The 243,793-nt window shown below is 52.5% G+C and overlaps 13 protein-coding genes and 1 long non-coding RNA gene across 24 annotated transcripts; 7 read left to right on the forward strand and 7 right to left on the reverse strand.

Annotated features, from left to right (window-relative positions):
* Nucleotides 1-14,191: 14,191 nt before the first annotated feature.
* PSMB2 (proteasome 20S subunit beta 2) lies at nt 14,192-24,788 on the forward strand. Its single transcript, XM_068417888.1, has 6 exons — nt 14,192-14,354; nt 16,530-16,652; nt 17,237-17,307; nt 21,944-22,106; nt 23,611-23,660; nt 24,562-24,788. Exons 1-6 carry the CDS (start codon nt 14,264-14,266, stop codon nt 24,667-24,669), a joined length of 606 nt encoding a protein of 201 aa, XP_068273989.1. The 5' UTR covers nt 14,192-14,263; the 3' UTR covers nt 24,670-24,788.
* Nucleotides 24,789-36,798: 12,010 nt separating this feature from the next.
* TFAP2E (transcription factor AP-2 epsilon) lies at nt 36,799-57,315 on the reverse strand. The gene is made up of 7 exons (XM_068417787.1): nt 57,289-57,315; nt 56,734-57,180; nt 56,350-56,401; nt 39,934-40,162; nt 39,570-39,688; nt 37,448-37,589; nt 36,799-37,087 (listed from the first exon to the last, which is right to left on the reverse strand). Exons 1-7 carry the CDS (start codon nt 57,313-57,315, stop codon nt 36,799-36,801), a joined length of 1,305 nt encoding a protein of 434 aa, XP_068273888.1.
* A 4,781-nt stretch (nt 57,316-62,096) lies between these two features.
* On the reverse strand, nt 62,097-66,014 carry NCDN (neurochondrin). Its single transcript, XM_068417786.1, has 6 exons — nt 65,881-66,014; nt 64,366-65,352; nt 63,919-64,145; nt 63,521-63,745; nt 63,162-63,304; nt 62,097-62,831 (listed from the first exon to the last, which is right to left on the reverse strand). Exons 1-6 carry the CDS (start codon nt 65,980-65,982, stop codon nt 62,395-62,397), a joined length of 2,121 nt encoding a protein of 706 aa, XP_068273887.1. The 5' UTR covers nt 65,983-66,014; the 3' UTR covers nt 62,097-62,394.
* A 180-nt stretch (nt 66,015-66,194) lies between these two features.
* On the forward strand, nt 66,195-93,735 carry KIAA0319L (KIAA0319 like). Of its 2 annotated transcripts, XM_068417795.1 has the most exons (21): nt 66,195-66,464; nt 67,679-67,845; nt 70,717-71,411; nt 75,600-75,888; nt 78,003-78,104; nt 78,960-79,057; nt 80,221-80,308; nt 81,520-81,612; nt 82,296-82,428; nt 82,652-82,880; nt 83,801-83,924; nt 84,460-84,592; nt 84,809-84,957; nt 85,278-85,429; nt 85,620-85,758; nt 86,100-86,259; nt 86,709-86,851; nt 87,706-87,828; nt 88,372-88,462; nt 88,821-88,912; nt 90,887-93,735. In XM_068417795.1, exons 2-21 carry the CDS (start codon nt 67,704-67,706, stop codon nt 91,072-91,074), a joined length of 3,363 nt encoding a protein of 1,120 aa, XP_068273896.1. In that variant the 5' UTR covers nt 66,195-66,464; nt 67,679-67,703; the 3' UTR covers nt 91,075-93,735. The 2 variants fall into 2 exon arrangements, with proteins under 2 accessions (XP_068273896.1, XP_068273897.1); XM_068417796.1 differs by lacking the exon at nt 87,706-87,828.
* A 6,706-nt stretch (nt 93,736-100,441) lies between these two features.
* Nucleotides 100,442-145,638, reverse strand: LOC137673295 (zinc finger MYM-type protein 4-like). Of its 4 annotated transcripts, none has more exons than XM_068418016.1 (29): nt 145,488-145,638; nt 134,378-134,420; nt 133,453-133,977; nt 132,256-132,323; nt 131,496-131,666; nt 128,606-128,684; nt 127,958-128,210; nt 125,952-126,126; nt 125,623-125,835; nt 124,158-124,305; nt 123,378-123,493; nt 122,975-123,247; nt 122,333-122,483; nt 121,886-122,058; nt 121,373-121,523; nt 119,614-119,754; nt 119,280-119,317; nt 117,928-118,072; nt 116,795-116,916; nt 116,291-116,462; nt 115,184-115,237; nt 114,891-115,070; nt 114,269-114,363; nt 113,537-113,708; nt 111,646-111,797; nt 110,179-110,290; nt 108,577-108,825; nt 107,545-107,674; nt 100,442-106,103 (listed from the first exon to the last, which is right to left on the reverse strand). In XM_068418016.1, the coding sequence occupies exons 1-29, from the start codon at nt 145,527-145,529 to the stop codon at nt 105,896-105,898; spliced, it is 4,551 nt and encodes a 1,516-aa protein (XP_068274117.1). In that variant the 5' UTR covers nt 145,530-145,638; the 3' UTR covers nt 100,442-105,895. The 4 variants fall into 4 exon arrangements, with proteins under 4 accessions (XP_068274117.1, XP_068274116.1, XP_068274118.1 ...); XM_068418015.1 differs by having other exon boundaries at nt 124,158-124,308; XM_068418017.1 differs by lacking the exon at nt 131,496-131,666 and having other exon boundaries at nt 124,158-124,308.
* Nucleotides 145,639-156,860: 11,222 nt separating this feature from the next.
* SFPQ (splicing factor proline and glutamine rich) lies at nt 156,861-170,924 on the forward strand. Of its 4 annotated transcripts, none has more exons than XR_011049695.1 (11): nt 156,861-157,595; nt 157,956-158,144; nt 158,239-158,540; nt 158,637-158,732; nt 160,094-160,290; nt 160,584-160,668; nt 160,955-161,072; nt 161,292-161,340; nt 161,420-161,541; nt 163,586-163,704; nt 164,191-164,279. XR_011049695.1 is itself a non-coding variant. In XM_068417619.1 (11 exons), the coding sequence occupies exons 1-10, from the start codon at nt 156,948-156,950 to the stop codon at nt 170,533-170,535; spliced, it is 1,827 nt and encodes a 608-aa protein (XP_068273720.1). In that variant the 5' UTR covers nt 156,861-156,947; the 3' UTR covers nt 170,536-170,559; nt 170,849-170,924. The 4 variants fall into 4 exon arrangements, 3 of the variants coding, with proteins under 3 accessions (XP_068273720.1, XP_068273719.1, XP_068273721.1); XM_068417619.1 differs by lacking the exons at nt 163,586-163,704; nt 164,191-164,279 and adding exons at nt 170,515-170,559; nt 170,849-170,924; XM_068417618.1 differs by lacking the exon at nt 163,586-163,704 and having other exon boundaries at nt 164,191-165,514.
* A 3,548-nt stretch (nt 170,925-174,472) lies between these two features.
* Nucleotides 174,473-175,683, forward strand: TMEM35B (transmembrane protein 35B). 2 transcript variants are annotated; one of them, XM_068418014.1, is made up of 3 exons: nt 174,473-174,621; nt 174,938-175,118; nt 175,202-175,504. In XM_068418014.1, the coding sequence occupies exons 1-3, from the start codon at nt 174,514-174,516 to the stop codon at nt 175,330-175,332; spliced, it is 420 nt and encodes a 139-aa protein (XP_068274115.1). In that variant the 5' UTR covers nt 174,473-174,513; the 3' UTR covers nt 175,333-175,504. The 2 variants fall into 2 exon arrangements, with proteins under 2 accessions (XP_068274115.1, XP_068274114.1); XM_068418013.1 differs by having other exon boundaries at nt 174,938-175,683.
* Nucleotides 175,684-177,703: 2,020 nt separating this feature from the next.
* Nucleotides 177,704-178,708, forward strand: LOC137673094 (platelet-activating factor receptor-like). The gene has a single exon (XM_068417653.1). The coding sequence runs from the start codon at nt 177,704-177,706 to the stop codon at nt 178,706-178,708; it is 1,005 nt and encodes a 334-aa protein (XP_068273754.1).
* Nucleotides 178,709-180,808: 2,100 nt separating this feature from the next.
* Nucleotides 180,809-207,751, forward strand: DLGAP3 (DLG associated protein 3). 2 transcript variants are annotated; one of them, XM_068417855.1, is made up of 12 exons: nt 180,809-180,895; nt 196,620-196,703; nt 199,388-200,468; nt 201,449-201,654; nt 202,051-202,165; nt 202,267-202,501; nt 202,991-203,331; nt 203,448-203,533; nt 204,162-204,586; nt 204,820-204,911; nt 205,078-205,221; nt 205,715-207,751. In XM_068417855.1, exons 3-12 carry the CDS (start codon nt 199,446-199,448, stop codon nt 205,931-205,933), a joined length of 2,886 nt encoding a protein of 961 aa, XP_068273956.1. In that variant the 5' UTR covers nt 180,809-180,895; nt 196,620-196,703; nt 199,388-199,445; the 3' UTR covers nt 205,934-207,751. The 2 variants fall into 2 exon arrangements, with proteins under 2 accessions (XP_068273956.1, XP_068273957.1); XM_068417856.1 differs by having other exon boundaries at nt 202,099-202,165.
* A 415-nt stretch (nt 207,752-208,166) lies between these two features.
* Nucleotides 208,167-209,406, forward strand: SMIM12 (small integral membrane protein 12). The gene has a single exon (XM_068417813.1). The coding sequence runs from the start codon at nt 208,406-208,408 to the stop codon at nt 208,682-208,684; it is 279 nt and encodes a 92-aa protein (XP_068273914.1). The 5' UTR covers nt 208,167-208,405; the 3' UTR covers nt 208,685-209,406.
* A 5,390-nt stretch (nt 209,407-214,796) lies between these two features.
* GJA4 (gap junction protein alpha 4) lies at nt 214,797-218,049 on the reverse strand. Its single transcript, XM_068417738.1, has 2 exons — nt 217,976-218,049; nt 214,797-217,004 (listed from the first exon to the last, which is right to left on the reverse strand). The coding sequence occupies exon 2, from the start codon at nt 216,981-216,983 to the stop codon at nt 215,952-215,954; it is 1,032 nt and encodes a 343-aa protein (XP_068273839.1). The 5' UTR covers nt 216,984-217,004; nt 217,976-218,049; the 3' UTR covers nt 214,797-215,951.
* Nucleotides 218,050-220,525: 2,476 nt separating this feature from the next.
* GJB3 (gap junction protein beta 3) lies at nt 220,526-221,332 on the reverse strand. The gene has a single exon (XM_068417936.1). It carries the CDS (start codon nt 221,330-221,332, stop codon nt 220,526-220,528), a length of 807 nt encoding a protein of 268 aa, XP_068274037.1.
* A 6,962-nt stretch (nt 221,333-228,294) lies between these two features.
* Nucleotides 228,295-229,122, reverse strand: LOC137673243 (gap junction beta-5 protein-like). Its single transcript, XM_068417948.1, has one exon. It carries the CDS (start codon nt 229,120-229,122, stop codon nt 228,295-228,297), a length of 828 nt encoding a protein of 275 aa, XP_068274049.1.
* A 2,830-nt stretch (nt 229,123-231,952) lies between these two features.
* LOC137673270 (uncharacterized) lies at nt 231,953-236,372 on the reverse strand. 2 transcript variants are annotated; one of them, XR_011049709.1, is made up of 2 exons: nt 235,961-236,372; nt 231,953-232,350 (listed from the first exon to the last, which is right to left on the reverse strand). It is a non-coding gene; the product is annotated as an uncharacterized lncRNA (long non-coding RNA). The 2 variants fall into 2 exon arrangements; XR_011049708.1 differs by lacking the exon at nt 235,961-236,372 and adding an exon at nt 232,591-232,672 and having other exon boundaries at nt 232,021-232,350.
* Between the last annotated feature and the right edge of the window lie 7,421 nt (nt 236,373-243,793).

Consider the following 243,793-nt stretch of genomic DNA (forward strand, 5'->3'; position numbering starts at 1 on the left):
GTGCCACCGCTGGCACCCGGGCGGCAAGGAGGGGAGCTGAGCGTGGCGATGGCACAGCCTGCACCCAGCCAGCGCCCGGGGGCCACGGCCAGCAGCCAAGGGCTTGGCTCGCTCCTCTTCCCTCAGCCCCACTAAATCCTCTTACTCCCTGCAGGAGTCCTTCCCCGCTCCCCCCGGCTCCCCGAATCCCCCCGGCGCTCACCAGAGCCCCGCTGCCCATCCTCCTTCCCCTCACGCACCCACCCCTCGCCTCTCGCGTAAATCCCATCCTGCCGGGGAGGCACCCGATGGATTTGCTGCTCGGCCAAGAGGGACAGAGCTCATCTCCAGCAGCGCGGCCGCGGCTGCCGCTGGGTCGGCTTCTGCTGCCTCCCCGGCTGCGCGGGGCTGCAGCGGGGAGATAACCCCGGTGCTGCCGGGAAGGATTTGGCCTCGGCTGCGCTGGCTGCTGGCCGGGGTCCCCGCCGGCTGCCCGCAGCCCTGGCGTCGAGCAGCGGAGGTGGCGGGGGATGAGGTGCCCTCCCACCGCCTTCACACGTGGGACGAGGGGTGGCCGTGGGCGCAGAGCAGAAATCACCCCTTTTGTAGGGGCAGAGCCCCATCGAGGAGGAGGAGGGCAGCAGGGCTGGGGCCGGACCCGGACGCCTCGGGAAAGCACGTGTCCCAACCCCTGGGACCTGGCACCCAGGGCACGGCGGGGCGGTGGGAAGGACGCGGAGACACGTGTCCTGCGGGACGGGGACCAGCCCGGTGCGGCTCCGGGAGGCTCAGCGGGGCCGGGCCCGCAAAGCTGTGAATTCCTGCAGAGTTTTGTTAGCGGGATCGACGCGCAGCCTGGTGCCCTGCTCCGAATTAATTATCCGCTGACACGATTTCGCTTCTTTCCCTTTGTGTTATTTTAATTAACAGAGATCTCCTCCAAGCAAGCCAGCTGTCATGTAAATTGTAAAACTGTCAGCATGTACAGGAACTTAACAGGGATTTTAAGAAAGCCTTGCACAAAGGGATGTGCTACTTTCCCTTCTCGTTTTTTCTTTCCTTTTTTTTTTTTAATCATCTGGCACATTTCTAAAGTTGAAAAAAAGTGTGAAGACCAGGGTGGGGCTACAGATGGAGGAAGCCCAGCTTTTATTTTAGAGCCATTTCTTGGGGCAGAGGCGAGGGGTCCGGCGTGACGCTGACGCTTTCGCAGCGAGGCCAGTTTCCCAGGGGCTTGGCTATGCCCACCCCATCTGGAGGGTCCCTCCTCAGCCCTGTTTGCCATGCCAGGCGTGCTGTCTTGTCCGCTGAAACAAACGACCTTGAGCAGAGCTGCGGGTCAATAAAATAATTTGCTAACTGATCCATCTTCTGTGGCAAACAGATGAATCCTCTTCGGCTCCCTGGGCTGTTTTATGTACGGATGGGAGAGCCGTGAAGTTAAAGTAACGTGTGCGTACACATCCATCTCCGTGCAGTCAAAGGACGGCTCCGAGTGAATGAATTTGTGTATTTCAAGATGGAAAAAAACCATCTCTGCATCTTCTGCCCCTTGGCTTTCTGGGGTGGGTGCTCTTCCCCAGGACAAGGGGCTTGGGCTGCCCCAGGGCGGTGCATTGTGCCCCCTCATGCCTGCTTTCAGCCTGTCTCTCCCAGCAGCTCGGCCTCGGATGGCCCTTCCTGGGGTCCAGCCTCTGGGCAGCCCCCCACCGCCCTGCCCGTGCCCCAGCCCTCCACGAGGGCCGGAGCGAAGGCACTGGTCCCCTGGGCTGGGCTCAGTTTCAGCCCTGGGAAGGTGACTTTCAGCCGGGAGCTGGAGCGACGTGGGAGGCAGCCTCTGCTCTTACCGGCCTCCTGTGCAGCAAAGCACTAAAAGCAATTAAGAAACGGCCATTCCCACCGTGGCCACGCACCATCCCGTAGCCATGGGCAGGGGTGGGCAGGAGCTGGAGCCAGCGGAGGGAACGCCAACCAGGCAGCGCTCTCCGGGCTGTGTCTGCCGGAGACACGGCAAACTGGGGCACTGGGCGGTGCGGGAGCAGCGGGCCCCGAGGCAGGCTGTGCTCAGCCAGCCCCTCATCACGGCGAGGTGATTAATGCCCTTCTGCTCCCGTGCTCCCCGCGCCCAGCCCTGCTCCGCGGCAGGTCCCGCAGCTGGCTGCGCCGGGCACGGCGTGCGGCTCTGCTGGTGCCCAAAGCAGGGATGGAGCCGGCAGCGTGGGGAAAGGGCAGCACGAGGGACCCGTCCTTGGCCGTGACACGGTCTATGAATTAACGGCCCTTCCCAGCAGAGCGGGGCTTGTCACTGTCCTTCCCCGAGGATCCCAGCGCTGCCGCTGCCCAGCGGGTTTAGGAATCCCAGGGCTGAGGCTTGGACCTGGCTCCTGACACATGAGCGTTGCTCAGACAGGCTGGAGCTGTCCCGTATCGATCTGTTTGCAGATCAATCATCTGATGAGCATGTTGCCTTCGGTTTTAGGCTGGTGCAAAGCCAGCGGTGGCTGGGAGCAGGGGACAGCCCAGGTTTAAGCTCAGGAGCTCCCCAGGCAGTTGCACTCCAGGTTTCACTGCTGAGGCAGACGTTCCTGGGGATAAAACCCCCTGTGCCCTGCTGCTCTACCCGTTTATTTTCCAAATCCTTTATCAAAATTGCTGGTACAAATGCAATTTTGTAGGAGGGCCCTGCAGCCCCCGTGAGCCGCGTCTCCCCTCCGCTCTCCCACAGCGAGGGGTGAGTTACCCGGCCCTGCTCCCCTGGGCAGGTCAACAAGGTTAGGCACAGCTCAGCCAGGTTAGGCACAGCTCAGCCAGGTTCAGCACAGCTCAGCCACAGCAAATAATAGGTTAGTGAGTGGGAGCGAGCAGCCATGCTTATGATGGGGAGATGAGAGGTCATGGTTTGCCTGTCCTGGAGGTTAACAAACCCCACGCAGCCACTGCGAGGGCACAGGAGCTGCTCAGGGGGCTCAGAAAAATGGGGTCCCTTCCAGAGGGCCATGGGAAACACCTTGTGCCCTGGCAGCTTCACGCCACGCTCCTCGTCCTCAGCTGGCAGCCCAGGGGCCGTGCGCGCCGCGGGCTGCGCCAGGCAAAGCTCGCTCCGCGCTGGGAGTGCTGTAGGGCACGTCCTGCAAGCCATTAAAGCAAGCGGGGTAATTAATACCTTCCACGCATGAGGGAAAATGAAAGGCAGGTGGGAGGAGGAGGGGAGCAGGGAGGAGGCAGCTCGGTTTCGAGGGCAGCCAGGGTGGTTTTCCCTCGGCGTGTTGTTACTCATCCGGAGCCTCCCGTACGCTGCAGCCCTCACACCTCACCGGCACGTCATTAACAGCCAGGTCCCATGCGGCACCGCAATGCCGTCGGACCGTGTGCCTCGCTGCTGCCCAGGCACCCCACAACGCCGTGCGGGATCCGTGCCGGAGCAGCTCTCCTCCCTCCTCTTCCTCCCGGTACCGCTGCAGGACGAGCTGGGGCTGCCCCACGTGCCAGGCTCAGCACCAAGCCGGGTCCTCCAAACCCCCCCAGAGCTGCCTGCAGAGAGTGATGGGAAAGGCCCCTCAGTGCTAAAGAAAGCTCCATTTCAGCACCTTAAATACAGTTTCTTAACAAAGAAAATGTTTATTTTCTAAATAATAATAAAAAAAGAATTCCAGCCTCGAGGCGCTCAGTGAAATGGCTGCAAGCTCAGCCGAGCGTGTGTCCATTACCGTCCCCCCCGCGTCCCCAGCGCTTTATTCCGGGAGAGTGACTGACAGACCCTGATCGATGCTGATTTTGGTCTTAAATAAACACGTTGGCCCTGGTTTGCCGGGAAAGAGCGAGGTGTTGGCAGGGCAAACTTTGCCAAACGGCCATTTCTGTGCAATGTGTTTTATCTTCTACCAGCATCGTGGCAGGGGAGCCGAGCAAAAGCTGGGATGTGGCGGTCAGGAAGGTTTTGGGACATGAGTTATTTTGCATTTTTCACTTTAACTTGTATTTTCTGTAGACAGGAAAATAACTGAGGTGGAGTTCAAATATTCCAATGGTATTGTCCTGCTGAAAGCTGTCAGACATCTCCGTGTCGAGCAGGGAAAGGTGCTTTATCGTCGACAGTTGCTGTCAAGAGAAAAGCCCTTTGATGATTTGCTGAGTGATTGCAACTCACTGCAAGAGCCGCAGAGCTCCAAGAAACCCCGAGATTCTTGGGAATGCAAAACGGGAAACTCCTCTCTGGCTCTTGCACCAGCGTCAGGTAGTTCTTAAAACTATCAGCAATGGCACTTGAGAGCTGAGTGAACTCAGGCTGCTGCAGGTTTGCAAAGTATCACTCAGGTCTTTTTTTTTCCCCTCTTCGAGTCCCATTTTGTCCAACCCATCAGTTCGATACATCTCCAACGCCTCTTTCTTGCTTTACCACCGTGTCAGGCATTGACCAGAAGAGCAGCAGATGAAGTTTGCTGCTGCACCAGCCCTGGCAATCATCTCCTGATGATTGCCCGTGTGCCCGTGTCCTGCTCGCGAGGCCACTTCCTTATCTCGGCATCTGTGACCTCTGCGTGCCGGGCAGCCTCCAGCCTGGCCAGAAATGAAGGTGCTCTGACTCGAAGGTCACAAGTTACTGAGCCGAACTGGGAAAGAAATTCCAGGAGAGCAGATTGGGATTGTTTTAATTAAAGGAGAGAGGCAGGGGAAGGCAGGGGGGATAGAGAAACACTTGAGCAATCGAACGTTTTCCCCTCGCAAAGACAAACGGTTTGAGGTAGGATTAAGGCTGAAATTGTCTTTTTAAAGGAATGTGAAAATGTGGATGTTGAATGATTGACAAATAAAGGGCACTCTCCTTTAATTTAAATATGCTCCTAGTTTGTGCAGAATATGTTAATTTATACATTGCCTAAATAGCCAGTAGCTATTGTCTGTAAAACCACATCAGATCAGGGCAGCAGGGCAGTTAATGTACTGGCTAGATGTTATGGCTGGTCAGTGAAGCGATCCGAGCTTCCTTCCACTGGCTCCCAAGCCCTAAATGGAATAGCTGAGCTGTAAAAAACTGCCAGGGGCATAAACTGAAGTTCATTCTGTCAGCCTTCGCTAGGACGAGGCTCTCCTTCCCACAAGGACCCGTACGTACCCTTAGACCCAGCCCGGCTCCCGCACCCCGGTGACCCCGGAGCTGTTCCCCTTCTGCTGGGAGCGGAGCAGCCTCCGGAGCCCTGCGAGCCCCCGTGCCCTCCGCAGGGCTGAGCTCAGGGTCATGGGGTACCTACAGCGTGGCTCAGGAGCTGGGGGAGGCAGAGGCTGTTCACGGCTCTGCACGGCCTTCCTCTGTCCCTGTGCTCCCCTTGTACAAACCTACCGGCCTCCACAGGTGACTCCTAAGGGGAAACTGGCCTCTCGCCTCCCACGTCAGCCCCATAAACTGCCCATGCTATGGACTCATCTCACCTAAGAAAGTCCATCTTCTGCATTCCCAATGCTTTCCCATAGATCAATCTGGATTAAGTTTACAGTGATATGATAAGTAGTAATAATACTGCTGCCTTCCCCCTCATTATTTTCAATATAATTACGTACCCTCCAGAAACCTTTTAAATAGCACACTCTCATCAGTGCTCTGGTCCAAGGGATTCATTTGTTTCAGGAAAGAAATATTCTTGGGGCTGAACCCTTCGTTAGTCTTTACTAGAGAGACTCCTCCTGCAGTCAGTAGGGCACGTGTGCCCCACTCGAGGACGTGGGGCTGTGCCCACCCGGGCAGCTGGCCAGCAAAGGCAGATCTTTGCAAGCCCCTCAGAATTTGGTTTGTTGGCAGCATAAAGCATTTGGCAAGAGAAAAAGCCTGGAAGTCTGCTGGAAAGCATCAGCGAAAGCCTCTGAGTTTCGCTGTCCGTTATCAGCTCATCACGCTTTCTGTTCTCATGTTTTAATCCCACTGAAGTGCTGCAGCTCTGATGTGTGAAAGGAAAAGAGAGATTAGATCCCTTGGCTGCTCCGCTCTGCTGTGAGGCTGTATCCCGGGATCTGCCTGGGCACGGGGAGCTGCTGAGTTGCCATTTCACCTCCCGGTGCTCTCCGAACCAGCTCGGTCTGCCGGAGACCCGGGTGCCCGGTGGACGTGCGCCCGTGGGTGGGCTCTGGGGCGCGGCACGCAGACCTGTGCAGACACAGCTTCTCGCTGTTGGGATTGAACTGCAGCTCTGTGCATGCATGAAGGCTGTCGTGGGAAGCTGCCCAAGGCTCGTGCCGTGGTTGGGATGCTTTGCCTGTGCGACTACAGACCGGGTGCTAAGTGTGCAAACCACAAACACCTACCATCGTATCACCAAGGCACGCTGCCCTACCTGGAGAGCAAAATTGCGAAGGAACACCAAGGGCCAGCGTGTTTGGAAGGGAAGAATTAAATGCATACATTAAATTTACGCAATATATTTTTTATATCTTAAGCAGGTCCATTGTTTTGCTGAGTAAAGCGGCTCTTTGTTCAGGGTGCTCTCAGGCGGGGTCCTGACTGGGGCAGCCCTGCGGAATTTCCTGTAAAAGCAAGATGTCCTTGCCTGAATTTTCCACTCTCCCCGTTACCCGCTGCCCTCCCACCCCACCACTGGCAGCACGTCCAGGGGCTGGGATTCCTGTGCATGCCCACAGCCCCAGTCTGTCCTGATGCGCTCCTGCCTTCCCCGTTCGAACATGTGGGATGCTCAAAGCAGAATTTGGTTTGTGGGTTTTAAGCAATTAATGATCTTTTAAAGATGAAAAATCTGCATAAATTGAGGTTTTCCCATGATCTTTGGTTTTATTTACTTGCTGGCACAATGGTTGAAAGCCCACCTGGACTTTGATCCTGCAGAGACTCTTCTGTGCTTAACAGGGTGTCCTGAGCGCTCCCCTGGAGTCAGGGGGTGACTCCTGGCGAGGGAAGCGCCTGTGTAAACCAACGCCTGCTTCAGCCCCGACACCAGGGAACAGGGACAGCGGCATCACCCAGGCTGGGGCCCTGAAATCCTCGTGGGAAAGGACGGACTCCAGCCGGGAAGCGAAAGCCCAGCCCAGCCCTCTCACAGCCTTCATTTCGGACTGTCCCTTCTCTGCACCAGGGTTTGAAAACCAAGGATGAGTTTCTGAGGGAGGTACCTCACTGAAATAGTTAATGAGGAATTACACCATCCCCCATGTCGCTCCCCCAGCTCACCACCCCTCTGAAAAAAAAAAATCAGAATAATAATTAAAAGATGCCTAGAAACGCTCTTGGAAGAGCATAAATTCTGAAGATGAAAGTAAATGATTAAAATAATTAAATACTTCAAGTTGACAAGCAGAAGCAGAACCTTGCCAACGGACATTTGTCAGTAATTAGTTAATTAATCCTAACACAAATTATAAGCCATAACAAACCAGTCAGGCTGAACGCAGCCGGCTGTTAAGAATTAAACTTAGAAAAAGAGGGAGTGAGAGAAAAAAGAAAGAAAAGTTTTAAGATTCTCGAGGATCTGAGGGAAGATGCTGTGCAGGAGCTGGTGTCCCTGCGGGAAGAGCAGTCAGGGAGAGGGGCTGGTTTGCTGGGGCAGGAGAGCGGCCGCCGGAGCACTCCCCTTCGCTCCTCCACTCTCGGGGGGCTCCCAGCCCTCCACCTCCCCACCAGCCTGCCCTCAGCCCCCGCTTCACACGGGAAGACCTTCAAGCACCTCTTGGTCCCCTCTGCAGCTCCCGCACAGCATCTCCGGGGAGCGCTCAGCCTCCCTGTGCTACCGGCGCCCCGAGCGCGTCCACCCCACACCCCTGCACCTCTGCACTGCCGGGTGGATAACAGCAGCGGGGTCAGAAACCAGCACAGAAACCAGCACAGAAACCAGCACACCTGCTGGGAGAGGGGGCTGGCAGGTGCTGGCATCCCGCAGAGCTCCCGCCAGGCTTTTGGAGGTGATGGATAGAGCAAGGATGGGGAGAAGAGATCCGGGCTGGGCTGCATTCCCACCCAGCAAGAGCGCAGTGGGACGGGATGGTCGGAGCGGGCAGTACAGAGCAGGACTAGGGATTTCCCCCTTCCTCTGTGAGCAGACATGACACAAAGGCTCCCCAGCTCTGCTTCCAGCTCTGCCACTGATGCCAGTGTGTGGCTTGAGGCATGTCACTTACCCAGCCAAAGAGACAAGCTGGTCTGTGCAATCGAGGTCCCCTCAGGTCCCCAGGGAGATGGTGACATTAATCCAGTGGTTTCTGGAAGACAAGCATGGGCCAGCATCTCAGAAGGGCTCTGTCTGGGGGTGTTGGGAGGGGAGCTGCAAACCAGCTGCCCGTTGACACCCTGATTTAGAAAGTGTTTCTAAGACAGGCTGAAAAAGCAGGGTCGGTGCTTGGGAGCCGGGTCCAGCCAACTCAGTGCAAATGACACCAGGCCACGTACGCAGTCAGCAGGGACCTGGCGTGAGCCTGGTGCACACCAAATTGCTGGAAAGACAGAGCCGCTGCTTTACCTTGTGCAATGGGAAGAGGTTAATGAACTGCAGTCTGGTTTCCCACCTCCAGTCACCTTGGCTCAAGTCCAATTTTCAGCCCTAGATTAAGTGAGCCCAGTGATCCACAGGCAAGACACGGTGAATGACAGCTCGTATGCGGCAGCGTACCCCTGTATTAACACGTCGAGCAGGGACCGTAGACACCCTGAAGGGCCAGGCTTTGCCCTTCCTCCAGCACAAAAAGGCTCGTGAACAGACAGGAGCTGGTGCTCCTGTGGAGAGGACTGCGCATCCCCAGCACAGGGACACTTGTGGGTGACAAACCAGGCCAAATGACAGCTGGCAACGCAGTTTAAGTGATAAGTGGGACATACAAGTTGCAAATGGGCTTTTATCAGTAAGGAAAAGAAGCCAGGAAATATTTTGAAAGGATACAGAGATGCCAGGGGAGTGTGACTTTCCTGCAGATTCGAGATTGTCAGAAGAACTGCCAGCGACTGATGTGCCACGTCTGGGCATGGATCTTGTGAGTGGAAGTACGACCACACGTGACCATCTGCTGATGTGTTCTGCACGCAGAAAGGGATTGTTTACAAGACAATAAGAACTTAAAACTGAAGAAACATAAGGCTCATCTTTTTTGGCCAAAATCCCCTGCATGCGAAGAGGGTTCCTGTTTGCCATAAAACCTTCCCAGAGCTCTGCTGAAGAGGAAGTTTTACTCCGCATGCGTGTGAGCATGTGTACGCCCGTGTTCTAAGTGTTTTGCATTATGTGAGCTCTGACCTTCAGAGGGGAACAGAAGGAATATTTTCCCCCCTGAGGCTAGAGTTGTCATGAAATGTCTGTCTTTCTTAATAATTTCAATCCGGGTGACAGGGGACAGGGCATTTTGCTCTGAACGAACGTACTGTAAAAACTGTCAGATAGAATTTGTCTCAAGCAGCAACATTTCTATCTATTCAGGGTCATAATTACAGGCATCTTATGACCTGTGGAGCAGCACATTTTTCTCAGCTGAAAAAAAAAGGAGTCCTAAAATAGGTGCTTTGGTCTTCTGTAGAGCTTTGGATTAAACCTAAAAGGATTCTAACAAGTAATGGTCATCTCCAGCAGAACGCTCGCTTCGTTTGTTTGTTGGCTGTTTTTTTTTTTAAATCCAGAACAAACTGTGCACAGAAGTGACGTAGCAGAAAAGAAGGGATATAAATTGCCATTCACTGGGCTGGAGTAATGGCCTATTTCGTCCTATATCCTGTCTCCTAACTGCCTGCCTCTCTGAATTTCCTCAAAACTGACAGTGGCCAGCGTCTTTTTAATGAACTGAATAAGTAACTAAATGGGTAATTAACCAAATGAGCATGACGATAACTTGATTGTGCTTTCCTCACTTTTAAAGCACAGGAAATAATAGTAAGAAAAGTAATAATTCAGTGACCAGCAGGAATTCAAACAGAAGGACAGAGCTAGAGGAGCTGGAGGGGCGGGGGAGCCTTGGCTAGATGTTGCTGACTATAAATCTCCCACAATACCGCAGAAATCTCTGTTTGTTTTGTTAAAACATTTTGATTTCTTGATTTGTGCCTCCTCAGCGGGGAAAAAAACCCATCCAATGACTCAAAGCAGCTTTTCTTTTTATGGTTTAATTTTACAATTAGCAACAGTTATGAAACAGATCATGGTGCTGGACCCCGCAGAGCTGTACAGTTATGGGTCACACGCCACTCCAAGCCAGACATTGTATCGGGATCACCAGCCTGGTTTTCATCACTGAGCTTCTGCAAGATTAGCCTGCAGTGCCTGTTGCTTCCCTGCCTCACCGAGAAGGTTTGAGCTGCAAATCAAACTGGGAGAGGGAACCACAGGTTAACACAGCAGGAAGCAGCCGTGATGCTCCGCGCTGCTGGGGAGGCTCCAGAAATGGGAAAACTGGGAAATAACTCTCCCTGTCCCTGCCCATCCCAGCTGAATATCCTCTTGCCCACCTCAAGGAGACAGTGACGGCCACTGCAGAACTGCTCGGGAAGGAGCATCCCACCGAGGAGCATGGCCCCAGCTGGTCTCTGAAATGTTCTCGCCTGCAAGATCAATCCTGCCAGAGACACACAGAAGCGCTAATCAGCTCTATTGACACGCCAGACGGCAGGTTACAATCCATTTTCACCTGCACACTCCGATGGATGCCCCGTTCTTGACATCACAGGTGGAGGGTAAACAGTCTGCAGAGGACCTGGGACCAGTGGGGGGCTGCTGCAGGGTGGGGGGCCCGCAGGACCGACACTGCCAGGCATTGACATTTCCTGACAAGTTTGGCAAGAACAAGGAATCTTAAGAAGGAGTTTTGCTGGCGGTGGGTGAGGAGGACACACTCCCTCCACGCTGACCTCAGCTTGCAGGAGAGGTGAGCAAAACAAATGTGAAAGAAACACTGAAACTTCTGCTAGCTAAAACTTCAGCAAGCACTGCTCTCCCTGGTGACCCAGAGGCATCTCGGTGGGGAGGACAGAGGCAGAAACAGACTGGCACCAGGGACTGCCCACCAGCCTGGGCATGGGAGGAACAATGCAAGGTTTGTCCCTGCCCATCCCTAAGGAGAATCTGTTTAAATATACCATATTTAGGCCCATGGAAAGTCAGCTTGAGGAGCTCTGTGGAGCCCAGACGGAGAGATTAAGAGCAAAGCTCCATGTAAGCCTTGCAGAGTTCATTCCGGGGTTGTGTGATCCAAACAGCACGCTTGAGCAGCGAGAGAGGAGCTCAGTGAATCAAGACGTTTCTATTCCCATCCAGCCTGCTAACCTGCCCTGTGATCTCCACTAAATCACTTCTCCTCTCTGCGCCTTCATTTCCTGCACCTGAAATAGCAGGAACGCGAGGATCCTTTTCTTCCCTGGAAAGCAGTGAGCTCCTAGCAGGAAACCTTGTCTGGGCGTTGCAGCAACTGTAACATCGTCTTTACTAATACCATATTGAGACAGACGACAGCAAAGGGCAAAAGCCAGTGCAAACACTAGTCAAACAATCCCTAGAATGAAAAATGCCTCCCGTAGTGCAGTTGTGTGTCATACCACAGCCCCACGGCTGCTGGGCTGCCTTGTGAGCGGGCACAGAGCAGAAGGCTGAGCCCAGATCCTTCAGGCCAGCACTGCCCAGCTTGGGTTTAGCACGAGGCAGCGGCACCGCACCCAGGAGGGCTCAGCATTGCCCTGCTGGAAGGGCAACAGGAACCTGGGATCACTGGGTTGGAGACAGAGGTAGAACCTGCAGAGTTCCCCCCTACTCTGCCACATTTAGGGCAATGTGTCCCCTCTAATAAATATTCTGCTGTTATAAGAGGTGGAAGAGGGAGGGATGCCCGTCGTCTGCGCACCAGATGCCTGTGCTATTCACAGCGTTTGTTCTCAGAATAACCCCCACCAAGGTTGTGTAGCACACACTCATATAGATACTCATAACTGCAATATATGTCTTCAAAATAAAATAGGTGAAGGCACATTCAATTTTAAGACATACTGCAGCCTGGAAAATTTCCCTTTAATGGTGGAAAATATTCCCTGATTTCTGCTAGGCAGAGATATCCTGCTGTCCCTCTTACACCGAGGTGGTACTGTCAGAAGTGCCTTCACCCCAGGAAGAGAAGTAGGTGTGTACTGGATGCACGCGTGCTTCCTAAACAGGGAAATTCAATCTGTCAAGAAAATTCAATAACAAGCTTAACATTTAATTGTACCCTAGGGCCCAATGAAAATCAACAAGGATGGTAGTTGTTGATTTTTCGTTAACCTTCTCTTAAAAAGGTCTCAAAAAATAACTGCCAGGTTAGACTGGCTGGCTGTATGTGCAATACGTAGGGAGATCTATAGGGAAAAATGTGTATAAAACTTCAGACTGGATCCACATAGAAACTACTTAAGGACTGGCACAGAGCTCGGCCGTTGTTAGGTAAAGGAAAACATCCTGTTTTGATTTATGCACGCAGCACTCAATTTAACAAGTGTAGCTACAGGCAATTGGAAAACAGTCAAAATGGTGAATTTGCTGCTTACACTCATTTATACTGTTTCCTGAAGACAATTTGCTGTTGCTTTTTGGCACGTTTAGTATTTTTTAAACCACACAAAGGTTATGCCCAGTTCTCACAATTACACGGTGACTTTCCTGGTATAGGTGCAGTTGGGCGTTTGCCATGTGCTGCAGCATCCAGAGTTTTATTTCCTGGGGCTGCCTCCTTGATGGCAACTGCCACAGGGTTTAATGCTTCGGTGGCCCCTTTCACTAGCCTGGGGCTGGGTCTTTGTGGAGTTGCACTTAGCGAGCTTATTAGACGGGGCTCAGGCAGGGGCAGAGTCTAATCAATAAACCAAGTGCCAGTTGGAGTTACTCTGCTCGTCAGGACGGCGCCTGCAGTTAGACAATGTCCAGGCAATTAGAGTATTTGTTTTGTTTCTCTTGTTGTTAATTATCTACATTACAGGCACACCTGGAAGCTTCTGGGTGCCGCTCAGCCACCTAAGGCAAGACATTTTTTGCCCTGAGAAATTTAAGCGGATTGAGAGTGGGGGGAAAAGAAGCAAATAGCAGAGAGCAGCATTTGCTGATCAGCGCCTGTCAGAACCCATGTCCAGTCAGGTGATGAGAGCTGCTGTCCAAGCTCTTTACCTGAGCTCATGGAGGAGCTCTGAAGCCATCAACTGACAGGAGAATCCGCAGGCACATCTGCGGCTCAGGAGTTTTCCCTTGGTGGCTGGCATGGACATGTCACTCAGGGAATAAATCCTATATTGGCTCAATAGGTGAGTCAAGCGAGGGCTTGTCCCTTTGGCTGCGGGGATTCTGCTTGGGGTGGTGTTCAGGGTGGCAGCAGGGACTCCGGACTGGACAGGCTGAGCATGCACTCAGTCACCGGCTGCGGAGCGGCAGGCTGTCACCGCAGACAGCGGCAGGAGCTGCAGGGAGCCCCCCACACAGCAGCTCATGCAGATGGCATCGCTGGCCACTTCTGACACAGAAAGATGGGCAGCAAACAACCCACTCCACCGCTCCTGGAAGGATTTCACTGTCTCTTCACACTCCAGTTCCCTTTGAGTACACAGAACAGAGGCGCAGGAGCACCATTTATTTATTTCCAAAATAATTTGTGCCCAAGGAACAGCTACCATACAAGGAGGATTTGGTGTTTTTCATTACTCTTGGCCCTCCACAGACCGCTGGCAGCAAGCAGACGGCCATTTGCTCTAGCTTTTATTCCACAGAGCGTGGGGCAGAAGCGGGACGTGCAGTTAGAACCGCTCCATTTTCTGCCCTGAGGCTCTGCCTTGGCACTGCGCTCTTTTCTAGTGAACACGGTGCGTTCTGGCTGGGAACGGCACCGAACACCCAGACTCACAGGGGGCTTGTCCCACACCAAACACCCAGGACATCTCCCTGACAGGAAACCCTGGTTGAAGCCTCAATCACCCCGAGTGTACGAGCACCCCTGTCCCCACGGAGCGAGCCAGCGAGCGGGCCTAGGGCAGAGCTGTGGGGACACACCGGCTGCTCAGCCCCCGCCACGGATGGATCCCCCGGGGATCGGGGACCCCGTGGGGAGCCCGCGGGACACCGACAGACCATCCCTACCCCTCCCAGGCGCCGCCCCCCAGCCCTGTGACCGGCGGAGGGGGCTATAAAAGGCGGGGGAGCACGGCCCGGCCGCCCCAGGCCGCCGCCATCGCCCCAGGCCGCCCCGCGCCACGTGACCCCTCCCCGCGGCTCTCGCGAGCGGTGGCGTCATCGCTGCGCGCCGGCGCCTGCGCGCGACCGGCTGGGAGGTGCCGGCGGCGCTTCGCTGTGTCACGGCGCGGCCCGGTATGGAGTACCTGATCGGCATCCAGGGCCCCGACTACGTCCTGGTGGCCGCCGACACGGTGGCGGCCTCCAGCATCGTCCAGATGAAGCACGGTGAGAGGCGAGGCCCGCGCGGCGCCAGCAGCCCCGCCGCTGCTCCCGGGGGGGGGGGCCCGTTAGCTCTGCCCGGCGGGGAGCCCCGGCCCAGGCCCGGCGGGGAGCCCTGGGCGGGCAGGGTGCCCTTGGGCCCCAGTCATGAGCAGGGCTGAGCTCCCTGAACGCGTCTGGGGTGCTCTGAGGAAGGGCTGTTAAATAGGCCGGTGTGGGTGAGGGTGGAGGCTGCTGGGTGCTTCGGTTTGGGTTTTGTTCGTTGTCGGGGCCGGGGTCTCCCAGGGTCGGTCGCTCAAAGTTCCCGAGCCTGAGCCGGTGTGACCGCAGTGTTGGGTTCTCACGTTAACTCACACCGCTTCAGGTCAGCGGTGGCTTGTTAATCCAAACCCTGCTCTGTATCGCAGTGTAGAGGCGTTAAAAAACAGCACGGGGATAACAGTGGGTGAGATGAAATGCTTGGCTGTGCCTAATCCGCTGATAAATGTAATTAATGGAAAAAAGGAAATAGTGGAAGTAAAGGTGTAAGTGAAATTCACAGCACAAAGCATATGAGCCAAACTAATATGTTTTTGGTTTCTCATGTGGTAACACATCTGGGGGATGGTCAAGCCTTTGCAGTTCTCCAAAGTGAATTTTTCTGCCTGCTGTTGCAGACTAGACTGAAGCTTGTTTGCAAGATGTAGACTAGAAGCTTATTTACTAGATATAATGATCTTTTTAATCTAAATACTGTGGTTTGGGAGCTCTTTTTTTAAAAAAAAAGTTGTAGGTTGCAGTATTGATAAACACCCCATAAAATCATGAATGTTACAGCTAGCAGTGCTTTCACCTAAACGATTTCACTCCAGGTCAGTAAAAGACAGTTGGAGCAGTGTTAGAACGATGGCTGTGAAAGGTGGTGACACATGCAAAATACAAATATAATCACTTTAAACAATGTTTTGTAAGTTAATGTTGGTTCCAAGTAGGTTTATTGATAAACTTCAAGGAGAATGTACTTAGGATGTATGATTTGTTTGTCTTTGGGTGAGGAAAAAACAAATTTCAGGTATTTGTTTAGAATACTGGCATTTACTAACACTTGCTTTAGTTTGTAAATCAGTTGCAAGGGCTGAGCAGTTCCAGTGGCCTTTTGTGAACTCTCAGGATATGCAGCTTCTGCGCAGCTGCTGGGTGCTTTAATAACTCTTGAAACTGTGTGAGGGGATTGTGACACTTCACACCTGTCTTGCAGCAGAGATTATTCAGCAGCATTTAGTAAACTGAAAGTAAGTTCAGAGGTGGAGGTTTAGTGTTGTTCCGTAGTCCTGCCTTCAGTGCAGAGAAGTGATCTTCCTTTCACACCAACAGCTACCTGAATTGTTCTCTCAGATATCTGAGTGCCAGTCTGCTTTAATTAGATGAGACTGCAGTGTTAGAGCGAGCACAGAATTGTCTTCAGTTTGTCATCATGACAACTTGGATTCCCTCAAATATGCATAGATGAGTTTTTAAAATTGCAATTATGAGTAAAACCATAGGTTATAGTTCCTTAATTTCCATGTATATCGGTGGGCTGTTTTATACTTCATAATCAATGCTTAAATATTCTTTTTTTTTACAAAAAATAATGGCAGCAAAAACCTGTTTCTGAAGAAGTCTCACCTAAATTACTAATTTTTGAGACAGTCCTGGATATCAGGAAGAGGTGATTGTTTGATATGGAATTTGGTTCTGGATTTTCTAAGATTGCTTTTGCTTGATGCGTTGATATTTCTATACTAAAGGACTTGCTTCTGATGCAGTATAGTTAAAGTAGAGCAGTCACTGAGCAAAATTCCTATGCCTGAACCCAGGAAGCACTACACATATAATGTTAAACTTCATCTGAACACAATATTCTGTGTGAAGTTTTAACCTTTTATTTCTGAAATGCCTCCCTTCCTGAAGGAAGCCCTTTGTGCATTTCAGCTTTGTTTCTTTTGGTGATGTGTTTAACGAGTCCTGTGTACTGTGCCACCAGCTGTGAGAAGCTGAATGTTAGGGTTTGTTCAGGAAGGCTTTTTGGTAGTGCTCCAGGACATAATGTGGTTGTCTGAGTCTTTTTTTCTTCTGAAAGAAATCATGTGTTATGCTATTGGCAAAATAATATATTCTTTCTCATGACCGTGGCTCTTAATGTTATTTTTCTTTGCCTAGACCATGACAAAATGTTTAAGATGAGTGAAAAGATCCTACTCCTGTGTGTTGGGGAGGCTGGAGACACGGTACAGTTCGCAGAATACATCCAGAAAAACGTTCAGCTCTACAAAATGAGAAATGGTGAGTGAAGGAGAACAGTTACTGGGGGTTTGGAAGCAGAGTTAATGATAGGTGGAGTTCACAGTTGAACGTTGGTGGAAAGTGCTGTTCTCAAAGCTTCTCTGGCTTTAAGGATGTCTGTGTTTTTAGCGTCAAGCAAAGATGACAGTGAAAGCAGGATGAAGAATGAAGGTTGGATTATATAGTATAAACCAAGAGGTTTATCCAAAGCCCAGATAACCTATTTGTAATATAAATGACTCAATAATAGGTTGATTAGTAAAATATTTCTCTTAGTATGTCCATTGCACAACAACTGTTACCAGTTTTCCTGCTATACCTGACTGAAAAATCCAGGCTGCGTGCCCGTAGTATTGTAGTTTTCTGAAGGTATGTATTTTAATGGTCTGTACAGATATGAGCTACCTGGATGTTGAGGGCCCTTTTTATGCTTGTAGCTTTCAGAATAAACTGGAGTTAGACAAATGGCGTAACATTTTGTCACTAAAGATTATCTTGTTATTTCAAAATAGGAATGGAAAGTGGGGAAGTGAAAGGTGAATATGGATTTGTTCTGTTATCAAATGCACACATTTCTTCTCCAGGTTATGAACTGTCTCCTACTGCAGCTGCAAACTTCACACGACGAAACCTAGCTGACTACCTTCGGAGTCGAGTGAGTGATAGCTGAAAGATTTTGGCAAAGGCTTACAGGGGAAAATTTCCATTTTCAAGTAATGGAGTCTGATGAAAAAGGTGGCAGTGTCTGTCTTTAGTGATGAATTCACTTTGCTGAAAGGATGTTTTATTAAAATATAACTTGATTTACTTATTTAAAAAACTTAGCACATCACTTATCAATAACTGATACAACTATAGTCTTAAAATTCCAGCCTTGGGCCCAATAAACATTTTGTCACAAGCACCACAGACAGCTGAGTGAATTAAGCCTCTTTAACATTGAGATAAGGTTGTCAGTTTTCATGCAAATGCACTGAATCCGTTTAATCTTCTTGGGAAATGATTTAATAGAGCAAAGCTGTTTGATGTGCTTAGCAAAACAAGTCCCTTTTGTAAACAGCAACATGAGGCTTGTGGTAAACATCAAATCCAAGTCGGAGCTGCATTTTCAAATTACTAAACCGCAGTTACTGATTTTTCTCATGGTGATTTTTTCACAGTATGAAAAGATGTCATGAAGGGGCAAACAGGCTTTTAAAGATCCAGGGTTAGGAAGCATTTCATTGGCATTCTTCTCAACATGCTCTGTGAAAGAAAACAAGAAGAAATAGGATGTTGAGAATGAAGTTGTTCAACTCTGTCGGGGATAGGGCACGGGATAAATTATGTTGCTATTCTAACAGAGTACTGCACAGGCCTGAAACGACATTTTAAAGTAGCAAATAAAGGTCGGTATTAACATCAGAGAGATGTTAACATTGTTGAGGATTACGCATGTGTGGTGTGAGGCCCAGGCACTTCTTCAAGAGCTCATCCACAGGAGCAACCTAAGATCTTTGTTCTCATTTCTCACATGGCTGAGAGCTGAAGGTAGCAAGTTTTCAAGTTACTAAAGCTGGAGTGAGTCAGTGGAAGAGCTCAGTGCAGGGTCCTGCCTCAGTCTACCACTCTTCTGGTTTAAATGACTTCAAACTACATGGATTAAGCATGGTTGGTAGGTGATGGTTGGCAGTGATGCTGGTGGCTCATCTCAAGGGCATCTGACCTGCACAGATAGTGTAGGTGAGGCTGACACTGAACGTCCTGCTCGCTTAAGCAGATTCAGCCATTTCTTATGTACTATTTGAAGTACCAGTAATAGGAGTAATTTAACAGGCTTTTTGGTAAACTTCGCCAGCAGGATGTGGCACTGTCGCCTTCCTCTGTGCCATGTCCCTTGAGGCCTGATCCTCCCTGTATCTCCCTTCCTTCCTGAGCCCGTCTTCCAGCTCACCTGCTCCAGATGGGCAGCACAGTGGGAAGGACACTGGCAAAGGCAGATGTGTTTATTTACCGGAGACAAAATGTTGTGCTGTTGCAGATGGCAATGCCCTGGAGCAAGTGGCGCACTCTGACACTACTGTCACACTACAGTGATCTCTACACTGTAGGGAGAACTCTTTCTTTAATCACGGCACTTAATGAATTGTTTGTGGGATTTAGAACTTGACGATACAAACCTTGCTATCAGAATTTTTTTCCTGTGAATTCTTGTTACGTTTTCCTGATAATTTGTGGGATACCAGAAAGATTAACACTAGCTCTCTGTACGTATCTAAATTGCCTATAGGATTCCTGGAGGCTGCTAATTTCATTATGTGGATGATAAAAATAAAAAATGAAAAGGGAAAACATGCCACGACCTCCTGTTAGGAGCGGGAAAATAGTTTAGAAGTAAAAAGTTTGGTGGGGGAAAACGTAGTTTGTTGCTGTATTGCCACTCACTGTGTGAAGCCGTTCCTGTTACGGAGGGCTAGAAGGTATGGGAAGGGGAGTGGCTGACACTGAAAAAGTAGTTTTCAGGCTGTTGTCATGGCTCAGTCCAAAATAAAGCTGCTTGTACATTGTTAATCACCATCTGGGTTCCTCCCTGTGTTATCTGGTTTGATTTCAGTTATGAGCCTTGTGGCTCACGTAGTCCCAGTTCCCGATACCTTGGGGATGGCTGTCTTGTAAGGCAGTGCCTTGAAGTTGTTCTTTTGGTGGACAGTGTCAAGTGTAATAACACTGGGCTTGTGACTTAAGGCCATTTCATTACTGTGCTCTTTCACTGAATAGTCAACCTGTGATTTTTCATGACATTTCCTTTTAAAACATGGGGTTTATGCTCCAGAGTAGGATCTGAAGAGAATCTTTGATTTCCGTTTATGTTGCAATTGAGGCAGACCTAGAAAGTGCTTTGGAGCCAAGTGGCTTTCACGTAGGTGAGTGGTGCTGTAGTTCCTCTTCCCCTGTTACCTTCTCCAGCATCACACTGGGTTCACCTGCTGAATCAAGTGCCAGGGTTAGTACACTTAACACACTACTGAGGTTACGTGGTGGTGGGGAATAGGAAAAATACCCGTTTGCCCCTCCAAACCCAGTGAAGTTCAGTTTCTTGTTGTGTTGCAATGTTTAATTATAGGTGACAGGGTCTGGCCTGAGTCCAAAGGAAGACTGTCAGTTCCTCTCTCCTTGTCCATGCTTGGCAGACTGCTTCCTCACGCCCACCTTTCTCCCCCTTGCTGTGACTTTGGCTTCCGTCAGATGTCACACCGCTGCTTGTCACCGCCCAGCCTCCCGCTGCTGATCTTGTTGGTTTAGTGTATTTATCACAACTGTTCTCTTCAGCTGTAAATTCTGAAGAATTTCACACGTCTCTTAATTGCTGTAGTTATTTTAAATCAAACAGCATAAAGTGCAAAGCTACTTGGGATGAGAAATACTGGCTCTAATAGGAAGGTTGAGTTTGGAAAAAAAATAAAAATTTAATCTATCCTGGAGCATCAGTCATCCACTATTTGGTAGCCCTTTAATCACACCAGTCTTCTGAAGAGTTTATAACTGTTGGCATGGATTTGGTTACAAACGCCAAAGCTGCCTTTGGAATGGACAAAAGGGTTGAGATGTCCCAGGAATACCAGTCCCAGCACAGAGATGTTGGTCCCACTAAGACAGCACTAAGAGGTGCTGTCTGCAAATCTCATTTGTCATCATGGGAGTAGTAAATAAATAACGTATATTTTGTAGTGTTTAAATCCTACCTTTCTTGAATAATAACACTTGATTTATGTTGGAGTTCTAAGAAGTTGTCTTGTAGACCATTAACGAGAGAACTTAGAACTGAAAAACAGCTTACAGATTTGTTTAAGTCTCTATAACACCATTTATTTATGGTTGAGTATCTCGCATATGCCAATGTTGGTAATTCAAAGTCACACAATAATTTGAGTGATCTTGTGTCATGGCTCTTAAATATCAACTTGTGTGATGTTTCAGAATAAATAAATGATGAAGTACAGACTAATTAAACGAATACAGCTGCATGGTAACTTGCTTCCAAATATTCTTGAATGCTTTGAAGATTAAATCACACAATTTACACTGATGTTTGATATATAACTGTAGCCTGCTTTATTCTTTCTCACTATCTGGTGAAAGTCAAAATACAGTATCCTGTAATATATTGAGTGCAAATTCACCGTGCTTAGTATGAAAATGAACTTTTTCCTACCATAAAGTTAATGTTTTGGCTTTAGGGTGAAATTGTGTTTGCTTGTTCTAATCTATTGCTAGTTGCATCATCGTTTTTTCTCATTTTGTTGGTTTGTTGATCTAGACTTTCCAGCATTTTAAGATATCCTGTTAGTATGATTAATTTAATAAGAAACATTATATAAACATGAAAATACTGGAAGTATATAAAAACAGTTTTAAAAATATAAAATTCCAAAATTTTCTTCTGAGCTTACATTTAAAAATAATCCAGTGCATGCATGTGTCATAGTCTTAAAGAAGATGTATGGGGACATGTGCTTTATTCATTATGGTGGAACACACTAAACCTAAACCATGAAGGAAACAGCCAAGGAATTACTAAATTTGCAAGTACAGCACAATAAAAAGGCATGGTTACATTAATACAGTTGCATGGCCCTTTTGGATAAGGTGTAGGTACTTATTTGATAGGCTCTTGCTGAATTCATGAACAAGAATCAGAGAAGACAGCAGCTAAAGCAGACTAAATTTCTAGTTTAAGAAAACTGTTCCCAACCAAGCAAAAAAGCTACTACTATCATGATGTAGCAGTATCTTTTAAAGATTAAACTTGGTACGTGCAATAAAAACCTTAACTGCCAATTAACAAGCCAGCGTAACACTGTATATAACTGTTTGCTCTGTGTGTAAGCTTTCATATGTGCTAAAATGGTCTGTGGTTCAGGGTAGTGTGACTGAGAAAAGAGCGTGCTAAATTAACAAAGAAGTTCTTACAAACTGCAAAATGTTCACGTTGTGCTCACATGCTGACGGTAAAAATCCACAAGTTTTATGTTGAGATGAAAGAATCTGGTGTGAAAACATAATTAAAGTTTTCAGGAGAATCGGAGTTTTATGTTTTTATTTGCTTTTGCATTCCACGTTACCAAAAGACCTGATCGTTTTAGGCTGAGAGCCATAATCTCCTGCAGACAGTGTTGATGTAGTTGCTAGTAGCATTTTGTGGCACAGAATTGTGAAGCCAGCGATGTGGCTGTTCCCTAGGTGGCATGGGGAATTGGGATTCAAAGATGTGGGTGTGGCTGCTTTAATGAAAACATGGTTTCTGTTTGTAGACCCCTTACCACGTCAACCTTCTCCTGGCTGGCTACGACGACCAGGAAGGTCCTGCCCTGTACTACATGGATTACCTCGCGGCTCTGGCTAAAGCTCCTTTTGCAGCGCACGGGTACGGTGCGTTCCTTACCCTCAGCATCCTTGACCGCTATTACAAGCCAAGTAAGTAGAGTGGATGGAGAAGAAAATTCTTCTGTTACCAATTAATTAAAGGCTTAAACTGAGAGATTGACATTTGCTGAGTCAGATGGTCCAGCGCAATTGCGGTGGTGCTGCGGATTTGAACTTGACTTGTTGTTAGAATAAATGTAGCTTTAAAGATTGCCTTCTGTTTTTGCTGAAATGGTAACGTGAAACTAGCCAACTCCTTAAAGGGTTTTCCTGTTTGAAGCGTAACAGACTGTAAGTGAAGGAAGTTTCAATTTAGTTTAAAACATGACTAGATTTTCCAGTACCATTAGCTGCTAGTGGTGTGTTTTTAATAAATAACATTTTGAGAACTTTATCTTCTACTTGCTTGTCTGTTGGCTGTGACACGTACATTCTCCCAGAGTATCAGTCTTCAGAGAGCAATCCCACATCCTATTGCTCCATATCCTGGGTTGGCTTTGTGTGTGATATATTGAAAACATACAAGTGAAAAGATATTCCTAGCAAGATTATCTTCAGCACTCTGAAGTGGTGGTGACTAATATCAGTTGGTTAGCTTTACAGTTTCGTGCACGTGGTAGCTCTTGATTGTAATTCTTGTACATGTCTGTACCTGTCTAAAGTTTTAATTTTAGAATGATAATCCAGTTGTTACACTGCCAAGGCATAAACATGGCCTCATCCCCACTTTACAGATGAGAAACTGTACAAAGCTTGGAATATTGTTAATCTGACATCTTTGGCTTTAGCTACAAACTGCTTTACTCCTGTGTGCAAAGCTGAGTTTAGTCTCATAGCAGAGATGTTCGCTTAGTAATCCTTTCATCTGTCTCCTGCAAGGAATGCAGCTATAAACTGACAGTGTTATTCTGATGGGACTTCTGCCTGAACGGCGGGTGCAGGTCTGGAACAAACTCTAGAAGCCATTTTTGAGAGCCACAGAGCTGACTTGTTTTCTAGTCATGTCCCCTGAAAATTATACTGCTCCATTTTCACCATTCCTTGTGAAGAGAAAAATGGTGAGCTACAGTACGTTGTCATGGCTTGCCATCCCTGTGAGTACTGGATTTTATCCTAATGTGTGAGAATAGCAGGGGCATCACACACGTGCCTTTCGCATTATTAAAACTAATACCCAGCAGGGAACGTAGCACTAAAACCGATCTCCGCCTACTGTCACTGACTTGCAGCCGGCTCTGGGCAGCTGGAGCTGATTTAAAACTGTAATAAACTCGAGGAGGGAGAGACGGCTGGACTTCTCCAGAGCCCGGTCCCTGGCCATGGGAGGCAAAATTCCGTCATGCTTCCCGTTCAGTGTAACAAATCGATTCTCAATGGCTTGTTGCAGTGTGAGCGCTTCGGTGCAGGGCGTCCTCAGTACATCTGGAAAGTGTTTTCTGTGAGCTGGGAAGGAGAGTTTTTGGTGCTCAGCTGAAAAGTTGTTTAAATTTAATAAAGTTTCTGTTGAGAGAGATGGCCTCTAATTAAATCAATCTGTGGATGTTTTCTCTTTCAGGTATCACACGTGAGGAAGCTGTGGAGCTCCTAAAAAAATGTCTAGAGGAGGTGGGTTGCCAAACTTAGGCCCTTGTGATCTCAAGAAAGGAATGTTTGTTTGCATTCATTTGCTGATATTTTCCTGTTCCTCTTGTCGCATTTTTTTGCTGCCTTTGCCAGAAGGGGTAATAAATGCACATTGACCAGATGTGGAATAGCTACTGAGGAAAAGGATTTGTGTGCACTTGCATTGTCTTAGCATGGTTCATGTCCTCCAGAACGTAAACTTGAAGCTTACTTGCTTTTCTTTACTTCTGCTTCTTCCATGCTCACCATGATACAGACAGTCTTTGCCTTTTTCCTTTTATGTTTTTTCTGAACACAATGCAAGCATACTTCTGTTGCTTGTATTGCACTTAACTAGTATATATTTCTAAGTGTACTTCTCTTCCAGCCTGTGAAGTGATATCTGAGGTAAAGATTTGACCTTAAAGTTCATGATGAATTTTAGCATAAACCTAACCTTTCAGACTCCAAGGCTTTTATTGTAGGAAAATAATCTTTATCCTTGTCTTTAAGACATTGAGTTGAGTGTAATTGGGAATAAACATCTGGGGAAACCTCAGGAAGAAGCACTCTAAAGAGGTTCTGTTTGAAGTCTGATATATAGGCTTTGTGCCCTAAGTTGTAAGCCCACTCTAGTTGTCTTCCTGCTTAAACATCATATTGTTAACAGGCTTGTGTATTTTGCATCTCTTGTCTAACATGGATAGTCTTATAACAGAGAACAGACTCGTACTAACTGATTCCTGAGCAGTGAAAAAACACACTCGTTCCTAATATTTCAGAGCACTACAACCAGGATGGAAATTTTGATGTGCAACAGCTTAAGAGCCTTAAATTATGCTCTCTTCTCTTACCTAAGCTTTGAATGAACCTCATCTCTTTTGTCTTTTTGTCTTTTGAACAGCTTCAGAAACGCTTCATCCTAAACCTGACTTCTTTCAATGCCCGGTTCATTGACAAAGATGGCATCCACGAAGTGGACAATATACCCCTTCCAAAGGCGATGTCCTAACCCCTGAGATCTTTCTTCAACAGTCTTCTTTTTTGTTCACTTTTGTTTTTTTCTATTCATTTGAAGCACACAAGTCATGTAGTGCACTGGGAGATCGAATAAAGATTGACATTTATATAGCCAGTTTTATCTTTTTATTCCACTGATCCTTCCTGAAAGTATTTAAGTAAATCATTCCACAGTGAAGGTAAAACTTGATTTACTGTTAGTGGGTGTACATTCAGGTTACTTATCTTTCTTTCCTCTTCTGAGATTTTTACTTCCCCCTCCCTATAAGTTTTCTTACGTGTGGGAAAACTGGTACTATATTTTCTAGATGGCAATATGCTGTCATCCACTCTCATCATTAAAGCTCAGCAAACACTGGGCAAGTGTTTCATGCTAAACATACAGCATCTGTTTTATTTTTCTGAAGATGTTACCACTGTTTGCTTTATAAAACAATAATCAGGTTTTCAAAGACTTAATTTGCTTTTGTTATACTTTGTTTGAGTCTAATGCAAGTCAAAGGTGAAAGAACAGATTTTCAAGTAGAATGGATTTTAAAATGCTAGTGTCATTTTTAACTCACCTGGCCATGGTTCTGTTACTGGGAAAGAATATTCTCCTGGCACAGTAGGCTCATAACTACATAAAGTATTTTAAATATAATCTTGATGTATCAGTTGCATGATTTTTCTGAATTGATGTCTGTACATTTAGAAGTACATGAAAGCAGTTCAATGAGAAATAAAACTGCAGCACTTTTCATAAACCTTTGAATTACTCTCAACTAGCCAGAGCTTTGTTTCCATGAGAATAATCACTGATCTGTCTAGGCTCTACATGATGCTTCCATATAAAAACTCCATTCACAGAACAGCCTCAGATAATTATCACGTGGCTGATACTTGCAGTTTGCCCAGAAGCGATTCTTCTGAGAATAATTTTCATTGAGACTGCTTCCCTACTTGAATTTGCATTGAATGAGTTAACCATTTAAAATGCTCTGTTTGGGTGTTTATGTTTGAATAAGCTTGGAAAAAGATTCTTGGAAACAGAAGGATGGATGTGTACAAGATTGTGTGCAGGCTGTATTACTTGTGTGGCATGGCATGACACCTACGTTCTCAGGTGGGAAAGGTCAGTCACAGACCCAATTGTCTTTATTTGTCAAAGCTTTTTTGGTCTTGCCTCAGGAGTGTTTGAGAATGTTAGTCTCTTCCCCAGAAAGTTGTCAGTCTTAGAGTACTCTCATCTTACTGAGCATGGGAGCTGGATCAGAGGATGAAACTCCCTTAATGTCACAGAAGAAATTTGCAGCTCCAGTGCCTTAACTCATCCTGCCTCTTAAGACTGCCCTTACTTAAATCTAATTCTGAACTGAAGTCCCATCAGGCTTTGTAGTTTAATTTTTTCCAGAATGAGTTGAATTATCAGCTGGTTTTGTTGTAGTCGTTGCTGCAATGGCTTTTATGGCAGGCCAGTGGCATATAACTCTGAAACATTTTGCTAAAATTTACTTTGTCTTTTCAAAACCTGTTCAAGCTTTTTTACACTGCCAGAAAGGAAGCCCCGTCCCCAGTGTGATTGTTTTCTCCTGGCAGGTCACATTTACCATGAGTAAAGTCTGAGCATTCTAGTTCTGCGACTGAAATCTCACCCCTTCATGTTGCATTAATGTATTTGTTTAGCTTAATATGCAGCATCTCTAATTTATTTTACCACTGATGTTGAATGTTTTTGCAGGTTTCTTGTCTCTCTTTCCAAAGTCCTCATTTCCGAGTGGCTGAGCTGATGTGATATTTTTGTCACTGCATATCAAAGTAGCAATACCTCCTTATTGGAGATATTCATTATTCCAGACACCCAAACTGGGGTGTGGTGTATTGGATCATGTGAGTCTGGCAGAGAATCTGCCTGGAGTTTTTATTGGCACCTATTTGCATGCAGGTGATTAATAAACATAAAACAATTATTCCCTTGCAAACACCCTTGTTGGATTCAGGTTGGAGTGGAACATATGTTTTGCCTGAGGGCAGGGACTGGGATCTGAATCCCCCATTGAGTGAAGGATACAGGGGGTTGCATCAGAAGCCAACAGAGCTGCAACCTCTAGGAATGAATAAATACAGACCTCCATTGCAAAGCAGCAGAACAAAAGACTTGGCCCACAATGAGATTGGACTCTAGCCTCTAATGAAGTAGATTCTTTTGAGGACTTTCCAAGAATTTACATTTTTTAAGGAAAGTTATAATACTTTCGCTGTGTAGTTTTGTGTTGTTTTAAAGGTCTCCAGTGCTGACCTTTAAATTCAGAACCATTCAGCTTTCATTTTTGACGGTAATATATGGAATCTGTTTGAAAAATTAATGTTTTGAGTTTCCTATTTGCATTACTTAAGGAGAAGAAAACCTCTTACCTGCTTCACCTTTAGCCCCAAAGCTTTTGGAACCCATATTTTGCTTAGAATCCAGGAATACCTTTTGGAAAGAATTCACCTTTCTGTTGGAAAAGCATCTACATTTATCATGACAGGCCTCTTTCATAAGAAATCTCTGAAAGAATTGAGCACTGCAAGAAAGTACTGCTTTCTACTAATAAGGGTTTTTTTTTATTCTTTATGTTATAAAAAAAATAATGTTGTAAACTGAGGTAACGTATTCCTAGGGTATTGTAACCACAGTGATCTGTCCGGCTTTGCTTTGGCTGGTAATTCTGACCATATGTTTTCCTACCAAAGCCTCAGGGCCTAAAGAGTTAACAAGGCGCTTTTTCTCGTTTTAGGTTTCCTGTTTAAAGACGGTCTCTTCCTGAGCACTGTGCGTGCAGATCATTGCACCAGCTCATCTCTCCAAGAGCTCGGGGCTTGCTCTGAGATCGGTTTACAAGGGAGCAGCCTCTGTGCCTCAGGCCACGTTACTTTGGGAGTGCTTTGCTGAGAGAAGTATGTGAGTGTAGGTGCAGTGCTTGTAGGTCTTTTTCTTGGTGTTAATTATACTTATTCATGGAAGAAAATCTGGGTCTGTAGGCCTTCATGCATATTAGAACCATTGGCCCAGAGGAGCTCATCAATTCTCAGGCAGCTGGCTCACGTAATTGTACTTAGCACAAGTTTGTAACGTCGTCAGGATGGTTCTGCAGTCCTAGAAGTGACTAGATGGCTAGAAGCTGTCTGGAGTGATGAAGCTTCTCCCTGCATGGGATGGCAAGTGACAGCCGAGCACGGACATGCAATTAAAAATTGAAATGGCTGAAAGGTCAAAACGACCTCCCCTATTGTTGATGTGGAACTACTGGTGGGGGAGAGTGCCCCGAGTTGATTCACCGAGGTTTCCCCAAGATTTTTCCAGTCTGAGCAATCCGTGGCCCCATTCAATTAAAGAAGCTGAGAGGTGCTGCAGCCGTGGGCAGGTGAAATGCCTTGGGCAGGGACTGCTTTTTCTGGGTAAACCTGAGAGCCCTCAGCAGGTGTGCCTGTAAAAACTACAGAGCCAAGGTAGAGACTACACAGCAACAGAATAATCAAAGATAGAGAAATAAAGTGTGTTCGGAGCAATCCGATTCAGTGGCCTCAGCAGTCTGAGTTTGACTTCTGTTCACGGTGAAGTGATGAAACAGTTGTTGGCAGAAACTTTGTTTGCAAGAAAATGGAGCTGTCACTTTTTGGAGTAAAGATGTAGGAGCGGAGAGGATCAGGCTAAACTCTCCCAAGGATGTGTTTTCATTTGCTCTTGTCTCTGGTTTTGACAGGAGGTTCCTACAAGAAGTATTAGCCGGTGCCAGGGCTGACATTACGGATTATGTTCATAGTGCTTAGGGTTTGGTTCATTCCATTTCCCAATCCGAAGCAGGGACAGAATATTCCTTTTGTATAAAACAGCTTGTCATCTGGGGAAGGAAAAACCTCTGACTCTGCTACCTGTGAAGCACTGTACGTAGTGTCTGTAAAGAAAAATAAATTTATCCTACTCATAAAAAGTTTATCCTTCAAGCCATTTTTAATTCTTTAAAGGTTTAACCTTATCCAGAGTTTCCCTGTGTTGTTATCAGTCTGCCATCAACAGTAATTAAGCGCAGGAAATTTCCATTGAGCACCGATCAAACTAAACAGACATAAGTTGTTTTAACAGATTTTAAAAAGCAAAATGGGAATGGTGGAATTAAAGCGTGCGACTTCTTTTTTTCCATTTTCTTGACTATGTTGGTTTGAACATCTGTGTACTCCTAACTTGCTGAGGACTGTGTTAAAAATAAGTTAGTTGTCTCGAAAATGTAAAGTGACAGTTTAAGTGTGTTGTTTCTGTGCTGATGTGCAATTAGGTAGTTATCCAATAAGCTTCTTCATGTAGTCTAACTCAAGACAGCTGCAGAGGGGAGAGAGAGAAAACCCTTTGCTGTTGAGGAGTGGTGAGAGGGGAAAGGATGTTCAAAAGGATCTGTCTCAGAATTGCCAGTATGTTCTTTTCCCTGTTTAATATAGTGAAGCATTAAAGGTTAGCAAGATTTATTAAAAATTAAATTCTGCTGATCAAATGGAGAACAGATTAATGCCTTGTCCAGCAGTGACAGATAAAAGGCACAAGGTTGGTTCTTCCCGTGGAAGATGCATGTTTTATTTTTCACAAGTGTCTGACAGTTGTCCCATGAATCGGGTAATTACCTGTGTTTTGACAAGTGAAGGCTAAGGCAGCTACTGACTTGCCAAAATGGCCAAAAGAGTAGCTGGAATCCATCCTCTACTAGTTAGTCCAAGCACTAACGAGCAGAGAGGTGAAGTTAAAGTATATCTTTATTTTTTTTTTAAGATAATACCATTCTCCCTTGCAAAAGTGCTCTTGATGTTTACTACTATGTGCTTGAAGTGAGGATGCTCACAGTATTTTATCAGCAGCAGTATGCTGGGGGGGCAGAGCTACAGCACCATGTGATACTATTTTCAAAGAATTTTCTGTGATCCCACAGAAAAAAAAAAATTGCTTAAGAAAAAAAAAATCAGGAAAAGTCTGAAATGGCTGTTTCAGAATGTGGAATATTATAACACATCCATTTGCTTTTACCCAACAAACATGTAGTGTGTTGAGGCCGTGGCTGAAAGATACCATTATGGTCCTGGGTTTAGCAGAAAATACACTTGTCTGTGTAATTGAAATGTCCACAGTTGGAGTATATGGGAATCAAACTTTAAAGTCCATAACCAGACCCTGACATCTGGGAATTGGGAAGACATTTCCTAAGCTGTCAGATCGTTTTGTGGTTTTCTTTTTTCGAACAGCAGTTTCTTGAATCTTTGAAACTTCTGTTACTGGGCAAGGCCAAGTACAGGCTGTAAAAGGATCTCCAGGGTTTACTTATTCCTTATTTTCTCTCATTTAAAGTGATAAGGTTCAAACCTGGTTCTGTTTTCATTTTTTAATAATCATCCTTAAGATCATGTCGCTCCGAGTGCGTACCTTCAAGAAGAAAACCATTAAAACTGGGATCTAATTTCATTTGTCTTCCAGTATTCCCTCACAGCACATGAGGAACCTGTCCAAAGCATCACACTTGGGGCTTTGCTCTGGTCCATCTGATATTCCTGGCTTTGTGGGTTAGTATTTACCTTAGTGTTTACTGCCCGCGCTTTGATGCAGCGTCAGGAAGGCTGGTGGTGTGAACGCTGCCAGAGGTCAGCGCGCCTTCATCTCAGGTGTTTACACAAGCTGGTTAAAGATTTGAGGTTAACCTCTGCTGATGTTTTTAGGAGCTGTAAAGCCATACGTTTTTGGTTTTGGTTTCCAGGTTGGCTCCAAAATTTGCGGAGAGCTAAACCAAAAGGTTCTTTATGTTCAAAAGCTGTGAAAAAGCTTATTAACACGTGGCTTTAATAGAAAAAATTTTTGCACTGAACTGAACAGAGCTATTCTTCCTCACAGCACTTGGCTGAGTTAGCCCTTAGCTCAGCAGATTCAAAGGCACTGACAGCTTTTTTTTAAGAATACTTTAAAACAGGAATGTTCCTTTATCTTTTACCTTTCCATCAAAGCCTTCAGACTTCACCAGGTAAGACCTAGAGTGTAGATTCTCTAAACCATCCATCTTTCTTCCAAACAGTATGAAGGATGCTCCGCAGGGTGGGCAGGTTTCCCACCTCTTGCCTTGCTCATTTTCCCAGGGACAGCCAAACGCTTCTGTTTGCCTGAAACCTGCCTCTTTCCCTGGCTGTGCCCTGACAAGGCGGTGATGGGCTGCGGATGCCCTTGCTCCCACTTTGGCTCCAGAGAACCGTGCCAAACCCTGTCCTCCTCGCACAGAGATCCTGAACGGGGCAGAGCCAGAGTTATCTGTGCTAAAGGACTGGTCTGATTTAGCACGGTAATTACTGTGCTCTTCTGGAGGCTCCCTGTGATGACCAAATTAGCAGGAAACTCTGGAAGGTGTAATGTGCCTCTGACATATGACAGGGCTGGGGGAGAGGAAATGAAATGAAAATGGGTCAGGAGTGGGAGGCCTGGGCTGAAGCAAATCCCTGTGGTGCCAGGGTCCATTTAAGAGGCAAAACACCAGCACATTATAGAGGGTGTAGAAAGGGTGTTTTCGTTGTCCCAACTGAGCAAACTGGCCTTTCCACTGGTCTCCTCCTCAGTGGTGCCTGCAGCACCTGCAGCACCAGCATGGTGTGCGTTGCCCTCCTAGTCTGGATGCTTTTCCTGCCCTTGGCTTTGCAGTGAGCCAACAGGCAGCAAAGTAGAACAGGGATTCTTAAAGGAGATAACTTGTTATCATAGGAAATAAAATAATAAACTTAGAGACTGTATCTTTGTCTGAAACAGACTGTTGAAGGTAATTTTGTTTTTTTATAGTTATGGTGCTAGACTTGAGTTATTTGGGTTTGGATCCCAGCTTTTTCTCAAACTCCCTATGTCTCCCTCTGCAAATCACTTCAACTTTGAATGTCGCATCTTCTTCTGTAAGATGCAGGTAACTATTTCCTTTGTAATCTTGTCTACTGAAACAGAAAATTTGGGGTAAGATCTCTCTGCACAGGGCCTAATACAATGAGGATTTGATGCCTGATGGCACAACAAGGTGCTACTGGAACATAAATGTAACTCTCCTGAATAGTCAGATTGGATTCCGTGGAATGGTTTAATGGGAAATGCTCCTTTTTAAAAAATATTTACTGCATTGTGAGAAGTAAATGTGTTGGAAAAGAAATGTCTCTGGCTGATACACAGGTAAGTCCTCTGTTTGCAATTCCACGTCTCTGTCAGAAAGAGTAAAGCCTCCAAGGTGTGATAAAGCTCTCACGAACTCCAGGATAAAAGCATGCAGTAGTCTGGCCACTGATGTTCTGAAACTTGAGTAAAAACCTTCATGGATCCGCTCTGATCAGGTCTGTAACACAGTGTAAGTTTAACTGCGGAAGAGCTGGAGTGGCTTATGGAAAGAATGGGATTTACTCCTTATGGCATGCACTAGAGAATAAATAAATCCAAGACACCATTGCGGAATTAGCTGAAACTTACCTGTTCTGTGAGATAATAAATGGAACCACACAGAACACATGAACTTTTGGGTGTGGACAGAGGGTGGTGGACTGATTGTCACTTTTTATTGAGTGCAGGTCATTCAGTCACACCAAGAAAACGCTGCTGCTTGGGGATTCTTTAGCCAGTTTAAGGCTCTGTGCTGTGTGAAAACTCAAGGGGAACCCAAGGCGCTTCTGCACAGCCAGACCCATCATCAGGTGAGAAGACTGCAGCACCCAGACACATCTTGATGTTCAGCAGAACTTCATGACTTGGAGCAATAGCTTGATCTTTCTCTGAACTCATTTCACACCCCAAAAAGGCTGAGTTGTCTCCATTTAACAAATCTTTGGCTTTAACCTTTGCTGCTAAAATGAAGCTATCCTTACGGGAAATACTTCTGAATTTCAGGGTATAATTTTAGCCTTTTTGCTGCTGAAAAGAATCAAATCAGAAGCATCTGAAGGTGTCAGGATAAAAACAGCCAAAGGAGCCATCCAGAATAACACTGGCATCATTTTTGCTGCCTGCCTGCCTCAGAGGTTACTGGGGTGCTTCAGCACCAGCGATTATGGGGTCGAAGCTCGGGTGTGTATTCAATGTCTGAAATTATTATTGCTATTTACGGTATCCTGTTGAAAATGCAGTGATGCTCAGGTGGCCGCAGTGGGAATTCTTTGCAGTATAAAGGAGGTGAGACAGGAAGACCAAAATGATACCTTCTGGCTCAGCATGTTCAGGTTCTGCGTAATGGCTGGGTCCAGACTCTTTCTCCCAAAGTCTGTTAGGATAATTAGGGCTCCAGTCCTACGCTGCACATCGCACTGTGCCGTCTGTCTTGGCTGCTAAATCAGTAATCTCTGGAGCAAGCGTTTTGTCATCCTTGCAAATAACATTTGTTTTACTGCCTGATTTGAAAATGTTTTTGGTTTCGGTGTTTTGATTCGGTTGCACTAACAGGAAAAGCTTCCTTTGCTCCCTGCCGGTGGGGCTCCTTGGAAGCTGTATGCAAAGCTTGGAATTTAATGGACTCTCTCATATATGAAAGAATGCGCTAACTACAGGTCAGCAAAGTCTGTTTGTTGTGTTGTTTTAGCATGGAGGGCTGTTATTACCCTGTTGCTTTTAAGGTAGCCTGCTTAAAGGTAATTATTTAGTCTACCCAAAACGATGCAGAATGCCAACACAACCTCTGCTTGTTTGTGTTAATGATACAGTAGAGAGTCACAGTTCTGTGTCAGCCTCAGCTTACCCTTGGGACAGCTGACTTAGGGAATGGAGAGTTTTTGTTAATGTTCTTTTTCTCGTTGAGGATTGTCATGTGGTTTCTCTGGACTTGTCATTCATTCAAAACAAATTCAAAAAAGATTTTTTTTTTTCAATTCCCCTTTAGGATTGAAATTCCAGAGTGTTCTATAACAAGCGTAGAAACCATGAGTCTGAGTCTATTTTTACTCTTTGCCACAATCCCATGTATTTTCCCACGACAATATTTGTAATCAGTGTGGGAATTTTTATCAGGGTTGAGCCATGAATTGTGTAAAATGCCTTTTTTTCCTCTTTGGATGGAAAGGCAAAGAACACATCAGGGGATGGCCTTGTTTGAGAGTGAGCCAGGAGGGGAGCTCCGGTACTAAGTCATTACAAACAATAATTGGCTTGGTACAACCTCTGAAGGCTGTGCTCTTCTCGGGGATCTCTGTGGGCCTGCAGAAATGGAGGGGTCCAAAATTGTGGGAAGTGGAAGTCTCAGTGCGTTTGGAAAGTTGATCCTACATGACACGACGTCCATCGTCGGTCTTGAGCATCTGTGGCAGAATCAACGAGTGAATCCAAATCATCAAACTTCCTCCCAATTAAAAGGTAATTGGTGGCATCCTGGTCTTTCAGGCACCAGACTGTTCCTCGTAAAACATGCAAAAGCCTTGTAGTTACCCAAAGAGGAGAGTGAGGAGGGAGGGGTGTTTCCACCCGATGGACGTGGCAGGTACTTGCTGCAGGCACATCCTGATCCCTTGTCTGCGTTGCTCATCGCTGCTGTGTCTAAGAATTCCTTGATATTCAAAGAGTGCCCTAACCCAGCCAGGTTTTCATAAGATGATTACATTATGCAATTATGTTTCATGCCTGTATATTACAGTGTGCACACACATACTTTCATCATGTATCGGAGTGTAGTTTGCTCTTCTCTGATACCATGCACCAGAGGATGTCTGCAAATTGAATTATTTCACGATAGTTATCCTAAGTAACTCCATGTAGGGTCAGTGTAGGGAAACCTGTATTGCAGCACAAAAGCACCTTACTCTCCTTTATCATAATCCATTTTAAACATGGATTACGCTGATGCAGAACAGGGCACTCCTATTTTGGAATAATTTTAAATAGGAAGAGTATTTGGGCTTTCGGCTCACACCCTGCATTATCCAAAGGAGCTTTGAAGTGTAAAGAAGCCTCTAATGTGTCTGTAGTATTTCCATTCTCCTCCCTGGCTCTTCCTTTAGGAAGGTCCGGAGCAAAACCAGACCTGCAGAGCCCGTCATTTAGGTCTTTGCTTTCACAAACTTCATACCAAGGGACATTTCCAGTCTGATTCCCAATTTAAATGCATCCCAAAGCTTTTGAAGGGAGTATTTAGATGCAAGTTTCTGACTCTGAGCCATCCCCACAAATTACATTAGTACATAAAATATTTCCTTTCACCCTTTTCTAAAAGGGACATCCCTCTGGAAGCCTGTGGGTCCTTTTTGGGACTGTTTGATTATTTCTCCATTATTATCAGCCTATTCTGCAACCTCCAGAGGAAACTGATGGGTGCGACTGTGAGGAAGGTGCCATAGTACAAGTGGTGTAATGACCCAGACCCATGTCTGTCTGCCCAGCCTCTAGATTTAGTGTCATCCTTCCCTGTTTGTATTCCTTTATACTGTTGTTTTCCACACCTCTGCCACATGCTGCTCGTGTCCTTTACAAGTGGTGCAGCTCTAATCCCTTGGTCTTTCCTCTCCCAGGGGTCGGTTCCCACCTGAGACCTCCCTGGCTGCTTTTCTCCATGGCTTTACCAGTTGGACTGGCCAGATCTGCACGTGGCGTTCACGATGGAGCAATACCACGTGAGCACACGTATGTCATGCAGTATAATCTGGTTTCTGGTTTGTTAATCCTTTTCTAACAGTTCCCATCATTTCATTTGTATTTCCAGCCTCCTGTGAGTACAAGGTGGCTGTTTTCAGGGTCCTATCCTTAATGCCACAAGCATAGCAGCTAATTGAGAGAGGTCCATTGCATATAGACTAGTAGGGTTATTTTATCTGCTAATTTGTTACTCTATTGATACCATGAGGTCCTGCTGCTGCTCTTCACAAGCAGGTTTAGGTTTTACTCCTTGTTCACAAAGACGATGGAGGTGCTTTCTTCGAATAAAAAGAGGTTTATTAAGATAATGAGAATGACATTGTGGTGTGGGTGTTGTACATCTATTGCAGCATTAAGAGAAACAACAGCAAGTACAAAATCCTGCAGAACTTCTATAGTCATTATCATCACAGCCTATCTTGTCCATGCTACAGTTTTGTGTATCCAAAACTTCATTCCCATTTCTAACGGCAGAAAATCCAGAGACTTTCATCTTTCAGAAAAAAACACCCAGAAAACAAACGAACAAAAAAAAGAGGTGAAACAAAAAAAAAAAACCAACTCAATTTGATATAAATAACTTGCACTGGACATTTTAAAACTTTCAGATTTTAATTACACATAAATAAATATATACAGATTTAGAACAGTTCAGTTTGGCCTGGTTCAAGTTCTGCTCCTTGTGCTTTATTAATTATTATTAATTTTAGAAACTTGTGTGCTGTTTTCTGTAGGTTATGGAGTTTTAATTAGTCCTGGGTTTGACTTAACCTGCTGTATCCCCAGCTGTGGCCGCAGCTCCCCTCGATGGGTTCCTGCCCTGGGAACCGTCGGGTGTGCGGCTTGGTCCTGCCCTCGGGGTACGGCTCAGGGCTCCTCAGCCCAGGGAGAATCCACGTTAGGTCTCAGTTTGAAAACTGTAAACGAAGCCTGGAACTGCTTTGAATCCAAAGCAGTTCTGCTGGCGATTTTCTCTTGGCCTGGCTTTAGGAGTGGGCTGTCGGTGGGGAAATGGGAAGGGTTCCTGTGCGTTTGCCTGTCAGAACCAGCTGCTACATCCCGGTACAGCCAGCGATCCAGCTCCCTGCTCGGCTGCTCCTGCCTCTGCGTCTCGCATCGGTGAGGCTTTTGCTCTTCTCAGGTTTTCAGTTGGAGCAAATTCCTGGAGCACGTCAGGGTTTCACTGTGGGCTTTGAAAAAAACAAAACAAAATAAAATTGCACATGACTTGGCTTCCTGCATCCACGATTTAAAAAAAAAAAAAGGCAAACCCCCAAAGCCATGAACCTGGCTTATTTTCTCAATCTCACTACGTCCCGTTACAGTTGTTTTCTTCTTAAATTCTTTAAATCTTCTTTTTTTTGTCTTTTCTTTGTTTGCTTATAAGTTTCATCCCAAGTTCAAACGTTGCAGTTCAGAAAAGGGTGCCCGGGGTGGTCTTTGCCCCCCCAGTGCTGTTAAACCCTTCCTGTTGTGACCGGGCAGAGGGAGGGAGACGGCGCGTTATTTCCGATGCTTCACTTCTTTTTCTGACGCTTTGGAGTCTCCGGCCGTGTGCCCGTTCCCTGTGCTGTTCATGAACATTTTATCCAGCCCCTTAAGGGACTCCACCAGGTAGTTCTGGAAGGCGGTGAGCGCCGCGCAGATGGCCGGGCCCCCGAAGCCGTGCGTTATCAGGCTGAAGTGGGTCAAACAGCTCTGGACGCCGGGCTCGAGGATGAGCGAGGGGCGGCTGTTCCCCAGCGGCGAGCGATCCTGGGCTATCAAGTCTGCAAACTCTTTACAAATTTGCCTGAAAGAGAAAGGGTTGTGTTACCTGTTGGAAAGGTGCAGGGACAGGGGGGTCTTGGGGGTCTCTTTTCCCTCTCCCTCCCTCCGGGAGTTTTCAGCTCCAGCCTGGGGAAGGCTCTGCCTGCGGAGTCGGGGCTGGTGCGGCAGTGCCGGGGTGCTCCCGGGGGTCAGGGTCACCTCTCCCATGTAGGAGCAAGCCCTTCAGCCCACGCTGACTCTTCACCTCACTGCACACTTTCAGATCTGTGTGCAGCATGAGACCATCTCCTCCCCACCGAGGAGCCAAGCTTTCAGGGCTAACGCTGCCCTTCCAGGCTGCGGGTACCGAACGCAGCGGTGGCTCGTTGCCACCTGTACTCACTTGGTAGCCAGCAGCATGTTTTTCCTGGTGTGGAGCTCCGTGGGGTCGGAGTGCTGTCGGCACAGGTACTCTGCCGCTGCCTTGGCTGGGAACTCCGTTTCACACACGTACCCAAAATCCCGAGCCAGGTGAACGGCTTCACCTACGAGCAGGACAGATCAACTGTGTGAAAGGGGAGCACTTTCCGTAGCCACTTCAGCCATCTCACTGATGGCGCTTATTCCTGCTGGGACTGGAGCACTTTCCTTTCTCAGTTGCCACCCAAGAGCTCTCTGGGCGGCAGAGGTGTTTCTCACTCAGACACTTCCCTTGCTGCATCTTTCTCTCCCTGCTCCCTCCAAAATTTCCTGCTTGGCCTCTCCAAATTGAGCAGGGATTTAAACAGGGGCTGACGGGTGAAAAACCGACCTCAGCCCCGTGACTGCTAGACGAGACGGGGATGTGAGACACGGGCAGAAGGAAGGGGTTTCCATCCTCCCGCTGGGCCCCGGGCTGGACGCGCAGGCAGCGTATCCATCACCCCGGGGAAGTGCCCACCCAGTGATGGAATTGATCCATCTCCAGGCGTCCCCGTGGAAATAATCGGAGCTGATGGCAATTGATCATGCCCAAAAATCCCGGTCGGGCAGGCAGAGCTGCTGTGACTTGCCCCCCTGCTGCTCACACGGATGAGGCCATCCATCCTAATAGCATTAACCCAGATCCCATCACAGCCTCCACAGCTCAGACTGTGAAGCCACGTTATGAGGAAAGTGTCTGTACTTCCCATACAGTGACAATACTTCCCACTTTATCTCCCCCTCCAAAGAAGCAGCAAATACAGTAAATCTGGAGAATCAGAACTGCAGTCGTGTGTGTACTAAAAACAATCAGAAAGGAAGAGCTGCTGAAAAGCAGTTATTGTGACAGCAAAAAAGGGCCTCCCAAAGGAAGCTGTGTTTCTACCTGCAGCCCTCGCAGTACTCCCCGCGCTCCCCAACACCCCTTCTCCCCATCTATGTGGGTCAATGTAAGAATAAGTGTATCATTAGCTCTCAAAAAACCACCCAGTATTTTTTTTAAATGAACAGACGTTGGGAAGGCAGAGGGGAGAAAACAAACCAAGACAGCGAATGCCCAAGAAAGAGGGTGCCTGGGGCACAGGGGCACAAGCCAGCTTCTGTGTGCTGGGTAATGACAACGCAACAGCACCTTCGGCTGCGTGAAACGTCTCCTGGTACCGTAACGCTTATGTGCAGGAGGAAACTGCAGCCATCGCACACATGGCACCGCTCTTTTATTTACTACGGGCTGGTGAGCAGCAACCAAAACATCAGCAGCCACCTGAAATCAAAATGTACATTTCTTCCTTCCTTCCTTTCTTTCCTTCTTTTCTTTCTTTTCTTTTAATGGAAATCAGCCTTTCATTCAGCACGAACCAACTGCCCTCAGTAACAACCTCCGCCTAATGAAGCGGGTCATTTAATTTGCTGGCGACAATGGAGATGATTTTCTATTCAGGAACTGCGGGCAGCTGCCTCCAGCACGCCGGGCGCACACACAATGGATTCCCGAGCTCGAAGGCAGTCGGAGCTGTCATTGCATTTGTTTGCGTCCCACGGCCCTTTCTCCAAAGATGCAGCGGCGACATCATCACTGCCACAGCACAAAAAGTAGGAGGGGGCAAAGAACCAGGCAGCTTTGAGCAGGGGCATCTCGCTGGGCTGCCCACGGCGCGTTGGCCACAGCCAGCCCTAACGCCGCGCTCCGAGGATGGGCACTGCCACCCCATCAGGGCTGTGTGGCACCTCCCCGATGTCCCCCTTCCCAGGGGAGCAGGGCAGGGCTCAGACACGGGGCGTCTCCTTCTTATGGGAGACAAGTCACGGACCTGAGGGTGGTGATGAGCCTCCATGGAACAGGTTGGTGCTGCCCACGGGCGGCAGCACCCCAGTTGTGTCCTAAGTGGGTGCAGAGCAGCTGCCAACCCCTGGCAGATTTGCTCAAGCATTTTTGTATTTGTGTTCCGTGAACTCAACTCCGTGTTATCAGGACCAGTTCAGAGGAGTGGAGGGTGCCCTCGGACACAGCCGGAGGGAGCTCGCAGCCCTGCGCAGGCTGCGGGTGCCTCTGCCCCTCTTACCTTCCACGAGGGATGTCAGCAGGGTGACGTTGGCAGCTTTGCGCCTTCCTGCAGGGAGGTTGAGCCCGATTTTCTCTAACCTTTCCCTTAAACACCGACCCCCGTTTTTTGATTTTGCTCTGAAAAGAGAAAACAAGCAGAGGAAAAAAAAAATTATAATATAATTAATGTTAAAATAACTCTAATTCCAGTTTAAGCTTTTAGATTTGAAAGGAAAGAAGAAAAAGCAACAAAAATTCTCTTCCCCAATATACCACACACCAGAATTTCTCATCTCCGTAAATCTGAGAGGTAAGAGCTGGGGCTGAACACAAAGATGCTTTGGCGTTACCCCCCCCACCGCAGCCTCTCGGGAGCATCCTACCTGCGGAGGACTCCGCCGAGGAGAGACGCGTTGAGACACTCGGGGGGCGAGAGCCGCCTCTGCACCTCCCCGACGGTCACCTTGTACTTGGAGGTGGAGCTGAGAAGGGAGAGGCGGCCAGGCACGGAGCAGAAGACCTCGTTGGGATTCGTCACCCCTCCGATGAGGCCGTCCTTGTTCATGGAGAGGCTGGGGATGGTGGTGCCGTTGGCCTTCGAGGGGATGGGCACTGGGAGACAAGGGAGGGAGGGAGGGAGGAGAGGAGACCGTGGCTGAGAGACCCCAGAGCCAGGGAAGCCGCTCGGTGACTGTCCTGGCAGCTTTTTGGCCCCAGCACCCCTGCGCTGCCATCCGCAGACCTCACTGGTATATCTCAGTCAGGTTCATATTTTCCTCAATAAAAGAGAGGTGGGATGAGGAAACTAAACTAAATAAAGAAAAAATAAATGGAAGCAGCCTGGGCTCTGCTCTCGCCTGCTTTCCCACGCTCTACTGTAATTAAACCCAAGGTTTTGGGCTGCTCTCCTGAAGGCCAAGGACTGTCGGCAGCATCGCTGTCTGGACCTGCGACCAGGTCCCCCTCCCTGTCTCCTCTGGGCACCCCGTGGAGGCGGGTGGCAGGGCGAAGCGCTGGCTCGTCACCCTGCCCTGGGCGCCGATCCTCTGGGCTTCGGGACGGGATCGCAGCTGCAGCCCAGCTCTGCGCAGGCTGCGCCCACCGGGCAGGATCAGCGGGGCTGAGCCGCGACCCCCCAACACCCGGGAGATGTGGGGGTGGCCGAGGGCTGTGTTTGCCCCTATGTGCCCACGGGAACCCGTGGAAAGGGTTTCTGTGACTCCAGCTTTGGGATTAGCCCCACAACAAGCCGCAGCCCTAAACTTTCCTCATCCCTGGCTTAAAGGAAGCTTGAGAGGATCAAACCCAGTTAATGCAGCACAGGCTTCCCTTTACTTAACGGGCAAAAGTCAGGTAACACGGGAGGCTGGACAGGCAGCGGTGAGTGCAGCATCGCATCGGGCCCACGGCATCGCGCCCGGGCTGAGGCGGGCAGGGTTTTCCCATACGTCATTCCAGTAAGAAACGTTCTTAGACGCAATAAAGGTTTATGGGTTAAAACCGTGGCTGAAACTTGTGCCAAATCTCTTTGGCTTTTATGTTCTGAAATGAATAACCGATTTAACTCTGGAAAAAAAGGCAGGTTTTGAGAGCATCCACAGAGGACTGCAAACGCCATCGCTCCAGCTCCTGTCAGCCCAGGCATTGTTGAGGTTCCTCGGGAGTGACCGTCCCACAAGGCACATTCAGATGGTTCCTGCAAGTAACGCAGCAGCGAACACCAGGGCGAGATGCAGGTTTTGTAAAGGAAATGCACATGCCCAAAATGAAACAGAAAACCCGAACGTTAGTTGGGGGGAGTGGTTACGTAGACTGGACCTATTAGGGGGCACTTACAATCAGCATCTTGTAAATACAGCTCAGCAACTTGTTAGTCTGGCAATAAAAATGTAGCGTGTTACATAAAAACGGCTGATGTTTTAAGACTGAAATATGAATGGAAAGGAGCGAAGGTATGTTAAGTTTCCTCTCAGAGTGAAACTTGGACAAAGTCGGGGGAGTGAAGGGCGAGACGCTCCGGTGCCCTGCTGCAGTCAGCCGCTGCCGTGTCGGCGTTTGCCACGGCTGTAGCTGGTGGAGGGATGTTCAGGGAAGAACAAATATGGGAACAATATCATGGGACGTAGGAAACCAGAGCTATTTCCAGGAAGCAGCAACTTCAAAGCTTTCTCCCACAGCCCCAGAACAGGTTATATTTGTCTCCAGGGGACACCCTACGGTAAAAAGTCAGCGCCTGTTCTGCAGACACCCGTGCCTTGCTGCCAGGGCGGGCGGCACGCCAGGTACCCAGCGGATGCGGGTTCTGCTGCAGCAAGGGCTGCCCCAAACCGGACACCCCTGGAGAGCTGGTGTCGCTTGTAGGATCCAACACTTTGTCTGCCCACGAAGAGCTCTGCGTGATTTATACGCTCGCGTATTCGTGCAGGCCTGAAACCATGCGGTGCCGTGCGTCCAAGCCGCATGCGTGGCTGGGGACACGCGTACGCACGAGGGACTGCGCAGCCATGCAGGGGAGGGGAGTTGTGCCCCGCCATGCAGGGCCGTGGCGGCTGGGGAGGGGGCAAACCCCACCAGCACCAGCGTGAGTTAACATCAGAGCCTAGAGAAAACCGGGCTGGGGTCGCTCCAGTGCAGCCCCGGTGTGTTTGCGGGTCCCCCCACACGCCCGGCAGCGCGCGGGGAGGTGCAGGGCAGGTGCAGATGGGTGCTGGTGCACAGCAGGGCCGTGACGTGGAGACACCATGACATGCTGGAAACACGTCCTGGCATTTTTAGGAACGATCTTACTGTCAGAAACAAACCCCCTTGAAAGCTGTCACCCGGAGCCCACCGCTGCGAAGGTTAACCGTGCCACCCGTGAGACAGCGTTGCCTCAGTACAACAAGAATACACACAGCCACATTCGCCATTAATAATTAATTAGTGTTATTTGGCCTCACCTGCTGCTGTTTGCCTGGTCTGATCTGCAGCTTGTTTGCCCATAAACATGCTGCAGGAGGGAGACAAGCTACCATTAAAGCCTGACAGCTTTGTTTCCTTGGCTTTTGGGGAACCAAAATTGTCTCTTGTCATCTGAGTAAACCAAAAGTCCCCCTCGATCTTCAGCTGCTGCTTTCCCGTTCCCGCAAGCAGCAGGTGATCGGAGCACCTGAGCCAGCCTGCAGACAAGAAGGAAGCATGAGACCATCGCGGGCGGGCAGCCCAACGCCCCGGCGCCGAGCCCCTGCGCCCGCGGGACCCTCCCAAACCGGGACGGGTGCATGCAGGCGCCTGGCCCCGCCGGGAAGCTCTACGTGCTTTGTGTCGAGGGGTCATCCGAGCTACGGGGCAGAGGAAGAAACCGCTGGAGCAGAGACGGGGTTTTCACGATGAGGTTTGTGGGTACCGGGCGCTGACCGGCCACAATGCGAGCGGGAGGCACTCGGTGCCGCCGTGCCCCAGCAAGGCACAGACCCAAGCCCCACACAGAGCTTTGAAGATGGGAACAGAAATGTCACGTCGGTGTCACTGCCCTGGTTGCCCCTTCTGGGGTTTCCTGAGTTCGGCCGTAGGAGGTACCTGCCCTTGGCATGGGGGCAGGATGCCGCCTTTCCCTCCATGAGCCGGCTCTGCCCTGCCCATCCCCATGGCAGGGGCTTGGGTGGGCTCAGCTCCCACTCCTGACCGTGGAGGACGGGGTTTTCAGCAGAAACACGCCCCAGAAATGCTCGTTCATACAGTGATGGACCGACGCGTTACGCAGGCTGACGAGGACGGGGTCAGATGCTGGTGCCCAAACCCCCGCGGTGCCCAGGTGCTGGGCCCCTCCCTCCAGGCCCTGCTGACGAGCGGGACAGGGCTCAGCTGGGTCCCCCCACCCCACCCCAGGAAGCTATAAAGGGCAGGACACAAGCTGTATTTCCCTCTGCAAGGTTGTGTTTGGGGCAATTCAGACAAAGAAAGGGGAAGAAGGAGACATCAGGCTTTTAGCAACTGCTCAGAAGACTCCTGGAGAATGTGAGGTCTTTTTCTCTTATGTCCATATTTGCTATCTGCTATTATTATTATTATTATTATGCTGTGAGCGTGGGTGGCTTTTGGGAAACCGAGCTGGCGTATGGGTTAGTGTCACCCGGGGGGCTGGGGATGGCGAGAGAGGGGCCAAAGCCCTGGGCATGGTCCTGGCACGGTGAGGTACTGCAGAGAGTGCAGATGTGTCTACATGGGGGAAAGCTAAAAAGAATCTTAGTCTGCTCCCTGAAACTCCCCGTTGTCAAGGCTTGGTTGCTTCACTTTGTCCCCCTAAAGTTTTTTTGCTCTTTCCTTTAGCTGCCAGGCGCTCCTGAGAGGTTTTTTTCTCCCATGCCAGGGTTGCTTAGTTCAGATTCATCCTGCTACTCCTAATTCAGCAAACCCCAAAGGCCTCGACTGGTGGTGCTGGCACTCAGCTCCTCACGCAGAGCTGAGCCCGGCCGTGGATTTCACAAACGAAAGCCCCAGGGAAGCGTTTCACCCCGGCGAGGCTCCGGTCCTGGGGACGCTGTGGCTGGGCTGGATACATGTAAGCGCTGCGGGGCTGCACACAGGAGTGTCAGAGGGATATAATGTGAAAGGGAAAACTGATTTTGAAATCGGGTTATGCTGACAGACCTCAAAGAGCTTCACACGTTGCTAATCCCCAGCCCGCTGCTGATACAGAAACAGTCACTTAAGTCATTAACTCGCTCCTGGTGCCTGTGTGAGCTGGCTCGTTATTGCAGCTGGGGAAAATTGAGGCACAGAACAAGTTAAATGATTTACCAAAGATCGGGCGTATGGGTACGATCTGGGTGCACGCGCTCCTGGTCTGTGGGAACGCTTTTCTAAGCAATCTGGGCTTTGCAGCACTTCCTAACGCTTGGGCCATAGCTATGGAGAGCTGATGAAGTCTGGCCTCTGCTTTGGTAACTCCAGACTTTGTGTTTAACGCTGTGAAACGGGGCTGTTTGTCACTGCATCGCCTTGTCTCGTGGCACTCTTGTGTTTTGCAGTCAGCCGCTGAGAACGGCAGCGTGTCGATAACAGGTGAACAGTGTCCTGCCGAACGTGGAAGGGGAAACAATCCTCGTTCCTTGTGTGTAACATCACAGGAAGCGTTTCCACGCGGCTCAGCATCTCGCTGCTGCCTTTACCATCGCCAGGCAGGTACCACGTGCACGACACCCCCCGTTCCACGTGTGTGTTGAGCAGCGGTGCAGACACAACCCCCCGTGCGAGCCGCCTGCCCTGGGGCTGCCCAGCAGGCACACACAGCTTCGCCTGCCCTCTGAACCTGCAAGGCTTGTCATCGCCCGTCAGAGATGCCTTTTTGTGCCGAGTCGGATCTAGTTTGTCTTTCACTGATGACGGAACTTGCACAGCTCCATTTGCTGCAGCACGAAAACCCCTGATGCAGCGCGAGCGATTTCAAAACAGGTCCTGGCTTCCATGAACACCAAAGGCTTCATCCCTTGACTTTCCTGAGCCGGAGAGCACCCTGCCTGCGTGCGGCTGCTCCCCGTGTCCTGTGCAGCCCACGGGCTGGGACGGCTGCGCCCGGCTCCCTGCTCTGCCAGGTCAGGCTGGGCTTGGCTGTCTCCATCAGTAAAATGGAGATAATAATATCTGCCTGGGAGGGATGCTGTGATACCTAATTAAAAGTGATCCCTGGTTGAAAGATTTCTCCAGGTGAGGAGTCCCTGGGTGGCAAGTGTAGCGAGAAGGAGCTGGCCCAGCACCTAAGCATGGGAGGGGATGGTGCTCCTTGGGGAGGCGGAAAGGCAATGCCCATGGACGCGAGGTCCTGATACCTCCAGCGATGCTGTGGGTGTGATGGGACGCCCCAGCCTTGTCTGTGAGGGCTTTTCAGAAGGTACCGAGCAGCAGGGTGAAAGAGAAGAAGCACCACTGACCTGGTGATCGCTCAGTTGTGATGGAGTAAGGAACTTGGTGCCTTCGAGGTGTCCCAAGATAAAGCACGAAGTTTCTGATGCTTTTGTTCTGGTTTGCAGAGGTGGGTCCCTTGCCTTTTAAGTTCCAGGTACAAAGAAGGAGCAAAAGAAATGTGTTCTTCAAAGGCTTTTACCCAGGGAGATGGAAAACCTCAGAAAATTTCCTGCTTTTCCCTGACGAGTTTCAGCAGGGGTCATCCGGGGTGACTCTGTGCTGTCCCCGAGCCCTCGTGCTGCTGTCTCGCTCCTTCTCCATCTCCATTCACAAACACTTGCGTCTGAAATGACCACTATGATTCCTGGAAACAGACATTTTCACTGTAAATATTCAGTGCAAAAGGTGCATCCCGGGCACAGGCTCTGCGTGTGGGTGCTGCCGGGAGCTGGGGGACCGCAGTGCCTGTGCTCGGGGCTGACAGCACGCCGTCACCTTTGGGCTTCAAGGGAAAAGAGACTTCACCTACAAAAAGAAAACGACAAAGTACTGACTCATTTCCGTATGAGAAATGTGCTACCTGCTTGCAAAGTGATTTGTAAGCAGGAAAATTTGTGGTACTTGGAAATGGAGTTGCTTATCGAGGCGTTATTTGTTCAGTTCCGTTTCCAGCCGGAGCTCGGGGGGCTGCGAGGGGAAAAACAAGTCCAGAGGGAACATGCAGATCGCTGCCCGTCTTACAAGTCTGTTTTCTTCTCTCCTTAGATACATTACAGGTAAATCCTCCTCGTCAGCAGCGCCGAATCCCTGGATATTGGAGCTTTTGTTGCAACGTCTTTCAAAAGTGGGAGTGTGCTGCAGCTTAGATCGCATTTTAAAGAGGTTAAATCCCTTTAGGAGACTACCTGGGGCAAAGCAATCTCTCATCTTCAGGCACGGTGCTGTCTCCAGCCACCCCAAAAGCATCTCAGCCCCCCGGTCCCTCTCTGGGGCCATGCACCCATCAGCTCGGCCGCGTCGGGCATCGCTGCAGATCCAGGGCAGCCCAAAAACAGGCTGCAGGAGGCCAGTGTCGTGCTGCCCTGCAAAGGGGACGCCTGCACTGTGCAAACCTATTTCAGCTGCTCCTCGAGATTTGCTTCCACAATATTGCAGGGAGCCCCGAGCTCCCCCGGGTTTTGTTGGGGGTGTCCCGGCAGCTCTGCGCCGCTCCGGGCAGGCAGCAGGGGGGAAGCGCTGGCTCGTGGAGGTTTGTGCGTAGCCCCTGAGGAAAGGTGCCCCAGAAAGGTGAGGGATCACTGCTGTCTTTGAGGAAGAGCTTTCAGTGAACTAATCTCGCCTTCGTTTGAATGTCTCTGATGTAAATTATAAGAGGGAGATACATATATAAAGAAGTATCTGCATGTGGGTGTGAACCAGAGGCAACTGCTCCCCCCATCCCTTTAAAAGCCCCTTTTCACTGCGGAGGTGCCGCCGAGTTCAGCTGCTTCAATTTCCTGGTGTTTCAGCAGAGAGGTATTTATTGACGGCCCAGGGAAGGAGGTCAGTGCCATCAGCTGTATTTCAAACCCGCGGTCTGTAATTATCCTTTCTTCCCAGAGGGGATTATACAGGTATTTTCTTTATCTCGAATGCACAACCTGAACCGAGTCCCCATGTCAAAGAGCCTCTCTAGGAAATCAGGGCGATGGCCTTTTCAAATGGAAGGATGGAAAGAATCTTGGTTTTATCTCTGGGCTTTCCAGATTGCTGGGTCCTGATAGGGAAATGGATCCCAGACCCTCGGAAGCAGAGAAGTAACCTCAAACTATTCCCATGAGAAAGCTGATCAGGAGAGGTCCCGTGCCTGTGCAAAGCTCCCGCACTTCAGGTTTTGTTTCCAATGCAGATCAATACATGAGGTTAAGAACTAAATGTTAAGGTGCCATGTGATATTAATTGCATTTTTCTTTCTGTGTCTCTGTTTTTACCCAGCAAAGTACCTGCCGTGTGTCCCTGCAGGTCTCTGCTCCCAGGGAGCTTCGGGATGGATCGATGGGGCAGGAAGGTTCAGCCTCCCCGAGACCGGTGGATACGACGTCTCAGTTAAGGACCTTCTCAGTATGTTGTGTCTTGGTAGGAATGGCCAAGCAATATAACAACAAAATCTACTCAGACCTTTGCAAAAGCACCCTGTGCTCCTTCAGGACTGGGAAGGGGATTAGTAAGTGGTTTGCAATTAATAATTTCAGCTAATGCATTTCCCTGCTTTACCATTTAGGAATGACTCTGCCTCAAATGTGTTGCTTGTTCAGAATATTTTGTGAATTTTTTGGAAACTGCTCACAAACAATTCGTTGTGAGTTCCCACACATTTCCCTGCTGTACTCCATGGTATGGATTGGGCTGTGCTGTCGGGGGACCCTCTGATGTAGCAGCCTGAACAGGAGCCTCAGGGATACCCCGCTGGAAAGCAGCAAATATTAATGATTAAAATGTCCTCCCAGCGAGTGAAACCCAAGTGCTCGAACCTTCGCAGGAAATGAATGAAAAAGGATTTGGATTCTGCTTTCGAATGTTAAAGTGTATTTGCAGGTATTTTGCTGCACGTGGTTTTGCTGTTTGTTGGAAGAGCTGCTCTGGCACAGCAGTGCCCGTCCCCTCCCCGCTGCCTTCTCACTTGTACCTTCACCACTTCATTTGAAAAGTCAGTCTGATGCGGTAATTCAGATTATTTCATTCCCTCTGATTCAAAATTATTTTTTTCCTGAATCTGCAGCTGAACCCTTTCATACTGACATCAGAAAAATACCTATTTAAAGTTCAGTTCAACCCCTGACTGCCCTGGCCGGCCCTCTGCAGCTCTGCCCTGCTCATACAGAGCTTGTGTTTCACAGCACAAAACATGCGGGTGTCGGGAAGGCGAGAAACTGAAACGGGACCTTGAGAGCCCAAGGATTTAACCCAAAGGAACCAGAACCCTGCGCTGCCCTGTGCCGATGCCAAGGGAAGTTTCTCATCCCACCCCCAGCCCGGTTCAGCCGTGCCCCGAGCGCTCCCGGGCTCGTGCACGCCGTGGCTCTGCCCCGCAGCATCAGCCATCACAGGTTTATTCGTTTAGCAGCACAAACCCCCATTACATTTTGGCAACCAGTCTACGGGATCTTTATGTGTTTAAACAGTATAATCCATTTTACAGTAACGTGCTTGAGAGGTTTTTCCCTGCGTTCCCTATAGAAGTGCCTGAATTTGTGTGGTTCGGATCTACATAATCTAGAAAGGGAGAACAAAGATGCGGCGTCTTCTGCGAGCGGCGGATCCTGCGTAAGCCACGGTAACGGTGCTATCGATTTGTTATAATGTATTTAGGTTATTGAAGGGCAAAAGACCCTTCAGCAAAGATTAGACATCAATAATAATAGAGAAATACTTCGTGTAGAACTCGCTGCCAGTCGGCAGAGCGTGCTGGAGGGTGTTGGTCTGAGCCTCGGACCGCAGCGATGTAAATCTGTCGGCTCACCCGCCGCTCCGGAGCCACCGGCTCGCCCGGGGTGGCTCTGGGGAGAGGCACCGCGTGCCCACTCTCACAGAGAAAATGCTTTTACTTTCCCTGGCTCTGCAGGTGTTCCTAACGCCTCTGTGTTGGTGGGACGTCCGGCAAACCAGACGTGCTGCAGCCCGCTCAGCACCGTGCCCTGGCCAGGGTGCGTGTCTCGGACCGGGCTGGCAGGGCACACACCGGGAAACCCCTCTGGTCCCAGCCACGGTGCCAGCGAGGAGCCTCGGGGAAGAGCAACGTCCACGTCTTTCCACGGGGTAAACTCTGACCAGCCACAGCGATAGCACGGGGGGCGTGTGGGTGACTGGCACGGCTCTTGCAGCACCTACAAACCCTCTGATGATGTTTCTTCTGTGCCTGCCCCCGTCTCTTGCTAGCTTGGGTCTTGTGCTTCAAGCAACCATGAATACCCTTGGTCAGACCCTCTGCTCATGCCTCACCAGCCCCAGGACCTCAGCCCTGCTTTCCCTGGCGCACGGGGCCATCTCGGGGCTCCCGGGGAGCCCTGGGGACACGCCGTCCCCATGCAGCCACCTCGCTGGGGACAGCGCTTGCTCCCCGGGACCTGTCTGACCAGTCCGCAGGGAATAGGGCCTGACCCGATCCCTTGCTCCCTGGCGCCTCGGCACTTGGGTGACTGATGCCAGATAAATGCCTGAGATAGAGGGTGGGGAGGCTCGGCCTGGCTGGAATCCCAAGCACGCGCCGCAGATGCTGCAGGAGCTGCGATGGCTTTTTAGGCTGCAAAGGTGAATCTGCTCACAGCTCCCCTCGTCCCGCTCCAGACCCCCTCGCTCCTGAGCCACAGCCACACCATATTCTGGGGTATTTAATTGCAGTGGGTATTTGGGCTCATTTCTAGCAATTCATTCTCACTCCCTTGTGCTCCTCTGCTCTTCTCCACCAAGCCACAACTCTTAACCTCTCTCCAAACCAAAGGCGATACCCGGGCACAGCAGGGCTGGGTATGGGACAGGGCATGGAGACAAGAGCTGAGCATGCAGCAGCTCCAAGCATTATAGCCACACTTGCTAATTAGTTCCTCCATTAAGAATTAAAATAAACAAACAAATGCAAGGACACAAAGAATGAGTAATTCCCTAGGATCACACAGGAAAGGGTGGGATGGTTTAGTGGTTAGGGTGCTAGTCTAGGACTTCAGAGAATCTTGTTTAGGCTCTTCAACTAATTAAGACAGATTGTAAACATTTTTTTTTCTGAGATCATGTATCTTGGAACATTACTAAATTACTGATGTGGGGACAAAGACCATGGGGTGTATGTCACCTGGCCGAGGCCGCTCCTGCTGGCCCCGCTGCCAACCCACCAGCGGACAAAGCAGCCCCCATGGGAGCTGGGGCTGTGGTGTGGCAGCCACCCGCTGCCATGGAGGGTGGGAGTGTGTGCTGTTCTCTTCCCCAAAAGCTTTCATGCCTTTACACAGATCTTCAAACTATGGAGGGAGTACATGGGTGATGGGGTGGCCGGGGACAGCCAGCCCCTGGTGACCCCTTCGCCCAGGAGCACGCGTGGCTGCAGCCCTGCCTGCCCCAACGAGCAGCGTCTGCAGCAGCCAAACACCGGCCAAACCACCGAGCTGCAAGAACAGAAACGAAGGCAGAGCAGCTCCCGAGCCAGCCCAGCACGTCGCCGTGCCTCGCTCCGTGCCGTCCCAGGGCGAAGCCTCACCCGGGGTCCAGCTCCTGGAGGAGAAGTGCTGTTGGTTTCACTCACAAGCCACATGCCAAAAGCAACCCACGGTGGCTTTTCTGAACCTGCCCTTTAAGAACTGCTCTTTACTTCTAACAAAGAAGAAAATTCATTTAAAAACATCTAATTAAACAGTAAGTCGTGACAAGGTACATGAAACTTGGAGATAACACATGCCTGGGAGGCACCGGGGAGGTTGAGACAAAGCCCAGCGCCTTCACCGGTACCGGCGTGTGTTATCTCACATGAACACACACCTGGTTTTATCCTGGTGCAATTACAGGACATTAAAAATATAATTTTAATGGAGGAATGGTGATCTGGATGCAGTTCAGAGTAAAAACTTTCTTTTAAGTTTCTCTGTTTGATTAGTAGGTGTTCCTGCCGCGCACGCATGTGTGCGCGAGGGAGAAGCGCCCGGACGGGGAGGTGTGACCGTGTTTTGATGAACGCTGTATCTCGCGGTGTGTGCGAGGGCTTGTCTAAACCTTAAAGCCTTTGTGAGCGGCGCTAAGGCAGCAAAGCCTCCAGTCAAGACCCGGCTTGTCCTCGGTGAGCCCCTTTTCCCACTCAGGCAAACTACCGCAGCAGATAAAGCTGCAGGGAGCCGGGAGGGCTCTGCCAGCCGAGCCCAGCACCCTGCAGCTGACTGGAGCCCAAGCACCTCCACCCACGGCCCTGGACAGTCTTATAAAAGATGTGTCTTCGCAGCCCCGGGTGTTTTACAGGATGACCTCATTTATTACCTTGCTCGTCACAGGAAATGATGATTATCTAATCTACCGTTCTTTCAAGATTTTTTTTTTCCTGCCACATCTGGCTTCATGCGGCGTTTTTTACAGGTCAATTCCTCTGTGCAGAAACGAAGGAGAAATGGCACCATGGCCACCACGCCGGCACCCTGGTGCCCCCGGCAGCCCCGCGTGCGAAGCCAGGGGGAGATTTCGCATCGAAACCTGGAGCTCGCATGCGGTGGCCAGTGGATCTAAGGATCTTGGTCTTAATCTCCCTCCTCTGCTGCATTCTTTAGTAGTGACAGCTACTTCTTGCAATATTTCTAAATGTGGGCTTGGAGCACTCTGAGGCACAGCTTTCTGTCCGTCTGTCCAGCATCCAGCCAAACAGGTCCACATTCCTGAGCAGAAACGCTACCACTGCCGCTCCGGAGCAGCCGAAAAGCCTCGGATGGAAATTTAAACAAGTCACAAACATGGGGCCAGCGCAGCGGCCGAATCCTGCTGCCTCAACGCGAGGCCAGGGGAGTTCAGTCCCCACCAGCCACACAGCGCCCGTGCACCGTGCACGCCGGGGTGCCAGCGTGAGCCCACGCTGGCTACACCCTGCTCCATCTGTACTCCAGGTTGTAAAATGCCTCAGCCAAAATCCTTGCCCGCAAGCGGGGTGCACAGGCCCCTGCGGCTTTCCCTGCTCTCGCTGCTCACAGGACCCCGGGCTGCCCCTGCACCCCAGCGTGCCCCCAGGCACCGAGGTACCAGGGAAAGAGATTTGTATTTTTCTTTGTAATAAAAAAACCTCTATCAGAAGCTTTTGGCTGATCCTGGAAGGATGTCAAAGCAATAAAACCCCTCCTTATTTTATGACCAAGCTGCAGGATTTTTTGCTACCAAGTGCAATGGTGTAATGCTTGATTTCATAAGCAGAAAATCACCCTCTCCTCGCTCAGCCGAGGGAAGGACCCACACCAGCAGCACTGGCTGTTCGTGGCTCGTTGGGTCTCCAGCCATTTTTCTGGGGGGTTCCACGTCAGGGCACGCGGAGCTGTCCTGGGCGTTTGAACACCGGGGCAGCAGGTGAACGGAGCAGAAAATGCCTGGAGCTGCTGTAGCCTAAAGCCAGAGCCCCGGATTAAACTTTTTCAGATTTACTTTTCCTGTTTTCAAGTCAAATGTATTCCTGGTCTTACATAAATGCTTGGGAGGAAATAGAAAAAAACCCAACCAAATAAAACAACAAAAAAGAGAAAACCATTTCTGAAATACTTTTGAAAAAGAGGCAGAACGAACAACGCGTGTACAAAGATATTCCCCAACGCTCCGCTGCCCTGCCTGAGGTTTCAGCCCTTTCCTTTTCAGCCTGAGCACAGCCCCAGTTTGTCACACCAGTGCGGGGCAGCTCATCCTCCGTCTCCCAGCGCTATTCCCGGCTCTCCGTGCTGGAAATGAAACCCCGGCTCCCGCTCGGTCCCTCACGGCACCCCCGGCCGCACCGGCTCCCCGGGACCCGCGCATCGCCCGCGGCTGCTCCTCGCACCCCCGGCCTGGGGCTCCCCACGGGAACACCGCCACCGGGCCCGGGAGCGATCCTGGGTACCGAGTTTTGAACGTCTGTTCCCAGCCCGGCGCTGCCTCCTCCGACGGCACCCGGCTGCCCCCGCCCGCGGTGCGGGACCCGCGCAGCCACGGCCGGGCTGCGGGACGGGGACCCCGGGGCCGCGGGAGGGGACAGGCAGCTCCGGGGGCTGCGGGCCCTGCCCTCCCGTTCCGTGCCGGTTCTGGCTGGGGGTCCCTGCGCTCGGCCGGAGCGAAAAGCGCCTGCGGCTTCGGGGATTTGGGGCAGGTGACTAATATTTTGTTGAGCCAGGACAACAGTATCTCAGCAACTAATTAAGGAGAGATTTATCTGTTTTCCCATGCGCAGATTTCTATCAGGTTTCTGTCCGAGGGCCATGCCGTCAGGAATCCAGGGATTAATCATCCCCGGTGCGGTATTTGAGGGCTCGGCGCGATTTATGACAAAACTGCGCGTTTTAACGTTCGTTCTCCCTCCCCACGGAGAGGGGCGGCCGAGGAACCCCGCTGCCCACCGCACCCCTCCGCTGCCTGCCTGGGAACCGCTCGGGATCTGTCCCTGATATTTTTATTTTGTTTTTTCCCAGGGTGTAATTCATTCGCGAGGTCCGGGGCTTCGCCTTGGGCTCACCTCTCGCCCCCGTTGTGGCTCCGGGAGTCAGCCCAAAGCAGACAGAGCCGGCGAAGTAAGAACGACCCGTATTATATATTTTAAAATGAAATAAAGCAGACTGTAAAGTAAGTAATTCGCCCGGGTCGAGCCGGGGCAGCGGCCTTTGCCGCTACAGCCCGGCAGCTCCTGCGCGCAGCGCTTGCCCCGACGCCGAGCAAACCGCCCGGTTGCTCGGGGACCCGCACACCACCGGCCACCGCTCCCGGCCCCCGGGGGTGACCGGCCGCCCGGGCTGCGGGGGGATCCGGGACCTCCCCGGCTGCAGCTTCCATAATTCCCCAGCTTTCTCTTGAGCCGAACTCGCCCGTTTTGGGGCATCGCTTCCAGGGCCGCCCCGCAGAGAATGGGGAGCGCGGCCATCGAAATCCGGGCAAACGGGGACCCGGAGACCGCAGGAGCCCGGACCGAGCCCCGGACTCCTTCTCCACTACAAGAATCCCTGCGGCGCCCCCGTCCCGGCCGTGCCGCGGCTCCCGGGGGGGCTGCTGGCCGCCTGGGGGGGGCTGCCGGCGCCCCCCCAACACACACACACTTTGCTTTGGATTTATCGATTTCTCAGGCGGCTCCAGCAAACTCGGGGCTTCGAGCTGCCGAGCGGAGACGGGGACACCCCGGCAGCGCATCGCCCTCAAGGCTGCCGTCGGGATCCGTTTATTCTCCAAAATATACTTGACGTCTTTACTCCAAACACGGCAGGGAAAAAACAAGAGAACCGGAGCGGGAAGAGCCAGTGCCGGTGGGCACAGGGGCTGCCGAGGCCCTGCACCCACAGGGCCCCGCTTTTCAGCCAGGGTTATTTAGTTATTTTATTTTCTTTTTTTTTTTTTTTTTTTTTCGAAAGAGACACTAGAGGATCGGCAGGGACAAATCTGGCACTAAACAACAACAAATCCTCCTGACGAGAGACGAAAATTTCTAAGTAATGGCGCGTTTGGAAAAAAAAAAGGAGGGGGGGGAAAAAAACACCAAAACCCTCTAACTTCAACCCAACTTCCAGACAAATATTCTCACTGCAGAGCATTTTATGGAGGCACCGGGAGTGTTCCTGGCTCTCCCAGGATAGCGAGCGCTCGGCTGGCGCTCCTGCCCGACGAGAGAGCACCCGCACCCCGCGGCTTGCTGCAACCATTTCTCATGCAAGGATATTTAATGAAATGCCTCTCGTGTTCTAATTAAAGCTAAAATAATTACGGTCATTAATGCTCCACAGAAATGCCGCGTGTAATGAAGCTGTGTTCTTAGAATAACAATTTTCATGGAAAGGGGCTGTAACGCACCGTGAACGCGGCTCCCCCCGATTAACGACCGCCACCGCCGATGTCGCCGGGAGAAGACCCGCACGATCGGGATATTTTTCCCGGATCGCCGGGGCTGGGCAGTTACCGGGGATTCGGCTGCTGCCGGGCCGTGGGAAACGTCCCCCGAGCAGCGGCGGGACGGTCCGGGACCGGGACCGGAGCTCGCTGCAGCCACGGACGGTGCTAACGACCTAAACCCTCCCGGTTTCAGCGGCGTTTTGCCCGGGCCCGGGCCGGCCGGAGCCAGCCCCAGCCGCACCGGGGCTGCCCGCGTACACCCTCCGCCGAGCCCGCACGGGCGGCTGCGGCGTCGTTCGCCCGCCTGCGTTGGAGACCGTACCACGGAGCAGCGGTTAAACGCATATTTCGCTCTATATATTTTTGTTAAAAATTGCGGGGAGAAGCCACGAGCTGGGATGTTGCAGACGCGTTTTCGCCCCGAGCAGCCGCACAAACCGCTCGCGTCCCCCCCGCTCCCGGCAATGCCCCGGTGGAGTTTTGATTAGAAAAATATTTTACGGAGCTGAGCTGTAACCACGGGGCTTTGGGAGCAGAGGGGCTGTTCGGCAGGTCGGGAAGAATCGGCAGTAAATTAGGAGAGGCGGCGGGAGGCACCGGGGGCCGTGCGGGGCCCCTACCCGCAGCCCCGCACCGGCCCCGGGAGGGAGCGGCTGGCCTCCCCGCCGGTCCCCGCGGCAAAGCCCCGTTTCTGGAGCCGCGGGGAGTCCCCGTAGGCCCGGGCTGGTGCCGAGGCGGGGGGCGAACCGCGGCGGAGGGACGGGGGAGCGTCCGCCCGGGGTCTGCGGGATGCATCGGTTCCTACGGCCGCGCCACCTCCTCGCCCCCGTTAAACGCGTCCTTCCCCCGGTACGAGTCCCGCCGACTGGGCCCGCTCTGCCGTGGCCCAGAGCTTTCCCCGCCCGAGGCGGTGCGGAGCGGTGCGCGGCCCGGGCTGCTTCCCCCCCGCCAGGCTCAGGGCTCTGGCCCGGGGCGGCGGGACCGGGAGCGCCGGGAGCTGCCGCCGAGCCCCGCCGGGGCATCCCCGGGGCCTCCCACGCAAACTGCCCGCGGCCGCCGGCGGGGCGGGCCCCCGGGGCTCCCCGATAGCCGGGCGCGTCCGTCCAGGCCCCGCGGGCCCCGGTACCGGGAAGGCACGGCAGCATCGGTGCCGCCCGGGGGTGCCCCGCGGGCCGGGGGCGGAGGAACGCGCTGGCCCGCCGCGACCCGCCGCTTTCGTTTGAGCCCCGCCGGGGACAGCAGCAAACCCTTCCCGACGGGAGCGGAGCGGCTGTCGCGGGGGGAAACCCGACGCGGGGGAGCCCCGAGAGCAGGAGCGGGGCTCGGAGCCCGGCCCGGTGCCGCGTCCCGCGGTGCCGCCGCGCTCTTACCTTTCTTGATCACGGACTGATCGAGCAGGTTCATCCCGCCGTCGTCCACGGCCTGAAAGAAGCGAAGCAAGAGCCGTCAGCCGGCGGCTCCCGGTGCGGGCGGGTACCGGCCCCTCGGGACTGCGGAGCGGGGGGACAGCGCGGCGGGGCCCGGTCCACCCGCTGCCCCCGGCCAGGAGGGATCGTTCGGGCACGGACGAGCCCCGGTAACGGGGCTCCCGTCCCCGCGGCCCTCCTTGCCCGGAGGTACGGACGCCGCGGGGCCCGATACGTGCCGGCCGGGGACTCCCCGTCCCGGGCGCACAGGCGGCAGCGGGATCGGTCCCCGCCGTCCCGAACCCGTCCCCGCAGCCACCCCCCGGCCTCCGTCCGTCCCCCCGGTACCTGGATGTCCTCGATGCCGTGGTGGCCGAGGCCGTGGAGGCCCAGCGGGCCGTCGGCGAGGCCGTGCCCGCCGTCGGGCAGCCCGTGGAGCAGGCGGGGCACGGCGGGGTACTCGCGGCGGGGGTCGAGCCCCAGGGCGCGGTGGGTCTGCGAGAGCAGCCCCGCGTCGTCCTGCCGGCCGCGCTGCGGGGGCCAGGCGGGCTGCTGGTGCTGGTGCAGCGGGCTGAGCGCCGCGTACGGGTCCCCCAGGTGCGGGTAGCCGGGCTCCTGGCCCTGCGGGTAGGGCAGCGGCGGCTGCGGGTACGGCGGGGGGAAGTAGGGCGGCTGGAAGTCGGCGGCGGGTGTGTGGCAGAGCGGCGGCGCCGAGCCGTAGGGCGCCTGGTTGAGCGCGGGCAGCTGCGGCAGGCGGGCCCCGGCCGGCGCCCCGGGCAGCCCCTCGGCGCGGTCCTGCGGCGGCGGAGACAGCGGCGGTGAGGCGGGCGCGGACCCCCGGCCCCCGGTCCCCCGTCCCGTCCCGTCGCGTTCCGCCCCGCCCGCGCCCCGGCCCGCACTCACCATGCCCGGGTAGCTGTGCACTAGCATCTGTGCGGGCCCGCGGCGAGCCCCGGGCGGGCCGGGCCCCGGGGGTGCCCCCGTCTCCGCCCCTCTATCCCGCCGGAGCGGCGTCTCCCATCGCCCTCCCGCTCCTCTGCGCCAGCCCCGACTCCATGCACGCCAGTTATAGCGGCGGGGGCGCGCCCGCCGCGCCGGGAGCGCGCGTCAGAGCGCGGGGCCGGGGACGCGCCGCCCGCTCCCGCGGGGACCCGACGGCTCCCGACGGCGGCCGGCGGGCGCAGCGGGACGGCTGCGGGAGGCGGCCGGGGCGGGGGGCGAGTGGCACCCGTCGCCCCCGGGAGCGCGGCCGGTGCCGCTCCCCGCACCGTCGGGCGGCCGCGCTCCCGCCGCTCCCGTGTCGCACTGTGCCGCACACCCCCCCGGTGCCACCCCCGGCTCCCCCCGCCCCAGGCCGCGCCGCCTGAGAGCCCCGTCGGGGAGCGCCCCAGGCTGGACCGGGGGCCGAGCGCTGAGGCCCGGAGGGCCCGGGGGTGCGGGCGGGCTGCGGGACCGCGGCGATGCTCTACGGTTTGACTTTATTAGCCCGAGCAGGGAGTGGGTGCCCCGGCCCCAGCACAGCGAGGGCTCCGGCGGCAGCTGCCACCTCTGCCCGGAGGGGGGCCCGGGGACCGGTCCTGCCGGAGGAGCCCGAGGCTGCCCCGGGGCGCTTCCTCCTCCTCCCCGACGGGGAGCGGGGAGCCCCAGCCCGGTCCTGGGGAGAGGGAGAAGTGTCTGGGGGTGCTCCGGGCCTGGCTCCCTGCCCGAGCGGACGGGCGGGAGGGCGGGCGCCGGGCGGGACAGAGCCGGGAGACACCGGGGAGCAATGACAGGCAGCGTGCCTGCCTCCGCGGCCCTCCCCTCCCGCCTCCATCCCTCCCTCCATCCGTCCCTCCCTCCGTTTGGGCCCTCCCTCCGGGGCAGGGCGGGGCGGGTCCGCAGCACCGGGTCCCCGAGCACAGCACCGGGCACTGGGCACCGACGGGGCGAGCCGGGCGGACGGGGCTCGGGGCCGGCGGCGGCGGCCGTGCCAGCGGCACAGAGTGATCCCCACTGACCACCCCACGGGTGACACCGCCCACGCAGGCGGCTGCCCCCGCGCAGGCCGGTGCAGTGATGCCCCGCACCGCCCGTGCACGGGGCCGCACCGGCCGCACGCACACCCCGACACACCCCCGCGGCACCCGGACCCCCACGGACACACGCGCGCGCTCTCACGCACCCCCCCCGCGGCCCACGGGTGCCGTGAACGGGCTCCGGGGCTGGCATGTCCCCGCGGGGTCCCCGCGGTCTCACCGTGCCACCCTCCCGGAGCGGGCTGCCCGTGGCTCTGCAGCAGTTTCCATTGGCGGCGGCGGGTAATTCGTGTGCGAGCAGAGAACAAGCCCTTCACCCCAGCCTAACGCACCGTGCGGTGTGATCGACATTAACAAACACAATCCCACGTTGCATTTAATTTAATTCCACTCTTCCTGCCCCGAGCTACAGCTCCCTTCATTTTCATTTTTCCTCCGAATTCCCACAACTCAGACCTCTTTGATTTCCAGGTTTAATTAACAATGCTCATTAAATGAATTTTTATTCATTTCTTTTAATATTACCCTGCCACCTGTCTTTAGGAGGCAAGGGCTGATCATTTATTCTAATTTATTTCGATTAAAAATGGCATTTAAGGGAGGGAAGAGGGATGTGCAGAGGTGTAAAGGGCTGATCTATTCAAATCTCTTCATCCCCCTCAAATGCTGCTCAAGGATGCTGCTCCTCAAAGTTCTGTATTTATTTTCCACCAGATCCGTTTCATTTGGTAGGAAAAATTGGATTGGACATGCTGTATTTTGCAGTTATGTTCCAGTTCATTCTTAACATCCCTTGCTTGTCTGGTCCGTATAATGCTGAGTCTTTATTCATCTGAAAGAGGTGAAACTGTGCAAAATCCGCTCGGGAAGGGCCGTGAGCCGGCCTGCACGCAGGGCCGTGGGGCGAGCGGGACGATGCTCCCCAGCGGCAGCTCGGGGGAAGCCGTGCTTCCACCCAAAAATGAGACAGAGCAGAGGAAACCTGCAATGCTGACAGACAAAGGGAAGGAAAAACAAAGGGCAAAGCTGCCCCGCTGCCACCAGACACGCCGGGCAGACTGGGCTCGTGGCAATGCAGCGTGCTGGGGCAGGGGGCTTCTCACCCCCCCCAGCCCAGCGCTGCCCAGGAAGGGGACAAGGGACCTCACAGCAGACAAGAGCGAGCGGCTGTGGCTGCTGTTGGGGGCTGTGTGTGTCCGTGACGAAGGTGAGCTCTCACCACTCCTCTCCTGCGGGCTTTGTGCAGCCCCCAGCAGCTCCTCTGTCCTGGCACACTCTCTGCTGGCATCTCAAAGCGCTGTGGCAGAGAGGGGACGTTAGGTGATGCCTTTCTGGCATTAGAGGATTGACGCCTGCAGGTGCCAGCTGCCGGTGGCAGAACCTGTGGTTGGGCTTGCAAAGCTCCGGGTGGCCAAGGAGCCACCCCGCAGCCTTTGAAGCCTTGGCCAGGCTGCTGGGGCACCATCTCCCTCGCACTGGGCTGAGCCGCCCTGGGCACGCCCGGGCCTGCAGACTGGCACAAGCAGAGCCAACGGAGACGCCCACATGGCAGGAGGCCTCCACCAGCTCCGGTGCTCTGCCCTCCTGAACGTGCTGTGCTCCCCGTTGTCAGAGCCCAGGGGTCCTGGGTAGGGAAACCAGCCTTTTAGGGGTGCTCTGTCCGAGAATGTGTTTGGAAAGTGGTGTCCTGGGACAAGAGAGCAGGGATATTGCTCAGGACCCCTGGCATCTACACAACACATCTCCTCTGGCATTCAGCCTGGTTACATCCCAGAGCAAGGCTGGTGTCTCACCCCATGCTCTGTCAGCTCGCGGGCAGCCAAGAGGAGCATGTTTCATGTTCTGCAAAGAAACAAGTGTATGATGAGCCATCAGGGTCTCTGGGAGGGCCTGGCTCTGGCAAGGCATGGATGGTCCTTCTCACACCTGATGGGACTTTCCACTGAAGAGCATGAGAATGAGGGACAGGTGCTCCCCTGCAGGCACCTGCTGGTGGCCAAACCCCCTGTAGTATAAGACAGAGGGCTTCCCTAGGCTCCTGCTTTGCTCCCAGGTAGCCTGGCTAGGCATTAAAGACCAGCAGCCAAAGGCCTCTGGGTCTAGGACTGCTCTGGTCTCGGATGGGGTCCTGCAGGCCCAGCCTGGATCTCTGGTCAGGTGTTGTGGAAGCTCCTACTGCTGCCGGAGGGGATGAACAACAGCCAAGTGCACTGCTAACCACAGCGAGCCCAGTGCAGCGCTGGGGAGAGAGGAGAGCACCCTCCTGCTGATACAGGCACGTATCTCTCATTAGCACTAATGGATAGCCTTTCATTAATGGGAAGCCCACGCCTTTTGACCAGAGGCAGAGCAGCGAACGGGACCGGGAACAGTCGAAGGTAAAGTGTTTGAGGGTTTGGGTGTTTTTTTCTGACAATCTGAAATGTGTTTCTGACTCTTCCAAGGCATTGATGTCTTCCCCGCAGTGCAGGGATGAGGTGTTCTTGGCAGGATGGGGAGACTCTCCCAGCCCACGCTCGAGCAGAGTTATGCTCTTTTCCAGGGCCAGGAGGCTCATTTGCTTCTTTGGCTTCATCGTTTTCTTCTGGTAGCACCGGCCTTTGTTCCAACTTGCATTAACTTTTCAGGGCTGAGCTGGAAAGATCAGAAAGATACTTTCCCTGAGCAAGCGCAGGCGCCTCCTCTCGGGTTGTGTAAGGCATTTGCTTCTGTAAAACGGTGAGCTAAGAGTATGGTATAAAGCAGGAACACCCCCAGACTCAGGCTTCCTTTTGAGACAGCTCCTCGCTTGATTTTTCTCTCAATCAGAGGCCCCCACAGCGTGAGCCTGGAGGGCAGCCGGGGTGGGTGCCCTGGCGTGGCAGGGGGCCGGTCCCGGCGAGGCTGCTGCTCCCAAAGCAGCTCCTCGACTGACACCTGGTGGAAAAGCTCCCGGAGCCGGCAGCAGCCCGGGCCGGCAGCTCTGCTCCGAAGTGCCACCGCGTCCCGGCTGCTCCTCCTGCCAGTTCTGACGCTGACTCACAGGGTACCCCAGAGCTGGCAGCCCAGGCTGCAAAGCCAGTGGTGCAAGGGATTTACTCCCCCCAAACTACTCCCCCGCCTGCAGGGAGTCAGCGAGGTGTAATTCACACATTTCTGCTTTCACAAGCTGTACCCGAAGGCTCTAAAGAGAGCCCAGACCTCTGCAGGTTGAACCCCTCACCCTGCAGGAGTGGAGAACTCCCCCCTGTACATCCCATCCCTGCAGCAAGGGAGCCTGAGCAGATACAAATCCCCGCAGCCATGCTTTGTGCAGGGGTTTGACAGGGCAAAACAGGCAACAGCAAGTGGTGCTGTGAAGGCTTTCTAGGAGTGACTTTGGGATGATGGTACCAGTCATGGATATGAGCTGGGGGGTTATCCCACAGCACGGCAAAAGGGCCTGGGTACAACTTCACCCCAGAAGGGGACAGGTCTGTGCCAAGTTGCAGGGTTATTCTCACTGCTATCAGTAAATTCTAAAGCTTTTCTGTTCCTGCCCTTTGCAGCCTTCTACGTGTAATGCCAAGCTTCCTTCCTAACATGTGCAGGCCTCTGACACAAAATAAGGTGACATCCTGAGAGGCTTACTGTGAGAGAATTGGGAGAGCATGTTAACGGGAATAGCAGGCAGCCTCCCAGGGCCCTGGGCAGAAATAAATCCCAACACTGCAGCAGTTTGAAAAACGAAGCAACAGAAAACATCTTTAATAATAAAACCAGCTGGTTTTGAAAAGAAATACTGACAGAAGGTCAAGCAGGTGCATGGTGAAATGTTCTGAGGCAGCAGCGGTTCTGCACATCACGTTGTGGACAGTGCAAACCCCGCTGAGCTCTGCTGCATCATCCCAGTTTTATAGTTTGGTCATTTATATGTTTTTGTCCCCATCCGGCACCAAAGGGTGCGGGAGAAATGCTGAACAGATCTCACACAGGTGTCTGGCTCCATTTCCCGCACCAGGGTGCTGCTGGCTCTTCACTGCTCAGACAGACACTGTTCCAAAGCTGCCATCCCGTACAGGTTGGCCCACTCTGCCCCGCGGTGTGACAGGATCACGTCCCTGCACGGCTTGCTGGCTCTGGCCAGCTCTACCAACACGCCCTGGAAAGCAGCGACGAGCTCAAAATCCACCGAGGCTGGAGCGACGCGGGTCAGGAGCTCCGAGAGGCTTTCCAGCCACCGCGCCTGGAGGACGGCTTGGGGCAGGCAGGGGAAGAGCGGCACGCAGCTGGCCAGGGCCTGCATCCCCAGGAACCAGAGCTCACCGACGTCAGCCCAGGCACCCGCGTAGGCAGGCGACACGGCTGCAGCCAAACTGTCACTACCGGGCTCTGCTTGGGCCGTGTGGGCCTGTGACAGAAAGAGAACAGCGGCTCCGAAAAACTCCTTGGCAGACTGGGTCCCCTGAAGAACTGGAAGAAAAAGGAAATTAATAACTCTATACAGAGCTTGCTTGGCCAAAGGAGGGACCCTTTGGTGGGTCTGTCTGCAGCAGGGCTTTCGGGGAGAGCAGAATACCACCCTCCTGCCCTAAAAGCTCTCAATCCCAACCCATCGGCCCGCTGAATTTTCTGCATCTTCCTTGCTCCTCTGGATTTTGGTTTTATCGCTTCCAATGACACAAAGCCCGTCTGAAACCAGACCTGTTTCCCTTGTATTTACTCTCTCCAGCCCAACCACTCAGACCTGGTCTCTGCCCACGCAGAGCAACGTGCAGCTTTGCCAGTGGGAACTCTTCTTACCCGCTGAACTTGCAAGGATCCTGGCCATCATCAGGCCCAGAGTGGCAACATTGGCTGCTAAAACCAGGTGATCTTTCTGGGGCAGCAGCAGCGGAAGAGACTTCAGCAACATGTCCATCAAGGAGGAAAAGGTTTTGTCTTGCCTAGAGAGAAAGCAAACCCTGAGACACAACTCCTGAGCAGAGCCAGAAGCACCTGAAAATGTCAAGGTTAAATGCAGCACCATAAAAGTAATTGGTGTTGAAAAAGGGACGTCCATTTTTCAGCACAGTGTCTTAAAAGATCCTGCCAAGCTCATTTCACAACGCACTCTCCTTCTTCCCACTGACAATCTCAAAGCAAGCTCCTGGGGCTGTTACCTGACGAGGTGCGGCGCAGTCACAACCAGGTTAAGGAAGATCCCACATGCAGTCTGCAGACTCATTTCAGCGCTTGCCAGTGGAGCCAGGGACCCGGGCTGGGAGGTCAGCACCTCCCACTGCCGTAGGAAGTACTCACACAGCAGTGCTGGTGCCCCTTCTGAGATGAGGATGTCCCTGGGCCTGTCCTCTGCTGTTAAATGGCAAAAGCCAGGTAGCAGAAATCTGGAAGGGGAAAGAATTGGAAGCACAAGACAGAATGGGTTTAAGCCCTGTATTTACATCCACCTAGGGGAAAGAAAAGCCATGGAATTGGCACTGTGGGGAGAAGGGGAAATACAAGAAGATTTGAGAAGGTTTGTGCTAAAACGCATCAACTCTGTGCTTAAAATACACACCTCAGAGCATCCTGGGGTAAGCCAGAGCCCTCGGTGCTGGCCAGCTCCGGCTGGGGAAGACTCGCAGCTAGGCTGCCCTCTTTGAAAAGCTTCTTGGCATAATGAACAAGGAAAGGCAGGAGCTCACAGATTTCCTGCTTCAGGGAGGATGTCTCCTCTGCCATCCAGGCGCCAAGGATTCGAACAGAAGCAAATATGAAAGGATCTTGTAGCTCCTCCTGTTTAACCTGCACGAAGAGGAAAGCAGACAGATGACACGTTAGGGCTGCTGTTCTGCTAAGCTACCGCAGGTATGAACTCCACAGTGGGCCAAGATGCAATTTTGCTCTGTGCAGCTCCAACCATGAGCTGCTGAGCACCCACTGAGCGTCCCAGTGAACAGCTGTCAAAGCATCCGAGAGAAACCCCCAACAACAATGTGCTCTGTGCTTGAAGGCCCTGCATTACCTGTCTCAGGTAGAATATTACAGCTCCAAATGCCTCCTCCATGATCCTCATGAGCTGCATTTTCTGCCCCTCTTCCAGCAGAGGTTTCTCTTCTCTTAGGCACTCCTGGATCCCCATCTCAATAAGGACATAGCAGGCTGTTACCACTTCTTTTTTCCCCTCCACCTCCAAGGGACCTGGCTCCTCCAGGGTCAGGCGGACCTCCACACAAGCCAAGTTCACCAGCAACGCCAGGAATTTGCTTCCAGCACTCCCTGCTGGGATCCACTCTGACCCACAGGCCTGCATGAGGCAGGCAGCAAGCTTCAGAGCAGGGTCCCGCTGCGACTGGCTGAGTTTACTGCCCAAGATGTTAGCCAGCCCTTTGTAAAGTCTATGGAGGCACTCGCAGCCCTGTGAGTCCTGTGTGAGCGGCGGTGACAGGGGGATGAAGTGAGGCAGAACCTCACACAGCTCAAATTTGGCCATGTCTTCAGTCCTGAGAAAATCGTTGGAGAGCTTGCTCAGCACGGCCAGGAGGTGTGGAGTGTCTCTCTGCCAGCACTTTGCCTCTGCTACAGTCAACAGCCCCAAGAGCAGCGTCAGGGCACGGTCAGAGCCATAACTGCAATTCACATAGGCCTGGCACAGGGCAGACACTGTCCCTTTGGTCACCAACTCTCTGGGGCCCCTGGCAGTGGCCATGATAGCACTCAGGCACTGGTACACATCATCAACCATGGACGTGCTGTCCGGATTGCAGGGGGAAACCAGGACGTCATTGAAGGTTGGGATTTTGTTCAGGATCTGGGAGTGACCAGCTAACTCTGGATCGGTGCAGAAACACGCCAACAGAGTAATGCCCAGTGCCTGGAAGGTGTGTTCGGGGCAGCCTGCTGGGGGCTGCCTGGAGGTCAGCAGGCGATTGGGAAACGTGAATCCAATTGCATCAAAGATCTGGCGACGGGTCTTGGCATCTACTTCTCCAGCTCTGACCGCTTTGGTCACCTGTAAGGCAAACCAGACGTGAGTGCGCAGCACAGCAAGAGGCTTTGCTAAATTTACAGGATTGAACAGGAAAAGCAGAAGCCTAAACAGCTGTCATGAGTACGGAGAAGTGAGCCCTTAACCACTGAGCTGGGTGCTTGGTCTAGGCGCTAATCCAGAGCTTCACCAGAGTGCTTCAAGAGCTGTGGCAGCACTGAATCACAGAATCACAGACTGGTTTGGGTTGGAAGGGACCTCAAAGATCATCCAGTTCCAACCCCCTGCCACGGGCAGGGACACCTTCCACCAGACCAGGTTGCTCCAAGCCCCATCCAACCTGGCCTTGAACACTGCCAGGGAGGAGGCAGCCACAGCTTCTCTGGGCAACCTGGGCCAGGGTCTTACCACCCTCACGGTAAAGAATTTCTTCCTGATATCTAATCTAAATCTCCCCTTTTTCAGTTCAAAACCGTTCCCCCTCGTCCTGCCACTCCACGCCCAGGGTTTCGCCTCCCCCTGCCCGTTCCCGAGGCGAACCCGGTCCCTTACCAGGAGCAGCGCTGCGAACTGCTCGCTGTCGTTCCTCGCGTCTCGGAGCACACCGAGGCACCGCTTCAGCGCCGAGCGCCCGTCCCCGGAGCCCGCGGCCATGGCCGGTCCCCTCGGCGGGCACACGCCGTCCCTCCGCCCTTCCCTCGCCGCCCGCGGCCCGGCGCCGCCTCTCAGCCAATCCGCGCGCCGCCCCCGCGCCGCCGGCCAACCGCCTGCCGCCTTGTTGGGCAGTCCCCAAGCCACCGCCTCCGCGCGGCCTGTGGGCAAATCACCTGTGGCTGCGCGGCCTCCCGGCCCGCTGGCTGCGGGAGGGCGGCGCCGCCCCGCCCCGCGCCGGTGTGATCCGGGACAGCCGGCCCCGGAGCCCCGGCACATACCGGCCGAAGCTCACAGAGCCGCTCCCAGTCCCGGTTCCGGGAGGCGGCGGTTCAGCTTCCGGGTGAGGGGTGAGCGGGCGCCCGCCGCCGCCATGGCCGCGGGGCAGGAGGCCGCGCTGCCCCCCGGCCCGCCGCGCTGGAGGCCCGGCCCGGCCCCGCCGCCCGCCTGAGGAGCCGCCGAGCTCGCCTCGCCATGCGCCCCTGGTACGTACCCACCGGCGGCCCGGGGCGCTCCCTCGTTCCCCGGGGCCTTGTCCCGGCCCCGCGGCACTGACAGGCTGCGGGCGGCTCCGTGCTGGGGCCGGGGGGGCTCGGGCCGGGCGCGCCGGGGCCTCCGCCCTCAGCGTGTCCTGCCCGCGGGGCGGGTGCGGGGCGAGCCCGGCCGGTCGGCGCCCACGGCCCGGCCCCGGGTGACCGTGTCCCGCCCGGGCAGCCCCCGCGGGAGCGAGGGGTTTGTCCGGGCCGGGGACCCGGGAAGTTTCCATAGCGACCTGTTGGCTGAGCAGACGCGGGTTTGCGTCTCCCGTCCTGGAGTTTTCCTCCTGTGTCCGTCCCTTTCCGTGCTGCTGCAGCCGCCGGACGGTTGAGGGGAATTCTCTCGAGGTTTAACACACGCGGAGTGTTTAAGCGATGTGCCCGTAGTCCGGTCTGTGACAGGTTTCCCTTTTCGTTCTTCAGAAATAGCAAATTTAACTCCTTATACCTAATGGTACTTCGTTACTATTTGGAAACAGATAATATTTATTCCTTGTGAAACAATTAGTGTTTTCATGTCACGTCACCTAGAGATAATTTAGATTTCAGTAGCATATGAGGCTGTAAAAGAGCCTTTGGCATTAGGCTGAGAAGGAGCATTAATGCTTTTGTGATCTGTGCTCAGCAGAGCAAAATAGGAGGGGAAACCAGGTCTTTAGCTCCGTGTTTCTCAGCATTGCTGTCTTCTTGTCTCTCTTTGTTTCTGGCTGGTACCAGCCAGCACCAACATGCGAGCGATGACATCGCCAGGCAGATGTGCTGCGTTTATCAGTGCCAGCGTTATGCTCGTGGCACTGGCTGGGTGTCCGTTGCCCTGGCATATTTGAAACAGAAATTTCCCAAATGCGTCTTGGAGTCCGGTGGACTGGGATATGAGGTGTTTTACCACTGAAAGTGGGGGAGGAGGAAATCCCAAGGGTTATGGGAAGGGCCATCGTGGCCTGCTGCAGTTCAACGCTGGAAACTTTGCTGCTATGACTCTTAGTTCAGTATCATGTATTGATAGTTACTTAGCACCAGCTGGACTAAGTCACAGCAGATTAGATAAGACATTCCTTTTCCTCCACAAATGCTCCCTGCTCTTAGCAATGTCAACTGAATCTGCGCAAGAACATACCGATTGCCAGTGGATGTTGTGTGTTTCATATCTTGTATGTTTCTAGAACCCCACTGCTGCCCACAAAGGCCATGGAGAAGAGGTTGGAAGCCAAGTTCAGCATCAGCGCCCGATTTCTGTCACGATACTGCCTGGGAAAATCCACAAGGGAGCTGAGGAGTCTGCAGCTGTTCTACCTGTGTGCTTGCCTGTGTGCCTTGTGCTCCTCAGCAGGTGATTCTTCTCTTGTCTCTGGGACTGTGTCTGTATTTCTTATGACATTTATCCCTCTCACTTGTTTAAAATATTCTGAGAGGAAGGTGAAATTATTTGCTGCTAGACATTGTAGCTGGTTTAAAAAGCAAACAAACCCCCACCCTTGGAGTTACTAAATGAGCTTCAAAAGGGCAGGAGAGATGTGGGGTGTGAGGGGTCCCTGCTGATAACGCTGTGTTGCTCCAATAACCAGCTGCTCTTTTGAGTCACCAGGCGGCCAGCAGCAGGGTGTCTGTCTGTCTGTCCCACGCAGCTACTGTTCTGCATCTTCACACACAGGCTCTCGCCTGTACCTCATAGAGAGCTTTCTCTGAGCTGAGAATCTTTCTGCAAAATGAGCAAGTGATACTCTGGAAAATAATTTCAGCTAAGGAATACTTGAAGCAAGGTGGGAAGGTGGGAACGTTCTTTTAGCCCTCAAATGTTTAAGGCTCTCCCCAAGCGCAGTATGTCAATAATCTGTATTTGCCTACAGGCAATTGTTATGTTTGTCTTTGTTTCCTGTTCAAACTTGAGTAATCAACCACCTGCTCGAGTAAATAACCAAGTTAGTGGCTTGTATGGAAGTTTTTCTGTAATGGATTGTGTGGGTCTTTTTTTATTTAAAAAGTTTGGATTCTGACTGTTCAGAGACGTGTTACGTCCCTGTGAGTGTTTTGAGGCCGCATCTTCACCAAGAGGTGGTATTTTTGCCATGTGTGCATATAGCATTCACCAGATCCTAGTTAAAGTTTGTTCTGTGCCTTTTTTTTTTCCTCTTTGTTCAGGTTGCAGTGAGTTACAGGTTCGAGGCAGTGGTGACCTCATATATATCAACCAGTGTGACAGCCGCCAAGTGCTTGCTTTTTGCTGGAAGGTTGCTGTAATGGCAGCAAGATTTGCAAAGGGGGTTGTTTTGCTTTGTTTCTTGGCTATGTGGACACGTTCTCTAGGCTGCTGCAGTGCCTCTGTTGTTTCACCAGGCTTTCCTGGACACTTACCGAGTGACAGATTTGGTTAAGCTAATGAGCTGTGTAACCTTAATCAGCTAATTTAAAACCTGGAAAGACATTTTACTCCTGGTCTTAGCAAAGGATTCTCAGCACTGTGTGTTTGGATGGTGTGTCAGGTGGATCGTGTGTTTCCTTGTAGACTGGGCTTCCTGCTTGGCTTTCCCTGTCTTTAGTAATATCTTGGAAGTCTAGAGCTAGAGCTGTGAATCCCATGTCGCTCTTAGAGGGTGTTCTAGACAGTGCTGCAGTGTTTGAGGGCTGATCTGCTTGGGAGAGTTAAAACCCTGAAGGCCAGTGTGTGTGCAGAAACAAATATAGTTATGTGTGACACAGTTATCCTGATGTGGATGCTTTTTCCACTGTGGAGTTTTTGTTCTTTTGGTCTTGTTTGTGTCACTTAGGCAGCAGAGTTTGTTAAACTGAAGAGGAATTATGGCTGCCTAGAAATGAGTGTGGTCATGCGGGGTTATGTAAGAGGAGCTATGCTGACATAATTGGTTACATGTGACAGATTAAAAAAAGTCTATAGAGTCAAGTCTTTAATCATTAATCTGATATCAGGAGGGATTAACTGCCTGAGCAAGTCTGTGAACCTGAGCTTATTAATAGAAACTGTTCTTGTCCGTTCCCTTCCCCTGCTGTTCAGCAAAGCTGTGAGCTGCATCGCCTGGACGGGAACTCCTGAGTTCCTGAGAAGAGGAGCGTTTTTTGTACTCATATACTAGGGAAGAAAAAAAAAAAAATGACAAAAACAATGTTAAGTGACTAAGCACACCCACTGTGCAGGCGTCTTGTGATATGTGTTGTGCTGGGCTGAGCAGGCTGCTGGGGCTTAGGAGGGAACTCGTCCTCAGGGACGTTCCTGCTGACGGGTTTCTCCTGCTTTTCTCTGAAGCTGCTGGCGTTGCTGCTGTCAGTGACTGGGTTTACGGGCCAGTGACCTGTTATCCCTTGGATGCTGACCACAGCACAGTGTAACAGTCCCGTAGGTCATTAGTCTATTTTTAGGGAGTCCTTAATCTGCAGAGCTCTGAATTTTGGAAGCCTTTAATCCATTGATCCCTGTAAGCACTCTAGTTTTTTTGTGCTAAGAAAAAAAAAATAAAAATCCATATGCAAAGCAGTCGCTGCTTTACTGCTGATCTGAGATCTGAAGTAACTTGGCTCTTAAAGAACGTGTTTGACAGGTAATTTCTGTTATGGAAAGCGCTACAGTGGAGCAGGTGGCGAGGACAGGCCTTGCAGAGCTCGGTTCTAGAAGATGTAACGACTTCTTAAATGGAGCAATTTCGGTTAAGTGACTGACTTCAGACATGAGCACGGACGAGGAAGACATGCCTTTATAGTGTGAACCAAGCCAGTGTCACTGTTTCCAGGGTTCTCCTTCAAGGCAAACTATGGGCAGGGAGGCAATGCTGTTCACTGGGTTACAGTAAGAAACTGCGCTCAGGATTCCTGCGTTCAGTTTGTGGCTCTCAACTTGCTGTGTAACCTCAGCCTCACTGTTCGGTCTGTGCCTTACAGTCTCCTCTGAAGCAGGAACATTTCTGTTTTCGCTTCTTTTGTTGTAGGTGGAGTTAGCTCCATTGCTGTCAAAAAGGGTGGTGATCCTGTCGGTAGGAGGTGCAGGTAGTGGGTTGTTGCTTAAAAACTTGTGCACGTACTGGATGCTGAGGCCAGGTATAGATTCTGAGAAGCCCACGCTTTACTGTCCTGTACCCTCTGCCACATTGCTCCTGTGCCCTAAATTCATCTTGACAATAGTGATGAGGATCTATTGTCCACTACTTCAAAGGATTGAGAATTGTCTTTATTTGTCTTCCTTCCCTTTTCCCAGATGCAAACTGGAACAGATCTAAATGCGAGCCGGGGAAGATCCTGTTTGGTGGCCGTTTGAGATCGTGGGAAGATCACCACTTACAGCTTCTGGGAGGGTTTCATACTGTACGGTCCTGTCAGACTGCCTGCTGCCAGAGCCCCACCTGTGATACCTTTTGGTTCTTGGAAAATATGTGCATCCAGGTGAACTGCACTATGCCTGGCACGTGTCGGGCAAACAGGGCTGGCTTTTCTGACTCTGTTTTGGTGTTTTTCAAGAAATCTAAGAGCACAGAGCACTTAAAGTATCAAACGGAAGGTGATGTGAAGACCTGGTTTCACGAGTGGTTGGACTGGGGCATCCCTGTCCAGGGCAAAAAAAGATTGCGGAGGTCATTCCAGAAACGGAGCTTGGCCGGTAACAGGGTGGAACTCCTGAAAAGGGATATAGCAGCGAGCCCCAGCAGTGAGGCTGCAGCCAGAGCATCAGAGAGCAAATCTAGAAGCAGCCAAAGTGAAGCAGAGCACTTGAAGGATCAAGTACTGAGGCACTTAGTGGCAGACAGGCCTGTTCCTGAAGGTGCTCCGAATCAAAAGAAAGACTTGCTGGAAAATGGACAGAATCCAAGAGAGCAGAAAACCAAAAGCCCTTTCCCTCCTAAAAGCAATAATGTGAACAGATCAAGTGATGCAGACGGTGTTGGCTGGCTGCAGGTAAGTGTGATTGCTGGGGCTGAAACGGGGCTGCCTTGGACAGCTGTCACCCTCCTGCTCAAACTTCCTTTGCGTAGACTTTGACTGAAAACTGCCTAAGTGATAGGATTCCTTTTGGGATGTCTGTTTTCAGCCTCCTGTCAAGAAGGCAAGGCCAATGGTTGAGGTTTTTGTTTGTTTTTTTGGGGTAGGGTTTTTTTTTCCCCTCCCTAGCTGGGATAAACTGTCTTTGGGAAGGTGAGGGGAGATGGAGGTCATGATAATGCTTATCCTTTGTATAATCACACAGCGTACTTGCCAGGTGAGAGAGGTGAGATATGATGTCAGTGGGAAGTGCCTGGGAGCTGAAAACTGTTATCTGTAAAGGTATCTTTTTAGATCCACAAAATAAAATAAGCTGTTTTCCTTTCAGTGCTGAATTGAAGCAGTTAAGTACGTTATTTTATAGACTCACGCATGGAGCTTCCAGTGTACTTTCATGTCAGCCTGCTTGCTCGAGTTGGCATCTTAATGCCAACTTTTTTGTTCTGTTTTTGCAGACTGCTTCAGTTTCACAAATCCACAAAAGCTTACATTGGCATTGGTTGAATGAAACCAGCTTAGTCTCTACTCCAAACATGTACAATGTTAATCTGGTAAATCTAGATGCGAGTCTTAAAAGAGAAACTGGCACATTTGAATTGTTAAATGATGTTTGTATTTTTAAATCTACAAATAGTTTTTTAAGCCTTATCATACAGAAAAGCCCACGCACTCGTGATGGTGAAATAGAAAGAATTCTGCTTTGTGAAACTGTTCCTCAAATACCTTTTGCCATGTTCCTAGGATTTGGCACCGCTGAAGCCTGATGCCTTCTGGAAACTTGACTGAATTTATTTCTTTCCGTTGTATTCAAATCTTGGTTCCAGGTAGGGCTGTGCCTGGTCTAAGCCACCACCCTGCAGAGCAGGATGTGGAGAGCAGCCAAGGGACACCGCTGAGAGCTCCAGGGCAGCCCGGGTGGCGTGTGAAATCATGCACTAAAACTTCACAAATGTTTGATTTTCCAGAACCCCACAGCATTTGGGGCTGACTCAAGATCTCAGCTTTCTCTCTCCCCTGCAGTATTGCAGCATTTCCACCCTGCCTGTTCTTTCCTCCTCCTAATAACTGAGATTTGCAGTGACCCCATTCTCTCAGTTGTCTTAAATGTGTTCTGCTGCTCTTGGGTAATAGTTGTTATATCTCCCCGCTCCTTCAGTTTGCAGCGTTGCATTCTGAGTTGTCATTTTATTACTGTTCAGTGCCTGTCCAGTAAACTAGTTGCAAATGTTATTAAATAACATGGATTAATCAGCTTCTGAATAACTAAGTATCCAGGATTTCCCATCTTTAGGAAGCGCTCTCCGTTGTCATTGAGGTGCACCGTGGGATATATGCTGGGGAAAGGTTTTTCTTCTCCCTACTGTTTTTTGCTGGTAAGAAAGTGCGGATCTCTTGACAAAATGCAGGTTCGTCAGAATAAAAACTTCTTACTAAAATATATTGGCTGTGGTGGAATTCCTGGCAGTCATGTTTTTGAGGTTTAGCATGTGGTTTTTGAGGAGCAGAAAATTCAAAAATCCACCTAAACAGGAGTACTGAGTTGAAGCTGGCTCTACCCAGCCCTGGGCTAATTCCTTGATTATTGAACCATCCTGCTTTCACTGTCAAAGTATAAGGCAAGCTCTGCAGCTGTTCTTGCATTTCTGACCTGAGAGCAGTTTAATTTGGGCCAAGGATATAACACTCAAGGCCGTGCGTTTGGGCCGTGGCCAGCCTTTGCAGGAGGGGGATGCTAGAGCGGGGAGTTTTCCAAGTTGGGTTGTTTATGGGCCAAAATAAGTAAAGTTACATGCTGAAATCAGTCATATTTCACCTGGGCTAGATGTGGTCCAGTACACGGAGCACATGGCTTCAGCAGGTGAATGCTGAGCATTTAACACTGTATTTCTGGCTTGTTGTAGAAATACTTGTCAATTTTAAAATACAGCAGTGCATTTAACAGCCAGTCAGGAGAAGGATGTAAAGGCAGCACTGCTGATGAGAAGGGCTGCTGCAGCACTGCAGCAGCTCTGCAGGCAGACTGGAAAAGGCTGCAGCCTTTGGAGTGCAGTTGTTACAACAGAGCCAGAGAGCTCGTTCCTGCACTCACAATTCTGGCTGCTGGTGTTTGGCTCTTGCTGTCACGCTTCCTGCTAGTGCTGGGTGCTGTTCACCCTGCGAGGAAGGAGGGAAGGTAATGGTTGGTGACATTAGCCACATGTTTGTGTCCTAAGGGTCTTCACACTACCTCATGCAAACAACTGAGGACACAACCTAAGCTGAAGAGAGCCTATTTTGTGAATTCAGACCAGGCTTAGCAAAGTAAGGCCCATTTAAATTAAAAAAATAAAAGAAAATTCCAGAACACAGGTATTTTTCTTTCAAGTAACTTAGGTTCAGTGCAGATTCTGATGCACACAGCTGCTCTAGTTCCATCTTACAGACGTAGGACTCTTGGACAGGGAGACTTGTCCCAGGCCAAAGGCAGTTAGGGCTTGGAATCAAAAGTGTCTGACACTTCTGCGTTCTCTCAGGCCAATATGCCACTTCTGTCTATTTTCTAAGCTAATAACATAGGACAGCTGGCAAACTTCTAGTCTCCTCCTTGTTTATCCCCAAGAGTGAAATCCTCTGTTCTTTGCTTTAAAGAATTCAGGGTTATGGAGTAAAGATAAGAAATGTCTCAGCTTGCAAGCATTAGAGGCATTTTTGACTGTTGTGTTGCCCCAGGCAAAGCTTACCTAATTCAGGCTCTCTGCGGACATTTGGCTGTCAATTCATCCTGAAGAATTCTGGGAGGAAGAGGATCTCTCTTAACTGTAAAGTTTTTTTAGGCATTAAAAAGCGAGTCAAGGAAGCATCCAGCTCACTGAAGATACTGCCGAGTAAAGTGGAGACTTGGCTGCGGTGCCCCACGAGCAGATGCTGGTCTCCTGCACGCTGTTTGTGACAGCAAACATTTGCCCAAGACTGCAAAAAAAACCTTCCAGAGAAGCCTTCAGTGCCTTCACTGCCACTCTTGGCCTGGCTGGCTATTGCAGTATGTGCAGGATGGCTTTATTTTTACAACTGGCATTTAGTGTTTTCTGAAGTCCAGCCCGTTTACTGACCAGGATGTTGCCCACCATCATCTAGAGCATCTTTACAGTTCCCATTTCCTGGACTGAATGCCACCAGCATGATAGAAAAGCTTGAGAATCTTTCCTCCAATATGAGCTTTTGATCAGCTCCTCTAGTGAGGAGTAGCGGTGGGCAGTTCAGCTCCAAAACACTTCTCAAGTCAAAGATGATGAATGGCTCAATTTTAACTATTTAGCAGATGTTCTCAAAGTAGAGTTAGCTCAACAAAATGTGCTACACGCACGTACGGTGTGGTGGAAGGTGAGTTGTCAAGAGTCTTGCCTGGCAGGCTAAGAACTGGAATGGGGCTAGGTACTGGAAAAGGAATTTTGTGATGAAAGAAAGGAAATTGTTCCTGCTACTTTGATTATTTTCAATAAAGTGACTCATCCTGTGTGGTTGTGAGCAAACTTTCTGCCCGCAGGCCCAGCTCCCTGCCCCAGCAGCATCTCCTGTGGCATGCACGCAGGGAACTGTTTGTGTCAGGTCACCTTGCTTTGAAAAGCAAGTCTGAAATAACTTTTATGTTGCTGCAATGATTCGATTGTTATGTAAAAATGCCATCGCAATCCTCCTGCTTTGTGCTTGCCAGCTGCACAGCTTTAGAAAACGGCCAAAATAAATGGCCCAAGTGAACCCCAGTTCTTGGTCCCTGTTTTTTACTTCTGTCTTATCCCACCTCTCTGTTCTTTCAGCTCTTCTCACTGCAATTTTGAACCTAGATCTTTTGTCATGTTTGCCCCATCAACAGCCCATGGTACTTAAGATGCTGTAGCTAAATCTATGGTCTTAACTGGTATTCAGCTGAGCTAGAAATGGAGGGAGAATGTGGAGAAACAATGCAGAAGAGAGAAGAGGAAGCAGTAAAACATCCTGCTTCTGGGAAAAACAAACCAGGGACTTTTCAGCCTCCCTGTCTGGAGGAGGAGAAGTGCAACTCAAACACAGTAAACCAAAACTGACATTCAGTGTTCAGTCAAACTAAGACAACTTTTTCCTTTACAGATCCACGCAGGAACATCCGTACCAGAGCCATCAGTGTTGGCTACGTTCTCCAGTCCTGTAGCACAGGGCTTGGCAGCCGCAGGAAAGACCGAGAAGCCTGGGCAGCCGGAGGAGACTTTGGTCCATCCTCACTCAGATGTGTTGCCCACAGCCAGCCCCGTGCCAGGGAGAAGCACAGCGAAGATGCAGACAGCTACTTCTGCGCCCAGTGGAGTTCCCCCAAACAACAGTGTTCCTACAGTCCAGACCAACGCTGCTGCGTCACCAAGTACTACTGCCACCACACCAGGTGAGAACATGCAGTGCTCCAGCCAACGTCCTCTGTTCAGGTTTTGTTGACAAGCCATTGCAGTATTGAAAAATAGGAGATAATTTCAGAAATTATTGTGCCTTTGAAAAAGTGCTGAGATACTTCAGTGCATGTGCTGGTTGGCCCCATTAACTCATGAGGTCTGAAAACAGGACTTTGGCATCGTAAATCTGCGTGTGACCATTGGATCTATTTCCAAGAACAATGAAAGTAATGGTGGTATCTGAATTCCCAAAGTGAAAGTTGAGATGTGGTGCAAGGCATGGTCCTGTGCAGCGTTCTTTCAGTAGTCTTGACACGCTGCCGTCTATCAAGTTGAGCAGAAATCTTAATGTCTGCTCAAAATTGGGTGTAACTGGTTCTTCTTTTCTGTCCCTGAAATGTCAATGCACAGTTCAGCCATGGAGAACAGTGTGCTTGGCCGTTAGCCCATGCTTTGCTTTGCTTTTCAGCAAAATAATGTTACTGTTCACACTGGTATTTCTTAAAACAAACTATTGAAAACGTATAAAAGCCAAAATGCGCTTTGGGCAGCTCTGTGAGCTCACCCAGGCCGTTAGCTCACCCTGTAAAGGTGTGTGCGTACAGTGGATGGTGTATACTGGTTGTGTGATATCTCAGAATTCAGCTAATCCAGTTTGCTGAAGCATTCACAGCTGAATTTCTTTTGAATTTGGGTTCCTTTCCCTTACAAGGGAACAAACGGAAAGTGTAAAGGAAATGCTGCATCCAAAGACATTTTTGGCAAGAAGCTGATTATGTGCTTGTGCTGACAAGTTGGTATTCTTTTTAAGGGCTTACCCCAGCTAAAACTGGAAAATATATTTTAAATGTTTTCAGTGGCTTGTGTTGGAAAAGTAACGTAGCCAGGGCCTCCTTGTTTTGCTAAATAATACAACGATGACGTGAAGGGTAGTTTTTCCAAGCAGGGTTTTGGTTTTTTGTCTGTTTGTTTTTCTTTTTTTTTTCCTATTGAGATCAGATTTCTTTTTGCCTTGGAACTCTTTGCAGCTGAAAGACTGATGGAGTTACAATATCCCAGGATCTGGAATAACTGAGAGGGGAAAAAAAGAGTTTGATTAATTTGTTTTCTTTAAATGGGTAATTCCAGTAGCTAATAAACAGGTGGAAGAAATGCTAAATGTTTAATGACATTTTCCCCATCCTTTTAAACTTGGATTTTTTGTGCATATCTCTGAAACGTTGTCTTTGACAGGGTCAAACTAGGGTAAAGCAACTTTAATTCTTGTTTTCTATGCATAATTCCCAGGCCCGATAATAAAAATGCAAAAATAAAGCAAATGGGAAGGGAAGAGGAGGATGAGGAGGCTGAGAGGTACTCCTAAGAAATGCGGCCAACTTTCTGATCACCTTAATGCTAATAACAAGCAGAAAAAAAAATGTCACCGGCAATAGTTTTCAAGTCTTTACCCTGTAGTCTTTAAAAACAAACTACCTGACAGTTATTTGAAGTGGAATGGCAAGAAAATTCTTAAGCAGGGGTTGAAAAGAGAGTATAAATAAAAAGAACAGGTTTATATTTTGAGTTTCCATACTCAGTGTGGTAGCTATGCAGTTTTTAAAAAAATCTCTGAGCCCCCAAGCAGTTTTTCAGAAAAGAAATACCACGGATTCTTCATGTATTTGTGAAGATCTAGAATTGCAGTTTGGTAAATAGCAGCGTTTGTCTGGCTGTGCCATGAGACTGCAGCTGGGTTCTGTGCCGAAAACCTGTCAGGTAAAACCCTCCCCATCCCACTGGACCTGGGTGAATAGATTCCCCTGTACAGCGCCCGAGGGTCACGTTACAGCTCTTTAGAAAAGGAGCAGGAGCTGCACAGTATCAGCGAAGAGAGAGAGATGACTGAGTAATTTCGGGCTGGTCTTAAAATTGTAAAACCCCATTAGTGCTTTTGCATTAACAATGAGAGCGAAACCCGAAACGGGAGCGATATTGAGTGACGGGATGTTTACAAAATACAACCATTTGTAGCTGGTTTTTATTCCACAGACTCTGAAACCAAGGCAGGTTTTATGTACGTATTTAATTTTTTTTCCTGTTCCTCTTTCAATTCTGTGTTTCTCCCTCCCAGTTATGAAGGAGCTGGTGGTTTCTGCTGGAGACAGCGTCGAAGTGACCCTGCCAAAGAATGAAGTTCAGCTGAATGCGTTTGTGCTTCCTGAACCACCACCTCGTAAGGCTTCCCTGGGAATTCTGCTGAGGGCTTGTGACGGTGAAATGGCAAATAGGCATTAGATATGGCATTAAATAAGGACAATCTTGAAAATGGCTTTTGTTGGAGAACACTTTCCTGTAGAAATTTTTCATCCTGTGCTATTACCTCTGCTGCCTCTCACAAAAAATAACAAGACACAAAAAACATTGGAAGTGCTACGAAGTCATTAGATTTGGGAGATGACGTGTTCTCACAGTGGTATGTGAGGAAGCAGTGGATATTCAGCATCTATTTGTGATATTTGCTGAAGGTGACAAGCTGTCTTAGCAAGTGATCTCTAATTTGGTGGATTGAAATCTGATTCTGGGGGGGTTCACATGCTGAGGAACACATTTCTATACACTCCTCATTTCATCGTGCAAATTATTCACAGGTATTTGTAAAGTTCTTATCCATAGCTCTGTGCACAGTGGCAGTGGGAGTCTGCAGAGGAGAGGCAAGCATGTTGTGTTGGGCAGCAACAGGGATAGATGAGACGCATTCCTCTTCAAAAACTGGAATTATGTTGTGTCTGCAGGATTTGAGGGCACAATTTTTCTCTCTTATTATCCTGGAGCTGTGATTGTTCCAAGGCTCTTTAATGCCTTAGAGGCTGGAAGACGGATTTTGGCTCCAGAGTAAATGTGTTTAGAAGCAGATTGTCTCTTCTCCTGGGTATATTCCCAAAAAGCTGCAGCCCAAATTCCAAGCTGTTTTATTTCTCCATAGTGCAGGAGAATGTACCTTGTAAATGTTTAATACCTTTGCTTTTCTTTAGCATGGCAGAAAGGCAGTCTTTTAAAAACTAATATCTAGACTTTTTTTTTTTTTAAGGAACCACTTATTCCTATGAATGGGAATTGATTACTCATCCAAAAGACTACAGTGGAGAAATGGAAGGGAAGCACTCCCAGACCCTGAAGTTATCTAAGGTAAAGCTTTTGCTGCTTTGTATCCTGTTATGTTAAATGCCAAGTGGAGAAGACGGGGACCCTGGCAGTCAGGGAAGACTTGTACATGATTTCAGGATGAATAGGAAATTGCATGATGGGCAGGCAGCCAGCATTTGACTGCAAGTGCCTTCTAAGTGTCTTACAGGAAAGAGATTGATCTGGCATGAGGGAAAGAAGAAATTGATTTCAGGATCTAAAAAGCTGCCTACAAGCAGTGTGTCAAGCCATACGAACGGCACAATTTAACATTAACAAAGGGTTGTGAATATTTCTGCTACTGAAACCGTGTGGTGGTCTGCTTAGGTCTGAAGCCTTGTACTACCCTCTGAAAAAGGGACTTACTGATTCCATTGGGGAGCTTGGAGTACCTCGTAGCATGTCCCTGGCTGCTGCTTTTAGACAAGCTCTAACAGTGAGAGGTTTGCCAGTTTCTGCACACAGGGATTCTTAACAAGGGAATGGCTTTAAATGTTGTGTGAATATCCAGTTCGGTATTTATGAGATATTCCTTTGAGCATCTTGGATTCTGCTGCACTTGGAAAAAATCTACAGGCTTTAGTCATGATGTCATGCAGAGAAAAGCCCTTGGAAAGGAACACGTCTATCTCTGTCAGGGTTTCAGCCTTTTGGATATCGTGATTGTAGTCCTTCGCCCTCTCATCCTGGTTCAACAGTGAGTGATGAAGGGTTGACTGCCTGACTCATGTCACCTAGAAGGAAAAGAAGAAATAGTTTCCTTTGTGAAAACACACAAGAAGAGATTTTCTTCTCTTACATGCAGCCTTTCTCATCTCAAATGCAATCTGCTAGTACAGATTCCTGTGGCCAGGCAACCTGAACCAATCTCTGTTCTCTCTCTTCTGTTTGCCTATTGTTGCTAGACAATAAGGATTGACTGGCAACTCTGTGGTACCTGTGGTAGAAATACTAGTCTTTGGTTTCTGCACAGCCATTGCAAACTAAAAGATACGTAATACTGTTTTGGTGTGGAGACCATCCTTTGCTGTGTATGCATAGGCTGGAGCATAATTGCCTGTGTTTTGTGCTGCTACTGTGCCAAAGCATGGTAACTTGACCTTCTAACAACTCCTGACAAGGTGGTACCATCCTGAAGGTGAATAATCTTGTGTGTTTACTTCCAGCTTACTGTTGGTCTGTATGAATTCAAAGTCGTCGTTGATGGGGAAAATGCACGTGGAGAGGGTTACGTGAACGTTACCGTGAATCCAAGTGAGTTGGTGGAATTGTATCTTAACTTCATCTGTCTCTGATACCTGTATCATGGTGTTCTGCTTATTTGACTGAGCCCTGGTTCAATGTAGTGAAAATTTATTGTGCTGTGAACTCAGTATATATGTGTGTGCATAGTCATTTCCTGAGATGTGAAACTATTGCTAATACACGTAGCTATTTCTGCTGTGCTGCAGACAGGCCAACCACTCAGTAAAAGAGCTGGAATACTGATACAAAAGTGCTTAGTGAATCCCTCACGCTGGAAGGGTGCTGCTTCAATGAAAACTAGCTGTAACCAGGTAAAAACATAGCAGCAGGAGCAAAAAATGAAGGGAAGCCAGAGCTTTGAAGCTCCTTTGGAGGTTCTTTTCTTCCCTGTCCAGTAAAGAATATCATTCCCAACCACAGGCAGGTTAAGTCAAATCTCACTCCTTACTGTAAGACATGGTTTGCAGATGAGCTGGTGTAGGTACAGTAGCTTGTGTTGTCTCACCAGGTCTTACTTTTTAGATGGCCCGTGTGAAGAGGCAACCACAGGTTCTGCATCTCCTTTTATGCAAAAAAAACCCTTTATTTTGCACACTTCAGCAAGACTTTTTCTACAACCTTTGTGGGCAAAGAAGTGCTCTTGCACTCCCTAAATTAGCAAGAGTGTGTGGCTGGCCTTCTGGATGCTGTTGCTGATCATTTCCTTATAAGCAGTGAGTCTGCAGCTGGCAGCATGCATCCAAATCATTCATTTTCAGAGCAGCAGCCAAACTTTGGCAAGAAGCTCTAGGTGCTGCTCTGCTAGAATGGTCTGTGCTTGAATGCTTGAGCCAGTATGGGAGAACTGATGCAGTGCAGCCATTTCCAGAGCACCAGTGTGGTGGCAGTTCAGCTTCTTCCTTTTTTAAATCCCTTTTGTTAGCACTGTTTCCCTGCATTGGTGTATAACTTACTGGAAGCACGAATCATGGTCGTTGATGGTGCAGTTCCCTGCAGTCAGTCTGGTCAGTGGCTGTCTTGGAGCTGTGTGGCACAGCAGTTCCACACTTTGGCCTCCTCTCCTGGACTCGCTAACTGCAGGACTGAGGGTGTAGATAGGGCTGGGGGAGAGGGAAGAGAATGTGCAACATGTATTCTGCAAAGACAGAGTTCCTTGGCCAGGGCTTTGTATGGTGATTTACCTGTACATGGTCATTGTCACAGCTCGGTTGTTGTTGCAGAGCCTCGGGTGAATCAGCCTCCTGTTGCCGTCGTGTCCCCACAGTTCCAGGAGATTTCACTGCCAACCATTTCAACTGTTATTGATGGCAGCCGTGAGTACCTGCAGCTTTAAATGCAGTAGTCTAGCAAGCCTGGTTTATGTGTGTTTGGTTCTGGGCTGGCCTTTTGGATGAAGTTTAAGAGGAACTGGCTGTGACACTATCAAACATGCTTCAGTGAAAAGAACCAGCCTTCCTTGCCAGGAGTGGGGAATATGCACATGACAGCACCTCTCCGTGTTTCCTTTTGAAGGGCACTGGCCTGAGCCAATCTCCTAAAAAAGGAAAAGCTCTAGAGGTTGCTGCTTAGAATAAAAAAAATTGCTGTCAGTCAAAATTACTGGCCTCTTGTGTTAAGCTTCAAACGTATTAGTTAGCTAACACACCACCTTTACTGATCCTGGCTCACACTAGAGCTTTTCAGGAGTTTCTTGAAATATGTTCAGGTTGTCTTACCCCCAGCTGGTATTGTTTTGTTAGTGTTTTGTTTGGGTTTTTTTGTCTTCCCCCAGCACACATACAAACCTGGGGTTTAGGGTGTTCAAGTATACCTGTGAAACAAGGTAGAGGAGAGCACCCAGTTTGGGTGTCTGAGCATAATAAAGACCTCTGGGCTTGGACCAAAGATGCCTTTGCCCACTAAGCCCAGCACTAAAGTAGGGGACTGAACATCTGGGGTTTGTGAAGCAGCATTTGCCAACTCCTTGTATGTGCATTTTCTTCCATAATTGAAACAGAAAGCACTGATGATGATAAAATTGTCAGCTATCACTGGGAAGAGCTGAAGGGTCCTTTGCGGGAGGAAAAGGTTTCTAGCGATACTCCCATACTGAAGCTGACCAACCTGGTACCCGGGAATTACACATTCAGGTAGGTTATACCTGGAAGAATTATCAGCTCTCATCCCTTAAGAGCAAAATGTACAAGATTCCTGAAGTGTTGGTCTGGTTTTAAAAAAAAACCCCACACAACAGGGAGAGAACTCTTATTTTGTGGTGTACTCTCTCTCTCTCTCCACTCCTACACTTTCAGGTAGCTCTGATAATCATGACAGTTCACTGCTTTCCCTTTTTTTTTTTTCCCCCCTTTTCAGTCTAACAGTAGTGGACTCAGATGGTGCCAGCAACTCCACCACTGCAAACTTGACTGTGAACAAAGCAGTGGATTATCCTCCAGTGGCGAATGCGGGCCCAAACCAAGTGATCACGCTGCCTCAGAACTCCATCACCCTGTACGGGAATCAGAGCACCGACGACCACAGCATCGTCAGCTATGAGTGGCTGCTGAGCCCGAACAGCAAAGGGAAGGTGATGGAGATGCAGGTCAGTGCAGGTCTCTGGTGTTCATCCTGGATTAATCACTAGCTGCCCTTTTTTCTATAATCAAACCGTTTTTAATTGACTGTTAGCAAATGTCTCTTATAATCCTACAGAACAAGCATGTGATGATTAAATATATACTTAAAACTAAATCCACTTGAAGCTGATATTGGCTTAGTGGCTGACCTGGTGTGCCAGTCTAGCCACAGGTTTTCATTGGCATCCTGTTTCCTTTCTTGAGCAGTGCAGTTTTAAACACTGCTGAAGAACGGAGCATTGAGAGAGACGGGAACTGGATGGCTTTGGCTTTTGATGTCCCATACATCAGGTCTCAGCACAACTTGATCACACCCTTGTATCTCACTTTAACCTATGTGGCTGCTAGGGAAGCGTGTTCTCTGTTCAGTTGCTGACCTCTCAGAGCATCAGTGATGGTGTAACAGGGATGCTTAAGTGCCATCAGCAGGTGTGGAAGCCTGACTGTGTGATCTTTTAGGTAACTGTCAGTCAGGATGGCATTTAGATGCACAGGAGAACCCATTGTCATGCATTTCCTGAGCTGGGCAAACAATGGACTGGATCTTTTGAGTTCAACCTTGGAGTCTCCTCAGTCCTAAACAGTAAAAGCTGGAACTTGTTTCCTTGTCATTGTTTTTCTTTTAAAGATTATTACTACTGCTGAATTTATGGAATAAAGTCCATGAATCAGGTTCACAATGTGTGTGGTTTGCACAGGGAGCCCCAGAGGTTTTGCTTGGGTTGCTAACTGTTGAATCTCAAAAGGTCTGAACACCTCTATGGCACTCCTCTTGTTATGTTCCACCACAGAGTCCTTGTTGCTGTGCATAAATGTAACACAGTCTTCTAGTCTATCATGATCTGTGTAAGGATTATTTTTAATACATGAATATGTTTTCTCAAAGGGGGTGAGGACACCAGTCTTACAGCTTTCTGCAATGCAAGAAGGTGATTACACTTACCAGCTAATAGTGACTGATTCTGCTGGGCACCAGTCCACTGCAGAGGTCACTGTGATAGTCCAGCCAGGTAAGCTGCCTTTAGGTGATTTTGCCACTTCCATTCCAGGGGCTAGAGGCCAGCATCAGTCTGTCAACATACTCTAGATCTTGTGGTAGCTTTGTGCTGCTTTCAGAAAAGCTGCTCTAACTTAGGACCATCCTGGGCTGGTGTATTACTGATAAACGAACAAAAGAAAGTTTCTGGGAATATTGCCTTTCTAGGCTGTTCTCTTATTTTACACCACAATGGCAGGATTGTATTTCCAAGCAGCTGCCTCTGCCCGCAGTGCTAGGTCCTGGGACAGGAGCAGGAAAAGTGGAGTAGTACTTAGAGAATGAGAGCAAAAATCACAACTTGTAGATCTCATTCTCATTTTATTGCAGATGTGTGAATGAAACACTGATCTGAACTCTTAACTGCTTTTAACCTCACTTTCTCTGAGTACAAGGTTGAGATAGTGGGCAAGAAATATACTAGGGAACATGGAGAAAATTCTTAGTGCTGGGGTTTTAATCTCCACCTTTTATGGCATGTGTATGAAAAATATTGCATCCTTTTTCAGAGAACAATAAGCCCCCAAAGGCGGATGCTGGTCCGGATAAAGAATTAACTCTTCCTGTGGACAGCACCACTCTAGATGGCAGCAAGAGCTCAGATGACCAGAAGATAGTTTCCTTCCTTTGGGAAAAAACACGGTGTGTACCATCTTCCAGACTGTTCTTATGCAAGTATCTGGGTCTTTCATTTAAAAGAAGACACACCCCCACATACCTCCCTTGTGTTAAATCCTGGTCACGTTGGGCCTGACAAGCTTTACCAGTGACTAGAGTGAGACAAGCCTCCTGTTTGCTGTGAGTCTAGCTCCCGTGGCCTATGCAAAGTTTTAAATGATCCTCTTGTGCTTTGATTAGGGGCCCAGATGGTGTCAAGCTGGAGAATGCCAGCAGCAGCATTGCCACTGTAACAGGCCTTCAGGTTGGGACATATGAGTTTACTCTGACAGTTAAAGATGAGAGGAACTTGCAGAGCCGAAGCTCAGTCAACGTCATTGTCAAAGAAGGTATGTTCAGCCATGAGCAGAGTTGCCTGAGGCACAGGTTATCTCTGAGCAGTCCAGCAAAACCTTTGTTCAGAGGCACAATAAGAGTAAGGAATGGGTGAAAAATAATGTGGAGAGCACTGGACTGGCCTTCTCTGAGTCAGGGGTTTGCCCTTTTCTCAGGGAGCAGCATCTCCAGCTGAATCCTGCAGGATGTAATTTCCCTTCTCTTCCCCCAGGGTCAGACAGGGATTTCTGGGTTATAGTGGAGATCTAATGCTATAGTTTTTGGTTGGGCGTTACCAGATTTTTCTCCAACTGCTTTCTTTCTGTTTGCTTAGAGATAAACAAGCCGCCAGTTGCAAAGATTGCTGGTAACGTGGTCATCACCTTGCCCACAAATACAGCTGAGCTGGATGGATCGAAGTCCTCTGATGATAAGGGAATTGTCAGCTACTTGTGGACACGGGACGAGGGCAGCCCTGCAGCTGGGGTGAGGTTTCTTTTTTAAATGGCAGTCTGCAGCGTCACAAAAGTCAGTGCAAGGCAGTGTTAACAGCTCCTGAGGAAATGTAAAGCTCCCTGTTGCACCTCCTACCTTGTAGTGATACCCTTAAGTACGGTGATATATCATGCTAGTTTGATCCTTTGTTTCCTGATACTTATTTGGCTCTGCCTTCCAGGAAGTCTTAAATAATTCAGACCATCATCCTGTCCTTCTCCTGTCCAATCTGGTAGAAGGGACCTACACATTCCACCTCCGAGTAACAGATGCCAAAGGAGAGAGTGATGCAGAAAGGACCACAGTGGAAGTCAAACCTGGTGAGTCTGGGGTTTGTGCTGTACCACGTTTGCCTACAGTGCGCTACCAAGCCCTCTGTTTCTCTGGATACAGTGTACTGAGGTTAAAATGTGTATAGTCCAGCTCAGAACTGTAAAAGTAAAAAGTTTTGGGGGATGTGATTGTGTTTTAAGGGGGGAAGACTGACTCTTACTGCTTGCCATTACCTGTGAAAGTTGTAGACTTGCATCCCTTCCTCCAGTGCGATTCTGTAATTTTGTGTTCAAAGCAGAAACGTTCTGGGAAGATACTAGAAACCTGACTTGTACTCGGACTGTTAAATAGAAGTTCTAAAGATCTGTATTATCTACATTCTCACTAGATCCCAGGAAAAACAACCTTGTGGAGATAATTCTGGATGTCAATGTCAGCCAGCTGACTGAGAGGCAGAAGGGTATGTTCATCCGACAAATAGGCGTTCTGCTGGGGGTCCTCGACTCGGACATCACTGTGCAGAGGATCCAGCCGTACACTGAGCAAAGGTGGGGCTCGTCTGTGAGGGTACACGTGATGCTGGGTGACACTGGAGCTCTGTGCTGAGCAGTTAAATGAACCCCCAAGTTCCACGTGTAGTAAGGTCTAAGGATCCCACAGCGAGGGAGGGAGGAGATTATGAAAACGGTGGGACCTTAAAGCTTGGGGATTTGTATGCTTAGCATGTACATGCAAAGATGTGCTTGATTAGCAAACTGTTAGTGAGCTCAACAACAGTCCAGCTCTAGCTTTCAAAATACAGATGGGTCAGATGTCCCGAAGGGTTTTCTACTGTATGACCAGGTCTGCCGTTGCTGCTTTCAAGATGGAGCCAGAAGTCTAGTCTTCAAATAAATTTGGGGTTCTGAAGAAGTCCCTCTAATGACAGGCTGAGGAGAATGGCTCTCTGCCTGGTGTTTGGAGAAGCAGCAGGTAATCATTTTTGTTTGATTTCCAGCACGAAGATGGTGTTTTTTGTACAGAACCAGCCTCCCCATCAGATATTCAAAGGACGAGAGGTAGCCTGGACGCTAAAGAACGAATTACGGAAACAACAGTCAGACTTCCTCATCTTCCGGGCGTTAGAAATTAACACAGTCAGTAAGTAAGAGCCGCTGTGGTACGAGCTAAGATCTTTTCCCTTCTTCTCAGATGCCTGCCAGAATAAGGACCTTCGTGTGTGCTAAAAACACCTGCGTGTGCACACACACACACTCACTCCAGTAGCTTTCATATGTTAGTAAATGGGAAACAGAAAAATAAGTCTGTTAGACTATACATTGATCAGTTATTTACCAATTGATTCTGTCTGTTCACTATTCAGCTTCATATAAATGGTTATTTGTAGTGTTGCTGGGAAGATAAGGATTCACAAAATCAAAAGCAGATTGGTACTTATGAAACTAAAATACAGTGTTAATGGAACACAGGCGATGAAATGAGTGTCATCCTGAAAACAATAAAACTGCAGATCTTGGTAGCTGTGAACATATTTCCTCTGCAGCACATACATCAGTCTGAAGGAAACGTTTCCCTTCTATCATTTTTTTTACAACTTTACATTAGCACTGTTTTTCTTTTATGAGCTCCATCCTGTGAGGATCACTTGATCATTTAAGATAGTTAAAACTAGAATTATGTGATTAATTTCATTACTTCCTGATCTTACGATTTTGTGGCCTTCAAAAGCCACTCTTCAGTATCAAAATCATGATTTATTGGGCAAAATTTTCTTAGCATGTTATGTGTGTTATGTTGTTAGTGAAGGGGACTTTTTAGGTTGGCACCAGGCCCAGGTGCTTACGTTGGCACTTGTTACGGCTGAGCTGTGGATGAACTACAGAGTGACTAGATTCAAGTTAGAGCCTACAGGGCTTGGCTGTGTTGAACCACACTGTCCCATTTTTGCCTCACGTGCAAGTCGTTGAGTTCACCTCGCTGGTTTTGGTCCCCAGCGTGCCAGCTGAACTGCTCCGAGCACGGGCGCTGCAACTCCTTCACCAAGCGCTGCGTCTGTGACCCCTTCTGGATGGAGAACTTCTTCAGGGTGCAGATGGGGGATGGCGAAAGCAACTGTGGTACGTGCAGCCTCCCCAGGGTGGATCATCTTTGGGAAGCAAACGGTGTTTGAAACCCAGGGTGGGCAGGGTGACAGGTACCCGCTTTCTCCCAGAGTCTCTGACACGATGCTCACACAAGGAGGTAGCCCCTGCCCCAGTCTCACTACACGTTACCTTCTGGGCAGGCGATATTTGACAGGGAAGCAGCTCCTCTTCAGACCCTCTCGATGGACACTCACGAAGAGCTGAGTCCATTCTTAGTCTATAAATCACACCTCTTTTCTGTCGTGCCCCTGCAGAGGCTTTCCTGCCACAGGAAAGCAAAGTTTATAAATCAACACACGTTGAAAAATGCCCTTGTGCAGCAAGTCCACACACTGGATCTCAAGCCCCTGGCTTCTGTAGGTGAGTTAGTGGTGCTGTCAGGGAGGGATGCCAGCCTCTCATTCTGCACAGGGTCGGGCCTTTCTTTTGCTTTCCCAAGAACAGTCATCTAAAGCGCACACTGTCAACTGTATGAGGTGCCAAAACGTCTTTATCTCTGGGGTGTTTTGCTTTCAGAGTGGAGTGTGCTGTACGTGATCATTGCCTCCTTCGTCATTGTGGTTGCCTTTGGAATCTTATCCTGGATGGTGATCTGCTGTTGCAAGAGGTAGGACTGAGGCCGTAACCCCACTGTATCAGTGCTTCAGAGCTGAGTAGCTGCATTAGGAGGTGAAAGATTCAAACCCATCGTCCCAGCAGGTCACCTGCTCAGCCCTGGGATGTTGGTTTTTATCACTTGGTGTTTCAAGTGAAATGTTGAAGTCCTAGAACTCTGGGTTCAGTTAAGAAGCAAGATTTGGATGAGCCTATAAATGTGCAACTAAAGCAATGTTTGTAATGTTTTGCTTTGTGATACGAACGTAATCTGAAACAAGCAAGTACTGTAGCTTTGAAAATCAGAGTTGTTTTTTCTCCCAGCTTTTTTAGAAATGCCCTGCCTCTTAATTCCTTTTATTCCCCTTTAGACGAAAAGGAAAATCCAAAAGAAAAAGCAAATACAAGATTTTGGATGCAACGGATCAAGAAAGCCTGGAGTTAAAACCAAATTCCAAAGCAGGTAAAACATGAGAGGGGAGAGCTCAGTGTTTCCAGAGTGCTGACTAAGAACACTCTTCCTCAGTGGACTTAAAATCAGAGTGAAACACGATGTTAGGCACTGACAGACGGGTCTTGGGAGATCTAAGAGCTTGTTTCAGATCTGTAGACAGATCTTTGGTTTAGAAATTGGGGCTGCAACTGGCCTGGTCCTGATGTCTCATTTCTTGTCACAGAAGTAGTAAGTGATTGCATGTGAGCTGTGCAGAGACTGGCCTGATCCAGGAAGCCCAAAACTGGGTCTTGACTGTATCTTCTCTTGCTCTAAAGCTTCCCACTTGGTTCTGGTAGCTTGCCTCTTGCCAATGTGCAGTTCCTTCCTCTACAGCAAAGCATGAGTTCAGTGTCCCTAAGCATTTCACTAAACTGATTGACTTTGGCTCGTAAGCAAAGGGACACCTGAAAGCAACCTGAAAATACTCATGGACTGGAGAGAGCGATGTTTATTTCTGCCCCCCGACTCTCCCACCCCAAATGACTTGTTCATAAATTTATTCATTCTTGCCCTTGTGAGCATCAGGCTCTGAAAGTTTCATGTTTTAGCTCTAATATTTCCAGGAAGCAGATGCTTATCTTAGGAGGGAGACCCATGAAGTCTTCAGTGCTCCATGTGGCTACAGGCCTGTTGGCTCTTTCCAGAAAGGCCGTGATTTGTCTTCAGTGTTCTTAGCCAGCATTTTCCTGGCCTGGAGAGTGCTTGTCAGGTGCTTTGCAAAGATTGTTGAGTTATTTCAGGCTGGAGTGTTTTTGCTGCGATTGTACCTGATACCTGAACCGAGCCGTGGTCACCTGGTGACTGATCAGGAAAGGAGGGAGGTGGGGGAAAGCCTGTGCAAAGCACAGCCCCACCAAACCCTGGGGAGCACTTCAGCACCTGAAATACACGTTTCAAATAAGAGTGGGCGTCCTGGTTTTGTTTAGAGGAGGGATTATTTTAACTGTGTGTGGAAAATAGTCCCTGATCCTTGTTTGCTAGTGGAAAATAACTGCTCATCCTAGTGTTACCCCATTTAATGGTGTTCCAGCGAAGTGAGCAGTGCCTAACAGCAGCCTTGGAGGGCATCGCAGCAACAGAGCTCATCAGGCAATTCCTCTGAGAGCAGGGATGTCCCAGCTGCACAAACACAGATACCCTTGAAGAAAATCTGGGTGTGTTTTCCTCCCTTAGCACCCAACTCTGCTGTAATCTGACCATCTGTCACCTCGCACAGAAGAGCCCACTGTTCAATAAAGGGCTCATTGTTCTGCAGTTGGTAGCAAACGTGCCTCAACATTTGCTCTCTGGTAACTAAACTCACTGTGCTTCTTCCGAGGCTGGCTGCTGACTAAAGTCTTTTTCCCTGCTAGGTATGTCCAGGGAGCATTATGCTAACAGAGGAAATGTTGCATTTCTCCATTAAGGAAAAGCTAAATTTAAGTATTTCCTCTGCTGACAGTATCAGTAAATGTCTCTCTCCTGTCCTTGTGCATTAATCTAAATTCAGCCTAATTTATCTCTCTTCCCTTGCAGGCAAGAGAAGCAGAGATGAGAGTAGGGAGGGTAGTAAGGACACAGCGGTTTTCCCTTGCACACCTGCAGACGAGGGAAAATTTTTTACTACAGGCATTAGCCCTCAGATTTCTAGGCAATGCCCTGGGCGAGGTCAGGGGGACAAAGCCCCCACGTATACTCACGGCCCCTTCTGGTAATGTCAGTTGCTTTCCTACCTGCTTGTTGTGCTTTGTTTGTGTCTGTGTGACCTCTGTCATGCCAAAGTGTCTGAAACAGGATTGCTTTGGCTTTAGTGTTGGAAGGGATAAATAACACACATAGGAAGGTCTGGTTAGGCTGTGCCTTTGGCATGGTAGAAAAGGAGACAAAGAGGGAATGGAGTACGGTGAGGTGGTTGGCTAGTATTAAAAGTATTTTTAACCTGGGAATCTCTCTCCTTCAAAGGCAGCAGACAGAAGGCCCAGGTCCTCAACACTAGCTTGATGCACTCAGAGTCTGAGCTGGACAGCGATGAAGCCATCTTCACGTGGCCTGACCGTGAGAAAGGGAAGCTGCTCCGCAGCCAGAACGGCTCCTTGCGCAACGGACAAGTGATGCTCAAACCCAAGAGCCAGAGGGAAGAAATCCTATAGCTCCCCTCGGGCAGCCTTCTGCTGGAGCTCGGTGGGACAGGCCGCTCCCGTCCATATCCTACGAGGGCCTTTGGAGGCCAGTTTGATTAGGACAACGCTGCTAACTCGTTTCACAGAAAATAACTTTGTTTTTGTGGGTTTCTTTTCATTCAGTTAAAACTGGTTGTACTTGAATTTGAACTGCAAGGGAAATCAAAGGGAGCAGAAGGCAACTGTGAACCCCAGGGGAAGCTGGCATCTAGAGAGCAGCAGAACAGAACCACTTGGAGCAACTGTGAATGTGCAGGACCCGCCTCAGACTGCAGTGGAGGAAACACCCATGGACTTGCAGCTCACTTACCTTGGGAGCTCCTCAGAGAAGGAAGGTCAAGGCTGTGCTTTGAGCTGTGCTCTGAGCTCTCTTCAGGCTCCAGTAGCCTACCACGGGCTACCTTTGCTGTCTAACAGCTTTCTTCTCTTTTACTCCCACCTTCCCTAATGGTTTAAGCACTGTTTTAATTTAGACTTGTCCTTTCACATGCACTTGGCTGCTTTTGGAGTGTAGAGGAGGAGGGATCTAAACACTTTGGTCACACTCCATCAGCCTGCAGGCAGGAGAGGGTTTTGTAGCTGTTCTAAATTACTGTCAGGCTTTTCTCACTGGGAGCCTGTTCAGGTGTGAAAAGCTGACCTGCCTGTGGTAACTGGCTGGGCTAGGAGACCCCCTCCTGCAGCAAGCTCTCCTGCTGGGTATCAGAGCCAGGAGGGGACACCCACCTTTGGTACCTGTGTCTAACATCTGGCTTAATTCCAAAGCTGTGAGATGTTGTTCAGTGGCCCCAGCACCTTCTGCTGGTCGCCAAGCCGTCCGTGAGTCTGGCCATTAACCATATCTCAGTTATGAAACACTATTTACTGTAGGGTTTTTTTTTTCCTTAACATTTGCACAACCCAGGCAAACAGGGGTTGATATCTGTGGTTCCCAGCAGCTGGCTGCTCCCTCTGGCTGACAGCTTGGTGGCCTCCTGTTGTTACGGCTGAAGAGCCCTGCGTGCTCCTCACGCAGTGAGAAGGATGCACTTGGTGGCCTTTAGGTGGTGGAAAAGGGAACTCTGGGTGCCCGAGGACACACGGTGAGTGCCGGCAGCCCGTGGCCGTGTGTCCTGCAGCCTGGGCTCCGGGAGGCAGGCGTGTGGCCGTCCTTCCCCACACCCCCTCCTTCATCTCACTGTGCTGTGAGTTGCACCCCTGTCCTCGGGCAGAAATCGGCCCCGTGCTGGCATGAAGGATGCCGTGCTCCTCTGTGGCTGGGTGGGCAGTTTACTGCCTTTCTTTGTGTTTAATTTAAAAACTGGAAACTTGTTTCATTGGCTTTTTTTTTTTTTGAGCTATGAAAGCCAAAAGGCTTTAACTTCCTCGGGTGTATTTATATTGCTGCACTACTGATTTGTGTTGAGCTAGATGAAGATTAAACACTATTGAATGCGAGGGCACATTCCCTCGCTGAATGTACTCATGGCTGCTGCTAAGTTTATTTTTCTAGGCAACCAGCTGTCTTCCTCGGGCCCCAGCACTGGAGCCTGCTGCTCTCCTGAGTACTGAGGCATTAGCCTCGTGCCCTCCCGACTCTGCCAGGCACGGGGCTTGCCTCTCGCTTGCCTGCGTCACGGCACGGGCCACCCTCCGGCTTGTCTGTCTCGTGCTCCGAGCCAGGCTTCCCCTTCCTGGGCTGCTCCTGCACCCGCTTCCCAACAGCTCCTTCCCTCCCAGCCCGCCTGGGACCACACACGGGAGGGCTGACACCGGGGGGCACAGCCCAGTGCTGGCTGCAGCCTCTGCGAGTGGTAGGATGGGCTTAACTCCTGGGTGACACCACCCTCTGATGCGCTTCCCTTCATTTGGGTGTAAAATGAACAGACTGTGAGAAAAGGACGTTTTGAAGCTGCAGGGACTGATGGGATCTGGTCCTGGGACTGTGCCTGGAAGCGGTCTGTGCTGTCAGAGCTGGTGGACTCCCTGATTGTGGTCCTTGGGGCTTGTGCTTTTTGAGCCTGGGAAGCTGCCGGAGGTGAGGGGACCCTCCCAGGCTGGAGGCAGCGACTCTTGGCCCAGCATAGGAACCCCCTGACCAGGGGGACGGGGTGGCCTGTCTGCTTTAGTGCTGCGCTAACGCAGACCTCTCCCGAGGTGTGAGCACACTGAGCAGACGCGTTGCTCTGAAATCCCTCGCCACCCTCCTCCCCTGTGGTGTCACTAATGTCACTGCTGGTTTGTTACCCGGGCACCACGAGCGGGGCTGACCTTGCCCGGGGAGGTTCCTGCGTCGCTGTGCGTTATGGTTTCACAATTAGGGACACTGGCTACAAGTTACCCCTGTGTGGCAGTTAAAAGCTGAGACATCTGTTAGATGAACCATCCACTTCGCTTGGTTTTATTTTCTTCTTTAACATATTCAAACACTGGTTAAGATGTTTGGGCAAATATTGCATTCTAGTTTCAAAATAGTTTGCTCTTAAATCTTTTCTTCATCCTTCTCTGTAGCAGGGGCTGCCCAACCTGTCTGCACTTTGGTTTAACAATGGTTGTTGATTGCAGTGTTACTTGGATCAAGACTAAAAGTAATTTTTTTTGGAACAAAATGTTTCTTGCAAATAAACAGGGAAGATGTTTTGCTGCTGCTCAGCTTGCTTCTTTCTCCAGTTCCAGCTGTGGGACAGTTCCTGGTAAGACCAATGAGCTCTTTGCAGGGGCTCAGCCGGTGCCGTGGGCCAAGGGGCTGCCTTTGCTCCGGCCACGGTAGCGCCCGGTGGGGCTCTGTGGCCAGCCCAGCTCGTGGGGCTGCCGGGACTCTCTTGCCAGACGGCCACGTCTGCTCCTTGCTCAGCGACACAGTGCAGGAACCCCTGAGTGCTGCTCCCTGTGCTGGGAGTGGGACCAGGAGATGCTGAGCCTCGTGCTACGGGCCCTGTGCTTGTATTTTGACCCCTGGTTTCTTTATCTGCCCCAGCTTTAGCACAACCCTCATTAGCTTCTGCTACTTGGAGTCAACTTTCAGCCTAAGCCCTCAGTGGGTCTTGCCCCTGGTCTCTTGAGAGCAGGTATGGGGTCCCCTGACCTGCCCAGGGCTCTTCCCTGACAGCCCAGGCTGGGGCCGGCTGCTGGTTTCACTGGAAAGCAGAATAGCAGCAGCGTGGGGGCTGGAGGTGCCCCCACACCTGGGATAACTGCACCTCCTCACAGAGCAGAGGAATGCTTATTAATTAGCGGAGTCCTTGAAGGTGATTAAGAGGCTGCCCAGCTGTCACCGTGGCTGCCTGCTGTAGGGAACGCGCTTCAGCAGCACAGCAGCCAGAAGGGACCTGATGGCACCACGGGACACGGATTTTTCAGAGGAGGGAGGAGACTGGCCCTCAGAGCTGCCCGTCTGCCCGTGCGCACCTCGCATGGTCGAGGGGTCGTGTTGGAGCCCTTGGAGTTCGCGCTGCTCAATGTCACCTAAGGACGTGACCAGCCAGCTCTGCTGGGCTCCCCAGCCCGCTGCCTCTGCCCGCGAGCGCTGCAGCAGCTGCCTTCAAAATCAACCCACCCCAACCCTCCCTGGGCATCGAACCGCTCCTGAGGCTGTGGGGTGCTGCCCGGCGTCGGGGCCGCCTGCCTGGGTGCAGCCCTTGTCCCTGGCAATCCGAGCAGCAGCAGGCTCCTGCCTGCCGCCACTCTGCCCTCGCTGCTCTTTGCTTCGTGCCACCCAGCTCTGCTATTTTTTTTCCTTCTCCTGCTCCCTCGCTGTCCCTGCGGGAAGCTCTCCACAGGGCTGCCCTTTCCTGGCTGCTCCCAGCAGCTTCACCTTTGCTGGCTCCTTGCAGAGGTGCGGGAGGAAACCCAGCAAGCGGAGAGTGCCGTGGGACAGGGGTGCTGCAGGTGCCTCCTTCCCTCTCCTACCAAAGCAGGGCCCCGAGGGGCATCGGGGTGCGACGCGGGTGCCACCATGCAGGCCACGGGCACCGTCACCCTCCATCCATCCATCCTCCGTCCGTCTGTCTGTCCGCGCGGGGCCCTGGGCGCCGGGTGAGTCCGTCTTTCCATTGTTCAAACAATCTCTTTTCCACACGCGGTGCCAAAGCCTCCCCGCTCGCTCCCGCACGCGCCAGTATATTTAGCTGCCTCTCAGCCTCTACCTTCCCTTATATAGGAGAGGCCAAACGAATTTCGCACTCTCATTATTAATAGCCTGAGAGGAGCTCTTCGGAGGCTGCCAAAAATAGCAGGCAAACAGAGCGCGCCCGGGGCGGGAGGGCGCCGTGGCAGGCCGGGGGCTGCCGGGGGGGGGACACCGCGCTGCTGCTGCTGGCTTTTCCCTTTGGGAACCACACTGAGGTGTCTCCCGGCATCCCGAGCGGGGGGTCCCCCTCGCCCCGCCGGCTCTCCGCAGGCAGAGGTAGGACCCGTGGGGGCCCGGGGTGGGCAGAGCAGCCCTGTACCCCCTGGCTTTGCTGCTCCAGGTGCTGGAACAGCCGGCCCGTGGGTGTTGGGGACACCCAGCGTGGGTGGCCTGGGGCAGCCCGGGGATCCCCGTCCCCGTGGGGTCCCCCCCAGCCCAGGGAGCCCCTGGGGCTGCAGTGGTGACAGGTTTCACCCTCCCAAGCACCCCTCAGGCTCTGCTTTGCCCTCCGAGCTGCCCCGGGGTGCTGCTGGGCCCAGCAGTGCATGCCAGCCCTGCCCATGGCATTGCCCCAGGACCCGGGGGACGAGGGGCAGCGGGCAGGGCTGGCTGCGTGCCGGTGGCAGCCCTGGCTGCCTCATCCAGGAGGGAGAGAGTTTCTCAGCGGAGATCACTCATGCAGCATCCCCGGGGCTGGGCACAGCACGAGCCGTGTGCCGGGCACTGAGCCTGGGATGGGGCATGCGAGGAGGGGGCTGCGGGGTGCCCCGCGAGCGGAGGGTCTGCACCTGCACCCGGAGGCACCCGCATCCCCGTAAATCCCTCCCTCCCTCCCCGGCGAGGAACTTCTCCCGCTGAACTGGAGGATGCTGCAAGCTCCTGCGGACGAGCCCGAGGATCCTGTGGCAAAGTCAAGGCAAGCGGGGAAGCGGCGAGCGCGTGGCGGGTGTCCCCGCAGCCCACGGCCACCAGCCCAGCCACCGGCCCGGGTCACCTCCAGGGCGGTAAGTGGCCGTGCGCGGTGGGAGGTGCGGGGTCTGCGGGAGGCAGCGGGGCTTTCCCCACCGCCGGTTTAACCTTCAGCGAGGCTGGATGGTGCTGAGCCCCCCTCGGGCTGGGGGTGCTGCGGCCGCTCGCAGCCCCGCGCTCAGCCCCTGGCAGCCCCTCGGTGTGGGCAGGGAGGGGGCAGCGCCAGGGCTGGGGGTCATGGTGGCCCCCCACAGATCGGGCTGGCCTGGGTGGAGGAGCAGGGGCAGCAGCAAACTCTCCGTGGGGTTGAGCGGGGCCGTGGGGCACCCCCGGCAGGTCCCGGCTGCAGGGGGGTCATGGGAGGTGGGTGCGTGGGTCTGTGGGCAGTGCTGTGGGTGCCCCCCTGCAGGGGGGCTGGTCGCCCCCTCCCCAGGGAGCGGGGGTGCCCTCAGCCACCAAAGTGGGGTGCCCCACACCGGTGGGACGGGGCGGGAAGGAGACCCCAACTCCTGGGCACCTCGGCATCGTGTTTGGGCCATGGATGGGGCAAGCGCTGACCCCGCGGCCAGGGGCACCACGGGCCACGTGCCCGCAGCCCCAAAGCGGGTGATGGGGCCGCAGGAGGGGGCTGGGTGCTCTCCCAGGCACCCCCCCCCCCGCCAGTGCTCCCCTCGCACCCTGCTCCTCCCTGCGCCTCTTGGCACTTTTTAAGCCGCTCAGGAGCTGGCACGGGTCTGCAGCGGGTTTGCTGGGGATGGGGGAGCCGGGGGGAGCCGGCTGGGGGGGCAGCGCCGGACAGTGGGACTGGGAAAGGCCCCTGCGAGGCAGCGGGTGCTGGGGGGAGTGGGGGGGGGGGGGAAGATGCTTCCTTTTATAGCCAGGCTGGGGCTGGTGGGGGCCGTGCAGTGCCTGGGTGCCACCACGGCCGGGCCCAGCAGCCCCCCCCGCCTCCCCCCTGCAAGGCTGTTTGCCCCCGGTACCCATGAGCTGCCCAGGGCAGGACAGGGGTCCTGGGGGCTCCCACTGGCGTGGGGGCACGAGGAGCAGTGGGAGAGGGGCTGCCCCAGGGCAGAGCCCCACCAAGGGCTCTGGCTCAGGGATGCGTCTGCAGCTGCCAAGGGCAGTGCTGGGGCTGGGGAGGGCTGGGGGCTGCCTGCAGTGGGGGGGCACCCCCAGGGCAGCGGGGGGCTTGCACTGGTGAGCAGGACCAAGGGGCACAGGGAGGGCAATGGGGCAGAGATGGGCTGTGGGGCAGGGCAAGGGCAAGGAGGGGTGTTGGGAGTGGGCAGGGGTGGCCCAGGCTGGGATCAGGCGGGACGGGGTGCCCCGGGTGCGGGAGCATCCCGCGGTGCTGGGTGCAGCCCTCCAAGGTCACGGGCAGAGCCCGGCGAGGGCTGCGGGGACCGTGCCGTGGGCTGGGGCTGTGCGAGCCCCCCAGGCTGGGCACCTCGAGCACCGCAGTCCTGGGAGGCTGCCCAAGGTCAGCCAAGGCGGCTGGAGCTGAGCTGGGCTGGGATGCAAGAGCCCTGACCCTGCTCCCCGGCTCCGCGGGTTTGGGGTGGGCGCAGCCACCGGCTTTCGGCTCCTGCTGCGCCCCAACAGCCCCCGGGATCCCCCGCACCCCTGCAGCAACACTGTGGGGCCGGCGGAGCCCCGAGGGTTAAGTGGGCACAGGGCTGCAGCCTCCAGCCTCTGGGCACCTGTTTTTGTGGGAACAGGGACGCTGGCCTGGCCGGGCTCACTCTGCCCCACCACGGCTGCCGGGATGGGTACTTGGGTCCTGGGAGCCGCGTCGCTGGGGTCCCCAGCGCCGGGTCCCTGGGGAGCAGCCATGCGGGAGGCCCTGGGGTGCTGGTGGAGCATCCTGGGGGGACCATGGCCGTGCTGGCAGCAGCCCTGTGCCCCGTGGCGGTGGCTGGTGGCTCGGGGAGGCCATGGAGCAGCGTCTCCGCTGCCTGTGGGTGCCACGAGCGGGGTCGGCACAGTGAGCGTGTACTTGGCACCCACCGGCTCCTTGCAGAGAGCTGCGGCGTGTGTGGCCGTGGCTCCCGGTGCTGAGTCACGGCCACGCCAGGCCTGGCCAGCCCCGTGTCCCTCCTGCCTGCGGCCTGGCCCCCCGTGTGCCCCTCGCTCCCTCGTCCTGGGAGGGGACAGGGCTGGGACCCCCGGGGCAGCCCCCTGCACCCGCCATCCCACCGCTCCAGCCACGAATTTAGGGGTAGGGAGGTCACCGGGGTCAAGGTGCCGCTGGGCTGTGGTGACACTCGCCCCCCTCCATGGCCAGCGGGAGCTGTGGGGAGCAGCGGGCAGCCCTGTGCCCTGTGTGCCCAGCCCCATGCCACCCCCTCTCCCTCCCAACCCTACATACTTCTTCATATGCCCATATGGAGTCGGCCGGCGTTATGGAATGTTAAGAAGTATGTATTCTTGGGCTGGGACCCCCGCGCCGGGACCCCCCACCCCAGCACCAGCCCAGGCGGTGCCTCCGGAGAGACGGTGCGTCCCTGGGGCTGGTAAAAAGGAACCAGATCAACTTGCAACTGGATTTGGTCCCCTTCAACCAGCTGCAGCGGCGCACGCGCTACGGCCCCCGCTGCGTCCTCGCCCCCCGGCCCCAGGGGCTGCGCTGGGTGGGCTGGGGGTGAGGGTGCAGGGAGCGGGGGGAAGGGGGGCTTTGGGGGCCTTTGAGGCTGCCTGGTGGAGGGGAGGCAGCTGGAGGGGCCCTGACTCTGTCACCAGCTGGTGGAAATCATGGTGCTGCCCACACCACCCTGCTGCCCCTCGTCCTCCTCATGCACCGCGGAGCTTCACCAGTCCTGAACGTTGGGATGTGCCCCGGCAGAGGTGTGAGGAGCCTCCCCCCACCTGGCACCTCCTCCCCACATCCCTGTGAGGGGGTCGGGGGGAGAGGGGTCCCGGCAGGGAGCAGCCCTGGGGTCCAACCCCACAGCCCCGCTGCCCGGCCGCCCCCTGCGCAGGCAGAGCCCGGCACGGCAAGGGTCACCACTAAGACGGGCCAAGAATTCAGGGAAAACTCGACTCAGCGGAGCCGTTTCTTGGAAATTTGCTGTCCTGACGTCACCCGAGGCCACGGCCACCAGCAGCTGGTGGCTCCAGCAGCACAGACCCGTAGGTGGACAGGTTTCTCTGGGGAACCGGGGCTCCACGACGGGTATTTGGGGACAGCAACCCCTTTCCAAGGGGGGGGGGACAAAAGCGGGGGGCTGCTGCCCTGCTGGGCTGGCAGAGGCTGGGAGGAAACACGGGGGCTGGGGAGGGGGGTCTCTGCTTTTGTGGGGTGGCTGGGGGGGATCTTGGGGGGCAGGATGGGGTGGGGGGGGGTGGCTGCAGGCACCCATGCTGGAGAGCAAGGCCCTGCTCGCCACCCTAGGGAGAAACCTTGGACCAGGTTTGGAGCAGACCCCGCACCCCTCCTGCCCCAGCAGCTGCCCCCGGGCCAGCCCACCATGGGTAAGCTGCGCGGCTCACGGGCCCCACAGCACAAGGAGCATGGGGCACAGCCCTCTGCTTTTGGGTGGAGGCAGCAGGGGGGCCTCAGGGGTGAGGGGATCTCGTGGGACGGGGCAAGGAAACGCTTCCCCCGTGTTCTGGAGAAGGTGTGAGGTGGTGTGAGGTGCCGGGATGCTCCCGGGAAGGGGCACCCACTGCTCTGGCGGGTGGGAGGGGGCCTGGGGGTGCGGGCAGGGGCTGGAGGAGCCCTTCGCAGTGCTGCCCAGAGCCCACACGTCCAGCCCTGCCCACCTCCATCTCTCCTTCCTTACAGATTTTATGGCTGTTACTGGAAGCCACATCGAGCGCTGTACAGCGAGGGTCTGAGGTGAGCGAGGGTGTTCCCATGGCTCTTGGGTGATTCTGGCACTTCAGGGTGACAGAGCAAAGGTGACGTTGGGTCCCGAGGACTCTCCTCCTCCGTGACGGCGTTGGGCACCCAGTTCCCTGCATCCAGTTTGGGGGAAAAAAACTCTGCTGGTGATTGATCTAATTACAGTCGATCCCAGAGGCTTCAACGAGGAGCAAAACTCGGTGGGAGCTGCTGTACAGCCATGGGGGAAAGACCCAGCCTTGCTGTGAAGGTATGAGGCTGCTATTTTAATGCTGGCTTAAAAAATACTAATTAACCCCCCCACCCCCTCCCCTTAAAATCTGTGAGGTTCTGCTTTTAAACTTCGATTCCAACATCATGCAGGAAATGAGGTTGTACTCTTTTATTAAGGTTAAAGGTTTTTAATCACTTCTCCAGAATACAGATACGATTCAAACAAAAACTATTTTTTTGGGGGGGGGTCTCAATAATTCACTTATTAATACCATACATTGAACTCTATAAATTCTCATATAAGAAAAAGTCTTTTTAATATAGGTTATGATGCACTGGTGACCTATTTAAATCCTTACAAGTCACACTTTGCAGTTATATAGCACCTTTCATCAGGGGGCTGCAAAGCATCCTACAGAATTTAGCCTCATAATGCCCAAACGAGGTAGGAAAGTCTGGCCAATTTATGGAGGGGGACAACCAAGGGACGGGTTGGCAAGGGACGAAACATGAAGCTTCATCTATACAACAGCAGTGACGTGACACTGGCTCCTGGGCTATATGTTGAGTCGGTGGCTTAACTGGGGAGAAAGTCGAGAGCCATCACCCACACCCTTGTCTTAAAGGCAGAAGCCTGGCTCCCAGCGGGAGCTTTTTGTGTTATAAATATGGTTGGACCAGATTTGTGTTAATTAAAACGTGGGATGCATTTTGAGATTTGGTGTTTGATGCTCTGTTTAGCTCGGATGTTACTGTCCCAAGGAAATGGAAGGAGTGTGGCTGGAAGAATCCAAGACGCCTGGGCTCCTTCGAGCCTTTATGACTCTTAAAACCATTCTACAGCCTTGCAATGCTCCCTGGGCCAGAGCTGGCACTGGTGCCATTGACTGAGCGCTAACGACCTCCATGGCAGCAGCATCTATTGATGAGAAATTGAAAAATAAAAAAGCTCTTGGAAATGTTGCAATTTGCAGCAGAAGAGCAGAAGAGCCAGCACACAAGGTGCAGGAACTGAAATGCTTTTAGATTCAGGTTCTACGTTTGTCCCATCTATGACCCATGCCCACATCCAATCATTTTTCTTAATAGCATCCAATTGAGATGCTTTGAATATAAACCAATGAAACCCAGAGGCTTATTCATACCAGTTTGTTGCCGTGTACGATTGCCCACCTGCCCAAACCATCCCAGGACAGGGCAGGAGCATCCCACCGCCCAGACCCTTCCCAGCACCCTGCAAAGGCTCCTCGGCCACCACTTGCTCCGTTGTTACTCCCTCTTCCTGGTGTGTCCAAAATCATTTCCTCATAAAGCACAACACAAAAGCAAAGTTACCGAATGCTCCTTGGGAACAGCAGGGGGAGGAAACTGAAGGTAAAAATGCCAGATCTTACAGCTCAGCCAGGTGCTCTGGGCTTGACCTGGGTGCCACGGGATGAAGTTAAGAGGGGACCTGTTCATGCCAGCAGTCAGGCTAAATGAGTAGTTCCCCCCTTAGTTTAAAAAATCCAACTGCTAAGAAAGGGTTCGAGTAAACTTTTTAACAGATGCAATACTATTGCACAAATACACTCTATTCCCCCCTTCTCAAGCCAACCGTTTCCTCCCGGGCAAGATACAAAAGCAGAGTCAGCCCTACCTGCCCGACAAATCCACAGCCATCACGCTGGGGAAGGATTTCTCCCAAGCAGCTGACCACAGTAAGACGAGAAAGGAGGTGATCGTGTCGGGACTAGTCTTGCCAGCTCACCTGCCAAGGGTGAGGGCACGAGAAGCGGTGGCTCACGCCTGCTCCACCCCTAACAGCCATCAGCGAGGCAAGACCTGCAGCTCTACGAGGCAGGGGACGCTCCCACCCACCTTCCCTGCTCCTAGAACTCCTCCTAGACTCACTCCTCAGCAACGCTCCGTGAGTTTTACAGATCTTTGGTGCTTGTACTCGATTACAAAACACCGTCCTCAAAACCAGGTAGTTTCTCTTGCCAAAGAAAGGAACAAGAACTGCTCAGTAGCTCAAACTCCTCAGAATTTGTTATTCTTCTAAGTCTTGTCAGGCTGATGGTGCTGCTGGGGCCGTACCAGCTGTTTAATAGAAGACAGCAAATCTTAATTTTGCCTCTGCTCTGTTAGGAATGTTTGAAATGGATGACACGTGAAAGAAAAAGAGGGGACGACCTGTTGTGCTGATGGAGCAAAACTCCAGCCTAGACAGCGAGCATGGTGACGGTGGTTTGAGAAGAGCACCGTAAGGATTTTATACACTAACATTTGTTCTATTGTTTGTTTTTTGTTTGTTTTTTTTTTTTAAGGCAACAGTGAAACTATTGCTCGAGGGACTGGGAAGAGTTACTGAGATCGTTACCAAAACCCAAAGACTTTATTGCACGTTCAGAGTCACTTCTGTGACGCTGGCATTGGCACGCGCCGGCGGAGCCGCGCCGCGGTGGGAGCACACCCCGGGCAAACGTGACGTGAGTCACTTCGCTGCTGTTTTATTTCAGGTCTCTGAGGAGCCATCGCTCGGCTGGAGACTACTGCCAGGGAAACCCACGGGTTTTTTAGACCAGTAGTTGGCAGAGTAATTAACAAGATAATTTAACTTCTTTTTGCTCCTAATTCTGTGGCATTCAACATGCCCCCAGTTCCTTCTTTAGTCAACCGAAGCCAGGAGAGAGCAGGTTTGCACCGAGCACCTCTCGCAGTGAGAACTGCCAGGAACCTGCTGGCACCACAGAGGCGAGAGCCACACTCCAGAAGCATTTTGAACAAAAACCTCTGCAAAATCCAAAGACTTGCGTTAGCAGCCAGAGCTGTGAACACACTCGGTAACGAGTAACACGACACGCTCCCTTCCACGCTCCCAACCCGGTCTGCACGGCTACACCTTCACCCCTGCCCGCTGAGAACGAGGGAGAGGCAAACGTGTGGCAGTGGGGAGGCACAGGGACAGAAACCCTGCCAGCGGGAAGCATCAGCTTCTTTCTTTCTCACACTCATCTTTGTCCTTTCTCTGCCCACACTGAGACTACAGCGTGATTTTTCTCCTTAAAAGAATATCTCAAGTAATAAACATTGTTGCACGGCCAGCAAATGATTCAGATACGTTTATTACAAACAGCTTTGTCCAAGCGGTCAGAACTTTGATCCTGTGTGCATAATCTATAAATATATTTTAATACTTCGAGGTAATCCATCTTACAAGTCAGTGTGAACTCTAGCTGGGCTGACCAGAAACTCCTTGTGAGGCAGAGGTAGCCCAGGCACACCCCGGACAACGCACACCATTGCCAAAGGGCCTCCAAGCAGAAGGTGTCTGACCAGAGAAATTGAAACTAAAACTACTTGTTCTGTTAATTTTATCATCGAACTGCACTGAAGCCTTTCTCATCTCAGAGCCACTACGTAAAAGGAGTGAACACAAGGTTTAACAACTTCGCTTTCAGCCAGTCAAGCTTAAAGCAATTTAACTTTCCTTGCTGAGAGAATATGAAAGGCAAGTATCTTTCATTTCAAGCACCTGGAAAAAATTAATGTACGTGAAAGTGTTCACAGACAAGGAAGAGTGAGGGTCTTCAGAGAAAGACAAATGAGTACGTTACTCATAAGATACAAATATACTACTTCATTCTATGGGAGTATTTCTCTTAATGCCTATTAAGGGAAAACTCAGATGTATTTTTTAGACAATCCCTGGACCCTTCCCCTCTCCCACTGACAGCGGGGTTCTGGGCACACCTGTGTGCAACAGCCACACCTCAGGCTGTTTTTTATCCCTACCAACCTATACACTGATCTTTCCAGAATGATTTTATTTTCCCTGAAACATTCTATCAGCCACCCCAATCCAAAATACTGTGCCTGCTATTTCACTATTTTTATATGATTACAGGGAGGGGTTAATGTTCACAGAACAAGGAACCACAGGAGCAGCGCTGAGCCTTGCGTGCCTGGGTGGTTGGTTACGGCCAAAGCGTCTCCCCCAGGAGCGCCAGGCCAGGAGCGGGCAGTATCTTTGATCAGAAATGACAGACACAGATGGGCTTTGATCAGACAGAATCAGGGGCAGGTTTACTTTTCACATAGTTTTCTGTATTAAAAAATACATCAGTGAAATCTGTTACAGGCAGGGACAGGACTACCGAGTACACAACGTCAATAGACTACTTTCTGATTTTATTTTTGTTAAATTACTTTTGTTACTGCTAAAAAAATAATTAAAAAACAAAACCAAACAAAACAAAACAAAAAAAAAAAGGAAATATAATTCAAGGCTGTTGATTTTCATCTCTTGAAATTTTAGTGACAAGATCAAATATCAGACCCCTGTTACAGAAGATGGATAACTGACCAGAGCTAGATAAAAACCATACAATTCTCTTCTTTAAAAATAGTTTGGGTTTCCAAGGAATTTGTGACCGCTGATCATCAGAAACACACATCTATAGCTTGAGAAAACAGAGATACAGACAGTATCTGATAATGTCCTGTCCTCTCAACACAATGTGGGAGCTTTTCTCTTCAAAAAGACACAGTAACAGCCAAGCCTTAAAAAAATCTCTTTCGATTTCCAACACTATGACTAAATCTCTTTGGGTGGGGTGGGAAAAAAACACACATGGTAATTTTCTACCACAGTTCTGCTGCCAAAAGTAATACTGCATCCCTTGTACAACGCTGCACGCGTTGCAAAGGTGGGAAGAGAAAGAGTGCACGTATCTTTCATTTGAAATGACAAGGCCCTCCAGGTTTGCCTCATAAAATAACCAAAACCATCGGAGTAGGGAAAGAGGAGAAAGGAAAGCTGCCTTAAGGGAAAAAAAATTTCCGCGCACCACAGTATTTGCTAGATTATATCGACAGACTGCAGAGCTACTGGGCTAGGTAAGGGATTTTCTGCACATACCCCAGGACAGTCACTCTCCTGTACAGACCCCAGAAATGTTCATCCCGTAACATGATCACTCTCAAGTTTGACCTACAGCACCTCTTCCACGCCGAAGACTGACAGAGCTAGAGTTGGTGTTAGCCTGGACCGAGAGCTAGATTCTGGCATCGTGTGACCAGTCACCAGCAGCCAGACAGCTGGCTGTTGCCATAGCTTCCCTGGCAGACATGCCAGCGGCTTCTGCCTTCCTCATTGATCCCAGTTTCATAAAAATTATAAAAGCGAATGTGTATTTATAACGGAAGGTGTCTGTCTAAATATCACCACTTTCTCTCCTGTCCTCGTGAAGAGCTCTAGGATCTCCACGTGTTCTTTGGCAGCAAGGACTGCCAGCCATCAGGCTGAGAAGCCACGTGAGCCACAGTCTAGCTCTCCACACCCAACATTGCCGTGGTAGATTTTACACAACCTTTTTCCTTAAAAATATCTCACAACTTTAAAAAATCCTAAACAGATAAAGGATTTATGCATCACTCAAATAGGTTAGTTCATCTTGAATTTGCTCAGAGGAGTTATTGGTGCCACAGGACGTTGTTTCTTGCATCTTACACAGCTTACTTCCTTCCAGTTCCAGTTTCTACATCCACTGTGGTTCAAAATATGCCTGTAGGTGACATTATCTTGGCTTATTTGATACACATTTTCCAACGGCTGGACGTATTCACAGTTTGGTGCTTCTGATGTGTACTCAAAGGAAAATACCCCACTGCAGTTAGTCTGATAACTCGATATCAGAGTCCTCTGATTTGACTTTGGCAAGTTCTTCATGTACCTCCCTCACCATAAGAATACGTGTTAACATGATGTCCAAGGTTCCTGGGTCTATTGGCAGTGTGGAATACCACATGGGGCTATTGGGTACACAGGAGCGCTCAGGCTGAAGGTAAAATACATCGCTTCTCTGCTTCACGCTTTCAGAACTGGCAACACAGAGAAAGGAAGAGCACATTGTCAGAAGGCAGCACTAACTCACAAAAATGTTAAGGAGAAACAGCAAAGAAAATGACAGTTACATTGAGACACCACCACAGTAATTTAAACAGCATCATTCAAGTCTTTTTGTTAGTGACTTGGTTTGCCCCCTTCAACTTAGGGAACAGTTAAGTTGTTTCCAGGTCACTTAGCATTAGTTGCTTATAAAGAAAGAAAGAAAATGAGAGTGACTTCTTTACAGATGTATTTCTTGAATCATATCACCCAATTAATGGTACTAGCACCTTGATATGATTGATAGATGCATTTGACATTCAGTCTCTGAATTAAACAGAATTGCTGTGTACTTTGGTGCAGGGAACGTTCAAGAGCTAGCAAAACTAAATCATAGCTTGCCTGCTCATGGTGCAGAATGGTAAGCCCATCTGCTTGAGACTGACCGTCCGACCCTGAGGCAGCCTGCAGGCTCTGGCAGGAAGACACAAAGTCCTCTAGAGCAAGGATCCCTCCTGCCTGCCTTTGGAATATTCACATTAAAACAGCAAAGTGAATTTTTACTGCTGCTTGCACCACTGCAGGGGCTCAGCTATCAGTATTAATATGATGAGGAGCATCAAAAAGTTTTCCCAGCCCAAGGACAGCTAAAAGCTTCTAATGATATGCAAGTGAAGACAAGGAAGGTAAGAGAGGGAGACAGAGTCAGGACAGCTGCGCGGCACGCCTTTGCCTAAGCAATGGCACTATTTGCAGTAAGCTCAGTAGGTGCATTTTTGAGGGTGATTTATTTCAGTTTTAGCTGACACTAATGAGATGCTGTTTCATTTTGGATGTGTATTTTCTTTGAAAAGAGAAGAACATCATATTCCACCTGCTCAATGATCTAACTAAAGTTTATATAGAAACAGGAGAGACAAAATGATTTATATCTATGTCCTTGCTATACAGTCTCCTCTCTAACTCCTAAATAAAAGTTAACCTCACTTCAGCAGGCGAAAGCTATCAGCAGTTCTACCTAATTCACACTTTTCCTACCCTCTTTAACAAGGAACATGACGTCAGGGTATTAGTCATAAGCTTCTCAAAAGAAGGATCCTATATGGGAATTAAAGGAGATGAGAATGCCATGGACATTGTAGTAATGCCCCCCCGTTTACACTTACACCCTGTGGATGTGGAAACAGGCATTTAAAGAATACATCTCTCTGTTATTCTACTCTTGACTTAACACCACTAACAAATACTACCTATTTGCTGCGTCTAACAGCAGTGCTGATGCTGGCAGTCCCATCAGCACGGTTCATTCACACTGAGGGACCAGGAATTGGAGAGAGGAGTCCACAGCACGGGCACAAAAGGTCTGAGTGGGATCCTTGCCCAAATGCCTGTTCTAGTCTACATATAGATAAAAAATCAAATTCTGTCACTTACCATTTTGATAAGTAAAATTCATAAAGACGGACAGGACATCGCAGAGGATTATCTGTATTTTCAGCCATTTCCACTGCTGTTGGGATCTCCTCATCTTCACTGCGTTTCCTTTTGCCTACAGATAATTTATCTGGATACACAAAAACGGCACCAGAGAAGTTCAGTGAAAAACAGCGTTTTCAAGAACAAGCCCTAGTCCCTTAGCCTAGCACCAGTCTGATGGGACTTTGTATCACACAGAAACACACTACTCGAACTGATTATCTGTCACATGAAAGTCAACTGCTTTGATCTGCTGGATGGGCAAAAGACTGCACGTGCTACAGGGTGTCTACAGCCCATTCCTCTTCTAGAAAATCAACAAGAACTAATATCCAGCAGAAAAATACGGAGGATATATTTTTTTCTTAATAAAGCAGAATTAATGTAGCACACTGGAACTATTAACTGAAGAAGCGAATAGGATCAAAGACTTGCCTTTTCCAAACACCAAAAAACAACTGCATACAAAAATCTGTCTTTGCCTCTGAGGTCAAGATGGTAATCCCTACTCATGTGCAAGCCCTCAGCTTCACCTAAACTGCTCTTCTCCGTTTGGGCTGCTTTGTTTGTCCACTGCACAGACCTAGGATAAATCTGGGAATTAAAAGGGCATGGTAAGGGTCTGGGCCTCAAGAATATGAAGCCTTGAGAAAAGGACTTCAGAAAGGGCCTTTAACTCATGCAGTAGTTAATAAAGCTTTATGCAAGCCTAGGATGTTATAAAAGACTATTAAAAATTTTTCAGCCAAATGTGTGGCACTTCTTTTGTAAGTTTTTACTGGATGCTTTGGCTCATGCAGAATTTCTCTTTAAATCTTACTAGAGTGAAAAAATTTTGGAAATGTACAGGATAACAGCAGCAGTCAAACTATTCATAGCTCTGCTTACTGCATAACCTGTTTTTCTCCTCAGTCCTTTTTAAAAAAAGGAGCAGACAATACAAACGTGATTGATTGCCAAAATTCAGATGATCAGAAAGCATTCACCTACCTGATTCTACCTCTTGTTTTTGAAAGGGTGGGAAAAACCGTAAATATGTCATCTTAGTATTATACTTCAGAGTTCGGGTGCGTCTCATAACATGGGCAAAGGACAGTTTCAGGTGCTCACTGACATTCTTTAGTTGGAAGTATTTGGTGTTGAAGAATAGAAGTGTGTTCAATAAAACAATAGGGGAATATGCACCCAGCTGTTTACATTCCCACAAGTGCTCCTCTTCAATTCTCGAGAACATATAACCTAGAGACAGTGGGCAAAGAGAAAAAGAGGACGGTTATTTATGCAATTTTAGGGCTGTCCCCACATTCAGTTACAAATGAACAGCTTTTACAGGCTGTGTCTCATCTAGCAGGTTTTCAGAATTTTCCAAAGGCAATAAAGCATCATACATGAGCAGGGTGGGGAGCCACATATGAGTAAAACTAAGTAGGCAGATTCTGTCAGAGGTGCATGTAAGTCCTCTTTCAGCTAACCTTGTGTATGAATGAACTGCGTATCAGATCAAATTCAGACCTGTCATAAGCAATTGTAATTCTGATAAAACCAAGAACACCGCATGCATGAACCTAAGAAGGAGCATGGAGGACCAAGCTGTGGAACAGCATGATCTTCCAACACCCGAAGAATGGAGAGAAGGATAAGAGGAAGATTGCAGACACCACCAGAATCTCACTAAGTTCTAATTTCACTGTATTAAACCACAGTCAGTCAAGCACAAAAATGTGTAATTCCTAAGACACAGAGCATGCGTTTAAAATGTACCATCTTTATATACAAATAGCCCATTGTGATTATCATAAGTCAGTTAGGAAAAGGAGATATGGAGGCTTGTAAGAGATTTGTTGTGAAAGAAAACATCACTGTATGCAGCAGTCTATGAGTAATTGGATTATTTCTGTATTAAATAAAAAGTTCATTTTCTAAATGAAAAGCCAGTCACGGATCCATGTATGGAGTTGCCAACATCACTCAAGTTTCACTGATATTCTGAAAAAGATCTTATGTACTAATACGGCTGGTGTCCAGCTTTATAAACTGCATGATCATACCCAAAGACCAATTAAAATATCTGCAGAATTTGGGAACTCCTAATTTGGAAGTGACTGAGGTGAGAAGAACTTGGAATTGAGGAGTTGAGACAAGATTCCAATGATTTGCTAATGTGATCCTTGGATTTATCATCAGGAGTATTATTTCTAGTACTGACAGGGAAATACCAGTGCAACCAGACATGATATTTGCAGTAACTCATCTCAAATACTACATACAATTCTGGCTACCTGTATTCAAAAAAGATTAGCTAAAACTTGAGGGAAGAGAAGAACTAGCATGGTGACTACCAGAATGGGAAACCTTTCTTTCAAAGGAGTTGAGAGACTGATCAGAGGCAAAGGTATATTTAAGTGTAATCTGTAATGGGTAGAGACAGACATGAAATCCACGATGCTAGCCTACCACAAACAGTTACATGGTGGAGAAAGAGGAGACTAATGTGAGTGCCTCAGATTACACTCTCCTTCATGGCATTGAGAAAATATTAATTTATAATATGGCTTTGTCATGCAGCTACACAAAACAAAATAATTGTCCTACCATTTGGAAGAATTGTAGGTTCCCAGATTTTCAAAAGTTTTGTAAGTTCAATCATAAACCTGGAATAGGGCTCGGTAAAAATGTTATCTATTCTACCATTCTCAAACAGGTACTACAAGAGAAAAAAAGGAAGACATACAGTTTGTGATTATGTAACATTGCAGAGAAGATACAGGACATCAGACTCTTTTCCTTTCTGATGTCCCAGTGTCTTATGGTCCAAAACACTTTGTTGAAATCTTCAGTAAGATATCAAATCAAATTTTCTGCAGGGACTGGGACCTCCCCAACACAAAATGAGAGACATAGGCAAGAATTATTGTTAATATTCCAAGCTCTAGAGCTGTTTTCTGAAAAATCATCATCCTCTAAGTCTTAAATATTCTTGAAAAAAGTCTGCCTATAAAAAACAGAAGAATTACTGAGTACCCTTCTATTGAAAAGAACTTCACATGCTAACACCTCCTGACAACAGATACAGGCCCAGCGCTAGGCTGCTGAAATAGCTCAGTTACAGCATCAGTGTGAAAGTCCCTTAAATTTCTGTCAGGCAGCAATTAAAAAAAGTTTTCTACAAGCCAGCAGTGTGTATCAACAAATCAGTCAAAACTGGAACACACAAAAAATGCTGATACTCCCAGACCTCATCAATGGCACTTCAAATTTCAACTCTTTCTACTTTTTTTTTCAAGCATAGCCATGAAAAAAATAATTAAGATAACTCCGTGCCTAGCCAAATGATAGGTTTTACATTAGCAGTAGCTATTGATTCTTTATCTCCAAATGACTGTTCAAGGAAAGGAACAAACAGGCTATTCTAAAAAAAGGTCACTAACAAATATACTGAACAGAGACACTGAGTTTTCAACAGAACTTAATATTATTCTAGGTTTGTACTGCAGCTGTTTCAAACTGTCGTACACAGGCAGATAGCAAGGACTTATTACACTACTCTTAGCATTCACTAATTACAATGCTATTATTCCCATTGTATTTTTTCTGTAAGCGTTGCCAACACAACAGGTATCTGTCTAGCCACTGAAGGAGCTCAGTCTTTGCTGGGTAACCTTTTCCATGTAAACTTGTATATTAGAAGAGCACCGTGCAACTATTTTAGATCTAAAACAGTCCATCATAAAGCATTTCTGAGCAGACTTGGGTTTCTACAAATCTTTCCTATGCATGAAATGAACAAAAAAGGTACCAAACCTGAAGATTTGTGTCTACGTAGAAACACCTAGCCCTCCACACCACATCCCTCCCAACAGAAGCAGCTCATTCACTCTAACCATAAAGAGGTCCAGACAAATTAAGTCAAATATGGGATTAAGACAGACTAAGAATAAAACATAAGAAAGATACATTCTTGCCTCCTCTACAAAAACCGAGAAACTACATGGGACTATGGATACAAAGCACAAATAACCAGAGCAAGTTGCTCAGCAATACCCTAATTCTCCGAGTTACCTGCTGAATTCCAAGGCACAAGTATAAGATGCTGTCAGGATCATACTTCTCTCCATTTGGTCTCCGCACCTCTTGAATGAACTGGCACAAGCCAAAACTCAGCTCAGCAAAACTGCACGAGAGAACGTCCTCCTTGAGTTTCACAGGACGAACTGTGGCGAAGAAAATCATCAGAAAAATTAATTTAATTCAACAGATTAGAACTTCACACATTCCTTATTATTTCATGCAGGCAGAACTACTAAATCTTCTCTCTCATACAGGAGGTATCGTGTATGACTGAACTTGTGAACTATTTCCTGCCTGTTGGCTAACAATTAAATGAGGACTTGGCACCACCAGCATGCCCAGCCAGTACAAACGCTGCAACTGAGTAAAAAGGCTGCAGGTGTGTAAAGCTGAGACATTTAAATGTTAGGGGTTTTGCTGAACCCAAAGATGCGGCATGGCAATGACTGCATGTCTTCAAGGCTGGCAGCGGAGGGTTGATAAATAGGTTTCATCTCTGTATCTGGACTCAGGGAATCCTGAGCGAGAGACACATCTTGAGTATTTCCTATTAGCTCTGCACTTGAGTTGAGTGCAGCATATTCGACTCCTTAAGGGGAGGAGGAACGAAGAGTTTAAAGGGCCATGTATGGGATTCGGAAAGGGAAGCAGAGCATCAGTCGATCAAAGGATCTGCAACGAAATTATCAGGCTCGGCTGCTCCACACCTTACAAAAGTGACTGATTGGGACTAAGCTGGGAACCTTCCTGCGAGGGGTAGGGGCGGACAGAGTTTCCTGGAACTGCCTAGTGTTTGCTTCCTTAGCCACAAGAACACACAGTAACTCATGCGATTACTCTTCTTCTGGGAAACAAAACCCAGCTGTTCTCATGTAATGACAACAAAAATTCCAAATAAGAGAGGAAAAAGCAGATCTTGTCCTAACCTTTGAGATCTTTCTTATATGAGATTTTTCCTTTGAGATCTTTCTTATACAAGCCCTGCCACACTCAGTTCTTTACATTGCAGAAGTATTTAATATGGTTTGCTCTTTTCCTCACCATCCCCAAAAAGCTCAATTATATTCTTAACTTAAATTCTCTGCTTGACTCTGAAAATTTGCACACAAAACTCTCAGTGCAAGCATGTACGACAGATTCGAGACCAGGGACATGGGGAGTTAGACACTGCCAAATCCCAGGACTGCTGTGCTTTTGTAAAAAAAAAAAAAAAAAACAACAAAAAACCTAGAATCCATAATTAGAAAAACAAATAAAAGTGACATTTATATTGTCATTATTATCTATCACCCTAGTGAGACACAAGGAACAATTCACGCCTTTTACAGTTAGCTTCAGGCAGGGTGAAGCACAGAATGGGCAGACTTTTGGAAGGTTTCTTTCCAGCTGTGAAGCCTAGAAAGAAGGTGTTAAGATTTTAATGTCGTAGCACACAATTTATTTACAGCAAACAGTTATGCTGACAAACAAATACTTTGGGAATGCGTTAGCTACAGACGAGACAGATGGGGCCACGTTGGTGTTGTCAACTTAGAATTATGGGCTGATAACAGCTCAGTAAAGGCTCTGCAGCTGCATAAAGCACCTCTTCTACTAATGAAGAATTACTACATGCAAATAAACACAAAGTGGAGGTTAAAAGACTAACATTTCTGATATCGAAAAGAAATCTGGTATTTTAGAGCCTGTTTTAATAGGTAACAGATCAATTAAGAACGTAATAGCTATAAAGACGTAAGACAGTATTCCATAAAATCTCTTCTCCACTCACAGATATTTTAAAACTCAGTAACATCTGATCCTAATTTTTATTTGAACAACGTATCACACCAAGTGCTCTTCAACTAAGTATTTCTGTTTCCACTGAGAGAGAAAAAAATACCTGAAAACTTCAGGTCCCCTTGTTCCTCCTGTGCATTTTTCCATTGGACCCAGTTTTTCCAGGCGTTTACCCCATACATATACTTTAGGGTCATCCCAGAAACAGAGCATCCAGGGTAGGAGCCCTGCATAAGATTCCGGGGCTCTACAGAAACTACAGACTTCTTCCGTCCCTACAGGTAAACAAACAAATAAACATTTAATAAGCCCTTCATCTATGGATGCTTAACTGGATCTCACACAAAAAGGCCATTATGCTGACACGATAACAAAATCCTCCTCTCATGACAGACTCTCAGTGGATATATATATGTATTTTTCACATGTGGCCAAATATTAACCACATTTTACAGACAAGGTGCAATAAAATACAATAATTCTCACTGTGATAAATATGCATAGAAATATATTCCTCTCTAGCTACACAAGAGAAAATTGATTCTTTCCTGTAGATTACGACACTACTTAGAAGACATCTCTTTTGGAGTTTTTTGAAATGACACACATTTAAAAAATGTTCTGCATTAAAAAGAGCATTTTATTCTACCTAGTTACAAAGCGGGAGGAAAGAAAATCTTATCTCATATAGCAGAACAGGAAAAAATATACAGCGTAGTTAAATCGACTTCTCATCTTCACTCTGGAGCAGTATTTTTCACTTCTGAGAATAAGCATGCACATAATGGTATCACTTCAAAGGCAAGGAACTTGTGTTCCAGAAGTACTTCCTTACCCGTCTTTTTGGCTGTGGGAAGCCATCTCTATGTCTCCGTCTGGCTCGTGAACGTGAATGCAAACCCAGTCCTTTACTGAGAGGGTCAAATGAGTCTGAAGTCAAATCAACACCATTAAGAGTTTAATTATACGATTTAACAGCCCAGGTAGAAGTGTCACTTAGATACTATGGAATACCTTACAGCTGGCAATCACACCTGTATATTCGAATAATGCTTTACCTCTGAATAATTAGGCAATACATGTACCTTCTGTATGAAGAAAGTAAATTCTCAGAAGAGGAAAAAAGCCCCCCCAAACAGTGGGTGTACTTATTCAGGCAAACTTATACTCTTCTGCACCACTCACACAGATTATACCTAGGGATACAGAAGTGATAAATTCAAAGGAGTCAAGCAAGACTACCTGCTACTCCTGTCGGGGGTTCTGGAGAATGCTGTCTCTAAAGATAGCAATAATATTTTTAAAATAGTAATTTTTAGTAGAGCTGCAGCTTTAAATACCCAGCTTTACTAAATGAAGACACATACCCTTCACAAGCAGGCTGCTGGAACAATGCTTACTCAGAAAATTGCGCGTGCTTTTATACAACAAAGCATTCTTCTTCACATTATACAGACCTGATGGAAAATCTGCCTCCAGGTCCTGTTCCACATCACCTTTGGAGAACTGCTTCAGTTCTGGATCTGGTTCTGGCAGGGCATTGGATCGTAAGGCATAGTGGTTTAACTCATCCTCCCAGCTGTGTGGAGTGGACACTGCTTCGGATTCCAGATCTCCACTGTAAGTGCTGCCTTGGTCTGTAATGAGAGGGATGAGATCTACCACGTGCTATAGGAAAGGACAGACAGAAAGAGTTTGCAAGAAAAGATACAACAGGATCAAAGTCCATTTGCACAAAAATCCAACTGACCTTTCTCAAATATCTTGGGGTCCAGGAAGAGCTCATGCTCAGATGTTTGAGATCCTTTAGAAAAAGAAGGAAATCTTTATCTACAAATGACTGACAGCTTACATAACTAATACAAAACATTTTGAACACCAAAAAGCTATGTATTAGGTCACAACACTACCAAACATGATCCATCATCTCCTCCACTAGAGTCCTCCTAACAGCCTTCTACCTAGGCCATGCTGCTGTGGGAGAAACAGAAGGGCAGACCTAACCCATGTTTGCTTTTCTAAATGTTTCCATCCCTCCATGTTTGTTATTTGAGTCGTCTGTAGACAAATACAGTATTTTGTTTGTTTCTTTTCAGCTTGTTCCACCTTTATTACATGGGATGATCACTATGCAACACATTCTAACCTGCATCACTCTCCAAGTATCCACCATAAAAAGTCTGATAGGAAAATATTCTTGTAAAGCAGCTGCTCTGTCTTCTTGACTCCCTTCTCCTGCTAATGCATGATGTACTGATCTGGAGATTACTATCTCTAGTAATCTGTTACTGTCAACAAAAGTTAAATCAGCACCTAGGGAAAGGGAATGCAAAGACATTTAAGCCACTGTCAGTGCTCAGTATCTAACGTGGGTTCTATGCTAAGCATAGCTGTACTGAATGTTGACTGATAAACCTCTGTGAAATTACAAAAGCTTCAGAAAGGTGCAAGTATAACCAGCACCCAAGACGAGAACTATGAAGGAAGAGTAAATTAATCTTAAAAGAAAACATGTTTTCAAAACAAAGAACAGAATGTTGTACACAGAGGCAAAATTATCTCCAAATATACAGTTCAGCTGAATTCCCAGAAGGCCTCCTCATTCTAAAAGAATAACTCATCAAAATTGCTAAGACGTGACATAAGCATTATAGTCCTGTCTAGGTTGGCACTTTACCTGCATCAACACTTTCCTTGTGGAAAATAAATGTTGGTAAGACAACAGGACCATTTAACACGACACTCATACTTGGGAAGCAGCCAATATAGGCCCTACATCTATTTCTGTACCTATTTTCCGTGATGAGAGGACTTCCATCTCACTGCATTTAGTTTCCTTTTTAAAAACATCACATACCACCATGAGAGTGTGTTTTTTCTTTCTCCTCATCTTCTGCAATCATTTCTGCCATCTGAAGGAGATCCGCTTCAAATGGATTTGTGGGAATCTTTTCCCTGATATCCTGAATAGTTTCAATGATCTTATCAGCATTATCCAGGGTAGTTGGGAAGAGCACGGGAACTGGTACCTATGGAACATGTGGAAAATATTAGAGCTTGTTTGGGGGTGAAGGGAAACAGAAAATACACAGGGGAGATTCCTCTCATTTAATCTTATGTATATTTTAGGGCTACTAATTTAATTTTAAAATAACTCCAGACTGGACAACTTGTTTCATTTCTGCAATAACCCTACAAATTGGTGGTTTTGTGGGATGATGCTTTACCAAACATGATGTGAAACGGAAAGAAATGGCAAGGACTGCAAATGACACTTGCATGACTAGTCACAAAACCCAGTGACTCTGCTTTGTGTCCTGTTCAGAAACAAGGTGTTCTAGTGAACTGCAGTGTAACTTACAGGTACTGGCATCCCAAGTGGAACTGGTGTGTACTGAGTGTAGAGGTGAAGGGGTACTGGCACAAACACTGGTACAGGAACAGGTACCACGATGATTTGGGGTTGAACTTCTTCTTCTTCTTCTGTTATATCAAAATTAGAACAAAATGAAAATTGTTTAACCATATGACCATCCAGTACACTTCTGAGTGTCCATGATAATTGTTTGGACTTCTGCTTGTAACTCAGTGTGCACAGTACCGCCTCTTGGTTCACAGACATCTTTCACTTTAGTATTGTTGTAACAAGTATTAATATTACAGTTTGGAAATAAACAGCACTGTGACCATATACACGAATGCTGGAAGGGAAGAGTGGAAATAAGTGTTAAATGCATCCAGGTAAACGGTGTGTTATTGCAATTATCTCACAAGTAACTACAAGACCATAAGAAGGTACCATTAAAAAACTAACTACATTCTTCCCACTTAACTTTGTCTTCCTCACTGAGAGTTTTATATCAACACTAGATACCCTCCTTATATAGTAACAATAATGAAAAAAAGCACTCCTCAATGAGAGTCTGGACTATGTAACAGCCTTTTAAGGTTCTTCCGTTTCCTTCTGCCCACAGAGGGAGCCTAGAGCAAATATGAATCTAATTAAATTATCTTAGAAACACGGACTTAATTTTCAGAGGTTCTTAGTATCTGTATCTAATAATTAAAGAAAAGTGAGAGCTGAAACAATCTTTGAGAAATCATACACATTATTAAAATGAGTGCTCTTGTGGCTTGAGCTGTGAGAGCTAAGAACTCACAAATTCTGTCCTGAGGAAAACAAGTTCCCTCCGTAGCCTTGTGCATGTCACTTAACCACTGCACTTCATTTTCCACAGTTCAGATGATCGCAGAATGCTAAAGTTAAAGCAAACCTCAAGATTCATCACACATGAAGCTTTAAGGATTTCAAAGAATACCAAATGTTTTACATCTGTAAGGCGAACTGTTACTTGGCAAATACCATACAACAACCTGAAAACTATTTAAGGTTTTAAAATAGATTAAAGAATATTCTCTGTTACATAAATCATGCACTGCTCTCTCAATTGCAATACAGACTTTTATAAAATGGGTAGCAGATCAGATACATACCTGTCTGGCATTCTTTGTTTTGTGTATTAGGTTTGCACGAGGTGGCCTTAGTCTGTGTGATTGGCTTGCACAACAATGCTTTGTTTTTTAGAAGCCGAGGTGGCTGTGATGCCGGTAGCTTTAGGGCGTCTGTCTGAGTGCTAGCCTGTTTGGAAAAATACAAATGAGGGCAGCATCAGTATTGGTTTGAAGGGCAGCACAAGATCAGTATTTTTTCTCTACTATGGGAGGTTGAACAATTTAAAACTCTCTTTGCTGATAAAAATGATCATTTAAAAACTATTGCAAAGCCAGCTTGCTAATGTACTCGGTGCTTTCTGGTCTTCACCTCAATTTATTTTAATCAAACAATAGGCTTTTTTTTTGTGTTAACAGTGCAGTGAACAAACCTGCAAGAATGTTTGGTTTCTGTAGTCAAATAACCTCTATAAACTTTTGACCTTGGAATCTTACTGATGGCAAAGATATAAAGAGGAGTTATGTTAAGATACTTTTGATGACTAAAAGTCTGGCTGACACAGATACCCAAAAAACTTAGTAAACTGATGTGAAACCACTGAAAAGTAATAAAAGTAAAAAAAAAACACAAATGCTGGCAGTACCAGTATCACTCCCTGATTACACACAGACTGACTATTCGTGCTTGTACTAATTTCATGTCCTGCTAACTGTAATTTTCAGTCATGCATTCAAATAACAGGATCTGTTTCATTAGGGAAAATTCATACTCTAATCCATAAATGACACTTCAGGTAAAAGCAAGGGTGTCAGTCTTCCACAACCTAAGAGCTACATGATAAAATCTTCATATTTTAAGAGAGTTGCAAGATGTATACCACACACCTCAAAGAGCCCACGAACAGGAACTCTAGGAGTCATTCACAGATAAGTGGTGACAATGGTTCCCCACAGCTCTGTTACCACACTACTAGGGGGTGGGGAAGGAAAGCTAAGCTGCAAGAGCTTGGTCATGTCAGCCCTGGCAGTCCACACCAGTCCCCTTCCTCCCTTGTCAGCCCTTTCGACATCACACCCCACTTCTGGGCACAAAAGGTAGCCCCAAGTACAGAAGCCACACATGAATTGCTTGAGAAATAGAGACATCTCAAGAGCTACAATTTGACAAGCTTTGTCTTAAAACATCTAATCAATCCGTCAGTGGACACAAAGACTTTTATACCACACAAGTTCTATCCATTTTACAAAAACGTCTGCAAGCTGGTTGAATTTTAAATCCCAATCACAACCAGGAAAAGCAGTTATGAAATGACAGTGCAAAATTCTTGGATACTTTACTTGTTATTGATACAATCTGGACGAAAGTGAGAAAAAGAGTCTCTCGTAAAACTTACATCTCCTATTATTTTTGCTGTCACAGTAGGGACTGCACCTGTGAAGAAAAAACATACAAGAATAGTCTGTGTGCTTGTCATCAAGGACCATAACCCATATTCTGCCAAGGTCAAGAAAAAGAATTCCCACCAAACCTCATTCCCTGGTGTACGTACATAAATTTAAGTCGTTATTTATACCTAGGTAAAGGAAGGACAAAACCGTAACCATCTGCACTGATGGGAAGCATAATGAAGAAGTGGCTGTTGTCCTCAGTGGAAAAGATCCCTGAACAAATATAAATGTTCAGGAATAGAGATTTAAAAATACAGGCATCATATTTAGCAGTCTTACCTTGTAAAACATTGTTGGAGTTGACCGTAGGCTGGGCAGCAGGGGTGCTTGCAAGGGACACCACATTCGCTATGACAGGGGTTGAGTCCTTCCTCAAAGGAGGAGGGCCTGACGAGGAAGCTGGTGCCGTAGAAGCGTTTGCTGGGCAGAGTGAACAGAAGAAAACTAAAATAAGCAGTAACATAATTTACAGAACAGCATTTCTGAAACAACACCCACCCTCCAGATTTATGTCCAAATGAAAAAGCCTGCTGTATGAGAAGGGAATGTAGGTGTCGAACTGCAGGTTTCAGTTTAAATAGGAGCTGGTTCCACAAGCAAACTTAAGCTGTTTTCCAGTCACTGGAACGTTTCAAAAGTTCATCATAGCATCAAAGCAGCTTTCTCTTTGTGGTAGTATGTGCATCACAGCAGCATGTAGGAGACAAGAGGACTGGATGCCTCACTGTGCTCGGTACCGAAGGTACATAGTGTAGGATACAGTCAAGATCCTGACAAATAATGAATGAGGTGAATTTTTGCAGCTCTCACAGCTAGAGGAATTCTTAGGTTCTTTCCATTTGAAAGCACCACTCTCATTACCACAGTACCACGAATTACCGCACTTCAGCAAAAAACACTGTTCTGAGGCACTCCACTGTCCTGGCAGCCCCCAGTTCAGGGAGATGCCTGGAGCCCAGTTTTGCAAAGGCATCGCACACTTGCCTCGGCTGAAGGTGCAGGCCCACTTCTGCAGAAGCAGGCCCACCATGCATTTTGCTATCTTTACTAACAGCCAAATGTACTGACAAGACCATGTCACATGGTGTAGTTATGGCCTGAAAGTATAAAGTTACTAATACGTTACTCTTAATCAGGGAAAACAGCTCCCACCAGCGTAAGCAGGAGATGTGCACAAAGCTGAAGAGTGGAATATGGCCTGGTGCATACTATAAACTTTCAGTTAATATTCTTTATTGCTTGTTGGGTACCTTACTGTTGCAGTCACCATCACTCAGTGGGAGATTATGCCCCTCTTTAGGATCAGTGCTATTTCTGCCCTTTGTTTCGCTTCCTCTTCCTGTCTTTGTGGGCCTTTCTTCCTTTCTTCCCTTTGCATTTCATTCCCTACAGAAACTCACAGTTCCTATTCCTGTGGGCTTCATTCCCACCCTCCTTCCCATTCCATCTGCTAAAATAATGAGCAAGGAAACATCTACAGCGCACATTAATCTTGGCATCAATACTTTAAGACTCAACACTTAATGGCATAGAAACGGTAACTCTTCATATGCCTACAGACTACACAGAACTGGCTATTTCAAGTTCATATATGGAAGTCTATTTACAACCATTAAGTCTACTAGTTTCACCACTTGATTATTTTTGTTAAATGAACATTAACATTCTACTGTATCTGGCTATATCTTATCAAGTACAGCAGACAAGCTAGGTATTTAACATGTCTTCAACAGATATCAGTACGTTTTACCCTAATAAAATGGGCCCTTGTTTCAGGAAAGTGATTGAAAAGCAAGTGCTTTTGTTTCGTCTTCTTTAGAATCACAATCTAAGTTTGGTATATGAAGCAATCTCATTTCATACCCGCAGAAGTTTGAAATTGTCTAAGAGACAGATCTAAGCCAGCCCATTCAATGGCAATGGGCAATTCCCCAGTAGAGGATATATCTCAAAAAGTTCACTGAATTGAGTTTCCAAATAAACGTTCATATCACTATCATGCACACCAAAAGGCAATACTATTCCCAGCCTGTTTTACCTGTGTTGTTTGAGGGTGGAGGGTCAGAAGCACTTTGCTGATTGCAGAACAACAGAATACAAAGCAGATTGCAAAAATGCTTGATCTCCCCTTGCCATTTCATGGACTCACTGAGTTTACCTTGTCTCTTACAACCATCACACTTTGCCATCTAGAAAAAGAGTGTGAGGCAGAAATTAAACACACTTGTAAACAGCAACAAAAGGTATGTACGTAAAAACCTCTTTGCACCCTGCTCAGCAAATGTAGCGTGAACAAATCTGTGAGAGTGCATCATTTTTGCAGTGTAACACAAAGCAGCAGAACATTCAGTGTCTGACTTCCCACAACCCATATTAGGTTTTCTCTGCATTCTCTAAAGTTAAGAATGATTTACTCATCTCTTACATGTATGTAATACATCTCATGGACACAGAAGTCAGCTACAGGCTGTTCACATAGCTCCTAATGTACAAAGGTTCTTTTGCTAACACGTTTGTATTCTAGAGGATGCTACGTGAGAATACTGCTTACCTGGTAAAACAAAACTGTGAATTTAGACATGCACTCCTCTGAGCAAAAATCCTCCATTTTCCCCGCAAAGTGATTCTGAACCAGTTTGGGGGAAGTCTGTAAACAGTAACTGCACATTTTACAGTGGTTTCCCCAGCGCTTAGCCAAGTCATGTTTATAGAGCAGTTTACAACCTAAAAGAAGAGAAAAGAGCAAGAAAACAAAAGCATCCTTCAATATCCAAATGACATTTGCGCGGCACTCCTTGTTTTTGTATTTCATTATGTTTGTAATAATTTGTTGAAACATACCATTAAAATGTAAAGTGTGAACAAAGTTCTGCATTTCTAAATCTAAAAAATTGTTTTCTATCATAAAATGATTAGATTTCTCTTAGTATCACCAATACTTTTAAGGCAAAACACTTCCGACTTGATTTGTCTGAGATACAGTCTTGCCCTTTCTTACCTTCGCTACAGAATGTCTTATCTACGCCTGAGAACCGCACTGTCTCCTTGATAATTTTCTCAATTTTGCAGTATTCACACATTGCCATTATACTGCTCCTCTTCTTATATTCATCACAGCAGGTCTTCCCACAAAACTGGAACATTTTACCCTGCAACGCAGCCAGAATGTTTTGGTTTCAATATTTCACATCCCAGATAATACATTTTTAATTGTTAATAAAAACTCAGAAGCATATTTATGCCCTTGGAAATCAGTAACAGACAGCACTAGTGAATAAGTCTCCCCATTTAGCTTTATAACAAAGACAGCACAATTTTCTGCAGAAAGCCCTCACCAATGTGCTTTGTCCTGGAAATAAAAGGATCATCCCTGGGACCAAGAATCAGGAATGTGCTTAACGAGCCAGGCAATCATAGGGTTTGGTTTTTTGGAGGTTTTTTTTTTCTGTTTTTAAGATCAAAGAGCTAGGGTCAGTATTAATTTTGATAATGCTTAAATGATATCAAAATCAGTTCCATATTCCTCCATAGTGGGTCATAGTAAGCAACAGAGCAGTACTGACAGACTATTGCATATAAGCTACAATTCCTTGGGTTTCTGTTGAGAAATACGAGCTTGAAAAGCCCTAATCTTTATTACCTTGTAGTCAAGCAGTTCTGGTTTGGTTGCAAACAATCTGTTACAGTGCTGACACCTGAGTTTTACAACAGGGCGGGCAAAAGTGACTTGCTGGGACTGGGCAGCCAGCCTCTGTAGACCAGCTGCAGCTGAACTGCTCATGGAGCTGGGGGACACAGTCGAGGTGGTGCCACCTGCCGATACCGTTGCCCCCGAGGGAATGCTTACAATGATTTGACCTTGCGACAGAGGTACCACTGAGGAGTTCATTCCTGCAGGCTTGTTGAACAAATTCTGCAGGAAAGCAAATTGAGGAAGAGACTTTATTTTACACTATCACATATTTTACCCAACACCCCAGATATTTACACCGTCAATTTATTATTCTATTAATTCAGCTAAGAAGAAATCCTAGATGTCACACCTGAAAAGCTACTACACAATTGTAGCTGCAAAAATTGCGTATGCTCCCATCTGACATAGCCAAGTGATACTGAGGGTTTGCTGAAGTTTTACAGCTGTTGCATTGAACTTGAACACCTGAGGGTGAAACAGAGAAGAAAAAGTGATTTATGCAACATCAAGTTGTACTGCAGATAATTTTGCACTGTGCATACAAAACCAGAGAATCTGAATGACAAGCCAAGGTACACAGAGAGGCCCAAGACAAAGTTTCTACAGATTCAGAAGCAGACACTGCAGCTGCGGTGCCTGTTGCTTGCCAGATCCTTTTAATTAATCTCCCAGTATCCCTAGGATGTCAGTAAGCATTTTTCTATTTTACAAGAAAAATAGCTGAGAATATGTTTGCCTAGCTCAATGCAACGTCAGGCAGGGGTAACTAAGCTAATCACCCTGGAGAACAGGGGCAGATGGTCACAGCGGTGGTATGGTGTAAGTCCACAGAAGTGGATTTGTCTAGCTGGGAGACCCACCAGCTGCACTTGCAAGAGGAGAAAATACATTAAGGTTTATTATCATGTTTAAGCTCTCTAAAAACAAAGCTGAAATGGCTGTACTGTCACTGTTATGTTTATCTATGGTAGAAAGTCCTTATGTTCCCATCTCAGCACCTGCCTTTAAAAAAAAGCCACTTCCCACCCCCCCCCAAAAAAGAGTATCAGCCTTAACTTTCAAGACAAATTAAGTCTGGATATGAGCTACGTGAAATTATGCTTCTAAAGAAGTAAAAGGATGAACTTACCTGCAGAAGAAACAATTTTTACTCTATAGGCTGACAAGCAGTTAACAGAGCAAAAGAGTTCAGTTTTTCCCAAGTTATTTGTGTTCTCTATCATCTCGGCTGAAGATCTCAAACATTTACACAGTGTGCAAGGTGTAATTTTAGCTGACTTCTGTGGAGACAGGGGAATCCGTCATTCATTTGACAATTAGTATTTTTATTAACCTGAAAATTAATCACTAACATATAAAACATGTATAAAAGTGACCGCCAGTGCACTTGAAACAGCACTTATTTTACAGCTGTATTATTTATGATGCAGATATATCTGAGTTCTCCAGTACACTTGCTATATTCACACTTTGACCATCTGAGGCTTGGGCTATCTCTCACTCAAGGTAAGTGCTACCTTTGCAGGCTAGTTTAAACAGTACCCAGGCTGTCAGGGCAACGGCCTCCAAGTGCAAACACTACTACATGTTGTAACAGCACGTATCAAGCACCTGGGATCAGACAACTTCAACATTTTTGCTGAGAAGCAACATTTTGCTTATGATTTTTAATACATCATCTATGTATGTAAGGAATACTCCCATTTAACAGAAGAGAAAACAAGAAATGGAGAGAAGGGGGTTCCTCTCACCCACAAAACCCCAGAAACTATCAGAATGTATCTGACAATTGAGTTGAATGCTTTTCAAAAATCAATAAAAAATAGATAAGACTTATAAGGTTTGAACATACTGTATTTTCAGGAAGACTAACATATATGAGGTTTTGAGATGAGATGCAAAAGCAGCATGAAATCCCCCTCCTTTCCAGATTATTTAATTTAATTTCCAGATTCGTTTCAGAGGACAACTAACGTTGTAGGTAATTTTCCGGATGAAATACTTTTACCAGACTTTTTTTTTTTAATTCATTAGGTCTCTCCAGGCCTAAGTGGCCTGAATAATGGGGCAGCAGAGTCAAGTCACAAAATGAAGCCATGCTATCTTATCAGAGGGCAATTTTTCCTAAAGTAATTGCATTAAAATAAGTCAGTCAAAAATAATTGAGCTATTACAATAAATTAAGGTTCTCTCAATTGCTCATCTCTTTAAGAGGCCCCATTATAATAAAAAAAAATATTAAAAATCTAAAAATGAAAATCAAAACTATCAACTAATTATTACTTTTCCTCTCCACTTAATTCAAATGCTACAATTTAATAGAGAATACTCAAACAGGGAGAGCATCTCAAAGGCGCAGTGGACTGCTGCTGAGTGGTCCCACTGTGTCTTCTCTCACACTGGAATACTCTGGTAGCCGGATCAGTGGTAAGAGAAACACAGCAACATGTTTGGGCAAAGATTAACCAGCAAATGGCAAAAGGAGTTATCTTAGACCAAGACAGTAACTGAAATAATCAACTAATAAAATCAGTGTTTCTTAAAACACTCAAAATCTAATCAAAGACATATTTTTATATTCTGTCAAAATATACCTGCTTGTATGCTGTCACACACGATGAACTGCAGAACTTTTTTGACTGTCCCTCTATTTGAAGCATGTGACATTGGCCAGAGCCACTGTAGCAGTATCCTCCGCAATTCTCACAGCAGTTCATGGTCAAGTTGTTGGCTGAGCGGAACTTGGAGAAGCAGGCATCGCTGCAGAGCTTGTGTACAACGTTCTGGTAATTCACTTCGTGTCTAATCTGGAAGAAAAGAAAGAATATATAACAAGAACAGAAAGAATATGTATGTTCGTCTCTGAGACAGCAAGTTGTCCCGATGTAAAGGGAATTCAAACGAAAAAGAAGTTTGCAATTACCACTGCATTCTTCTGGCACATGCTGCACTTGGTTGAAATGCTGTTAGTATGAATAGTAACAACAGGTTTCCTTTTCAGTTCATACGTAGAAAGACAAGACTGGCTGCAGAAATCCTTACTGGCGTTTGTATTGTCAAACTGGGCAGTGATTACATCCTTTGGATTTAGAATGTCTCTATGGAAAAAAGAAAAACAAACAAACAGACCAAGAATTAATGTTGGTTTCATGTCAACTTGCTGTCCTTTCTTTTTTCTGCAGACTAAACATTCTCTAGAAGAGGGTGGATTCATTTAATTCAAAGCTTTTCTTTTTGCTGATTTAAGTACCTGACTTCATTTTTCTTTTCCTCTTAGGAAAATAGTTAAGAAGTACAATTCTCAAGTAGATATTTTGTGAAACATTTCCTACCTGGACTTAGGAGTGGCCTATAAATACATCAGGTTGTATCACTAAATCTTTTCAAAAGGAACTGGGAAAAGATAGCTGGTTTGCACAGTCTTTACTAAAAAAATTTAGAAAGCAGGGTATGTGGAATAATTCCCTTTAACAATGAAAATACCCATCATAATGGGGGAGAGGATACAAGGGAGAAACAGAAGGTCACAATTTCTAATCACCGTCTAGTTCAGTTCAAAACGGTCTGACTCGTAACTCTCCACTTCTTATCTGTCATCTATAGTTCTGTTTATTTGTTGCTGGATTTAACAAACTGAACTCTCTCCTTATTTTTCTCTCTTGAAACAGTCATTTACAGAAAAGTTTCAGTCAAAAAACTAGCAGGAAATATTTATATAATTTTCTTGGTTGGAAGGACATCTCCTTCCCACTTGTCTTGTCAGAGGTAAACCATTTTTCAACAGAATAAATACAAATGACAGCCAAGACTGCTAAACTTCATTACAAGGCCTTTTCACACTGAGACAGCGAGTGAAAAGAATAATTAATTGAAGTCTCAAGTTTAAGTTCAGTTGACCTTGTAAAACTGAAAGTAATAAATCTGTTGTTGAAGAAATGATGAACAAAGCAGCATTCCTTTTGCAAAGTAACTTTCGTAACTAAAAATAATACGTATGAATAATTCTCCTCTATAAACAGACCGTAGCACAGTCTGCAAACTTATTTATTTGCCTCAAGTTAATGATATAGTAATATGACATCTTAAAGAGCCAGCCACAAAGGTCTCCTTTTGCTAATTTGGACATAATAATACAAATGAACACAAAATTTTAATAATTAAATTTTTTTTCAGAGCTGAAGATTCAGGCCTGTGTTTCACTGTGGAAAATGTGGATCTTTTCTAAAGAATTTTTTCCAGGCAGGCTCACAAAAGCAAACCTCGCCTTTCCACTGTAGGCCTAGGCAGAATGTAACTGATTTGGGTGCTGAAACCCCCAACTACCTAAAAACCACAATTCTTAATAAATTTAATCTCTCTACATCTTATAAAAGCAGTAGTGACATATTTTGAAGACCTAAGTCCTACAGAAATCAAAGCTCACAGAACGGAGCCAGACTGGAAAGTTAAATTTTTTTTAGAATCTAAGGAAATATCCTGCCTCGAATATATTAACTTACCCATGTTTTAGTTCATTTTAGGGATTCAGTAAATCTATTTTCATCTAGAAGAAATAATACATAAAATATTTTTTGAAAATGTACTCTTGTTAGTGGTTTTGAGAGTGCAACATTTTAAAAGGGCAGGAAACTGTAGCACCTTTTGAAATATAGTTTTTTGTATTTGGCTCATTTAAATAAAAAAAGACAAGATGCACACTTCCCAACAGAGGCTTTTAAATCTCTGTGTATGTAAAATCCAATTAACAAAATGGAACTGAAAGCCAACAGACCAATTAACAAGTAACACTATCGGCCACGACTTTTTGAAGGGAAGCGTAACAGAAACGGGCATTACAGAAGCAGCGTGTTCCATAAAAAGAGACCTGAAGCCTTCCATTATCTGCTTGAATATCAATTATTACTAGAACAAATTAAAACTCTGTCCTACTTTGAGCAGCTTGAGCAGGTTTTCTTGGTAGGAGCTGGTGGGCGAGAAGCTGGAACGGTGTATCCAGTGAGGCACAGTGTGGAGCAGAAGAGCTGGGTCGAGCCTTTCCTCTGGTATGCAGTTTGCCCCTTCTGCAGGATTTTTTTACAGCCAGAGCAGGAAACCCGAACAGCTGCGGTTGGAACTGAAGGAAGCATTTTACTCATGCCAGAGGATGCCACAGCAGGCTGGAAACCTGATGACAGCTGTGGAGCTAAAAAAAAACCCACAGAGAAAACACAGAGTAACTGTTATATATGTACTACACATAATTCACTTGCGTGCAGGGGGGCAAGCACAAAGCTTATGACTTCATTTGGGTTGTCAGGGTCTAAGGGAGAATTAAATACACGTCCTGGTTTTCTGCACAGTAGCTTGTTTCAACTACTCTTAAAGACTGCGAATGCACTTGTGACACCCCTTTCACATTCAATGTTCCTATGCCTCAAAAATACAATTATTTTATAATCTCTGTCTCTAAAACAAACTAGTTCTTTATTCCTACTGGGGTGAGACATAGTAAACAAAATGCAGAATAACCTGCGAGACTATTTGCAAAGGTGACACATTTTACAGGTTTAAATAAAGTTAGTCTTGCCTATTCCTTACCAAGAGGACTGCCACTGACTGAAAATACAGCACTGATTTTCAGCTCCCCTTCCTGAGATTTTGGCTGTTGGCCGTACTCCTAAAACAAGGGAAAGGAAAAGGAGAACAAATACACACATGTAATAACAGGTTACATGATTTCCATTCTTTAATAATGCTGTATCGAATCTTAAGGCAGAGTGAGTCTCCTAAGCCTGCTCCAAAGGCCAGGTTTACAGGTGTTGCTGTATGAGCACCACACACAGAACTGCTCAGAGGTTCACAGCGAACTACAACCAAGGGTGTCGTGCAGGAATGGAAAAGCGTGGCTGCCTGGGGCCTTCCCCTTCCAGCTGTACTCCAAGACACCTCAGAATTCGGCCAGACAAAGCTTAAAAGAAATCTGTTTTTCACTCACATAAACTTAAAAAAAAGCCCATCTCTAAGGGCTTTGCAGTCCTTGCCCCTATTCTGTGAAACAAGCTTTATCTTCACATTCATAGATGATAGCAATGAAATAGAGACTGGGACCTAGGTGGTCAGGAGCACTCTGCACTTAACCATGAGTTAAGTACCTGGGACTAGCCTAAGGTGAAGCTTTGCAACAGATTTAAGCTGGCACCACTAGAGCCAGACCATCACAGTCCCTGCTCAGACTGGCTTCAGTGAGAGGGGAATAACCTCACGCTCTCTACAGGACAAGAAAATCCCCACGGACAGTTGCTTATGGAATAGCTGCCACACTATAAATTACTAGCTTACTCCACAGCAGCTATTCATACTTTGACACCATGCTTCCTGCCCGTGCTCTCCCTAGAAGTCTGAACCATAAAGCAGCTTGTAATACTCTACATGTAAATCTTAATAGGCTGAAAAGCATAATCTCTTGGAACTACAGAGATGATAAGATTTAACCTACTTACAGTCATTTGAGAGCAGTGAGGGCATGACGCCGTGTTATGACTGAGCTAAATTCACAGTTGCTGCCTGGCTGCCAGGTAAGCCAATTCAAAACCACTAAGCAAAATTAAGCTCTTGCTTCTCAGTGGCAGCGAACTTCTCCCTCAGCTTAAGCCATCTCCTAAAATCACACGCTAACATCCACATAATACATGCTTGAACTTAACACTTCTCTTACTGCTGTGGGAAAATCACCAGTTTCTATACTAGGACAATCAAGCTATTTCTCAACAGGTTTCCCAGGAGAACAGGCAATGGTATTTGTTCATCACGTGAGGTATCAGACAGAAGCACTCAAATCTCAAGTAAGAGAAGCTTGTAAGCTGTGTACGGCCATGCCATGATGACGGGTTTTAAAGCACCATGGTTTTTTTAATATTACAATTTAAAAACCTAGTTATCTGTGGAAATACAGTTCTTTCAGCATTTCACTTGCAGTTTTATCCTTAGTCAATACTAGTAAGAGAAATGGAGGCAAATCCTGACATCAACTGTGCATGATCAAGCATAGTTTCACAGCAGTGTAACAGTGTGGAAAGCCAAGAGCCTTCAGCTCCCACTATCGGTTACAGCAAGAAATGCTCTTATCTTTCAGGATGCATGAAAAAACAACCCCCACCCCATTAATTCCAATCTAAAGCAAAACAAAATGAACCTTCATCAGTTCTCATACTTTTCCAGTACCAGGCAGAGTTGATAATTACAGGATTTTACTCCAGGAATTAACATTTTGAAGAATACGATATTTGATATTTAAACTCTTCAAGTCTTCACTTTTACTTATTAATATGATCCTGGATAACCACAGACATCTTGCATTGCATTCCACACAAATCCACACAGCAGATGCCATCTTGGGAGGACAAAAGAACAGATTTAACTAACCTACACATGGTTTGACATTATATATGCTCAAGGAAAAATAAAACCAAACAATCTCATGGACACTGAACAAATCAGAAGGGCGGTGAAATGTGAATAGTTTCAAATACTTAGTTTACTTCTTTATTTTATTAATCCAAGAGTATTATCGGAAAAGAAGAAAAAATGTTGGGAAGACAGGCCCAGAGAGAAGAGGAGGTTTAGCAGAAGTACACAGAATGATGCTAGAAAAACTAATGCCTGCACAAGAACACCAGCACTGTAGTGTCGATGCAAGTGGGATGAATCACCTTGGGAAGCTTCGCACACCTTCAATGCATGTGAAGTTTGGCGTGTAACCCAAGTATTAGCAGTGGGGAGACAGGAATTGCAACACAGATCATCTCCCTGGTGTCACACGGCAAACCAGTGGCAAAGAGACCAGGCAGAGCTCAGCAATCCCTGCCCCAGCACGGCTCAAGCCACAGGTCAGACCTTCTCCATTTTGCAATTATTGAACTTTTACCTTTATCATCACAAAAAATGTCAGTCTCAAATGAGAAAGTCACTTAAAGACATGCTTAAACTGACTTCACTGACGTGTACATATTTAAATATTTTGCTAAGGTAAGATCTCTATGTGTTAATTTAGAACAAGAACAAACAATGAACCACTGCGCTCACGAAGATAACCTTTGAGAGGGAAGCAGCAGGAACGGCACTGTTTCAGCTACACAGCTCTACCTGTGACAACTCACAAAATACTCAGAAAAACATGATTGACATTTTATTTCCTAGTGAGACCAAGTTGAGCTAAAGTGTCTATATTACCACAGATGTAATAATGAAAGTTTTAGAGCACTTTGCTTTGTCTCTAACTGAAAAGCAAAACATTTTCAGTGACATGGTAACATGACATCAAAAAGTTGGGGGTCTGGGTTTCACGGTAGTATAAGAGGGAAAAATCCTTCTACTAAACTATGTTCTTCAAGCTAAATTTCGGTCAACAAACCAAATAAATTGCTGAACTTATGTCCAGCCTATGCGGTCAGCTGTCAGACCAAAATGAGAAATGCAATGGGAAACTTACCTCGGAATTATGAGGTTCATCTTTAATTTTGTCTAATAGTCCCTGCTGTGGGGCCATAGCTTTATCATATTCGTCATCCAAAGGCTCCTCCTTAATTCTAATATTTGGTGCAAAGGAATTCCCCAGCTCTTGTCCAATAGATTCCTTACTAGAAAATAGGTAGCTAGACTCCTGAAACAATAATATGAAAAAGAATTCACCCTCCTGCATCTGCCATTAGGAGTTGGGCTGCTGCCAAGGGGAGTTTCTGTTGCAGACCAAGAGAAATGGGTCCTGCCACTGGAAGGTGGGAGAAAGGATGGGCAGCAGCTGCTGCCTCTACCTCCCTGCAGCACCCTCTGTCATCCCACCCCCAATCCTTTTCACTCCTCTGGACAAAGCAGAAGCCACCCAGCTCTCTAAGTTGGTTGTCAGTAGGGGCATTCGGCTGTTTGGGGCAGTGTTTCCTGTTGATACAGCTGTTCCCTGTCTCATCTGGAAAAAAGGCAGCAGGACAGATGGATGCATCCAGGTCTAGATTCGGCTCACCAGTCAGTCAGACCATGCTGAACATGAAAGTGGCTACCAAAAGAATCCTCAATCCAAAGAGGGGGTCACCAAAATTTTACAAAATTATATGCACTAAGTAGCAAAGATGTCTAAGAGACAGAAGACCAGTTTTCTTGATACTCAAATTTACACTCAAATACAAAATACGAATTTTGAATTATTCCAGTATATCGCTGCACTTGCAAAAGTGTTTGAAAGATCTATAGCTTACCCTGAAGTTAGTTTCTGGAGTTTGTGGCGCTAACTGCGTCCGTAATGTTTCTTCTACTTGATTATGAACTGAGGAAAACATATACATTAAATATAAATGAATACAGATTCCAATGCATTTCCTTTAAAACTATCTAGTGTCTCATACTGATCCCCAACCCCACAGTCTGACAGCACCTCAGAAGTATTAAACTGGTCCCTTGCTCCTCCCTGCACATAAGACGGTAATCCTTAAAGAGAGCTGACATTTTTTTATTATTCTATTGGGTCATTATTTTCCCATTCCAGCAAAATGGTTATAAAATTCTGAGGCAAACTGTTCATTCAGAATTTTCTCCACCCCAGTGAGCTCTGTGAGGCTGCACAGCTTTCAGCCACAATCTTATAACTGTAGGTATTTACAATTTTCTGAAATATGTTTTTTGCACAGAAATATTCTTCAATTGATTTCTACCTGAAGGTAAAAGTAAAGAGACATCTTTAACTCTTCTTTATTTTAAAAACATCCTGGGAAGTCAAAACCAAGTGTGCGGGCAGCAAGACTACTGGTGACTGTCAGGCTCCCTCAAATGAGAAATGGATTACAGGCATCTTTGGTTCTCTCCATGTTGGCTGGACAAAGGCCAAGACACAAGTATCTGAGGAAGAAGGAGAGCAGTCTCCCAGGAAAAGAGGATCTCAAGTTACTCTCTGGCTTACTTCCTACAGACACTAATACATTTCTAGCAAGCCTTCCCATGATGCTACTATCAAATCCATACTGCTTTAAACACAGGTACATTAATGACAAATTGGTACTTTGCTCAAAAAAATCTTTCCTGGCCACCAACTTAACCTAAACTTCATCATCTTTTCTTTTGAGGAGTTCCAAGGTCTATAAAAAAGTGAGAAAAAAGAAAAGGAATCTTGAACTGTCACCCAGCTTGGTCTAGTAAACCACAACAACAAAGGATATGTTGAGGCTTTGAAAAAGCCGTGGAGGATGAGACCCCTCCCTAACACTGCCAGGCCCTTTTGCAAATCCTAGTCCCAATACAGAGTACATTGAATTGCAGGGTGCTTTATAAAGTGCTTCCTTACATACAGCTATGCTTATTCTCTTCAATAAGATGATGTTTTTAATAACTAGCCCTATTGCTAATTGCTGTCTAGTCCTTCCTCTTTGCTGGGTAGCCAGGTCTACGATGTCAACAGTTACCTGCTTTGTCAAGAAAACTGCTTTTCAATCTAGAATCCATATCTTTAGGGATTTTTTCCAACCGTTTTTCACGTTCTTGAAAATGTCCTTCTCTATTCTTGTCCTTTGCTGAAAAAGTCTCTTTGCCATTATCTCTTGTTATGCTAAAATCTTTTCGAATTGATTTAAATACAGGGCCCTGCTCAAATGGTGAAGTGAGATCCTTCTGGATTGCATTTTGAATCTGAATTTCTTTTTCACTGTCCAGTTCATGTTCTGTAACTCTCTTGCCCTCTTCCAGATGGTCTTCATCATGAATCACTGAAGAAAGAGTGTCTTTTGGAGTGAAATTTTGATCATCATCATTGTCGCTCCCAACAACAGGTATGCCTGCAAGATCCCCAGCGTTCAGAAAATAATCCTCATCATCCAGCAGTGAGTTTTCAGATCCCGTTCGATTCTGTATTCCGTAAGATATGCTGTCGAGGGCAGGTGTCAAGTTGTGGTCAGTGTCCTCAGACATTTCCGCATCCAGGATTTCACCACCTACGGAAAAAAAAAACATAAACAGTCAGAAAATTCACCAACTTTATGTGTAACAAAGGACGAGTTAAGTGTCCTTTGCTAATCTGTCTGATGCTGCAATTCCTTGAATACTCTAAGCCCTCTTGGGCCAACATTACTGATAAAACATTGCTGACATAAGAAACAGTTCTGTCCCACTCACCACACAGTGAAGCAGAAGCTGAACTGAGTAAAATTAACCAAAGAAAAAAACACTAACTTTAATTCATCTAATCTGTAACACTTTTGGAGAAGGCAATGCAGGGAGGGAAGGAGTAGCAAGGGCTAGGAAAGGGCAAGATAGTCTTTTTCAGCAGCAGTGATACTTCTAAGAAATGTTTTGTTGAACTATGGCCTTATATAAATAAATAAAAATACTTACATTTTTCTGTAATATCAAATACCGCATCAGATTTATCTTCAAACTGTAAAAAGGAAAGCACTAGATCATTATCTTGGTCAGCTGCCACGTACTTTGCTAAAAAGTATCCGATCAAAACCAAAACCAACAAGAAGGATCACAATTCCTCCTCCTTCCTTTCTTGCCCCAAGCAGTTACATTACTGAGGAGTCACATTTACCCTAACGAGTTCAGAAGTACACAGAAAAAGCACACAATGAAAATTTAGAGTTACTGTTGCTTCCCAGAGAAGGTGGAGGAGAGAGGGGAGGGAAGGGAATGTCAAAATTCTCACTGCTACATGAGATACTTGTACCAGGTCAAGATCACAGATTCTGCCCTCTTTGACGCTCTACGAGCCTTCATTTTCTCTGAATGTTATAAATGGAAAAACAGCAGCATATGCAGCTTCCACCGGCGTGGGCTGCACAGATCCAAAGCTTTCATCTCTCTAACAGGGCCGGTCCCCTTCCCAGGAACAGTGAAATGCAAAGCTTAACTTCCTAACAGCGACGAGACAACGAGGGTCAGTATGAGCACAACCACGGAGGAACCAGATGATGACTCTGAGTGCTGTACAAAACATCAGTTTTCATTAAACATTCTCTGACAGACACTAAAGTTGACGGCATGCTTGAATGCTGTCTGAAGAAGTGTGTGCACTCAGCATAATTAAAGTTTCTGCCTAAAAGATAACAGCAATTCATTTAAGTCACCTCTCCTTTCTCTACGTCTCCAGCTCTACGCTTTCTTTTCTGGTAGATCCTGCTCACACTTCAATTCTTAAGCCATCTTAAGGAAAGTAATGGGATTTGATAGCAAAGGGATGATCTCTAATTTCATTTAACTCAAGTCCTTTAGTTGATAAATCCGATATTCCACAGGACTGTGATGGGAACTACCAGTTTAGTAGCAGCCAGCTCTGGGAAAGGATGACCACATATTGTCCCAGGGTTCACCTGATGGCACAATGTCCATCAGACTCTTTCCAATACCACTTGCAGGTCTACAAAGACAAGTTAGCTCCTTCAGCTTAATTTGACACACATGAAGAGTGAGAACCTGTCCAGCACTGTGAACATCAAGACAATTTGATACTGCACAAAAACTTTCCAGCTTCTCTGAGCAGATAGTTGAGGCTGGAAAAGTGAAATACGAAACCAAAAGAAAAAAAAAAGTTACACTTTTCCACAAGGCTGATGCAGGTCTATTCACTGTAATTATCTAGAGGAAAAAAGAGTAAGGAAACACCTTGCAGGAAGGTTTGCAAGCCCTGAGTCCTGTTACTGCTATAACGACCCCAGGAGTGTCTCCAGAGATGCAAGTTTAATGTTGATCTAGAAGTCCATTTACAGTCAACTGAGTTTACACTAGTGTAAAACTAATCCCCATAAATATTGGGTATACTCAGTGCCAATACCAGATGCTGAGGACAAGGATAGAGGTGGTGTACTGTTTTTATGGAAGAACAGAAAAAGGAACTTGTTGCCTTTTGATAATAATACCAGAGTATGAAGCCTTGGGAGGCAAAACCAATAGCCTATGCCCTTTTCTCCACGCTGACCTTGATCCTTTTCTTGCTTCCTGTCAGTAATGCTCTTTCTTCTCCAGAAAAGTCTCAGACAATCTGCTGGTAGGGCAAAAGGAGTTTTCAGTTGAGATAACTGATCTCAACTTTAGATTACATCATCCTTTTCTCAAAGCAGGTTTATATCAAAGTAGTTCTTTAACTCTTTGGAGATCCAGAGTACCTCTGGGCAAGTATTCTAGCTTCTACCACAATCCTGGTTACCTCATACATCCAAACTCTAGGTATTCCTCCTCCTCTGGTGAGAACAAACCTTTTAATGATAGGTGACAAAACCAGAAATGCTGTTATTAGGAAAAGAACACATTCTGCAGTCTGGACCTCTCTGTTTCGTTCAAAGAAATGACAACATGCAAGTTAGCACAAGGGGCCACCTGCAAGAGCTATTAGGGACTACCGTAAATATTTTGGACAAGTTGGAAAACATTTACTATCTACCTGGAAGAAATCAAGACACTTCCCAACCACAAGGTCATCCTAGAAAAAAAAAAAAGCCTATTTTGTTTCTTTTCTCTTTCTTTTGTGAGGCTATCAAACAAGAGATCATCTTGAATATTTTCTTCCTTTGAAAGGTTTTAGGATACAGAGGAAGATCTGTGTCTGTGGTCAAAAGCTTCCATTGGAAATATTTATAAAACAGGAACTTCAGCATCTGGTAATACGAGCAGTCCTATCTCAGCCACCATCTAGTTCCTGATGGTGAACAGCATCAGAACTCCCACATGGTGCAGAGAGGAAACTAGGGGAAGTGTTTGTATGCTTGTGTGTGTGGATACATATGTATCTACACACACATAAATATATATATATCTCCCCAATAAATTACTCATTCTGTAACAGTCTATAGCTGGACTATGCCCTGAAATGAGGGCTCATATACTTTTTTTTCTGAATTCATGTGGGGTATTCTCTCAATTATATACACTTCTATTCCCTTCCTGAATCCTATAACAATCTTGTTTAATGCCATCTCAGGAGGAAATTTTGTGTATCAATAGTTACATAAAAGTATATCACCTTAAACAGTCATAGAAGTTGGCTTTCACTGGATTATGGTCTTGTATGACACAGAACTGTAAGCAATAATGCCCAAATTACTATTTCTACATTATTCTATTACATTTCTGCAAGGCAGTTCCCTCTCTCACCACTCCTCATACCTTCTCCTTTGATTAGTCGTCATCCACTCTTAATTCCCTTTATTTCTTCAGCTCAGACTTTTTTTAAGATTTGGTGATTAGTGGAACAAAAGTACTCTAGAGGCAAACACGAAACTGATTCATCAGATGGCATTTCCTGGGGGTCACTCTGGACAGATCTAAGAAGAGGCACCTCAGTACCCCAGATTAAGTCCCAGTTAGCTACAGAATGGAACGTATCGGGAACAGAAATTTTTCCATTAAAATACTCTAGGCTTCAACTCCCCAACACAGTCCTCAAAACGTACTTCCAGTTTTAAAACAAAACTCAAGAACATAATATTTTAAAACACCTTCATTTAACCACTTTGGCTAATGTTTTGCCAGAGAATAACTTAATGATATTTAGTGCTTTTAAGTAGCGAGCATTCCCTAAGAGTTTAAGACAGAGCAGTTTAAGTTTGATATTAGCAAAATTAAATGTTTTAGGATATGTCTTTCTTAGTGACTCTGTCTCATCAGCTAGCGCTGTAGACAAAGCAATGCTCTGCCTAATCAGGTTGTAATAAATAAATTACAACCTGAATACAGAATAAGAATACAGAAATGGTCACAAAATTAAGTATTCCTGGAAGCAATGTGTTTTGCTTTAAATTAGCTACTCTTTACATAAAGACAGTTCTGCTTTTTTAAAAAAAAAAATCTACTGTCACTATTTTTTTATAATTGTATATTAGACTGTAGGAAAACAGTGTTACATCCTCAGTACTAACCTGTCTTTGCTTGGAGCGGGTGACAGAAGGACACTGTTTACACTTTAATACAATGTGCTAATTTGAAATAACTAAAATCCTGTTCAATACTTTAACAGCATCCAAAGTTGCCATAGCACCCATAAATCAAACAATTAATAGATTATTATTGTGCAATATAAAGAGAGAATCTGCCTAGGGCTACAACCTTGTTTTGTACGCAAAATAGAGAATTTCTTTAAAAAAATAAACAAAGTTAACAACTTTACACACACAGGCACATATCTTTCTAGCAAGCCTTTTGAAGTTTGATCCTAGGTTTTACTGCATCCACAAGCAAACTGTGGAAAGGAAGCAGATGTCAAGAAAACTGCAATTAGAAATAGTCAGAGATGATTCTCAATTTCTGTCTGTACAGTTTCCTTGTGCCTATCCACACAGCACAACCCCCCACTTCAGAAATCATTAAACTAAGGAAGACACAATTTAAAAAAAAAAAGTAATTTAAATTGTAATCGCTATTCCTGAAGCAGGTGCGGTGAGCTCAGGAAGCATCCCCTGACCTTTTACACATGACATCCCTGGAAGGGATGCCGGGCAGCCAGCCAACCGCGCCGCACTCTGCTACGGCAAAACTCCGCGGCACGGGCAGAATTACGCAGCGGGTCTCTCCCGGAGCTGCTTCCCACCGAGACACGGACAGACCTACCGACTCGTACCTGCGGAGCACCTGGGGAGGGAAGAGCAGAGGGTAACAAAGAGCCAGCCTGCTGCAGATACCTGCTACAGGAAAAGAACCGCTGCGGCAGGAAGAGAACCCGGCGGGGTCAGGCGAGCCATAGAGCTGGGCGCGCGGTGCCGGGCCTGCAGAGCCCCCTAGCCCCGGCTCCGCGCCGGACAGCGGCACCGGCTCCCCACCGGACAGGGCACCGGACAGACCCACGTTGGGTCTTCGTAGGTGAGCGGGTTCAGAGCCGCGCATGGGAGAGCCTGAGCTTGGCAGGTTTTGCGAGGTGCGTCCTTGAGGCTTCCCTGGGCATCTGAGCCACGCTCAAGGCTTCAAAAGATCATTTTTAATGACTATGCTGTCCAAGGGTAATGCCAATCATCTACAAAAGGCAAATCCCAATCATCTACACATGTAAAAAGACAAAGGCAGGCGTTTTACAGTTTCTTGTGGCTCCCTACCTTTCTGGTCAGGAACCATGGTTTTACCTCGCATCTCACTTACTGATGTATCTTTGATTTTTAAGCTTCAGGAAAGAAGATTTAGGCACAAGCCGCTGCCGTTCCATTTGTGCATTTTCAGAATTCTGAGTGATTCACCAGAAATCACAGGGAGCGGTTCAGCACGGAAGTGTATCGCCCCTTCCCGTCCCCAGGTTTTTACGACATTCCTGACTTTTCTGAATATTCACAGGCCAGTTCCAAACAAAGCCCCTGTCAACCTTATGGTTTCCACATCCACCAAACACACACACACCAGCTGCGTACTGTTACCAGCCTATGTGGGGCCAAGTAGATGAGTCTGTCAAACACACAGAATGTTACAGCGTGCCTTACTTCTTCTGAATGATCGGTGGCTTTAATCTATAGCTACAAAAACCAGAGGGGGACCCGAGCCCTTCTCCCACCCGCCCACAAAACCATGGATTTGAGCAGGAAGCAGCTCCACACGGGAAGGCTTCACCTTGCAACGGCTTTTGCAAAGACACCAGAGTTTGACGTGCTGATCTGGAGCCTGCTAGACGTGTGGGCTTTGCAAGTTGAGAAACACACACAGGCACAAAACACACATCAAGCAAACAAACCAAGACATCCACAATAAAGGTTTTCTTTTAAAAACAAACTTCTCCCCTCAAAACCTCACCCCTGGCTATGCACTGAACTTCCCTATTGCTGGTTAAGACACTACAAACAACTGTCGATGCTGGGATTTCGGTTACACTAAATCTGTAAGTGAGCTGAAATAAGGAAAATTCCTATTTCTCACAGTATAAGTCAAAAAAACTAAACTGAAGTTACACGGATGTAAAAAACACCAAAATCAGAGCAGGGTCCATATCATAACAATGTATGTTTCTGCTGTGAGACTCAGAAATTATTCCAAACCAAGTACTTCAGTTCAGTTACGTATTTTAGCATCCCACAAGACAGACAGCATTTCCCAGATTACAAACGTGTACTTTTGGCCAAAGCTTTCACAAGTACAGCTATTCTGAGATTATGTTCTGCAAAGCGTGCAATCCTCTTAATTCCACTTAACTCAGAAGCTGAGTAGCTCATTAAGAGAGAGCCATCACCATGTCTTTCAAGGGAAAGCCAGTCCATCTAATACAACTAAGAAGCAATGAGGGTAACAATCTGGGGTGGAGGACCAGTACTGTAACCTCAGAAAGATCCCTGTACTCAATGTCTCCCCCAAGAGGATAATTAACCATGTTAGTAATTGCTTGCTACTAGTTATGTTACTAACAGGGGAAAAAATATCCCTTTAAATTAATCTTTAAATAAAGTGAAACATGTATAAAACCTAAGTCGTCTGCTTTTCGTTATAATTTGTCTGCAAATAAGAAGCCTACAAGATGGCTTTGCATGCAAATTGGGAAAATTTACACATGTAGCACCTTCTGTGTGTTGATAAACACAGCAGGGATTATCAGCCCTCCTTCACAGAATGGTTTATATGTTAATAGGCCCACACTGGTGAATCATCTCATCTACCATTAGGTACTGCAAGTCTTTCCCCTTCTTGTAAGACTTCGGTGCCAACAACAACAATTGGTGGTGAAAACTGGAGAGCCTGTATGTATATTCAGTTCCATTTCAGTATTTCTGTCCTTAAAGAAAGAAAAGCAACAATGTGATCTACTTTATTCTTCAAAGTACCTTCCTAACTCAGGCTTCCTTTCTGCCTGTTCCACTTCCCTTCCACATTCCTGTACAGTTCGATGATTTTCTCCTCTCCTGTTCTTATAAAAACTGGTATTTCTCTATGTCAGGTGGCTACAATTCCAGTCCCATTTGTAGCTGTTGCCCTGGTTGGCTTCTACTTTTACTTTTCCTATGAAGAAGTCATCTAAAGGGAAAAGGACTAAACGTAATATTTAAGTTTTGCGTTTGTTACCAAAAATATGGTGTAATAAACTTTGGTTATAATGATAATTATCATATATTTTTTACTAAAAACTTCAAAGGTATTAGACACAACACACTTTAAAACTATCTAATGTATATGTAAGCCCTTTAATACTTCAAGCTACTTTTTAAAATTAAACAGATAGATTAAAGCAGACAGCAAATATGGTAACCAAGACTAAATACATTACCATCATTCTTCACTCAGTATTTGCAAAGGACAGAATACAGCATGTACTTTCTGGATCAGCACCGGTTCGGTAAAGCAAAGTTACAATCTTTTAAACTCCTTATTTCCCTTGAAATTTCTGAGTAGCACTTTCAGAGTCAGAGTTAAAGGAAAAGAGTATGGCAACACAGGTCACCTGCTCTAGCTCATGAGGTTAGCACCAAGCTGCAGCCTGCTTGACGCTTGCATCAGTCTCCCTTTGCCTGATATGGTTCAAGAGCAGCTCGTTACAGCACATTTCAATCTCAACTGTGGCTTTTGCTTCAGCCTGGTATTAGCTTCTAGAAATAAAGTAACTGCTCCTGGGATCAGCAACACGCAAAGCTTAGTTTGTCACGGCCTCACACCTACAGCATTCATGAAACATTGCGGGACCTTTCCAATAACGGAGTTCATTCTCGCCTCAAGTTATTTTCCCAGATTGGCTCTTGTTCACTCCCTTCGTTATGTTACCACTGGACAACTAATTAAAAAAAAAAAACAACTTTGCAGGTGTACTCTACCCATCTCCCTCTTTTGCCCCTGTGGAACCACAATTTTTTCCTATTAAAGAACATAAGGCAGAACACAGGCCAAGATGACAGACACTGAGAGCCCACGCGATTCTGCTAACGTGCCCTTGATGAAATATTCTCTGCTGAAGAAGCCTTATTTTGAAGAGTTCAGATGATCGCAGAGAATAAGTGTTAGGGGCAAAAGCAGGAGTGAGGTACAAGAGCACTGCTGTTACGCCGTTACGGCACTTATAAAATGGAGGATGGAAATCATCTGAACAGAGTCAGCCATTGACAGAAAACCTTGAAGAAAATTCACTAGATAAAACTTGCTACAAGACTTGTTTAGGTAAAGGCCAACATGAATTGGAACGTCTGGAAGGAATGATGAGATACAACAGTCATTAAATGAGTGAAAAGTTGAGATAACCTCTTCAAGAACATTGGGAGTGATTTCAGAATTAATTTCCGCTACCCTAATCATGCGATGGGCCTTGAAGTGGGCATAAAGAGCTTATTTAACTTTTCTGTATTTTATACAAGGTGAGGAGTCCTAATGTAAAAGACTGAGATCCATTAAGCTTATTTTTAGAAGGTGAATTCAAAGACTATCATTGAGAGGTGCACAAGCCTTTGCAGAGAAATGTGCTCATCATCTTTGTACCATTCAAGAGTAGTTCAGTGACAAAACTTTCCAAATGAGATTATCTCCTTCAATTTTTAATTAAAGCCATGCAAAATTAAAAATCTTTTGCAAACAGCTGTTTTATTCATGTAGACACCCAGGTGTTCACCTATTCACACCAAATTAACTTGCAAGGGCCCAAGTGTCGAATTTCAGTAGTTAGGAGTGTACACCCCAAACTGTCCTGTCTAGTTCAATGGGTTGACAGAGCATTGTCATAAATAAATGATCACTCTAGCCAAAATATAAACTGCTCAGGACAACGACATTATATACAAATTAAAGTTGAAGTGCCACAAATATTTTGATAAACTAAATAAAAAAACATACAAGCAGACACCTTTCAAGTTCATCTTGATATAATTTACTAACTATGAAAAGTTAAATATGTTGATGTATTTTCCTTAGAAAACACAACAGTTTTGATTCTGGGTAGAAATTAACCTTCTCTAAATTGACGATTTTTGCCATAAGAACTTTTCAGATACCATTAAAAATGTAAATTAGACGAACTCCTATGTCAGTCTTACCCTGGGAAAAACTTTATTTTTCAGTTTGTTGCCCATTATCGTGGATTGAGCTAAAAGATGGCAACTGCTTATCAGTGGGTTTTGCAAAATGCCAGTTTCGGTGTATGTGCTTCTGGAATAATATTTGCAAAAGATTCTGATATTGAAAAGAGCAATTCTGAATGCACCGGCACTTGCTAAGTTCCTCCCTGAAGAAATTATTAAATCAGCCTTTATTTTTTCCAAATGAAGGAACAGAATGTTTTATAAGAAATGCTCATCATTCCTTAGGCACAGGGTTTGGAAGAGTCCATCATTTTAGACCATTCCTGTAGAATGGGAACTAGACCACTATGGGGAAGAGAAATGGGATATGTAGGTTTTCCAAGACCTCATTAATTCTGGCTTTAATGGAAGACATACAAGTGTGCCGTATTTATGGTGTGCTATTTTCATTTTTCACAGGTTCCATCAGTCATTCAAGCAGCCAGGAAGGATTCACTTCTCCCCACGTTCCTCAAGAACATCTTGATGCATAAACTGGTTTTGGGATGGGGCAGGGAGATGAGGAAATTCACCTCAGACTTTGAAGATTACAGACTGATACAACGCAGTACACTGGTGCTACTACTTATTTTAAAATCTCACAGGAGTCTTTCTGGCACAGTTAAGATTAACCTCACTGTCAGACTTGGGACCAGGAAGGTATTCTCCTTCAAGCTAGACTGGCAAGTTGTATTTCCTCTTTCCTTACTAACTCGCCTGAGGCAACTGCCACTTGCCTGGATCATCCCTAAATTTTACCAAACGAGTTCTCTGCTTCTGCAGAACACAGAATGTTGTCAATGCCAACAGCACGAGAGGCTTTCCATAATGTACAGGGACATGTGGAGCAATAACTGATGGAGACTTCTGGACTTACCACCTAGTGGGTGATTAGTCAACTGATAGAGAAATTATTGTTCCCAAGACCAGTGAAGATGATACTAACTTGATGGTACTTTTTTGTTATTCCTTAGCAGATAATTGGCAAGCTTAAGAAGAAAAAGGCAATAATCTTTTTTCTTTTGTTGGTAATACCAGTTAACTTGACAGATAAATTGAGCATACGAAGGTGATGAGCATGAAGAGACCACTAGACACTAGGACAGAGACTGCACAACCTCTCTGAGCCATCTGTTCCAATGCTTGACCGTCCTTATGGTGTAGAAGTATTTTCTTACACCCACTAACATTTCAACTACTGGGAATGAAGTTTAATTTAAGATTTCTTAAGTTATTATCTTACATGCAGCCATATCCCTTTAAACTTCTTGCAGATAGCCAGAATCTCGATCCCCCAGAGACTTACACATTCATGTAATATCTGTGAGCAATTCTGCAAAATTCTTTTGAGTTTGCTCATAAATAAGTGCAAGTGTCTGACAGGCATGGGTCTACAACAATTCAGTGATGATGTTCATTTCCATAACTGCAGAGCAGCCAAACAACATCTGTGCAACTCCTCCAGTTAGACCCTGATGGTCAACTGTTCTGTTTAGAAACAATTAGTTTCACCGCAATCACAAGCTTCATCTTTCCTGAAATAAATTCAGCAAATTAAACTTCTCTCACATATAGGAAAGGAAAACTTGAGCTAGTGTTCTTGTTTTTCTCAAGGCTGGAGAATGGGAAAACTTCTTCATCTTCGGGAAAAGGGAAGTGGACAGCTCAGAGTCTTGTAGTGGATTATGGACCCTTCCACACAACTTCAAATGTGACTTAATCTCATTCCTATCAGAAAACTTTCAATCAAAAGTTGCATGCACGCAGGAAAGAGGATGCGACTTGGTGTACGGTTATTTTGAGTACTGCTGATAAAGTTATTCTCCCTCAGTTACTTCACGTGCTAGAAGGTGTGGGCAACGAAGAACCTTCCATTGGTTTAAAAGACGAAGTATTTCTTCAAGTAGACGAGTACGCCCAGTGTACTTACAGACCAAGGAGTAGCATGGCTAATGGTACTCACACAATGGCTGCAGCCTGAGTACCTAAGAACTGGATCAAACTGCCATCTTGACTCACTACGGCTTGACACGGACAATTGAAATAAATTTTAAGAAAGCAGCAAGAACATTGTGTTTTAAACAAGGAGACCGACGGTGATGACGGACCCTTGTTAGCTGTATGATTATTATTTAAGTGATGCCGAGATGCTCATGAAAATGACGCCTGGTCACTCTCCTTAAGGAGAGCTGAGAGACAACTAAAGGAACCGCGAGAGGCAGCGTGGCTCAGGGGCCAGCGGGGACAGCGCTGCTCGCCGGCCTGCGGGGAGCGGGCGGCCGCGACACACCGGCCGGGGGCCGCCCGTCCCCGGGCCGGAGGGGGCCCCGCAGGGACGCCGGGTCCGGCCGCTCGGAGCCTGGGGAGGCTGCCGGTCCCCGGGCCCGCCTGTCAGGGCCCTGGACAGCGGCGGGACCGCGGCGCCTCGCACGCCGCATCCCCGCGGCCCCCTCCCGCCCCGCCCCCGCCCCCTGACCCCTCCCCTTTGACCTCTGCTCGGGCCCCCCACTCACCCTGGCGCGGGGGCCGGGCCCCTCCTCCTTGGCCTCCGCCATGTTGCGCCCCCCCTCAGCTGTCCCAGCCCGGGGCGAGGGGCCGGGGGTCACTCCCTCTCGGCCTTCCCCCTCCTCCGGGGGGCGCCGGGGGGAGGGTCCGCGGGGCGCCGGGGCCGGCCCCGCGCCGTGCTGCGGCGGGAGGGGGCTGGCGCGGGGTCCGGCGGCTCCCTGCGGGCGGCGGCGGGGTCGGACCCGCCAGGCCGCGAGCCCTCTTAAAGCTGCAACGACAAGCCCAGCGCGGGGCCCCAGCGCGCATGCGCCGCGCGCCTGCGCACGGCAGCGTGTCCCCGCCTCCCGCGCCCCCCCGCGCAGGCGCAGTGCGGCCCCCTCAGGGCCAGGATGGGTGGGTGCAGCAGAGCGCCAAGGCCCGGGGGGGGCCGGGGGACCTGGCACGGGCACCCCCAGGCGGGCTCGGGGCAGGAGGTGCGAGGTTTGGCCCTGAGCGCATCAGGTCCTGGTGGGCCTCAACATGTCCCATGGTGGCCACAGGGCCCCTGACCTCGTGGCATGGCCACCAGGCCTGGTCTGTGGTGGTGGCTGGTGGCGGTGACCCACTGTGGCACCGTGGGCTGTCCACGCCTCGCCGCGCCTCACGCTCCGCCAGGCCGAGGCTCTCTGGCGTGTCTGACCATGACATGGTGCTCCCGCCAGGCCATAGCACCCACCTCACAGCGTGACACCTCCCCGGCGCGATGCTCACACCGTGCTCCCCAGCATCCCGCTCGCCCCCGGGACACCCCACCTCGTACCCAGCAGCAGTGGTGAGGCTGCCCTGGGCGATGGATCCAGTGGTGCAGGGTAGACCAGGATTGTTGCAACTTCACTTCAGGAATGCTCCAGAAGTCGACATGTTGGACTTGCAGCCTTGCCATTGGAGAGGGTATGTATTTGTTCATTCAACAGGATGCTCAACACACTACAAACCATAATTTAACGAAGTAATTGTGTTCCAAACCCAAGGCAATCAGAGGTTTTAATGTACCTTTCAGGCCAAGTCTGTTCACTTTTAATTTTTCACTGCCACGGAGTCTAGAAGCACTTCCTTCCTGTGCTGAATCTACTGCACAGTGGGTTTGAAGATGACATGGAGTATTTGCAGGACATTCGGTTTGTTCCCTTTGTTGGAATCAACCTGACCATATAGACAGATCTGGTTTTTGTTTGTTGTGCCTCTGCTGTATCGCTCATGAATGAACCATTATGTAATTTTTTAGTTAATTTAACATTTGTTGGTACAACTGTAGAACAGACATGTTTTTAATGTGGGAATGGATGGTTTATAGTTGACCACGTTTTTCCTCATCTGGTGTTGATCAAAAGTTCACATAAGGATTGTTTCTGCAGAGTACTTCATCCCATGAAGATTTGCATAGCTGTTTAACGTGAAATACCTGAGAGGTCACATTTCGGTTGCAAAAATCAGTGTAACCTTTCAAGGTTAAAACCTAAATATTTAAAGCTTTGTAATGTTGCCTGTCGTTTTCATGCTTTCCAATAATTAAGACACTCAAAACATTAGAAAGGTATACGCCTATTAAGAAAAAATTTGAAACTCTGTGTAAGATACAGATTGTTGCCTTTTTTTTTGTGAACAATGTCAAACATTGCCAGCGCCCACAAGCAGTTGATAAGAACAATGTGTTCCCTTCTCCTTACTACTTAAATAATCTAACTGCTAATTAAAACTTTGTCTTAAAGAGAAATCTCCGCTTCCTAGTGCTACCTGATTTGCACAATTAAAGGGTGGTATTAAGAAGCAGCTGCATTTCAACGGTGAATGAAGTGATTGTTATATAAACACTGTCCTTCATCTGGCCCCAAATGCTAGACACATCATATTGGGATTCATTTAGGAAATCCTGTCAGGTCTCTCTTTACAAATGACTGCATTCCAAGGACAGTGAAATAATTAATGTAATAATTTAATAAGTTATGAATAATGCTTTTCACTTATACATTAATCCTCGTCCTCAAGTATAAAATAATTCAAGTTGATGAGTTATTTTGTGAAATTCTTAAAGAATTTGGGATTTTTTTATGACAAAAGATGTTATGTGTGAGCTTGATGTGAAATTTAATAATTATTCAAAAGGTACTTTTATCCTTAGCTACAGAGTAAAAGAATGAATATTTTAATCTTTTTAATGGGCACCAAATATAGGTACAATAAAAGGTTTTAATATGAATTTTTATTAGTATTGTTTTTTGAATAGCTAGAAGTTCTAATATAGTCTAAATATAGGGCTGCTGCATGTCAAGGTTCCCTCGGACACGTTCACTAGTGCCCTGGGCAGACGGCAGGACGTGGGGATGTTCATAAAAGGCTTCTGTGCAGGCACAGATTTCCCAGCAGCGTGTGTGTAACAGCACAGATGTGCTGTACATGTGCAGATCATCTGAACATTGAAAATGCCCATATTTCTGAATGGGATTTTCTAGGGTGGCAGAAAAAACAGAGAGAGAGAAAAAAGAGGCGATAGCCCTCTTAGAATATAAATATTTATAAATTACCTAAACAATTAGTAACAATGTTGAGAAATCCAAGTATTCAGAAGTCAGGAGGAAGACCTTAAAAGAAGAGGTTGGTTTACAAATGAAGATCTTAAGGATAACAAACTTGCTTTTTCTTTTTGACCTCTGGTTTCTGAGGCATTATAGTTCACTGCCTTCATGTTTTTAGGCTTAAGTTTAGAAAGTGTATGTGTGGGGGGGGAGTTGTTTATTCGTTTGGTTTAATTAAACCTATATTTTAATGTAATCACAACTCCAAATGCTCAGGCATTCAGAATAACCTCAAATACCAGGAGAATTCCAGTAGCATCACAAGACTTGATGAAACTGTTATAACTTCTTGGGGATACATTGTAAGTTTCCATAGTATTTTATAAAATGAAGATTTTATATAACTCGTTGTAGCATGCTAACGGGAACAAACATCTTTATTTCATTGCATGATTCTCACAAGTAAATTAGGGGGTTGATGGAAATATTTGAACTTTTCACGTGCAGCTGAAAATGCTTTCAGAGCACTAAACAAAGTATTTTGTTAGAAATAGATCCTGTCATTAAAATAGAGCATAGTACAACCATATGCTGTTGAAATCTGTGCCTGATGGAAGGCTGATACCACGGACAGATGAGAGGGTGACAGTAAGTGTGGACCATGTAAAACTAGAGCAACCCTGCCGTGTTCTGTAGACATCTCAGCCCATTCCCTGAATAGGGCATTTGGACTAGTGCAGAGTGTTTTCCAGCTTGTTCAGACCTGACTTAATTTTGACTCTAAATGAACTGTATATGTACTAATGTGGCTAAAAGAGACACTGTATAATATGTAGATAACGTGGTGATGCCTAGTGCAGAACAGACCTAGATAAATGCCTGGATAAGGCAGGGAAAAGATAAGGTTGTTCCACAGTACTGTTTTTGAATTGCTTTTTAATTTACCCCTGGAGTGCCCATTTTATAATCTGCTGCACAATTCTGCGTGAGACTATTCGTCTTTAAAACACTGACATTTCAAAAAGAAACCATGAAACTCCTTTCACGTGCAGGCTGCAGTTCAATGAACTGGATGAATGATCTTTGCACATACCCACGGGCATGCACGGCTGAATATAGATCACCCAGAAAACCTGCCAGCTGTACACGCTGAGATCCAGGCACTCCTGCCTCAGTTCCAGCTCAGGTTCTCTTCAGAGAACTGCAGTTGCAGGTGCTTACAGTACTGCTGCATGTCGGGCCAAACACAAATTAATAACAACGAATAATCCCGTTTCCTTTCCCGTGAGCTCGGTGAGCATCCAAATAGGCCAGGCTTTGTGAGGTGGGCTGAGAAACATGGCTTTTGCGTAAGTTGTACCCACATCCAGGGCCCAAGGAGAGACTCAGAAGAACAATGTAGGATGTAGTGTAGAAAAATATGGGACTTTGGGGTTAGCAAAGTGTTCTCTCTCCTGATTTCCGAGATACTGCATTAGGAAAGGTTGAACCAGCGTAGATGAGACCAGTGCAGCTGTACTGGCAAGTCCCCCCTGTACAAACATGCTTTGTGCCAGTAACAATGTGCTGTTGCCGATGGAGTTTCCAGAGCAAAATCCAGGGGTTCTTTCAGGTTGTCCCCAATCCCTCTGCAAATTCCACCTTGTGCCAGGGTGGCGTTTGGCCTCCAGTGGACACCATGACACAAGGACAAGCATGTCCAGACAACAGGCACGAGACTTGTTAAAAGCAGCGTGCCAGTTCACTTGGCACGTGACACCAAGGATGGAACCAGCACAGCACCGTGAAAACCAGTGAATATTTCAGTGGAAAAACAATTGCTTGTGGAGTCTCCTCTTGGGGCCTGAGCAGGCTGGGGGGGACAGGCAGTCCCAGGGGCAGCAGCGAGGTGGGTTTGTCTCCCAGCTCTGGAGCTGCTCTGGCTTTGTCCCCTCCGCGCATGGGGCTGGCTCGCCAGGCGGGATTTGCATTTCCCTGTCACTGGTGATGTCAGGGGCCTGCCTCTGCGAGGTCCCCGGGCTGCGAGGACAAAGGGGAGCGGGAGGCTCGGAAACAACAAAGATCAAGGAAAGAGAGAGGCCAAGTTTTAAAAAGTGACGCATTCAGCGCGCTTAGTCATAGAGACACAAACGCAGGAGGGCTGGCAGAGGCCTATTTTCATCCTGAAACTCCCCCTCACGTCCCAGACTTGCTGGGCTGTGTTTGCTGTTGAGATAACATCCCCTTCCCCCACCACCCACAGATCACTGAAGGAGCAGCCGTTGCAAAAGGAAAAAAAAAAAAGGGCAGTTGCCTTGCTCTGCCTGCAGGAGAAATGTCAGGAAGTGCCTGGTGGTGGGTGGGATGAAAGGAGGAAGCTGAACTCTAAAGAGAATATTCTAGCTCTGCTCGTGCAAACAAATGCCCCTCTGTATTTTGCTTGATAAGAACATCCAGGAGCAGGTCTTCCTGCGTGCGGGCAGGACGAGAGTGGAGTAGTCACTGCGGGATCTGATTTGTACACGCTGTGTTATCCAAAGCACGCCGTGAACTGGAGGGTGAAAAGATCTAAACAGCTAGGAAGAAATACAAGTGTCATCAATAATTAATAGTGTCTTTTTGTAATGAGAATGATCCAGTATTAATTATGAAGTTAATTTCTGTTTGGATTTGTGGGTGTACATGAAATTTGGACCAGGATTTAAGTTCAGTGCAATCATGCTTTTATTCTGATTACAATAATTATAAATCTATTCTGCATCTTCTTTTTAGGTCTAAATAACACAGGCTTTTGTTTCCAAACATGCCAGACATCAGTTTTTGCTCACCAAATATGGCAGTTCTCAGATCCCCAAGTCGAATCTGATTATAAATACAAAGGAAATTGTTTTCATTCATTGTCACTGTGCAACCCTGTGGAAATGCGAAAATAAGCCTGGAACATAGATAATGATAAGTACCCTGGCTTTCTAAAATCACAGAGTCAACAGTGATGAAGGAACTTAATTGCATACATCATGAAATATTTAAACAGATAGTGACCAACATGTGCAAGTGTGGTACCTAGACTTCTATACCTAATTCTGTATTATAAACAGCTGGTGCTACTCTGTGTCAGTGACTCTCAATCTTTTTTACTCTGTAGCCTTAAAAATTGTCAGTATGCCATCCACAAGTCACTGTTTCTTGCAGTACTTTTGAAGCTTATTTTTTGTACTGGGTGATCTATTGTGAAAAAGTCTATGGCAGAAGCACAAAACTCAGAGGGAGAAGAGAACTGGGTTTCTTATTTAACTATAGACCGTCAGCAGTACATCCTCAAAGCACTGATGCAGGTAGTCCATGGCAGGTTGCGGGTGGTGGTTAGCATGGAGAGCAAGCTGAAAACTCATCTTTGTTGAGTAGGCATTCTTACACAGTCATTAACTATTTTCCAGCTATATTCACGCCTTGCTTGTGCTACCAGTATAGATTTATTGGCAAGTTTTTCTCATGGAGATCCAGTTTATAGGAACACAAGTTTTGTGCCAGGCTCATAGCAGATTCTTGTGTCGAGGCACAAGAGAGAAAACATGAATTTTCTCTTTGCCTTTGTGTCTTTGCTTTTGTTTTTTCATCTGCTCTTCTCTCCTTGCTGAAAATCTAAACTCCCACCCCACATAAACTTCCTTCCTTCCACACAGCCCTGCGCTTCTTTGGTCAGCAGTGGAAGAGTTAGTATTGGCAACAAGCTGTCATCTCTGAGCACCCCGAGTCAGATAGGGTGAGATTAGGGAGAGCTCAGTGAGACATTGTTTCACACTGCTGGAAGGCTCTGCTAGGCGTTGTGATACGATGATGTTTAGAGGATCATTTGCCATAAGAAGATGCCAAAGGTAATTAAAAAAAAAAAAAAGTGAGCTGTTAGACTTTCGAAAAATCTGAGTGTGCTCAAGGTCACAATTTTTGCCTGGGGTGGGTGTCAGGTTGTCAGACCTATAATCCTCTGGGAAGTCTATTCAACTGCCTGATGCTACAGCAGTATTAATTTTATCTTTGTCTTCTGAGAGTTACTGAAAAATGGCATGAGTAATCTATGGAGTTGTTTGGCCAGTTCTGTTGTTTGGAGACCTCCTCTTGATTCTTTAAGTTACGCAGGAGTGCCCGCTTACAAACCCTGGTTGCTGCTTTTTAACATCATCCTGAATTTCGTGCTGTGACTACCTCACTTTTTCCAAGAATAAAACTGTTTATTTGAATACTTCTACCATTTTCATGTTATGAAAAAAGGTATTCTAATTTTCTTATGGTTATCTCCTGTATGTTTCCAATGTTCCCCCTTTTGTGTGAGTTTATGTTTTGGAAATAACAGTGGATTAAAGAAAATACACAGAGAAGACATCGCCAGTCTTTCAGTTTTTAGGAAAGTCATGGCAGTCTGATGAAATACAGCATTGTGTGTCTACTCACTTTTTCTGCCCCACTTACATTCTTTACATAGCCAAACATTAACCAGAACTGCAGCTCAGAACTGCTGGTATTTTTGCAGAGCTGATGTATGTTTTCTGTTGAGCGCTTGTCTCGCCTGTAAGAATGAAGAACAGGATTCTCTTTAACAGCTACCTCCCATTCTTGTCACGTATTTATTGTCACTGACAAAATTTTAAATTCTCTTAATAGAAGAAATGGAAGCTGTTAACTGTAGAGCAGCAGGATAAATTTTAGTTATGCATATCTTGTTTCTCTCCACAGCTCAAGGAAATGTATATATTGATGGCTTTGTCGCACAACTGTGCCGAGTGCTTCTGCAAGCCAGTAAGCATCCTTAACTCCGACTGACTTCATTGGAAATGGGCTTGTGGAGCCTCTTGGAAGACAGACCTGGCATGCTCAGATGCGCCTGTAGCAGACGTGCACGGTGTGTACAAGCATCACTCTGCCCACTGGCACAACACAGCTGCTGCTGTGCACAGTGCAACTGCTCACCACCTGCTGACCAGTGCCCAGCCCGTCCCTGGCCAGTGCTGCTTGAGGAGAGAAATCCCAAAACTGCAGTCCCGGAAGAAAGAGAGCGCGCTTCCCAGCCAGCTCTTGTCTATATACTGAGCATGACGTTGCATGATATAGAATATCCCATTGGCCAGTTTGGATCATTGCTCTGGCCATGCTCCCTCCCAGTTTCTTATGCACCTGCACACTAGCAAAGCATGGCAAGTTGAAGAGTCCTTGATTTCTTAGCACAACTGAAAACATCAGTATATTATCAATATTCTTCTCATACCAAATCCCATCCTAAATGCAAAACATAGCACTGTTCTAGCCACGAAGAAGTTAGCTCTATCCCAGCCAAAACCAGGACACCCTTTCAGGGTGAGAGAACACAGTCTCCAGCAGAGCTGTGAGCTTGCGGTGTCAGTAGTGTTCAGATAGCAGACCTGCCTGCAGATCCAGTACTACCCTTTTTGTAGACTCGAGCCTGATTTGTATCTCTTTGTTCCACTAGGAATCAAGATTATATTCACTGAAATCAGTTATGTTACTGTGCAAAGGCAATCAACCCCTCCTTCCCTTCTTTCAGGCTCTGTATTTGCTTGATTATCACTGTAATCTCTTACCTGGCCCTGCATTACTTTTGCTCATCTGGGTTAAAAAATGGCCTATGGGCATGTCTCATGGCGTACAGGAAAAACCTCTTGGAGAGCAGATTTAATCAGTACTCAAGCAGGGAGTGAAAACAGTGCAGGAGGGAGGGAGAGGAGAACTCTCATCATCAAGTGCCACAGGACAGTCTCTGGGAGCTCTGCTGTGCGGCTGAATAGCCAGTACAGCAGATTAGCCACTCCTGTCATCCTGCCTCTTGGCTTCAGATGTTACTGTCGGCATTTTACTTCCTCCTTTATTCTATAAAAGGTGACGCTGTTATTCGTGGAACTGTGCTGAGCCCTAGAATAACGAAACCGTTCTGCAGAAATCCCTGCTGTTCCAGACAGGTTTACCTGAGCGCACCACAGACTCGACTAGCAGAGCCTGCAGCAGGGTAAGGACGCTAGCCTGCACCTTCTGGGTGCCTCACTGCTCTGATCTCCCTGTCCACTCCTTTTGCTTCCTGATCTTTTAAATTCCTGAGCATCTCTCCTTCTGTGACATACTTGAATTTGTGCAAACAGCCATTAAACTGTTTCCTTCTAGGTCAGAAATGCTCAGGGAATGCAGACACAGCATCTCCTCACAACATTTAATTGCTTCTGTAGTGGTGGTACACATTACCGTGATTCGTGCAATTTTACTGTTTGTACATGGGGCACTTACAGAACCTCATGGGGTAATTATTCTTAATTAGCAGGTCGGACACATGCAGCTCTTTCCTCCTGCAATCTGCAATTAATAATATACGGATAATGCAGATTTCTTCTTGTCAGTCTTTAGTTTATGTTTATAGGAGGAGGAAATGGTTTAGGGAAAAATTATCTAAATCAACCACCTGCTGAGATCCATGCCTTTCTTACCCGAAGATTACCCTGCGCTCGATGGCAGCTGAGACATTCATAACTTCAGACACGTCAGTGTCAGCCTGATTCCCTCCTTCAAATATTCCTCTAAGGCCTGCTGCAGGTCTTTTTCTCTCTTTGGTCATGGACCGCTTCTTACTTGTAGGTAGGTTGTATAGTATGAAAAGTCTTCAGAAGTCGTGACACTGGTGTTATCTTTTAAGTACATATTAGTATTTTGGGGCAGGGAAGGGTCTTGAGTTCTCCCTACTTTTTTGCTTCTCCCAACAGCCCCCATTAAACTAAACTAATGTTACGTATGCAGTAACCATCCAATAACCAGATCAATATGAAGTATGGAGAAATACTACAGAGTCGCTTCAAATGTTACCACAGTTGTCCTAAGGAGTTTCCAGTCTCAGACACAACGTTTATTTAGAGTGGGACATTCTGGGGAGAACATCTCAAGCTTTCTTCCTCAGTGTGTGTTTTTGTATGAGGACAGCAGCTGCCTAGTGTGAGTATTTACAAAATCGGTGATTGTTACCAGAGGTCATTTTTATTTCAAGTCCTCATAGCTACCTTGATCTTTCTTTGATTTCAAGCCCAGGATAAATACTCACATTGCAGTTACAAAATATATAATTGTATCCTGGCCTCTACTAGATACATGGAAATCCAAAGCTACTTTGTGGACTTCAGATAAGTTGTACAGATTTATGCAAGACTGGGGACAGAATTATACTCTTTATTTCTTTCAAAGGATGCTAAAAAATAATAGCTCCCTAAAATACAGTTCACTTATACTTGGGACACAACAAAGGCGAAAACAACCCTTTAACACTCAATATTCTTTGTTGCTTCCTGAAGACATAACCTGGTGTGACAGTGAGGCAATGCCAGTTGTCTGCACGCAGGAAGAGCCAGTCCCAAATTTCCTCTTCCAGCTTTAACCTCTGAGACACCTCGTGGTGGAAACATTTACTGCTCGCAGAAAGGGGCTGACATCTCGGAGAGAATCCATTTTAAAACAACGTGGGCCTTCCATTCTGCTGCGCTTGGAAGTGGTTGAAGTCATACAGCCAGTGTAACCCTGATTTGGGGAAAAGACTGATCTGTAGCAGATTTTTATTTAAAAAATCTAAAGCCACAGGGAAATTCATTTAGTTAAGAATGAAGTCTGCTTTTGCCCTTGGCTTCACAAATATTTATGAGAATGATAATATTTTATCACAACAATGCAACGGTTACAGTTTCTGTGCAAAATAAAGCAATCACGTGGCTTTTGCTTGGGCTTCACGTGGGGTTTGGTTCTTCAGACTTGAAACTGAATGTGAAACGTCAATGGGAGCCTGGGGGCGTGATGGATTGAAACCCACGTGAAGTGAAAGTATAAAAACGTCACATTGTTCTAATGCCAGCGTGTCTCCAGTGCAACACCGCTGAAAACAGGGACATTAAATAGATGGGAAGTACTTTCGGCCCGTTTTCTGCGTTAGAATGTGCAATATTGTGGCCATAACCGCTGTGAATTTTAAAACTGCTTTGTTTTTTACTGAGGGCACATTGTTTTACATTTTGGGGAGCTCACATCCCCTTTGTTGCCAGCGAAGGAGACGGGGCACGGAGCCGCGTCCCGCGCTTACAGGGAGGTTGCGCGTTGTGGGTCGTTGTTCTCGGGGGGAGTTCATCTTTGGCTTCCAAACGGAACGGGGTCAAAGTGACCTCCCGCGTTGGAGCTGGGTTTCCACCACCACCCTGGAATGAATAAATAGGAATTTTTTTATATAAAATTTGCTTTCACAGTAGAAGCGAAGGCTGCCGACCGTGCTCAAAGCAGCCAACCGTATTTATTTGAAATTTTTCCAGCCGAAGCCTATGGCTGCTTAGCCGGAGGTGCCGTAATGCCCCGCGGCTCTTGTTCCCCCTGCGGGCGAGCGGCCTCCGGAGGCCAGCGGCCCCTCCGAGCCGCCCTGGCCCGGCCGCGGGGCTGCGCCGGGGGCCGCGGCCTGCGCAACGCGTGGCTGCCCCCGCCGGGCCGCCGAGCGCGCGGGCTCCCGCCCGACTGACTCCCCAGGTAGCCAATCACAAGCCGAGCTTCGTTCGTGACTTCGCCTCCCGCCGGTCAAACTGCCCAATCAGCATACAGGAGGTTAACGGATCAGCCCGTGCCAACGTCGGCGGTCAAATGAGCCAATCGGCAGAGGGCAGGTTCTTTGCCAATGACATCAAAGAATTAGCGGAATAGGCACATGCCATTGGTGATTCCATCTATCGGTCATTGCTGCCGCGGCAGGTGGTTGGCTAGCGGGGAGGAGGGGGTGGTTTCCGGGGGCGGGGAAACTATATTAGGGGCGGACAAAGGCGGCGGCGAGGCCGTTTAGCTCGCCGCCATTTTGAGCAGCGGGCGCTGAGGAGCAGCGGTCGCGGCCGGAGCAGCTCTCCTTCTCCTCCTCCCTCCACCACCATCATGTCGCGGGATCGGTTCCGTAGTCGTGGCGGCGGCGGAGGCGGCTTCCACCGGCGCGGCGGCGGCGGTGGCCGCGGCGGCCCCAACCACGATTTCCGCTCTCCGCCGCCCGGCATGGGCATGGGCCAGAACCGCGGCCCCATGGGGGGCGGCCCGCAGGGCCCGGGCGGCCCGCCGGGCGGAGGCCCCAAGCCCGAGCCTCCGAAGCCGCCCGCGTCGACCTCTGCTCCGCCTTCTTCGTCCTCTTCAGCGACTGCGGCCACCACGGCGGCGTCTGCCGGCAGCCAGGCCGGCACTGGAGCGTCTCAGCCGTCCCCGCTGCCCGCGGGGCAACCGCCGCAGCAGCAGGCCCCGGTGTCAGCTCCCTCCTCGACTCCCTCCGGCCCGGCGGGGCAGCCGCAGCCCAAGCCGAGCCCCAGCCCCACGCCAGCCGGCGGCCCTAAGAAAGGACAAGGACAGTCGCCCGGCGGCGGGCCTAAGGGACCGGGCGGTCCCCAGCAGGGGCCCGGCGGGCCGCACAAGGGCGGGCCGGGGCACCGCGGCGGGCCGGGCGGAGAGCCGCGGGGCCGCGGGCAGCAGCACCAGGGACAGCAGAGCCTCTCCTCGCAACAGGGCCCGGCCGGCGGCGGCGAGAAGCTTTCGGACGAGGTGAGTCACGGCACCGGCCCCCTCCCCCTTCCCGAGCCACAAGATGGCGGCGGCTGCGGCCGGGCACGGCGGCTCCGCGCGCCCTCGCCGCCATCTTGAGGGGAGGAGCGCGGGGGTGGGGGGCCCGGGCGGGGGAGAGCGGCGGCGGCGAGCGGAGCCGGCCCGCGGGGACGCCGGAGCGTAACGGGCGTGTTGCCGAGGTGCCCAGGCGGCTCTCGGCTGTAGCTGAGGGGTCTGTGGCGGTGCGGGTTTGTATTCGCGTGCGGCGCCCCGGAGGCGCTCGGGAGAAGGCCGCGGCTTGGCGGTGCAGGCGCTGGGGCTGCACGCAGTGATGGCTCGAACTGGTCTGCTTCTTTGTAGGGATTTAAAGCAAACCTCTCTCTTCTGAGGCGGCCCGGGGAGAAGACCTATACTCAGCGTTGCCGCTTGTTTGTTGGGAATTTGCCTGCTGATATAACGGAGGAAGACTTTAAAAGACTGTTCGCCAAATATGGGGAGCCAGGAGAGGTTTTTATCAACAAGGGGAAAGGCTTTGGCTTCATTAAATTGGTAGGCTTTCATACTGTACGTTTAGCTGTTTAATTCTCAGAAAACAGTAATTTACACCTTGGTTTCCTAAAACTGGATCTTAAATTTTCCTCAGGAATCTAGAGCTCTTGCGGAAATTGCAAAGGCAGAACTGGATGATACCCCCATGAGGGGTCGACAGCTTCGTGTTCGGTTTGCCACACATGCTGCTGCTCTTTCAGTGCGTAATCTTTCACCCTATGTGTCCAACGAGTTGCTGGAGGAAGCTTTTTCCCAGTTTGGTCCAGTGGAAAGAGCTGTTGTGATTGTAGATGATCGAGGTAGATCAACAGGAAAAGGCATTGTTGAGTTTGCATCAAAGCCAGCCGCAAGAAAAGCGTTTGAACGGTGTACTGAAGGAGTGTTTTTATTGACAACGTAAGTATTTTGCTGCTTAGGATTTTTAGTTTTAAGCTGAATAAAGTTGCCGGCTTCTAGTTACAGAAAAAGTAAAACGAGTAATTTTTTGTTCAGCACTCCTAGGCCGGTTATTGTGGAACCATTGGAACAATTGGATGATGAAGATGGTCTTCCAGAAAAGCTTGCTCAGAAGAATCCGATGTATCAAAAGTAGGCACTGGTTTTGGTATAAAGAGTATATAGATGATGTGCATGGTATTGTCCCAGACTCTGAAGGAGAGGCAGTAATTTTTCAGGAACAGGCTTTGAATTTTGAGTAGTACTTTCAGTTCTTGGGGGTTTTTTTTTGGTAGTAGTTTGTTTTTAGAGAATGTGACATACCGATTTGTTTAGTATGTTCGCTAAACATTGCACAAGCAATTTTCTCCATTGTATCACAAAGAAACAGTAAAGCCTTAATAGCAGCCCAGTAACAGATGATTTTTGGTATATGTAGAACTCTTGAAAATCAGATTTCAGCTGTTTGCTCATCCTGTTGAGAAATGTCACCCCACTTAAGGTGTATCTCATGTTGATGCTCCCATAGGGAATTTACAAACTGATGTTTATGGTATGAAATGAGATATTAAGTAAAATTTTAACTCATTTCATAATTAATAAAAACTAATTTCCTATGGATTTGCCTTATGAAGCTTACCACTAGGCATAAAAGAGAGACAAGAGTCTATAGAAGTCTTTTCCCAATTAGCAATTTTAGGTTAGGATCTGTCTATTAAACCTGTTGTAGAAATGTTGTATTTTCCCAGATGGCAAAAGGGAGTGCAGAGGGGAGATCCAGTCAGTCTTGTTCATATGAGAAACTGTTCAAAATTACTGGCTTTGATCAAAAACTATAAACAGTTTAGAGGCAGTGTCTTTGAAAACGGTGTAGGTTAGTATAGTGTTCCTAAAATTTTGAAGTACTTTACATTGCTAATGTATGGAAAGCTTTTGAACTTTACTAGTTTTGTTCAATTAATTACTGAATCTTAGACTCCAGTTTGAAACTAAATAAACTGTTGGTCCTCGGGCATTTTGAAAACTATTTAAAGTGAAGATTATTACTTGCCTTTGACACATAGTGCTTTGGGTAAGTCGGCACTGAAAAAACGCATCTCTCCGCATGCTGTTGTTTTGAGCAGCTGTACCTACTCGGGCAAAGGCCTGTCTTGTTTGAGGATTTTGCATCTGGCAGTTGCCAGCAGTGGAGTGTCTAAGGAAGACGTTAAGAACAAGATAAACATGCAGTAGAACTGTAAGTGGGAAGATTTGCTTGGATGTGATAGTGCAGGAGTCTCCATATTTGTTACGGTAGTCATAGAATTTATTTGTATTAAATGCTGCTGTCTCAAGTGTGTAAAATGCTGTACAGTTACCAGCATTCTGTCACAGTAAGCTTTCTGTCACAGTTGTGAGGTAGTATTTTCAGGGCTCCTTTGATCCCTGATAATTCTGCTGTTCTGCTTGTGATCTTTTACTGACCTTCAGTTTCCAGGTTTACCAAGTCTGAATGAGCATCTTCCTTTCTGCAGGGAAAGAGAGACTCCTCCCCGTTTTGCTCAGCCTGGCAGTTTTGAATTTGAATATTCCCAGAGGTGGAAGTCTTTAGATGAAATGGAAAAACAGCAGAGAGAGCAAGTGGCAAAAAACATGAAAGATGCCAAGGACAAACTTGAAAGTGAGATGGAAGATGCTTATCATGAGCATCAAGCAAACCTCTTGCGTCAAGGTAATTAGCTCTGAATTCTGTATCATCTTTTTGCTTTGAATGCTAGCTGAAATGTATGGTTACTTAATGGTTTAGTGAATAAATTCATGCATACTACTAACTTGAGAATTTCAGGCTTAAAAAAGAGCAACTGGTAGTTTTTCAATTTTTATTTAAGTGAAGTATTGTTAAGAACAGTGATGCTCAGAAGGTAGCTGTCTGCTGTAGTGCAGATGAGGTTGATCTAATTCCAATCTGAGTTTAAATCTGACACGAGTTTGTGAAATAGCTGCTGACAAGCTTCATTTCCGCAGACCTTATGAGGCGTCAGGAAGAACTGAGACGTATGGAAGAACTCCATAATCAAGAAATGCAGAAACGCAAGGAAATTCAGCTGAGGTTGGTTTGGCTTTCATGGGATTTTTTTTCAATGTTACATTTTTTTTTTTTTAATTACTTATATGAAAGTTTTTATTTTTCAAGAAACACCATTGCTGCTGCAGTTTGTGTATGAGAAATGGAACTGCGGTGTAAGTTTTTCCTCAAGTATTTGAGCATCACAGAGTATCTTTTTTTGCTTAAGTGTAATCATTCAGTGCCTTTTAAATTGCTCAGGCAAATGATGTTGTTAAGTGTTGAACATGTTACGCTCCTGGGGTTTAACAGTCTGCTTTGGGATGATCAGGCAGGAGGAGGAGCGTCGCAGGCGGGAAGAGGAAATGATGATACGTCAGCGGGAGATGGAAGAACAAATGAGAAGACAGAGGGAAGAGAATTATAGTAGAATGGGTTACATGGATCCAGTAAGTGAAATCATGATGTTTTTTGGATACATTACCATGTTCAGGTTTTTTTTTTGATGTATTTTCAAGACTGATGCTGTTTGCTTCCTTCAGGTTAGATCATGTGATGTCTTTGTGTAGGTGTAATGGTAGTAGTTGGCTGTACATGTGCTTTATCTCCTGAAAGGTATGGATTTCAGAAGTTGGTTATCTGTGCTAAAAGTTGTTTCTTCTATGCAGAGAGAGAGAGACATGAGAATGGGTGGTGCCACCACAATGAACATGGGAGGTAAAGAATTTTTATGTAATTACTTTATGCGGTTAACTTAGAAATTGTCAGAATATGATTATATATTTCTCTTTCTTAGATCCTTATGCTTCTGCAGCCCAGAAATTTCCACCTCTCGGAGGTGGTGGCGGCATAGGTTATGAAGCTAATCCAGGAGTTGGCCAAGCAGCCATGAGTGGTTCTATGATGGGAAGTGACATGGTAACGTATCCTGTGGTGGCTTTAGTTTAGCACAGGGGAAATGTTGCGATTGGGAATGAAGGTCTCTGCCAGTGGTCGGATGGGTGTGTAATTTTCACTGTTAACTGCTGCCTTTCTTGTCAGGTATTTAACACGAAGACTAGTGTGGCAGTATGTAGTGCTAGATTAGTTCATAACCATGATGGTAGCTTACACAGTCGAAGTTTGTAAGTGAATTCAAATGTGCTCTTAAGCATATTTGCAATTAACTGTGACTCTATTGGACTTTGGAAATTCTGCGTCACTCTTAGGCTTGGAAGGATTTCTTATAAATTCTAGAGAATCTGACAAATTTAAAAATTAAAACACCTAATGTAGTAGCTCTTCAGTAATTTCACATTCTGTATTTGTGGACAAGAGAGACTTTTGTTCTCTTTTCCAGTGTGTAACATTGCATTTATTTTGACCCTTCCAAGCCTAGTTAGGATTGATGCATGTTGATATGGATATGCTGTTAATTCAAAAATCTGCGCTCATGTCTATTTAAGCAGCAGATTAACTTAAGCAATCAGTGGTAAACAGCATATCACCTAGTCTGTATGCTGATGTTTGCCATAGAAGAGCAGAAATGATGGGTTTTTAGCTTTAGGCATGTTCCAGTGATCCTTGACTGTAGCCATTTTGTGGTTCCTATTTCACAAAGGAATGATAGCCCGTTCTTGTTTGCCTGTGCTGGGCATGACAACATAGGTAGAGTTTGTTAAAGCTACAGCATATCTCGTGTTCCGAGGTATGTTTCCAAACTGTACTATTTTTGGCCCACTACATGTGTGAAGGAGCTCTGAGCCTGCTTGGTGTTAGCACACTGAAGCAACATGGATGTAGAATAAAGAAATGCTTAATGGGTAGGATGGAAACTTATGTTGGCTTAGGTGGCAATATTGGTGTGCTTTCACCCTCCTGAAAGGGTGTACGCTCTGTAGCACAAGCTGAACGAAATGATTTTTGGGTGGGTTTCGGCCTCTGGCTTAACGTGGTGAGCTACCATCGTAGCTTGTCAGGTATCTTCTGCTTTTTTTGGGAACCATGTCTTTGGAATGATAACTTTGCAGAGCATCAGTGATTCAGTAGACAGTGACGTTGGCCTTAATGTATCTATAATCTACTGATATTTAAGCAGTTCCTCAGTTTCCCGTGAGCAGTTAGGCAGTCTGTGGTGAATGCTGTGTACGTTTTTTTTTCCTGAAAATCATGGTCCAGGTGCATGCTGAACTTGTGTAACACTTGAAAACGTGATATGGTCAAAAGGTGTGACAGTAAGATGGTTTAACTGCCTTGAGTCTCTTAGGATGGGGATCTCTGCCACGCAGTGCTGTCACAGTTACTGGGCTGGTACCTTTTAAACAGAACTGGAGATAAGCTTAAGCTGCCATGAATAAGGCAGAAAGAACCTAGGTAATATTTCTGAAATTCCTTTCTTGAAAGGATTGAAACTAATTTTCAGAAGTCAGGAACCTGAAGTGTGAATTTTCAGTTGCAGATACTTTCTGTAACAAACAACCTGCCATTGTTCTGTTACTCAGTAGTGGAAAACTTGCCTGAAATGAAAGTTTAAAGCTACCTTTGATTTTATAATCTGTCAGTTCTGTAGATTGAATGCTGATCACACCTACTGATACAGTAACTGAATGAAGTACATGCAACTAGAGGTACTAGTAAAAAAAATACCTGAAGTCTCTGCTTTATTGCAGGGTAATTTAGCTTTTACATCTTGGTGTGGAACCTTTCAGTGCTGTGAAGCTGTGAATTTTCCAAAAGCTGTGGTGAAGCTGGGGTGGGAAGGGAGATACTGATTGGATGCACACAACCCTTTGTGCATAGTTCTAACTCGAAACACTGAATAAATTGTAGTTCTTTGAACACGGTTTGCATATTATACAGTAGCAGTTCCGGAGTACGTGGGGTTTTAACAAATGCAAGTCTTTTGATCGAGCAGTTGCGTTGGTTAGGTAAATCACTGGTCATTAGCTTTTTTTCACATTTTTTTTTTCTTCTTGCAATCCAGTAGTGCTCACAATCAGTTTTGGTTACTGCCTAAGGCCTCTGCAGTTTAGTCAGCAGACTGTAGTCTTAACCCCATCTTGAAAAGCACATGGTCTCTATTGCAGCACATGCCATTAACTGGTGAGTAGGCATTCTGTTTACGACGACATTTTATGAATGTCAGCTCATGCTTGAGTGAACTGAAGATTCGTGCTCTGGCTAGGCTTATTTGGAAATGACAGCGATGTAGTCTAAGCTTTTTACTGCACTAAAGGTGAGGAGTTTGCAAGCTGTTTGCATTAACTTGGTTGAGAATTGCTAGAGCTCATTTGGAAAAGTTGTTAATTCACATCTGCACTAATGCTTACATTTCTAGCACTGCAGGGAGGATCTGTTCTTTGTAACAGATGTATGAGAATGCATCAAGTGGGAACATACCTCAAAGCATGTATTACAATAAACTAATTTTTAAATTACCCTTTTTTCCTTTCTATGTTCCCGGTACCTGTGGATCGGCTCAATGGTGATTGTATCGACGAACCTTGACTACGGAACCTTCTAAAAATATATACTTAACACACATGGACATCAACTACATATAATGAACTGTTAATTCTGTTCCAATAGCGTCCTGAACGCTTTGGGCAGGGAGGTGCGGGGCCTGTGGGTGGCCAGGGTCCTAGAGGAATGGGGCCTGGAACACCGACAGGATATGGTAGAGGGAGAGAAGAATATGAAGGCCCAAACAAAAAGCCCCGATTTTAGATGTGACCTGTAGTTTCATTCCAGTTTGTTTTTGTCTGTCTTGTTTAGACACCAACTTTTTAATTCTTGCATTTTAGTAAGAAAGCTACGTTTTTATGGATGTTAGAAACTTACTGACCTAATATTTGTAAGTGGTCTGTTTGGGCGAGTACAATTTAATTATGTAATGCAGTGTTTCAAAACAAATTTAGCTGTTTTTTTGATGTATAACGTCCCTAACTTGATGGCAGTGTACCTTGTGCCACTGAATTCCCAAAGTGTACCAAGTTTTTTTTACTGTGCTTCAAATAAATAGAAAACTAAATGTAGTAACTCTTCTTGCCATTCGTGGTTAAACATACGAGGCTAAATACCACACCTTCTGCAGTAAACCAAGAGTCTTGAGTAGAGGTCAAACTAGACCGGGGTGTGGAACTGTAGAGAAGAGTGAGATCTCTTCCCGTAATGCCTCTAGTTTATGATTGGGTCAAATAGTAGCTGAACTTTCCATTAGGTGCAGATTTTTTGAGCATTAATTGTGCTGCAATAAGGAAGCAAATGGAAATCTTGCAAGTGCTGCAAGATACAGTAAGTAAAGCTCCACTGCAAGCAGTGCAGTGTGTAATGAACTTCATATTTTAGCTATGGATAACAGGTGGTGGGATGGTAGCACTTACCACCTTGGCAGTTACTGCTTGCAATCTTTTAAAGACTTTAAGCAGAAGACTAGCAATGGTTATTTTGAAGTAAATTCATAGAATGACGTGTATTGGCTGACTTCCTAACTAAAGGATTGTTAATGTGATATTTGTATGCTCTTAAGCTGACTGAGATTACAGGATCTGGCCCTGCTCCGTATTGTGTACTTACCTGAAATTGCTTGGCAAAAAGACCAGAAGTGTTACTTGAGTGATGAAGGTTAACTTGCTTATGTCCTCATGCTAATTGAGTGGACTAATTTGCGTAGTTCAGAATACAATTATTTGTATTATGGGGACTTCAGGAACTGTTCTTAATTCATGTAGCTGGTGGGCAAATCCTAAAAACCTGTATGTAAAATACAGAAATAAGCTTGCTTGCATGATGGTTATTGCTCTTTTATTATTGATGTTTGGAGATAATGCATCAAAAGTAGTATCTGAATCTGGAGTTTAATAGTTAATACTACACAGTACAAATAAACTCCCTTTAAGGTTCTTTTGTAGAAGATTTGATGAATTCGTTAGCTTGCTCTTCATTTTATTAAGCCCCAGAAGAATTCCAGAGCGTTCTGGACTCATAGTTGCTTTGCTTATTATTACATTGTACCAGATAAGCTGGGAACGTGACTTCCCAGTGTAAAATACCTTGGTGTTCATGCAGGACACATCAACCTGCTTGGCACAAAGTAGGTAAGCTTAGTTGGGCTGTACCTTCACACGATTCCCCAGCCACCGAGCATTCTGTGAGTAGCTTTAATCTTCCAAAGATCTTTCCATTCCTTCTGCTAAGCATTGGCTATTTCTAAATTCTATGCTAAATTTTCTCTGCGGTTAAAACTTTAGTGTCAGATTGCAGTATTTCAGAGTGCAGGTGATCCCTCTTGAAGTACTCACCATAAGTGCTGTTACTCCTTAAATGAAAAAATGTTGTGAAATGCTGATACCAGGTAACTCTGACTTGGAATGTTAAGCGCACTAAAGAGCAACTCAGCTTGTTTGGTGAACGCTCCTTATTTTCCCAGAAAAGTTTGGGGGTTGATAACATGCTACAACAATGAATTGCTATTCAGGAAATTCCGAATTGGCAGTTCCTAAACCGTGGACCAAGTATTTGGGAGTACTTGTATTGGATACCTAGTTTAAAAATCAGCACTACTGATGCGATTTGCTTTATTGAAGTAGTATTAAATAATGCATATGTTTTCTGGAGGGTGTTCGTGGGACACCCGCAAAAGGTGAAGGTGTCTGAGATGGGCAATTCTGAACGTAAACATTAAATTAATTTTTTCAGTTTATTTTTCAGATTACATGTCATTCTTTATTAAAGAGATGCTGGTGCATATCCTAAAGTATGTTCTTTTGTAGTTCTGTAACTTGGAAGAGTGAAGGATGCTGATGTCCTTGTACCTTACAGAGGTTGTCTTTTGGTACCCCTTTTTGTACATAAGCTACTGTTGCTAGGTATTAAAAAGAACTGAGTTGCAAAACCCTAATCAGTAAATATATTGAAAGATTTGGCAGTTTTCAAAACATCTGAAAGTTTGGTTCAATCTAGCTTCGTTGTAGCTGCATAAGCAGAATTTCTAAAACAAGTTCTGCTTTGAGTTGCGTGTGTTAAACAGGCATACAATTAACTGGCCAACTTATTTTCAAGACCTTTTAAAGGTGGTATCTTAAGAGCTGGCAAACATGTCAACTTTAAAATCTGATAAAGTTGCTAAACGTGGGAGGTGAAAGATAACGTTCCTTCGATCTGTTCTTACGAGGCTTTGGACTTTTTTTCATAAAATCGGATTTATATAATTGAATCTTTAAAACCATTTAGAAATGTGCTTTGTTGGTCAGACCTGGTTTTGGATGGTCTGGATCATGTAACACATTTTTGTACTGGACTTGGAGGACATTGGCTGTTGCAATTGAGCTTGTTTTATCAAAATTGAGTCCATTTTGACACTTAGATCTCTAAAAACTGCAGCATGTAGAAACTGGTATCGTTACGCATACATCTTCACGCTTTCTCAGAAATGAATACAGAATAATCTTACCTTCTGGTGTAGACACATTACACTAATCATTTAACCAGCTGATGAGAAACTGAAACTGCTTTTGAGATTTTGTGGTATTTTTGTGGTAGAAAAATTCTTGGCTTTTCCTTGGCAACCACTTACTGTGGCAGCAAGTTTTTGCTGGAGTTTGAGACTGCAATTTACACTTAAAACTAGTGGCCTGCTACATAACTGCACTTAGCCAGCATTTCTGCAGTTCATAACTGTGAGGAACGTAGTACCACAAATGGCAATGGACATTAGGACCCGGATGTAGTATTCCTGCTTGCTCCAAGATTCTCATTGCCGACTGCGTACAGGTAGGTAACAAGCAATATAATATAACTTGGTGACTTTCTATGTAATCTTATACTGTGGGTATTCTGACATCACACTTCTGACTGTGGAATTACAGTGCAGCACTCCTCATACCTGTATGTTGAGCTTGCATCAAAGCCGCGTGGTTTTCGGTTTTAAGCTTTGTCTTGTTCAGAGTCAATAAGCAACTTACTGTGATTCTTAGATAAGTATTCTCAGACCCGATTCCTTTGTACATGTGACTCGGCTTGGGTGGATTTCTCTTAGTTCCGATGTAACGAAGATATTCCTAGATGAGCTCTGTGGGGAAGAGGGAATGTGATCTTAAAACTCACTTAATTAGTCAACTAAGTGCTACCAGTGCCTAGAAAAGGACCGTTCAAGCTTTCTGTAGTGACAAAGTGGCCTGTCTGCAGCGCATCCCTTCGTAGAGTCTTGGCTCAGTAGGAAATGTGTTAGTAATGTGTAGCCTTGCGTTCACTACGTGATAGTCACTTTAAGCTTGCTAATACAGTCAGCTTTGAGACTGATTTGGACTATTTTTGAGGACGTACAAATGAGTGCTTGAATAAATATCCCTGTGAGTACTTTCACAGAGCTTATTGGACATTTCAGTTGTCTTTATTTTAGTCTTTGATTGACAAGCGTAATACTTTCCTCTGCCTTTAATTGACAGTGATCAGATTCTGTATTTCTGCCTCGTAGAGTCATCTTGGTAGTGTAATGCTCAATTTCATTTTTGATCAGTCTTGGGGATGTAATTCTAAACTCTTCATTACTAGAAATACTGAATGTAGTCTTTCAGGATTAACATGTTTACGTTTCCAGACATCCAGACACGCTGATTTCCAGCTCTTTTGCATTAGCTCTTGAACCTGAATTGCAAGGTCCCTTGTTTCAGCACATGATCTAGCTCTTGTCTGATGTTCAGTTTATTTCAGAGGTGGTGTAACATGTTTTCCTGCTTGTTCTGCAAAGTTCTGCTTTGCATACTTGTTTCTGGTACTGTTGTCACATTTGGACCCTTCTGTGTTATCTTCCAGGCAAGGCTCTTGCTGGTGAACAGGGGATCTGCTGGACAGCCTTGCCCTCTGCTGTAGCTATCTTTCCATGTTCCATTGAAAGCTTGAAGTAGCAGCTGCACCTTAAGATCATCATAACAGGTCTTTGGTTACACCACAGTGAGTGTAGCCCAACTCTAGCTAGTCAAGCAGTGACACCACTTGTCACAAAGTCAGTTTGGCTTTTTGTGATGGCTTACTCTTACCTGTGACTAGAATTCAGTAGCAAAACTCATGACAGTATGCGTGCTGTCATGTAGCAAAACCGAATCATTAATGTTTAAACCAGTGCTCAGATCTGACTAGTTTTTCCAGTGTGTGCTGGATACTTGACCTGCAGGAATGTCGTGGAGGGGTTATTGGCACATCTGCCTCGTTCTACGTACTTGAACTAGCAGGTTTTTGACGCTCTTGGAGCAAGCGATTTGTGACGGAACCATGGGTCTCATACCAGCTCTGACTGCAGTAATGAAACTTGGTGTGGTAGCTAACTTAAAAGCAAATAGTTATGTCTGCTCTAAGTCAGTCTGTAACAAGTGGGTACAAGCAATGACATTAAAGTGCTTGCATTGTGTTTCATCTTGATTTTATCTGTGTGTGAAATACACTTTTTCTCAAAAGCTTGTCTGAAGCTCAGAAGTGTGGTGTCAGAATACATATGCGTACCTGCTAGGCCCTCAGATCCAGGTACTGGTGCTGTCAGGAGAGAGCACAGGACAGCCTGTGTGGGGGCTTTACTGTAACATTAAGCATACAAAGTGTTGATTTGCTTGCAGTTTTCCCCATAGCTAAACACTGAGGCCTGTGAGTAGCTTTAGGACTCGAGCAGTAATGGGGTTGCATGTCTCTGTTAATCATTGCCAGCTGCAGTGACACGATCAGGAAGGCCAGTGTTCTGTTCCATTATGTTCAATGAGGCTAAGCATGTTGGAAGGGATGCATCAAAAGTATGCTGCTCTGCGTAATTACTTGGCTTCTTCCACTACTAGCAAGTTTGGAATCGGCTAATTAGCTTCAGATTTTTTTTTCTCCCCATACCAGCTAGTGAGACTGTTAAATAGCTGCCTACTGGAAAAGGAAAACAAAAGGGAGGATTGGCCTTCTCCCACCTCTGTCATTGCTGCTAGGTAATGATTGACACGTTAGGACTTGGCTGTGCAATCCCGCAGTGGTCTGTGAATACCCCATCTCTATAAATGTTGCTTCTGAACACCAGTACTGAAGAGCTAACTGGGGAGGGCTGGGAGGAGTGTGGCTATAAGTGAATCTAGAGTGTTAAAAGGATGCACAAAGATATAGTATCCCTTATGCATGGTGTTTGTTGCTATGGCATAGAAAACAAAACGTGCATACTATACTTCTGCTCCTGAGGTCCATGATAAAACCCAGGTGGTGGGTTTGAGACTAAACTTGAACTTCTCCCTGCCTGGTCAGATCACATGGTGACCATAGTGTGATTTGCCTCCCAACTAGAGGTGTGCACAGAACCCTGTACTACGTCCCTAGCTGCTGCCCATTGCAGTTTGCCCTCAGCTACACAGTAAAAGGGTGGGTCAGAAGGGAAGAATCTGTTGCTGAGAATAAAAGCAGTAGTGACCGTGCTAACCTCTAGTGTCCTCCTTTGGCTTCTGAAGCACTTCTAGGACTATTGAACCTGAGAGCTCCTAGGAGACCAGGGGCATTGCACTCCTTCATGAAGGGGAAGAAAGAGGGCGTTACTACAGGAGGCAGACTAGGCTAAGATAGTTGAAGTAGCTTGACAAAATTGTGAATGCCTTCACATAAGGGATAGTATACCTCTGGCTGCAATCACACTTCACTGTGCTCAGACTGGTGATTTACGGTTTGTGCTCAGACAAGGTGCAGTTCTTCAACTACCTGCATATTCCTTCATCTCTTTACAAGTGTTCAGGCTAGCCTATTTCTGCCCCTTATTCTTCCACATAATATTTTGGAATAATTTGTAAATTCCCCCTCATAACTAATCAGTCCATGTATCTTAAAGCCTTATTTTTAAGTTAGTTTTGAAATGGTCAGAATTTTCTGTGTGTTACTATAATAACTTCAATTGTTATCCTTTAGGTGAAGATGAAAGCCGAGTGAAACTGGAGTGCTCATCCGTGGGAAGTAAGCATAACTTCTAGTCTTGTTCTGAAAGGGTGAAATAATAAAGGCTTCTGGACACTTGGTGTTCAGTCACTGAGTACCTTTGAATCGGTGAATATTGAGAAATTGGTACGAGTGAGTACATGAAATGTGCAGGGTAGAACTTTGTACCCGCTGTCAAGCTGTAGGGTTAAGCACCCAGACTCCGTCTGGGCTTGGTACCTTGACAGCAGTCGTTACAAACACCTTTCTAGGCATGGGTTGGTACAAAAGGTTTCACTGTAGTTATAACTTCTGAATATTTTTCCAGTTCAGGAGCTGAGCATGAGCACATCCAGCACGATGCCCAGTGGTACCTGGAAGGGACCAAGATAACAAGTGAACAAGTAAGTAGTTGTGTCCTTATACTGCTGTAAGAGCTCAGGAGCCAGTCACCCTGTCACGCATTATGTAGTTTCTGCTGAAATTTGACCTTGATTAATCTCAATTTTATATAAAATTTCTGAATCTTTCTTTTGTAAAGCCAAGATATAACCGTTGTTTGAGTCTTTTCAGCCCTGCAGCATCAAATAAACTCTGTCCTCTGAATGCTGTAGGTGGTCAAACAAGAAATAACCGTTTCTACATTCAGGCTGCAGTGAATGGGGTGGGTGATTGTCAGCAAAGAAAAAGGGGAACAGTAGGAGCAGCTGCTTCTCAAATGTTACTCCAACTGAAAGTTGTTAAAAAGCTACTTTTCTGAAATATTTTCCTGAACATTGAACTTTGAAAGTAATGTGGAGGATGAATTAGCACATACAAGAGCACAAGCAGATAGCTATTTAGGGAAATGAACTAACTTGCAGAGCTGGGATTAATGACATTTTCCCTCTAATTTACCGCTAAAACTACAAGGGGGAGCTTCAGACATTTAAAATGTTGTGTGAGGAGGAACATGCAAAGTACCTTCACTCACGAGTCATGGGTAAGTAACAGCTTAGGTATGCCCCAACTGAACCTGTAAGGTGTGCAGCCAGTGAGACTGGGCTGGTGAACTCCTGTTGAATCCTGTGTGATTTATCACTGCTGCTCTTGTTCCTAGGGCAGTAAAACACAAAGCTGCTTTTGATCTCTGGAATTTATGGAGTAGATGAAAATGTGAATGCTATTCAGTTAATCTCAAGTCTGACACGAGAACTTAGGATCCTAGAGAACATTTGACAGGTGCACGGCCTGTTGTGATGCACTGATTCCCGTTCATGTTGTGTGTGTGATTTCTGCTGGTGTTTTTGGTGTTCTTGCTAACTGTGTGCTTTGCACTTGCAGAAGAAGAAGCAGCCTGAATGTGAAGAGGAGCCAGGAACATACAATTTTACAAAATAAAATATTTCAATTTTTTTTATAAATGCCTTCTGTTTTATTCCAGAGTGTGTTCAATGAGTAAGCAATCTGATGAGCTTCACGTGGTGTGAGTGAATTTGAGAAACCCTGCCACGAATGAGGCTGAAGGAGGGGACGCAGAAGGTGCTTGTAGTGCTGGAGTGAGAAGGGCTTGGGTCCTTGGATCCTGCTCTATAGGGTGACAAGCACGTCTCAACTAATGACTCACAAATATGTAATACAGTATTTTTTCCTGCTGAGATTGTGCCGTGGGCTTCTCTTGTAGTTAAAATGCTCCAGTTCTCAGGCTAGCTGTGTTCCTGACCAGTGCACAGCCAAAGGTGCTTGTGCTAAATGACTAGCTTATTTTTTTTTTAAGAAATTACACTTGCACCTAAGGCATGTTAAGTATTTCTGGAAGTTTCACCCATTCCTTCCCCCATGTCGATTCCTGTGCACTGCTGTATTTTTAGATCATAGGATTCTAAATGTTTACATGTGCCTGGTTGGCTTTTAATAGTTTTCTTGGTGATGACTGTAGTAATTAAGCCTGAAATGCTGAAGTTAGAGTTCTTCAGAAGCCAGAAAAGTGCTTTGAAAAAGCCAGAAGTGATTTGACTTCCTTATGTTATTGTCCAGGTATTGAAAAGGCTGCAGCGAGCAGACGTTTTGTGGTTCCTCAGCAGCTGCACTGCAAGGGGGTGGGTTTCAGTGCCTTTGTCTCCACAGCTCCTGCAGGCTTACACAGCCTTTTATTCCTGAAATTCTGTTATTTTCCAGTAACTTGTCCTAATTTCCACTGTTGCAGCATCGGCTGCTCCTTGTGTGAAACTCTTCCAGCCTGAATGTGATTCCAGCATTCAATGCGCTGAACTTTGCCTCCTCAGCCTCCCTTTATCACAAACCATGTTCTGCTTTCTGTATCGAAATGGGGGGTGTTTTGGAGAATGGCAGAAAGCCCTCCCCATTTCTGCGTCGCTGTCTGCCAGTCTCATCGTGCAGCCAGTGCCCGGCGCAGCAGGTTTTACTCTCTGGCTGGGCACCGCGCTGGTGGGTTGGCCTGTGGCTGGTGGAGCTGATCACCTGCTTCTACCAAGTGTTTCATTACTCTCAGTAGCTCCTGTAATTAAAATCGGAGGCTGAGGGCAGGTATGAGGTGCCGTGTGGTTGGTGTTGGAGTCCTGTCCCAGCCAGGTGCCAGCATCGTGTCCTGCCATCAGGGGCTTTGAGCTGTGCTGCTGCGCCAGGGCTTGGGGATGGTGCCCGTGGTGTGACCCTGGGGCAGGGCAGTCAGTGCCCCTCGGCGGTGCTGGGGCAGCCCAGGGCTCGGCCGCGGCCCCTGGGGAAAGGCAAACACGCAGTGAAAGGGTTTTGCAATGTTGGCACAAAAAAACACCCTCTGTCCTGGGGGTGAAAGGGCTCGGCTCGGCGGCGGGGGCGAGAGACTCTGCAGAGAACAGACTGTTCCTGCGGGTGGGTGTCCCCCAGCTCGCTTGAGCAGCAACCCTGGGAGCGGTGACAAACGCTTCCTGCGGCAATGCCAGCGTGCTGACGCCATGGCCCGCGCTGGGAGGGGGAGGGTGCTGAGCCGCTGCACCCCATTGTTCAGCAGGGGTTTGGTGTTTTGTTTTTTTTTTTATCCTTTTTTCCCCAAGAGGCTTTCTGAGACAAGAAGGGCTGGAGCCTGCCCTGGCCTGATGTCATTTATCATGCCTCAGCTTGCGAGCTGGAGCAGAGAGAAGCTCCAAACCATTGCGAGCAGCTCCCTGGCCTGCGCTTGCTGCAGCTCTTACAGCAGAGCCAGGGAACGATGCGCTGCCAGGAGTAAAAATAGTGCTGTAAAGCTGAGCAGCCGCAGCGGCCCTGGCACGGCAGCAGCGTGGGGCCGTGGCTGTGCTGGGGCCAGTGCTGCTCCGTGCCATGCGGTGCTTCCTGGTGCCTGGGAAACGGTTCTTACTCCTTCATGATTTTTATTGGCATTAAAAAAATATCTCCACTTGAATTACGATAACGTCAGTGCCCTGCAGCTCCCCTGGGCCCTGGCTCTCGCCAATCCGGGGCTGCCTTTCCCGGGAGCCTCGGCGTGTGCCAGCAGCTGGGAGCAGCGCTGGCGCAGGCCGTGACGCAGGCAGCCGCCCCCTTCACCCCAACGCGAGGCTGCCAAAGAGGTCTCTTGGTGCCTCCTTAACCAGGCTGGGGTCTCTGCCCTGGGGTCTCTGCAGCCCCTCGCCCCCCAACCCTGGTCACCCGTGGCCAGGGGCCCTTTGCGGGTACTGGCACAGAGCTCAACCCACTTGTGGCGCCCCCAAAGCCCCAGCTGCGAGTTTTGGGGGTTTTTTTTCTGCTTTTTCACTCTTTTTTTTCACCCTGCCCTGCTGTGGTGGGAGGATGGTGCTGGCCGGGGGGGGGATCACAGCTCCGGGGGGTGAAACTGCAGCTCTAAGCACCCCCAGCAGCACCCCACGGCTGAGGGGGGGTCCCTGCTCCTGCCTGCCCCAGCCACGATGGGGCTGCGGGGACCGGAGCACACCCGGGCCGTGCTAGGCCGTGCTGGGCTGAGCCGCTCCGCTCCGCCGCTGGCCCCGCCCGGCCCGGGCCCCGCCCGCCGTCCTCGCCATGGCGGCGGCGTTCACCGCCCTCCGCGTCCTGCTCGGGCTCTTCTTCATGCTCACGGGCTCCGCGAAGCTCTCGGAGCAGCTCTCGGCCGACCTGCACCGGCACATGGTGAGCGCGGCTGCGGGGCGCGGGGGGGGGTGCGGGACCGAGCCCCTGCGGCGCAGGGCTGAGCCCTGGGGGGGTGAGCGGGTTGGGGTGCAGGGCTGAGCCCTTTGGGGTGCTGAGGTGCAGGGCTGAGCCCTGGGGGGGTGAGCGGGTTGGGGTGCAGGGCTGAGCCCTTTGGGGTGTTGGGGTGCAGGGCTGAGCCCTTCAGGGTGGGCAAACCTGAGCCCCTTGGGGTGCAAACCTGAGCAGAGCAGACCCTCCCAGAGGGGCCGTGCCCCCAGGGCTCAGGGCTGCTCCGCTCCCCTCTCGCCCTTCCCAGCAGTCGCAGTTCGTGCGCTTCGCCGAGGTCTTTCCCCTGAAGGAATTCGGGTTCGTGCCGGAGCCGGGCCGGTACCTGGAGGCGGTGGGCTGGGTGGAGGTGGTGGCCGGGCTGCTGCTGGCGTTCGGGCCCCAGCTCCTGCAGGAGATCAGCAACTTCGTCCTCAGCGTCGTCATGATCGGTGAGAGCGAGCGGGCACCCGCCGCCCTGCGCGGGGCCGTGGGGGACCCTCGGGCACGGACCCCTGCTCTGCTTCTTGCCCAGGTGCCATCTACACGCTGCTGGCGCTGCGGGAGCCCCTGGCCATGTGCGCCCCTGCCACCCTCTGCCTCGGCCTCCTCCTGCTGCTCAACATCCGCGGGCACGTGGACCCCCCCAAGCCCAAGTTCGAGTGACCGGAGGCAGGAAGGACAAACGGCTCGGCTGTCAGGAAGGGATGATGCCCTTATGGTATTGTCGGGGACCGGCATCGCTTCCCCTGGGGTAACTTGCTGCTGAGGCACGGCACGTCCTCTCCTGCTGCTGCCGGGGACCCTGGTGCTGGTTGTCCCCACGCTGCAGGACCCAGGATGGTGCTTGGGGACGGTGGCCGTGGCACCGCCGTGGCACCGCCGCCGCTCCGGGAGCTCTGTTGCTAAACTCGCACAAGGTGCCCGGCTCTTCCCAGCGTTCGGCCGCGCTGGGCTGGGGCTGGCTCTGCTCTCCTGGGGGCTTTTCTCTTTTGGAATAAAGCCTCTTGTTTTTCACGTTTTGCCTCCCCTGTTTATTTCTGCCTTCCCCCACGCTGAGCTGCAGGGGCTGAGGGGATGTCCTGGGGCTGGAGGTGCCGGTTCCTCAGAGCAGCGCCTGGGGACAAGGACTGGGGACAGGTGGGAGCCGGCGGCAGCTGGCGCAGAGGCAGAGCCAGCGGGGAGAGCCTGTGCGGGGGCGGGAGCCCCCCGTCCGCCCGGAGCCACCCAGCAATGTGCCAGGCCACTTGCTGCACATCCTGGGGGGTGACAGCAGCAGTGCGACCCCCCAGACCCTGTGCAGGCACGTGTTTTTTGGGGATCTTGCTCCAGTGGGGCCCTGCACCCACAGGGACCCCTCTGTCACCCCGGATGGGCATGGCCAACGCTGTCCACTTGGGTTGAACCCCAAGATCACATCTGAACCTGGTGCATCTTCCAGCAAGGCGGCTGGGATGGCTGTGGGGGGAGACTGGCTACTTTGGGATGAGCAGAGGGGTACAACACCCCTGTACCCCCAGCGGGGTGTGAACCACCTTGGGGTGGCACCTTTGGTGTCCCGAAGGAGCATCCACAAATTGCAGGGCCACGCAAAGCAGCGAGTCAGATGCTGACAGAGCTTGGGGGACCCCGGGGTGCTGCTCCCCCTCAATCCAGCTTTGAAGCCAACAAAGGCACGAGGGGCCGGGAGGAGGCAGATTCCAGCTTTGATCCCTTTCAGGGCATCCCCCTTTTCCCCCAGCTGCTGGGTGTGGAAACTTGACCCTCCGCCGCTTTCATCCCAGCGTGGGTGGGAAAAGGGCCCTGGGAAATGGTCCTAGATGGGGCTGGGGGCACGCAGGGGGGGCTGGCTGTGCCTGTACTGGTGCAGCCGGCCCCTGCCACATACCCCAGCCCAGTCAGCCGGCGCAGGGGGTCTTAGTGTGGCTCCAGCGGGGAATCCCCCATTACATACACACGCAGGTGCTTTCCCTGCTCCAGCTGCCATCCCGCAGGCACCAACCCCCACGGGGGCTCGGGACGGGGAGCAGGGAGGGGGGAGCAGGCAGCCTCTGCCTCCCCCAGCACTTAAAGCCTCTCCCAGCCCAGCTGGACCAGTTGGCGAGGAGCAGCCGGAGGGGACGCGGCCGGAGCAGCCCAGCTTGGCGTGGGTGAGATGGAGCAACCCCCCCCTGCAATGGGGGGGGGGGGGAAAGGGAAAGGGGGGCTGTTAAAGGAATGGGGGGGTCTGTGCTGGCTCCATGGAACAACTGAAACCCACCGGGATGAGCCCTGAATCCCCCCCCCAGCTCGGCAGCCTGTGCCCTCCATGCTGGGTGCTGGGTGCCAGCTCCAGCCCTGCCGCGCTGGAAAACACCTGCTGGGTGACTCAGTGCCACGGGGAGGGGTGGGCAGGCGGCGGCGGGAGGTGGCAGAGCTGCAGCCCTGGGATACAGCCACTGCGGCACGACGTGGGGTGGCACACGGTGGGGTGGCAAACCCGCCTCGCACAGCGCTGGGGGCACGGGGGGTGCTGGCCCCGTGCTTGATCCCCTCCCCACGCCGGGGTCTCTCCGATGCGCGCTGGGCCGGTGGGTGATTTCCCCATGGGTGGGCTCCACGGAGGGATTTGGGGTGCTGGGAGCGGGACGGGGGCCGGGTGGCCCCAGCAAGCCCGCGGCTGTGTGGGAGGTGTTAAGCCCCACAGCTGCCAGCTGGAGCCGGCGCAGCACCTCTGGGTGCCGCCGGCCGCGGCTCTGCCCCTCGGCCGTGGTGCAGCTGCGCCCGCCGCTCCGGGGGAGCCCTGGCCGGGCGGCGTGGGGGGATGTGGCTGGGGTTGGGGGTCCTGGAGCCCCTCATCCCCTGCAAGGAGCCGTTGGAGGCTGAGCCCCTCTGGCAGATGATGGCATCCCTGTGGCGGGGCTCTGCCTCCGGTGCCCAGCAGCTACCACGGGTGCCAGCCAGATCCTGTCTGGGTCAGTGTCCCTCCCCTGTCCCCCGAGGGGTGTGTTTGGGGCCGTGCCACTGACTGTCCCCCCCATCTTTGCAGGAGCCTGGGATGAACAGCTCAGCGCCGGGGCCGCTGCCAACGGGGCACCCTGGCGAGTGCGTGCCCAGCGACCCAGTGCAGTTCGTGCTGGTGCCCGCCGTCTACTGCCTGGTGCTGTGCGTGGGGCTGCCGGGCAACCTGGTGGCCTTGCTGGTCTTCCTGCAGAGCGGCAAGGTGAGGAAGGCCATCCGCATCTACCTCATCAACCTCACGCTGGCCGACATCCTCTTCAACCTCACCCTGCCCCTCTGGATCCCCTACTACCTGGCCGGGGGCGACTGGCTGCTCTCGGAGGCCGCCTGCCGCCTGGCCGGGGCCGCCTACTACCTGGCGACCTACAGTGCCGTCACCTTCATGGCGCTCATCAGCTTCAACCGGTTCTGTGCCGTGCGGGCGGCGCGGCGGGAGCTGCCGCTGACGGGGCGCCGGGGCGCCGCGCTGGCCTGCGCCCTGGCCTGGCTGCTGGGGCTGGGCTGCGCCGTGCCCACCCTGGCCGCCCGGCAGACCTTCCCCGCCCGCGCCGGGGCCACCGCCTGCTTCGAGCAGCACGGGCGGCAGCGGGCGTATGCCTACGCCATGGTGGCCTTCTTCTTCGCCGCCTTCCTGGTGGTGCTGGGCGCCTACGCCTCCATCGCCCGCGCGCTCTCGGCGCCCGCCGCCGCCTCGCCGGGCTCCCACCGGCAGCAGGCGCGCGCCATGGTGCTGGGCATGCTGCTGGTCTTCGTGGTCTGCGTGGCCCCGTACCACCTCACGCTGGCCCCCTGGGTGGGCAGCCGGCCCCCCGTGCCGCTCTGCGGGCCCCCCGCCACCCTGGACGTGCTGCACGCGCTGAGCGTGGCCCTGCTCAGCCTCAACAGCTGCCTTGACCCCCTCGTCTACTGCTTCTCCATCCGGCGTTTCCGCGCCGACCTGGGACGGACCCTGCGCAAGGTCGGCCGGTGCCTGCCGCTCTCCCCGCCGGCCCCCGCCGGGCCCGTGCCCAGCGTCCGCGCACCCTCCTTTGCTTCCTCGTAGCTGGGTGGGCGCTGGGGTCCTGCCCCCGGTGCCATGGTCCCGGTGGGACGGGGTCCCTGGTGCCAGGCTGGGGATGAGGAGCAGCGTGGGGGGAGCTCTGGCTTTGTGCACCCCCCCTCTCCTCCCACCCCAACTCCTTTCTGCGCGTTCTCACGCGCTCGTGGGCCCACGGTTCCACCCACGCACAGATCCTGCCCTCCACATCTGCGGGTGCCAAGGAGGGCTGAGCCGTGGTGGGATGTGGGGAGACAGGGTGGGGAGGGATGCCCAGGGTTGCTGTCCCCTCCCGGCGGTCTCCATCCCATGGGGATGTGCACTGATAAAAGACACCAGTGGCGTGAGCTGGGCTGCTCGTGGGGGACAGTTTGAGGCCCCGTGGCCGGTCCCGTCCTGCAGCGTGCCCAAGCCTCGCGCCTGCATCCCGCCTGCTCTTGGCCAGGATTAAAAATGAATGAGCCAAAGGCTTCCCCAGTCTCTTTGCTGGCGGGCACCCGTGCCGCACACCGAGCAGCACCAGCTGCTCCTGCGCCGTGGGGCAGGGCTGGGTGTGGGGCAGCCCCCGGCCCCCCAGCCACAGCCCCCCAGCCCCAGCCATGGCCCCCCAGCCCCAGCCCCAGCTCAGCCCTGCTCACACCAGAGCAGCGCCGGGGGCTGCTGTGCCCGGCTCCCCCTGGCCCATCCCCTGCCCTGCCTGCGGGTGGGTGGCCGTGGTGGGCGCAGCGCAGCCCCCAGCCCCTCGCCTGCCGCCCACCTTCCCGGCGGCGCCGGCGTGCAGCGGAGGCGGCAGAGCCAGCGCAGGGCCGTGGGCGGCTGCGTGGGTGGAAGATGGTGTTTTCCCAGCCCTGGCTTGTTCCTGCCGCCACCGCAGCCCCGCTCCCCGCTGCTGCGCGGCCGGAGCGGCTGGTGCTGCGCAGCCACGCGGGCTCCGGGGCGCACAGGGGCAGGGGGCTGGGGGGGGGGGTGTTTGGGTGCATTGGCTACCCCGGGCAGGGGTCTCTCCCCCCAGCACAGGGCTGCTCTCTGGCACACTCCGGCTCACCGGTGCCTGGGAAGGAAGCGGGAGGCATCAGGCAGGAGGAGACGGGGTGCCTGGGGGATCGCCGGCACCCTCGTGTTCTCCAGCCCCGGCTGTCCCACGGGGTGACTGATGGCGTGACCGCGGGGGCCAGCCCTGCTGGTGGCACAGCCGGCCCGGCTAAGGACCACGGTGCTGGGACGTGGACACAGACCACCAGGACGGGGTTGCTTAAAAACCCGCTCCAGGTGCTTGCCTGGGCCCTGTCCCCCCCACGCTTCGAGCAGGGGCTCCCACGCGGCGTGGCCGGTGGCTTCGGGGCTGGCACAGCGCCAGGGCTGGGCACGTGCCGCGGCGTGGCTCCTGCTGCCGCACGCAGCGAGGCGTTAACCAGGTTATTGCTCCGCTGCGCTTGCAACCTGCGCGCGCCGTTATTATTATTATTATTATTATTATTATTATTATTATTATTATTAGCAAATTACACGGCGCAGTGCGAGGGGCTCGGCGGGCGGGCGGCCTGCTGGGGGGAGGCTGGGCCCCCGGGGCTGCACCCGTCCCAGGGCTGTCCCGGTACCCCGGGGCGGTCCCGGTACCCCGACACTTACCGGGCGGCAGCGTGGCCACGGGCAGGGGCGGGTGATGGGTCCCAGGGTGCCCCCGCCGCCCCCGGGGTGCCCCAGGGGGATGCCCACGGGTGGGTACCCCCCACCCCAGTGCCAGCCCAGCACCGCGGGGCAGAGCCCACACCGTGAGCCCCGCCGGCGGCAGCCCCCGGCCCGCCGCTCCCCCGCCCCCGCCGCGCTCGGGGCCGGGGGTCCCGGGGTGCCGGGAGGCGGCGGCAGAGCCGCACCGGAGCCATCTTGCGCCGCCGCCGCCCGCTCTGGCTCCCGGGGAAAATCCACCGCCGTGTCTTGGCTGCGCCGCCGCGGCGGCCCCGCTCCGCTCCGCACCGATCCGCACCGCTCCGCGCCGCTCCGCACCGCTCCGCGCCCACCCGCGCTGCACTGCGGGGCCGCCGCCACTCGCATGCTGCCGCCCGCCGCGCTCCCACGCGCGGGGCGCCGGCCCGGGCCGCGCCGGGACCAGCCGAGCCCAACCGAGCCGCGTCGGGACCCGCCGGGCCGGGAGCCGCCGGGCAGCGGCCGGAGGATGTAGGCGGCGGGAGCGGGGTAAGAGCGGCGGGGGCGGCGGGGGCCGGTGCCGCGGTGCTGCCGCCCGGGGCATCGCGGGGCGGGCGGGGGCCCCGGTCCCGGGGGATTCCGCCGTGCCCAGCGCGGGGGGGGGCTCTCCCCGACGGGGCGCCGGGGCCGTGCGGGACAGGGCCCGGGGGGACGGGACGTGTCGCCCGGGGACCCATCCATCGCCGCCGAGCGGGTGCCGGGGGGGGAGCCGGGGGAGGTGGCAAGATGGCTGGGGGCGTCTCACCGGCACCGCGGTGCGCGGCTCAGCCAGCGCGGCTGGTCGGGATCCCCCGGCGGGTGCGGGAGAAGGGGTGCGGGGACCCCCCGTCTCCTGGTGCGTGAGGTGCTGGGGAGGGGGCTGAGGCTCTCAGCCCCTCCAGCCTCCCCCAGAAGGCGACATCAGCCATCCCGGCACTCTCCCGCTGTGGAGGGCTCGGGCCAGGGTTGGGCAGGCCCAGGACCCCTCCCCAGCCCGCTGGTCTCCCCCCTTGCCAGCCAAACCCCGGGGGGGGCTTGGCACTGGGTGCAGGAGCCATGTCCTGGCCAGGCCCATGGGGGTCCGGGGCTGCCGGCGGGTGCTGGGAGCTGGCACGGAGCACGAGCTGAGCTGTGACTCTCACCGTGCATCCATGGCACAGCCCAGCCTGGCAGGCAAGGAGAGCTTCTCGGTGTCTCTCTCCTCTCATCGCCTTCCTTCCCCCGGACGGTTGGGTTTTGTTGGAGGAGCCAGGCTGGTACCTCCACCCTGGGCCAAACCTGCGGAGCGAGTTGGTGCTGGGGCCGCTCGTCTCCATCCCGTGACACCCAGCCCCGCACGCCGCCTCCCTGACCTGCCTGCAGCGGGTCCCTGCCTGCTCCCCAGGCCAGGCACGAAGCCCCGAGCAGGCAGGAGAGGACAGAGCCGGGCTGTTGGGTGCTGACTGCCCCCATGGGAGTCCGGACTGGGAGCAGAAGCCCCCCTGGTGTAAATTGGGGCAGGATCCGTCCAGTAGCGCAGATTCTCCTTCAGGAAATGGATGTCATTTCCCACCTATCTCGGTTCCTTGCCCCCGTACTCCCACTGTCCTCCCGCACGCGTCCGCAGCTCCCAGCCCTCGGGGACCCGTCTGCTGGGGGATGGAGGGGGGGGATGGCCACTGGGAGATGGGCACGGCCGCGCTCGGGAGGCTGGAAGGAGGCACGTCAGCCCTTTCAAAGCATCATTCAAGCACCGGCAGGGCCGAGAGGGAAAAAATAGCCATCAAAGTGACCGTGGAGCATCTGAGCTGGAGGGGCCCCTCCTGGCTGCGGGGGCGGCGAGAGCACCGGCGCAGGGCAGCGCGGGCGGGAGCTGTCGTTTGGGGCTGCCTTGAGCACTTTCACCCCACCGAGCCTGGGCGCCAGGACCGGCTCCAGGCATCCCTGCTGCGGGGAGCGGGATGACACAACCGTGGTGTCCCCATCCAGCCTGGGTGAGTTGGTGCCGAGCGCTCGGTGCCCAGACCTCCCTCCTGAGTGCCAGGGCTTGTGCCGTGGGCTGGAGAGGGCAGCGCCTTGCTGGGACCTGCAGGATGCAGAGCCCGTGCAGGAGCCCCGAGGCTGGTGGCTGCACTGGTGCGTAGGTCTCCAGGGGTCTGCCCACACGCGAGGGCAGGATGCGGCCCCGCGCTGGGGTCCCGTGCCCAGGGGGTGCTGCTGCGGCAGGGGCTGGGGCTCCAGAGCCAGGTTTTGCAGATGCTTGTGTCTCTCCGACGAGCTGATCCGAAACCCTGGATCCCACCCAGGCAGAAATTTGGATCCGGAGCCAAAGGTGACTCTTGGCCCTTGCTGCCAGCACGGGCGAAGCTAAAATCTGGATCTGAGCGGTGACGTGAGGAGCCTGGATCCGGCTCAGGAGCTGAACGTGTGGCTCGTGCTCCTTCTGCCCAACAAATTAGATTTCCTGAAATAGCCTGTTGAAGACCAGAGCCCGGCAGGGACCGAATGACAGGTCACCAGGGGTGTGGAAGCCGCACCACGGTCCTGGCTGCCTGCTTCAAGACATTGGCAGCCAGCAGTAATAGTAATATACGGTGCCATTGGCGGGCGCGCGGCGCCGGGGAGCTAAGAATAGCCGGCGAGACGTGCCGGCAGCTGGGGGCTCGCGGGGAGGGCCGGGGGCCAGGGGCGAGCGGTTGCACGTGTCCTGGGGGACATCCCGGTGATGGGGTGGATGGAGGTGGCTGCCCGCCTTCCTCACAGCCGGAGGACATCCCCACGGTGCAGGTGGCACGGGGCGCAAGGGGACAGGGATGTGCAAGAGCAGTGCCCGGTGCCGCTGACCATGCGTAGTGCCCTTCAACGTGGCCTCGGGGCTCATGGCCGTCCCCAAGAGCTGGGGGTGAAGCCTACGCTGCTGAAGTGCTCCATGGCCTTGGGATCGTGGCCGTCTTGATGGCCCCGTGACGCCCGGTCCTCCAGTGAGTGGCAGCACAGGGGGGGCCACCCCGGGATGAAGGAGAGGGCCAGACTCTGAACGCAGCACCCTGGGCTTGACTCCCAACCACAGGGCAGGATTGAGCCCCTTCTGCTCCCCCTGCTCTGCCCAGCATCCCAGGGCCCCATGACGTCGGCTGTGGGGGGACAGGGGGGACACAGCCACAATGGGCACATGAGCTGAGCTGCGGGCAGGCCAGGCTGCTCTCTGCCAGCCGCGGCGGCAGCACGTGGCAGCAGAGCAAGTGCCCATCAGATTAAGGAGAATTAATTTGTACTTTCCCCGTTTCCACAGGGCCGGGGGTGCTGCGGGCGCCCGGTGTCCCCCTCCCTCGACCAGCTGTGCTCCCACAGCTCCTGTGTCAGCACCTCTACAACCTGCCCTCAATCCTAATTGGATTCCCCCCACCCCCAGTTTACTCCTCCCCAAATGCTGGAGCGGGAAGGAGCCATGACATGGTTTCTAATCAGCTGAATTCAGATTTCTCTTGGCTGTCGTTGGAGGAGGCTTCACACAGCCTTTGTCTGGTGCTGCCCGAGCAGGGTGCTGTGGTTCCCCTTGATGCCATGGCGGCAGGCGATGCCGGTGCCCCGGGGAGCGAGCAGCTCAGCACCGCGCGCGGGGGCAGCCGGGAGACCCTACAGAAACACAGCGCTGGTTGGAGCTGGGAACTTGCAGGAGCATCACCAGCACCCACAGACCCTGGTATGGGTGGCCAGGTGGGAGCCAAAGCTGGTGGCCGGCAGGCGGTGGGGCTGCTGCGCGGTGTGGCGGTGCTGTGCCGGCGGTGCTGTGCCGGCGGTGCTGTGCCGGCGGTGCCAGCTGCTCCTGGCAAGCACAGAGCGCTGCTGCTACTGTTTTCCTGGGGCTTGTTCGTTGCTCCACAGGGCCGGGCGGCTGGTGCGGGAGCTGGGCACCGTGCCCCACGTGCCCGTCCTGGCACAGCTCCGCTGCGGCCGGTGCACTGCTGGGGTTGGCTCCTTCCCCAGCACCCGGACCTCGTCGGCAGCAAGTTGTGGCTCTGAGCAAAGCCAGGGGATGCAAACACTTCCCAGCGCTGCCAAGCCCCAATTAATAGCCTGTGAATCATGATGCCGTTGGAAGAGCAGATGTTTGTAGCGTGGTTGCCAGCGCTCGGTGTTTCACCAACGGTCTGTTTGGCCTTAAACCGGCGGCCTCGGGCGACAGGCGGTGGCAGGAGCCTCGCTGCCTGCCTGGCCCTCTCCCTTGGCAGGGCCAGGAGGTGTTTGGGCTGGGGATTAGCTGAAGTTTTTGGTGGGCAGAGCGGAGCAGGAGAACAGCCTGTCCGTGGGCGTGTGGGGGTGCCGCTTCGGAGGGAGAGGACTGCGAAAGCTGAAGGTACCGAATCCTGGCGTGGTGCCCAGCGGGGGACCTGCCACTGTCCCATCCCCAGCGCTGTGGCCTCAGCCTGGGGCAGCCCCATCTCCCCAGGGAACGGGAGGGGCTGTGGCGGGACTGGGAGACCCTTGGTTTGGGGATGGTGAACTGGTGGTTACTGGGGATACGCTGCACGTCTTGGATGTGGCTGTCCCTGCCGTGATGGTGTCCCCAGCCAGCGGGTCGGGGCGAGACCCCGTGGTGGTTGTTGCACCCTGGGTCAGTGTCATCAACGTTGTTGGTCAGCCGAGCTGAGGGGTGGTCTCAGCGTTTCATGTCATGACACGCGTCTGCTCTGGGCTCCCTCGGGCCCACTCTGGGTGGGGGCAGTGGGCTCAGCCCCATGCTGGGTGCTGGTGGGCGCTGGGGGTGTGCGGGGGGCTGCGCGTAGGTACCTGCGGGGTGCAGAGTGAGTGGGTGGGCGGCGGGGGGGCTTGGGGACGCCGCGGCGTGGGAGCAGTGGGGGTGCGGGGTGCCCAGCGCTGTGGCGGTGCGGGAGCAGCGGGGCGTCCGTCGGGGCCGCGTGTCCGCCCGTCCGTCCGTCCGCACGCACGGCGATGCAGCGGGGCGGTGCAGCGGGGCGGTGCGTGGGCGTGCGGGCGCTGCCGGCGTGGGCAGCTCCTTCCCGGGGGTGCGGGGCTGTGCGCGGGGGTGGCCGGAGCGCGCCGGGGACGCGCGTGGGTGTGTCCCGAGCGCGCGGGGGCGCCGGCTCCGCCACCGCCTCTCGCCGGCTGGAAGGTGCCGGTGGCGGCCCAGGCACCGGGAGCGTGGCCACCGCCGTGCTGCCGCGGGTGGCCGTGACCCCGGCCGGGCCAGTGGCCGCGGCATGGGCAGCCCGCGGGGATTTCGCAGGAGAAGAGCGAACCCGGCCGCCGCGCCGCTCCCGTCCCCCGGCTCCTACCGAGCCCAGAGCGGCAACTTCATGGCTCGGCAGTAGCGGCGAGTAGGGTGAGTGGGGCGGCGGGGGCGAGGGGAGCGGGTCTGGGGGCAGGGGGGGTCTGTGCCTCGCAGAGCCCCTCTCCCAGGGGAGCCCCGCTTTGTGCCCGGAGGGGCCGGTGCAGAGGATGCGCTGGGGGGGAGCCGAGTCCCCCCAGGCCGGGCAGAGTGGGAGCCCCCAGGCACTGCACCCCCGCAGAGCCGCTCCTAACCCTTTCCTGGCCGAATCCTTCTCCCTGGCAGCCACCTCCTCGTCTCGGTGTGCAGCATATGGCTCCCGGCCAGCCCTCGCCCAGACAAGCCTCGGCGCAGCCTTGGAGCTCGCCCGGCCGGGCCGGGGAGCTCCCAGCCCGGAGGTCTCTCCTCCCTTTCCCCGCAGCCCTGCGCCGGGCTGGGGCCGGGGGCTGCGGGCGCTGGGGCTGTGCACGCTGTGAGTCGCACCCAGGGCTGTGCCTGCGCTGGGCTCACCCTTGGGGACACGGTGCACTCAGCCCTGGGGACACGGTGGTCTCAGTGTGGGCGTTTTCTCAGGAGGAGGGAGGTGAGACCCCGTTGCTCCTGGCCCAGCTCTGCATGGGGCCATGCTGCGCTGGCTGTCCCCGAGCTGGGGGGCCTTGGCCGGTTTCAGGCGTAAGGAGGGAGCGGGCTGTGTGTGGGAGGCTTTGCTGCATGCTCAGAGCTGGGGGGACATACTGGCCTTGCCCAAGCCCCCCGGGGAGTGGGTGTTTGTTTGGCCACCCGTTGTGTCCTGCAGGGATTTTCCTGCCCCGGTGCAGAGCCAGGAGCAGAGTCCCAGGGTGGCCGGGTCGAGCGTGTCCCAGCAGCGTGGGGAGCAGGGCAGGGCTGCGCCTCCGTGTGTGCGAGGGATGGGGTCCCCTCTGTGCTGTCGGTGTGCTGGGCCATGGATGGAGCCGGGGAGCCCCGGGTCTGTCTGCCTGCCAGACGACCCCGTTGCCGGCGAGCGGCACAGCCGGTGCTGACATCTGTGCTTCGAGCCCTGCCTGTCTTCGGTTTGCTCCTTGGCATAATCACGGTGGCAGTCGGGTCCCTCCGTGCCTTTCCATGAGATGAATCTGTATTCTCTGGTGTGTTTTCTTGGAGGGGAAACTGAGGCAGGAGGAGGGAAGTAGCAGAGCCCTCACCAGATCCCTGCCATCCTCAGGCTCGGTCCCACGCCTCACCTCGGGTTGTTTTTCTCTGCCAAGTGATGCCAAGAGCCGGGGGGGAAACGAGGGCGTCCCAGGACACAGCCCACGGACATCCTGGAGCCGCCCGGCTCCTCCTGTCGCCGCCTGGCGCGTCCCTGCCCTGGGGCGGCTGGCTGCAAAGGTGCTACGGGGCGGCACGGTGGCGCTGCGGCAGTGGTGGCCACAGCGGCAGTGGTGGCCACGGGGGCAGTGGTGGCCACGGGGGCAGTGGTGCACATAGTGGCAGTGGTGGCCACAGGGGCAGTGGCGGCCACAGCGGCAGCGGTGGCCATAGCGGCAGTGGTGGCCAGAGTGGCCGTGGTGGTGGCCACGGCAGCGGCGTGGTGCTGGCCATGGTGCTGGCCGCGGTGGCCGCGGGGGCGGGAGGGCGCTGTCCGCGGTGCTGATCGCCCCACGCCGGTGGCCGGAAGGGACAACGGGCAGCGTGTCCCGGCCCCTCGGTCCCCCAGGGGGTGCGATGGGCGCTGGGGCTCGGGGTGCCCCCACTCCCCTGGGGACGTCCCAGCCCACCACTCGGCCTTTGACACGCGGCAGCTCCAGACCGGGCCGTCAGGACGGGCAGCTGCTCATGGCCGTGCCGCCACCCCACGCCCTGCCTGCCGGGCGCTGTGATGGCCCCGCTGCGCAGGTCGGGTGGGGACCAGGTGCCACGAGTCGGGCTGGCGAGCAGGGCAGGGCAGAGCGGGCCACCTGGGGACACAGGCCACCAAGGCTCCATCACGCCCTGCCGGGTTTGGGGCAGGCTGGAGGGGTGCTGCTGGCTCTGCTCGGGGCAGCCGGGTGGGCACAGGGCGGCCGATGTGGCACACCCCGGGGCAGCACTGCTGGGTGGGGACACCTCTGCCCCCGGAGCCGTGTCCCCGACCATGGTGCTGGTATCAGAGCTCCCAGCACAAAATGTCAAACCATGCAAATGAGGCTGCGGGAGCGGCTGATTGAAGGGCCCTGCCCCGCCTTGGAGTTGCAATCAAATATGCAAATGGCTCCCGGGGAGGCTAGTGAAGGCTATTAATAGCGGCAGATGAGGCTGTGAGAAAGCATGGTGTTCCTTGAGAGGGTGAGGCTGGGGGCTGAGCTGGCTCTGCTCGTCCCTCTGCCCTGCGTGTGCCACCCAGGCAGGCACCCACCTCCCTGCCGATGCCCCAGATGGTGGTGGATGGTCCCTGCGGGGAGCACATGGGCACCAGGTATTGTTTTGGTTGCCACGACCCTTTGCAGGGTGGGTGCTGCCCGCGTGCCTGCCCTCCTGCTCGGTGTCCTGCGTGAATGGTGCTTGTCTCCGTGCCGAACAGCTGGGAAACCCCGCGGGGAAATCACAGCCACTGCAAACGCCGAGCTGAGATTTTCCCCATGGGGAGCTGAACCACGAACAAGGAGGAATTAGGTACTCGGGGGGGCTCTGGGGCTGCTGGGGGGGTTGCTGTGAACTGTGTCCCAACCGGGTGGCAAGGGGCTGGGGTGGCCCGGTCCGGCGCGGGGAGCTTGGCCGTCACCGTTCTGGCGTAGGGAAGGAGGAGGAGGGGGCTGGGGAGGGCTCCTCCTGGCCCCCCATCCTTCACCCTCCACTTCTGTCTCCCCTTCTCTCTCTGGTTTCCTTCTGTCACCATCGAGGCAGAGGTCATCCCTCTCCTGCCAGCTCCAGTGCGAGCACGAGGCTGGTTCCCACCGTGGCGCTGGCGGGGACCTCGCTGTCCCCAGTGTCCCCAGCCGGTGCGGGGGGTGGGTGGGTGCACCTGGGCCCCCACCACAGCCTCTCTGCCCCGTCTCACGGGTTCCAGGAGCTGGGAACCACCTGACCTTTTTAGAAAATTGTGGAAGTAAGGCTGGAGACAACAGTAACTAATTATTTAAAATCTGAAACTGGAATAATTAGCCCAATTAACAGTCTCAGGTGATGTCTTATTCCATCTGATAACGGCCTGAGGAAGAGGGAAATTAATTAACCCGTCAGCCTGACGTTTGTGGGTCACTGCCAGCACCTCGCACCCGTCCAGGTGGGAGCAGGGGTGGTTTGGGGTGCCCGTCATGCTTGGCACAGGGGGTCTGTGTCACTGGGGGGTCTTGGTGCAGGGAGCGGGTGGGGGGCTGTGGGTGAACCCAGGTGCCAGCTGGGGGAGACTGGTTGGGGCTGGTGGGTGGGGGGAGAGGTTGCCATGGCCTGAGGCCGGGGTGATGGGCAGGGGAACAGGGCTTGGCGTCCCCCGGGAACGCCACCAGCGCAGGTTCGTTAGCGAGGCGGCAGCTGTAGGCCTTTAAGGTTGCTGTGGAAACGGTGGTGCTCGTTACCGGGAGAAGCCTCCTGCTTCCCAGGCGGGGCCCCCCATCGCTGCGGGGGGGGGGGGGACCCTCGCCCCGGACACCTGGGGCTGCGCAGACCCCCGTGTCCCGGGGAGGGACATGGCAAGGCCACGGCCGTGCACACGCGGGCGGGTGGTGTTGGCTGTGCAGTTCCCTGCGGGCCAGGTCCCCTCCCTGTCCCCTCTGACACGGACCCCCCAGCCCCTGGTTTGTCCTTGGCGTGGCCGGTGGTGCCAGGCAGGGCTGCACACGCATGAACACGCATGTACCCCTGCACAGCGCAGGGTGCCAGCGTGTGCACCTCCCTGGCAGCGCAGCCGTGCCCCCGCACCCCCTCGGGACCCCTCACACCTCCGGGGGCCCGCAGCCGTGCACACCACTGGCGCGGGAGCATGCCCGTGTGCACGTGTACCTGCCTGCACCCCAGCCTGGCACCGGGACGCGGTGCCACGCTGCCTGCCCTCCCCGGCACAGCGCGGCACGGGGACCACGGGGCGCAGAGCGTGCCGAGGCAGAGCCCTCGGCCACAGCCCCGCGGGCGGCTCGGTGAGGCCTCGGTGCTGCTCTCAGCTCTTGGAGTTTTAATGAGGTAAATTGTATAAAAAGCTCCGTTTGCCCTAAATGCCCATCCCTGCGTGAAGCTGCTGCGGCGCAGCCCGGGCCCACCCCGGGAGCTGGGCAGGGGGCTGCGGGGCCAGGCACATGTGCCCGGGCTGGGCACGTGGCGGTGGCAGGAGGAGGATGAAGGCGTTTTAGCACATTTAGAATCATTTCCCTCCTCCCCTCCCAAGTTTACAGCTTACCTCAGCGGCTTATCAGCCTCCAATCTCATTAAATCAGGCAAATTGTAGCATCTGATATTTTATGGAGATTAAGGTGTGCGCCCAGACTCTATAATTATCAGCAAAGATGTATTTACAATACCTTGTTGCTAGTAAACAAAAAATAACTTCAGATCAAAGCGCTTTTACAGGGAAATATCTCTGCTGATAGAGCCCTGCTGCGGCGCGCGGTGGGGAGGCGTCGGTGCTGCCCGGGATGGGTGGGCATGGCGGGGGGACACACGTCGGTGCTGCCCGGGATGGGTGGGCATGGCGGGGGGACACACGTCGGTGCTGCCCGGGATGGGTGGGCATTGAGGGGGGGACACGCGAGGGGCGGTTTGGGGATGGCCCCGGTCCCCTGTGGCTGCTGTGAGTCCTGTGTGCTGCTCTGTGCCTGGGTCTCCCTTGCTGGCATCTCCCACGGGTGCCCGCTGGCACCCACTGCTCCTGCCAGGCTGGGGGATTTCCACCCCGGAGAACTCCCCACGCTCCTGCTGACGCAGGGCTGGGATTTATCGGCGTGAGCGGCGGCGGTAGCGCCTTGCCCCTTGATTTTTCACCGCGGTGAGAGTGCTGCAGATTACCGATGCGATGACGCTGGTTTATTGCTGCCTGAAGTGGATTTATCTGCGCGGCGGGGCACGGGCTCCTCGCCGGTGTAAATCACCGCGGCCGCCACGAGCCCGAGCACGGTGGTGCCTCCCCGGGGCCGGGGCGTTCCGGCCTCCCCGGGGGGTTCGTGGCTGGGTTTCCCACGGGGCCGTACGCCGCACACCCCGGCTTGGCTGCCCGGTGGTGGGCATGGGCATCCCTTCTCCATCTCACTCTCCTGCCCACTGAAATGAGAATAAAACGGTGATAAAGCCACAGACGTCCTCCGGAAAGGGCTCTGAGGCAGATGAAAAGCCCTACTTAAGAGTGAGGCCATTATTATTAATAACTCGGAGCGAGGCTGTAAATTCAGCCGACACAGCTATTATGGGAAATGAACCCGCTCCCGGGCTGGATCCAGGGCTGCTGGGTGTGGGACAGGGATGGGGACGGGAGAGCGGGGCCGGGCGGCTGCTGGCTGGGTCGTGTCCGCAGCCATGGGGGCAGCAGGGCCGGCGGGGGCAAAACCTCTTGGCAGACGCCAGCTGCATCTGGGCTCACTGGGATGATTTCGTGGCTTTTCGGGGCAGGTTGGAGGTGTGAGGGAGGGGACCTGGAGCATGGGTCCCCCCGGCAGGAAAGGAGGGGGCTGAGGTTTGCAACAAGGCTGAGGCCTGGCTGAAGCTCGGGACAGGGGTGATGCAGGCTGCGAGGAGCGTGGCAGGGGCTGGCGCCAGGGCTGGGCGTGGGAAGAGGGGCCACGGTGCTGCAGGTGGCACGGGACCGGGCTGGGCAGGACCCGCCGTGACCGTCCTGGTGCAGGCTGGCTGTGCCCGTCCATCCACGGCAATATTACACCTTGGCAAAGGTTACATTAAAACAAAAATAACCCGATGCCGTTCGACACCCGGCGCCTGCAGCCAGGTCAGCAGAAGGCGGAGAGCTGCTGCGGCTCCCACTCCATGGGGATAACTTTACCTCGGGCATTGCCACCCCACGAGCGGGGCAGCCCTGGGGCCAGCGGGGTGCGGGTACCCAGGATGGCAGAGCTGGGTGTGGGGCTGCGCAGGGGGGTCCTGTGGGGCGCTGGGGCTGCGGCCATGGGCTCATGGTGCTGCCTGCGCCTGGCTCGGGAGCTTCTGCTGGGGAACGAGCTTTGATATAAATATCTTTTTGCTCAGCACACGACCTACTTTCCAGACAATGCCATTAGCCTCCTGACTCCCTCGTTCATCTTCCGCCGTCCTCCCCCAGCCCGCCCCGCGGCGGCACCCGCTCCGGCGCTGCACGCCCGGCCATGGTGCGGAGAGGCAGGATGGGCACCCGGCTCAGTGGCACCATGGGGACCCCGTGCTGGGGCTTGGGGCCAGCCGCAGCCCTGTCCCCATGGCTGGTGGGGAGCTCGTGCTGCCTGGCCTCTGTCCCTGCTCTGGCCTTGCAGGGGGTGGCCGGGGCCCCTCTGGGTTTTCTCCACCCCGTCCCGGAGGGTGCTCAGCTCTGTCATCCTTTCCCGCTGCGTCTAGCCCTGTTCCCTGGCACAGTCCGTGCCCTGGCTGTGGCCTCGTACGGGGACAGCCTCGTTGGGGACATCCTCGTCCAGGGACAGCCTTGTTGGGGACATCCCCGTCGGGGCAGGATGGGAGCGCGGCGAAGCAGGCAGCAGACAAGCGCTGGCTCCGGGCTGGCCCATGGGCAGCGTGAGGGGGCCTGGGCCCCTCCTGAGCCCCCCCGGAGCATCCCTGGTGTTGGGGACACGCACGTGGTTCATCCGGGGACGATCCCGTGGGAGCTCCCACGTGGCAGCCGAGTCTGTGCTGCACAGTTGGCAGCTGGCGAGCGGCTGGTGGGATTAGGGGCAGGTTGGGGCAGGGGGTGTCTGGCCCCACCGGCGCAGGGCTGCCCAGCCCCCCCGATCTCTGGTGACAGCCCCGGCGTTGGTTTTCCCCCGAGAGCTGGAAATGCCTCCCCGGGAGGCAGCGCGGCCCCTGCGCCCACTGCCCGCACACCTCTGCATGCCCATGGGGCCAAGCCCCCACTTCTCCCCTGCAGCTAAAATTAAATATTCAATTTGTATTGCTGGAAAATCCCGTAAATCTCTTTTATCTCCAAGCTCTTGTAGCAGGACTATCGGTGGTGTAATCTCCACGGGGGCCCGTCCCGCCACCCTTCACAGCTCCCCGGCTCCCACCGTGCTCCTCTTTCCCCGTGTCTCCCCATGGGATGCTTCGGAGGCTGGTGGCAGCGTGGCACCCCGGTGCCCAGAGCACCCCATGGCACCCGCCCTGCCTACGCTGCCCGCTGCGGGGTCAGGGCACGCACTGTCCCCACGCTGTGTGTGATGGGGATGCCAGCGTCTGGGTGACCAACATGGTCCCGCCAGAGTGGCCCCCATCCCCGCCGTGCCCCTGGCATGCCAGCTGTGTACCCCCCCTTGCTCTGCCCCCGCGCTAAGAGCATTGTGCAGAATTATGTATTTAAATATTTAGGTTTTCATCAGCTTTGCGAATTAAGCCCATCCATTAAAGCGGCAGGTTGGGTCCTCCCTGGCGAGCTGGGCTGCGCCGTGCCCCGGGGTCCATGTGCCTGTCCCAGCCCTGGCCCCAGGGTGCCCCGGGGGTGGGGTGCAGCCTGGGAATGGGGCGCTGTGCCCCAGAGCATCCCTGCGGCCCCGCTGTGGGAAGGGCCGTGGGATGGGACGGTGTTGCAAAGGGAACCGGTTGGGATGGGCGTTATTTGAGGGTGCCAGGGAAAGCGGGGCGCGGAGAAATGCCAGTGGCAGGTGGGAGCCCTGGCACAGCCAAGCGCCGGTGGGAGCCGGGGATGGAAGGGCCAGCGTGCCCAGGGGCTTGGTGGGGATAAACAGGGGACAGCCAGAGGTTGTCACTGCTGCCACCCTTGGCGCTAACGCCATGCTGCCCCGAGCTGGCCAAAGCAGCTTTGGAGTGATCCCGGCTTAAGACATCACACCGCGTGGCCGGGAGATAAGTGGCTTCTTAAGCCCCGTCAGCACGGGCTGCCCTGCCAAGGGAGCGGGCTGCGAGCGTGTGGGAGGGCGAAGCGGGGGGGCACGATGACACGGGGGTCATTGGTACTGCTGACAGCGGGCACCCTGGCACAGCTGGCAGCGCTGGGGGGGGCTGCAATGGCCCCCAGGTGCCTGGAAAAGGTCCTCCAGTGGGGGCAGGTCTAACTCCCAGGGGATGCCCAGAGCCCACTGCCCGCCTGGGGCTCCGGTGGGCACTGGGGCAAGGTGCCCGGTGGGGACGTGGGCAGAACCCCCAGAGCGAGCCAGCGCGGGGAGATGTCCCTGCTCGTCCCGTCCCTTTGCTGCAGGTGAATATCAGGTGCATTGGTCTCCTGTTGACTCTCCATCCCACTGGGCTCCCCAGGGTCACCTGCACGTCCCCCCTTCCCACCAAGGCTGGAGGGGCACCGGGGCACTCTGGTCCTTGGCAGCGCGGGCAGATGTCGAGTGCATCCGTGGGAGGGAAGCTGTCCGTGGCCATCACCAGGGATGGGTGCTCATCCGTGCGGCGCAGCGTCCATGAACCCCACACCAGCTGGCGTGGGCTGGGGTCCCCGCGGCCCTGCCTGGCCTGGGGGTCCCACCAGGGTGGTCTCCCAATTCAGTCGGCTGTGCTCCTGCAGCTCTGGGCGTGGGGTCCCACCGCTGGCAGTTGGGTCCCTGTGTGCCGTGTCCCGTGGGCAGGGTGAGCATCGCTGCGGGGCCGAGGGGGCCGGAGGTGCCTGTGCCTCGGGGCAGCTCACCCCTGCCAGCCCTGCCTCTGCCCGCGCCCGCTCGGGGGATGCTGGCACGGCCCCTTCCCTGTGCCACCTCTTCTCAGCCAACTCCTTTGCGGGCGCTGGCTGCCGGCCCTGGCCGCTCCCGGCTCGTACAGAGCTTTTGAAGAAGTGGCTCCTCCGCCAAGATCCGCACTTGGGCTTTGCCAGGATGGAGCGCCAGGCTCCCTTCTCCGCGCGCTTTGCCCCGGCAGCCCCGGCACAGGAGCGTGGCTCTTGCCCTGGGGAAATCGGCTCTGGGGACCGGGGCGTCTGGGCAGGCAGTGCTGGGCTGCGTGTGCTGTGCGGGGCTGGGGGTCCCGCTGCCCCCACGGCGACAGCGGCCGGAGGCACCTGCGCTGCGGCGGGGAGTCCCGGTGCTGGCGGCTGTGCCGGGATCCCTGGCAGCTGGGGCGCGTCGTGGCCGTATTTCCTCGCTCTGCTCCAGGAGTAATTGCTCAGATGGGGACTTGGGGCAACTCCCATCCCTCTCCCGGCATGGTAATGAGTCAAGAAGACTCAAAGACAAATGGCTCATTAAGAAGCAGTGCTGCATTGCAGGATTTTTCATCCCACCAACCGCTGCATCAGCAGAGGCAGCACCTCTCGCGCTCGCTCTCCCCAGCCCTGGAGAAGGAGCTGTCAGGGAGCCGGGGCTGGTGCCAAAATTAATCATGTGCTTAATAACCTGCCCCTCCCGTCGAACGGGCTGTCCTCGGCCTCCCCGCGCGTGGAGCGGGGCGGCAGCGCTGGGCTCGAGCCCTGGGCACCGCGGGTTTGGTGCCTGGGAAGTGCCTGCGCTCGGCGAGGAGGGATGTGGCAGGGCAGGGCTGAGCCAGGGGAGATGCCCCCCGGCATCAGGGTGCCAGGGCCCCCCCAGCCCGGCTCCATCAGGGTGCCAGGGCCCCCCCAGCCCGGCTCCATCGGGGTGCCAGGGTCCCCCAGCCCAGCTCCATCGGGGTGCCAGCTGGCTGTGCTGGGCAGTGTGATGCTGCCGGCCGCTCTCGGCGGCCTCGGTAAACACTTCTCGCTCTGCTCACATTTGCAGTTCTTGAGCTGGTATTTGTCCTTCATGACTTTTAAAAAATCTCGCCTCATCCCTTATGTACCGCGGCGGCCGGTTGGTTCTGCCCCTCGTAACCCTCTCTGGGCAGCGCCCGCCTGCTGCCCGCTCACGTGTCTTTTGTTAACAGTGATTGGCTTTGATTTCCTGATCGCACTGGGGATGTTGGCTGTGATCTTTGCGTCCTGCTCACTCTGCTTCCCCTTCTTCCCCTTCCCCTTCCCAGCCGTTACCTACTGGGATGACGACCCTCTCCCTAACGACACTCTCTTCCCTGCCCCGCACAGCTAATGACCCATCGCTGAGCTGCTTTCAGCTAATTCAACTTCTAAGAAAATAATGACTCGGTGCAGAATTATGTACTAAATTAGGCGATCTCTTACTAAGCCCCTCTTTTTTTTTTTCCCAGGCTGAGTAAATTTTACTAATACAGCCTAATAAAATAACAGAGCAATTAGTAATAAAATAAAATGTTTGCTTTCTACAACCCTTCTCGCTCACAATGAGTTGGGAAAAGGTAAATAGATTAAAAGCGCGGTGGAAACAACCTGGCAGTATTCCATATTTATTTTCTTCCAACGACCGTAGATCAAATTTGCTCAGCTCCTAAGTGGGAAGGACACTTTATGGGTTTTTTTTCGCAGGCTCCAGCTCGTGTGCGGCGCCGGGTGCTCACGCTGCGTGTTTGTTCTCTCCTGCTTTCATCCCCAGCCATAAAGATCCCCAGCAGGACCCGCGCTGCCAAAACCTCGTGCTAATTTGCAAAGCAGAACGGGCCGAGCTCGCGCCGCTGCCGGGCCCGCGGCTGGGAAAGGATCCCTTTGCTCGCGCCGGAGAGCCGGGCTGGCGGGAGGGGGCTTTGTGGAGCATATGGCCGGGTCCAGAGCAAATCAAAGTCGATGGCGAGGCGGCCACTGGGCCGGCTCTGGTGCCCGCTGGCAGGGAATTGCATAAGAGGATGGGGCTGGGGATGGTTTTGGGGCTAAGCTGGGCGAAACACGTGTCCGCGGCCGTGCGGAGCCTGCGGGGCAGCCTTGGGGCAGGAGGGAAGGCTGGGCGGCTAAAAAAATACACAGGGAGTGGGGTCAGGCTGGTTTTGGGGAGGAACACCCTTGCTCTTCCTCCCTGGGCTCCATCCCTCTCGTGTTGCCCCCCCCAGAGCCTGCTGCCCCCGGGAGACACTGCACCGAGGAGCCGCCGCCGGCCGGGGCCATGAGGACAGCATCCCCCTGAGCACGGGGCGGTAAGTGCCGGCGTCCCAGCACGCGGGGGCTGCTTGGGGAGGGCGAGGGGCCAGGACCCCCCAGGTGCAGGGCTGTCTACCCCAGCTCTTGAGGTTTGACCTGGAAATCTTGGAAAACTCGCTCTGCTCTGCACCGGGGCAGTTTGTGGGACCCAGACGTTGCGGTGGGGTTTTGCTGTCCCGTCACCTCCCTGCCAGTGGTCCTGGAGCTGGAGGAAAGCTGGGGGGACCCTGGGTGCCATGGGGTCTCCGGGGGGTTCAGGATCCTGCTGGGGCTGCCCTGGGTCCCCATAGCTGTGGGCCTTGGCAGAGATCTCGCCAGGCGGCTGCTGGGAAGCAGAACCACCTCTGCCAAGAGCCCCTGGGGGAAATTAAGCGAGGGGGCTGAATTTTGGCATGTCCTGCAGCGCTGGGGGGCCATGGGCCCCTCTCCTCCCTGCGCTGACCCTCGTGGCAGGGGGACACTCGGTGGGAGCAGACGTCAGAGGGAAGGTGGTGGTGGGGGAATCGTCGGTGGGAGTTTCTCCAGGCTTTGGATGCCATAAAGGCAAGAAGTGAGTTATTTGTAATGGTAATTACACTCTTCCAGTTTATCCTAGCACATAATTGTGTGGGCGGTAGGTTCCCACTGGTGGTAATTACCCTGGTGTTAAATGGCACCAAATTCACCCGGGCTGGGTTTTTCCCCCCCGTTTTGTGTCTGCGGTTTGGTGGCACAAATCCCCTCCTTCCCGCGGGGTGAGCGGCGCTCAGTGGGACGCAGCTCTGGCTCTCACACGGCCGTCTGCCCGTGAGCTGCGCTGGGCAGGGGAGAGGAGGGGGCTCGGTGGCTTCTCCTGCCCTCTGCATGTGGCCATCCCTGTGGGGACGTGGGGACATGGGACGGGGACCCCGAGCCATGCTGCTGGTGCTGAGACCCACAGGATTGCTCCCGACCCCTTCCCCATCCCCAGGGTGCCTGCAGGGGGACTGGCTGGTCCCTGGCCAGGGTGCAGGCACTTGGGTGGCTTTGGTGAGCTGGTTCTTGCTGGGACGTAGCATCCTTCACCGTGGCGTGTCCCCATCCCCTGCCATTGCCCCTGCTCCAGCACCGCCTGCGGCTGCGGGAGAGCTGCGGTGCCGCCTCGCCGGTGCGGCGGTGGGGCCCGGCTTTGTTTAATTCCTCCACTTGCTGAGCACAAAAGCCTGCCGGGCTCGTGGTGACGGGCTGCTCAGCTATTTTGACTCCTTCTTCCCACCGCAGCAGCAATATTTGGATCAGCTGGGAGCTTCCCTCCCTGAGTGGGAGATGATAGCTCAGTCCGCGGAGGCAGAGCCGGGGCTGGGAGCTTGTCTGTCCATCCGTCCGTCCATCCTGCTGCCGATAGCCAGCTTGATGCCAGGGCAGGGGAGGCAGCCCCCTCCCACACTGCTGTGCCCGCTCCTCGTAGCAGCTCTCTCGGGAGAGGCATTTCTTTTTGTACCAGGCTGCAGCATCCTTCGGGTAAGATGCAGCAATTAGGGAGCCTCGTTAGAGCAGGAGCGTGATTTTGTGGGCGGGGGGGAGAGGCGCAGGACGGAGCCACCCAGCCTTGAAGCCACAAAGGAAGATGGCAGCAGAGGCTCGTTAGGGCAGACGCGTTCCCTGGGCGCTGCCACGGCACCGTCTGCTGCTCGCTGCCAACACCGCCGTCGCCGCCCGCCCCCGCGCCCCTTGGGAGCCCCCAGCCCCTCTCCCCTCCCGGGGCTCCTCGGGGAGCTCACTCATCATCCCTGCACATCCCCGGCCCTCCCGGGGTCCCTCATTCCTCCTCCCAATCCGCACGTGTCCGACGGTCCCCGTGTCCCGTGGGGACCGTCCCATGGTCACCTTTCCCTGCAGCTGCTCTCAGAGACGGGCTGCGCACAGCACCCTGCCCAAATATGATAACAAGCGCATTAATGATGCCTGTTAATTAAGCAGAGCTACACTGGAGAATAAGTAATTTCCTCATTTACAGTCATACCAAAAGCAGAGCATCTGAGGAAGACAAACCTCCACAGGCGCACGCAGCCCAGCTGCTCCGGCGTCCCGGCAGCCGGCGCGGGGCTCAGCCCGGCTCGACGCCGTCCATCCCCCTGCGCCTGCGTGGGGACGCCCAGTGCCCAGCACAGCCCCCTCCGCTCCCCGGCTCTCCATGCGTGGGGGGCAGTGGGGCCGTGGGGGCGGCTGGTTGTGGGTATCCATCTGCGGGTGGGTGCAGCCAGGGCGGGCTGGATGGAGCCATCAGAGCGCGGTACCTCCCTGTCCCGCAGCAGCTCGTTAGCGGCTCTGTGAATCGCGACGGCTGAAAAACTCAGCCAGAACGGTTTTCCTAATGGAGAAACACTTCATAATATTTGGTGTCGGAGCAGAAAACACGTTGCTGGTGACGGCAGCGTGTCCTCCCTCGCCGTCTGCATCGCTGCCAGCAGCGCCTGCGCCTTCCCGCTCCGAGCGGCGGCACCGGGGTGACCCCGGGTGCTTGGCCCCGGCACTGTGCCAACCTCACCCTGTAGGGAGCCAGGTTTCTGGCACCCCAGCCCAGCTTCGCAGGGGCTCAGCTGAGGCCAGATCCTGCCCTGGGAGCTTCCCAGCCCCCTCGGTCAGTTCCCACGGGACAGCCCCAGTGTTTTGCCGGCGGCGGGGCGCAGAGGGGAGCGTGACGCTGTGCCTGTCCCTGCAGGTGAGCCCGCAGGGACGACCCTGCAGGATGCCGGGGCTATGGGGCGGGTGCTGACACCATGAAGGGCTACCATGGGGAGCGTAGCCAGGCACAGCCATCCTCCGGCCACCGCTGCCGCTGCATCCCAGAGGACTGCGAGCATCCCGCCGACTACGTCCAGCACGGCCCCGAGGGCCGCCCGCCGTACCTCCTCAGCCCCAGCGAGCCCTCTTCCCTGGAGCATCCCTACTGCCCGGCGCGGAGTCCTGGTGTGGCCGGCGAGTGCCCAGGCGGGCCCCTGAGTGAGCCGCCCTCCGCCAGCGCCAGCAGCACCTTTCCGAGGATGCACCACGTGCAGCAGCCCTACGACTCCTGCGACGAATGCATGGCGACCGCCCACCCTGCCAGCAAGATCAACCGCCTGCCCCCCACGCTGCTGGACCAGTTCGAGAAGCAGCTGCCGCTGCACCACGACGGCTTCCACACGCTGCAGTACCCGCGGGCCGGCGGCGCCGAGCCCCGCAGCGAGAGCCCCAGCCGCATCCGCCACCTCGTCCACTCCGTCCAGAAGCTCTTCGCCAAGTCCCACTCCCTGGAGGCGCCGGCCAAGCGGGACTATAACGGTGCCAAGATGGACGGCCGCGGGGACGGCTACCACCACCACCATCACCACCACCACCACCATCACCACCACCAGTCCCGCCACGGCAAGCGCAGCAAGAGCAAGGACCGCAAGGTGGACTCCCGGCACCGGTCCAAGGTGATGGGCTGGTGGAGCTCCGACGACAACCTGGACAGCGACAGCAGCTACATGGTGTCTGGCCGGCACGCCGCCGACCAGGGCACCCAGTACTGCGTGGACGCTCCCGAAAGTGCCTTCAGAGACTTGACCTTGAAGAGTCTAAAGGGCGGCGGGGAAGGAAAATGCCTGGCCTGTGCGAGCATGTCCATGTCTCTGGATGGCCAGACGCTCAAGAGGAGCGCCTGGCACACCATGACCGTCAGCCAGGCCCGGGAAGCCTACCCCAGCACCGGCGGCACCGAGAAGACCTTGATGCTTCAGGAGGCAAAGGCCAAAGACCGAGCGTACCAGTACCTGCAGGTGAGGGGCTGGGCAGGGCGGGGGGCTGCCACCCCGGGAACTGCGGCTGGAGATGCCGTGGGGCGAGCCGGGGCTGGGACCCTCCATCCCGGCAGCGCGGGGTGATGCAGAGATGCTCCAGCTCCGCTTTCTGTCCCCAACACCTGCAGCCCGTCCCCCGGGGTCTCTCTCGCTGTCCTCACCGGCAGCGCGAAGCCCCGTCTGCCGCCCCCTGCCCTGCGCCCGCTGGCTTTGGGGTCAGAGCGGCTCTGTCGGCTCGGGGCTGCCAGCAGCCCTGCGCCCGCTCCCTCCTCATGGCTTTTATCCTGCTTGCGCCTGGCCGGGTGCCACTGCCTGCCTCGTCACCAGGCTCCCTTCTAGGTCACCCCTCTTCCAATTAAAATCTAATTAACTCTTCTCTCCCTTTCCCGGGGGAAGGAGACAGGGAGCGACAATGCCACGCTGGCCAGGGGCGGGGGGCGGCTGGGGCCCCTCTCCGCCAGCAGCGGGGGCATTGGGGCAGGGTGACGGCCCCGCTGCCCTCCCCGTTGGGCAGGGGGACGCCGTCCCGCCACCGCAGCCCGGTAAGGACCCCGTGGTGCGGCGTCAGCGGCGCGCGGTGGGACCGGCAGCCACCACGTCAGCCGGGCGGCCGCGCGGGCATGGGTGGGATTTGGCCCAGCCGCGCCTGCTGGGGGGGCTGCGAGGTGGGAGCGGCTGCGGTGCCCCTGCGCGGGGCACGGGGAGCGGTGGCTGTCAGGAGGCGTCAGCTCTCCTGCCTTTAGGGGCTTTCTAGGGGGGTCGCAGCCCCCAGGGTCTGTCCCCGCAGCCCTGGGGTGCCATGGGGAGGTGAGGGGAGCCATGGTGGCACATGGGTTTGGGCTGAGCACGTGTGCCAGGCTCAGGCTGGCGTGTGCCACATGGCAGGCACGGGGCTCGGCTCCGATCCCCGCCACGGGAGCCCGGCCGCCACCTCCTCCCACGCTTGCCTCCTGCCCCAGGTGCCGCAGGACGAGTGGAGCGGGTACCCAGCGGCGGGCAAGGACGGGGAGATCCCCTGCCGGCGGATGCGCAGCGGCAGCTACATCAAGGCCATGGGCGACGAGGACAGCGCTGATTCGGACGCCAGCGCCAAAGTGTCGCCCAGGGCGGCCATGCGGCGAGACAGCTACCGCCGCTCCTCCAGCGCCGACCAGGCCAGGACCAAGTAAGGGCTGTCACCTCCTGGCCCCGTCTCAGCAGCGCGGGCGGCAGCGGGGCCGTGGGCTGGGGCTCCCCGGGAGCTGTAGCTGCTCTTGGTGGGTGCTGGGGGGGATGCGGCTGCGCTGGGTGAGGGAGAAGGGGCACGTTCAAAAGGATGTGCCCCAGTCCTGGTGGGTGACAGGCTGGCTCCTCGTCCCCAGCCCTGCTGGGGACCCCTCCAGCAGCCCCACACCGCTGGGGGACAGGTCCATACCCCCCGGACAGCGCTTTGGGGCAGGTGGGAGCAGGGCCGGCAGCGGGGGCCGGCGGGAGCATCGGTGCGGCTGCGTTTCCGAACGCTCTGCTCGGCTGTGTTGCTCTTGGTGCGATCCCCCCTTCTGTTCCCACTGTCTCTCATTAGGTTTGCAAGTAGGCACTATTCTGATTCATATATCTGTAACTGTCCCAGCTGCTGCACGCCGCCGCGAATGCTCCCACGGGGACAGGGCTACGGGCGCTCCTTCACCACCGGCCAGGTAGGGCCCTGCGGCACGGGGGGGCAGGTTGGGGCAGGAGGAGTGCTGGGTGCCCCTCGGAGCATCTCACCACCCCCAGCCTCACCCGCTGCTCTCCCCAGATCAACGACGAGCTCAACCACCAGTTCGAGGCCGTCTGCGAGTCGGTTTTCGGCGAGGTGGAGTCGCAGGCGGTGGAGGCGCTGGACCTGCCCGGCTGCTTCCGCATGCGGAGCCACAGCTACCTGCGGGCCATCCAGGCCGGCTGCTCCCAGGACGACGACTGCCTCTCGCTCTTCTCCATGGCAGCCCCCGCCGGGCCGCCCATCACCAGCAGCATCCTGAAGCCCAGCACCTGTGAGTCCCGGGGATTGGGGGGGGCTCGGCCGCGTGAGGGGCTACCACATCTCCCCACCTGCTTGCCCAGGCCCCCACCAAGGGCTGCTGCTGCCCCTGCCCCCAGCCCCGTGCAGCCCCCGGCACAGGGGTGAGCATCCCGCTCAGGGCACGAGCATCCTGCTCACGGCTCAGCCCCGGGCAGGGGGCTGCTCTGTGCCCCCAGCACCCGTCTGCCATTCCCTCCTTCCCTCCACTTCTTTCCCCCTGCTTTGCTTCCCCATCTCTGCCCCTCGCCGGGTGCCGCAGCAGCGTGGCCAGCATGGGTCCTGGGGTGGTTTCCAGTCCCTCTATGGGGATGAACTGGCCAAACGGCCCCTCTGAGCTCCAGCCTGGATCTCAGGCGCCAAAGTCCAAACCCCCGTTCCCCTGGGGCCCCGTTCGCGGTGGGAAATGAGCAAGTGTCTGTGTTTTCACGCGCCTTTTCATCCTGCGCCTCTCCCACAACAGCCTTCAGTTACAGAAAAGCTCCACCTCCCATCCCTCCAGGAACCAAAGCCAAACCCCTCATCTCCATCACGGCGCAGAGCAGCACCGAGTCCGCCCATGAGAGCTACCTGCCCGGCGAGGTCTCCCGCAGCCCCGCCTGGTCCAAAGACGCCGCCGCCCGCTGCAACTCGGCCGAGAGCCTGGAGAGCTCCAAGGTGACGGCCGTGGCCCTCGACCTGCCCCCGGTCCAGCCCCGCGCTGCTCCCAAGCCCTCCACGCTCATCATCAAGGCCATTCCCGGCCGGGAGGAGCTGCGCAGCTTGGCTCGGCAGCGCAAGTGGCGGCCCTCCATCGGCGTCCAGGTGGGCTTCACTCCTCCCTGGGGGCTCTGAGCCCACCCGAGTGGCATGCGTGACGCTGAGCCGTCGTGCCGGAGCTCGGGGCCACCCTCCAGCGCTCTCCCTCTGCCCCTCGGCAGGTCGAGGCCATCTCTGACTCGGATACGGAGAGCCGGAGCCAGAGGGAGTTCCACTCCATCGGGGTGCAGGTGGAGGAGGACAAAAGGTACCACACGGCTGGGCTGGGCTGAGACCTGCCATGTTCATTGCGCTGGGGGATTGGGTCACCCTGGGGCTCCCTGAGCTGCCCCACAGCATTTTTTCCCTCTCTCCTCTGGCTGAGGCCCCCAGAGCTCAGCACCATCCCCATCCCAGGCTGGATGCCGCCACCTGGGGCAGGATCTGGCCTTCCCTTTGCCCTTGCACCTCGCTGCTGCACTCGGACTGTGCGGGGAAGGGGCTCAGCCCCGGGGTGTGTGAACCCAGCCCAGGGCAGATGAAACCTTTGGGCTTTTCTGCAGCTAAACATGACGTTTTGGGTGAGGTGGGAGCGCCGTGTGCTGGGGCCTGCACGGCCCGCGGCGGGGAGCTCCGGCAACGAGCCCACGCAGCCCTGGTGCATGCTCTCCATCCTCGGTCCAGCGCCGGTAGCCATGGAAACGGGCTAAGAGTAGTGGGAATGAGGGACCGGCGGGTTGCGGATGCTCAGCGCTGTCCCCGTGGCCCCGAATGCTCCAGGATCCAGACCAGTGTCCCCAGCATCATCCCCTGCCTGCGATGGTGCCCGGTGGGGGGGCAGCGGGGCTGTCCTCGCTGGCTGCGGGGGTCCCCACGCGCGCTCTCGCTCTCCCCAGGCGAGCACGCTTCAAGCGCTCCAACAGCGTGACGGCGGGCGTGCAGGCGGACCTGGAGCTGGAGGGCTTCGCCGGGCTGGCCGTGGCCACCGAGGACAAAGCCCTGCAGTTCGGGCGCCCCTTCCAGCGGCACTCCTCGGAGCCCGAGTCCGGCCGGCAGTACGCCGTGTACAAGACGGTGCACACGCAGGGGCAGTGGGCGTACAGGGAGGACTACCAGCTGCAGTACGACACGGTGGAGGTGCCCCGGCGGGAGGCCTGGATGGAGAGGGGTTCCCGCAGCCTCCCCGACTCCGGCCGTGCCTCCCCCTGCCACCGCGACGGGGAATGGTTCATCAAGCTGCTGCAGGCAGAGGTGGAGAAGATGGAGGGCTGGTGCCAGCAGATGGAGAGGGAGGCGGAGGACTATGACCTGCCGGAGGAGAGTGAGTGGGGGGGGATTTGTGGGGTTGGGAGGAACTGGGGCTCCCGTGGGGCTGAGGGGCACAGCCACGGTCCTGCAGTGCTGCCACCTTGGAGCATCTGCCCTGCCAAGGCTAAAGAGGTTGGGTGGGGGCAAGAAACACTGGGAAACCCTCTGGGACTGGTGGGGTCTGGAGGAGGGGGGAGACGCCACATGGGATGTGGGAGCACTGACTGCCTGCTCTGCCCCCACCAGTCCTGGAGAAGATCCGGAGCGCCGTGGGCAGCGCCCAGCTCCTCATGTCCCAGAAGGTGCAGCAGTTTTATCGCCTCTGCCAGCAGAACATGGTGAGTGCGGGGTCAGCCGTGGCAGGCGGGGGGTCTCCTACCCTTAGCCAGTGGAAAAGGGACTTTGTAACGCCATGGGGGAGAGCTGGCCCCCAGCAGCGAGGGGTGGGACGGCCTTGTACCCGTGGGGGGACATGGATGACACCGTGTCCCTCTGTCCCCACAGGATCCCAACGCGTTCCCTGTGCCCACCTTCCAAGACCTGGCCGGCTTCTGGGACCTCCTGCAGCTCTCCATTGAGGACGTCAGCATGAAGTTCACGGAGCTCCAGCAGCTCAAGGCCAACGGGTGGAAGATCGTGGAGCCCAAGGTAAGGGCAGGGCCCTGCTGCTGGCACTTGTCCCCTGTCACCTCTCCCTCCTTCCTCCTCCCCAAGCACATCTGCGCCCAAACTGCTGCTGATGGGCTGTCGCTGGCAACTGCTTTTAGCAAATGCTTAAAAAATGAGACTAAAGAAGAGGCTGTTCCCTGCCGTGGGCAGCGCTGCCTGCAGAAGGCTGGGCAGGGTCTTGGCACAGGCAGGGCAGCGTGCCGTGGGGACAGTGTGTTGTGGGGACAGCATGCTGTGGGGACAGCGTGTCATGGGCGCCTTCACGCCCGTGCAGACGGACAAAGGACCGTGCAGCTCTGCGGTGCAGGAGGGGCACGGGCCCATCTCGCCGTGGCTTTGCCTTTGCCACCCGCGCAGCGCCGTGCATGGAGGTGCACGTGTCCCGCATGCCTGCTGGCTGTGCCAAGCTCGCCGGGACACCCGTTCTCCAGAGGTCCCCGTGCCTGCCCTGAAGCCCCCGTTGTCTGTGCAGGAGGAGAAGAAGGTGCCTCCCCCGATACCAAAGAAGCCGCCGCGCTCCAAGGTGCACCCGGTGAAGGAGCGCTCCCTGGACTCGGTGGACCGGCAGCGGCAGGAGGCCCGCAAGCGGCTCCTGGCAGCCAAGCGAGCTGCCTCCTTCCGCCAGAGCTCGGCCACCGAGAGCGCGGACAGCATCGAGATCTACATCCCCGAGGCGCAGACCCGGCTGTGACCGCAGCCTCCGCTTTTCTACCCGGACTGGACGGCGCGGCCGTAGCTCACTGTGATGGGGGCCACGGGGACACCCTGGGGCAGCTCTTGGCCCCGCTCACAGCTTCTCTCTTTTCTATCTTAGACCTTTTCGTGGATCTGACGGCGGGCGAACACAAGCCCGGTTCTGCCCCATCCCGTTGCCCCCCTGCCCGCATGCCCCTGCCAGCCTCTCCCGGGGTCTGGGGCTCTCCCTCCCTCCCTCTCCCCTCCCTGGGGCCATGTCCCAGCTCTCTGTCCCCTTCCCACTCCCCAGCCCTTCTGCACCCGCCCCCAGCCCACGTCCCAGCTGAAAGAGAGGTGACCCTCAGCCCCCAGCCCTGCCGGGCTGGAGGGGGGCTGCAGGCAGGCCCCCCACCTCTCTGTACTCAGTGCAATCCCCCAGCACAGTGGGGACGGGCCCCCAGACCCCCCCAGCCCCGCTCCCTGGCCGAGGCTTCGGGACGCAGCAGGGACAAGGGGCTCCCCCATGCTGCCACTGCCTGGCTTGGGTGCCATGGGGGTGCCGGGGCTCCTTCCCCTATATACGTATATAAATATAACCTGAGGAATAAACCAGAACCTCCGCGTGACCCCGCGCTGTGCTCTGGCTGGTGGGACGGACCAGAGCAGCAGAAGTCCCCGGTCACGGCGAGCCGCCCCGCTTCCCTCGCACGGAGCATCGCAACGCGCTTCTCCCCTTCCCGCTCAGCCCTCCTTCCCCACGGCTGTCCCTCTGTCCATCCGTCCGTCCCTCCTGCCAGCCTGGAGTCTGGGAGCATCTCTGCAGCGTGGCGCTGGCCGCGGGCGATGGTCCAGGGTGGGATCCGCTTCCCCGGTGTGCCAGTGAGGTGGTGGTGGTGGGGAGACCTGCCCGCAGCCCGTTTGCACCCGTGGGGCCGGGGACCACGCGGCTCTGCCCCGGGCTGGGCTCGGTGCCAGCAGGTGGGACAGGAGAGTGGACATGGCCGGCAGCCGCCCCTGGAGTGCAGGGCTGCTAGAGAACCCCCCGGGGGGTCACCCCTTCTCCTGAGCTCCCGGTGCCCCACGGGGGTGGAACACCCCAGGATGGGGCTGTTGTGCACCCAGTGCCCTGCGGGGCCAGGGGACACCCCGGGATGCTGCTGCTCCCCCATCGCTGCGCACAGACCCGGGGGCAGGCTGGGGGGTCCCCAAAGGTCCCCTCCAGGGCAGAGCAGTGTGGTGGGGCAGGAGGCTGCATCTGCCTCCTCCCCGGTCCTTCTCCATGCATCCTGTCATCCCGCAGTGTCCCTTTTGGTGGCAGAAGGCGGGGAGAACCCCATCCCTGTCCCCACCCCACCACGCCAGCAGCCCCACGCAGCATCACCAGCCACCTCCAGGCAGGGCCAGTGCGTCCCGGGCAGCTCTGAAATCCGCGGCCAAACCTTGCCCGGGGCCCTCGGGCAGGGCGGCGGGATCGGAGGCAGCTGGGGGAGCCCAGCTCGTGCCCCCCGTGTAGCAGAGGGGGCCGGGGCTGAGCAGGGGGACGCCTTGCTGGGGGTCCCTCGCTCCGGGGGGTCTGTCGGTGCTAAACACCTCCGGGACGGCAGCGCCCGCTCAGCCACCCACAACCCTTCCCCACCCCGCTCCCCCCCACACCCCGGATTTAGGGATGTGCCTGGGAAGGGCCCCCGGCCCCCACCCCGGCCGCGCAGTGACCGTGACACATGGCTCCCTTTTTATTGTAACGAACCGCTGCAATTAATAAAGACGACTTTGGTTACTCTGGGCCAGTGGCCACCTCCCTGCGGGGACACGGCCGGCACCGGGCTCGCCTTTTCCCCGTCTGCTGCCCCTTCGTGTCCGTGGGGTGGGAGGGGGGGGGGGAGAGGGGGTGTCCGTGGGGTGGGAGAGGGGCTCTGGCTGGGGCAGGAGCCGGTCTGCCTGTGGAGCAGCTGGGGGGTGTCTGCTGGGCTCCCCGTGGGTGCCTGCTCGTGGGCTCCCCATGGCTCTTTCCCTATGTGTCTCCCCGTGGGTCTCCCCCTTTCTCTCCCCCCTTTCTCCCCCCCCCGGGTCTCTCCCCCTCGCTCTCCCCCGTGGGTCTCCCCCCCCGTGGGTCTCCCCCCTCCCGGGCCGCTCCTCCAGCGCCGCCGATCCCGCGCTGTCCGCCAGGGGGCAGCACCGCCCCGCGCGGCCGCTCTCTCCCCCCGCCGCCGCCGCTGACCGGAAGGGGCGGGGCGGGCCCAGCCGAGCGGGGCCTCCCGGGGCTCGGGCCGGGGCCGGCGGCGGCGGAGCCCCGCGGGGGGACCCGGCGCGGCCCAGGTTCCCTGTGGGTCAGTGCTGACGCCCCGGTGCCGCCCGCCCGGTGCGGCCGTGCCCGCCGGAGCCTCGGCCGGGCGCTGCCAGCCGCAGGCCTCGGGCGCAGCGGAGGGGCCGGGCCCGGCGTGTGGCCGCCGCGGTCGGGGCCCGGCCGGGCGCAGCAGCCCCCGGCGCCATGTGGTCCGTGCTCTGGGCGGCCGTGCGCTCCAAGGCGCCGTACGTCACCTTCCCGGTGGCCTTCGTGGTGGGGCTGGTGGGCTACCACGTGGAGCGGGCCCTGCGCGGGGACCCGCCGCCCGCCGCCGCCGAGGAGCAGAGCATCGCGGAGCAGCGGGAGGAGCGCAAGCTGCAGGAGATCGCGGGCGAGGACCTGACCAAGGTGGTGAGCCTGAAGGACAAGCTGGAGTTCGCCCCTCGGGCCGTGCTGAACAGGAACCGCCCGGAAAAGAGCTAATGACGTTGTTTGGGCCGGGCTGGGGCCGGCTGCCGGGGGCCGTGTCCCTGCTGGGGACTCCCCTGTCACCCGCACACCTCCCACCAGCCTCCCTCCTGCACCGGGCCGTACCGGGGCAGCACGCTGTGCCTGCTCCTGCTCGTCACCCTCCCGGGGCCCTCCGGAGGGTCAGCGTTTGCCAACCCAACGGCTGCTCTCAGGACACGGCCCCCAGCCCTCCTCCTGTGCGGCAGAGCGGGCAGGGAGCCCTGCTTTGGAGGTGGAGCGTGGCTGAAACTCATCCGCTCTCGGCCTGGCCTGGCCCCTGAACCACGAAAGCCTCTTGCCCTGGTTCCGCCCGTGTCTCTTTAGGTTTGGTTTCTTCCATGGTGTGAAGATAGAAGAAACTTGGACCTGAGTGACATGGGGTCAGGCTGACCACCTGCAGCAGCAGGACCTGCTGTCCTGCTTACATCTCTCCTGTGGCTCTTTGCAAACCCCAACCACAGCACCACGCTACTGCACTACACCCACGGGAGCCCGAGCAGCGGTGGGGGTCTCTGGGGAGCCCCTCTCTGCATCACCCCCAGGTTTCACCGCGAGGAAGGGCGACGGGGGAGGTGGAAGTCCTGGCCCTGCTTCCGTCGTGGAGCTTAGAGCGTGGCAGTGGCTTTGGCCTGTGTGTGGAGAACGGGGAGATCTCTGCCCTGTATGGGAACAGCCAGAATAAACTTGTGTCAGTCCTCGGGCCTCTGTGTTTTCTGCATCAGCATGTGGCCCCAGCCCTGGCTCAGAGCGTGTTTCTGCTCCCCAGTGGGAGGAATGCCGTTGTCCCTGCCCGGGCACCGACCTCAGCGCCTGGCAACAGGGTGGTGGGCAGGAAGGAGGGGGAGGCTCTGAAATCCCAGCCCGTGCTGCGGTTGTGCCTCCCTCCCGGCTCCCCCGGCCACGTCATCTGCTTCCTCCGACCTCCTTATCTAGACAAGAAGGGCTGTGGCAGTGCCGGGTGGGGTCCCAGGGACAGGGGGTCCCACTGGGCGGCTGAGCAGGGCAGCGCGTGGCGGGAGAGGCTGGCAGCGAGCGCTGGGGACCAATGGCCAGTGTCCCCTCCAGCCTCGGGCGTCACTGGCACAGCAGGACCAAGCCTGGTGAGAGCTGCCCGAGCAGGGCCAGTCGGTAACCGTGCTGCCGCTCTGCCGGCAGCGTGCCGGGGCTGTAGCCGGGGTTATCGCTGCCTCCCGGCTTGTTTTTTCCCCTGGTGCCTGAGCAAGGCCTCACCGCTGCCCCAGCCCGGCCTTCCCCTCCCGGGGACCATCAATCTGTCGTGCCTGCTGTGAAGCCCTGAGGTCAGCAGCCTGTTCAGCGTTTCGCATCGCTCCGTCCCGCTTCCTCGGGGCCAGCTCCTGCCCCGCTGACAGCTTTACTGCTGGCGCTGCCCGGCTGTGTTTACCTCCCGACCTGCTGTCCCTGGGCTGGATCGCTGCCCTCCGGCTGGGCTCGCGGCCCGGCGCTGCCGGGAACTCGCGGGCCTTTGCCGTTGGGGTGTGCGAGGGCGGCTGAGGCTGGGTTAGAAGGTGCAAGAGTCACCTTGGGGCGATGCAAAGTGTGTCCCAGCCCTGCCCCACTGCCGCCTCGTGCCCTGGTGCTCATGGTGCCCCGGTCCCCCTCGCAGGCTGGCACTGTCCCCTGAGGCAGCCCCTGCCCTTGGCCTCTTGCTCTCCCCTCCTGGCTGCGGGGCGACTCGGGGTGACAGCTGTTCCCTATTGTGTGCCGGGGTGGGAACGGCCCTGTCCCTTCCCCCAGCCAGGACCAGCCGGACCCAGCTCGGAAACCTCTTCCGAAGTGCCTTTGTTTGCCCCGCGCCGCAGCGGCTCCCGCGGCTGTTTATAGCCCATTGATCTGCCTGTTCCCAGGGCCGGCTGGGCACAATCGGGCTTTGTCAGGGCCTCGCTGCCCCGTTTCCTCCCCTGGGCCCACAGCGTGTCGACCGGGGGGGCTGCTCCGGGGCAATGCCCTCGGGAAGGACCGAGCCCCCATGGCGGCTGCGTGGGCACTGATGGCACCTGGCCGGGCAGCCCCTGCCCTGCTCCCGCTGCCGCATTTCCAGCTGGTTTCTGTGTGTCTGGGGACTCCCGTCCATCCCCACGGCAGACACTGGTGCTGCTGCAGGGTCGTGGATTCCCCGTGGGCGCTGGGACAGGGGTGAAGCTGCTTCCCAGAGACCGGGCGCCTTTCTCTAAGCCCTCAGTGCTGTAAACCCACCCTTCCTCCCATTGAATCCCAACAATGTGCTGCCTGCGACGCGCCGGCTGGACAAGAATAGGAGCCGGCAAGTGCTCGGGGCTGGGACGAGCAGCCACAGTGGCTCACAAAGAGCGAGAGGAAGCTTTGTTGAATAAACCATTATGGCAAAAAAAAACCCCCTGGGTTCCCGAGCCTGCACACAGCCGCTCGAGGGCGAGTCCTTGGTCTGGTTCTCGGCACGGCCGGGTGCCACAGCAGGAGCGTGGCAAGGAGCTGTGCGAGGGGGAAGCCTGTCCTCAGGCAGGGAGTCCCACGCCTGGCCTGGAGGCCGGCGTTTCGTGGGAGAGCATCCTCCCAGGGCTTGTCCGGCATCGGGGGGGGGTCCCTGCAGCCGGGGCTGGCTGTGCCTCAGAGCAGGGGGCGAATCGGGCAGCTGCCAAAGCGCTGCCTGTCCCTGCTCAGCCCATGGCTGGGACAGCTGGTGTGCAGGCAGGGACAGTGAGAGCCGCCCCCCGGCCACCCGGCACGGCTCGGCACGGCTCGGCACACCTGGATGGCCACAGCGGACGTCCGGTTAGATCAGAGCAGGGATGCTCCAGCTGCACGGAGCCATCGGTCCCCTTCCTGCAAGGCCTGGAGTGACGATGCTGTGGGGAGGAGAGGAGTGGTGCGGGGGGCTGGAGGGGAGATGGGCCCCGCAGGGACCGATGCTCCCGCGTCCTGTCCTGGAGCAGTGGTGTCCCCGCAGCCCCGGGGCGCAGAGGGTGCTCAAGCCAGCTGCACTGGAGAGCAAATTGTGCATCCCTCTGACCCGACGCGTCCCCCGCAGCCCCTGGGGATGTCGGCTCCCTGCCCAGCCAGCCGGGGCTGTTTCCCAGGCTCCAGTTTTGCCCTTTCCCGGAGCGCGGCCGAGTCCTTTCCCAGCCTCCCCGTCTCCCCTCTTCCTGCCCTGGACCCACGGTGCAGCTCTGCCGTGCCGAGCCCAGCGGCTCCTGCCCATGGCCAGCGAAAGCCCTGAAGGGCTGTGAGAGGGGAACAGCTCTGGTTTGCAGTGAGATGCATCTCCTGGCCGGGGACAGCTATGGCAGGACACATTCCCTTCCCACTCAGCATCGCCTCTTCTTGTGGCCACAGCCCAGGGCCGAATCCCCATCCCAACCATCCCAGAGCCACCGCGGCTCCTTGCTTTTAGACTACATCAACCAGGAAAAGCCCCCGGCTCTGCAGGCAGCAGCCCCTGCCCTCCTGGTGCTGCGCCAGGACGATGCCCTGAGCCGCTGGCAGGGGCAGGACCCATCCCGGGGCGGGCATGGGGTGCTGGGCACCACGGTCCCCTCGCCTCCGCGCGAGGAAGCGGCCGGAGGGGAGCGACAATGTCAGGATGCGGGAAGTCGTCGGGGCTATTGAGCGCGTTTCCTCCCGCCCGCGGTTCTCACACGGGGCCGCATTGTCTGCCGTGCCCGCGCGTGGAGGGCTAAATATAACCCTGTGCTGGGGATGGGCCTGGGGGAGGAAGGGAGCTGCTTGGGGTTTGCTTTTCCTTCGTGCTACAGTAGGCAGCGGCGCTGAAAGGGGCAGATTGTACCTGTTTGGTGTTGCCTCCATGGTAGGTGCCATGGCCAGAGGGTGCCAGGGCTCAGGGTCTGTGCCTGGCCCAGAAGGATGCTCCTGCCTGTGCCCGCTCCCCCCGAGGGGCTGGGGGAGATGGGGTGTGGGGGGGGCCTGTGGGCAGAGCCCTGGGCACGGACCTGGCCCCGGCAGGATGGGGGACCATGCTGCAGCACGGCTGGCAGCCCCCTGCCCAGCCCTCTGCCCTTCCTCCCCTCTCAGCTGCGAGCCTGCTCTCGCCGCAGCTCTTCCTGCGGGTTGGATTTAGACACTTGCTATTTTCTGTACGCTGGGAAAGCTTAAAAATAAACTCCTTGGTGCTCGGCCAGCGCCTCAAGCAGGGCCTTGCAGGCGTGACACGCTGTGGCAGCCCTCACGGCTCCTCTTCCCCAGGGCAGGATAGTGCAGGGGGAGCCCAGCACGGAGGGTGGCAGCCCAGCTCCTGCACAGGCAGGCGGTTCTGGGGGGGGCTGCGGCTGCGCCTTGGCAAGTACATCCAGCCTTGGGTTGGGATAAACCCCACCAGGCTCTTAGGTGGGGGTATAAAAGCTGCCCTCCCAAAAACCCATGCCAAGGGCAGCGCCAGCGTGGGGGTCACAGCCTGTGAGTGGCCACAGGAACAGCCCCGCGGTGCTCCCACCCCATGGCCGTGCCCAGGGCTCTGCCACCCCGGCTGGGCGGCTGCGGTGGGTCCTGGTGCCCGTGCATCATGGGCTGTGCTCACTGCCCGTTATCCCAGCGCTGGCCCTGGAGCTGGGTCTCGGGGTGCCCATGGGGAGCCCCTCACCGCAGCCCCCAGGCTGCCCGTGCCGCCGCAGGGCTCAGCATCACGGTACGGGGCCAGGCGTTGGGGCAGCGAGTGCCGTTCCCAGAAAGGGGCCGGAGGGGCCTGTTTACTCAGGAGGGAGCGTGGAGGTGTGAGAAGGGCCGTGCGTGTCCGGCCGGCCGCTATCTGTCCCCGGGCTGTGCCAAAGGGCTGCGCCAGGCCAGCCCACGCCCTTATCAGCGCCGAGCTTTTATTTGTGTAGGGCCTGCCCTCCGTCTGGGGGGCTGCTGCCAGCACCGGCCCCCCGCGCAGGTGAGCCCCTCGCTGTTGTTGTTGGCATGTGCTGCGGGGTCACGCCGGCCGCCCCGAGCCGCCTTGTCACAACACGGGAACAATAGCGGGACGCGGAGCCGTGTTTGCCCGGGCACCGCGTGTCCAGGCAAAAGGGGGCTCTCGGCCGTCTTGTTTTCCACCTTGCAGGGCTGTTCGGAAAAGCGTGATGCTCCCCCGGTGCCAACAAAAATACGAGCCCAGGAGAGCGGAGGCGAGCGGGGGAGCGGTGCCGGCGGGTAAACACCCGGCGCGGCTGCACCGTTACCTTTCACACGGGCATTTCCTCCCCGCTGGGCTGCTCGCCCCAGAGAGCCACAGCGCTGCTGATGCCTGGGGAGCGCTGGGCTGTGGTCCCCACTGCACTGGGGTGCCCTGGGGGTCCCCACAGGGCGATGGTGGGAGCAGGGCAGGGTCCCTCTGGAGATGCTGGGAGCAGGGCAGGGTCCCTCTGGGGGGATCTGCCCCAGCATCCTCATGGCGGGATGCAGGGGAGGGCTGAGGTGTTAGTGGGCACCCCAGACCCCCACCCAGGGGATTTCACCCCCCTCATCCCAGCGGGGAGGGGAGCCGAGGGCACGCTCAGCCCCCAGCGCAGGCTCTGCGCCAAGGGCAGCGCCGCCGGGTGCCTCCCTCTCCGCTTCCTCCAGTGGCCGATGGCAGCGATATCGCCCCGTATCACCCATATTTCATTTTCTCCAGGGTATTTTTAGGCCGTTCCACCCCTTGCTGAAGAGGCCCTGGGCCCAGAGCAGGCTCTGCCTTGGCCAGAGAAACTAAACAACAGCCCCAGCCGCATTGTGTGCCTTTATCTGCGGCTCATTTCCACCTATTATGCAGCCGTGAGCAGCTCCACGGCCTCCGTGGGGTTTATCTGCGGCAGAGCCGGGGCTGCGGGGCCGAGCTCTGCTCTGAGCCCCCTGGAGCATGCACCACGATGGCCCTGTGACAGCCCCTGGGCTGAGGTTGGGCTCAGGGGGACAGGACACCACAGCAAGGAGGGTTGTGCTTTCCAGGGGTGAGTGGCACCGGCAGCACAACCAGGTGCCCACCCTCCCCTTCTCCCCATCCCCATCGCCCACAGGGCAGCAGCTTCCCTCTCCCCCCGCCCCGAGCCCTTGCCCACCCTCCCGCGAGGGCGGGGGGCTGCAGGAAGCACAGGCACACCACGCTGCGCCTTTTTCCATTCATCCAACTTTATTCAACAAGATGCAACACCGAGTCTGCCGAGGGGAAAGGAAACAGCCCCGAGGGCAGCGCCCGCATCCCGCGCTCCTGCCTGCGTCCCACAGGACCTGCAGCCCCTCGCTCACGGCAGGACCTGCCCCTTTCACAGCATCGGTGGGCTGGGGAAGTCGGGGTCACTGCTCCTGTGGCAGCAGTTGGTTCTTCCACCCCCTCCCAGCACCTCAGCCCACAGCAGGAGATGACTAGTGCAAAGTAATAAAACCAGTAGCCCCCGAACCAGCAGTTGCTGGGGTAATTCCTCCCCAAAAAACACACAGGGCTCACAGGCACGTGGCCAGGCTGGACAAGGCTTCCCCGATCCCCTCACAACTGCACCTTTAAGGCAGAAAGCTCCGTGCTCGGGCCAGCAGGTTAAAAATAACTTAGAGACACACATCACATGGGAAAGGGTCCAGGGCCAGGAGGCGGGGGGGGGCCCACACTCCCGGGGCACCCGAGCTGTGACCCTGCGGCCGTCGGGATCAGCCGGTCACCGCAGAGCCCCAGCCGTGAGCTGCTGCTGGCTCAACCCCCCCGTGCCCCGCGGGGAAGGGGCAGCTCCCACAGCAAACCCTGGGCAGAGGCTGTTGGCCCCGCTGGCTCCCTGCCAGGGTCACGGGGACAGGACGGGGCTGGTGGCCAGGACCCGTCCAGCAGCGCTGCCCCAGCCCAGCTCCGTGCGGAGGCGAGCGGCTTCCCACGGCCGCACACCCGGCTCTCACGCCGGCGGGGGCTCCGGCAAGCCCCGGGGTCCGGCCGAGTCGTGGCTCCCGAGGGGCAGCAGCCTCCGCCGTGGCCCCGGGGACAGCCTGTTCCCAGCCACGCGGCTCCAGGGGTTTCTCCCTTTCCCACGGCGAGGCACGCGGGACGCCGCGTCCCGGGGAACTCTCTGCAGTTTCCTTCCTTGCGGGGTCTGCGGGGAAAACAGGCGAGAGCGGCGGCTCCGCTCCCGAGCACCGCGTCCCGGGGCAGGCAGGTCTCTGCGGGCGCAGCCTCCGGAGGGGTCCGTCCGGCTCAGCACCGGGCAGGCGGCGGCTGCCTGCCCACGGCCAGCACCTTCGCAGGCACGAGGGACCGAGGAAGGTCCCCTCGCCAGCCGGGGCCAGCCCGGCACTACACGTACTGCTTTTTGGAGGCTGAGCTCCCGGGCCGGCTGCACAGCTTCTCCTCTGGGGCGGGGGCTTCGGCAGCGCCGGGGGCGTAGGGGTCCGGCAGTGACCTGCTGCCACCGCCCAGCGCCAGGTTCTCCTCGTTGTGGAAGTTGGCCCAGTTCTGCTCGCTGGAGAGCTTGTTGTAGGCCTCATAGGGCGGCGTGTGGCTCTCGGCCATGGGCAGGAAGGGGTAGTGCTTGGGCGGGTAAGGACCAGAGACCATGTCGTCGGCAAAGGCGTCCCGGCTCGGGCCGGCCGGCCCCGACGCCTTCTTGATGTTGCTAAGCAGGTTCTTGCAGCAGAGGTGGAAAAGCTCCAGGAGGTTCAGGATTAAGGAGATCAGGCCCATCACCAGCATGAAGATGATGAAGATGCTCTTCTCGGTCGGGCGGGAGATGAAGCAGTCCACCTGATGGGGGCAAGGGTCCCTCTTGCACACGTAGCGGGGCACCATGGAGAAGCCGTACAGGTACCACTGGCCAACGAGGAAGCCAGCCTCAAAGATGCTCTTGCAGATCACACTGATGATGTACGTCCACATCAGTGCCCCTCGGATCTTGAGCCGCCCGTCCTCCGTCACGTAGATCTTGGACATCTTCTTCTCCACAGCTGCCAGGGCCTGCTCGATCTTCGGGTCCTTGCTGTGGATAGCCCGAAGCTCGCTCTCCTGTTGCTTCAACTTCTCCTCCTTCCGGGAGAGATAGACAACATGGCCGAGGTAAATGAGGGTTGGGGTGCTGACAAAGAGGAACTGGAGCACCCAGTAACGGATGTGGGAGATGGGGAAGGCTTTGTCATAGCAGACATTGGTGCAGCCCGGCTGCTTGGTGTTGCACACGAAGTCCGACTGCTCGTCCCCCCAGACGGACTCCCCGGCCAGGCCCAGGATGAGGATGCGGAAGATGAAGAGCACGGTGAGCCAGATCTTCCCGATCACGGTCGAGTGCTCCTGGACTTGGTCCAGCAGTTTCTCCAGGAAACCCCAGTCACCCATCTTCTAGGGAGCCTCGTGCCTCTGCCAGCAGAGAGGGGAGGGGAGCCAAGTCAATTCTCTGTTTCCATGCTGGAGAGCACAGGGCAGACGGGGCTACCTAAACCCCAGGCGTTCCTGGGACACGGCTGCTCTGCAGAGGGTCCCAGCAAACCCGCTGAGGGACATCCCGCACTTCTGAGCCCAGGAGAGCTCCTCCTGCACCCCACTGCCCCGTGCAGAACCACACGGCTGGGGAAGAAGAGGCAGCGCAGGGATTCACCTCCCCCAGCAGTGCCCAGCCTGCAGCACCCGCGGCTCGGGGCTGTCCCTATGGGCTCGTGGCCAGCTGGTTTGGGGCTGCCCTGGGACGTCAGGGCCACGGCAGCCAGAGTGGGGGCATGGTGGTGGCTCACTGGAGCTGCCCAGGTTGGCCTCTCCTACAGCCCGCTGCCCCGGCTCTCCCGAAGGGCAGAGGGCAGCAGGGTCACGGGAGGGGGGGCACAAACCCCCGGGGTACAGCGGCCACCCCGACACCCCTTCAGGGCTCACCCCAAACCGATGGCACAGTCCCCACCCAGCTCCCTCGCTGCGGGGTGATGGCACCCCAGCCCCAGCACGCTCCCCCCTGCCAGGGCTTTCCCCCGGACCCCCGAGACCACTCACCACACATGGACCCGCTGCTACTGCGGGGACCCGGGGTGTCACGGCCTCACCCCCGGCTGCCGGCGGGCACAGCCCGCATCCCCCTGCGGGAGCTCAGCCCCGCAGCCCAGCTGGGAGAGAGGAAGCGGCCACAGCCCTGGCTCCTAATTAACCTCTGCCAATTAAGCAGGCAGAGGTGCCAGCTGGGCCGTTAAAGGGGCACCCAGCGGCACTGGGCGAGGGGGATGCTCAGAAGCAGAAAGTGGGTGCGAGTGGTGAAGGGTGCCCCGCAGCAGCCAGCGGGTGCCAGCCACGGGGGTGCCCCCGGGCGGTGCCCGATGTCCCGGGGGTCCCGGGCGCCGCTCACTCACCTCCGCCGCGCCGGGCACGTCCCGCCGGGCTCGGGCCGCGCTGGGTGTGAGGGGCCGGGCCGGGCCGGGCCATGCGGGGCCCGGGGGAGGAGCGCGGGCAGGAAGCGGGGGGCCGGGGCTCCGCGCCGGGCTGCAGGTGTGCGGGGCCGCCCCGGCCCGCTGCCCCCGGCCGAGGGGGCGGCCCCGGCGGGGCGGGGCGGGGGGTCCGCGGAGCACCGCCCTGGCCGGGACCCCCGGGGACAGCCGGGGCCGGGGGGCGGTGGGGAGCCCGGGTGTCCCTGCGGGCACCAGCAGCGCGGTGGCTTTAGGGGGTGCCGTGCTCAGGGTGCCACCCGTGGGCAGGGTCCGGGCACCCCGGGGGGTCCCTCTCCCGCTCAGCGGGTTTGTCGCCGTGGCGGAGCCCGCGCAGCACCGGGGCCATGCCCGGGGCGTGCGGCGGGGGGTCCCCGGGGACGCTCCGTCCCTGCCCGCTCCGGCCGGGCAGCTGCGGCGCGGCGGGCGCTGGGTGGTGCTGGAGCCACGCCGGAGCCACGCCGGAGCCACGCCGGAGCCCGGCGCTGCCCCCGCCGCTCCCGGCTGAGCTGCGCCGGGGACCCGGGGGCTGGGACCCGCCGCCGGGCTTTACGCGGAGCTTTGCTGTCGGGGGCTCAGGCGGGGGGCGCGGAGGCACCGCACCAAGGAGGGGGCACAGCGGGGGCGGGCGGTGGTATCTGATGCACAGGCTTGAGCCCCGCTGCCTTCGGGGGGGCAAACCCCCATGCGTGCCCCCCTCGCTGCCCTCCGGCGGCCGCAGAGGGCTGGCACGCTGGGCACGGGCTCTGGAAACCAGAAACTGGGCCAGTCCGCACGCACAGCTGGGAGCTGCTGCCTCTCCCGCACCGAGACGTGGCATTTCCTCCTCACAGGCAGGCTGAGCGGAGGGCAGAGCCGGAACAGCATCGTTATGTTTAATATAAAATAATTGCTGTGCTCCATGTAACGCCCACATGCTGCTCCATGCCATGGCACCAGGGTGCTGCGGAGCCCAGTGCCCATCTCCCAGCCGTCCCACCATGAATGCCTGGTGGAGGACCGTGCCCAGCACCGGCTTCAGCCACACCAGCCACAGGCCCCAGTGAGCTGTGCACGTGTCCCCAAGCAGACCCACACTGGTGCCAGAGCCACTTCCCAGTTGGACACTTTGTGCTGTTCAACCTCCTGAAGCATCTTTCCTCTGGCACAGGTTGCCCCGTGCCCAGGGCTGGCACCACAGGTGACGTGGTGCTGGGGTGCCCACCAGAGCAGCCCGTGCTAGAAGTACCTTTTCTGTGTCGTGGCACAGAGACACGTCACCCTCCCAGCAGCGTGGGCATCGCTGCCACGGCCTCTCGCAGCGGCACGAGCCCCGGCTGTGTCAGTGCACACCACGACGTGCTCGTGGGTCTGGGGGAGCGCGGGTGGGCTGAGCAGAGCTGGGAATGGGGCTGGCCGGAGCACCAGCAGACCCTCCGCGCAGTGCTGCTTAAGGAGAGATTACATGGAAATCATTTCTATTTATTGTAATATTTATCAAGGTTTAGTAAATAATTGGTGCTGATCCCTCCTTGATTTCCTTGGGGGCCAGTGAGCAGTTCTGGTGAATTAAAGTGTAACGACGTGTGACAAGGCAGGAGGAGGCAGAGCGGGCAGGCGCTGGGCACGCCGGCCCTGGGGCTGCCCTGGCTCGGGTGGGGCAAAGCTGTTTCTTCTGCCCTCACCAGTCCCCTCGATTTATGGGCAGGACACCGGCACGGCACTTGCATGAGCAAAGGGGGAAAAGCTGTTCCTGCCCCATGTGGCAAACTGGTGACTGTCACCACGCTGGGTGACACCAGCCCTGAGCCATGCATTCGTACCCAGCATGGGAGCAGCAGAGCTGGAGGGCCCAAGAGAAGCTGCTGGGACACAGGAGCCCCCATGCTCCCTCCTGCCAGCCCCAGTCCCATGCGTTGTCCAAGCTCAACGGCTTCATCCCCGCAGCTTTCAGGTGACGGGGCTGCTCGACAGAGTCGTGCACGGTATCTGTGTGTCCGTGTGATGTCCAAGCCCCACAGCACCACCACGTGCAGCCGGCAGCACTCCGGGGCTGCCCTCGCCTTACCTGCGTCTGCTCAGGCACCCGTGGGCCTCTCTCAGGGGACTTTAGTTTGCTGGGGTTAGTCATTTTTCACACGGGTCGACTCTCAAGGGCTGGGGGACTTGGCAGGCTTGAAAAGCTGCTGGGCCAAGGGGGAGGCGAACTGGCTGGGACGGGCAAGCTCACAGCTCCTCGTCTCTGTGGAGAGAACCGACACCCTCAGGCATGACGGTGGGCAGCTGGCACCCACCTGCCACCGAGCATGCCCGCACCGCTGGGACACCCGGGGATGTTCCCATCGCCCCAAGCAGGAGAGTTCCCATGGACATGTCCCCTCCCCTTTAAAGCCATCAAGGGCCTGGCTGAAGAGTCCAGTGGTGGCATCACCGGTGGCCACCTCTGGGGCCGGCCATCCCTGGACACGTCTCCCTCCCTCTTCCCCTCCCAGCACCCCGTCAGACAGCAGTAAGGTTGGGAGCCGAGGCCCGCAGGGCTGCCACACACCTAGTCTGGGACTTGTTGTCCTTCTCCTCCGTCTTGAGGTGGCACCGGCAGGTGGAGGCCTTGCTGTAGCTGACGGAGCGCCTGGTGGACTTCTTCCACTTCCGCGCAGTCTGCGTCACCCGCTTGAAGATGAGGTAGAAGATCTCGCAGACGGTGAGGACAATGCAGATGGAGGAGGCTCCAACCATGAAATAGGTGAAAACTCTTTTCTCGGTTGGCCGAGCGATGTAGCAGTCTACAGTGTTGGGGCAGGGGTCCACGTTGGAGCACTTGACCAGCCGTGGCAAGTCAAAGCTGTCCCACATCTTGTGGAGGAGGTAGAGGAACAGGATCTCTATGATAAGCTTGAAGAAGAGGCTGAGCAGGTAGGTCCACCACAGCCCACCGTGCTTCTTGCCCGTGTTGCTGTAGAGCCTGGGGCAATTCTCCCCGTTCTTCTCCCGGTTCTTCTTCTCCCGGTCCTCCCGGTAGGCCACGTGCATGATGACCAGGAGGGAAGGGCAAGTGACAAAGATGAGCTGCAGGGCCCAGAGGCGGATGTGGGAGATGGGGAAGAAATGGTCGTAGCAGACGTTGGTGCAGCCCGGCTGCCGCGTGTTGCAGTCAAAGTCCTTCTGCTCGTCTCCCCACACGCGCTCGGCTGCCACCACATAGACCAGCACGCGGAAGACGAAGACCACGGAGAGCCAGATGCGGCCAAAGGCTGTGGAGTACTTGTTGACCCCGCTGAGCAGCGCCTGCAGCGTTTTCCAATCCATGGTGGCTGGTGGAGACCAGAGTCATCCGACCTGGAGAAACAGCAGCAGAAGTGAAGAGATGCGATGGGAGACAGCAACGGGGCAGCTCATCTCTCGCTGCACTTAATCTCATTGACCTCCTGGACCCTGTCCCCCACCACGTTACACTCATTTGGGGTGGGGGGACCATCCCACTCGTGGACAGTAGACCCCAGCCCCGTGCTCTCCTGGTGACAATCAGAGGTGACTCAACCAGGGGATCCCAGGCTCAGTCCCAGCCTTCCCTGAACCTCGGTTTCTACATGGGTAAAATGGGCTAAATCGGCCGCTGTGCTTTGCTAACGCCGAGAGCCGAAGGGGAGGCGGCTGCTGCAGAGCCGGGGTGCCAGGACACGCCGGGACCGGTTTTCCCTCTCGCAGGTGACACCCGAGGCAGCCCCAGCACGGGCGAGAGCCGGGTGCTGAAAGCGAGAGTCTGTGTGTGTCACTGATGCATCGCCCCGGCCAGCACCCTGCTCCTGGCACCCTGCTCCTGGCACCCCGCTCCTGGCACCCCATGCCTGGCACTCGCCCTCCCGTTCCCGAGGAGCCGCTGCCCATTGCCGACCCAACACCCTCTGAGACGTACCTGGAAGAGGCTCAGGCTCCTTCCCCTCTCACAGGGGGCTGCGGGGTGGGACGTGCCCAGCGCGGGGCATGGCCGGGGTGTGGTGGCACAGGAGCGTTCAGGGTCCCCTTGTCTGGGGAGGGCTGCGCGGCGTGGCGAGGCGTCCTGGGGCTGCAGGGAAGGAGCAGAGCCTGGAGCACTGCCTGGAGCCCGCGGGGCTGCCCGGAGCCCGTCCCTGGCCAGGGCCACCCCGAACTCGCCACCGCGCTCCCATGCTGCTGGCCCAGGGACGCACCAAGAAGCGCGGCTGAGCCGAGCGGGGCCGAGCTGGGGTCCTGTGCCAGCATGTGCCGAGTGCCCGGGCAGCGCCTCTGCCCAGCCCCACACACGTCTGCTCACCACCTCACCCGAAACCGGGAGATCCTCCTCCTCCGGCAGCTGCCCGGGGTGGGGAGCAATCCCAGTGCCCCCACCCAGCCCTTTGCTTTAAAACTGGGCGAGGGGAGCTGCGGCTTTCCCCTCCTGAGCCCAAAGCTGGTGCCAATGGCAGAGCCCACAGCCCCTGCACGCCCCCAGGACCAGTGCCCCCTCACCAGCCTGCCAATCCACCCGTGCCCACATCTCCAGGCCCCCCCGTCACCCACCAGCCTGGCTCAGCCCAGCGCCAGCTCCAGCCATGGACCCGCGTTGGGCAGGAAGGGGAGCGCCAGCCCCGTGCCCAGCCCCGTGCTGGGGTGCGGTGTGCGGTGCCGTGGGACCCCGCAGCCCGGCCGGCGCTGGCTGGCAGCCAGGCAGAGCAGGGGCGATGCTCCAGGTGTGCCCGGCTCTGCCTGCAGCGCCGGTTTGCCTCCCGCGGAGCCCGGCACCCTCGCCAGCCCCCAGCGTGCCAGCCCGCTGCGTCACCCCGGGTCCTGCCCCGCGTGGGTGCGGGGCGTGGGGCCCGAAAGCGCCCGGCTCCTGCCTGGGGTGCAAAGGCAGCAGAGTGGAGCTGTGCGCGCTCTCCTGGAGGGGCTCAGACCCTTTCGGTCCCCAGGGAGGGCGGTGGGATGGAGGAACAGGGCCTGGGGTGGCCATTCCTGCTCCTCGGGGTGCCACGCTGTGCCATCCACCTGCATCACCCCCTGGGTGGGCAGCCCCATGGGCCAGGGACCCCGGCACTGCCTGTGGGGTCCCAACGTGGCACTGTGCCCTGGCGGGGTCCCCACCTTTGGCCACCGCAGGCACAGCAGCTCCCCCCTGCACCCCGTTAGCACCGCGGGGTCCGACCCCCACAGCCCGCAGGTCCCCGACAGCCCCGTGAGCACCCCGCGCCTCTGCCCTGGCACGCGGGAGGTACCTGCCCAGCCGGATCCAGGCACCTTTGGAGCGGGGAAGCTCGTCCCTGGCTGTGCTGTCCGCAGCCCTCCTGCGTGCCCAGGTTTCGTCCTCGGCGCTGAGTGTGTGCGCGGAGGGGAGGGTGGTTTGTTCTCTTCCCGGTAACTGGGTGAGTCTGGCAAACAGCTCCCGCGGAGGTTCTTGCCCGCACACATGCACACACACGCTCGGGTTGAACAATCAAGGCGGGTCAAATCCTGCAGGGAGATCAATGGAGCTGGATTCCTCCGCAAGCGACGCCAGCGGCTCCTGCCAGGCGAGGGTCTGCCCCCAGCACGGGTGGCTACGGGCTCTGCAAACCCCGGGCAAGCCCAGGGCAGCCAGGGACGGGCACCAGGCTCACGCCGTACCCCAGCTACGGGGCAGCCAGCAGCCGTCGCTAAGAATCACAAATTACGCAATTGTAACCCACTTTTAAATGATTTTGCCTTAGTAATAGTTTTGCAACAGCTCATCGGTATCTGCAACCTACATCAACCTGCAGCCACCGCCCTGCCGGCGCCGGGGCGTCCCGGACGGGACCTTTCCCACAAGTGGCACAGACCGGGTGGCCGAGCGTGGCATCTGGGACCCTGCGGCGGGACCCTGCCCCACCAGCTGCCTCCAGCCCTGCCCGCGTGGGACCCGCGATGTGTCCCTAAGGGCACCGTCCCTCTCCCCAGAGCCCCGGTGGCTCCCAGGAGGGTGACTGAGCCCTCCCTGCCCGGGCAGCCGGGTGCTGGGTGCCCCGCTCAGCCTCTCCCCTGGGAGCAGCCCCATTTCGTGCCTCTGCAGACGTGGCCGGGGCAGGAATGCGTTTCCGCTCGCTCGTGGTTTACCCGGCCTCTCGCCTGCCCCGAAGCTCTCCTGGCATCGCTCCAGCTCACCCCAGGGCCAAGCACCCAGCGGCGTTTTCCCAGGCGCTCCCTGGCCCGCGGAGCCCCACGCGGCACCTCGCCGGGGCCACCCCTCCCACGGGGACGTGTTTGCGGAGCCCCGGACGGTGCTTGATGCCCTGAGAGGTTTCCTCCCCACACTCGTGGCAAGACAAGGAGCCACTCACCCAGCAGCCTTTTGGCTCCAGGACGTCAAATAAAGCGTGTGTGGGGTTGCCAGGTTGGGGAAACGGGGGGGAGAGGCCACGGGAGCCCAAGAGTCCCAAAGCAAACCCTCGTGGGAGCCTGGGGGTGTGGAGAGGGGTGAGCCCGGAGGAGGGGGCAGGCACAGGCACCCTCTTCCAGCTGAGAGCAAAGCAGCCGGGAGCCTCCCCTCACCCCGAGCTGCCTTTGCAGGGTCCTATCGCAGGATCAGGAATTCGAGCTATGCTGCTGTAGGGAGCTCGGGCAGGAACCTGCGGGCTGTGGCCTTCGAGATGAAAAACCCCGGAGAGAGGGAAGGCGGCGAGACCTGCTGGCAGGTCTGGTCTCTTGAGAAGGTGGCAGTTCCCTGCCCCATGGTAAAATCCCCCCAGCAGCCCCTCGCCTGCAATTTTGGCATTTCAAGAGAGGCCACGTGGCCACGGTGAGAAAGTTGAGGTGCCTTTTGGCATGGGCAGAAGATTTCCCCTAAGGCAGTTGGGTGGAGAAGGGAAACACCCTGTGTTTTGCAGTGCTGAGCCGGGTATTTGGGTGTCCCAGCAAAGGGCAAGTCCCTGTGCCCCCTCTGCCATCCTGCTGCCAACTGACCCAGCACGGGCACAGGGACAAGGTGCCGACGTGGTTCAGCAGCTCTCAGCACTGGGTGCCCTCGGAGGAGCTTTGGGTACGTGCCCTGGGCATGTCACCCTGCTGTCACCCCGCTCCGGCTCGGTGGGGTGACAGGGGAAAGGCTTCAGTGCCAGATGTGAACGCTAAAAACACCCAGTGACTTCTGTGGCCCGACCTCTGGTCCTCCATAAAGGAAAAACCCGAGCAGCAGAGCAGGCAGCACCAAACCAGCAGGAAAACCTCAAAGCCCCTTTAAAAGGGTCTTAAACGGGGCATTGCTGGGAGCACTTGGCCGGGACCCAGCCCTGCCTTTGATCTCTGGCTCCCAGCCTGCCAGCAGCACCCCGGCCATCCCGCTCCGGGGCCGTGTCCCCGGGGAAGAGACCTCCCCTGCAAACGCTGGGGCGCGGAGTCACGGGAGCCTGGGAGCCGGGGCAGCCGCTCGCTGGACCTAAATCAGAGAGTTTCTCTTCAGTTCCCAGCAAACAGGCGGCTCTTGGGCAGGGAAGAAACAAGCCCCGCTGGGAAGGACAGGCTACCCCTGCCCTGCGGTGCTGCACGCGCCAGCCCCTCCGCATCCCCGGCTGGGCTGGAGTTAGTGATGGTTTTGATTTAAATCCCCTCTCTCCGAAATTCAGGGGGCTTTCTGGGCACCTCACAAGAAAACACAATCCCCTGTACGACGGCGCAAGTCTGGGAAATAGCTTTTGTTGTGACATCCCCCAGTTTATCTGCTCTACCACCGACACTGGTCCTGCCTCTCACCCAGCACCCCGCGTCCCCGGAGGCGGCGCAGCCTCCAGCCCTGGTTCTGCAGCACCGACCTCAGCTCCCCTTGGTGCAGAGCACAGAAAAACATCAGAAAGCAGCAGCCCAACGTTCCTGTTTGTCCAGCCAGAGCCACTGATCCCCAGCCCGGATGGTGCAAGACACCCGGCGCTTCAGGGAGCTGCCGCAGCGCGAGCTCGGAGCGAGATAAAGCAGCGCAGCGACAAAGGGCGACTGGCTCGTCAGGTCTCTCGCAACGGGCAGCAGCTCCGGCTGCTCTTTGATGTGCAGAAGTGGGGCAGGGTGGCTGCTCTCGGCCTCATCTCTGTCACGATTAGCGCTTGCAGCTGGGGAACACCTCTGGGTTGCGCTAACCCAGCACAGCCTGGATCAAGAGCGGCCAGCCTTGCTCGAAAACAAACAGCCCAGCCCTAGCTCTTTAAATCGGAGGCAATGCCTTGCACACAAAGAACAACTTGTATCCTCTGACCTTACGGGCTCCAGTAAAGACAATTTTCAGGTAGATAATCCAGCGAGCACGGCAACGAGAGCGGGCAGGATGGCAGAGATCAACAGCTTCACTTAAGAAGAGAGGGAAGAAATCCACCTCTATGTCCCCACCTGCCTCTCCTACCCCAAAGGTCTCCAAACTCACCTTTGTCTTGGCAAGAAGCCACCATGTGCCTTGAGGGTCCCAGGCCGGTGGCAGGGCTCCCTCCAGGGCTCCTCCACCATCCCCACCCTCGTGGGGCGGCCGGTCCGGTCCCTGCCCTCGGCATCCCCCGGCCGCAGCGGTCCCTCTGCTCCCCCGTCAGCGCATCCAGGCTGGTCCCTTCCCCGGGGGGGCCGTGGGCAGGAGCTCAGCTTTGCCCCACGAGGGTCTCAGGTGGGAGATGGTTTGTCGGGTCAGATGTGCTGTGAAGTGGCAGCTGCAGTGACCTGATGGGGATGCTGTCCCCAAGGACACGGCGACGGCATCGCCCCGGCACTGCTGCCTTTGCCACAGAGCCAGCGAGGGCCGGGGCTGCCGGTGCTCATGGAAAAAATAATCATCACACCCTCTAAATAAAGCGAAACAAGTAACAGATCGAGCTGCTTGTTCAATGTTAATGTTACTTACGAGTGCATTTGCCATGAAATTATTGTTAATTATTCATCCCGGCTAACGCTTGGTTACCGCTGACGGCCTTAGGAATTGCGGTGCTGCCTGAGTCACGGCAGAACGCGACGTACTACAGCAATAAACCAGATTATATTCTGCCATTTAATGTTATTGGTTAATCGATGGTTGGGGTGGTTTCCTCTCCTTTATTTGGCTGTTTTGCTCAGGTGTTTTCCTTTGGCCAGGCAGGAAGAGCCGTCAGCCCATGGCAGCTCTGCCTGCCCGGCCGGATCCTCACCCCGTGCTTCGCCACGGTGCTGCCACACCAAGCACGTGCTCTTGTCCCCACTCAGCTAATGAGGGCTATTAATGACGATCACATCCATCTGAAATGGCCCTGACACCTGCGGTGCAGCTTATGTAGGGTGAGGGATGCAGAGAGGGGTTCCCCGGGAGGGTCGAGGGCGCCCGTCCTGTCTGGCCCCTCTCCCCCACCACCTCCGAGCTGGCTTGAAAATTTGTGGCATTTTTAAAGTCGCTCCAGCCTGTCCCTGGCAGCCCACGGCCACAAAAGGCTCTGCCACCCGTGGCTCCCTGGGGATGTTCATGCCTCCGGGTGTGCCCACCTGTGCCCACCAGCCCATCTTAAATCAAGAATTTATTTATGTTTTTAAAGCCTGGGATTACAGAGAGATCATTAAGCTGTCCTCCTTGCTTTCCTGCACCCAGTGCCCGGCAAATGCAGCAGGAGTTTTGCTGTTGGCTTGCTGGGTGCAAGGACAAGCCCTTCCCTGGGCAGCGCAGACCTCGTAACACCTTGTACAGCCCCAAAACCACCCGCCCACCCACAGTGCTCCCCGCTCCGGCCAAAGCCATCGCTCGTGCCCAGCTCCAGGGGCTGCTCTGCTTTTCGTGGCTTTTCCCCAGCAGACTGGACCCTCCAGCTGGTGGTTTGTCACCACGGCTGGTCCAAACCCAGCCTGGAGCTGGCCGTGGGAGCGATGCCTTTTGGGGGTGACGCAGCCCTTACTCCCCTCGTGGCAGCGTTGTGCCCAAGGAGCAGAACAACGGCTTTGGCTGTCACTTCTTAGGGACAGAAGTTTTTATTCATCGCAAGGATCCACCCAGGAGCAGCTAAGCCAGCCGGGCTGGGATGGGCTCGACCTCCGGGCACCGGTGCTGGTTCACAGCCGCTGTGGAGCTTCTTGTCCCTGTTGGCTCTCAGGGACCACACGTGTCCTACAGCACTGGCTTTACCCCACATTCAGCAGAACAGTGAAACGTGCTTTCCCCAGGACTGGAGGGGCAGCGAGCCCTCGGGCACAGCCCAGCTCTGAGGTGCTGCCACCCTCCGCGCTCCTGTGCAGGGGGATGGAGGAGGAGGAGGATGAGGAGGAGAAGGAGGGTGCAGGGCAGGCGAGCGGCTCCTGCTTTCCCCAGGGCAGCTCTAGGGCAGAGCCTCCTCCTTGGGCAGCGTGCTGGGGCTGGAGGCCGTGCAGGGGATGGAGGCCACGGCGGGTTTGTAGTCTGCTCCGTGGAAAACCTGTCCCCCCGTGCCCGTGGGCTCGGCGCGGGAGAGCGCGCAGTCCTGGCCGTGCTGGCAGCTCGCCCCGTCGGTGGCCAGGAGGCACTCGCGGCACCGCTTGCCGACCAGGTAGGTGGCCTCGACGAGGCTCAGCACGACGCAGACGCAGGTGGTGACCACCATGAAGATGGTGAAGATGTTCTTCTCGGTGGGCCGGGAGATGAAGCAGTCCACCGTGTTGGGGCAGGGGGGCAGCTCGCACCTCACCACCCGGGGCAAGGTGTAGTTCCTGTAGAGGTGGTAGAAGATGTAGAGGAACACCATGTCCACGCCGGCCTTGAAGACGAGGCTGAGCAGGTAGGTCCACCACAGCCCCCCCCGCTTCTTGCCGGGGTTGGAGTAGGTGTGGCAACGGTTGTCCCTGCCGGCGGCGCGGAGCCTCTGCTCCTTGGCCTCCCGGTAGGCCACGTGCATGATGACCAGGAGGGATGGACAGGTCACCAGGATGAGCTGCAGGGCCCAGAGGCGGATGTGGGAGACGGGGAAGAAATGGTCGAAGCAGACATTGGTGCAGCCCGGCTGCCGCGTGTTGCAATCAAAGTCCTTGTGGTCGTCGCTCCAGACCCGCTCGGCTGCCACCACGTAGACCAGGAGACGGAAGATGAAGACCACGGAGAGCCAGATGCGGCCAAAGGCCGTGGAGTACTTGTTGACCCCGCTGAGGAGCCCTTCGAACACCCCCCAGTTCATGGTCACCTGATCCCGTCAGCGAGCCTGGGGGGAGAGAGAAGGTACAGCCACATCGAACGAGCAGGTCCCCATCTCGCACCTCCGTGCCCCAAAGCACCAAGCTCTGCTCCCACCGAGGTGGCCTCGGGGGCTGTCTCTGGCCTTTGCTCGCACGCGGGGACACGCACCGACACAGACCTGCTTCCTCCAGCCGGTGCCCACCACGGTCTGGGCCTGGCTCAGCCCTCCGCCGTCCCGCACCACCCGCCCCATCTCTCGCCTCGTTGCCCAGGTATTTGTTATTAATTTTCCTTACGTTGCCAGGCCTGGCCCGGGCAGATGACAAATAGGAGCAGCCGGGGCGTGACTCACCCGGCAGCCCTGCGGCTCCACCGCTGTGTCCTCTCCCATCGCTGGAATCTGCCGTCGCCTCCGCTCGCCCGCCCGGGCAGCGCGGGAGGAGCCCTGCACCAACCTGCGCCGTGCCCACACACCGGGGAGGGCATGGCACGGCACGGCACGGCACGGCACGGCGCAGAGGCAGAGGGGGAGCTGGGGGGGGCTGCACAGCCCCCAGCAACGCCGAGTTGCTGACCCAGGGCTGGGTCAGCCCAACCTCAGCCCGTGCCAGCGCCAGGACCCCGAGCGGCTGGTTTGACCCTGGGTTGCATCATGCCAGATAAAAACACACCCCAGGCATGGGGCCGCAGCCGAGCAGGACCCCCAGGGCCGCGTTTGGCACCGACTCTCCTTAAACATTCAACCTACCAGTACAGCAACAGGATCCCCACTCGCTGGCAGCGCTTTCGGGGGGTGAACGCATCCTGCTGCCCCGCACAGTGCGACGCGCCTGCTCGCAGCGCTGGGGCGGCCGCACACGGTCCCCGGGCACCCACCTCCCGCAGGACCCGGCAGCTCCCGTCTTGCCGTGTCGATCCCCAGGGACACACACACACAAGCCAGATTTCTCCTTCCCCATGCACACTTCCAGCAGCAGCCCCAGATGCGCCCATCACCCCGGCACCGGGTCGGGCTCTGCGGCGTGTGGCAAACGCACCTTCCCCAGCCCCAGCGCCGCCACACCGGGGCTGGGGGCTGCAGCAGAGGAGGGTTTTCATGGTGCTTACCTGGGGGGGTCCCTCTGCCCAGGCTGGCACCGCTGCCGGTCGGTGCTTGCCCGCAGCAGGAGCGCATCGCCCGGTGCGAGAGGCGCCGGCACCGCGTGAGTCAACCCCGGGCTCCTGGGAGCGAGGAGGAGATTCCCAGGGGGAAGGGACGAGGTTCGGGGCTGATCCCCACGTGTTCTGGCAGCTGCCAGATTTCCTGGGGCGAAGGGCTGCTCCCCAGTGCGTGGGGGCCCGATCCTGCCGCCGCGTGGGGAAGGGCTGCGTCGCTCCGCAGCGGGGTGGGTGCTCGGGGCCCTCTGCCGCAGGGCTGCCAGGGTGCCCAGCACGGCCTGGGGGTCCCTTCACCCATCCTCGCTTGCTCAGACCTGCAGGGCTGACGTGGCCAAAGCCCTGGGAGCCCCTGCCCAGGGCACCAGGAGCCACTCTGCCAAACACCTCCCCTTATAATCCCTTTTTACTCAAACTTTGCACCATGGCAAGAGCTTAAGAAGAGCCCTTATCCCTCCCCACCTCTGAGTGGGTGGCGGTTGATTATTTCACTGGGAATTAATTAACCACTTTTCCGTGCTCCCCTCACCTGCAAGCTGGCACAAGTCTCTTCCCCATCACCTCCTCCCCATCGCCAGAGCCCAGGATGAGCTCCCAGCCCCGAGCACCCCCTCTTTGAGGCCTGACCCCCCCCGCACGCAGCTCTGGGGAGCACAGAGCAGGGGTGGGGTGTCAGAGGGGTGGGGGGGTCCAAGGAGTGGGTGCTGTTGAGTGGGGTGTGAGAGCTCAGGTATGGCTGGAGTCATTTGCGGAGCAAACACACGATTCATTTGCAATTCTGCTGGGTTTTAAAAAAAAATGTAGAGAAACAAATCTAAACAGCTGTAAAGTAAATTACCACTGTTTGCGGATGGCTCCAGGGAAGAGTTCTGCAGTTGGAAATCAAACAAGCCCATGTTTATTTATTTTTTTAACATGCCTGTGCGGTGGCTGTGCTGGGAAGGGGGTTCCCAGGGGCTGCCTCCCCCCGTGGGGAGGGCACGGAGCAGCAGTGGGGGATGTTCTCCCCCAGGTGACCCCAGGATTGTGGGTGTCTGAAGGAGCTCCCGTGGCTTGTGGCTTTCTGGGTTAAAACCCCCTCTTTTGGGGAGCTGCCAGACGTGATAGGTGGCTTGTGCCAGCGTTGATCTCCAGGCAGTGCCCCCCTCCACGGCACCCGATGGCCCTTCTGGGAGCGTGGGCACAGCCACCAAGCCCCCACCCCGTTCCCCTGCCCCGCTTCGATGGCAGCACGAGAAGGTGAGCGGCCGCGCAGCTTTCCCCCACGTCCCGCTGGTCAGGACTGAGCCGGAGCGGGGATCAGCGCCCGTCTGCTGGCAAGTACCTGCTGGGGGCACAAACCAGATCAACAGGGCGAGAGGAAAACAGAGAGAGGGGAAAAAACAGACAGGCAGGAGCTGCCCTGCTGCCGCCTCTCCCTGCCAAGCAGCGGACAGGGGTGACATCAGCCAGCCAGCAAGAGCTGTGGCAGGTACCCGTGTGCCACAGGCTCGTGGTGCATCCTCTGCCCTTGGGCTGGCGGGCACCGAGCCCCCACAGCCAGAGCTGCCATCCCACCGCTTAGATTTGCTGGCGATTTCAGCCTGCCCAAGGCAGAGGGGGGTGCCGAAGGCTGTACCCTCCACCAGCCGCAACCAGCCAGCCCGTGTGAGCCCACGGCGCCGGGGACGCGGAGGTGTGTTAATGGCAGCGCTTTATCTTTCAGGAACAAGCCCCATTAGTACATTTTCACTACAACATGAAATATTAATAACACTTTGCATTTATATAGCGTCATTCATCCAGCAGTCACCAGCCAAGCTCCTGACATGAATCAAACACCACAGCCAGCTCCGGAGGAGGCAGGTAAATAGGATTGTACCCATTTTCCTGCTGCACACACCGAGGCACAGTTTCCTCCAGGGTGCCGGTGCTTTGTGCCGATGCCTGTCATGGGTGAGACCACCAGCGCTCTTCTGCCGGCTGGGTGAGGATGCCACGACTCCAAAGCTCACGGGGCCTCCTGCTCTGCGTGGGGCATCTCCGTCCGGTGCACCCCCTTGCAGGGAGTTTTGCTGTCATCAGGCAGAAGTTGCTGTAGAAAAAGAGAATGTTTCCTCAGACCACTCACAGAATCACAGAATGGGTAAGGGTTGGAAGGGGCCTCTGGAGATCATCCAGTCCCACCCCCAGCCAGACCAGGGGCACCCAGAGCACGTTGCACAGGGTCGTCTCCAGGCGGGTTTGAATATCTCCAGAGAAGGAGACTCCCCCCTCCCTGGGCAGCCTGTGCCAGGGCTCTGCCACCCTCAGAATAAAGAACTTTTTTCCTCACTTTCAGATGGAACTTCCCATGTTTCAGGTTGTGCCCGTTGCCCCTTGTCCTGTTGCTGGGCACCACTGAGAAGAGTCTGGCCCCATCCCCTTGACACCCCCCTAAGGTATTTGTAAGGTATTTGTTTGGCCAAATAATCATCGTGCAAATGACATCTCTGCCCTCGCCGCTGACCTTGGTGGCATTCAAATGGATGACCTGCAGGTCAGAGTCTTTCTATCCTATTACCAGTCTCCCGAGTCACGCCTGTCCCCTGGCAAGTCATATTATTTTGAAATGGCAGCTAAATGGGAAAGAGGTCGTGCTCCCAATACGGCGGCAACAGGACCTGACAGCACTTTTCTGAGTGATTAAGCCTCAGGTGATGTCAGGGCTACAAGACAAGTGGCTGAAGGCTGAAAACTTTAATCACCTCAGACATGTCATTGCATCCTCACGCTCCGTCCGTCCGGGGTGGGCTCTTAGTGTGGAACGGGAGCGATAGAGAAAATAATCGAGCCCAACCTGTGCCCTCCCCGGTTAGTTATCCGTGCTGCGGGTACCGCCGGTCGTAATCAGCCGGAGCAGCCTGTTGGCCCTCAAAGATCATCCTGCAATAAATAACCTCTGATGCCCTAAAACAAGCGGCTGGGGCCGCCGGCGCAGACACTAGATGGCATTGGGAGAACGCGCCGTGCGGCGCCGGCCCCTTCCCTGGAACAGTCTGGCAACGCAGAGCAGAAAACTCAGGATGACGGAGCAGAAAATGTCTGTGCCGGGGAGAGGCCACCAGCTCACCCCAGCCTCGCTGCGGGGCGGCTTCCCGGGGGTGAGCGTGGCAGAGATCACGGTGCTCAGCCTCTTTGCTGAGCTAATCAAATAGTTTCTCCCAATATATTTAATTTTTTTCAATGAGGAGCTGGGGGCCGGACCCTGCACGGCCGCTCTCTGCCCCCCAGCTGCCCCCGCTGTTCTTGGAGATCTCTGCCCAGGCAGTCCGACATTACCACGTTCTTCCAAAGGCTAAAATCTTGCTCACACCCTAAGAAAAATACTGCATTAAAACAAACCCATCGCCTCCCCCTTAATCTGCTCGCGCTGCTCACGGGGACTCTGGGCAGCAAATGTGTGAACTGAACTCTAAAAAGGGCCCAGACTTGGCTCAAAGCAAGAGATTTTTGCATCACCGTGTCTTAAAATGTCAGGACTTTAATTAGCTGCCATCTGAAGCTGGAGTAGGGCTGGCTGGAAAGCAGCGACCGAACTGTTTTGCCCCTCTCTGTTTTCAGTTCAGGCTGAGAAATTTGTTCAAGCTGACCTTTTCCCTCCCAGACCCAAAAAAAGTTTCCCCATCCATATTGGCATTTCCTAAAAACAGGACAAAACAGCCCCAAAAAAATACCAACCAGGGTGACACGAGGTGATCAGCACCATCCCCCAGCCCCCCGGGGCCCCCAACCTGCTGCCGGAGGGGATGGAGCTGCAGGGCATGGCACTGCACAAGCATCCTCCCGAGGCGACGCAGGCTTCCCCGCTGTTCTTCTGCCTCCAGCCCCGTTTGTCACCACCACCAGTGTCAGCATTTTCCCTTTCAGCTCCTTCCCACAGTGCTGCCAGGTCCCCTTCATCCAAAAGGAAACCCCCAGCTAAAGTTGTCCCAGATCGAGGTGTCACCTGCTCCAAGTTTTCTAGTGCATCATTTAAATCTCCAGTCTCACTCACCCTTTTAATTTTATTTTTTGTACCTGTAAGGCTGCTGGAGTCATAACTTACACTCCAGGATAATTTCTTGCTCTAAAGGATACAGTGAATTTCTTCATAATTTGCTGACCAGCCGAGAATGCTTCCCCACCTGGGTTACGCTGGGTAATTACTGGATTTCTGCTGCTGGAGATGGAGGTTTGAACCCACTTATGCTCTCTGTGCGTGTGTTAAATTAATGAAAGCAAAGCCAGAGGAAGCACCTGAAAAAACACAGCGAAGCGGGAGGCCACGATGCCCCACCGGAGCTGCTGGTTTTGGAAATCCCGGTGCTGAGGTGGCACAACAGCTCAAAGGGCTGCGGTGCCCCAGGCAAGGCCTTCTCCAGCACGACATCTAAGAGCAGAAGCCACCAAAAGCCAGGGACTGCCATCAGAAAGGGCCACGCAAGCGTCCGTCACCGCAATGGCTGGGTGCTGCGGAGGGCTCAGGGATGTTGGGTTTGGGTCTGAACTTGGCCCAGAGCCCAGCGAGCATCTTCCACGGGAGCAGCTGGTCTGTGCTGGCCACCAGCACAACCCGGCACCAGAGCAGTGGTTGGTCCCCACTTAGAGAGCAAAAGAAACCTCGAGCCAGAGAAATACCTTCCTCAGAGTCTAATAATTCTTCAGCGCGTCAGAGGAAGAAGAGTGGGATCAAAAGCATCCTCCCTGCCTCCCCGCTCATTGACGGAGAGCCTGGAGCCCTGGCCTCGCCGCGCTCTGGCTTTGGTGGAGTGTGACACTCGTCTGCGGCGTGGCGTGCAATTACGGCTCGGAAAGAGACGGGGCAGATCGCCCTGGGTGTGGGAAGAATAAGAGCCAGCCGCCTTTCATCCGCACCCCACCGTCCACCGCCTGCCGCTCGCTATTCTTATCGCTCCTGATCAAGGCGAAGCGTTTTCTCCTCCCGCGATTGAAGCCCGGAGCCGCGGCATCGCTCGGGAACCGGCCGTCTGCGCTGAGCGAGGGATGGAGCCGCTCCCGGCCCCACGCTGCGGGGCACAACCCTGCCAGGATGGCTTGCAAGCTCAGAGACCACCTCGTGGAGACAGGTATTCGTGTGTGTACGCACAGCTCGGCCGCACGCGGAGGAAGGTCAGCCTTGGTTCACGCTTGATGTGGGAACTGCCGCAGCTCAGCCGATGGCAGGCAGCGGAGGGACCGTTCATGAACCTGCGTTGGTGCCAAACAGAGGTTGCGCCCTAGGGAAGGGGAGAAAAGGGGCTCTAGGAGGAAACTTTGGTCATTGGGATTTAAAAATCCCCTGGTGTTCTCGTGAGAGAGACTCTGACTCTTGTTTTCTGCTTGGGCAACTTTGCCCCAAACCCTAGTCCTCATGAGAAAAACAAGATCCCATGAGTTACGATGGCAAGTGGTCACTGGGGGCTTGTGCCCACTGCCCTGGAAGGAGATGGAAGTTGCTGCCAGCACCGTGCATGAGTAGAAAGAAGAACTGCCTTGGTGTCAAAAATAAAAGACTCCCCAAGAGCCTGCGTCCGTTCAGCCCCTACGGCAAAGGCCAGACGGTGTAACGCAACTTCAGCGAGTGCTTGAAGGTGGTAACTGGGTCCGTCTGTGAAGCCAAATCAGCAGAGCTATCCCAGGGACCAAGAATGTTGGAGGAGCAACTAAGGAGACACCAAACTCACCTGGTGATGCTCACAGCTCCTATCCACTACAGAAGACTTTCCTCATGCAGCAGACAGGCGTTGCTGACGCTTCCAGGCTGCCTTTGCCACTCGTCTCCGACTTGGCTGTCTCCAGCTCTTACAAACTCCTCCAGGAATTAACCAAACCCAAGGTTTCTGGAGATGCTGGAAGAGTGCTCCAGGGAGCACTGGGCAGGTCTCCAAGAGGAGCCTCTGAACATGTCCAGCTCCCCATGCCCTCAGGAGCAGAGCCAAGCTGGGACTGCAGCCCCCAAACAGCCCCAGGGCTGGGCTGGAGGGACCCCAGGCAGGCGAGGCGAGGGGTTACTGGTGTCACACACTGGCACGCGTGGGACGGTGCCACTGCCCACGCCAGCCCCCCGGCCGCCCCTCGCTCCTGCCGAAGATGGGGCTGGATTGCCTGGAACAAACCCAGCAGCCTGCTCCTTCTCTTTCCCAGGCTATTTTTATCCTCCTCCCAATGACAGATTGAGGGCTTCAAAAACAGCCCCGTGAACCCTCTCCTGCCTCCCCGCCATGGAAATGACTGCACAGCGGTTCAAAACGGGAGAGCAATTTGCAAAACAAATACGTCTGCGATTAGCTAACGAGCGGCAGGCTGACCTTACAGGGACCCTTTCATTAGGAGACACTTATTTCCTGATCCTTCTCTACAGAGCACCGATTAACTGCGTTGGGATAGAGGGAGCTACTTCATACTGTTTTAATCAATTAAATATATGCTCCTATTTGGCTCTTAATGTTAAAATAATATTAAGCGCAGTAATTGTCACATTCCTAAAGCCAGTCATCTCCTTACCTAGCAGTTCATCTCTACTTTCCCCTTCCCATTACAACGTTTAATCTGTTAATGTGCTTCTCATGTCACAGTATTTCCCTCCATTAACGCCAGCCCATCAAAGCGTCCCGCACCGTCAGGCTGGGCGAGCCAGGACACCGGCAGCGGCGCGAAGGAGGGGAATAAATGATCACAACTGGTTCAGGGAGCTCAGGAGCTCTCGCCCAGGTCTCCCCGCTCTCCCAGGAGGAGCACATGGAGGAGTGCTCCAGGCCCTGTCCTGGCCAGTGGCTCCTGCTGGGGCTTTATCTTCTCCTCCCGTTTCTCCTCTTCCTTCTCCCAGCACCTGCGAACACAGGAGCAGGAGATGTGCCTCCACCGCCCAGCTCAGCCAGCCCCTGCTCCTGCCCCGGTGATGCTGGCGGAGCAGCGTGGCTCCCGAGGGATGCAGGCAGGTTTGGGGATGCGTTAGAGGGGCTCGAGAGGAAACGTCTTCTCCTGGGATGCTCCTCAGCCCGCCCTGCTGAGGTGATACCCACCTCTGACTTTCTAGAAGCACATCCCCTCCCGGGATCTCCGAGGGGTTGGGAAAAAGAGAAGGGAAAAAAATAACAACGAGGAAGGAAGCGACCGAGCGTCCCAGCCATGGGGCTGGCTGTCCTGGCGCTCTCCCCCGCTGCCCACGGGGCTGCAAACCTGACGCCTTACGTTGATGTGCCTCTGACTGGCATGTAATTTAATTACCGGATGCTTAAAAGATTAAACCCATGATTAAAAGAATTTATATGGATTAGCACAGGATGATTTTAAATCACTGCCAGCTCACGGCGAAGCAAACCAGCAATCTGCAACCTGCACAAAAGCACGGGCGATGCGAAGGGCTGGGCGGCAGCTCCTCGGGGAAGGGGAGAGCTGGGCACGGGGACCCGCCGAGAGCCCCGAGCCCCTTCCCCGGTGCAGCTGGCTCCGTGCCGGCGGCAGCATGGGCACTGCCGCAGAGACAAGAGTGATTTCACCTGCCCAGCACGCTTCTCTCCCGCTCCATCACTCCATCGCACACATCGCTGCTCGAGAGCGTTCCTCTCCGAGTCCCCGCTCATGAATTTTAGGCCGTTGTTAAGCCCATCTGTTATTTTTCTTAAGGCATTTATTAGATGTCCCTTTATGGGGGAAAGAGAGAAGCTGGATGGGAGGAAAAATAAAGCATGCAAACTGGGAAGATTTACGAAATAAACTGGTTTAAATCAAATTCACAGGTCTCCAGCTAAAGCTGTGCCCCAGAAAGCGTTATTGTTTCCCTCTCAGGGGTGAGAAGGAGAATGTGAAATTCGTTTTCCTGTGCTGGGAGGGGACGGGAGGATCAAGGGCAGCATTTTCATCAAACTGCTTCTTCCAAAACAGCCCTTTACAGCCTCCCAACCCCCAGACCCCCGCGTCGCCGCTGCCTGAGGACGTACCCGGTGTTTTCGTTTGTGGCGTTGCAGCGCGGTGCCGGGCCCTGTGCAATCTGTTTGATTTGAAATATTAGCGAGGAGATTAGAAACAGTGCTCATGATTTTGTGATGCATATGGTAATTAAAGTGTTACATTGCAATTATGATGTAATTAAACTGTGGGATGCTCTTCAAGATGCAATTGCCACTCATTTGCATAACTGACGGATTTGCTTATTATCACCCTTTTAATATATGTATTAAAAAGAGCATCAAGAGCGTCGGCTACGGAAGCTCGCAGCAGCTCTACCCGGTGCTCAGCCTTCCTCCAGCACACTGCCGGGCCCCAACTGTTGCTGATCCACCTCCCCTGGCTGGGGCTCGAGAGCAGCTCCATGGACCAGCAGCCCCCCTAAAGCCCAGCCCCGCGTGAGCACCCCGGCTGGCGCAGACACATCCACCCTCGGGCAGTGGCAGGGGCTTGGAGCAGCATCTCGCTGGGTCCCCCCAGGCAGCCCCCAGCAGCCTCCAGGTCACCTCCCTCTGCACAAAACGCTGCCAAACTCTCCCCTGCTCTGTAGCCACCGGGCTCTGATTTCAGAGAAAGAGGTTTTCCCCTACTCCAATCTCTCAGTTATTCACCCTTTCAAGGATGCTCTTTGGGGGGCCCTGTCTGGAAAGCCCCAGGAACCCACCAAACCTCTCCAAGCAATTAATGCCCACCCCACACCCTGCTGTACCCACCAGCTGCACACATCTGGCGTGGTGCAGCCGGCAAAAGGCACCCTGCGCGTGCAACAATTATCCTCGGTCATGCAAAGACCTTTCTGGATCTGTAGATTTCTGTAGGTACTGAAAAAAAAATCACCTTATAAAATAAGACTGATTTTTTCCTTTTTAAACTCATCAGAACTTCCTCTGAGGGGCTAAAATAAAAATACCCTCAGGCTTGGGCTGTCCATTACCCTGTCCTGATCAGATGGCAACGAGCGGGCGCAACACGCGGCAGGGACGCGGGGACACGTTGGGGCAGCCCGGGAGCAACGGCTTGGGAAGAGAAATCTGCACTGAAAGCCAAATCCTGTGTCTGGACTTTGCTTCTATCCAGAGAAGGCCCTGCCTTAAACATCCCCGACAGCTGGTAACGCCTCACTCTGACTCACTGAGGAGCGCACAAGAAAAGGAGAAAGGACTTTTCAAATGGTGCCTTTTATCTGCTGTTTTAACCTGCGCTGAGAAAAATGAGATTCCTGAAAAACGTGACGTCTGGAGCTCTGCAGAAATAGATCCATCAGGAAAATAACGGTGCTGCTTTGAGAGGCCGGGCTGGGCTCTGCGAGGTGCAGAGCATTTCATCCCCTGCCCGGTTCAGCCACCCGGCACCGAGCTCACAGGGCAGAGCGACGGGGCTCTGCTGCGGGGAGGAGGTCGGCTTCCTTCTCACCCGAAAATGCTCTTTGGGAAAAACAGAAAGCGCTTTGCTGTGTGCATGGGTGAGATTCCAGCTGCGCTGCCCGGGGGCATTTCAGCCGTCAGCAGCTCTTACAAAGCAGGTACAAAACGAGCACGGCCGCTCCGGTTTCGAGGCATTTTGGGGAATTGGGCTGCAGAAGAAATTCCGGCTTTGCTTTTCAGCCCCTCCTGAGCAGAGCTGGCCTGGAAAATCCCAGCCTGGCTTGCAGCCTGGCAGGCACGGCTCTGGAAAGCGGGGGGCCCTGGGGTGCTCGCGCTTCGGGTGCATGTGGGGCTCTTGTTTGTCTTCAAGGGAATACGGTCACTGCAGGCCTAACTCGCTGAAGATTCAATACAGCTGGAGCTTAATTTCAGTTATATAAGGACTTGTCGAAGTTAGGAATATAAGTCATCACTGAAAAGATTTAGATGTACCCCTCTGTGCTTCTCCTCTTTAACTTTTTTCTCCCCCCTCCCTCACAAAGCCGCTGTCACGAGGCAGTGGCACTGCCCACGGGGCACTGGTTGGGCTGCGGGGCCAGGCTCGGGACGGGCTTTCTCCAGCCCTGACCCCGCGCGTGGCAGCGAGCGATGGTGCTGCCAGGGTGCGGTGGTTGGTACCTGGGGACGTCCTGCGCGGGATCCAGGGGCGGTTTCTGGGCTCTGCCGACAGCCACGACTGCGGTGAGGGACAAGGTTGCTGTTCCCCCTCCAAAACACGTTGTGGGGTGCAGCAGGCTCAGGAAGCGGCAGGTGATGGAGGTCTCCATCGATCAGGTCAAACCCCAGCTCATCAACTGCCAGCCCCCTGTGAGCTGTGATCGCCGAGAAAAAAACATTTACAGTCATTTAGAGGCAGGTAGAGGAAAAGCTTTTCCCCTTCCCTCTAAGCTCTAACAGATCTGTGATAGGGCTTTTCAAACCCCAGCATCCCCATGGTAGCCAGCGCGTTAGGCCTGGGGGTGTAAATAAATGACTCCTCGCCAGATTAAAAGATCTATGTGACAGCCAAGTGCTGAAGCTGAGCCCCATCCGAGGGGGGCTGAGTACGAGCTGGGCTGTAGATCGCTGGTGCTGGGAGGTCACCCGTGGGGCTCGCTCACCCTGGCACAACCGCCTGGGGCCCCCCTGCCCTGGCGAGGGGCTTGGGGTGCTGGGCTCCCAAACCAAGCCCCGAGCAGCCCGCAGCACTGCCCCTGCCCCGGCAGCACCCTCCCTTTCCGGTTTATTTTGGTTTAGTTGGGAAGCTGTAGAAGCTCGCTAATTAAAATTGATGCCGTGTTCACCAGAGTCCAATTCCGCAGCGAACTCCCGTTGCTTCCTTCTCCACGAGAGCAGGTCTGCCATATTTAGCCAACTTTTAAACTCATTAGCAAAAGCAGATGCTTAGATCCGCAGTCCCTAATGACTGTAAATGGGAGAATTAGTTTATTGATTGATGGCCTAATTGTTGCCACCATGACCATGAGCGGTAGCTGTAAGCCTGAGTGCTCTGTGCCGAAGGACACCCGGCCGTGGGGGCAGAGGGGAGAGAGCCCACGCCGCCGTGGCTGGGCGCCGGCCATCCGGCAGCACCCGTGGTGTGACCTGCATGCAGATTTCCAAATTATTTCAGCGTTTGAACAGTCAAGCGAAAGTTAATTTAATTACACTTTACCCAACAGAGGTCAAAGCCTTTGAGCGCGTGTTGATGCGTGACCTCTCGCGGGGTGCGCCGACTTGCCCGTGCTCTTTGCATGGCAATGAGGAGCCCGCCGGGGCCTGGGAGCAGCAGCGTGTGCTGTCCTTCCTTCCTCCCTCCTTCGCTCGTCCATGAACATGTAAATAAAGGGGAGGAGGGGAAGGTCAGAGCTCTGTCCCTCTGCAGCCCTGCTATTGCTGGGAGCTGTGTCTGGGCGACCTTCAGCCCCGCTCGGAAACAAGACTGAGAGCCGCTGCGCAGACCCGCGGAGAATCATAGAATCATAGAATTGTTAAGGTTGGAAAAGACCTAAAAGATCATCAAGTCCAACCAAGAGGCTGCAGAAGGTGCCGGTGCCCTGCCAGGTTCGCAGGCAGCAGCCACGGGAGCTGCAGCACCACGTCGCCCAAAACGCCGACACGGCACCGCATCCACCCTACGGGCTTTGGGGAAGGGACACAGCCGCGAAGGAAGTGGTCTCTGGTTTGGTTGATGTTTCTCCAACACCTAAAAACCAACAGGAAAAAATAGATTTGCAAGAGGATTTAAGAGGCATCATGTTGCCTGGATACCAGATCCTGTGAGTACCTAAAAAGTAATTATAAAGCAAGAAATCTGTCGCAGCTAAGCAGGTGGACGGGAAATTGGAAATCCGTTTGTGAGGGACTCTCTGCTTTCTAACAAGGCGGGTCACAGCTCACCCCAGCAGCCACGCTCGCCTGCTCCCGACCCTGCGCTCGAGGAGACGACGCAGCTTTTCCCCGGCAGCCCCAGCACCGCATCACGCACACGCCGCAGCCCTGCCCATGCCATCCTCCGCTCGCACTCCTGAGCCCAAACCCACGGCAGCAGCAGCAGCAGCTTATCTCCAAACCAGCTCCTGAGCCGCGCCGCCATTGACCCCTCCAGATGGCTGGCACGCGCGTGTCCCCCGAGACCCCCATTAGCTGCGCGGGCTCCGCTCTGCCCTGGCAGCCGCTCGGCTCCTGCTCTCGGGCCAGCGCCGTGTTTAGAGCTGCCCAGCAAACCTCTCCTGCCCTCGGGGCTCGCTGGAGCCACATTGCAGGGTCTGGCCAACAGAGCCGGCCGGGCACCGCCACACCAGTTAAAATAAAAACCTGATGGCCCTGCCAATGAGAAGGGCACTTTGAAACCTGCAGGCCTGCTCTTTTCCTCTTGGGGAAAGGTTAAGAAAAAATAAGAAAAACAAAAAAAAGTCCTCTACAATCAAAAGATCCCAATTCCTTTACAAGGACTCACATTGAGCCCAGCCAGGCAGCTCCCATCAGCTGCTAACGAGTGCGCGGCCCGAGAGCAAGGACTCCTCCGGGATGTTCTTGGACCAGAGTGGTCAACCTCAGGGAGCATCCAACCAAAGTCCCCCGTGGCCTCCCCAGATGTTTCTGCTCTATGTCCCAGCTCCAAAGCAAATATTGCTTCCAGCAATGACTGAGAATAAGAAAATAATTTGTTTCATATCGACAGGGTTTCAGGTGGTTTTGAGGGACAAGCCCCAAACATTGACTTGTATAAGAGTGAAGGCATTTACACACGTACGTGTAGACCTGAGATCAGCACCTCACACACAGGACACCGAGGTTCAAGGGAGCACCACTTTTAGAGACCAATTTCTGCACTGTCACAAATATTTTCATTTCAATAAACCCCAAAGCCATAATTTTTCAAATCCCATTATCTTCTTAATGCTCGTGCCTACTTTTTGCATTTCACTCAGTAAAACATAACCGCTCAGTCTCCCTTTGCTCTCCTGCTGCTCCTCACCACTCCCAGCTTTCGGCCCCAATGCACCAGGGCACAGTGAGCCCTCTTCGAGGGCAAGTCTCTTTTCCCAGCACAGACCTCTCTGGGTGCCCTTCCCTGGATACAACCCGCTCAAAGCCTTAATAACAGGCGCAGTATTTCCAAAGGCGTGGGGCAGGGAGGCTTCGAGGCTTGCTCAGATCCCACCCCTTCTGCAGGGACAGGGAGAGGCAGCCTCCCCCCCACTGGTCCCCCCACCTCGGAGCCTGGGCAGGGGCTTCTCAATGCCACCCAAACCCAACCCCCTTCCCAGAGCCCAGCCTGCGGGTGCGTGGCAAGGGAGTGTAATTATGACTACAGAAGCCTTTCGCTGCTGTAATTGTTTCTCTGTGGTCTGGGAGGAGATGGGTTGTGCTGGAAGCAAGAGAGGTTTTGCTGAAGCATGAAAAGGCATTTAGTTTAGGTTAACAGCTCCAGAGCTTTAGGGGTCAACCGAGAACTCAAGGAAAATGCTTTTCAGGGCAGGACTGTTTGGAGACAGGAGAGGAAAGAGGAATCGAGACAATGCGTTTATGAAGTGACCAATTTACCCCCTCCCAGTCTCTGCTCCTTTTCAGCAACAAAAGAGGAGCCACGGAGAAAAATTATCAGCAGCAAGGAAATGTGCAGGGGCATCATAGCGGGAGGAAAAATAAAGACAGGGGAAT

The sequence above is a fragment of the Nyctibius grandis genome, chromosome 24 (assembly GCF_013368605.1).
Source record: "Nyctibius grandis isolate bNycGra1 chromosome 24, bNycGra1.pri, whole genome shotgun sequence".
Classification (NCBI taxonomy): domain Eukaryota; kingdom Metazoa; phylum Chordata; class Aves; order Nyctibiiformes; family Nyctibiidae; genus Nyctibius; species Nyctibius grandis.

Coding starts and splice junctions, on each gene's coding strand:
- PSMB2 (XM_068417888.1), top strand. CDS start 14,264: ATGGAGTACCTGATCGGCATCCAGGGCCCCGACTACGTCCTGGTGGCC. Junction 22,107..23,610: donor TGACCGCTATTACAAGCCAA/GTAAGTAGAGTG, acceptor TTTCTCTTTCAG/GTATCACACGTGAGGAAGCT. Junction 23,661..24,561: donor TAAAAAAATGTCTAGAGGAG/GTGGGTTGCCAA, acceptor TCTTTTGAACAG/CTTCAGAAACGCTTCATCCT.
- LOC137673295 (XM_068418015.1), bottom strand. CDS start 145,529: ATGGCGGAGGCCAAGGAGGAGGGGCCCGGCCCCCGCGCCAGG. Junction 133,978..134,377: donor ATTTGATATTACAGAAAAAT/GTAAGTATTTTT, acceptor TTTTTTCCGTAG/GTGGTGAAATCCTGGATGCG. Junction 114,364..114,890: donor GGAGGCAGATTTTCCATCAG/GTCTGTATAATG, acceptor ATTTGACTTCAG/ACTCATTTGACCCTCTCAGT.
- LOC137673094 (XM_068417653.1), top strand. CDS start 177,704: ATGAACAGCTCAGCGCCGGGGCCGCTGCCAACGGGGCACCCTGGCGAG.
- SMIM12 (XM_068417813.1), top strand. CDS start 208,406: ATGTGGTCCGTGCTCTGGGCGGCCGTGCGCTCCAAGGCGCCGTACGTC.
- NCDN (XM_068417786.1), bottom strand. CDS start 65,982: ATGGCCGCGGGCTCCGGGGACGGGCGCTCGGCGCTGAAGCGGTGCCTC. Junction 63,746..63,918: donor TTACCCCAGGATGCTCTGAG/GTGTGTATTTTA, acceptor TTCCCCTTCCAG/ATTTCTGCTACCTGGCTTTT. Junction 63,305..63,520: donor ACTGCGCCGCACCTCGTCAG/GTAACAGCCCCA, acceptor CTTTCTCTCTAG/GCAAGACAAAACCTTTTCCT.
- LOC137673243 (XM_068417948.1), bottom strand. CDS start 229,122: ATGAACTGGGGGGTGTTCGAAGGGCTCCTCAGCGGGGTCAACAAGTAC.
- TMEM35B (XM_068418013.1), top strand. CDS start 174,514: ATGGCGGCGGCGTTCACCGCCCTCCGCGTCCTGCTCGGGCTCTTCTTC. Junction 174,622..174,937: donor CCGACCTGCACCGGCACATG/GTGAGCGCGGCT, acceptor CGCCCTTCCCAG/CAGTCGCAGTTCGTGCGCTT.
- GJB3 (XM_068417936.1), bottom strand. CDS start 221,332: ATGGATTGGAAAACGCTGCAGGCGCTGCTCAGCGGGGTCAACAAGTAC.
- GJA4 (XM_068417738.1), bottom strand. CDS start 216,983: ATGGGTGACTGGGGTTTCCTGGAGAAACTGCTGGACCAAGTCCAGGAG.
- TFAP2E (XM_068417787.1), bottom strand. CDS start 57,315: ATGCTAGTGCACAGCTACCCGGGCATG. Junction 57,181..57,288: donor TGCACAGCTACCCGGGCATG/GTGAGTGCGGGC, acceptor CCGCCGCCGCAG/GACCGCGCCGAGGGGCTGCC. Junction 37,590..39,569: donor GCTGACATCCCTCGTGGAAG/GTAAGAGGGGCA, acceptor TCCTGCTCGTAG/GTGAAGCCGTTCACCTGGCT.
- KIAA0319L (XM_068417795.1), top strand. CDS start 67,704: ATGGAGAAGAGGTTGGAAGCCAAGTTCAGCATCAGCGCCCGATTTCTG. Junction 82,429..82,651: donor CCCGGGAATTACACATTCAG/GTAGGTTATACC, acceptor CCCCCTTTTCAG/TCTAACAGTAGTGGACTCAG. Junction 82,881..83,800: donor GGAAGGTGATGGAGATGCAG/GTCAGTGCAGGT, acceptor GTTTTCTCAAAG/GGGGTGAGGACACCAGTCTT.
- DLGAP3 (XM_068417855.1), top strand. CDS start 199,446: ATGAAGGGCTACCATGGGGAGCGTAGCCAGGCACAGCCATCCTCCGGC. Junction 202,502..202,990: donor CATCCTGAAGCCCAGCACCT/GTGAGTCCCGGG, acceptor CTCCCACAACAG/CCTTCAGTTACAGAAAAGCT. Junction 203,332..203,447: donor GGCCCTCCATCGGCGTCCAG/GTGGGCTTCACT, acceptor GCCCCTCGGCAG/GTCGAGGCCATCTCTGACTC.
- SFPQ (XM_068417618.1), top strand. CDS start 156,948: ATGTCGCGGGATCGGTTCCGTAGTCGTGGCGGCGGCGGAGGCGGCTTC. Junction 160,291..160,583: donor AGCAAACCTCTTGCGTCAAG/GTAATTAGCTCT, acceptor TCATTTCCGCAG/ACCTTATGAGGCGTCAGGAA. Junction 161,073..161,291: donor GAATGGGTTACATGGATCCA/GTAAGTGAAATC, acceptor TCTTCTATGCAG/AGAGAGAGAGACATGAGAAT.